The sequence below is a fragment of the Gymnogyps californianus genome, chromosome 6 (assembly GCF_018139145.2).
Source record: "Gymnogyps californianus isolate 813 chromosome 6, ASM1813914v2, whole genome shotgun sequence".
Classification (NCBI taxonomy): Eukaryota; Metazoa; Chordata; class Aves; order Accipitriformes; family Cathartidae; genus Gymnogyps; species Gymnogyps californianus.
The window spans coordinates 23,626,674-23,915,031 of NC_059476.1; the positions used below are offsets into that span (position 1 = coordinate 23,626,674).

The following is a 288,358-nucleotide window of genomic DNA, read 5'->3' on the forward strand; positions in this document are numbered from 1 at the left end:
AAAAGAAACTGCTCCTTTGGCTTTGTTATAAGTACCAAAGCTGGTATTTTTTCTAATGAAACATAATTTTTGGTTTGGTTTTAAGTGTCGAGCTCATACTACCTTAACAAGCTTGTTGGGTTTTTTCCACTTGGAGAAATAATGAACACTCACGTTCTGAAAATAGTAAGAACTTTCACTGGAAGAGTGGTGAAAGGCAGAGTATATTAGTATATTGTTAAGAAACAAGGTGCACAGGAAATCAATCTGATACAAAGTATTAAATTCTGTTGTATCCCTGCTTAAACTGATAGTATCGTTCACTAATACCATGTTTGGGTAGTTGTTACTGAATCCTAGCTAGCAGTTATGTTACTAGTAACATCCTTTGGGGCAAACTTTGTAGGCAAAAGTAATCTCTCTTCCTAAATTAACTGATACAGTTGAGAAAAAACGAACAAGCTTCTGGTGATGTCTGCTTCCTAAGTCTTTGACAGAAACACTCCATCATTCCCAGTAGATTTATCTTCTCTGACCCTCTGACACAAACCTTTGAATGTGCCGTTTAACTTACTAGTAACATAACTATAGAGAATAATACAGTCTTAGGTAAGACATGGACATGTTCAGATTACTTTACTTCTGTATCAAATTTGTTCTTGCCAGGAGCTGTTCACTGAAAAAGTTTGTTCCCAAGGACCTACTGTCTGAGGAGCCTAAATCTGATGTTCCCAATAAGCATCATTCTAGGACAAATTTGCAAGCCGGGATCTCAGCCTATTTAGGTCCTGATAGAGACCACGCATTTCAGTTGCATCTGGGAGTGATCAAGAGGAGGGAGCACTTGCAAAGACCATTCAAGTATTATTGAAGATCCGGCAAACCACTATTCAATTTCTCTGTGTATCAGCGGAGAAAGAGGAGGGGAAAAAAAAAAAACAACCTATTCATTGATTTCCTTAGATTTCTAGGAAGGCGAAGAGAAATTTCACACCTTCCTTAGTGCCATGTCTTGAGGGCAAGTATCCAAGCATAAAACATTACAGTTTTAGGAGCCACTCACTGGCTCATTGACTTGTCTTAGTATTACACTAATCTACAGAACTACCTCTTTCTTTGCAAGACAAAGATTTTGCTTCTGGGCACGTATCTGACTTCAGAAAGTGACTGTTTAGAGCCTGAGTGGAGTGTTAACTGTTCAAAGAGAAACTTCAAACAAGCTCACTGTGCTTGAAATATATACACTGTACCTAAAAAAACCCCAATGCAAACAACAAAATCAAAGAAGAAAAAGAGTGCCTAACCGTTAGTGACTTGGTAAGAAGGACTCTTCCACTAGCAGGTATCTGACGTTGTTACTTAATGACCAACCCTAACTTCAGCATTTTTAATGTGGGAGATGAGTTACAGATCATTGTATTGGTCCATTGTGAGTGGGAGGAAGCAGGAGCTCCCCAGGAAGGTGCTGAACCACAGGCTACTCTCACATATTCAGGGGACAGAGCAGGCAGGCAGGGGAACGCAGGAGGTCCCTGTTCCACTTGGTGTGTCCAAACTGATGCTGAGCACTTCATAAATGATGTGCAAGGTTCATACACAAGCTGGAACAAGCCCAAAACTTCTAATGCAATCCATGCATCCATGGAGTAAATCTAAATGTTAGCTACGATTTCCCCTCCCTCAGCTATTTTGAGTTTGTGTCAGACAGGAGTTTGGATGTGGCTAATACTTTTTCCAATTGTAGACTACAAAATCCAGGAATCATTTGAGAGCAAGTTTCTCTTACTGGGACCAAAAAGCAGCTAAAGTCACAGTTCATAAGGTCTACAAAATCCTGAACCAAGTCTTGCTGAAAGCTTACAAAATTCAAATGCTACTTTCTTGGTCTATCCCTGACAGAGGAGAGGAAGCTACAGCCATCTAAACAAACATGAAGAGTCTTGGCAAACCAGTTCTGTTACTTCATGAAAAGGTCAGGACATAGCTGCGGAGTGTGTGTTTATCCAAACCTGCTAGGCCATGAAAAGTTGGGGCTGTCACTAGCAGAACGACATTTAGTGGGAGGTGTTATGTAGCACGATGACAGTATCATTTATGTCCTATTTAATGTTTCTAACAACAGATAAGACTACACTAATAATGCATATTTCTGCTCTCTCCTATTCTGTTAATGCTCATCAGTAAATAAGAAAATTAGGATTAATTTTGAAAGTATTGCTGGTTTATTTCCTAAAATGCATATTTTCAAACAAAATTCTCTGTACATCACCATATTCATACACTACTATTGTTATGCAATGGAAATTTAAATAAAATGGAATTGTCCACTAAAAATAATTGTGTATGAAGAAAATTTGTGACTCTCTTGAATTTGAATGCTAAATGTACTCTGCCTTCTGGCTCAGTAAGTTTGTCTTTCTCTGCATCCAAATTAGTATCCCAAATGATATATCAGTGGCCCCAAAGCAAATCAAAATTATTTTCCATGAATGATGCTATTTCTGTAAAGACATGAAAGTTATCTTGCTGGAGTGTGCAAAGATGCTGGGACAGTAAATGCGGTTTTGGTCAACTTTGACAACACTGATTGGAGTTCTGGTGTGTATTCTCCTCTTTGTCAACTCATTAAGTTTAACATACCTAAAAGTGCCGTCAGCTGAATGCTATGCTATTTAACAGTGTTTGTGAACATGCCATGGTATAACTGAAGTCTCCCAGCATCAGCATTTTCTTATCAAAGTCTGAAACATGTGCCTTGGCCTCATCTTCTATACCAAACTTCACAGCATGAACCAATGGCCGAGTACAGAAATAACTGTGTCTAGTGTAGCACTGGAGCACTGTTAAGGAAAATCTTTAAGAGACTAGAATCCAGGAGGAATGGATGTTTTCCTTCAAAGCCCTGCAAGCCCTTCCTAGTCTTCAATTTCCCTCTGCCACGTGCTGTGGGGTTTGCTTTGGTTTTTATGCCACAGAGTGATCAGATTGTGGCAATCTTGATTTACTTTTTTAAGAAAAGCTGTTGCTGTTTCTGTTTGACAGAAAGTCTTGTTTTCCAGTGTCATATTACCTTTTTTTCGTTACTACTTGATCTGCTGCTACAATGGAAACATTGATTAAAGGACTTTATTGGGGTGAAAATAACAGAATACTGAGGTTCTGTTGGGACCCTGTGTAGTCAGCACTTGTGTAGTAATCAGAATAACCACAAGATTTTTGGAGCCTGGGGGCACATACACTATTTTCTCCCTCCTGCTCCAGTGAGGGAAGATCCTGTAGGTCCTTGGGGCCTGAAATTATAAGTCCACGTACCTTCCCTGCCCCTATTTCTCAGTACTCATAGTTTTCATGAACCTAATTAATAATGACCTCAAGAATCCCAAGAGAAGAGTTCAAACAGTGAATGGTCACTTCTTCCTCCCTATAGTAGAAACAGCCATATAATTGCCAAATAATGGATAGCATCTTAATTGCTTTTATATAAATGACATGTTCTGACTCTTTTCTTTCATCTTTCTTTTTTCCTGTTTCCTTCTATACCAAAAGGCATGTTTGCTTTCCTCCACTGCCTGGTCTCCTTAGATTGGCTTTTTCATGGTGCTTCTCTACATCACAGCACTTCCTTAATTCTGACAGAAACAATTTTGTATCTACCTGCAAACTCTCCTAAATGGAATAGTCTTGCTCTCTGCTCCGTGTGATTATTATTTCTGTAAAAATGAGATCTATGCAATATAGCTGCATTCACATTTCTGACAAACATTTCTACATACTCTTGCAATTGCACCAAGGCACCTGTGAAGCACTTAGCACAGAGGGATGGCTTTGCCACTTCCAGAGAGGTTTTTCTTTTTTACATCAATAGAGAGGTCTTTTTGCTTTAGAGGGAGAGGGTAATAAGTTTCACTCAGTGCAGTCAAGCGCACAAGAAGCGAGTGATCTATCACATGTAGGCTTCTTTTTATGTTCTGTTATCAGATCTACCTCTTTCAGAAGTTGCCAATGCTGTAGATCCCTGTTACCAAAATATAAATGCAGGGCTTCTTAGTTCCGCACCTCGAAACTTAGAGCCGCTACCGCATTTCAACTTTGAAATGTTTTCTTGTAATCACAGATAAGGTAAGATTCTGTTAATTATTCTTGTTGACAAATGAGGAAGCCCTTAAAGAGACAGGTGAAACTTGTTCAAAGCCAGTCAGTAAGTAGCAGGGCTGCAACAAGTTCTGGAGGGGAGGCTGCACAGTGAAGGTCAGAGTGCATCTAAGTGGACAGTACTGGTCTGGCAAATTCAGGGTTTTCCTCTTAGTGAATGCTTCTTGCAGGGGCCTATTAGGTGACTGCTTAGCTTCTAGTGCTCCAGCCAACACAGCTGCCACAGACAGAGACCTCCTCTCTGACAGAAATGTCATAGCCCAGTGTCTTCCAGACAAAAATAACCAAATCCTTAGGGAGTGTAAATCAGCTCTATCCCATTGAAAGCTGTGCTATTTATAGATCCTCTAGGAATCTGTCCACACATAAGCAACTTCAGCAGTAATGAAAGTCATAGCATAGATGGCATGAACTTTGCCACTACAGTTTATAATTTGGCCAATGAGCATATCCAATCTCAGCTTAAAATCATCTGAGGCTTTCAGAGCAGTAAATCACTGCAGCATGAGACTGCTAGCATTGATGAAGAGGTGTCAGCCAAGTCTCTTTTATGGGAATTCCAGAGACCAAATCTCTTCCTATTGCAGCGTGTCCCAGGAGGCTGCGGAGAATGGCTTTCCCCAGCAAAGATGACCCTGGGTCTGCTCAACAATGATAAGAGTTCAAACCACGGGCAATCTTTCCTGTGTTGCCTTTTGCAACACTGATATCAAAATAATGTTAGATACCATGGTGATAAGAACACCTGGAGTCCTGGCTGGGCTATTTTAAGAGAAACATGGCTTTCTATTTTGCTAGCACAGATACAGCCCAAAATAAAGCCTTCAGCAGCAATACTTGCCTTTCTTTCAAATGGGTGTGCTGGGAGCTTGCCTATACTGTTCCTATGTGCTTCTGTAGCAGTGTTAGCCAAACATTGCCTCATCCTGTTTCAGCTGTCTGGCTTGGGTACTGGAGCAGTCAGTGTTTTTGTAGCAATCCCATCTGCTCCCTCCCAGTCATGAAGGATCTTGCAGATAAGCTAGCAGGAGAGGTGATTCACTGCAGTCCACCCACCATTATGTATTGTATTTCCCTGTTGTCACTGGCTTGCAGTCTGGTTTTAGGCAAGTCCCTTTGCCCCATGCTCATTTCTCTTCCATAGTTCACAGGACAAAAGATGGGATGAAAATTACTGTCCTAAAGACCTTCAAGTTGGACCAGGCCTGGCACAGCATCTCTCAAATGAAGCCACCAGAAACATTGTGCAAGGCCAGCACAGTTTCAAGTAATTACTAGTGCTGTCGTCAGGACTCCATCCACTGTGCACTTTCTGTAGCTGCATGTGCTGTCACAGCAAAAGTCTGTTTGGAAACCTCTGATCTAGCATGTGTTGATCTGCATTACAAAGTGTTTCATAACAAAAGCTTACAGGAATTAAATACCAGAAAATGTGTGGGCATCATATTGCAGTTTACTACCACAATAATTATGTGGCTTGCACTGAGGTTTTACTACTGCTTTCCAAGCAAACTATCAGGAAACATGAAGGAATTTTCTAAGCTTAAGTAAATACTGTTCAAGGAACAAGACAACCTCCAGCAGGAAAAGGAACTACTGCAGTATTGGCTGGGACAGATGCCACAGTATTTTATTTTATTAAAAGGAATGGAAATTTGGTGATAATTTTTATCCACATCATATGTATTCAAACACTCATTAAAATGTTAGTTGTTCGAAACACACAATAAAATTGCAACACTGAGCACAACCCATTTCAGTTGCTCTGACCAGTCTTCTAGAATCTGCAGACTTGTTAAAATGTTTTCCAATACACATAAATATTCTATTTTCATTACAGTTGTTGTTCACCTAGCATCAAGCCTCTGCTAAACATTTCTGGGTACAGATCTTTGGGCTTAAAGAGCAAGGATGTAGGCGTACTGCTAGAGGCTTCTCACTTCTAACAAGCCAAACTGACCTCTTGAAGAAACAGCAACTGCTTCTGCATTTAGTTTCTGCCACTAATCTCTCTAATTCTTTGTGAAACAGACCCAGTCTATATTACTTATTTTTAACAAAGAAGAGATCACTGGGATTGATGGAAGGTGAGACTAAGGTGAAATACCTATGTAGTGCACGTGGATAGCTACTTATGTCACTGTTAGGAATACGACGGTCACACAGGATCTAGAGAAGGCAAAGGCAATACATTAAGTTATTGAAAGAGACTGTTTACAGTTAGATGAACAGTTTCAGGAAAAGGTTATAGTTTCATACAGTACTCAGGAGGATAAATCCTTTCTGAGGGACAGTAGAGCATTACTGTCAGAGATGGTACTACTTACAAGGCCCAGAAACCTCACAGTTATGGATTAACTGTGCTAACTAGAGAGAACTGCAAGCCACATACATAGTGCTAACAGGACACACAAGAACTATGCACTGAAATCCATGAGAGGGGAACATCAGAAAAGGTATCCTAACACCACTGCTCAGAAATCAGCTGTTCTATATCTGGTGTTATCTTTGAAAGACCCAATTCTGTAGCTGTTACAGCTGCCCTATGTCTGACACTCTGCACTAAGCAGGCTTAAAACCTAGTGAATCCACTCAGCAGGGGATTTCTCCTGTGAGAGGGAATCCTTTTGTAGCATAAGACAATTGCAGCTGTTCCTTCCTCAGCTCCTGCTATAGGAAATGCAGCTAGGAAAGTCAGCAAGGCCTGGACAGCAACAATTCCTATGTTCCCAGCTTCAGGAATAACAGCTCAGCAACCATTTGTATAACTTTTAGAGCAAGGTACAAACTGACAAATTTTGCTGGGACAAGTTTAGCACAGTTTGCCACAAAACTGGGAAGATACTGTGTTCTCTGCACCCCCAACCTTGTCCCCAACCCTATTTCCATCTGCATTCAGCACTTAATTACATCCGAGAAAACAGTCTTGTAGGATGCAAGTCTTTCAGGGAGATGGTGTTTCCAATTAATTCAGAACCTCACTAGATAACATCTGTTCACTGTTAAAGTGGCTGGCACAGAGCTCTATGCTCGACTACTATTTCAAATGCATATGCCAAGATCTTCTGCAGAAGGGAAGCAGAACATGATTAAAACTCTCATGAATTTTTTCTAAAATTGGAAGACCCATTTCAAACCCTATAGATAAGCATTTGTACATATGCCTGTACAAAGAGGAACCCTGTTACCTTAGGCTGGACGATACTCAAAACAAAAAGGCTTGCCCTATTTCTATTAATTAGTCAAAGTGATAGGCAGAGGATTTTGGTAATGTTTTAAAAGATGCATTTACAGTAATAGGGAACACACTACAGTCTTCTGTACTCCTTATCTCCTGCCCATCACTCCAATATGAATATTCAACACCTGCCCTTAACCGAGGCAGGTTGTGGGGCTTTGCTCAGTTTGAGTTTTCTTAGTTCTCTTGACTTGGATGCAACTGCTAAGGAAGTACTGGAGTAGCCAGACACCAATTCAAGAAGGGCACTTGAGAAGAAGGGGCTTAAGCCTCATTACAGTCAACAGATATAAGCACCTGGGCTATTGCAGCTTTGCTTATCAGCATTCATTCAAGAAACTATACAAGTGATGCATTTAGGCACACCCGAGTTCCTGGTGCAGCATTCTATCATGCTCCTGGAGCACACAACTGGAAGTCTAGCAAAATTATACTTCTCAGACAGCTGAATTAGATTATTTGGAACTCCAAGACTCTGCAAATTAGGGTTGCTGGTATCCATCTGTCTAGCTTATTAAGTAGTAATTTTCCCTCTACTTTCTTCTCTTACGTTGCCTGCAATGCAGAAAAAGCCCTGTGCAGGATTCTGCCAAGAGCACAAGCAAAACACTAAACAGGACAAGATACATAAGACAAGAAAATTCAAGAATTTGACTTTTTAAAAAGTGTTTTCAGCTAAGGTGTGGATTAGCCCTTCTTTGACTTAATTAGCCTTTCCATGGTGGCTATGGCAGTCATACTCCAGCAGATTTAAGACAACGCATGGGGAAAAGGAGAACAAATTCACTTGTAAAGGAACTCCACTAGCGTCTGATATTATTCTAGGTGTGAATTAGCCTAATTAGTTTATCCCCAAGCAATTTCCATTTTCAAACTCCTGTGCCAACTAATACTTTGCCAAAAGCAGAAAACTGACTGCCAAATCTTATCTTCTAGTTAAGCACAGTGCTGCATCTTGAAAACCCATTTTGGGAGAAGGGCTGGGCTTGGAGGTGATAAACAGGATAGGAGAGTTCAATGCTATGTGGCCGCTCCTCAGTTCCTTCCAAAAATAAACTACTACACCCTTTAAAACAAAACCTTGACCATAGAAGATATTAAAGCCCTTAGCTCAAGCACTCTTTGTACACAGCAGGAGGAGATGTTATCAGGAGCAGGCCAGCCAACAGAAACAAGTGCTAAAGCAAAATCCTTTTGTGACTGGTCCATTGTTTCTGAACACCCAGCAAGAAGCAAAGGGTCTCCCTCACTGGAATGGAACAACCCTGTGTAACAACAAGAAGCTTTGCAAATATCATTAGCTACTATTCAAAACAGCAAGACAGTGAAAAAACACAATGTGAGGGCTTACATATGCTTTATCACTTCTCTGCCATTCCCCCTCCCTACGCACAACCACTGTTCCAAACAATAAAAGGGAAGGAGGTTGCTGTCTAGTGAATGGAATAGGATATTGTAAGGCAGGACCTCCTGCAGCCAGGCTCAGAGTTAAGTGCAAGCTGCTGTAAGATGCGCAGCAGGAACCTGCAGTCAGACTGCAGTTCTGGCTACACCACTGTACCAGGGAGCAAGGACACACAATGACATTTATCACGCCTTGCACAGATAATCTGCATTTGGAATAACACTGCCTCTTTACGCATCTGGGCACAGACAGACTCTGGCCCATGCAGGTGCATTAATACAGTGTCAAAAGCCATCCATGCCATTTGGAGATGACTGCTTCCTCACTGGGGTACCAGAGACTCACAAGTGTCAGATTTGGTGACTAGTCTTTGGCACATCATCCACAGAATAGCCCTCATTCAAAGAATATGAAAAAAATCACACAGAGGACAAACAAGAATTATGTTGTTATAGGTGATACAGCCAGAGCAAGAAGATGTATAAAACAGGAAAAGTAGCTAGTAGGAGAATGTAAGAAGATACGAGATAGAGCAGTCCCACCCGCTGATGTGCTGCCAATATTTTAAAATAACAGCTCCCAGAAGCATCTCCCTGTCATGTGATGGATCCCACACAGCAGGAGTGGCTGTGCTGCAGAGAGCAGTGCTGGGTGGGTCGAGGAATCTGTTTGCTCTTCTCTTGTTTTTCCCATTTAAACAACATTTTCATAAACACAACCAGGGAAGGAGGTGGCTCCACTTGGCAGACAGGCTCCTCCTGAGTAAATTTGCTGGAAGTGTTTATTCTCTGCTCCTGAAAGCTGTACTGAGCATACTCAATAGCTGTGCACAGAGCTCAGCAGGTACAACCCAAAGCAGTACTGAAGGCTTTGTGCAGTGAACGAGACTGATCCTTCCCTCGATATTCCTCCTTCCCCCTTCCAAAATATCTGCTCTTCCAGTATAAGAAGATGCATATTAAAAGTAATGTAGTTTTACTCCCCAAAATTGCTTGCGTGAACCTCAAACAGGGATGAATGAGTAATAACCAGGAAATGCAATTTGCCATAAGAAATCACTTTCCTCTTCAACAAGGGCTGGTTCCTGAAATTCCAGTGACCATCCTCCCAACACACAGTTGTCCCAAACCTTACAGGCTGACACAGATTTACCAAGTGGGATAAGTACACCTTAGATTCTTTCCCTATAATCCCCCTCCTTTTAGATGCTCACTTGTTTCCTGACCACTTTTTGGGTCCTCAGAAACAGAAGAGATGTAAAAACCACTGCAGTGCACCAAGACTCACCCCCATTCTCACTAGGTGATGCAGCGTAGGAGGAACTTGCTCTTAAATCACCCATTTCAGTCCTCTTCCCCCCACACATATGGATGACGCTTAATTATAACTGACACATATTTCTGCTGCAGGGATTGCTTTATGTATTTCAGTCACCTAATGCTGAAAAAGCCCAATCTTATTTTAGTCCCAGACCAGGTTCCCAAAAATCAGAGCTAGCCAGCTCGGTAAGAGGGAGACAAATGTATCTACCTTACATACTTCTGTCTTTTCATACTTAATAACCAGGTGTTGAATTGTCCTCTAGGGAAGAGTCCTATCAGGGCTGAGAGACTGAGGTATTACAAAGCTGCTTACATTGAGGCCACTCATGATTTATGCGCTATATGATTAGCCAGAATCAGCCTCTAGGGTTAAGCTTGCAGATACTAGTTTACCATAGACAGAAATAGTAAGTGATCTAATCAAGTATTTTGCTATTTAATATGTAGCCTAATTAAGATATTATAATATATCCAGGAAGTAACATAAGGTCCATGCCCTTGTAAGAGATTTCTTGTAATATGAGAAAATCACTTTTGTATAGGTTTAGAGTGATTAATGAGAGGAAACTAGCATTAGAAAAATAAATAAATAAGAACCAGAAACATGCAGGAATGTTGGCAAAGAAACAGAGAGGCCCATCAGCAAATAAAAGCAGCACTGTGATCTGGGCTGAAAATAGTTCTCCAACTAAATTTGTCATCTTTGGTACATTAATAAATCCATGTGCATGGCATTTGGAAAACGGCACACAGTGCTAAAGATGCTGAAAGTACTGGTAAGGGAAACAGTCCGTGTTAGCATTAGGTATTTAAAAGGGCCAGGTTCTTCACTCTAGGGTGAAACAAAGGTAATCTTGTTTCAGAGAAGGCAGGACAAAAATGGATTTGTGCTGTGTGCAGGACTGCTATTCATTGTGGGCAAAACATAGTGACAGCAGGCAAAGTCCACACTTCCAGTAGCTTAAATGTAATCTCCTGTTCTAACAGGCTGAACTTGTTGAAATGGTCCAAGTGAGGGTGAGAGTCACAATCCATTGCCTGAGAGGGCTAAAAGTCAGCTCAGCATCCTTATCAGAGGGTTCAGCCTGTTCCCACTGGAGCCACAAAAAGGAAACCTTTCACTATAACATACCGCATCCTCTCCATAATGCGTGTCTAAACCCAACTACAGTGCAGCCTGAGGTAGGCACTGATTTTGCCTTGCCTAGGCAGCTTCCCCCCCACACCATGCGAGAACTCACATCAGGCCATGACACTCCTCATTTTAGGACTCTGACCCCTCTGGTCTGTGTTTTGGTTACAAACCACTATTGACAGCTGGCAGCCAAGACTCCCAGTGTACATGTAAGTCACACAAAAACACTAAGCAGTCTCCAGAAGGTGTGCTAAGTTCCTATACTTCAAACTGCAAAACATCTGTATCTGCAGGAGGCCACAGGCTAGGCAGCTAGGGACAAACCACAAAGCTGAATGAGAGACTAATGCACAGTTTCCCATGGCTAGCATCAACTTAGGCAAACAAAAATTACCAGAGCCAAGCCACAACACTGCTTTGATATACCATGATGCAATATTTAATCTTTCAGGGATTCACCTTCCCCCACCCCCTTAATGCTGATAGTGACACTCTTTTCCAGGGGGTTGGTGTTCCATGACTGCAACACAAGAGTACCATGCACTCCCTGTTAAGAAGGGGGAAGACAATAACTCAACTATTCAAAAACTTTAGAGTGAGAGCCAGTCTTGATATAAGGATGTCAAACTACATAAAGTCCACTGCATTCTAGGCAAATTTTCCAATTGTTCGTTTATCCACAGTATTAACAGCTTACCTATTATTTCTAGCTTAAATTTGCCAACTTCCACTTACCACAACTATCTATCTGTGCTTTAGTCTGAGGTACCTAGATTGCTTTTCCTTTGTGAGATGTTTCGCTCTGCCAACTTCAGCTAAAACTGTGAACCCCAAGCATATTTCATTATTCAAATTGCATCAGATTTGTACCTAATGTAGAAAATTTCAGAGCCTTACTGAGATAGCCATATTCAGTTCATTATATTTTTTAATAGCAGTTACTAGGAAGCCCGACAGATAGCTGAAGAGCAACTGGGTTTTTTTATCAGGGGATAAATTCAGCTGCATGAGCAAGATAGAAACTAAGTTCTGGCTTATTTCATAGACTCCACCTCCATGATTCCCCCTGCAGGATATGGAATGGCTACAAACAGGACAATTTCAGTGCCTGATAACAGCATTAGATTAGAAAACGTTACTGACTGCATTTCCCCATGCACAGAGTAGTGTTATAGTCGTGCTTTTTTTTTTTTTTTAAATACAGTGACCTTGTCTAGTCATCACTTGCCTCTCAAACTTTCTCTTTAAGCTTTTGAATCCTTAGTTGTATCTTCATCAGACCACTAAGAGGCTTTCAGTTTGTTTGCACTTTTTTAAAAAATTAAATTAGTCACCACGGTCAGCTTAGAAGCTTTACCCAAAGTGCAGTTTAACACAATTACCCATGACTTGCCAGGTCTTAATAACTCAGTGAAGGCAAAATGTTTAAGTCAATTTTCTTCTTGAGAGATAATCCTAGGGTACATGGTGATTATCATGGCTTATTAGACAAAAGCAACCTGATGATCTAAGGTGTTTTGTATTTAGGATTTTATTCTTGAATAATTTTTCAATGTTTCAAATGCTCAGAAACACATTTAACAGGCAAAGGAATTGCTGCTCGAAACATTACAAAAGACAAGAAAAAAGTTTTCATCTATTGCGTTGTGTGAATTCTACAAGACAGCAGTGGAACATTCACATCAATAGCACTGACTGAACATCTTTTGCAAATAAAAGGTAAAATTAAAAATGGCGATCATTTACCCTTATCACAGATAATGATATAGTGACTATTAGCGCTGAGCCAGTCTAAGTGGCGTATTGTAGATAATGAGGCCAATCTCAATGTTATCAGCATCTCAATGTTACCTCACATTAGAAGGAATGAGTAAGCACATTAATGTAGTCACGTATTTTTAAAATATGCATTTTAAGTGTTCCCTGAGTCTAGTAAGCCTTAAGCAAGTAATCCCTGTAGAGAATATTCTGATAGTTATTTCGTGCATTGATGTTACTAGGCAACATTCATATCATCTTACGCAGTTGGCCATACCTGTGCAAGATCATGCAAAGAAGGACGACATTGCAAAACCGTAGGCAGAGCTGGATTGACACGCTGAAGACGCTGGAGCAATGCAGCAACCTGACTGTAAAAGTGTTATGTGACTGCCAGTTTGTGTGCATCAGGTAGTACTACAGGAAGCCTACGGACTTTTTAGTCTCCCACATCCTTTCTTCTGGTAAACTTACACCTACTTGTACAAAAAAGACTGATTTTTCACAGGCTGTCTCGTGAAATCATTTTTGCCTCTGCAATTGAGTGTAACATAACCCTCCTTTTAGGCTTCCTATTCATAGCTGCAAAAAGGTGCTAGCAAATGAGATTCAGGGAATCTCAGTGAAGCAGTTAAGAAAGATTTTTCCCAAAATTTTTGCATCACTCTTGAGCACAGATATTTTATGACCAGGTAAAGACAGACATCTATGCTCCTTAAGATTCAGCTTTAGAGAAAGTAAGGTCAATTCTTAAAGTTGGGAAACAACATCCTATGACAAAGTAGCAGCAAGTCTGTAATGTTACTGGTACAAGGTGCTTTATGTGAAAAGCATGGACACCACCAAAAGAGTGTAGTAAGTATAGAGGATGCAATGATCACAGCAGATCTACACCCCCTTATGCCTGCAACACTTGTCTCAACCTGATGACGCACACCTGTGTTTAGCTATAGCATTTGAAACATTTTCTTACTGAAGTCTCAGCATCAGACTATATTTTCATTATTCCATAAATGATCCTGTTGAATTCAGTGGAACTGTTCCTGAAAAGCAGGTAACTGCATTGGGAACAATAACAGAGTATAAATCTATTTGCAAAAGTTGTTTTGATTCAGATTTTTAAGTGTGCTCTTCTATGAAGTCATAGTTCTAATAAATTTTGCAAAACATGCACGAACACTGATGTAAATAATTGCTCATGACAACAGAATCTTCAACAAACATTTACTATATTTTTTTGTAGAAAAACATTTGACCAGGCTTTGAATTTAGAAGTATGCTCCTTATTCATTGTTTGAACTCCTAATAGCATGAGTAAATTGACAGTTTTATGCCAGCCAACTCGAGACTGTTTTACATCAATCACGCACCATTCATGTTCATTCCCCTATCCTATATGGTATCGATTTGTGGCATGACTCAAATCACAGTGACTACACAAAATCATGCACAAGTACTCTGCAAGCACTTTTTGCAAAGATTTTAGTCTTCTCTTTCTAGGAATGTTCTTGTAAGCAAAAGTTTGCATGGATAAATACTAATAGAAAACAAAGATTCAAGGGTTGTTGGGGGGTTGCTTGTTCGGGGTGGGGGGATTTGCAGGTGTTTGCCAGCCTTTATTCTTGCAGAAAAAAAGTTGTGGCATTTTCCTATTTCTGCCATGCATGTGTTCATATCCTACACCAACAAAAGTATTATCATCAAGTGCACAAGTGCAAGCTGGAAGTCAGCTGGGCTGTGTCAGAGCCTAAGCTGGTAATCACTGCAGCTTTTTTGACTCAGCTGAGGGATAACTAACACCAACTGAGGATCTGGCCCTTTACATGTTGTCAAAAGGGGAGGGCTGTGGAAAGTGATTCCCACAGAATCAGGTTTTGTGTACATTTCCTGCCATTCTTTATCTGTAGTTTTCCATTGGTCTATTTCATGATTTTATGAAATGTCACTCCAATTATATTTATTTTTACAGTTATATAATTCCCCACACCCTCCCCCACCCCTAACTCCACTACTGCTAAAGATTCAAGTATAAATAAACTCTATAAACTCTAGAAATAATTCTCTAGCTTTTAGGCACTAAGGAATTATATTCCCTTATATTGCATGGTGACTGGCTGGGCTGTCAGTTGAACAGTTTAAAAAAAAAAAAGAGAAACCCAACTGCACACAAATAAAGGTTTTTGAATCTTCTCCTGTTGATACAGCAGCACTACGTCACAGCAACAGAAACTAGTCCAGACTTGCTAACTCCAGTAGCATAAGTGCTTACTGTTATTGCTATGAGATCCATGAAAATAGTAAGATGCGATATGCTAAAAGGATATTTACCACAAGAGTTTCATACACTAAGAAGTTAATGTCCCACTCCTGCAAACTGCACGTCTCCTGCAAGGCTCCATAAAGAATCAAAGACTCAACTTTATCAATTGTTTATATAGCAGAGCCCTTTTTTTTCCTGGATTTATGTCCTAGGTGGAACTATGGGCTCAAAAGAGACTGCTATCTCTGTCCACTATATCCATTAACTACAGCTTTAATGATTTTTTTAATTATTATTATTTTACAAAGTCTTTATTAAAGGCTCTTGCTCTAATTACATTCACTTTAGGAGTCTTTAGGATTTCAGCCCCTTTAAATGCACAAATAATTTTCCAAATCTTCTGACCTAGCCAGCCAACCTTATTAAACCATCAACTTTAGAGAAATAAAGGAAACAAGACTCGTGGGGTCAAGATTAGAATTTCACATGATATTCAGAAGGGCTACAGAACTAAATTCTAGATTGAAGAGAACTGGCAACTACTTTATGCCAAATCCATCACTAGCATAAACAGATGCAATTTCCAAATTTATGCCAAGTTGTAGCCACTTATTCTGAGAACATGACCTTTTTCATTCCAGTTATTCCTACCTCCCCCTGCCCCCCAGTCCCTTCTTTATTTTGGCACACAGCCCAAGACTGCATGCACCAGTTATGTTTTTATAATACTCCAGTCTCAGTTTCCAGTAAGAGGTAAGAACAGCCAAAATGCACATCACAGGGCCCTTATAAATAGTTAAAATCCAAACAACAGTCCTAAAAGAACAACAGATTGAAAATGGCAGCAAGAGGCTAGATCTTACAACTTGTAAAAATGCTGAAAATGGAGGAATCAAACTTAGTTTGACTGAGGAATCAGGATGCACAAGACAGTGCTGTTTCAAATATGATTCTGCATTGATTAATAGCAATATGTATCATATTTTGGTCAAGCACAGAGCACTGAGCACTTGTAAATATGTGTTAAACAGCAGGTTAAAGGTTAAAGAGGGATTCAGTTAGCTGTTTCTACATAGAGACCTCATTAATCCATGGATGCCTCATCCAGATGTCTAGGTATCCAGAGGCTTAAAGTGTAAGCAAACCAATAGGTCAACAATGTAGGCTTTTCTATTAATCTAATAGGGGCTTTAAAAGCTATCTGGATTAGCCAGGCCTGGCTGTCTAGTCATCATTTAAAGATTTTTCTGTCTCTCTTCATACCAAGTCTCAGATTTCTCCAGGACAAAACTGCTGAAAATCACAACTTTGAACAAAGTTACAGCTAAGGATGTTTGTTGCTTGACTTCAAGCCCACTTAAAGTCTAGATCAAAACTCTTGTCTTATATCCCTTTCACTTTCAGTTGAACAAGGATTTGACACTCTTTCTTGCAGTAAGTCACTTCAAAGTTATTTTAGTTTTATATCCTAGCAGCTCAATCAGATCTCTATTTCAAGTGACTTTAGCACAAGAAGTATTGGACTATCAGCTCTGAAGACAAAAGACCTGGCTACAGAGAGCACACAACACAGGAGAGTAGCAGAGCAGCCTTTCATCCCCCTAACCATGATCCAGCTGGTGGATATAAAAGCAGACTTGATATTGTCCTGGTTTTGGCTGGGACAGAGTTAACTCTCTTCTTAGTAGCTGGTATAGTGCTGTGTTTTGGATTTAGTGTGAGAATAATGTTGATAACACTCCGATGTTTTAATTGTTGCTAAGTAGCGCTTATCTTAAGCCAAGGACTTTTCAGTTTCCCATGCTCTGCCTGCAAGCAGGTGTGCAAGAAGCTGGGAGGGAGCAGAGCCGGGGCAGCTGACCTGAACTAGCCAAAGGGGTATTCCATACCACGGAACGTCATGCCCAGTATATAAACAGGGGGGAGCTGGCCGGGCGGCGTGGATCGCGGTTCGGGAACTAACTGAGCACCGGTCAGCGGGTGGTGAGCAATTGCATTGTGCATCACTGTTTTTTTTTCCTTCCCCCCCCTTCTTTTGTTGCATTCCTTTTCATTACTATTATTATTATATTTCATTATTACTATTGTTAGTATTATATTTTAGTTCGGTTATTAAACTGTTCTTATCTCAACCCACGAGTTTTACTTTTTTTTTCCTTTGCTTTCCTCCTCCTCACCCCACTGGGAGGGGGAGGGGGAAACGGCTGCGTGGTGCTGAGTTGCTGACTGGGGTTAAACCATGACAGATATAAATGCAGACTTCAACTTCAGCAACATGTCTCTCTGCATACTATTACGGTAGCCTCTCTCAAGAGCTATAGATGTCTAATTTGCAGATGCACTAAGCTGAACAAACCAGGGGTGAGAGCAATGAGAAGACACCAAGATTTAAAACACTGTCCTAGAAATGGAAGGTCCACATACTGTCATCCACCATTTGAATCAGCTAATTGTTATTGCATAAAGGGTCACTCTAGATCCAGTTTAGGAGCTGAGTTGTGGAAGCTGGTGAATTCAGCTATATATAGCTTTTAAAGAGTGAACAGTATATACAGGAGTATAACTGCTAGGTACATGCATATTCTTGAAGTTTGCCTGTGACTGCCAAAGCCAATTGGATGCAAATACTAAATATGTAATTGCAGCCTATTATTCCCTACATAATACCTGCAACATCAGGACTTGGAGTGATCACTTGTAGGGAGTGATCCCTAGCAGCTAGAACAACCAGAGCAATTGCAGAGTTAACCATAAACAACCCATTTCCAGTGTTAATGGAAGTTAGGAGGACAAAAAAAAGAAATCACACCACATAGCTGTTGTTACAGCTAATATTACATGTAAAGGCTTAGACCTAACAAAATGTCATGGGCTGCGTTCTTCAGCAAGTTTCAGTTCCAATTTCAGAAGAAGTTTCTGTGGCAAGTGAATTGTTAATCCACTTGGTTTATATTCCAACTCATGCTACAGATCATGTTTGACAAACCTCATAAGCTATCAATTTAGGTCTAATTGATTCCTTGTTTGGGGATATAAAGTGCCATTTGCTGGGCTGCAGGGATTACATGTTTTTTGTATTTTCACACACTGCTTCTTTTAATTACAAAGATAAAAACCCAAATATTTAAAAAAGAACTTTAGTTATGCATTAAAGTACATTTTAAAAGAAGCAAACAGGTTCAGTATTTGTGATATTGAGTGCCTAGAGTGTCTCTGTTGTTACTTTCCCCACTCGTTTCTTCTTGCATAGGTATCAGTGTGCAGGACGTGTCTGCACCTCACAACAACCTGCTGAAGCTCCAGCTAACTGCTAGCAATGCCACGGGTTATAGTAGCATGGGACAGAGAATGGAACAGCAAAGGATGCACAGAGCTCACCAAGGCCTGGCTCTGTATCAAGGTCAGTCACTAGAAGTTGTTCTAGTACAAGCATGTTTCTTTAAAAATAAAAGGTACCACATCTCTTTTAAGGGATATTTTATAGCAAGTGTACTCCCTTTAAGGAATTATGGTTATTTCTCCCCATTCAAATGTCTTTATCTGCTTCCAACTATAAATTATTTTAAACTATTAAAGCTCACCAGTTATAACATTCCAAAATATTGTAATCAATTTCATAAGACCGCTTAAATGAAATGTGAAGTTAATTTGAAGCTCAGTCTTGAAAAAACAATATTTAGCAGTTTTGAATATTTAGCAGTCTTAAAATTAGAACTTGTCCCATTTTTCCAATAATTAGTATTTGTATCATAATTATAGTTTGCCTATCATTTTAGTAATCCTTAAATAGCTTAGCTGCAAATAGAGAGTCCTTATCCAACGTACAAGAATGTTTCTAACCAGTGGAAAATACTCAACATCCCTTCAGCTACAGAGTTTAAGAGATCCCCATGGGTGTGGGGGAAAAGGGGGGATGAAGACAACACACCCACATCATTTTCAGATATTCAAAGCCTGCAAAATGAAGTATAATTTGAGATCACAGCCAAGTGCCTTCAGAGAGGCTCCATCATGCAGAATTTATTTATTTGGGATAATAAGCATTTGGTACTTCCATCATTCCAAAACTTCTACAAAGCCTGCTTCTCTGAATGTTCTCCAAGTCTGACTCTCAGCTCAGCTCAAGTTTGGAGGAAGCAATTTAATTTTCCAGTTCTACCACTTATCCCTGAACCTTTTCCTCAGGCCACTTATTATCAGCATCGTACTAACAAGTCCCCCAGAGGTAAAGTTTTCCTCTGTGATAGCCTTTGGACCCATACAAGGATTTCCAGAAGGCCTCTACCTAGAAACTCTGGCCCAGTCAGATGAGTTATTGCAAAACCATGCCTCCAACAAGCCCTATCCTGGACATACTATCAGCTGAAAGGTTTAAGAGGTATCAGTCTCTACCTGCTGTCTACATACTCATTAAAAAGCCTTTTCAGAAGTTTGTACATGGTATGCCATTTCTTTGTCTGGGTCACAAGTACAAAACATGATATTACCCTGACCTGTAATTTCAATGGCAAAGTCTCAAATACAGCCATGATTTATTACCCCCACACAATTTCTACTATTTTAAGTGTAGTCTTCAGACAACATAAGAGGAATACTTGAACCTAGTATAGTTAGTTTTGTTAAGATCAAATATAAGGCTTTTTCAGGCAGAAATCCACACTAAGAAGAGAGTGTGTTCAGTAACTATATTTCTTAGTGTTTTTTCTGCAGAGTTCAAGCTACTGAACAGCTAAAAGTCATTCATTTAGCATATGAATAAGACATATCCCTTAAAATACAGGGCTTTTCATGCAGGCCAGCTTAAAGCTGTGGGGATCCATTGTGAAGTCTGTTCAGAACAGTAGTTAAGTTTCTGGGACAGATCTATTTTCATGGAGTGGAAACTACGTTAACAAATCCAAGGTTCAGTGCTTTTGTTCCTTCCTAGTCTGCCATAGCTCTTTTAGTTCAGCGCCTCTCCAATTTCAACTACAATATCCTTCCAAAAGCAACATTTCTGTGCTCGTATTTTTGCACACAGCATCAGTCCTTTAAATACCAAAACCTAAGAACTTAAGTCACACTGCAGAAATGGAAAAAATGTTCTGCAGAACTGGGGGGGGGGGGGGAGGGGGGAAGGAAGCCTCATATAGCTTTTCAACAGAACTATACAATTTGCAAATCAATTTTGTTGTGCCAACCACTGATTTGTGCTTTTATACTGTGATATTATTCTGCACTTGTCAGCAAATTTAGCAAGACAATGCTTCACCACCTGATCAACCGCATTAGAAAAATAATGGCATTTATAATTTAAAATGGACAGTAGATTACTTAGTCTTGGTATAATTTTGGACGTTTAATTCACAGCAAATATTTTCAGCTGATATTCCCCCTCCTCTCCCCCTCAATTTCCTTCTCCACATACAACTACCCATTGAGGACAAGCATTTGATCCTTGAATGAAAAAGAAAACTGGCAATTTAGGGCTCTGTAGAGTCTCTCCTCAATCTGTGAAAAATACTTGGCCTAGTAACAGTAGAAATCACTAAACAGAAGGTCTTCTCTGTTATAGGGGAACCAGGCAATTTTATGCTCACCAGCAAGTTGGAATTCATGCTGCACGACGAGTTTGGAAGCATCATTTCTGAGAATCGGAGGAGATTTTGAATATCAGTAACTAGCTGTAGTAAGTGTTCTTGATAGTCCCAGCTACTTTTTCCCTCTGAAAAGGGAAGGGGGGGTGGGGGTGGGGGGGTGTAAAAAAATCCACAAGTGGTATGAGTTTTTCTAATAGAATTCAACAGATTTCTGGGAAGTGTTAAACAGGAAAAAAAACAAACTTGTAGGATCCATGTAGCTCATAAGTAGAGTCATCACTCTACCAGAGTTTCCTTAAACTGCAGTACATGAATAATGTTATGTATCATCTACAATGTTATGTAAGGTGTGACATTAAAAAAAAAAACCACCCTACAAAGAACACAGCAACCTCTCAAATTTCAGACTATGCTAAGCAAGCGTAGATATCAGTAAGGCAATGCTATTCAGCATTCAATGCTTAGCCTTTATTTCTATGTTTCCTTTCATTCCTTTCCAGCTGCCCTCTTGGGATAACATTGAAGAGGGGAAGCTTAAAGGTAAAAGAAATCAGAAGGGAAAGCAAGAACAAATTACCACTTAAGCTATTTCTGTAGTACGTCTTTCACTCACATTGTGAATTTGGGCAACTCAAGATCTTTCTTAACTCATGCCACTACCAACTACCCTAGATAACCTTCTCCTTCACATTGGGCCTGCAGAAGGGCAGTGCAGATATGTACTGCTGCCAGACTGGTTTCCAGCTCCTTTCGGGCAGTACGTGCAGATCACTGAAACAGTCTTCCAGGAAGACCTTAAAAAAAATCTGGTGATCACTTACTGAATGTGCTACTCTGGGTTTGCTGTGATGCATCCTGAAGTATTCCGCAAAAGCCTTTCTCCATCTATTTCCATAAAGGGAGCTCCCTCCAACACACGCACACACGCTACTTCCTCCAAAACAAAAATCAGCTCACAAGAAACTGGAGTCTCTTACTCTCTGCATTGGCACTACCTTAAAAATCCCTAGAGGGGAGACACTTCTACACCTCTAGCTACTGCCCTTTGCCTTTTGTTATAACAACTGCTCTTAATATGCCCTTGGGACTGCTCTGCAGTCCCAGGAATGCCCATCTGAGCAGCCTGGCCTGAGCCAGCATTCCTGGTACACTAGCCAAAACCACAATACTTACAGATTATTCTCTCAACTGCCTGGAGGAACATATCTTCCTCTGGCAGAATGCAAATGTACTAATGCTTTAGAAAAATCTGCATAGAAAAGAAGGAATCGAACACTAGAAAGTTAATAGTATAGGCTATCAGGTTTCCAGGAAGCAGCAGAGAACCTTCTGGTTTTGTGTCCTGTAACACACTGTCCTACCAGAACAAACCAGTTAGTGACAAAAAGAAGCAAATAGCAGAGATGGGGCCACATGAGGAACCCAAGTCTTCAGGTTCTGCTGACCCTAGGCAGTTTTCTACACTGTCCATTGCATAATGTGAATGATAAGAGTGATACTGACACAAACACAAGCTCACAGAGCATGTTGCCTACTGAGGTTTTGCTTGTTATGGCCAGCTTGCATCATTCATGACACCGGCAACAGAATTTGACACCACTGTAGAAGCTTCTTCCTGCTACTACAAAATATTCACTGTAAACAGCAAAGTGGTCCTGTAACTTCAAACTTGCTAATTTTTATTTGCTCGTTAAGTGCCTTTTGGGGGGAAAACTCTTGTTTAATTAACAGAGCCTATTTGAGGGTAATTGCTACACCCATCACTTCTGTAACAATAAGCAGTCTTCAGAGTTCATACAGCAAACATGGATCATATGAACCAAGCTAGACGTCCTCCATTTACATTTGGGAGGAGTCCACAGCATGGATTAATTTTTTTTGACAAGCAGGTGAGTACCCTTGCCATCATTTAACACTAACTACCAGCCACCAAGAGAAAGGATTTTTTTAATCAGCCATAGTCTCCAGCCCTGGATCAAAACTCCCATTATGCAGTGGCTAATGGACACCAGATTTACAAGATCATTAGGCTGTGAACTATGCCTGTGAACGTGGCATTGATGTCATGCTGTCCCCTGCAACTGTAGGGCAAAAAAGACAGGGATGAGGACTAAACACATGTAGGGAATAGTCAGAAATAGACTGAACTTGGCTAACAGGGGAGAGTTCTCTTATCTGTTGTCCTCTGATTTCTTCTACTGACAAAGCTTTCCTTGTTTTCTGAAAGTCATCACGTATAACTCCCTTGAGCTAAAATGTAGTGGATGCTTTTAAAAGATGAATAAAGAATGTAAACCGTCTTCTTTCTGCTTGTATGTTATCCCATGGAAGTAGTCTGTGCACAGGTCTTCCATGTGGCAGGAAGCATCAAACTACCGCCTATCTGGGCACACCGTTACCTCTTCTGCAAATGCAGCATGCAAAACCTTATAACCTTTGTCAGAAACAGAGAGATTGCCACCAAGTGGATCACTGGCCCCACTGGTTGACAGTTATTCGAACAAAGTTAACTCCTGGTCCTACTATAAGCCAGTATACCAAAATGCCATTCTGTAATTCTCAAACATGCAAGATGTTCCCCATTGCCACTGCGTTGCATGTTTTAATCTTAACTGGGATGGGAGAAAGAATTATTACAGAGTTTGGCAGAGTAAAGTAATCAGTTACATTTAGTATTTCCAGGGTCATAGCTAGATAGGTTTTAGGCAAATAATCATTAAAATAAAACCTGAATATCTGTGGGGGGAAAAACGAGATGGTGATTGGGGAGGAATGAAAAAGACAATTTATCAACTTAGCAATAAACTTCAGAACTCTAAAAAATAAAAATATTAAAAAAAGCATTCTTTCCAGGTCATTTTAATTCACTACAAGAGAATAACACCACTCCTTATGTGGAAAGGATAAAGAGCTGCATCTCAAGACATCTTAAAGCTGGATGCTTTAAATCTGAACCCTTGCTAGGAATGGATTCACAGCTCAGAGAGCTCTCGAGTTGGAACTTACTGGCTTGTGCCTATTTTGGAAAATATTCTGCACTGCCAGAAGAGAAAGGTCAACCTCAAATACCACAAACTGCATTACAGTATTACACAGTATGATCTCTCACTTGCCCATCACAAACCATCTTCTCTGTCTTCCAGGTGACCTATATTTACTAATCAAATATTCAAGTAGTTTTGACAAATTTAGGACTCATGACTTAAACTGAACTTTACTGGTACTCACCCTAAGGGAAGACTAAATGAGGAATGAAGGTAAGGACTAGATACTAAGTTTATATCCTTGCGTCTTCTACAGTGCACTTACTTAATAGTTTTCCATTCTATGGCTGTTGCTTTGAATTTTGTGCTCAGCAGTACACACCTAACTGTGCAGTTCCTGTCAGCATGCGCAACCAGCTTTGCAGTGACTACTGGTGTTTATACTGAAGATACTCCATATCCCACCAAAACTGACTCAGACCTCCTTCAGACAGGTATCATGACAGAAAACACTCAATTTCCTCTCCAGGCAGTTGCTTTAGCATACCGACAATTGCCTAGAAACTCATCTCTGGGGACACATGGGGTCTAGCGCAGAATCACCCATGTATATTCTCATTGTATAATATTCTATTAACATTAGATTATTTTCCAAAAATTATACTGAACTGATTCTTAGAAGAAGTCCTACCAATAAATTCTGAACCAGCAGACACAGGGAACCTGCATGCCAAATTTGCCCTTTTGATCATGTGTTAAACGCAACAAAGAGGATCCAAAATTCCAAAGTGGTCTCCAACTTTGAAAAGTAATTTGATCCAAAAGACACAAATCCAAGCTTCCCAAGGGCTATGCTGTATAAAAGTTGTGTTTTTTCAGCTGGAGATATTGAGCTACTTTAATTTCATCAGTTATCTTTTAGATAAATATATAATGCTAGATATACGCATTGTCAAAACAGAACTGTATATTCCATGTAATACTCAGTTATTTTTTGGAAGCCTGTTAATTCATGCCAGTAGAAATTGCATTTCCAGAACAGTACACTTGAGCTAGATCAGACAGGCTCTTTTTTTTTTTTTTTTAACTTGCCAATGCAACAGAGTACTCAATAAAGCACACAATAGAGAAAACGTCCTTCTTCCCACCCTTCAAAATAAGATTGGCTGCAAAAAAAAAAACCCCAAAACACCACAATAGTATTTAGCTGATGTCAAGAATAGCATGAAATAGTGCTTTGCTTTACACCAAGAGCTCATTTAGAATATGGTCCCTGCAAGTGTCGACTCTGACCATGCTGCTTGGCTTGGATAATGAGCCAGTGGCTGAAGACTTAAGATCATTTTATTGATGACAGCATTGGTGTGCTTAAGGGTCACAAGGGGTCCTCTGAGCCTTATGAACTGAAAAGTCAGTATCCTAAAGAGCATATAATTTCATATATGATGGGAAGAAGAAAGTATTTGTCACATTTTATAGACAGGAAACAAAAACACATGGTTACAACACAATCGCAAGAAGCTGGTGGTTAGATCTAAATATTTAAACCAACACAATTGTTCAAATTATTTTGCTGGACCCTTCCCTTCTCCAGTCTAACAGTACCTGGTAACAGAGCAGCCTGTCTATAGAGATAACAAGACAAACTCAGCAGTTAGGATACCATGGTCAACTAGTAATAAGCATCAGAACCAGCTTCTGTGACCATGATTTGAAGGAATGGGAAGACAATTCAGCCTAACTTCAAGCTTCCAAACACTTTTTCTTACAAGCATAAGATTAAGACTGAAGGAAATACACAGCTGGTTTACAAGTCTGCAGGAAACCCAAGGTAATTCTTCACAGAGCTGTAAACACAATGCTTTCCTGCATACAGAAATGGTTTGACAGAGGCAGAATTTTCTGAGGAGCAGCAAGAATTCTAATAGAGGACTTAGCAAATAGATACACTAAGACCAACTTCACATTTCTTAGCTATGTCAAGGATTCTTGCATACCTCCATCTTAGAGCTTTGTATGTTTCCTTCTTCACAGACTCATCTTCTTGCTGTTAAAAGATTCCCCAAAGCAATGGAAACTGGATCTTGCTGTTCATCCAGAATCCAAGCAATCTTGGTTACAAGTTCTTTCATCTCTTTTCTTACTCTTTTGCTTTTTCCTCAGCACCTGGGTCTCCACTGAAACCAAGAAGAAAGCTTTCTCACCAGATATATTCAGACCTTTCACAGACAAATCCCCAGAATGCTTCATTTTGATGTCTTAACACTAGCACCACCACTGCTACCTCAGTTATCCATTAGACTGGACACACTTCCTCCAATTCCCAGCTTGCTCCTAGCCCCCAGCTCTCCAGGAAACCCTTTTGTCCCTTCTCCATCCTAAGAAGAGAAATGCCCTACTAGGAAGCAAAATTACAGTATACATCTTCAAATCAATGGCATTGTACATACAAAGTTGACAGACTGCAACATCCTACCTTTCTACTGTCATAGCTGTGTTCTCTGCTGTAAATGCCCTCATGTATTGATTTTTGTTAGTATCAAATGCCGTCTCAACAAAACTGAGGCCCACTGAGCTGACTATTGGTCTCAAACATCTGGTGATGCTTTGAAGATCTGTCTAAATATTTCTAACAGTGCCTGCTATAGCTAAAAACAAGCCCCACAAAATGTGGATAAACAGCTTAGCCTTACACACATAAAGCACAACTTATAAGGTTCTTCATATGCTGCAGATCAAACCTCTCAGCGCCTCTGGCTTATTATTACATCTGCCAGCTCTGCCTTGCCACTGTCTGCTGCAAGTGTCCCTTCTTGTGGAACCTTAACAGTGGCACACACTATGGTGTTCCACAGTGCTTTCCAGAAGAGATTAGAAGCCACTCCCATTGCCCTCCCTTACATGTAGAGAAGGCAGCCAGAGTTCATCGAAGTGGAGGCAAAAAGTTTGGTCTCTTTAGGGAGCTGAAAACATCAAGATCACCTATGGGAAATACTTTGAATGCCTGCATGCTCGGGTTGCATAACAGATTGAGGAGTGTTCTCCTGCAATTGGTTCCCTCCCTCCGAGCACAGGAGAACCACCCAGAAATGTTTGGATTGAGGGTGGATCTATCAAGTCTTCAGAGGTTCATGGAGCCAGTCCTCAAGCTGCATCTCTCAGTTTGAAAAGGCAACAGATGACATACAGAGGAATTTATTATTTCCTATTAGTTTTGGTGCTTTAGAGAACATTTTTTTTATTCCTTTGGGAAGACACCTTCATGGTGCAGAGTATCTTCCCATCCCTTGCAATGGCCAAGAAGGAATTGCAAGTATGTATTACTGGAGACAAGAGTGCTGGCCTGTAAACCCAAACCAACGAAACGTGGTAGTTCCTATTCACTTGCTTGCTCTGCATACAGTTGTCAGATGTAAGGAATCCCAAAGAAGGTCACTTGCCCAAATAAAGTTCTCAAAATTACTACAATACAAAGTCATCAATTTTCATCTAATTCAGTCATATGGACAGACAGCTACAGAGCTGATATATAACCCTCATTATTTCCCTGCTACAACTAATAGTGACTTAAAGTCCCACCACATGAGGCTATTTACTTACAACGTAAAGGAAGGTGAACTCCTTAAGTGATCCCTGTAGGATGGAAATACCACTGAAGTCCATCAGCAAAACTGAAAACAGGAAATGTCAGCTAAAACAGAGAATGCAACACAAACAATGCCATTAATTAAAAAAAAAAGTGACAAAAACCTCAAGATAAGTTCCTCCTAAGTAAGAAACAGCTTTTTCATTCAACGCAATGCCACCAGCTGACTTACCCTGGTGTTGTATTCACATAGCCAGGTGGAGGTATGATAGCTTTTCATGGAAACACACTTGCAATTTTACATAGAGAACACTTGTACACTTTTGACTAAGTTAGTGCTCAAGAAACAAGTTGAAGAGCCTGATCAATGCTTTAGAAGATTCAGACGATAAGCCTAGGCCTTCAAAAATCCTTATATTGGAACAGGATACTTCAGAAGTAAGGTTTTGGAGACTTCCAAGCACAACTAGTTTTCATACAAGGAGTAAGTCTTAGATCAACCAAAAGCAGTTGAAACTCTGTTATTGGTTGGACCAAGATCAGCTGGTAGTGCACTAAGGACTTCACTACCCTAAAACACATTGTCCTATTCACAACACAATAGCTAACCTTATGTAGGTATCTCCCACTTACAGCCATAAATTGCATGAAGATAATCAGAAAACATGCTTATAAGCACATTTGTTATTAGCTTCTCTTTAACTGAGGAACAAATTGGTTTAATTTGTGTCATACTAGACTTCGTATGCACACCCTGCCTTGCTACGAGCTGCAATAGCAAAGCAACCCTTATATTTGTTTATGCGTGTGTCCCCACCCTCCTCACTCCCAACCCACACACCAAAAACAGAGAGTAGAACAAGATCACAGATCCCGGATACAAGCATACATCCAAGTCAGGGGCACTGCTGTATTTAATTCTTCTCTAGTTGCCAGTGTGCTTGTCTGTGCTAAATTTCAACCCAAGCTCAGGACTGAGAAACCCAAGCACCTCTTCAAGTAAAAACACATACAGGACGTAGAAAGCACCAGTAGATCTGGAGTACATATCTGATTTTAAAAAGGAGCCTCAAATGGCTGAAATCTCTGAATTTGTCAGGGAAAAAAAAAACCACAGTAGATTTTTGTTACCTTTTTGGACAGCACAACACATCCTGTTACAGTTCTATGTACACACAATACTTTTGTTTTGCCAGTTGCTAGAGGACCATGCAGCAGGTAGGACCTCAGTGGTAGATCTGGTCAAAAATAAAAAAAAAAATCAAATTCATTCAAGCCCTATCTACTCTGATGTCTAGTCTGACTAGTCTAGTAATCTAGTGCACTAACCAGGACTACAGACAGTAAGGGCTTTTAGGCTTCTTTTCCAAGGTAACCTAGAACCTAAAGAACTCAAGGCAAAGCACACACTTTCTGGGCTTCCAGTACTACTCCTTCCAAAGTAGAAGGCTCTGGGCTGGAAACCTCAAAGTTTGCAGATTGTAATCAGCTGTTCTGCCTTGCTCAACACGTTGTTGTGTAATAAGCAAACAGGTGATTTCAATCAGCAGCTGTCATTTCCAAAGGGGTATGTAAAAATTGCTGATTTGCAGATTACTGCAAGCAGTGTTTTTATTGAGTTGGGATAAACTTGAGCTAAGATTTCCTATGAGCCAGAAATACTGCACGTTAATAATGCTCAAGAATAAACACCGCTTGTAATTTGGTTTTGTAGAGCATCAGTAAGTGTTTGGGGGATTGCAAATGGCTTCTTAAGGGCAGCACTCAAAAACCCCACAAACACACCAAAGAAGTTAACCTCAGCAATTTAGGTTTTGTTGAATTGAAGTATTTCACAATGTCAGAGATGAACTGGAGAGAAAAACTGTGATAAAAGACAATGTCCTGGGCTTACAGATCACTAATTCTGATAACAGAATGAACAATACAATCTGAGGTCAAACCAGACTTAAAAAAAAAATTTCCTCCCATTACAGAGAGTAACATGCCTGCTCCTTGAGCCACCAAATTTTTTCATGGCATTTTCTAGCCAATGATCGGCACGTCTTTCTTGTTGTGGCTTTGCCTATGCTTAAAGAGAGACAACTGGTTTCAGATTATGCTTAGTCCCTCTGTGAAGATACAGTTCCTTATAGTTACATTCAAGCAAGCACATCTAGCTTCTGCTAGATGGAACCTGAATAGCTTATTTATGTCCTAGACCCCTCACTGTTAAATGCAGAGTCTTAGCCAAACTTGTAGGAGTTCTTTAAAATCAGGTATTGGAGGTTTATTCCCGCTTTCACAGAGACTGAACAATTCTTGATATATAGCCTGTCAACTGCTGCATCCCACAGCATGTTGCTATGGTTTCATTAACTTGAAGCTGAAGCCAATACCCCAGTTCTTTAGAGCAACCCACTAAGGCTTCTTTAAATATAGGATGGCCTTTTCTTCTACCAGACCTCACAAGTTCTGGACCAGTGAACAAATCAAAGCTCAAACGTCCCCCAAAAGCAGCTCTAGCCAAGCCATACAAACCAAGCAGTTTGCAGTGCAGCGATCTTGTTCAAGACGCGGCCAAACTGACTCCTAGGAAATACTAGGAAAGAGATTTTTCTGGCAGTGCTCTTTCCTGAGATGCACTCTTGGTAACACAGTGCTGCCACATGTTTAGTACAAAGTCAGACTTCTAGGGAGAGTCGGATGCTCTTAGTCAAGTTGAGATTTTCAGTGGCTTCCCCTGGGTCCTAACTTTCCAAGAGCTTTGCCTGCTATCATCATGCTACCACCTCATTAGAGTAATATCAGGATAATAATTTACCAGGATTGTGACAAGCCCAAGTCAGTGCTTTTGGAACCCACTTTGTCCAATAAAAGGTATTGAAATCAATGTGAACCAACACCTTCCAAAGGGTATCTCCTGTTCATTATGAGTACTTTTTGGCCACTAATGTTATCTTAGTGTGTTATATATCACATCACATCACAGCATGCCTCTGCGAAAGCATATGCTGGCTATTTTCAAGTGCAAATGAATTTTTTTTTTAAAAGCAATCTATCTTTCTCCCACCACTATTCTCCACTGTGATCCTGGATTTCTGATGTTAGGAGTTACAGTTATGGAATGAGATTATGTGTTCCTTGGATTCAGCCATGCCGGAGTTTATGCAAAGAAGCATCAGTCATATTGTGTAACTTCCATAGGCACAGGCTTCACAGGAGCAGTTAAGGCAAAGCTCCTGAATTTTGCCTAGGGAAGAAACCCAGTGTCAAAGCCAGTCTAAATAAATAAAGCCACATACGCCAACACCTGCTTCTTTGAATTTAGAGATTTATGAACAGGGTTGGTATCCTTGCCACTTGCTCTCCTCTCTGCCTCAAGCTCTAGAAAATTTTAATTTCACAAGACACCCTGGTATACACCAGATAGAAGGCCTACTCCAGGCATGCATCAAAGTCAATGAGATAAGAATCTTTCTCAACCTCTACTGCAGCACAACCAGCATTTATTTAGCTTTTCCCTTGAGCACTGACGCTTGGTATTTCTTAACTTGAACAAAGCCATCTAGAATGACTGACTGTTTCCAGAAGAGCAGCAATTAGCTGCTTATATCCTGCTGATATCTGTGATTATAGTCTGACTTAAGAACCCAGGACTTCAGTTTGGTTATGGATCAGGCACCTCTGTACCCCAGGAAAGCTGTTTAGCTTGTTTTTCCTCACCTCCTCTCGCTGCCAGGATCTGGAGAATGACCAAGTACTTAAGCTGCAGTTTCACTGAAACTGTCATAGAACAGCATCATCAGGCTGTACTTTTACAACAACATGAACCAATCAAACTGCTGGCCACCACAGTCCTGCTCTGTCCTTGCCTCAGAGTCCCAAACCCCTTCTTTGCATTAACAGAAAAGACACCAATAAAGTTATTAAATTTCTCACCAGATCTGAGAGCAAAGACAGCATTATACGAGGACAGATAAAGGCCAGAACCAGCAAATTGGAAGGAAAGGGGACTGTGTGGCCAATTAGATCAACCTCGGTCAATGTAGGAGCACAACTTTTGCAATTCTCAAATCTCACTAGCATCTGAAACTCTTTTTTTTTGCAAGCTCAAGTATTAGATGCGGTATAGAAAGTGTGAATGGAAGGCCATAGCAGAGCCTCTTGATCCAAAGAGTTTTTGCTACTCAAGCTAAACAGTCCATTAGGAAAGGACAAGATTAGACTCCTCAGCTATTATGGACAGAAGAAGGCCTATTGTTGACTATAGCAGTACTCAGAGCAAGAAGTGGATTAAGCCCCAGAAGCAGGGGGGGCAGTGAGGTGGCAGACAGACGAGATAGGTCCTCTATTTGGCAGAGCACTAGGACAGAAGGGATGCAGCTTGCCCACACAGCAAGTCAGAAGCAGAACTAGCTAGCTGCCCTTCCCTTTTCCTGTATACTCTTTCAATAATTTTAGCCATTCAGTCTAGTGCTTTCTAGGCTAAGCATCTGTTAGAGCTTATTTTGGCTCAGCTTCAGGTCTCAGTCTTGTTCTTGGGAAGGTATTTTGCCAAATGAAATAGCAACCTTTTGGCTCCAGTGCTTGTGAGCAGATATTTAAAATATTGTTTTTGTCAAGGAGAGCTTCTTTTGATGGGCTGCAAAAGAGCCAAATTCAACTTGAGACATTATTACAATACCTTACAATCCCTGGAAGCTCTGGTTTGCATTTGATTAAAGGGCAATGGAAACCAAAGATTTCATTTTAATGGAGCAGTCTTGAGCCTTTGCAAAAGTTCTACCCAAAAGCCAGAAGAACTCTCCTGTGGTGACACAAACTGGACATACCACTTAAAACAATTAAGTACCATGTTCTATTTGCATAGCATGTGTCCTGTAATTTGACTTCAGCTGACAAAACAAATGTGTTTAGCAACAATTAAGTTACATTAAAATCAGTACTGCTACGAACCCATGGTCAGAATTATGTCTTAGGAAAGGCTTGCTGTTACACAGGAAATACGATTCTAGTTCCCATGCTGAACAAAGATGATAAAGACTGAACACTACCTTACGTAAGCCCTGTTAAATACTGGACTATGCTACAAGTCAACTATCTACGCAAGCAGTCGTATTTGCTTCGAGTACCTCAGTTGCAACAGAATATTGAACTACAGTTTTCAGTTGAAGGGTTACTCTTCCAATGCTATTGACATGCAACACAACAGCACAGACAGCTTCCATGAGAAAGCAGACTGAAAAAAAGCATACAAAAGTTTTCAAGGATAAGGAATAAAAAGATAAGCAAGAAGTGTTCCAGCCTAAAAAAGGCTTCTGCAAAGCTCTGGCTAGCATGCAGTCTCATCACCTTTGGAGAGTTCTGTTATAGGATTCACAGTCACCCAAGGGTAACAAGCACATCAAGGTGAAGCTTTGCTAACTTGCTGTAGCCAACCATCAGCAGCTCTACAATTCTTAACCAACAACTTACGTATTTCTGTGAGCCTTTGTATACCTGTAAAAAAGTTCAAGGCTCCCACAGAAATGAGAAGTATGTTCCACACACTACCTTTTTCCCCACAGCCCTCAGACTTGCTGTAGATGATGGCATGACTGATCATTTGACTACCATCTGTCCAACATCTGCTTTTTAGGGAAACCACCCTACAAATATAATTAGCTGGCTCTAGGCTACCATTATTCATAATGAATACCCTTGAAACCCCTTGTTGTATATTGAAGCTATCACTAATGTTATTCCCTTAGAAAGATTTAGCATACTGACTCAGAGCCTGGGATCTCTGCTGGGATGTTGTTTGTTCCCGTGTGCTTGTCCTTCTCTGAAGTTATATGCCTGCATTACAAATATTGCCATACAGTGATAGCTGTGCTACCTGAGCAAGTTAGCTTGAGTATGGGAAATAATATAGCTGACTGAGCACAGAAATTAAGTGGCTCACTGTGAAGGGTGTATTAGTCCAGGGAGGCTGGTGTGCTAACATGGCCTTAGGGCTTCTCGTACCTAAATTATTCTGAGTGTGTCTGCATTGCAATGTATTTGCCAATGTATTTGTTCTAACATATATAACACAAACATATGTATGTTTGTGGTTTTAATTATTATTTTCTTCTTGATGGTGATGCTATATTGCCATCAGCTTTCAACGCTCAAATACCCTTTCTAACGATCCCCAAAACTGTGAAAGTGGGTGAAAGTTTTTGCATGTTGACAAAACAATATTTGCTTGATACCGTATTCCTATAGTCATAATTTTCTTTTGTAACATTAAGAATTAAAAACATAATACAAAACTCTAAAAGCTTATATTATTACTTACTCCAGGACTACAGTAGCTTGTCTTAAAAAAAAGGAAACAAAACCCAAAGCCAGCAATTATTGCAAGACTTGCAACAAAACAATGTGTTTGGCATCACACTTCTGGTGGCAATACAGTAGCATGGCACCTTACACAAGAGAAAGAGTTCCGGGCTCAGAACAGCCATGAACAGAACTGCAAATGCTTCAGTCATTTTAATGCCCAGAGGCTGCTAAAAATTACATTCAGGATTCCCCTCCTGTCCCCTAAAGGCATAAGTAAGCTCAGCCAAACCACTGACTATTCCTGATTTCTCTCTGAACTGCAAACTCTTTGGAGCTATATATACTTTTGTACCTGTATAGCTCCATCTGAACAGAAATAATAATCCAGCCTGCCACAAATCCAGATCCCAGACTGAAGAAAGCTACTGAAGCTTTAAGGTGCCATGACCCAAATTCTGCTTGCAAAGTGAGTTTCTTGCAAACTCCCTCTAGACTCATAAATATAGTTCTGTTTCCAATAATGTGTTTCTATTTAACATGTTTTCTGCATTTAAAACCATAATCCTTTGATAACTTTGGGAATATTTGGAAGATATTAAAAAAAAAAAAATTAAAAAAACCCAGAAAGCAGTTAGGCATCCCTGAAGTTGATTGTTTATATGAATAAGCCATAGAACAAATAAAAAGGCCAGCCTGACCACGGTAATAATTCCCAATGCTGATTCGAAGAAATTAAAAGCAGGCCAGGAAGCTTAAATCTAAATGTGTTTTCAATTGATCTTTGTTCCTGACTGTGTTTAATGGTCAGCTGTTTGAGAAACCCTCTGGGGTTCTACTAGTTGGTTTCAAACTGGGAAACAGCAAACAGTACCACAGAGAGTGAGATGCTTTTCTTTTAAAGAGAGTGAATTTAAACACTGCTGAAAGGTTGCAGACTGCCAGTCTCAGAAATGTTTTACAGAAGAACTACAGAGAAGCTTTCTTCACTCCCTCTATTTATCTACAGTACTCATACATCTCCCAGGACAGAATATCCGAGCTTCTAACAAACTAAAATAATTGTCTCCATAATTTTCCTGCAAAGCAAGGTGGTGGTATTATCCATACCTTAGTCTGATGCAGAAAGACTCGAGGCTATATTCAGATGACCAATATTTCACCCATGCCCCTAAGTTTAGTGTTTCCTACAGACTAGGTATCTGAAGGCCACGTCAGCCAATACAGGACTCAGTGCAGGGGCTGAGGTAATATTTGACTCAGTTCCACTGGGCACAATGTACGTCTAACCTCTACCACTCTGAGAGCATATGTTTCTAAGTCCAACGCTCTAGACTTTCATTGTGCTGGAGAGATGCTGTGCTACCCCCAAAATGAGTCTTTAGCTTCTGTTCTTCTGTTTCTAATCACTTCTTCAATTCTTAAAACTGAAAATATTTTTTTTAAAGTAAAAAAATACAGAAACAAACAAAGCCCTTCCCCCAAAATAAGATCCTTGATAGAGATAAAACTTTTTTTTTTTTTGGAGCTATACAGACAAGAGATATTTGAAGCCAGAGGGGCAGGCATGCTCAGAATGAGATAGAATGCATTAATGAACTAGAGTACAGTGATTAGAGTGCAGAAGCAAGAACAGAAAAGCAAGCTGCTAGCCCAGCCTCTCTTTCATTCCCGCTACCCCGCTGCTGGCCAGCACTATCACAAGCTGATGCCACCTCAGTTCTTTGTTTCATGCTGTCATCCTGTTTTCACACGTTAGGGCTGTGTTCAGATGGTTTGCATTAAGCAGGTAAATTAGATGCTTACATTAGACATCTAGGCTCTGTAGACTCTCCGTACAATCCATACTCAAGAGTAACAATTGCCTTAAGAGGGCAACTACAAACATCTGTATTAGACTTTAGCAAGGTGACTGAATTGTCTTCTGGAGGTACTTCTCTTACCATTGACCACAGAGAGAACATACAGAGTCCAGGCTCCAAGCATGGGCAATCACCCAAGACAGAAGATAGACTACGGAAATACTACCCATACTTCTGTCCCTTGGCCAGAAGTTATTAGAAAAGTATCACCCAGTAACTTTTTGGCTACCTAATTTTTAAAACATCAAATGAGGTATAAGAGGAACGAAAACTGAACAGTAAGGCTGCAACATCCCTATTCTTCTATTTTAAAGCCATTGGGAGACTTCTTACTAGGAAGTCAAAGAAACGTCTTTTTCTGGGTAGGTTTCTCCTACCATTCAAAAATCTTTTCTTTCAGAAATGAGGAAGGGATTTGCTTCTCATATTTGCTAAACTGGGACAAGACATAAAAATGCAAAAGGTTGTGACTTCCACTGTCTTTAAGATAAGATGTACTTACTGAACCTGATCATTCTGTTAATGAACTCTACAGAATATCCCAAGGTGTGTACAGTTGAAGTGTAAGATACTGGCACATTTAAAAATGAGGCAATTTATTCATATTTGGTAAGGAAAATGCCTAACAACAAAAGGATCTGGGAGCAAAGTTTTACAGTATTTTCAGAGAGACCGAATCTACTATAGACTTCAGAGGGCAGAGAATGAAAAAGAAAGATTTCTAGACAGAGCTAGCTAAGGGAAGATGACTGGGCATGGTGAGGGATATCTCCTATAAATTTTGCCACTGGCAGAAGGCAGCCTTGCTGGCAGCTATGGAAACAAATGACTGGGATGATATTTCAGTGATGGATCAGCTCTTGTTGTTTATTCCAATGCAACAAAAGAGATGCAAAGGGATGTCATTCAGAATAGTAAGTGGCAAATCCCATATGTTTGAGAGAATTAGAACAGAAAATCCCTAAAACATCTAAAAACAACTCTTTCCATTCTGAACTTTTCAGGTGAAATTACACTGGGTGAAAGAAATTAGCTGTGAAGTTGTAGCTGCAAACAGAAATTTGACTTTTCAGAAGGGGACTGGAAATCTCACCTGAACAGCCTAGTTAATTGAGTTTGCATACTCCCCTATCTGCCACAATAACTCAAGTTGAGCAGAGCTGTAAAGGCTTGTGGTTCAGCTGAAGTACTGGGCAGCTTGCAATCAATTCTCTATTTGTGCAGACCAGTCCAACCAGCCCTATGCAGTTCACTCAGCCAATGCTGTATCATGCTTTCTAATGCAGAAAGACAAATTGGCAAACAGAATATAGAAGGTGAATTTATATGTCAACACTTGGGGTATTTCAAATCTACAGACAGATTGGTTAGGACAGCATTTCGCAAAAACAGCCCTTGCAAATACTATAGTATAGTCCAAGCTTTCATGATGAACAGGTTTGATATAAAATGCAATCAAATTTTGCTGCTACACCTGAGGTCTCAGCAGCATGAACTCACCTCAGCTAAAGATTTATTTCCATTTATTATTGGAAAACAGTACAGAGACAGTTACTGTCCTCCTCCTGCTTAGGCTAGTTGAACACTTCCCTCTCCAAACTGCACAGTCTCTGGGTCAGGAAATGCACTCTTCAGCTTCCTCTCAAAGCTGTTTCCTCAAAGGGTAAGGTCTTTCCTGCCTTTCCTCAGTAGACTGTCTGTGCATGTACTATATACAAACCTAGCCACTACAATATCATTAGTCATATTTTGCAGAAGTGGAATACTGAGATGTAAATGTTAAATGACTTCCCCGAAGTCAGTGGCACAGATAGGAGGAGAATAATACTATCTAGTTGTTATCAAACACTTCACATTGAAAGAGCTAAAACGCTACTCAAAGCATGTCTCTGTCATTACTGCAGTTATATGGATGACTTGCCTTAACATCGCCCAAGATGCTGGTAACAGAAATGCAATGGGCCCTCAGGTCTCCCAGGCTCCTACACAGAAACTGTCCTCTAGATTTTATTACCACTGCTTCTTTTCAGCTCCCACTTCTGTATGTCAATGATTATCTTCTTACCTCCTCCCTCATTGCCCGCTTGTTCATCCAACACATCATGATGCAGCTGCCTCATACTGGGAAAAAAGTGCAGAGCTGTGAAGGGACAGACAACACTGTCAGACTCTGGTGATGAAAAAATCATATAATCCTTGGAGTTCACAAAATAACAACATTTTTGCCATTCTATCTTTCGGCAGGCTTCCCTACACCATCAAATGAAATATGTATTTTCCAGTCTAGTTACTTCACTTCTGCAGGCAGATTCCATCTCAAGACACCAAAGCAAATGTTTTGTGCTGTGACACAGCTAACAATGCCAGTCCCAAAGGTCTAGCTCAATGCTTCTGGGGACATATGCAATTTTGGTCTGGGCTCAAATGTATGGAAAGTGGTGACTTTAACCCACGCTGTAAAGGACGCCAAGGAAAGGACATGCTTACTGATAAGAGAAGTAAAGCTGTAAAGTGATTTTATAAGAACAAGAGACTGGGAGAAGAGATTATTTTCCCAACAAATAGCACAGTGATACATTAGCTGTTACAAGTATTAGAAATTTTTAATATTTGAAATCTGCCTGCACAAGAACTTTCATACTTATCTGCTATCAGTGACATTACACTTCATTTTATTTGCATGTCAGTAGGTATTCAAGGACACAGCACTAGTCTGTTACAAATGCTTTTAAGTCAAGCACAGTAGCAGCAAGTTACCAGACAAAGGGACACTGTGTTAAAGGCTGCCTGCCAGAGATTACTTATGCAAGTTGATTACACGGAAGGCACAGTACTGCTGCCACACTTCTACCCCATACTCCCCGGGAAAAAAAAAAGAAAAGCCAGGAGTCATATCTAGGTTTTCTTCAGTTCTCACTGCATGGGGTAGGCAGGAAGAATGTAATACAATATAATGACACAAGGTTTGATCTTGCAAGGTAGCACACCTAACTGCTTTGCTAGGTCAGTGCAAGTACATTCTAGCTTAATTTTAAGTACAAGTAGTATATAAAATGCCTCTCTCTTGAAAGCTGACTCTGAACATGATTTGAGTCAAAAGCAGAAAATAATCACAATCATAGATCATCAAGAAGCAGGAATGTCCTGAGAGGTTGAAGCGTTCGTGCTTTCATCAAAGACCCAAAACACCTTTCATTACCATATATTTCAGTAAAATTGGGGTTGCACAGCACTTCTTAGGATTGCACAGTCATAACATCCATAAGTAAATCTCTCTGTGACATTCCTATGTGAAATGGCACAGAAGAATTAAGGTAGAATTAAGGTAAAATTAATGAATTCCACCTCATTGATTCTACCTTAATTTTATTAACTGAAGAAAGAAACTGGCAAGTCAAATACGTATAATAAATATTGGTGGAAAAAGTACTATGCACAAATTCCCACTTACGCTACTTACTTCAAACCAAGCGGAGTTAAGTCACCAATTAATTAGCATTAAGTGATTACAAAGGATGTGGTTTGTATTCATGACTATCTAATTGCTTTAGTATCAGAGGAAAATAAAATTGCATCTCTTAGCAATAATCAGTAAATCCAATTAAGCATGAAACTCATGTGAAGGCAATGATTTCAGACCACGGGAAAGAGGGCTGGAACTAATTATCCGGTACAAGGCAGCCCTTGTACGCGTGCGAGACCGCGTGTGCCTGCCGCCATCTCGCGGGGAGGCGCCCGCTGCAGCCCCGCGGGGACCAGCCCGGGCCGCGGCCTCGGCGGGCCGGGCACCGCTCCCGAGCCGCCCCGCTCCCGAGCCGCCCCGCTCGGGCGCACCCCGGCAGCCCTGGCATCCCTAGGGCCACGACCTCCTGTCAAGGAGGCCTTCGGTGATGTGGGAAAGCCCAGCACAGCAGGCTCTCGGTCTGCAAACGCCGGTGGAATATACGGAGCCAGGAAGAGACTCCCGCATCCATCCCTGGAGGGCCAGCACAACAAGATTTTTCACAAAACACCTGGATGAATTACCTTTCTCCTGGCTGGCAGGAGAGGCAGTACCTTTTATTAGATCAATTGATCTTGCTGGAAACAAAAGCAGATTGCCTTTCAGGCACGTAAACACCTATTCCAGGTCTGTCTTCTGGGAGCCACCACAAGATCTCCTCTCATTCGTTGGCCATAAATCTCACATGTCAAGAAGTTTCATATTTCTGAAACAATCCTATTTCTAGTTATCCAGTTTCTTTTTCTCCGTGTCCTATACATATTTTATTCTTATTTCATCCTTTTATTTCCTTTCTTGCATTTTTCTTACATTTTCAAAACCAAAACCTAGACAATGGTACACTTCAGGTAAGATTCTATTTCTCATGTCTTTCTATCCGTGTATCTGAAGCATTCATGATGATCTGCACAGTGTAAGTGATTTCTCATTAAATGCATAAAATGACAAAAATGCCTCCTACACAATTGGTCCAAAAAGCAGGAGTCTGCTCTAGTAATGTCTGGCAACATCTCTCTTTATGCAAATGTTTGCAATATGCGCATGTAAGGTAGGGCATCGCTATTAAATATTTCTGACTTTCCTCAACAAATTGTGGTATGGCAGTTGTATTGTGCGGCAATGCCTGCACAGGGATTATGCCTTGTAAGCTTTTCCGTTATTATTTGAGCAGCCTTAGTCCCTGCCATGAGTGTTTGAATATCCTGCAGCCAGTACAAAGAACTAGGTAACAGTGGATGCAGGACTACCTTTTTACGCACCTTGATTTAATAATCAAAGAATTCTACGATCTTGACCCAGCCCTGAAAATAGCTGAAACAAACTTTACCAAAAATAATCTAGCCAAGGGTGTATCCTCACAGTATAAATTCCATAAGGGCTTTTATGAGTTCAGTCACTGTTTTCTACATACAAATGTGATACAGATCTTCATAATAAAATACACTGTTGCTTTTTTATAGAATATTAGGGCTAGTATTTTCAGTCAGTTAAATTCATCTGGGAAAATAGGGTGATCACGTGATTATATATACTGGGGGAGAAGCATGGTATGAGACAACAGAAGACTCTTTCAGAATATCCTATCAGCATTTGGAATAAAAGCAGAAAAGCAGTTAGCCATTGATCCCAACAGTATGCACTGAATTACCAGAAAAAAAAAAAAGGCACCAAACCCACCCTCTCTTCAGGAAAAGCCTGTTCCAAGTTATTACTGATACATTCCCACTGAAGTCTGAGGGGTTACAGTACTGCAACAACAGAAGTCTGCCTTTTAGATCAAAACGCCTTTTACCGTGGCTTTTAAATGTAGTTCACCTTCTCTCTTTTCTGACAGATCTCTCACTGGTCATCAGAAGCAATGGAACTGGTACATACAAGAATCATGAACAGCTAAATAAATAGTTTTAGGACATATTTTGACAAACTAAAATTTTCAACACCTGTCTGAGCCAATTAGTTTGTACCATTTGGGGTTTGCCAGGGTTTGGGGGTATTTTTTTATTTCCACAGCCATCCTTTGTTCAGTACATGTCTCTGTTTTCCCTTCTTCAATGAGTGTAAAACTCTGACCATGAAAGTATCTGTTGCCCTAAGTGTGCCAGCCTGTGTACATTTCTGTTACTTTTCACTGCAAGTTATTCTGTGAAGTTACTTTTACTTTAGCTTGGATCTCTATATTTCCATATAGTGACTAAAAAGCACGTGGCAGTCCCTAATGTGCTATTTTTGAACGCCTAATGATAACTTCCATTGCTACTCTAACTTTAGAGAAGGTATATTCTTTTATCAGTGTGGTATGCAATTAACACCATGCCTCATTATTTTTAGGTAGCATTTGGATTTTCATTCTGAGCATTACCTCAGTAGTCCCATGTGTCAGTGTTATTTCTCTGATAACTAAGGTAGCCCCATAAAACATTACACAAAAGCAGAAAAGGGCTTGAATCCCTCTTGCTGAAGGGATGAAGCTGAATCAGCTGACACATTACACTGGGAATTGGCTGCTGCCAACAACTGTCTGTCATCTACTGGCAATCCCAAATGCACAAGAAGTGGATGAGTATTTAAGACATTCCATTAAGACTAAATAAGGGAACTATTACTTTTTCTAATAGGAAAAAAAAAAACAAAAACCCAAACTAAAACCTGAAATCATTGCCCATGACTACATCGTATAAAAGTCCTGGATAGAATGCAGAACATATGCATCCTGAAAAACACAGATAACCAGTAGACAACAAAAGTGCTAGTAACATGACTGTGAGAAAAGGTGAAGAGGGAGCTCTGAGCACAATGAAGGCTGGAGACACAGACTTGAAATTCCAGGCAAGAAAATGGACTTCTGTCCTTTGACCTCAACATTATTTGGAAAATGAGACCTGATATTCATTTTTTCCTAAATAAGCATGATTATATAAAATAAACGTTAAGTTCAGTGACGGATTTTTCTCTTGGCAGAAATAACTGAAAGACTCTATTAACTTCTTAGACAGAATGCACAATAGAAAATTATTCTTATAATAATGGAATAAAAAGGTAGGATTCAATCCCATGAAACTAACCAGATAAAACTATGTCCTGAAATGATGAATTAAATAAATTGTAAATATTTTATTTTACCTGTAATGCAACGTAAGAAATATTTTTCCTTAGGGCAAGAGATGATGTTGCTTCCAGTAACACAAGCAAGATGAGAAGATAGCTACTGATAAAGAAATTATACATCACCTGTGAAAATGCAGCTGACATGACAGCAAATGCAATAATAATGACTCAGTCACACGTAAGGACTATAAAGAGAAATAATACAAGAGCAGAGCTAGGAGGTTAATTATATTCACCACCAAAATCACACGCAGGGGAACCAAGCAAGGAAAAATGTAAAATCAGAAGGCCATGAGTTACCATGCTGATCCATGTTCATGTGAGAATGTGTCTTCTGTTTCTTCTCTAGGCAGATAGATTTTACTGCAATGGGGTAGTATCTAAACATCTTAATCATCTCACTAGATGGATGCTAAGTTTTCAACAACAGGCACCATTAATATGTGTCACTGGTAACTACCCTCCTCTAAAAGTAAACTGATACTTTGCGAAACAATATTAATTATGAAGGTCTCTATTTTTCAGTAGTCATTCAGCAAGAAAAAACAGTTTTGTAGCTTGGACACATCTGCTCCAAGCACTATCACATGATTGATTTTCTTATCATTATACAACCTTTGTATTAAGTGGGCTTTGTGTGAGCCAACCACTGATCTTTGACTTTTGAGATACAGGCTATCCATCTTTACTCACTATATACACTCTCCAGCATTCTGTCCAGCAGCTTGATGTCAACATATTAAAAGAAGGTTATCATAGTTGCCAGTTTTGAAGGACAACTGCGGCTCCATATTAAGCTGCCCAATTTTTAAGGTGGCAACATAAAAGTATAATGGGCAGGTCTTAAAAGAACCTTGCTTGCTTCACCTAAACCTGCAGCTGACTATGTCAAATTAAGCACCACAGATAGTTTGATGCAAACAAGAATAAGATCAAACAGCTGCTCTCTAACAAGAACGCCTCACACATTAGACTTCTCAATGACACATCAAAGCTCCAGGAACAGAAACATTTTAAAGCTTTATGCAATTTGACCCGGGCACACCTACAAGAAATGAAGGCTGCACGGTGAAAGCCTAAGAATAGGAGATCCAGTTTTTACTGGTACACAGACTAGGAAGTGCTTTTATGAAGAGATAAAATCTGTTCGTGTTCCCATGCATTAGCTCTCCTTTGTAGCTTTGACAGGTGTTCCCCATTTATGTAAAAGAAGCAAATTGCTAGCACATGGGCAGAATGTATTATCCTTTTACTGAGCTGCTCTTTTTATACTCAGGAGCCTGTCTTCAATGACTGAGTTGAAACTGCTCATCAACTGATGATGTTCACCCCTCAGCTAATGAAGCAGAGAAAACTCCAAAAGCCAGCAGTCATGATAAAATTGGTTTTTATGTTAAAATTACTTTAACTGGTAACCCAAATATGGGAAAGAGTGTGTCAGGAGCCCAAAGTGGATCTATAAAAGAGTAAAGATGATTGCACCTGAGGCAGCAACCATCACTGTACTTTTCTCTCTGCTACACCAGGGAAACAACTACCTGGAAATGTTCTCAATTATTCAAACAGCCACCTGACAGACAAAGTGGTGCCAGAGATCTGATGCAGTTTTTGACTGGCATAGTTTCACTGGACTAAGCATTTTATCATGAGGTGACTTCTGGATCTTTCAGTGTTTATATATGTGTATACACACACAGTTTACTTGTGGGAAAAGAACAGCTTGAGACCAAAAAACCCCAAACATTTCAATGATACCTGAAGTTCTCCCTTAGAGTTTGTCAAACTAATATTAAAAACTGTGATAAAAGGTTTTGAACTAAGAGACTTAGAGGTAAATCTGTTACTATGTTGCTACAACTGTTAAGATAACAGCTGCAAGCATATGGCCAAGAAAGGGAAAAGGAAGCTCTGAAAGAATCCAGTCTCCTTACCAGTTATCAAAAGCATACATGCTTCATTTTACAGCCATACCTGCCCCACCCAGACAGGTTTGTTGCTTGAGAGTGAACACATGGGGCACTACAAGTAATAGGCAAATTATGTCCAAGAAGTCAATTTGTTGGGTAACCATTAAACCTTAGATAGAGGTAACGAGCATTTGCTCTCTACACAATACTTGGCAACCACTTACTCTTCTGTGCCTCATTGGCAACAAAGACCTGGAAAACAGGGCTAACATCCCTGCCTCATGGGCCAATACCCTAAGGGCTGCATAGCCCCCACATACACCACTACTGGACAGCCTTCTTCACTGTGGTGGCAGCTTGGTGCCATGCCAGCAGGCTGCTATGTTTACCACATCACCATACAGCTGTAGGGCAGCAGGATAAGCACTGCTGCCTCTACCCTCACTGCAAGCAGGCCGAGGCGGCAGCAGCGGCCCTGCCACTGTGACCAGGACCACACTGCCACCGCCCAAACACCTCAGTGGCCACCCACAGCTCACAGCAACACGGGCCTGAAGCATGACCAGGAACGTGCCAGGGAAACACAGCCAGCTAAGGCAGGCTCAGGGGTACAGCAACACCCCTGAGGCTACTGAGGTGGTGGGGCTTGGAAGGCCACGGGGAGCTCTGGGACACTCGGCCCTGCTCAGCCTACCTCCAGCAGGGCCCTCAGCCCTCAGCACCGCCAGGCCGCCCCCACTGCCGGACCGGTCGGGCCAATGCTCGGCGCTGCACACGCAAACATAAGCCCCGCCTTCTCCTAGCACTCAGCGGGGTGAATGACAGCGCCACAGCCAATAAATAGGCCTTCTCGCCCTGACAGACAGAAGGGCGGTGCCAGCCAGTGAGAGAGCACATAAGCACGGAGGCGGGGGATGCGAGAACCCAATTGAAAAACTTTCCGGCCCTAAGGGGGTGGGAACAAGACTAAGCTTCAGTCACAGACGGTGTGCTCTTCTTCCAATCAGAACGTCTTCCCTCATCGCTCTCCCCAGATTGGTTAATAGATGGCAAGAGGGCCTTAGCACACCCCTTTCCCCAATAGGAAGGTACCACTGCGTGACAGGCGTTGAGCTCAGCCAATTATTGCCGAGGCGGACCTCCCCCCACCTCTCTCTCTTGTAAAATGGCGGCGACAGCTCCGGCTCCGGCTCCTCCCGCGGCCGCCCCAGCACAGAGCCCGACGGCGGCGCCCGCCACACCGGCGGGAAACGCTCCCCTCACCGCCGCGCCGCCCCCGCCCACCACCCCAGCACCGCCGCCGCCGGCCGCGCCACTGTCGGCGGCGCTCTCGGGCCCCTTCCCCGGCGGCCGCGTGGTGCGGCTGCACCCGGTGGTGCTCGCCTCCATCGTGGACAGCTTCGAGCGCCGCAACGAGGGCGCGGCGCGGGTCATCGGGACGCTGCTGGGTAAGAGCCGCCGCCCGGCCCCGCCCGCCGCCAGCCTGGGGGCGAGCAGCCCGCCGCCCCCACGGCGCCCCCCTAACCGCGCTGCCCTCCCGCAGGGACCGTGGACAAGCACTCGGTGGAGGTCACCAACTGCTTCTCCGTCCCTCACAACGAGTCCGAGGATGAGGTACGGAGCGCGGGACCGCCCGCCGCCCTCTGGAGGCGGCCCGGGGCCGCCTCGCGCGGGGCTCCGCGCCGGCTCCAGCCAAGGCCGCCCGGGCTGTGCCGTAGAGCGGGCGGTGGGTCTGTCGGCGGGGCGGCGGCTGCCGCGGAGGGGTGCGGTCCCTGTGCTTCCCTGCGCTCCCTCTGATGGCGGCGTTAGGGCTTGCGCCCGCGTTGTCCTCTGCTAAGGGTTAAGCATCCCTGTAACCAGCTGACTTGGTCCTGTCCCGTTTCTCAGGTGGCAGTCGATATGGAATTTGCCAAAAACATGTATGAGTTGCACAAGAAGGTGTCTCCTAGCGAGATCATCTTGGGCTGGTAAGTTCTCCTTCTGCAAGAACATGCAAGCAGTTGTGTTGGTCCCTTAAACTACTTGAAATACATAATTCTCCTTGTCACAGGTTGAGAAGCAGAAACACTAATGCTTGTGACAGTAAGATCTTGCAACTCTTGTTATAGAGGCAGTTGTAAAGCTGCTGCCATTCATAATAGGAAGAGACGGTACTGGACACTTACAGGGTTAGTTTTTGTTTGTATCTAGCAAAGGTATCACAGAGGAGTGGTAAGTTAGAGAATCCTTGCATGGCTTTGTTAGAAGAACTTACCCACCTGTAATACAACCTGCACCACAGAAGATAACTGGTTAGAAAGAAGGGAGAACACACAAGAGTAGTTTCAAGTACTGAAGGCCTCAGGAGGAATCAGTGATACCAGCTTGAGCATGCAGAAGTTCTCTGCTGACAAAAGGTGGAAGTACTTGTGTGTGGGATGCCAAGCAAGATCAGTAGGGTGTTATAGGAATAGGGCCTGTGTCTGAGTATGTGGATAGCTTTATTAGTCTTTTCATGCTGCTCTCATCCTACAGAATAGCTTAGTTCTGTTCCTGTGGAGCAGACTTCCTCAACAAGCTTCTAATGGCACAGCACAGCGCGGTTCTAATGACAGGAGTTTCCCTGCATATGTGAGAAGCTAATTGCAGAGCAGCTAAAGGAGCTAGATTAACGAGTTATACCTCCTGCAGAGAGATGTTTGATTTGTGGAAAATCTACTTGGTTGGTCCAAACTTGTTTGGTATGCTTTGACTTACACAGAAATAAAGAGCTAGTCCAGAACATAGTGATAGATAACTGAATCTTGGGTGTCTGATGTCAACTGTACTGACTCTTTATGGCTGGTACTGCAACACTGGCCTTGTGCGTGTTTTGGGCATGGGTGTGCTCAGCCTGTGATTTCTACAATTTTAGGACAGCTGGCCAGAAAACTACAAATTCCCTAGTTAAAACACTTGTATTTAGTATGCTTCTGCAGCTCAGTGTTTGGAAATCAGTGTTTTAGGATACAAACCTGTTAAATACCAACAATACTAAACATTGGGCACTTGAATGTTGGAAGAATGGCTCCTCAACCTGTGCTTTTTTGAAGGTATGCAACAGGTCATGACATCACGGAACACTCTGTCCTGATCCATGAGTATTACAGCCGGGAAGCGCACAATCCAATCCACCTCACTGTGGACACGAGTCTCCAGAATTCACGCATGAGCATTAAAGCCTATGTCAGGTACTCTGGGAGGCTGCATTTCTGGGAGGGGAGCTATCTGAATTACTGAGAGAGGTCACATCAGGGTAACGAGAAGTGTAGTGGGCTGCAGTGTCTCATTTTGGACAATACTGCGCAGTAGCTGTGACACAGCAGTGAGCCAGGGATCATGGCTTACTTCCCATTGGAATGTCTTGACTGTCATATGTAAGTTGAAAGACCTAACCTTTCATAAGCTGGTACCTCGTTGGGGTGGGGAGTTGTGACTTAGTTAACTTTAGCAATGTTCTGAACATCTTCGTGACATTTCACAGGATTCATACAGCTAGCATTAATGTCACTAACTTCCATCACACTGTCTGAATGCTAGGCTGTAGTCACTGGGCTTTGTTGCTTGGCAGTTTATTTATACAAGTTGGAGGATTGGTGCAGTTAAAACGTAATTGAAACAGCATCTTCTTGATCAGTCTTTCTTCCCCTTAACCCCTTCCATTTTTATCAATTAATAATGGGGATTAAATATTGAGAAATGAAACTATTGTACGTCACTCTTCTTCCCAGTACTTGCTGAAGAGCTCTCCTCTTTAAGGATAAAACCCCAGCCTTTCTTTGTAGAGGAAGTCTCCTGCTTCTTGACTGTGCATCTTCAAAAAGGAAGCTGTTCCACAACATCGTACTTACTGAAAGTATAAATGAACTTCAAATACTTTGAATAATAGAAATAATAAAGGTGTTGAGAGTGCTTTGTACTTCAATTTTTCTCATATTTATGTTTGTTCCTTAAGTGATTTCTCAAAGAGCATGGAGTATTTCAGGATAGAAGGATACCTGCTCTATAAGCAAGAAGGAACTGTGGCTAAGATGATAGTACTTAACTCTTCATACATTCATGCTGACAAACATCAGACCAGCTAGGAATATTCTTGGATGAAAATGAGCAATTAATAGTATGCCAGGACTGATTTCCTGTCCTCAGTTATCTGTGGTCTTAATATTGCTGATTTTGGTGAGAATGAGTAACCTACTCATGTTCACACTTCAGTGCTAACAGAGATCACTGAGATCGAAATCTATTACTTCCTCCCTTAAATATGTCCATGCTGAAAATGTTTTGTTGTTTTTTTTTCCTAGTGCTCCAATGGGAGTCCCTGGTAAAACTATGGGCGTGATGTTCACACCTCTAACAGTGAAATATGTTTATTATGATACAGAGCGGATAGGAGGTGAATGTTTTCTTCCTATTTTGGTTATAACCACTGTTGTGACACTGTTAAATGCTTTTTTTTACCCTGGTAAAATTGTTATTCTGGAATTCTACTGGGAATTACACTGTCTTGCCAAAGCTATCCTAAAAATCTTCAAGTTAAGGATTTAAACTGTTTTCTGTGGCAGTCAGTGTTTTCACTGATCCTCCTTTTGCTTTCAGTGGATCTTATCATGAAGACTTGTTTTAGCCCTAATCGAGTGATTGGCTTGTCCAGTGACTTACAGCAGGTGGGGTCAGCATCAGCCAGGATTCAGGATACCCTCACCATGGTGCTGCAGTATGCAGAGGATGTATTGGTAAGGCCAGCTTTTTATAAGCCAGCAAATAAGTTTGATGTAAGCTTGTGCATCCTGTTTTTCTTTTTATATATTCTCTTTCTGGGCCATAAACTTACTGAGTTTTACTCACAATGAAGTGTTTGGTTTTTATGCTTAGTCTGGCAAAGTGGCTGCTGACAACACTGTCGGGCGTTTCCTGATGGATCTTATTAACCAGGTGCCAAAGATTTCACCAGAGGACTTTGAGACAATGTTGAACAGCAATATCAATGTAAGTTCATCATCTAATTTTTTCAGTGTATTGCCAGCAATTTTGAAAATTTGTCGTACAGACACAAATTCGTCTGATCAAAACAATCTTTTCATACAAACATGTTAACAGAAAATGCAGCCCTTTCTTGTCAGTAATTTCATCTTTTAAGAGCTGAAGGTGGATAAAGGAGCTCACCATAATAATCTTGCAGGCAACTGCAAATGAGAGAATAAATTATGCAAGTAATCTGAAAGCCAGCACCAATTCTTCTTTTAGAGTGAATGGACGATATGAATTACCAAGCTTAAAGCAGTATGGATTTCAAGGATAACTGGTGACTTGCCAGCTTCCTTTGCCTGAGCTGAAGTTCTGTCTGCTTGCGTAACACTTAGGACATGAACAAGGTTTTAGTGTGCTACCTTATTTCTGTGACAGATTTTTAGAAAGCGAAAGCTAAGTTTCTGAATGTGTTGTTCACCCCCAGTCTGCAAGACCAGAACTAATTTTTAATTTTGCTTATACCCTTTGACTTGCCTGGTTAACATGGGTGAACTCAGAGTTAAAATTTCACAAGCAGTGTTTCATATTCTGGGAATACCAAAACCTTCTTCCTGTGAGGGAAGCATTCCTCAGGGTAGGACTTTGAGGACTAACAATATTTCTAGAAGCTGATTGTAAACTGCTTTACAGGTGTTAAAAATTCAACTCCCTAATAGGCTGCCATCTTTGTTAATATTTCTGGTCACTGGTTTTTTTTTTTTTTCCCCTCTCAGGACCTACTGATGGTGACCTACTTGGCAAACCTCACACAGTCACAGATTGCTCTCAACGAAAAACTTCTGAGTTTATAAAGAAACTTCTGCCACCCTATACTTCAAAGAGCCTGAAGAATGAGCAGATACACTTTTCTATGGTGGTGTTAGAAATTTCCTTGGACCGTAATTTAATTACCTAGATGACTTGGTTTACATCTTTATTTCCATTGCCGTGAAAAATCCCTGACATGGTTTAGGAAATGAATGGGAATGGCTGCAGATTAGCTGAGCCCAGTATTTTAAAATGGAATACATTAATCTTTTGTCTCCTGGGTTTATCTACTTGTATAACAAAATACAGCTTTATTGTAAGAACGTATTTGAAATAAAAGTTCCATTACGATGGCAAGAATGGCTTCTGTCCAGAAAAAACTGTTCTCATTTACTGTATAATGAATCCACTTTTGAAAGAAAGGGGGGATAACACGGCATCAGGAAAAAAAACTAGAGCAGATGCAAGGTAACTTCAATTCTGCAGACTTCCTTGTAGGTTTTTTCTTTTTTTTCCAACTGTTAAAGCACACTGAACGTGTGTTGCACATAATACGCTTTTCCATGGAGGACTACAGAATGGTCACTGGTTTATTAGTGGTGCTGTGTATATGCCCTTTTTCAGCAGGGTACTGACAGAGTATCAGACAATGAATTCAGTTTACATTATGGTATCATTTCTATGCATATCTGATCCTTTGGGAAAGGAAATCAAGGTTGATAGCATTAGCCCCTCATAAAGTGGGGGTTCAGAGAATTAAACTAGCAACTGAATTCATGGTTAAAAGGGCTTGAAAAGCATTTGTGGCTGAACAAGTGTGGCTACTGGAGTTTCCATCTTTGCAAAAGAAGAAAAGCACAGCAAAACTATACTTCATGAAGTTTTGAGGTTAAAAGTTGGGTGTCATCAAATAGGAATTTTCTGTTTCATGACCCTGTACTGCTGCTAAAATTGTGTGAACAGATACTTCCCATCTTCTCCCTAAAACCTACTTCATGTTAAATGAGTTCTAGCTGAAAGAATGCCAATACCAATCTGGGCTGTAACCTTTTACAGTCTCAGCTAATAACATTACCTTTAGAATGCTGTTCAGCTGTCCTGAGGAGGTTTTGCCTAATAGCATAAAAGTGTCCCTCTTCTACAACATAACTGTTCCCACCTAATTACTAATGACTATTTCTGATGCCTCACACCTGTTTTGGTAAATGAATTTGAAATGTTAGAGAAACCTGCAAAGCCAGCGTTCCCCAAAATAGTTTTTGTGCTAATTTACCAGATAAATCCAAGAATGGGACTCAGGTTACAAATCTGTAGATCCTGTACTGGTTGTTCTAATCTGGAAAATTCCCCCAGTGACTCAATGCTAAATTCTAATTGCAAGGACAAGGTACATGAAAACTGAAGGTATAGCAAAGATTCTCATCTCCTTGAAAATGTTATTCGTGAGCATTGTTAAAACTCAGCTCTTGTTTTTTATTAGTCTGAATAAAAATGTTTTGTTTTCCCTTCTCTTCTTTAAACTTAATATTCATAACTGGCCATTTAACTATTTCACAAATTTTCAGGTCAAGGTGTTTTTTAAAGTAAGCCTTGAGATAGGTGGAGGAAAAGAGCAAGCAGCAAAGCTGGATAAAAAGTTGCAGGGGGGGAAAGCATAATATTCCTTCCCTAATCTCTCCTCTAACTCTTCCTATTCCCTGTTAGGAAAACTGATAAAATGTAAGAAGAAAGATTTTAAACACTCTACAAGTTGAATAGCTATGCTATTTAATAAGCTGCTGTGCACAAAATGCAAAGTTCTGAGAAGGAAAGATCAATTTGTGATCTTTGATATAGAAAAGGTATTGTGGAATTTGCCAGTCCTTGCAAGTACCTGGAGACTAATGATGATACATCACACGGGACTGAGGTTATGTCTTCCTAGGTAGAAAGATTCACTGCAAAGTAGAGATGTCAGAAGCAGCCACAATCCATAGGTGTAGTTGTATGCCAGACAGCATAGTGACAAATGCTTGGAATTGGAGTAGGAAAAAAATAGTTGCCCTTTTAAAAACTCTGTATCTGATCCCATCCATTCTGTCCCTTTTTACTGGGTGACCAGCACATTGTGAACCTTACTTTGACTCTGGAATTTTGAACACCTGATTTCAAATTTCAGTGGCCACTCTCATGAAGGGCCATATTGCAAACACAAATGTAATGCATCATTTTGCTTAACTGTAAAGCCTGGGCTGTATTATTACCTAGGAGGTATTCCTTCTCTGGAGTTTGAAAATCTAGACAGGAATTCCTAAAGGTATTTTATTCAAATTGTTCCACTTTACAGAAATCTATCTAAAAACTTGAAGTTCAATAGAAAATCTGGTGGGAAAAGCTTGGGAGTCAAGAAACATCACCAATGATTTCAAGCTTTAACTTGATTTGTAAACCACAGATTTCTTGGATTTATTTGGGGACTTTTTCAGGTTTTTTTCTTTAGGATGCATTGCTCCAAATAACTTTGACAAAGTCTAGCTTTAAATAGTCAAGATAGATAGTTCTCTGGGTATGCTTCTATATACACTGTATATTTAGTCATATTAGTGCCCTCACTAAGATAATAAAAAACTTTTCTATCCTCTGTGACATGTTCAACCTTTTTCTTTTCTTAGATGGCTTCTCTGAATGAGTACAACTTTACTGGACATTACTGTATTACATGTTTATTTCTGCCAATGTGCATATTTTCCTGGGAAGTATTAGGCTTTAAAATACCTTGCTTAAATGGCTCTGTTACCAGCTCCTAGTACTCAAGTATTTAATTGCTCAAATGATGAGAATATCTTTTTTTGTATCCTGGCTTAGTTGAGCTGATCTGGGGTTTTTACCTCAGCATGAAGTTCTCCTTGAAAACTTCTTTTCCTCAATATACATAACAACATTCAGAACAGAGTTTACTGTTACAATTGATTCTCTTGTTCCCTTTTGGTATATTGGGTACTTAGAAAAGTTGGAGGAATATATAAAATCAGTCCACCTTGCTGCCTTGGACCCTTCTCAGACATGTAACCTCAGTGAGCCTCAACAAAGGAACAGCATTTCAGCAAAGCATCTCTTGGCAGTACAAAGAGGCAATGAAACCTGTGTTTTTTCAGTGATCACGGTGACCTGTGACAACCCACAGTTTAATTAGCACACAGACATTATGCTTTGTTCTGACATCTTCCTAGCGTAGTAAGAGTCTGCTTGTTTGCATCTTTGAGCAAGTGCATGTAAAACCCACAAGCACATGAAAGTACTCTGTTACTTATCAAAATCAACACTTGCAGGATGAGCTATTTTTAACAGAAATGCCTTCTTAAAATTGCAGGAGGGAGCTGGTAATGCTCCAGTATTTCTTAACTGATGAGTCTCAGCAGTAGAAAGAAGGTGGTGTACCACAATGGAAACTGCAGATACCTGATGGTAATTAGCTTCCCTGTGCTCTGTTGTGCTGCAAGGCTTGCAGATGACATTTAGATGATTCTTCAAGAGACATTAGTGGATAGGCAGTACGCAACAGTCAGGTTTCCTATGACTGCTATCAGGTACTTAGGATCGATGCTGCACAGAACAGTTGTGGTGGTGGTGACTAAGATTAGAGTAAGATCTAAAGGGAGTCCTTGCAGACTGTATTGTGTTACTGTATTGTGTTAGTTTGCTGGTTAAGCTAAAAAGCAATTTAAATTTTACATTCTAAATTCATGTGACTGAAGAAAAGGGTTAATACTATGTGTTTCTCTGGGTAGGGAAAGAAGTTCATGCTGCTAATTTGGTGTGTTTAACAGATGCTTCATTGTTGCCATCTTCTCTGGTTCCCTGTATCCACTAACTTTACCTTAGAAGGTGTTTCCTGAATCACAAGTTCAGTTCTTTCCTGTCTTGACCACCCATATCTAAAATTCTATTTTAAATATACCTAAATGTAATTCCTTCATCCTTACTAAAGTTCTTATTTCATGCTCTTCCTGGTATTGATACATAATCTGTTATAGGTAGCCATCATACTGTAGCCTTCATTTTACTAAACGTATTAAGCTTTATCTCCTTTCATCTGACACACTGTCTATGCTTTGATCACTTATCTGCCCACTTAAAAATTTCAGTGTTTCTTGAACTTGAGTTGGTAAAGACCATACCCATATCAGCATATAAATCAGTAAGAACACATTAATACCTTCCTGTTATAAATTCCTTGTTTGCCTCTTGGTGTCTGTCATGTAGTGTGATTGAGCACCCCAATCTCTTGCCCCTGCTGTCATTTGCAGCTGAACTCCAATTTGCCAAGAAAATTATTAATTTAAATGCATGACTTGGCATTATGACACTTTTTAATTAAAAAAAAAAAAATCTAGATCCACATATTTCTCCTGGTTTGGATTATTCTCAGTATTGGTGACACCTCACAGTTTTGTCAGCAGGTATCATTAGCTTATTCCTAACTTTTATGCCCTACTCAGTTAAGAAAAAACTTGGAATTTATCCCAGACCAACTTAACAGAATTCTACAAATTCCCTTTTCAACACAGCCTTTGTTCTTTCTTACAAGTTCTTTATCCTTGTTCATGCTAATTCCTGTCTTCTGTAGTTTAACTAATTATGGGTTCTCGTCAAGCCTTCTGTGGACATCCAAGTGGTTTATACTGAATTCCTCATTTAGAAGGTACATTGTGTCAAACTGACCCAGTATGTCCAGTGATTGATCTTTGATAAACCATGTGTTTGGTTGTAAGCCTTGGAAAGTGGAGATAAGACTAATTGTTCTATATTGTTGAGAATAACAAACTTCTTAATTTGCTATCTGCAATTTGATACTTAAAAAAAAAAAATCCTTGCTGCCAGAATTACAATTTCATTTGGTGATTATTTCCATATACTGGGATGAAGGTCACTAAGTTTGCCTTGTTAGTTGAGTCATTTAAGTTCCTTGGCAGAATACTTAAGTCTGCTGCAAAGAGGAAGTAGTGTTTTGGTGTGTGATTTTGTGAACCTGTGGACATATGCCATCTATATCTGAAATGCATGGGTTTAATCCTAAGGATTAAAAAGTTGATGGTGAAAAATGCTGGACGTGCTGCTTTTTTAAGCAGTCTAGCAGAACAACCTGCTGATCTCCTTCCGTGCTTTGAGGAAGGGTAAAGCTTCTATTTTTAGTGTGGTTTCACACCACAGAACTAGAGACCCTGCTGGCAACTCAGCTGTAAGGTTTGTGTGAAATCTTGATGTTTGAACTACAGTGGGTGGAGCCCTAACATGACTCACTGGGTAGTGACTCTCACTTGAGCAGCTAACCAAACGCACGGCTCTTCCTGAAGTGAACTGAACTTCCTCTGCTCCCTGCGCACACGGAAGGTTAACTCAACAGCTAACTGTGACTATCTGCATTTTAATTACTGCAGTCACAAGGTAGTGTAACAGGAAAAGTATTTTTAGTACATAATTTAGACTTGGATCGCTGCAGTATCCTGGTGGTTTGTTATACTTTGACCTATGGTTCAAAGCTGACCAGATCTTGTTGCTTACAACAAACTGTGGGAAAGTTGTTGTTTTTTTTATTTAACTGTATTGGCTGAAATAAGTAATATGAAGCATTACTTTTGATGTTCTAAGTGGGAAATAATGTTCCAACCAGGATACATAGCACAGAGAAGCAGCAATGCTTTACTGACCTACGTCACCAACAATAAATTATTCTGCAAAAAAAGTTTTGTTTCAGCTCTATTGATAGCGCTTAGTTAGCACGACTATGTAATTGAGAGCCAAGTCCGTCCAGACCAGAATTCTGTCCAGTATCATGTCTTAGCAGAAGATGCAAGGATATTACAAAAGAGAGGAGGAGCAAGAGTTTGTCTCCCAACTTCACCCAAGTTGAATTTTCTAATAGTGAGAAGTTGCCTTGACTTTGCATGGGGTTTTAGAAGCTTTCCTAAATGTGCTGGCTCTAGCTATAGTAACAAGCCAAGGGATTTCCTTAAATACAGGGAGTGAAATTAGATGACCACAATAGTTCCAATCCATGCTTTAAAAAAGTCATTCCAGATATTCTTGTTAACATATAAACATGCAACGCATTTAACAGATTCTTCAGACATACGCCATTTTGTTAAAATGTTTTCTCTTGTTCTTTTCCCACTTGTGAAAACAGACTGTTCCTTTCCTGAATAGCTCAAATCCAAACAGTCCACTAAATGGAAGCGATAAAGAATTGTGTATTTTATAAATGTACTTGGTTCCCATGGAAACAGGGATTTAAATATATACCTGTCCTGAAAGAAACGTGCTTAACAGAGGTGAAATAAAGTAGACATACACTGGGAGTGTCAGCTGAAGAATGCTGTGAGAATTAAATTCTTAAAGCTGCTCCTGATGTGTTCTGGGCAAACAAGGGAGAACAAGCCCAGTTTTGCTGAAGGTAGGTCATTTATTAGATTCTTTATGTAGCTTTAGGTGCTCTTCATTTGAAGCAGGCAAGCATGGTAAATTATTACCCACCTATTTTCTGCTGCCTGCACTTAATGCTGTTTTGCAGACAAATAGAACAGTGGCTGTTGTTTCATCTAGAGCTCAAGTGCTACACCAGGTTACAGGAGAAAAATTGTTTCCATTTTAATGGTCCCTGAACTGCTAACATGTTTATCATAAAAAAGTAGGAAGTTATTTTGAATAATCTCAAGTAACTGGTGGATAATATCATAGGTGGATCCTTCTTAAATTGTATCTTGCTGGTCAGAATCTCTTATGAATAATTAACCACCAGGTAAAGGAAGGACTATGTGTATATAGTGTCTGTTCTAAGTATAATATGAATAAACATTACAATAGACAGAAACAAAACAAAGTGCACTTCCCACAATTGCATACAAATAACTATAATTAAGATTTCTTTCTAGAGAAAGGTATGTAGTAGTCAGGACAATCTTACCTTTATGCCCTCTTGGGACCCAGATCCTGATCTTGAGTAACTACATAAAAAGGAGCAACTCCTCCAGCTCCACTTATGTCTTTTATATACCTTGCCTGTTACACACTGTTCTGGCGGCCTAGATGACTTGGCTGACTACCTGCCAGCTACTGAATTATGATGTTGATCTAAAGACTCATGTGTTACTGGATAACAGACTCGATTTAGAGCTACATGCATTAGGGCTGAACTCCATTGCAGTGGTGCTGTAGGGAAACTGCAGTGTGGACTTCTCCCTTCCTTTCCTAGGCGAGTGGCTAAGGACTCCTGTGGGATGGCAGCTAAGGACTCCCGAGGGATGGCATCGCCTGGCGCTTCCCGTGTTGAATGCTTCCCCTGACACAGCTCCACTGGCAAGTCGCTCTGCATTTCTGTGGCACTTGCGTCTTTGAACTTACCTCTCAGCCGTTTTGAAGGAGAATTGGGCATACTGCAGCTTTCCTTCAGCGAGATGGGGCAAATCTGCACAGATAGGAAAGGGGTCCTGGGTTAGCAGGGCGATCACCACCGCGAGCCGCTGCCGGCCCGCCTCGGCCCTGCCGGGACTCGGGCGCGGCGCCCCTGCCCGCGGGGAGCGGGGCCCGGGGGCCGGGCCGGGGCGGGCTCGGTGCCGAGGGCGGGGCGGGTGCCGCCCGGCCCCACAGCCTCCATTTTGCGGTGCAGCTGCGGGAGAGAGGCCGGAGGCTCCGCAGGTTTCCCCTCAGGTGAGGCAGCTGGAGCGGGGGAGGGGAGGAGTCGGCCGCCGTGACTCGCGCGCCCCTCGCCTCAGGTCCCGGCCCGGCCCCGCCGGCCCTTCTCACACACCGCCTCCGGGGGGGCTCGGCCCCAGCCCCGCTGCGCCCTGCGGCACGGGCGTGCTGGGGCCGGGGCGACCGAGCGGCAGCCCGGGGCAGGGCTCCCGGAACCGCTGCCGCACGCCAGCTCGGGGCTCGGCAGGTGTCCGGCCGAGGGAGGCGCCGGCCTGCCCCAGAGCGCCGCACCCCCCTGGCCGGGTGTCTGCCCTCCCGGTGCGGAGTGGGGATTGAGGTCCCGGTCGCCTCAGAAGAAGTAAGTAGAGTAATACCTGCCTCCGCCCGCAGCCGTGCCGCGCCGGCCCGGGACTGGCGGCTGAGGGAGCGGGGAGAGACCGGGGCGATGCGTGACCGCCCTTCCCGCCCCGAAACAGAGGGAGGCGGCGGCGGCCCCACCGGGGTGCTTTAAAGGCTGCGGGGGCGGGTGTGGTGCTGGCGGGGGCGTCCTCGGCTCGGGGCGCAGGTGTGCGCGGGGCGGGCCCGGGCCGCGCCTCCTTCGCCCCGTCGTGTGCGGGGCTGGGCCTGGGGGGTCCCCGCGGGGGCCAGGCCGGACTGCGGCTGCGGCAGCAGAGGGGAGACTTGTCTGTTTTTAACTTGCTGAACTCCTGCTTAACACGCCGAGTTTAGCGCGTCCCCTGATGTTACACCGTCAGAGCTACTTCTCCCCCCCCCAAAAAAGAGACACCCCCCCCCTCAGATTTCGATGTCAGCCCGCAGAGGAGAACCGGCGGATGCTGGCGGGTGTTGGGGCCCACAGCCGGCCGCTGACTCACCCCCGGGCGGGCTGTGACAGCGCCCAGCCCGCGGCTTAACCCACCACCGGCCGGGCCTTGCCTTGTGCGCCGTCCGGGGAAAACGGGGTGGAAATTAAAATCTGATGGGAAAATCTGTTGTTATTTTGGTTATAAACGTAGTAATATCAGAGCCTTTGTTCTGCTTGAGGATGCTTGCACTTCAGACAAGTGAGGCCATGTGCTACGGCAGTGGCAGTCCAATGTTTACTAAGTACTTAATATTGTGTAAGTAATTTGTCTCCTGGAAAACATATCTACATACTGAAAGATGTTTCAGTAAATATTGCTGTCTGGTCATAGTAAGTTTTGAAGAGACTCTTGTAACTGGTGTCAGAGGCAAGTCTGAAATCCCAATTTAGCATTATGCCCATGTAGCTATAAAAGGCTTGAAGTAATTGAAGCAGCGGTCCTTACTTGAAGCAGTGGTCCTTACTTGACCCTTTTATTAGTCTAAATTTTTTTTTTCCAAATAAAGAAGAAAAAAAATTCAGCTAGATCAAGCAAATGCAAAGAAAACATTTTTTATTTTGTTTTTGTAATTCAGAGTAACAACAAATAGGAATCAAGGTCTTGTTAAGAGGGGGATGATTAAATGAAATACCACGATTCCCAGTACCAGGCCCAAAAGAACTCGCATCACAAATTCAATCCTAGAAAAGGAACCAATACAACAAAAGTAGGGAAAGCATTAAACAATTTACCAGTGCACTGTAAGTCACAGGTTTACACGGGTGGTTAATTTGCTAATCAAAAATACGACATAGCCTTGATGGCTTGTTTGCTTGAAAATGAGATGTTGGAAACTCATGCCTTAAAAAGCTTTTTGCAAAAATGTGTTTGCTAGTAAATCAGAGACATAGCTGAAAACTTAAATTAATTCTAAATTAAGTATCTTACCAATAAGTCTAAAATTTGGTATATTTTAATATGGGTTTTTTTATGATTGTTGGGTCCCATTTATGGTATAAATTAAACTTTTTACAGCTGTTGAAACAGCTGAGTTGCCATCACGAGGTGTTGATTTTTGCATCATGAAAAACATAGTAAGTTGTACAGTGGAAATGATACAGTGCACCTCAACAAGTTTTATAGGCTTTACAATCCTGTCTTCTTAATGATGTAACTTTAGTTGAATTACGTGAAGCTGAAAAGCTGAAGAAGTGTTTGTTTGTTTGTTTTTTAATATTCAGTTTTGCTGACAATATTTTCATATAAGCGGAAGGAGTGAAACTGAAATCAGAAGGAAGTGTTGATGGTCATCTTGTTCCTGAAAGGAGTTAAAATTAGTGTTAAAGTCAGAAATGTGCTGTTGAAAGCCAAATTTAAAGTCCATTCAAGCAGCTGTCAGTAATAAATACTGTACAGGTACTGGTTTAAGGTGTTTCTTCTTAGGGAAATAAATAGCCATTAGCAGTGTTTATGATTAAAGCATAGATTTACAAATACACCTCATGATGTTCTTCCCCCTTTATTTATTTGGAAGTGATAATCCAAGCTTATCAGTGTGAGACTGCATAGCTGGGCTTCTCTGCAAGTTGTTTTTGGCTCTTACTTGAACTAACCTATGCAAAGTTTTAATGTTTTCCACATTAAGTCTCAGATGTTTAATTCTGTGACCACCTATTGCCTTAATGGTCCAACGCAGTAAGAATTCTGCTTTCAAATCCGTTTGGTTTGGCCAGTGATTACCTAGAAATGTGAATACTCACTCGCTGTATAGCATTCATTTTTCTATTTCCCATGTCCTTTGATTTGTGCAGCTGAGGTGCATACTGTCTTAGAAACATGCCGTGAGTAACTCTCAGGCCCTGATCGGGGAATCTGGCTGGTTAGCATTAACATGATTTTTTTTCCTGCCATTATATGTTTCATAACCTGGCTAATGGCCTTAAAACTCCCTGCCCAACTGGTTGGCAACGTGGGGGATGATCTCTGTCCCGTTCTGTTCCTACTCCCCAAGCCCCTCTATTAAAAATGGGACTAAAATAAACAGTTACTGGCAGGAAACAGAAATCTTCTACACAAATGAAGTAATGTTGGGGGATTACACATATTTCTATCAAATTATCATTTTACACGGGATAGATAGGGTACTGCTCTTCTCACAGGAACTACCCCTGTGAGCGGAGGAGTGCAGAGTGATGGGAGACAGGTGCTTGGTGCAGTGCAGGACTGGGGCCCTGCTCTAGCCTGACCCTTCTGTTTCTGTTCTGGCAAAGGGCTCAGCCCCCTCCTGCTGGCACCTCAAAGTGTATCCTGTATTTCAGAGTTCTTTTTGGAGGTTCAAGCCTCTCACTATGCTTCAGTGTCCATCTGACCCTAAATAAAAGTGGTAGTTAATTACAAAGTTGAAGATGCTTCCCTTCTGAATCCTGCTTGCTATGGTCATGTGTATGAAAAAAAGGACAGGTTTTGTGGGTTTAATAGCTGACAAGTACTCCTGAGCAATTATAAACCTACTAAACATATTGTTCAAGTGATTTAACATGTAATCAGCAACCAACTACTACAAACTCATATATAGTGCCTTGACAGTGAAAATATCTTTTTTTCCCCAGAATGTCATACCCGGGTTATCCCCCTTCTGGCGGCTACCCTGCTTTCCCTGGTTATCCTGTAAGTATGGCTCTTGAATGTGTTGCATTCCTAATGTATTTATATTCTGTGAATACCCCTTCTTACCATGCTCTGTGTGTGTGTAAATAGTAGCTGTCAGTTCATATACAGTATTCTCTAGAGATTATGGTCTTTGTTTTCGTCTCACAGTTGTCTCATAAGAATTCCAAGAAGGAAGTTGAAGATTTTTTGGTTTTTTGTAATGTTGCCTGTTGTTCCAGAAAGGTTTTGAATTGTTTGGTCTTGTTTTATTTTATCTTCGTTTTGTGAGTTTGTTTTTTTTTAATATAGCTAACTATCTTAGCAAATCATTTTTTTAAGGTATCAGTAGTTCTTACATAAATATATGAGGGTCTTTACGTACAGGGTCAGAGGTAATCTCTGAACCAGTCTCTACCACTGTCTCTACCAAATATTCTGTGTACCTGTATCCCAGGATTTACAGAGATGCTGAACAAACTTCAGTGGCCATTACCCTCAGGAAGAGCTTGGAATGCTTTACTCAAGTAGCCCAGCTTTCATATGACACCAAGTAAATATTTTTCTGAGGATAAAGGACACCGTATCTTGACTTTGACCCCCTATCCTTCAGCCGCAGAACTTTGTTCCACCTTCAGCTCATGACTGAATGGACGAAAAATTCCAGTGAAACTTAATGGAAGGCTGGAATGTATCAGGTGTGGCTGATACTGCAGTCTTTTTGATATGCCTGCATCATTTTTCAAAGCTAGATGCAACTGTGTGCTTTTATTAGTATGGCACTGATCATACTGTAATTGTGGGAATTTTATATGGTCTGTGTTTTATGTAGTACAGAGCTAGACTTAAGCATGGAGCTCAGCCTGGATCCCATTAAGATACTGAAAAGCTATAAATACATGCAATATATATAAATACATGCAATAAATTCTCCGATTATTTTGCTTTACAATTTACCCTTACTCCCTCTGAAACACTAAAGTCAGTCAAACTAAAGACATGTTAGAAACCAGACTTGCTTAACTCCAGGATTTCTTTTCCCCCCTCAAGGTTCTGCTGAACCCTCATGATTGTAGCTGTAATTTATTTTTAACTACATCTGAAAATATTTTTTTTCTTAGCTAGCATCTAAAATATAGCCAACTTCAATGGATTAATTTAAAAGACCCTTTAGATTCGGTATCAATGATTCTAGGTTTCCTAGTCTCATTGATGATGCCCAAAGTAATAACCAGTGCAAAAAAATAATGTGAAATTATTTTCTTCTGCAGTAGTGATAGTTATCTGAGCAAGGCTTTTGAGGATCCTAATTTTGGATTTGTGAATCTAAATTCCATTAAAATCTTTTTGTTGAATCTGGCAGAGAAAGGTTAGACTGTACTGCTGGGGAAGAGAATATTATATAGCCTGGGCACAGTAATCTGGGGGTAGAAATCTTGGGGCAACCAAACCCGAGGAGAACACTTGAGCTATACTTTACTGCTTTGCAGTTTATTTCTGTTTTCTGGGCTCAAGAATGAGTGTGTACTGTATGTAATGTGTGACCCATATTTCTAAAGCTAGTTGGTAAAGATGATTCCCAGCAAGCAAGTAATGTGTCCATACATTATGCTTCATTATGAAGCAGATTTTAAATACCTGATTTTTAAGAGCAAGTATATGACTTTTAACTTACAGGGTTTTCCCTTAGAGATCCTGGTCATTCAAGTAAATATTTCTAATGTACGTTAATGCCAATAGCAACCTTTGTGGTATGACTGGTAAGTCATACACGTAGCAAACCAAAGGCATATAGATGTTTGACTTGTTCTTTTTATTTAAAACCTGTAACAGGTGTTCAGTCTGACTCAGTGGTCCAGATTTAGTCATTGAATGTCCATGCTTTATAACCTGGATTCCAAAGGACATGGAAAAAAAAAAACCCACCTCTTGTAAGTTCTCACCATGTAACATTTGAAAATACTGGTTGTGCAAGAGAGGCAGAAGTTTCAAAGACCCTAAGCTCTTAAGAGTCCTATAAAAACAGGAGGTGAGCTCCTAATGATTCATAGAGAGCAAGCCTAGCTGAGCTCACCTCTTACTTACGTGGGATAGAAGTAGCAGCTTTCCAGTAAAGGACCAGGGGTCCTGCTGGTTGACAAGTCAAGTCGAATGTGGCTCAGCACTGCGTGTCCCCGGGGAGGAAGGCTAATGACATACCAGGCTTTAGCAAGAGCAAAGCCAGCAAGTCAAGGGAAATGATTACTCCTCTGTGCTCAGTGCTCACGAGGCCACATCTGGAATACTGTGTCTAGTTGTGGCCTCCCAGTACAACAGAGACATGGACAAACAGGAGCGTGTCCAGGGAGGGCTGCTCGCCTGAAGAAGAGAAGGCCAAGCAGAGATCTATTCACTCTTCTGCTACATAAGAAGGAGTGACAGAGACATTGGAGCCAGGCTCATCAGAGGTACACAGTGAAAGGGCAGCTGGCAACAACCACAGGTTGTAATTGTAATTTGATTTGAGGAAAACATTTTTCACCATGAGAGTAGCCAAACAGTGGAACAGGGGCCCAGAGAGGCTGTGGATTCGCTGTTCCTTGGAGATACTGAAAACTTGACAAGGCCTTGCATGACCTCATCTAACTCCGAAGCTGGCCCTGCTTTGAAGGTGGATGGGATCAGAGGCCATCCAGAGGTGCCTTCCACCCTGCAGCACTCTCTGATTCTGTGTCAACATGGGAGATGCATCAGAAAACCCAACGAGGAGGCCCCCATCAGGCTTCAGGAATTCTGCTGCTGCCGCTTCAAGTGCTGAATCTAATTATATAATTCACATTATTATACACGTGGACATTTTGGTAGCTTGAGAGTTTTTACTCTAATGTCCTGTTAGCAGGTGTACAGCCATCCCATTTTTGTGTTTCAGCCGACAGGACAAGAGTCTGTCTATCCGCCAGCCGGTCAGTACTCCTATCCCACCGTTCCTGGAGGATACCCTCCGGCAGGAGGAGGGACCTATCCTGCAGCACCACCCAGTGCTGCATATCCAGGGACAACAGGATATCCTGCCCCGGGGGGCTACCCTGCCCCTGGGGGCTATCCTGGAGCTCCCCAGGCCGGAGGAATGCCACCTTATCCTGGAGGTAAGATCCTTTGTTAGAGTACCCCTCGGGAGTGATTTCTGGTGTAACCATTCCCTGTGCTTGTAGAAGTAGTAAAGAAGAGCAGCTTTGTTCAGCTGTCAATCTAGGCAGCAGCATGTAGGCAGCCAGAGAGATTGCTATCTAGCAGTAAATACCTCCATGCTGATGGCAGGGCCTTGATGGATTTGGGCCACTGCACAGACACAGAGAAATTAGTCTCTTGCATAGGTCTGCTCAATAACCTGGCTCATGTTGTGTCAGAAGTCAAGTACAAAACATTAAGCATGCTAATGTCTTTCTTCTTCTCTAGCTCCTACAGGCCCTGGGTTTGGTGTGCCTCCCGCTGGCCCTGGCTTTGGTGGCTATCCGCAGCCTCCTGCCCAAAGCTATGCTGGAGGTGGACCAGCACAAATTCCAGGTACATGAGAAAATGCAAGCATCCAGGGTCAAACCAAGAGATCCCAGGATAGGTAGTAACAAATTAGGCCCTTACCTTTGTTACTTTTAGCTGTTGAGGTTTGTATGCTGTACACCTCCTACCACCTTTCTTGACAAGACCACTGAAGGGCTGATGAGAACCATCTCTATTGGTGCTACATCCAAAAAGGATGGCTGTCACTGATTAATGGTCATGATGTAGTGGTTTAGGTGCTTATCCTTCTTCAGACTGCAAGCATCCGATGAGAATTGTGAAATCCAGAGTCCACATTCAATGAGTATCTAGCTGTTCTATTAATCTCAAAGAAATGGATGTATTTTTCAGATCTTTGTGTTCATGGTGATCCGTGGCATACTGGGGGAAGCAGAAAGGAGAATGCACCCAATTGCTTAAAAACGGTGCAGTGTTTTTAATGCTTTGAGTGGTCAGTTACCATCAAGACAATTTTTGTCCTGGAATGTGTCAGCTGTGTTTGCAAGAAATGCAGAGCAGCAAAACCTTTTTTTTTAATGATTGCATCGTTAACTCTAATAATAACTAAGCTGCTGTTAAAATGATAACAATTGTCCATATGTATTATGGATTAAAAAAAAATTCCAGTACAAAAAAAGTAGTTGTAGCTTTTGTATTCACAGTGCTTTTGATCACAAAATAAGATTCCTTCAATTCTTTTTGCACTAATGAATTCTTAATGTTTATTGTTTATAGGCTAGACATTTTAAAGTGTATAATACAACTTTAAAAGAGAGCACGGGACACACATTCTTAATTTGCATGGGCTATCTTGGCTTTTGTCAAAGACAGCAATATGTAATAAGGAGAGATCCTTCCAGTTCCCACAGCACCAGTAAATTTAGTATTTTTAGAATTGCGTTGCTAGTGTATGTACCAGAATGCGTCTGTGATTGCTTCTTCCCATCATTCCCAAGGGCAAGAAGTTCAGTTACTGATCATTACTTAGGAAACAGGTTTTGTGCAGTGGTAGGTCTGTAAATGGCTTTATTTTCAGATTAGATAGCATTTACATAATAAGAGGAGACCTAATTAATTCCTTTTATCTTGTTCGTTATTTTCAGTAGGATATCCTAGTGGACAAGCACCATCACCAATGCCTGGTCCGGTATGTGCTGTATCCTCTTCTATAATCAATCTTACGTGGCTTCTGTAGTTTTAATGTTTTTACAACTTGTTTCCAACGATTTACAGCATGTTCTGCATCAAGAGTTCCCAGCTACACTCAGTAGAACCTGAACAAAATCATAACCCTGTATCTGTGTATACTCGCTCATCAAGCAGATACAACTGGGTAAAAGCACAGCTTTGGCATTGGTGGTCCAAAGCTGTTCGACACAACTAAATGTCGCCCTGATTCTGTCTTAGAGAAAAGACGGGGAACCTAGTGGACAACTCCTTCTGAAGTACTGATTCCAAAGTTGTGATTTTAATTTGAATTTATATTGTGCAGGATAGCTAGTTACATCTGACTTATTTTCAGCCCGCAGCAATGGTTCAGTGTACCCAGGGCACAATTCAAGCTGCTCCAAACTTTGATGCTGGAAGGGACGCAGAAATTCTACGCAAAGCTATGAAGGGGTTTGGTAAGTAAGCAGTAGAAGCTTAAGTTTCTATTGAGCTAACTCCTTAATGCCATTTTGTCTTTTTCTTCAATTTTTATTTAACCATTTTTTTTCTCCCCAAGCTTTTCAGAAGTCACACTTTCAAAATGACTTGGTCAATTCAGTAGACGAAGTTACAAAGAAAAATGACTAGCATTTAAGTCTACCAAATTATTATGTAACTGTGCCCAAATGCAAGATTATAAAATGCATAGTCTCGGAGGGATTATTATGAGTTCTTACATGAAATTGCCCTTCTGTTTCCAAGGAACTGATGAGCAGGCTATCATCAATGTTGTTGCTAACCGCTCCAATGATCAAAGGCAAAAAATCAAGGCAGCTTTCAAGACTATGTATGGCAAGGTATGTTCACAAGTTCTTTGAATCAGTAAACAAACCCAAACTTTCAGCTGCTGCTTTAACTGCCTGATTGCATTTTAGTCCTGGGGAGTGGTTTGGGCATTTTTAAAATGCACTTCTTTCTTTTGGTTATATTCCTTTTGTACTGGGGGACATCTGGTATTTACCATGGTGTTGTCCTAATACCTGGCAGAAGCAGGGGTGGGGGAAGGTTGGGGGCCGGCTCTGTCCCTGACCAAAGCAGCAGCTTCTCTGCTTTTGTAATGCTTGATTGATAGAAAATAATCAAGCTTAAACTGTCCTTGTATTAGTATCTGAAACTACTGAGTTTTTTTATGCACAAACCAGGACCAAAGTCTGTTTTTTCATAAGAAACAAACTGAGAAACCGGTGGAAGATTGGTTAGTCAATAAAAGGCCAAAATAATTTATTTTCTTCCCTCTGTCATTTTTGCAACTTAAAGTGGAATTTTATAGTTGTGGCATTTTTCAGGACCTGACTAGGTCCTAATTAGTGAGGAGACAATGGAGAAGAGCTGAGCTGTCAAAGTTTTGCACAGAGGGAACTTCTTTATAAGAAATAAAACAAAGCTTTACATGAAAAACAGCACAAAGGTAGAAATCAGTCACAAAAGTAAGTTCTAGTTTGATCTGTTTTCAGTATATAATTTACATGGCTAACACTCTCCAAAGCCCTTTTTGTGTTCATAATTGACCAGGATTTAATTAAAGATCTGAAGTCTGAGTTAAGTGGACATGTGGAAGAATTGATTCTAGCACTCTTCATGCCTAGCACCTACTATGATGCCTGGAGTTTACGTCATGCAATGAAGGTATGGTTTTCCTGTGAATGAAATAGTTTAAAACTGTCTTAAAATGCTCATCTAAGAAAAGAGAATACCTGATCCCTGCATTGTTGAAAAATCCTGTAGTGGCAAACAAATTTCAGGACTGGGGGGCTTAAAATTCTTTTCTGCTGCGTCCCCCAGTTCCAGCGAGTTTTTGCAGGATTAGCCCATTCAGAGCAGCTGTCCATCCAGCAGAGGATGAAACGCTGCAGGACAGAACTTTGTTCTCTGCCACTTGGTCGTAATTTTTGCTAGAACCTAGAAAGGGCCAGGGTGCCGTTAAAACTGTAACCACTGTTTAAACTGAAGGTACATACCTCTTACTACGTACAAACCCTCCTTACTAGGAACAAACCATTGTTACTGAAAGATATTTTTGGATTATCCCAGTTTTTTTCCAAAAGGACAACAATGAAAAAGTATTTTCTTAAGGGCAGATGGTGCATGTATCTGTTCAAGTATTAAGACTGCATTAGAGATTAGGTGAGCTAGTTGGTTTCAACTTTTAACTCAGGTAAACTGGTACATCCAGTTTACCAGAACTTCTTGCTTGTTTGAGCTTCAGCAGCTAGCAGGTGGCTGATACTGGAAACGAGTAACTCAACCCACGTATGAATGCAGACCTTCGAAAGAATGTGGAGCTTAAATGAAGATCTGGCTTTAGTGGAGGCAACAGCCACTCTTGACCATTTTAAAAAATTTATAAGATAACATTACCCCGAAGCCTCACATAGATCCACTCCTATCTAATCCTTGCCTGAATAGAGATGACCATGCCAGTAAGATCTCATTGTACACAGAACTCACAGTTAATTTTTATTCTGGGGAGAGGGAAGCTTCTATAAAAAGTTCCTGCCGGTGCTCCATGCTGAGGAAGCAGCCACATTTGGAATACGGAACACATTTGTACGCTGACCAAAACAGAATTTATGCGTGTATCTTTGGCTTTAATGATTATCATAAGGCTCTACCTTCCTCCAGTACCTTTCCGGATTAAGGTTGCCAAAGAATTTCCTTCCTAAACCACTTTCTGGTTAACTTTGGCTGATGTCACCGTTGTGGATGTATAGTTTTGGGGTATTTTTTTGAACTGGTGCAGAATTGAATGTTTGAGGAATCTTCATTCCATGTCAAGTATACAGAAGACTCGGTGCTTTCACACTGCAAGGATACTGTTCTTACAATGTAGATTGTATTAAGTTCTGAAATAACAGATGACTGCTTAATTTCACAGTTGAAGAAAACTGAGTAGGTAGTGCTTTGTAGCTATGCCCTCTTTTCCTCTGCCTACAGGGAGCAGGCACTCAGGAGAGAGTGCTGATTGAGATCCTTTGCACAAGGACAAACCGGGAAATACGAGAAATAGTGAACTGCTATAAATCAGAATTTGGAAGGGACATCGAACAAGACATCAGAGCAGACACTTCAGGACACTTTGAACGATTACTTATATCTATGTGCCAAGTGAGCTTTAATTTTTTTTTTTTTGGTAAGATAACGGTGTACAGTCTGACTTTGATGCATGTAGTCATAATGGCTCCATAAATAAATTGCCTGTGTATGCTTAGCAAGAGCCAGGTTCTTAAGAAATTAGCCCTGGGCCATTAATTTATTCCCTGATGACAAGCTATGACACTTCAGTCCCTCCTCAAGGAAGAGATACTTCCTATCTACAAATCTATGATGAATTGTGTGACCTAATTTAGCACCCTGTATTCATCTCGGAGAACTTATGTGTAAATACTTTATTGTGCAGATGCGATCAAGTGGTACTATAAAGCAGTGCTCCACACTGCTGTTAAAGCAAGATGCTTTTTATTTTTTGCAGACGTTAACAAAATAATTTGGGTGAATCCGATAGGATAACCTTTATGGTATGTAGAATACCTGTGAGAATCCCTACAAACAAGCTAACAGGCACCGCAGGGCAAAACTTACCTCCCAACTTACACCATACTCCCTTCACACCACCAGAATTAGGGAGGTGCTACTATTGAACTCAGGTGAACACTGGAGCTTGCTTATCCCGTGTCATTTACTAGGGCTCTTTTTGTGTTGAAGAATAGTAAGTTACAGTTATTCATGTTTACGAAGAAATAATGTACTAATGCAACTTCCCACATTTCTCTGATCAATCTGCCTATTTGCTTTTAGAATTTCTATGACACTTCTGTATCTCGTTTGCCTCTACCTTGGTGAGAGTTCAGCTATGCACTAGGTGTTTGGATTAAAAAGTCAAAATCCACAAGAAAGCAAACCTTGAGAAGCTCATGCTGCTAATTTTTATTTTGATAAATCCAGTACTTTACAGTAATTGACAACCACATCATTTAAATATTATATTAACCACTATAGATACAACAGTATTTGAGAGCATGTATTCAGCCTGCTCAGCCAGTAAATTTAGCAGTATCCATCCATGCACTGGGCAGCAAAAAAAAAACACCCAAAGCACATAAAATGTCATATAAGCCCTACTGACATATTACAACTACAGTAAGTGCTTTCTGGAGACATTCTTACTGAAATTAGCAAATTCTAAATAAAATAGAAGACCTGAGATATTTCAGGTGTGCATATTCAGTAAGATAATTCATTAGTTCGTTTGGGAAGATTCCTTGCAACTTGAAGCCTAGAAACAAATCAAGAGAAAGCTTACATTATTAAGTAAAATAGAGAATTAAGTGCAGTACTTAACTAGAACTATGAGATGGTATGTAGGGGTGAAATTATCTGAGTGAGCATATCTACAGTTTAAAGCATGCCCTACAGATAGGGTTCTGGGCCACTTTTGTATTTGCTGCCTATAAGAAATATTAACCCAAAGAGTAGTTTTAAAGCAGTGTAATGTATTTCAAACTGGTATTACTCTTTCTGCGTCAAGCTTTGAAGATACACGCTTGGGGTCTACACTGAAAGCAGTTAAAGCATAGCCTTCCTGTGTAATTTCATTTGACATCTGTTGTCTTTGCTTTTAGGGCAATCGGGATGAGAATCAAACTGTGGATTACCAAAAAGCTCAGGAAGACGCTCAGCGTCTGTACCAAGCAGGTGAAGGAAGACTTGGGACTGATGAGTCTTGCTTTAATATGGTTCTGGCAAGCAGAAGTTTTCCCCAGCTGAAAGCAACAGTTGAGGCATACTCCAGGGTAGGAGTTCTTCACTGATTTCAAATGAGCTTGGTCAGTGTATTTTAAGAGTAAGGTTCCAGTTGTTACTGCATTTCATCATCCACATATTAATCTCATTTATTTGTAGATCGCTAATCGTGACTTATTAAGCAGCATTGACCGAGAATTTTCTGGAAACGTGGAACGTGGTTTGAAGACTATTTGTAAGTGATATGTTGTTCTTCCCTCCCCTTATCCCTTAGCAATTAAACCTTGTAAACGTAATTGAAGAAGAATCCAATTCAACACTGGTCATCTGGCAAATGAACACACAATCTGAGACTCTGCTAGCACAAAAGTAACTTCAATTATTCAAATTATTCACTTTACACTTAATTGGAGAAAATAAGCATCCACCATGAAGAAGTCAGTTTGAAACAAGAGAAAGCTACATAGGAACTGCTTGTCACTTCTCTGGGAAGGCAGGCGACTACACAGAAACAAGGGTCACTGGTTAGTGCTTGTAGTTGTATTTTTCAGAGCTCTGCAAAATGATGCGAGTACCAGGGTAACAGAGCCGTGACTCTGGTTGTGTGGCACCTCAGCAGAGACAGCTGAACCCCCCCCCCCCCCCCCCCCCCCCCCACGAGCTCAGAACCAACATGAACCTCCTTTAGGCACAGTTCCCTTTCCGCTCCTCCACCACCACCTACCCCCAAAAAGCTCAGCATTTGCTAAGCAAAACTTCAGCAAAACACAAGACCGGTTTTGAATTCACTTTCTCCTGCTGGCTTATTGTAGTAAAGCAGTTCAAATTTAGCACAATTTGCTGATAGTGAGAATCAGTATGATTTACTAGTAATAGTAAATCTGCAGACACCAGTCCTACCAATGCTTACCAAAATTACAGCATTTCTGTAGCCATAACGGATAAGCAAAAACTTCCCAGATTATATTCTGCTAAAGTTTTATGGGAAAAATTCAGCTCTGAGAATTGTGTAACAGAATAACGGCTCGTCTCTGAGAGTGAACAATCTAACTGAAACGGTCCATTCTGTAACTACTAGAGTGAGAACTCTTTACAGTTTACTTTTGTTTGTGAGATTCTAGCAATGGAACATGAGTAAAATACCTTGTATCCTAGTACCAGCTATCCAAGGAGATGAACTGTTTTTAAATTACCTATTTGAGAAGTAAGGTTTCAGCCAGCTTTGAAAAGCACTTCGAGAGAAGTTAACTGTTAATAACCATAACTTTTCTTGTGAAGGAATAACTCATTTGGTCAGCTTGAAACTAAACTCAGCTCTACAAAACAGTTGCTGTAATCCACAGTAACGGGATCTTCATCAATACCTACCTGTAGCTGTCTACAGCAAAAATCCTGCATCGATCATGCCAGGTATCGCTATGCAGCATACAATACTGGAACTAATCCTAAAAATCTACTTTATTGCAGTGCAATGTGCTTTAAATCGCCCAGCCTTTTTTGCAGAAAGACTTTATTATTCTATGAAAGGAGCTGGCACGGATGATTCCACCCTCATCAGAATTATAGTCACTCGCAGTGAGGTAAGAAACTTTCTCCTCTGTAAATGTCACGTGTAGTGGAAAGCTACCTACCCTAACCAGCTTTTCACTTAGTCCTTCTTCAATAGCTGCAGAAATCACGTAGTGCAGTGAAGCTTTTATGGGCTTCAGATTTAGATGAACATGTTTATTTGTTTAAAAGCCAGCTTTTATATAGTAACCTAATTATCCCTGGCTAGATAGCAAGACTGCTTGTCTTCCTTCTTACCTGTGGTTGCCTGTCCGTGTAGCAGATAAGCACCTCGAGTTCAAAGGTTCAGCTGTTAAGAGTTAAGATAGTACGGTCCTAACAAAGCAAGGAACAACTGCTAGACTCTCTGCTTCGGGAGCTGCTCCTCTGTCCTTAGAGGGACCAGCTGGCGGAGTGAATCAGTTGCACGTTTCACCCTCGGCATGTGTTCTCTAGTCCGGGAGGGAGGAGGTGTGGGGTAACTGTCTGGGCGTTACAATCATACACTGTGCTTAAGTTTTGTGCCTTTTTTTTTTCTTTGCATAGATTGACCTTGTGCAAATTAAACAGATGTTCACACAAATGTATCAGAAGACTTTGGCTACAATGATAGCAAGTGATACAAGCGGTGATTACCGGCGTTTGCTGCTGGCAATTGTTGGTCAATAGAAAAGGATTATCTGGTTTTTTGTTTTCTTTTTTAAAACAAACTGAAGGACATGTAACATGCTTTATGCAGACACTGACTATCCTTGTGTGTAAAAGAATAATTTTAAACTTTGTATAATCAAATATGGCTTCTTGATGATTCAGTAAGCTTGTTGCACTTACAATTGCCTTAATTTACAGCACATAATATTCGTTATTGTATAATAAAAGATGTGTCTTGTCTGTTAGCCCCTAAGCCTTAGTCCTTTTGACCCAGACAGAACCACCTCCCCTCTGCCAGACTCCCGCATGATTAAACTGTTTGTCTCAGCCGAATCTCCAGCACTCACCAAGTTTCTTGAAATACCTGAGCTAACTGTGGATGACAAAAAAAGCCTGAGGCTGTGATGTAAAGCGTTTTACACCCCCCCCCCTTAATGTCTTTCCATCGTAATGTTGAAAAACGTGCAAGTGCTCAGTTTAAGTCACATTACCCTGACAGTTTAAGGACCTTGGCAGAATCTGACTGTACCCCCCATTTAATTTCTTAAATGAGTTACCATTAGTGGTGAGCTACCATTATGCTTAAGGCAGCAACGGAAAGGAGAAATCATCTCGGATCTAATTTTGAAGTATCTCCTTGTAAAGGAATGGGTTACACAGCAAATGACTGAGCAATGAAAAAAGCCAGTATCTAAATGCTAACACTACAGACCACATGGAAATCCAAACTGAAAGCGATTGTGACCTAGACAATATAAATGACTGTGGATGTTTTCAAAGGATTTAAAAAGAACAGCTTTGAATAGCACGTTTGGTTTTTTAGAAAGCCACGGCAAATTTGTCCCCAGCTATAAATTTAACGGAAGCTTCAAGTCCAGCAGCTAGCAGTGTGTTTCCTAACATTTCTAAGCAACGCTTTCACAAATAACGATTGTACTACAGGACACCCTCACACAAACAGCAAAACCCTATTTCTGTTATCCTGCAAACAAAAATAGCTAGGGCTGGTAGAGTTGATTCTAATACGGCAAACCTTTCACTCTTACACAGCACGTACATAAAGGTTTTTGCAAAACAATAATACATACCAAGTTTACCATACCAAAAAAGCCTAAGTATTTCACTTACACCAATGTTCTGCAACCTGAATCTGACCTTAAACTTTTTCTATATTGAACTCAGAAATACAGTTCAGTTTGAAATTCCTGGGTCAGATTAAAATTAATTATTTCAAATACAAACAACAGATGGAAGTTGATTTGGGGAGACTAAAAGACATTCCACTCTGCATTACTTTGCTCATCCTTGGTGCAAGTATCCACCGATAGATCGACAGATGTATCTGTCTGTCTGTCTGTCAACAGCTTTCCAAGCTTGACCAAGATTCTTATAAGCTTTGGTTCTTGTTTCTTTGCTCTTGAACAGACTTCCTTACAAGTGAAGAGGCTTAGCATTTAATAATTAAAGCATATTAGTGTATCTGTATGTTTTTATATGACTAAAAAAATCCCCACCACTTCACTTGTCATTCAAAGCAGAATATTGATTAAGTCTGGCTCGTACATACTACTACTACAAGAAAATGAACAGATGAATAGGGTTCTATGTCCTAAGAACATTCACCTGTTTTATGGCAAAAAGTTATTTTCATTACATGCTAGTAACAAAGAGTTGTTAAATGGGTAACAAGAACTGAATGATTGATAATGAAATCGTAGCAAAAACTAGGCAAGGAAAGAATGAACAGATACTGTCCATCCTGCCTCTGAAAAAGCCTTATTTTTCTATGTAACTAACATACTGGTGTTTCAAGATTAAACGTTAGAAAAAAGAAAGCTGTTCATGAGACTATTCCCCTCAAAAAGTGTTCAGACTCAAACCGGAGGAGACCCACCTCTTTCTAAGAGAAAAACAGCCCCGATCCCAGCCATTGGTCTTTTTGCTAGAGAGGCCGATCCTCACAATTCGACAGATACCACTACAGCAATTTTTCCATTTCACAGTTGGAATTCAATAAGCTTTGAATGGAAAGCTGTTGTTTAACAGCATCAATAATTTTGGGTGGCGAAGCTGTGCGTTTGCCACGAAACTAAACGCAGGCAGGCTCTGTGAACTAGGCTGCTCTTCCCTGTTTGGCTCACCAGGTGGCAGCGAGTTTCTCGACAGCACAAGTCCCCGCTTTAAAACAAGCCCCCAAACCTTCCTCAAGCACGTGCTGCGCTTTCGCGTCTCAGTTGGACTACAACGCGTTTCCACTTCTCGGAGCAGGCAGAACCCCAGCCCACCTCTGAATCCTCCTCCTCCCTGCCGGTGCCCTACAGATACGAGCACCGCAGACGATGGTTTAATCCAGCAGCTCTGGGAAGAAGCGGCCTATTCCCTGGGATCCACACGGTGTCCGCTGCGCCCAAGGCGGGGCAGGGTGGGGCAGGGCGGGGCAGGGCAGCACTGACTGCTCCAGCTCAAACCAGGAACCAGCCGTGCCTCTCACAGCTCTTGCTACCTGTGCCCTGTGGCTGACAGAGCTATTTCCAAGCCTTCTCCCCTCCCTACCCAAGAACAACCTAAGGACACACAGACTTTTTTTTTTCCTCCTCCTTAAAACGCCGAGAGCATAAAACGAGCAATGCAAACTACTTACAGTTTTCTGGGAGGGAGGATACAAGTTCTTCTCCCCAACAATGCCAGAATTAGAGACGGCTCCAGACTCCACCTTTCAGAAACAGAGTAGCAAAAAATGAGTACCTACTTTCCAAACAAAGAAAACCCACAGACATAATCCTGTTACCTGAATACTTGCTTAACGGGTGACAGGAGACACACAGCATGAGAAAGCAGGTCAACAACTGCCCAAGAAACTTTCGTTTATTGCAGATCTGCCTTCGTATCGGGCAAGAACTACTACAGACAACGGATACTGCAAGGGAATCCTCAAGGAAGCAAGCATCATCGCAGCTGGGCACTTACTGCCATACAAGTGTCAGAACCAGTTCTCTCCCATTACGATGAGGTTTTTCCAGACAAAGACTGAATCTGTATTTTCTCCACATACGCAACTCCAGCTAGTCAGAATACTAATCACAACTAAGATCTGAGTATCAAATCATGAAAAATACTGTCTTGTGAGCTTGAGAAATTTTCCACTAGCGCTTACAAGGAGGAAGGTACCACCATAACGTCCATCACGAACACTTCAGTCGTACTTGGTAACACGTGTTTGTTCTGCTCTAATACGACACCATATGCAGACTGTACAGCTCGCAAGTATGGAGGTGCTTCATAAAAAAACCCAAAACACTTACCATTTTTTAACTTGATCTTCTGCACTCGAACTTTGAGAAGAGTTTCCAATTAGAATGCATCTGCAATAAAGTAAAATCAAACGTTAAAACTCCATTAACAAGTGTGTCGCTTACTATTTTTATCTTTTAAGTCTCATCCTGCTCAGCAGCTTGTCCTTCCTTTAAAAATATACCAGACTCCATCAGGTATCTGTATTGACTGTCAAAACAAACAGTCCTCCCCCTCTGCGCAAAAAGCAGCCCCAACACACTGCACTAGTCTTGAGTGTTTAGTTCAAACCAACACCCAAAACGCAGCTATACTTAACAGCCTTTCCAGAATCAACTAACCCTGCTCTTACAAGCTTGTACAAACCAACAATGGATGTCCAGTTTAGCAGACAGAAAATATCTAGGTATTTTATTAATGAGAGAGAACTCAAAAGCAAAAAAAAGCAGCAGGAATAACATTTAAATTAAATAGCATTTACATTCAACTAGTTCTCTGCAAGCTAAATCTGACCTTTTAGGCTCTTTTTTCAATAGCTTAAATTTTGAAGACTATTTCTAAACAATTTTCAAGGTCAGATTAGACCCACGTATGCCAAATAAAACCAATACACAATGATAGGAGCCGCAGCCCATGCACAAAATTTATTGTGTGCTACTCTTTATAAAATACTTGAATAGTTCAGAACATGCATAAAATTTCCAACTTAGGGGTATGTACAGATTGTAGTTGATGGCAAACAAAAAAAAAAGGGGAGATGAACTCTAGTGACGGAAGTTTCAAGTTGTGTTCCAGGGGATGAGGACATGTAGCAAATGTCAAAATATCTAACAAAGTACAGTGGCAATCAGTACAGTCCATTAGTTGTGAACAAATCAGCACAGGGCTTCAATTTTTATTTTAACCAAGCAGTCCTGTAGATACCAAAATACATGCAGTCTCAAGTTTACACTTTCACTAATGCCTTAGCAGTTGAACAGAGCAATTGCTTACGCGCTGCTTTGCCGAAACAAAAAGTATGTCCGATACAGTTTCAGTTTCCTTTACAGATTTAAAAATAATAAAAAGCTTGCAGCTAGTCAGCCCAGTGATTATTAGCTATTTATGCAACCGTAATACTCACAATAAACTAAAAGTACCCATAACATCTAGGTAACCTATAGATGTACATCATAGGTCTATATATTAAATATTTGCAAAATGAAAACATGCATACACAAAATACAATGCCAAGCTTTACAGACTTGATATGAATCAAAATTTACTTAAACAATGTACAAAGTTCAATTAAAAGTACCTTAAAATTAACACTTCCATATTTTTCTTACTTTTAAAATTAGTATATATAATAATTTTTTTTAAAATTCAAGGTGGGGAAGAGTCTTGAAAAAGCTGGGCAAAAAAGTTTCTAAATTAAATATTTTTTTTAAATCTGTGTTCAAGTAATAAACATTCCTACATAGAAATCTTCTGATAAGCTGTAACTAAAAAATACAGTGAATACAATATAGAATTAGCAACATCTAAGGAGTAAACCTGAGGTCAGCATTTTACAGAATGACCAACTGAGATTAATTTTTTTTGGCATTTTTTCTGTCTGTTTAAAATGCAGTTTTTGCAGCCTCAGATATTTTAAGACCATTCTAATCTATCGTTTTAAAGACATTTCATGAAACCGATGTCCATTAATAAATAGTTAGCTCTTAGGGTTGTATTTGAAAGTCTGATTTAAAAAACCAAACAAACAAACTACCTCTACTGAAAGAAAAATCCCATCTGTAAACTTAAAAGTGTTGACAACGATAAGCATAAGATGCTAGTCTAGACGTGCTTTAGTGATAACAGCCCGATTCTTGCCCCAGATCTCTTCTGAAGCTTCAGCAGCCAGTGAGGGACTTTGCGTGAAGAGGTGAGGCACGCTCCCAGGAGGTCGGGTCGCCACGTAAAGAGAGGGGCTGTTGTCTCAAAAGCAAGATGGTCTTTCCTCAGTGGGATCGAGTCAGATGGTTTTCCACCTCATAGTAAGTAGTCACTTCAAGCGATCCCCCTGGCCATTTCATCTGTTGTCACATCAAAAAGCAGTAATCTAGGAATTCTCAGGCAAGACATGAGTGAGTAAACCAGAAGGTGACGTGGTCACTGCGCATTGTTGTTGCCAGTTCCATTGTTTCCATTGGCATTTGTTGTGTTTATAGTATTAATACCATCTTGTTGAAGAGCATCTTTTCTTGGTGGCATTCTCTCATTGATCCTATCCAAACCTTTTGCTTCTTCAAAACTGCAGATTTTATGTTGCGGAGAGAATCCTCGTATTGCTTAACAAAATGCAAATTTGATATGTCAGTAACGGAAAAATAAGTTGAAAGCATATACTTTTTCTAACAAACGATGTTTAAAAACAGGTAAGAAATCAGCCAAAGAAACTTATGGCTCTGCATCTGTATTAGTAAAAGCTTCTCTAACCTGCTTTCCTGAAATGTTCAACGGCAATCATGATTTCAGTTTGTAACAAAAAGAACAAAGTATGGCAAATATTCTGCAAGTAGGAATCAAGGGGTTTAAGCCCGCTTGATTGCTTCTGCGTGTCCCTGGCATGGCCAGCTATCAACACCAACTGCTTTTGCTGCCCAGCGCGTCAGGCTTATCCTAACATCCCCCTTCTCTTCGGCGGAATGTCAGTAAGATCTAAGCAGCACAGCAAGGGCAGTGGAGGCAAAGCAGCAAAGGGTTACAAAAGTAACAGTAGACTGACATCCTGCATACGCATCGATGGCCTGATCCTGCAGTTTTCATGCAGGCAAAACTGCGGGATGTGGTTCACATTCTGTGCTAATCATGTGGATGATGGAAATGGACACAACCACAATCACTGAGTTCGCGCTGTGGTTAAACAATGGTATCATTTAAATACAAATGTATTTAAAATAAGTCTAGAAAATAGGTATTATTTTCCTACTGATTACTTTAATGAATGAGGTCTGTAGTTGAATTTACACCTGAAAATGGTTGACCACATAATAAGACTGAAGTCTTTGGGATGAAATAATTCTTTGGAGATTTAAGTACAGCTTTCCACTCACAACAACGGGACCTCTTGCACGTGTGTGTGAGAACAGAATATGGCACTTGTTTATATTTTTGGAGATCTGACTTCCTTAATTAAAAAACAAAGAATACAGTCATTAAATGGTGCTTTGTGACCAAATCTGAAAACCCCCAAAGGCAGCTCTCTCAACTGCTATGCTGTTTGTCATTCGCTTCATTGAATATTGAGCAAGAGGAAATTAAAGTCTCTCGGAAAAGACGACAATCTGAAGTTGAATACTCTGAACACCAAATAATTTGATGGCATTTTGCTCAATACCACTAACAAAGGACATATACACAACTTATTTAGCACAGAAGCACTGATAATCCATCAATTTAATATGCCTCATACTGGCAGGCTGGCATATATACTGGAAATAAATTTGGTCAACAAATTATGTTCAAAATCTATAGAGAAAAACATTACATTTATATGTCTTGCACTACCAGATGTGTTACGGAAAGTTTAAAAAAAATATGTTCAAAGCCATTAAAATAGATTTTATGAGAAAAGGCATGCATAAACAATCCTCCTTCCACATATAACCCCCCCGCAATCAAACAAAATCTTGCAGTTGAATGCAGAAAAAAACCACTAAACACTACCATTTTAAGGACTTCAAGACAACACCACGTATCACAACATGCTATTATACAAAAACCTACTGCATATTTTGTAAAAACAAACAAAGACCAAAAATCCCCAAGAATTTCCCTAAAATATTAAAGATAACCATCATCCTAAAGCCAGAAATGAATGTTACATGTAAAAGGGATGAATCAATGCAGTTGATTCATCTCTGCTTGTGCAAGTTGAAAGTAAAACACACCCACACAGAGTACTTTTGAATTCCCTCCCAGACACCACAGATCTCTGCCGATGGCAAAGACTCTGATCATACCTTTTTCAGCCTCAATTGCCTCTACAGTGGCTGTACAGAAGTGAGCAGATGCATGCAAAATGAATGAGAAAGATGAAGAGTGTAATATCGCATAGCAGAAAAGGCAATGATCAATTTAATATAGTATGCTACGCCAGATTAGATTACAACTAGTTAAAATGAAAATTAAGGGTTTGGGGGGTTGGTTTTAAGTTTAAGGGAAACTTCTCCTAAATTTTAACTAATACAATTTATCAACTAAAAGTATATCAAAGCAACACTAATTAACTGATGTTATTAACTGCACATTTCTATAAGTTTTTTGGCTTTCCCTTTTTTTTTTTTTTAAAGACAGCAACAGAAAATTTCAACTGATGTTAAAGTTGTGGTATAGTTCAAAAAAAAATACCAAAAATCTGTATGAGACTACTATTTCTGAAGACTAAAATGCATTAGGGAGCTTCATTAAATTACCAGGAAGGACACTATAAAAATAACACTAGCAGTGTTCTAATAATAAGAAATTCTTTTTCTCTTTATGTTTAGGTCCCAGAGGTTTAACTAGTACTTCGATTTCTCACTGTATTTTAAGATAAAATGGGTATCTCTGAGAACTGAACCGTGAAATTTAAACCATAAAAGACAAATCTAGGAAGTCATATTTACAAAGTCTTGTAAATTGTTTAGCTGAATCAACAACAAAGTCTACAGCAGGAAGAGATCTGGACTTAACGTAGTCTTGGTGGGTGAATTAATGTGAATATGAAAAAAATCTAGCTTACTAGTTGTTTTTCGAACTCAATAACCATGACATCTGCTGTAACTTCTTAGGTGTAAGATCTTTCTCAATTGTTTTAGCTCTAGAAGTCAAAGCTTTAACATAAGGTTATCAGGATGTCAAAATCAAAATAACTTTCTATTAGGGCAGACTTGCTAAAGAAACCACTTTGTAACTATGACTTAAACTGCAGCTAAGTTTCAATAATGGCAACAACCTTTTACCTCCCCTACTATATGCCCTGCCTCTAATACCATAATTTCAGAAATATTAACAAAAAATAGCATACATAGTGGTAAACCTACTTGTGTCGTGCTTGATACATACTGCTAACAACAAAAATCATAACAGAGTATTCAAGCAAATGTTGGGGAAACTAGCTATATAAGAAAATATGGTATTAGATCACAATAGAATTCTTTAAAGCTAATTAAGTTTATTACTTCTCATTTCCTATCCAACAAAAACCAGACACAACATTTAAATTGCCTACACTATGTTATGTATCAATTGCCTACACTATGCCTTAACCTCACTGTTGCATAAAATTATAATTTCCACTGAGCTACTCTAAAAAAGTAAATAAAATTAGATACTGGCATTACGTGCTACTAAAATAATGTGGAATACTTAAGGGTAAAGCAGCATTTTAACTTTTATATACTGCACTTTCCATGGTACAAAAAAAAAAAAAAAAAAGAAAAAAAAAGAGAGAGAGATATTTCCTGCACTTAAATCTACAGAGACAAGGGCAATCCCAGAATTAAATCAAAAAGCCACTTGAATGGATGGTTATTTATGTTTATGTTAAGGGAAAGAAACTCTCTCAAATTGTAAAAATAAATTAGTTTAAGAATTATTTTAGAAAGTCACCAAATACATACTTTCATACTATAATCAATTTGCCATACAAATACAAAACTATGTAAAAAAACCACCTCTTTCCACCATTTCCTGTTACCTGTGAAGTCTTTGTTTTCAATCTTTTCCTGAAAAGATCACGAATACTGATTTATCTCTGTAAATTACGTAGCTTGGTCATAAATACAAATTTCAAAATTTACTCCTAGTTCATTCTACTTGTAGTACTATTATTCCAAAAAGATCTTGGAATATACATCACAGTTAAGAAAAAGATAATTTTCAACTTGACATAAAAGAACAAACTGACTGGAAAATACAAGCACTTAAAAACACACTGTAAAGACTCAATTTGGAAAATAATTTTGTTGGATTCTCTTTTGCAGGTACATCTAAATTAAAACTATATTCTTTGTAAACCCTGATAAACCTCAAATAAATACTGTATCATACTAAAGTAACAGGTAATCCTGAGGTCTTTGCTCAGAAAATTCTTGACTTGAGAGCAAATTTTAAGCAACGGGGCTGAATGGCATTTCCATCCTCATTCCCGCTCTCCCCCTGTGTTACTTAGGGGACAGATCTGATACAAAATCCTTGCCAACTTTCAACAAAACCAAAAAAACTATCTTACTGCCCCTCTGACTAATAGCAAGGGCAGCAATGAAAGGTAAGAAGTATTTGGCTAGTTCAACTGACTTTCATGGAAGTACTTAAAATTTTTAATTTAGGCTTGTGTTTAGTATGTTGCTGAGTAAGGCTTTACATGTTTGGTTTTTTTTTTAACGGATGTTGACTCAATTTGGAAAATAATTTTGTTGGATTCAGTTCACAGAATAAGTCACTAGGAAATGCTACTTTAAAGAACAGTACTTAATATGGTCTTTAATATTTCAGCTACTACAATGCAAGCAACATAAATAATAAAAACCATAAATCTACATTAAAAAAAATTTAGAAACATACAAAGGCCACAATTTCCAAAAGTCTATTTTTATCCTAGTACATTAAAGCTATCTAAAAATAACCTATGATTGGTTTTTCAAAAACATATCCATATATTTCTGGGGAAAAAAACCCATATATTGACTTCTTCCATAGGATGTCATTTTGCACTTTTTTCCAAAATTATCTTTAACTGACTTGCCTTTTTTTAACCCTTTCACTACCGTTAGAATTTGTATTTCACCCTCAGACTGCTCTGTTTTGCTCTGTTCAAGCATTGCCCATAAGGGAGTTGCATCAGACTGACTAACGTGTTTGGTGCCCTACTCTGCATTATGTCAATGCCAACGAGCTTCTCTCCTCTGAGAACGGCCAGTACCTCACAAAAGATAGCAGGGGTGGCTGAACAAATGTCTGAAACAGGAGTGGTGTTTGCTAAGATCTAGTAACAAATACGTTACTGACATTAAAAATTATAACAGGCATATATTGAAAAATTGCATATGCACTGCCTTAATGGTGACTTATATATATGTCTATATATATATTTGCCCTGATAAAAAAAATTCAACCCAGCTCTCTGGAGAAATGTAGATATACACTCCAATTTCTTAGAGCTTTCAAAGCTTCTTATAGATTTAATAGCAACCAGCATAACTAAACCTTTTCCCAATGTGCCACTGAAAAATGAGCACTTGTAAGACTGAAACTTGGAAAACTCATGACATACTGGTCAATTTTGTGAATTTTCAAGCAAACAAAAGAATAGAATAAAAAACCCCTACGGTTAATATTACGTTCTTTTATTTTCTAAAATCTAGACTAGTTTAAATTATTGATAGTATACTGATCAACATAGTACAATATACTTCAAAAAGTAATTAAATATTTGTAGTACAAAATCCTACTATACTATCAGTGACCATATTTTTGCCAAGAATATGAATTCACTGGTATTATGATCATTTAGAAAAGTGTCAATTAGTGAAGTTTTATTTTATTTTTGGTTTACTTCTAGCTTTGCAATTGAGCATAATAATTTGAAAACCTGTACTTTTTAAAGACTGAAACAATAAAATTCTTATCAGTAAAAAGTTACTGCAATTTAAGGAGAACTAACAGTTGGCACAAGTTATTTTTAACAATCAACATGACTAAAACAAATGAGGTATATTAATGTAGTGCATCAAGGAATATTGCCATCAAAAGTTCTAGTCAAGAAAAAAACCACACCCACAAAAATCCAAAATGCATTTTGCATACTTTCCAAATGACCCACATTTTCAGTAATGGTAGAAAGTCATATGTTTTATGTTAAAAAAATTTTCTAGTCAGTTTGATCCTCTCTGATATTTGTAATGCAACATGGATAAAAATCTGTTAAATGAGTGAGAGGAATGCAGACTCATTTTTTTAAGCATAATAAAGTATCTTATTAAACAATGAAAATCTAAACTAGAACATATGCTTTTGGAATAGTTGGATGGATTAGGAAACATACACCATTTCTTGTTATAGACATTCACAAAACAATCACATACATACACTGGACATATAAACTTACTTGTAGACATTATATGTCCACTGAAAAATGACTTAAAACGTGACACTCATGTTTCAAAGCTATTAAAAAACAGCTTTGATAGTTTAATAGAAAATGTAGTGAAAGGCTTTAAAAAAAAAAAACTACACAGAAAATTTAAAAAATTCAAATAAACAGCCTAAATCACAAAACGAGAAAAGCAGCTACTCTTAGAAAAGAGACTGTGTAAAAAGTGGTATTCATATATCACAATCTTTCAATAGTTATAAAATTCAGTGGTCCCATACAACAGTTTTATACTTTCTAGTAAAGCCTGAAGATGGCCAATAAAAAGTCTTTGAAGAATTTATGTTAAGAGTGCTGCTGATATGAAGTCCAGTTTCAGACTGGTATATTTTAGTTATCCACCATTGTGAACAGAAACCTGAACTTCATTCTTTTAATACATTTGGTACAATCTCATAGCATTCTCCCTAAGCTTAGTTAATCATTTATGGGCCTTGTGAAAAATATGATCCAATGATTCAACAAAACTAAAAAAAGAAGAAAAACCTTTTACAAAATATTCAATGAGCCAGATTACAGGTATATTTTGTATAGAGTTCTTTTTATTTTCATGCAAAAAAAATATGCACACTTAATAACACCCTTTTATTTTGATTTATTTACAAGTTTTAAATTCAATCCCTTTATTCTCAACTGATTTTGTAACAATTACTGAATATTTTTCAAGTACATTGTTGTTCAAAATGCACAGACAATGTGCAGCAGCAAATGCAGCAAACCTCAAAAACAAGGTGCTACAACATTGCTTCTACATCAAGAGACAGACAAGTGTCTGGGATAGTGGTTTAATTTTAACACTTATACAGACATACATCTATACCTAGAGAGAGACAGACAGATCTAAGAAAGCAGCTACATCTGCAGAGGAAGGAAACAGCATGTTACAAGGACAATTCAGGGAGGTCAATTATACATAGAACATTTGACAAACAACATAGAGAACAAACTTTGGCATTAATTACCAGGGTACAAAACATAGCACATTTCAATCTATCAGTGGAGTGTAATACGGAACTCTGCAGCCGGTAGCTGTTTGTTAATATCAACAAGTATTTGACATCGTCAATGAAAATACTAACACATCTATAATAAAACCATTTTAATGGGAAGCAGACAAGTAATGATGCAAAATTACATTGCCATTTTTGTATCTGTAATGATCAAATGCCTCAATACCAGATCTTTAAGGTCATCCCACTTCAGGCATCTGCGCCACCTGAAAAATTGTAAACTAAGGAAGCTCAAAGTCTGAAAAATGTGGCCTGACACCGCTGAGCTCATTTGCTTTTAGTTTTATACCCTGGTTAAGTATCCATTTCACATTGCCTGATTAACACATAACACTATGCTTGTATCAGCCGCTAAGACAAGAACTGAAAAGCATAAGAAATTCCCTGCATGCATTATGTGTAGTGTTAGCAAAAGAGTGAGATGTGCCCCAGTCCATGTGAGGCACAGCAAGTTGCATAACATCATTACCACTTTGCAGGGTCTGTCGTCCTCCAGCCAACACTCCACTAGGTAACATTCCAGTGGGAGTCAAACCCTTGAGTGTCAGCACACTTTCACTCTCCTCCCTGGTGTGAGAAAAAACAGTAACAAAACCTTAAATATCTGCTCATGAAAACTTGTATTAAAGTAAAATAAGGGATGGGGAGAGGGAGAGCCTGTTTTTCCTGTGCTTTATGCATGTCAAGACTGAACGGAAATTCAAATTCAAACAACTAGAAAGGGGAAAATATTTCTATTCCATACCAGTCTTTCCTCTGCCTAGGAGTTATAAACACTGATTACTTCTGAACCAAATTCTGAGCAATTATTCACATATGCAGGCTCATTAGCTTTGAAATTAGCACTGAATGCCTCATGAGGTACTAACATATCTCAGTGTCATAAAACAATCCACAATTTTGTTCAAAGTGTCTATGCTTCAGGAAATACCAACTTTAAAAAATTATCCCTATTTGAACAATTATGGTCTGTGGAAAACTATACATTTTGGGTAAATGTGATCATGAAATCTCTAGATCTAGACAGGTACAAGAAAATGGTATTTTTTAAAAGCTGAAAACAAACAAACAAAAACCTGAAACAAAAAACCCCTAGTCCTCAACTTTCTGGTATGCCAGAAATTTTCCAAACCAGTCCTGACCTCCTCCATTACACCCTTGATTTCAATCTCTCTATTTTGGTATTGTCTTTCCAACACTCATACTTAACAGCTGGACAAATAACTTGTAAACTAAAGATCACGTTCTCTTAAGTTCTTGAAACATGTCTCAAAAATAACTTAAAAATATTCTTTAACCAAAAATACCAACATCAATGGGGTGCATCAATATGCCAAACAAGATTCTGATGCACAATGATCTCCCTGAAAAATGTTCAGCATCCATTATCCTGGCACACAGATGTTTTCCTAATATACATAAGAGGGGGTTTAGGAATGCAGAAGTCATGCAAATACCTGAGAACAGAGAAGACTCTCGCCATCTTGCCAATTGCACGAATTTTGTTTCTAATTATTTCTTTCCGTGCGGCAGCTGTACCTACTTTCAATGGAATAAGAGAGAGTCTCAAGCTCATGAGTATTTACAGGGTCACCATTTTAAAGCGCATTGAATTCAACACAACTGTTTAAGTTCAGTACTCTTCACAGGAGGCCAGTACCCAAACACTTAAGGTCACAAAGTTATAAAATTATGGCTTCAGAATGCCATCAAAACCACCATCACCTCTGTGTCCACAAAACACGCACAAAAAAGTTTAGGATGTTCACAGTGATTTCCTAAAGCTAGCAAGCATCTAAATTATCGCCACTACAGTGCAGTAACTATCATAACTAGTTTGCCTAAATTTTACACTTGAAATTCTTCACTGACATCTGTATATATCAAGATGTAGGCATGCAGCCCAATACCGAAGCCAAAGAGATATTAAAGCCACAAAAAATAAAGATTTGTTGCTAATTCTTACACAGCTGTCCGAGAGAAAACAGTAGTTTGCCTGTTTTTATGTCAACTCCCCAAAACACACCCCCACAAAAAAACCCACAAAATAAAACGCCAAAGAATTGCAGTGTTACCTCCCTTACCACTTAAGTCTATGTTCCGTATCATCTTGGGTTTGCATTATTTGCAGAAATTACAAATACCAAAGATCTGGAGTAAATACTGCATATTCCACAGAGCAGAGAGATACCACTTGTGACAGATAAAAGTGAAGACAGAACTCTGAAAGGAGGCTTGCGATTGGGAAGGAGAGCCACCTTTGCTTGCCTCGACATTATAAAACCAGAAGCTCCTTTCTCCAACACTACGTGTTGCTGGTTTGTTTCAATGCATAAAAGTCATCCTTCCACTCATCCTCCTTTCCTTTTGCTGACTCCTCAATTCCACTAAAACAGCAAAGGCAGATGAGGAGATATCAAAACTAAAAACCTTATGTCTCCTCAGCCATTGGGGAAGGAGAGTATTAATCACACCAAGGTAAGAGTAACTCAGTCATACTTTGAATTCAGCCACAGGGGACAAAAAGTGAACAAACTCAGACAGCTCTGTTAGGTATTCCAGATCTTCCATATATCATTGTTCTTCAACCCTGGGAGAAAGCTACTCATTAAAAAGTTGCCAAACTACTTTGCAAGAATGTAGAAGAGAGGATCACAGAAGTGGGCAGAGGAAAGCTGCATATCCACAAATTTGTCTACTCGCATTCCAAAAAGGCAGCTGTGGAAGAAGCCTTTTTTCATCCCTGCTCACTAGTATTTAGCTTCCACATGAGACTACATACACTCTAGCACAACAGAGTTACCCTTCTCAGACCACAGTTGCAAGAATGCAAGGCCTTCTGTTGTGCAAGAGTGGGTAGACTTCCCACCCTGAACACGAAACCGAATAAAATACAAAAGATAAGGCATACAAGGGCAAACAACAACAACAAAATCACACAAGAAGGAAAATGTATAGTAGTGACAAAGAAAAAGGGGAGCAAGAGACAACCTTTGTATGAACACAATGAAAGAATCTCAGGGTACGACAAATACCTGCCAATCCATTTAAACAAAATGAAAAAGCCAGGAACTACTGACTAAAGCTTTTTTAGACAAAGGAACAACTTTAATGAACTGCAGACACAAAATTAAATAAAACAAACAACAAAACAGAAGGCTCAGGAAAAACTTTGAATAGGATAGGCTGAAACATTCAATTTTTACTGAAAATAATTTATTTTAAATTTTAACTTTGAAGTTTTAAAGTTCTAGAAGTTTTTACTTTCTCTCTTTGAACACTATTAAATAACAGCTTGAGGATCTGGAATGAGAAGGGGACTCTTTCAGAGTTTTTGAAAGGGCTAGGGCTAAATGAGGGACCATCAATCTTTGCCTACAAGTCCCTCAATTTTCCTCCTACCTACACCTATTTGAGGGCTACACTGATGCAGAGCTACAATATGCAGGCTGAAAGATTTCAGGCAGTGCTAGTGCCTATATCTAACTCTGGAAGGTCCCTGTGCCTTAACAGAAGAAAGGCTGGTTTTGGGTAGTTTTAGTGCTTGTTTGGTTTTTGACGTTTTTTTTGCTTTGTTTTGGGTTTTTTGGGTTTTTTTAACATGATCTTTCATTGCCCCAGCCCTCCAGAAGCAACACAGCCAAACCAAAAGGCCAAACGTATTACTCCAAGCTGCAGCACTGCACTAATGTGGCCACTGAATCCTGGTTAGTTCAGAGAAGACAGCAAGGTGGCATCTGCTTGCAGAACAATGTCTTGATTACACCCTAAATTAGAGGAGATATGACAAAGAACTCTCTCATTCCCCATTCCCAATGCTTGCACAAGAAACAAATTCTGAAATGCTGATACTATTATGCTCCAAAGAATTCACATAACCTTTGGAAACATCTCTATAATCTAATGCATTCCCAAGTGTTAGAAATACTCTCTGAAGTGACAAATTCATACAGAGAGCACATTGATTATTAGGTAAGTAACGGTCAGAAGAATTTTTCTGCACAGAATTATCTACCCTGGCATTTCCGAAAAACAGGTGATAGACCATGAATTTAAGTTAGTGGGCTTCTTTTTACATTTTGTATCCAGCCATCTTCAAAACTGCATATAGAATCACAAAGTACCTTTTTGACATCTCAGTTGAAGGAAACTAAAAGTACCATACAAACCAGGTTTTGGAACATTGTATAAACACATTCCATGCACAACCTTAAAAAACGCTCACGATAAAAGTATTAAAGAGCAAGACAGACAACTGAATGCTCCCTACACATGCAGGACCAAAGATAAAATTTTAGAAATAGGTAAAAGAATGACATTCTACAAAAAAAGGAATGGAAGAAAGGAGGAAAAAAATTCATGCACAGAAAGACAGATGTCTTGGAATATGACTTCTGATAACAAAATACACAAGCCTTTATAAACATCCCATTAAAACGGGTCATAATAATAAAATGCTACATATGTCTCTCAACAGAAAGGTATCTTCTGCATTAATACTTATACTGCCAGGTTCCATGAAGTCATATTTCAAAACATTCCTACTCTGTCTGGTCTGTACCTTTTTTATTGCCATATATGAGTCGCTCTTCAGATGGAGAGTCCAGAAAAAAAGGAAGTGAACGATGGAGAAAAAGGTGAGTGAGACAAATAAAATAAAGATATTTAACTTGGCAGTGGTAATAAAGGAGGAATGGAGAAGAAATGTGAAAAAATAAAATGGAAAATTGCAACACTTAAAAATGCATTCATCAAACAAGAAGTGGAATTGTTGAGTATATTTTAAAATTTGACAATAAACAAGTGAAAGCTTGAAGTCAACAGTTAAAAAAAAAAAATCCATTCACATAGAAAGATAAAGCGTAGACAGTACCTAGGTGGCATTAAGAGATGCATCAAGCAAAGAAATTGTTAAAGGAGACAGAAGAATAAAATAATTCAAATTAGGAAACTGCAACTACTGTACTAAAGACAGGCCATATGCAATCAACTGATGACTGCACTTACGCTGGACAACATAAATCCTTACGTCTCAGAATACCACCTAACCCTACCTTGCAAATGCTTGGTGTAATTGCTTTATGCTCAATTTAGTAGGATTACTTGAATGAAAAACATAAATTCACTGTTTGCAGGATCACATTTGAGACTATTTCTAAGTTTTCACATTTCTGGCAACAATCTAAATGGCAGCAAAGTTCAAGTGGCTCATAACCAATGCATTCCCATCTAAAACACACAGCTGCTTAGCAAAACACTATTCTGCTACTGAATTTGAACACAGTAGTTATCAAACATTAAGAGAGTCATGTCTCTAATATCTTTATAAATGATCCTTTAGTGTTCCTCAAAGCCTGCTGAAACTTTCCTTCCTCCTCCCCCATCATCAAACAATCCACCAAATCAGTTCTGTTACTGGATAAAATGAAGCAAGTCTGAGAAACTTTTAGGTGTGACATTAAGCACTACTGTAAAAAAACAACAAAACAAAGTGCGATATGCTAGGTCTTCATGTTAATGTTGCTTCTTAATCATCATGCTACAAACATCTCCTTAACAATCTACTGTATCATAGTTTAAAAGACAGAAAGCTGTTATAATTCATTACATAAATACGTATTATACAATGTACATATACAAGTTCTCCTTTAACTTTCATGCTTTAAACTCAAACACCAAGACTTAAACTTGTATTTCAAACTTTACGCATAGTACTTTACCATAAGAAATATTATATCTGACTTTCACCTACATCAACTCTTTGTTGAAGAGCAATCATTAAGAAATTTAAGATCTTATAAATTTATTCTAAATATTAGCAAAGTAAGTTTAGTATGTTTCAAATTTAAAGTGCCAAGAATTTCTGAGATTTTTCCACAAATGTTTCCGTTTTAAATAGATATGGATATTTGCAAAGGATACCATTACTGCTTCTTGATCACAACACAAAAACACAATTCCCTTCTCTGCTCCCCTAAAGTGTCATTATCTAAAGAAAAATTTGAAGGCAATTTTCTTTAAATTCTAGGTATTATTACACCAGTCTAAGCTAACTACTGTTTCACCAGCTATTACCATTAACAAGATTTATATATCTTAAAGTAACCCCTACCGTCAAATTGATCTTCTCCCTCTGTCATCAGTTCATCATCAGAGCAAATGCTCAACACATTCACCAACATTTCTGTTACTGTATAGGAAAAAATAAATCTTAATTCATTCCCCGTAGAATTTTAAATATTTCCATGCACCCAAGATATAACTAGTCACCAGCAACTACAGTGAATGAACTACCCACATCATAGCCATTGCTCAGTAATCTGGCTTCAAAAATACGTGTTCTTCTTGATGTGCGCTGTCACAGAATCTAAAAAGCTCAGAAAAATAAGCACCTAAAAATTATACCACCTAACAATCAAAGAACACAGCAGAGCTTTCTCTCCTATCTTACAAGAAGTTCTTTTAGATAAGAATACTCTTCTTGTATATTAGTATTTTTACGTTAGGAAAAGTATTTGAACTAGATTTTATGCAAAATTTACTTAAATATGAAAACATTTTGACTGCTCAAATTTAGGCTTAAAACAAGAAACCTATTCCATTCCTGGCACCTGCAGGCATGTAGCAGAAGCACTGAAGCAGAAAAATATTATGATATAAATATGATGCAAGCTACATGTCTTTTCAAACTCCCCTTAGAAATATCGACATAGTGGATACACAAAGTTGTCTCAAAATGCTTGTACTGTCTTTCTCCAGGAATCTCCCTATTCTGCCACTCAATCTTTCCCATGTATATCAGACTCTTTCTTAAAACAGACAAACTTCTCCTCCCCCTACAGTGTTCAGAAACCTATTCCAGTTCAGTCAGATAGTTAAAAACCCCTTAAATTGCTGCCTACATTTATTCATGACTAATTCATACAATCCCTGTGTTATCTGCTATGGTATTCTTCTGCATTCTTGGGAAAGAGTTACTCTCTAATAAAAAAAATAAACAAATTGTTCTGATTTTGATCTGTTCAACGCAGACCAGGCAACACTGACACTGCATCCTTCATCAAAAGTGGAAGCATGTATTTGTCCAAAGGGAAGACAAACCACAAGGGCCGTGATTCCAGCGGTCTTAAGCATACAGCGGGTCAGTGAGCAACTGATTTAACAGTACTTGGGTGTCTCATTACCAGCATCATAACAAAAGCAAAATAAACAGCATTAACTCTTTACATGTTGAAAATGTTACCTACTGCATCATCAGGTAAGAGAGAGATTAAAAAAAAAAAAAATCTCCTTTCAAATGTCAGGTCCCTCCATTTAAAAATAAAAAAATTGTTGAGTGGGTTAACAACACTAAAAAGTGTCCAAATTGTCTGTGTTTAACTGCTCACTGAAGACAATATAAACAAATCTAGAATCCTAGGTTTATATGACTGTAAATATATCATCTCAAGAATGCTTTCCAGATCTCTTTTACGAAAAGAGCAGTTCCTGTCATGGAAGGATTTCAAACAGACCCGAATAGCCTCTAACCTCACTGCTTTTTAACTGAAGACTACTTGGAGCCCCAGTGCCCTAGATTCAGAGTCATCAACTTGGGGGGGGGGGGAGGTTCTGTGCTAATTATCTTTTTTACAAGAACTATAACTGAAAAAGTTATCTTTAATGAAGGTCAATCTGTTATAAGTATACAGAAGTTAAAATTCTACATGAACATCTCAACATAGTTTATACCTGTAACTATGCAAGATTAATAATGTATGTAACCTAGCATTTTGTAGAATATGAATAATTTTCCTGTTGACTTCAAACGCAGTTCAAAGGTACTACTTAACAATGCAAGTATACACCCTCAATGGAAATTATAATTTCTGTTAGCACCTCTGCTTTATTCGATGCAGTTTTAACTATCTTGACTGAAACAGGTGAAGAAAACAACCAAAACCTGTAGAACAAGTTGTATTTTAGTCTATCCTTTCTCAGAAATGGCATTTTCACATGCCAAAACCCCCCTCCAAATCAGTTTAACAACTTCACCAAATCTTCTACCTGATAAAGACAAATACAGATACCCATTTTCACAAAAATTATGCAATTAATCTCTCATTGGTAAATATATTTTAAAAAAAAAATAAAATCTTCCCAACATCAATCTGGGAGAAACAGGAAAGATATTCATTGATGTGTAACTTTTGCCTACCTTTTTCTCCAACAAATGGCAAAGACCATGTGAAAACATCCATAAAATTTGGTAGCCAGTAAGGATGAGGAGAACAATTGAACTGACGAATATTCATCACATTGTTTTCATATTTTAATACAGCAGCTAAAATAAAATTCAGACATTTTGAAAAGAATGTTTAAAACTTGTGAGTACCACAAATGTAAAGTCACAGGTTTATTTTAGCTCTATTTTATACTATAGACAAAATAATCCCAGAGATACTCCATCCTCTTTCTTTCACAGTATTTACAAGACAGATTTCTAATGGAGAACTTGGCATTTTTATTGCACATGTTGCAGTTTCAGGTACTGTTACATGTCAATATAGTTCTATATTATCCTATTATAGGTCTATAACGAACAAAGATTTTAAAAGGTCCTGAAAAGGTATAATTTCAGCAACTTTAACAAAATCCTAACTCAGAACAGCAGTACATCCAGTATATCCAGATTCAGGTTTTATTCTTCATGTGTCTTCCCACACTGTAAGCCTGGAGTAAGACCATAGAAATCTAGAAGATCAGGGAGAAGGGGAAGTACAGAGAAACAAAACAGAGAAACAGAAGCATTCTAAAGCTAAATAAGCACTGATTGCATTTTTCTACACTTAGGCTTGCATTACACTGGGAATAGCTGATGTGAAAAAGGATTCTTAAAACACAATATCCACAGAGATGGTAAAAAAATGTAAAAAGCCAGTTGAAGCCATTTTTATTTCTCCTTGACTTTACAATCAGTGCAAGTAACGACAGCTCATCTTTTCCTCTATACAGTTAATCACTCTACATAAGTGGTATGGGTTGGGGGGGTGGTTCTTTGGAGGTGGGTGGGAGAAAATGCGATGTATTTCATAGAAAAGAGGTCTTGGTTTCAAAGGAACACTATTTGAACATTTGGAGATCATTCATTCATCACATACTTGAAATGTCATACTTTAATGTCATACCTGAACTTCAGCAGGCTTTATTTTTAATTATTTCTGTTGTTGAACTTTGCTCTCATCTATGAATAATATTAATTCACAACTAAGCTCTTCTCTGTAATTCTGACTTGTAAATCTTTCTCCACACTACTAAGCATGCTTCTCTTGTGCAACTTTATCTTAAGCAGAGGACGGACAAAAATTAATTCCTTCTCTTTTACACCTCCCTAATGTTTCCAATGGTGATCAGTACTTGCTCTTTCTTGATTTCCCATACACGGCCATTATGGCCCTGTACGATCACAATTAGACTCTCAGATGCCGTGATACGCAACACAAACTACCTTATGCATAGGCTGCTGATCAATGCTTTCTCACTTCCTCACTTAGTTCACAAACTAAAGACAACCAGAGGAGTGAAAACCCACAGCGCAGGAAAGCCTGGCCTGACTGGAAAACACCAGGTGAAACACTTGTAAGTACTAAATAGCAACAACTTTTACAAAGGAAACGTTTGCCCACACTTGCGCTTCAAGGTACTCTTAGAGGAGATTGTCATTTATGTCACTTGCTCTTCTTCGTAATATAACTTTTATTAATGGATTTTTTTTTTGTCCTTTAATTTCTTACCTGGTAAAAAATTGTTAATATGACTTATCTAGTAAGACATTTTTGTTTTATTATTACATACAGTTATTAATAACAAGTTCTTACCTTTATTATTGTAGACATCCAGGTAATTAGGTGCTGAAAAAATTGTTATTAATGATGGGAACCCTGTAGTTTGACTTTTCCTGTACATTCTGTAACTGCAAAACCAAACAGATTATTTTACATCTTACAGCAATAAGCAATTAATTTCTATTTTACACTGTGAATAATTTCTTGAAGGACACAAAGTACTTACCCTGCATCTTGTGCTTCATGTGCTCTAATGATTGACAACAAATTATTATTTTGCAAAAATTCACAAACTGCTGGATAGCTGTGAAATGAAAACAACCGAGTATAAGAAATTCTCTTAAAATATGCAGCAAGAGTCAGCATTAAAACATCCAAGAGATCATAGCATACTCTCACCTATAAAAGTACGAGCATCCTCTGACTGTATTGTGACTGAAATGCTCTTGTGAATTTTCATTTCCAAAATCTTCTGAAGGATCTGACCACAATAAGTCACACATTGGTCCAAATGCTGGAGGCTCTTTGAATCTATCTAACTGTTTGAGAAAAGGCAACAGCACAAAGACTCTTTGAATATTAAATCAGTAAGTTTTACACATTTGTCAAACTACATATCCATCAATACCAAGCGTTTTTAGAATAAATCCCAACCATATCAAAGAGAAGTAGTTTCTGTATATTTTTTTCCTCTCCTCCTCATGAAATAAGGCAGAGGCATGCCAAAAGAACCAAACCTGTTAAGAGTAATAAGATTTATTAGTTGTAAAAAGAAGGGAGATAAATTCCAGACTGATGGATATGTGTAATACAAGGTCAAGTTACAGACAAGGAACAAAATGGTCCTTTTTCATGCACATGCCATATCTACCAATCTGGAGACACTACCAGGAATTAGCAAAGAGAAACAGTACAGAAAACAGGAATTATAAAAGAAAAGCATGAATAATTAGCACTGACTAGAAGAGACTAAATATATCATCCAAAAAAAAATCCAACCCCAACCAAAAAAAATCCCTGAAATACCCATCTCCATAACAGATCGTTTAACAATGTAATGAAGAGGTGACTAGCTTAGCCATCTTAGACTTCTTTCATACAGGCTTTATTTCTCAGCTATAGCCCTGGTGTACCAGGCCATAAGCATTTTGAGAGATGTCTGTCTTTGTTTTCTTTTCTCTAGCTGCTTCTTTACAGACTTCCACTTGGAAACACCTGCTTTAGCAGCCTGCAACTTCCCTAGTAACCACAGTGAAGAGGGGCAGAGGTAAGGAGGACAGCGCATTTGTTAACATAGAAGGAAAATACCCTGCTTAAGTAATAGTCAATCAATCTCTGATGTCCCAGAAATGATATTAGATATCCCAAATTCAATGTAAACTTTATTTGCTCTTTATGTAGCTGGAGTTTGTTCACAAGATGATTTTATCCAAGAAATGTAGGAACAGTTCTTTGATGGACAGTGCATTTATCTCACTTTACCTCCCATACCAAAGAAGATGACTTTGATGGTATTAGAGAACACTTAACTCTTCATGACAGGTTCGAAGGGAGGTTTGGTGAGCACCTGGTGAATTTGAGTCTAACGGTCCATAGGAATCCATTCAAATATGGAACCAGCAGTAGTGCCAAGCTCTCTCATGCCCTGGAAAATCAGAGCTCCCGAGGCTGCCACCTGTAACATAAGTGGAGAGGTCCAGATCTTTACAAATTCCTGCCAGATAATGGCAAGGCAGGTATTAACTGAAGTTGTTGTTGGAATTTATTCAATATTAAAAATCCAGTGGTTTAACATTTCCCACACTGGATGATAAACCCGGTATGGAGTATTTCTTCCAGATTGAAGAAGTCAGTCCATCAACTTCTGCAAGTACCTGAATTTCTGTAGATTAAACCATCAAGTTTCTAAACCTCCAGCAATAAATTTGGGTCCAGAAGCTAACAGAAGGATTCACACAAGGAAGATTCAACTGTTTGCCGATTGATGTTTCCTGCAACACAGAAGGCTGAAAGTCTAGAAAGCATTTCTAAGAAATTTTTTTGAGTTATTCTTCAAGGATTTTCCTTATGACTTTGGCCAAATGGATAGAGACGTTATAAATAAAAAGTTTTGGTTGCTGCAAGCAACGCACCTCGCTCCCAAACTACTTTCTCATAGCACTGGAACAATAATGTAGCCATTTCTTGAAGTAAGGAGGTCAGTTTGTAAAAAAGATAAATATACTTACATACACACCAAATCAGTGTCTCCTTCACTAGACAGTCTACCAACTGGCATGGTTCTCAAGACATCTCAAAATTTAAGGAAATGTCACTGCAAGCTACTCAACCCAGATTGCATATATCAAATCAGAATAATCAACTTAAGGGTTTCTCTGCATCAGGACAGCAAGGAAGTTAACAAAGGACATGAGTCAATTCAAAACACTTGTTACTGATTAACTATTTCTGAATATGTTGTGACTACAGCAAAACAGAATCTCAATACAAATTAGCTTAACATATTTCTAAATATGATTAAGGTAACTGAGAAAGAGTTTTATTCAAGAATCACTACACCTCGTGTTAAAACAGAAATAGGTAGTATATTTTTTAATACATACCATAAGATATTAAAATCTAAATTAATTTCTAGGTATTATGCGGTCAGGGCTACTAAACTGAAGCGTATCATACCTCCACATGGATGTTCAAATTCAGGAGTAGCAAAACCTTGGAGGTAGATGAAGGTACAGCAAATCAAAACTATTTTACTTTTGAGGCAAAAGACCTTCACAGAAGTTTCACATACTTGAAGATACAGACATCAGTTTTAATTAATCTGTCCTAATTTTCCTGAGAACTATCACATAGTAAAGCCCTAAAAACAATGTGAAGGCCAGTGAAGAGTGGCAGTCATCTTCCATATTACTAAAGAAAAGGAAATTTCAGCAGACCACAGAAAGGAAGTAAGGTATTATAAAGACAGATTCCCAGTAGTGCCTCCATATATTTCAAGGCACTTCTCTGATCAAGCCTTAGTATCACCAAGAACTAAACAAAAGAATGACCATCTGTTGTAAATGAGGAAGAAAATTCTCTGTCTCTCTTCTTTAAAAAGAGTTCTCATAATCTTATCTGGACACTTCCCTCCTTATACGTCACTAGGCTTAAAATCACAATTCCTGGAATTTTGTGTCAGCAGAAGTCTTGGCAGTGTAAATAAAATCAACTAAACAGCATCTCTAAGTTGATGGACATGTGTCTGAAAGAGACATTCTTTACCAACACAATCAGAACATTTGTGTAATCGGAGTTCAGAGAATAAAAATCAGACTACTACAAGTTTCACAAACTTCCATTTTCCCAGAAATAAGAAGCTGTGATTTCCCTTCTTATGCCAGATGATTATGCCTACATGTTTGCAGAGAAGACCTCTCCTTAATAAAAACTTCTGCTAATAAACCAGAAGGCTTGTAATATTATACAATTGTCTTGACTGTTTACAGAAGTCATTTCACACACCACACTGGTACCACAAGTATATGGTATTTTCCTAGATATAAAAAGAGCATTTCACATCACCCATTTAATTTAAATACATTTACAACATCAGTGCATGCCAAGCTCTAATGCAGCTATTGAAGCTGCTGCCAACCCATGAATAGTGCCTTTTCCAAGTTACCAGATGATTCTTTAAAAAACAAAAAAGGCCCAAAGAACAGTTCTAATAACACTGCCTTACATTTATAAACGTGGTTTTCATCAGAAGCAATATACAATGCAGATTTTCATATATATATGTAAACATACAAGCTTCTATTTCATCCTAAAATAGCCTTGAGCATTATAGAAGTACATATGAAAGTACAGGCCAAGATGACAGAATTACCTTTTAATTAAATTTACTTGACACTTTGAAACCTGATTAGCTGCAAGACTGAGACTAAAAGAAAAATTAATCACAATTTTATTATGACAGTGGCTTTCCAAAGTGTTTTTCCAGACTATGTTTCCTTTACACTACTTTCCAAAAAGCTTTGACCATGTTTCTTCTCATCTGTAACGTGAGACGTGTTAAGGCCTTGTCAGAATGGCACCGTTTACTCGCTTTGCTTTCTTACTTCTCTTTCTCTGCACAATGCACATAGATTCCTGTACACGTTAGTATTTGCTCTGAAAATGCAATGTGCCTCAGTACATTTTCCCACTTACACCACTGAGCTTGTAAATATGCTTCCTCTCTGTTTCTACCATTTTCTTCTCCTCTCATATGATTCTGCTTGGCAGTGTAATATCTGTAAGTGAAATAAGCTGACATTCCAGCCTCTGAAATGGTCCAGTCAGTACCAAAAAAATCTGGTGAATTCAGAAATGAGATTGAACTGGACAGTAGCCTATAAATCTGAGGAGAGGGAGAGGGAAAAAAGAAAAATGGAGCACAAGTAAAGGAGAAAATGCTAAGAAAATGAGAAATACAATAAATGAAGATAAAAGACAAAATGGGCCATCAACATTTATATACTATAAAATCAAATTAGGAACATACTTTTTCCTTCTCTCTGATATTTAGATCTTTCTTGAAATAGGCCCCCACATACCTTCTTCCATACGTGGATAAACAACTTCTTTCTTCCAACCTTACCTATAATCCCAAAGCTTTCTTAGAACCACCTATTTATATTTTAAGCTGAAATCAACTACACTTTACCTATTAGTAATCATAACAGGAATGGTTTTGATTTCCAAACGCAGCAGTCAAGATGTCAGGCAAGTTAACTAAAATAAGTCAAAAAGGAGTATGCAAAAACGAAAGCAATTGAGTTCGAAAATTCCCATCTGATACAATCTTCACCTGACACCAGCAGTCCATGCAAGCTGAAACTGAGTTATTAGAAACAGATACCTCATGTGATCACAATCTTCTTCCCTTTAAATTGCACACCACCATTTAGTGTTTTCATTGTGTAATTTTTAAAACTTGTTTTCATTCTTCTTACCGATATACTCAGCACATTTACCACAGTGAGAAGCACTCCACAGCTGTTACTCAAATGCCTACCAAATTCGCCATTTTAAATAGCAATCTGAATTTTTATTAAATACTGCAATTTCACACTCTTTCAAAACCAAAATCCACATGATCAAGAGAGTAAAAAATTTTCAAAGAAATATACGAATAACTGAAATATGATGTTTGATATACCAAACAATTTTAAGACTAAAATTAACTTCGAGTTTTCTCCTGGAAGCCATGAGAATGCTAGCTCTTATCTAGAAAGAAATACAAAGCATTATTTCAATCGGATATGAAGCTTTTTACATGTGCTACCTATCTCAGGAAACTACGTGGAGTTTTTGAGGGTTTTTTTTGTTTGTGTTTTGTAACAGTTCCAGCTGTCCCAATGAGATCTACTAATGGAAAATGCACTAGATAATCCAAGAGTTTTTAATTATGATACTGCTTAGCCTACATTTCAGTTCCTGATTTACACTTCCAAAAGAGACAAGAACAGAAAACAATATACTGACAATTTCACAAAGATTACTTTGTATAGCATCATATAAATCTGTGTATTTCCACTTATTTTCAAACACATAAAATACTCACTCTCCTAATGTCATCTAGTGTATTAATTTCTGGTGAAAGTCCACCATGAACACAAAGAAACTGTTGATTTAAGAGAGCAGCAAGAGGGAGACAGTCAAAAGCTTCCATACAAGCATCGTAGACTCTTTCTGAGTACTTTATTTTACCTGCAGGAAAGAAAATATAAAACATTAAGAAATCCATATTAGATGGAAGAAGTAATCTAGTGGATCATAATTATAAAAGCAAATCTCAAAGTGAATGCTTAAAAAAAACCCAAAGCAATGAATATTTTTGGGTTTAAATGAGCATTTCCCAACACCACAACAGCAAGCACATTTCTAAGACATATTCTCTTCCAGAACTATAAACTTTTTTCATTTCTTCTTCTGTTATCTCAAGTGTGGAGAAATTATTTTTGTTTTAAACAAATCACAGAATTATTTTGCATCATACAATTATACAGCATACTTCAATGTAAAATACTACTGACAAGTTTGTGATTTCTCATTTACAATGAAAAGCTAAGAACTGCCTATAGATTACACCACTTTTACTTACACCAAAGAGGGTTTTTACCAGGGCAAATGATCCATTTATCACTGGATCAATACTTACACAAGCCTCCAAATGGAGGAGCAGCTGACATTACCAAAAGAGTTATCTTATGCGTATAGTTGAAATCAATTCCCTAAATGGAAAAATTACTCAGCAGTAGGGTTTTCTTGCTAGCTTCACAATGCTGCTCAGCAAGTTACTTTGCACTCCCGATTATAGCCAAGACAGCAAAATAACCTTCCTCTCTCCAGGATTTTAAAATCAGGATTGATACATCAAAATTTACTCCATAACGTATCTTTACAGACAGCAGTCTTTTACATAACTTGCACTCCAACGCCACACTTAACTGCAAGCAATTCTACAGCAGTCAGCGGGGCCTCCAAATGTTTGCAAGACCTTAATTAAACTAACAGACAAACATCTCTCACGCAAAATGACAGACCGTAGATCAGCAGGTTGGAAGTAAGCTAATTTTACATTCTTAGACAGCACTTACATTCTTGCTTAAAGGTAAAATACTCTGTTAGGTGTCTGCATTCATGGTTGCCTCTCAAAAGAAATAACGTGCTTGGGTAGAGAATTTTCAGGACCCATAAGTACAGCACACACTGTTGAAAAACAAAGATATCCAGTAAAATACACTACTTTATAAGAACATTAAAAATTATTACTGAGAAACATTGAGTAAGAATGTTAACAGCTTCAAAAGCAAGTACAGCTTAATGTGCCATTTTAAAACACAGCGCTACTTCCCCAAGTCCAGTTCTGGACATGAGTTATGCAAATTGCTTATTACTTTTCTTAAGAACAGCCGCACTGGCTGTTTACTGGACACTCAATAATAAAATAAACTCAGCAGAATTACACTGCAGAACACTTGCATCTAGACAAATAATGTATGTGTTTGTGCCTAAAATCTGATTTTATAATACGATTCTAAACACTGGCATAAGAAGAAAAGCAGACATTTATTAATAGAGATTGAAGAAAAAAACACCCCACAAAACTATTTACATTGAAGTCAGCTGTATCATTTGGAGACCATTTTTAAACTAAGAATGGACAGAGTAAACCTTTTTTCTCCCCCAAAACTGGGTAAGTTGGTTGTTTATTCAGTGTTCAAGCAGCAAATTCAAAGAATTACAGTAAGTTTCCATATATCATTATTGTTGCAACATCAGCAGCGAACAGATTTGAGGATAGAGCTACAGAACACACACAATTTTTTCAGTTTAGAGTCTGTTACCACCCAGCAGTCTTGAATGCCCAAAATGTATTTCAAATTTCAAATCTGATTCTTGTATTTTTAACAGAGCACAGAAATCTCACAACCCCAGAAGTTTTGGACTACATTGAAGTCTCCCGCGAGTTGTTGTTACTATTATTGTTCTTAATCAATACGAGTACCCTGAAGCTATCATTCTTCAAAGTTATTTTGCACAGAATAGTAAGTACATGAAGGAAGAAAGAAAACAAAGGAACACTTTAAAAAACACAGAAAACATGAAGAAATACATCAAAGACTTCTATTGTGAAGTTTAGCTAAACTAATTACTGAATTTTTCTTATCTTCTTCGTAAAAATATGCAAAACAGTAATTTTTCTAATGATACCACTTGCTTTCCAATGTTTCTATAACTCTAAAATATCCTGATATATTGCAAAGTCCCCAGACTCTTTAAAACTGTTTCCCAGTAGAGCATAATCAGTTTCTTACAAAACAACTGCTTATCATCAAATGAATACATGAATTAATTTGGCAAATTCTACAATTGTGAACTGTTTTAGTTAAGTCAGTTTGTATGAAAAATTTATGAAAGCTGGCAACCTTGAAAACATTTAATAGAAAAGTGGCAAAATAGTGCCTTCCTTTCAGTGAATCGATACTACATTTGATTAAATTGCTGAGATTTACATGTTCTCAAGCATGTTACCTATTAAGTACATAAAGAAATATTTTTTTTAACCTTTCCTGTACTGGCATATTTATTTTTTATTATCAAATACAGACAGAGTTCTCCATGTCCTGTTACTTCCAGTACAGAAAAGAAGAATTTGCACACACTTATGTGAAGGACTCCATCTTGATCCCAGCTGTTTGTTATATACAATCACGGTAGCATGTAATTATCTTTCCTATTAGAAGTGATGACATTTTTTAATTGGAAATGGGTTACTACTAAAATATCAATGCAATTAAAGATGTTTCAGGACAGACCGATTAAGAATTTATTAGTGAAAAATCAAATTTCACTGTTCGTACATTTTCAGAAAATTTCACCTTCACTTTTCTGTGAAAAGTCAAGTATTTTACCAAAAGTATATTACATTTCCAATCACTAAGAAAGATTTTAAAGTAACCATATATGAAAACTCCTGGAGGTCAACTTAAACTTCCTAAATGTTAATTAAGGCAAAAACTTAAGTACGAAAAAATTTTTAAACGTTAAAATGGAGGACAAAAGGCTGATTTTCATGTACTACTTTTTTCTTTCTCAACAGGACCACAAAGCATAGCCCCACCTTCATGCACTTGCAGCAATTCAACTTCATTCAGATTATCTGCCATGTACTTCACTGATGTTCCAACAGCCACTCAAGAGTAGAAGAGAGCAGATTATCTCAATGAAGAAAGACAAGCCTTTTAAAAACCCTGGAGTGGTTTTCAAGAGTATATTTAGCATATCTTTACATATTCCTCAAGTATATTTAGCATGCCAAATATTATATTAAAATTAAATTAAAATCATATGAAGAAAAAAAATTGAGCCTGTTCTTAGTAATATATTCAAGAACATCCATTGTTCAGAAGTTTTTTGTAAGTGTAATGGTTGAAAAGCTTTCATACCATGTTTTGATACATTATCACAGAGTGTTGCTATGTAAATGTCCTTTTCAAGGACAACTGCATTATTTCTAATCATCAAGAACAGGCCAAGAAGATCGAATTAATAAATAGGGAATGTCTGTTGAAATTTTTGCTTATAAATGACTTTCAGGCAATCACTCTTGCTGCACCTCCTGTTTGTCTACCATCCCTAACAACCCCAAAAGGCATTGTGCATGCCCTTCACGGTATATACTCACACATGTTATTAGAACAGCATAATTTTAACACAGAAATGAAGTATCATACACAATGAATTGCAAAATACTATTTCAAGTGGTATGCCACTCTTAGATTTGGTATCTATGAAGAGATCCCAAGTTGAGGCACTTCCCAAGCTGGCTCCAGAAGAATAGTTAACCTAAAAATCATAGCTCTGAAACTAATTGATATGAATAAGTGAGTATCTCTGGAATGTAGCACATTAAATAAACATGCTGAAAATTAAAAAATTATTTAAATTCAAAATACCTGAAAAATTAATGGCAGAAACACAGGTCATCCTTAGGGAATATCTGTAATCACCCTCAGAATTTTAGTAAAAAAAAATATTAATAATTATTAAAAAACATTTGATTAAGTAAAATGAATCTACTTTATACAGATAAACAGCTATAATAAATTAAAAGACCTTGCAGTCACAACTCACCTGTTCTCCAAAAACATACAAACATACCTTCCTGCATACTACCAGAGAAACAGGATTATGGATAATAATGCTACAGAATTCAACTTTTAAAAAACTAACTAAAGAAAGAGGAGGAAAAATGAGTAAGTCTGGTGATTTCAACAGGACAGTCCAAACGGCTGGTCAATATCCTCCTGTAAACAGGCCTTTGTCACAGGAGAAAGCACAGCAAAGAAGAACACATTCACATGTTAAAGCAGACCTAAAATTTCATTTGAAAACCTCCATGAAAGTGTGCTTATAGAAAAATTTAGGACAAAACAGATTAATATATTCAGTTACCTCTATACTAAAATAACCTCTGTCTACATAGTCACCGAGGAAGAGGTATCTTGTGTTAGCAGGTGATCCTCCCACTTCAAACAGCTTCATTAGATCAAAGAACTGGCCATGAATATCACCACACACTGCAAGCAAAAATTTTGTTCAAATTAATTTAAAAAAAATCTAACAGAAAAGTTACTAAGTTATAGTTAAGTAAACAGCCACAAAGTACTTCTAATTAAGAGGAAAGGCAGGTATAAAGCAGGAATAACAGAAATTTGTGAAGGTTCCCCTTTGCTTTTCATTAAGATGCTGTCCTCACTACCTGTGACAACGCTGATGATAGCCCTATTTCAGTCTAGCAGATTGTGGAATGTTTTTCAAACACAGTAATGCACTGAGCGTTGAGGTCTTGAAAGTTGTCAGCAGCTCTTTACTGTCCTCCCCAGCCCCTTAGGTATCTTTGCAAATTCTCCTTGGTATGCTTATTTGACAATGCCTGCTGCTTTGCAACAATTTGCTCTGTCCATGTGGGATTGAAAAAAGCAGGGAGTATGCTTTTGTTTCTGAGTCAGACTAACATACCTTTTAATATCATCATATCTTCTCTTTGCTCAGTTACTTTTCTCCTTCAAATAACCATGTTCACTATTTCAACAGTGGATTTTTCTTGTGTTTTTAGAATATGAGACAGGACAAGACCAGTGGTCAGCAACCTAAGGCAGAAGTGCCAAAGATAGCAGATGCGAAGACTTTGAAAAGCATACAGCAAAGCCAGGTCATCTCACAGTTAAAAAAAAAAATTTAAAAAAAAAATGTATGGAAGAGACAACTGCTCCTAACTCCTCATTCCCACAGCAGTTCCCAGCTCAACGGAAGTCAGGAGCTGCCTTCTCGCTTCTGCATGAGGTATTGCTGATAACAATTAACAGGAATTTGAGAGACTATGACTTCCGTTGATGCAAAATGTCACTGATCAACTGACGAATAGCATCTTCCAACTTCTCAGAGTTTATCAGTAAATTTTTTTGGGGAAAAAACATTGTTCTAATTTTGGAAAGAAATATTGGATATGGCACATCACACTTCAAAGGCTGTTATTCCTTGGAGCAGACCATTTGTCATCACGACCTACAAAATATTAGACTAAATAGAATGTGTCCTCTTTTATGTCACTTTTCTTAAGATTTCTACTCAAACTCTGCAAGAACTTTCCTTCTTTTTCAGCTGCCAATATACCAGTAGCTCTGGATAACTACCTGAATAAACAGAAATATAAAAATTCTAAACATGTGGACAACACTGTAGTTTTGAGCTTTATCTGGAGCTTCAAAAGACTCTGAGTTCAGACACTCAGTGGTTTCCACCATTTCAATCATTCATTTAAAAAAAAAAAGTCAGTAATAATGATGTACTGTTTAAATGTTTTCATTTAGCCAATACTAACAAATTAAAGCAAGCTGATGTCCTAAAAGAAGCTTTTCAGACACTAATTTTATATAGGTCCATTTAGAAGAAAACACATTCAAATGAAAGAAAATCTGATTTGAACACAAAAATAAAATCTACTTTTATTATCATAAATAACAGATATGCAATGTAAACTACTTTCCATGAGTCTGGATTATTTATAAATAAAAGTACTAAAGGACACCAATTCCACCTTTCACCAGGTCAAACAGAAACAGAACTAGTTAAACCATGAAAATACTCCCAAAACCCCTAAGAGTCAGTTTTGTACCACAGTGGATCTGGTCCTAGTGCGTTAAAGATGCTAAAACAATCAACACTTTCCAGGACTACTGCCCTCACAAGAACATGGTTTTACACGCAATCGTCAGTCTCACTACAGAGGAACTATAAAGGTGTATTTTTCACTCAGAATTCTAGTTCACAGTATTTACTTCAAACCACAGCAATTAGCTTCTCTTCACATATTTAGATTTCAGGATAATTCTGAGTTCTTTTTTCTATTCCAGGCAGATGTCTTTTTTCCCACTTACAACACTGCAGGAATTAGAAATCCATAATTCATCAGCATTTAACTACTTTCTATTTTGTCATTTTAATACCAATCATTTTTTTCCAATAGGTTTAATGCCTTCATTTTGCAAAATAATGTGCAGCCTGTTTTTTCAGACCATGCGAGTACTGTTAAGCAAATGCAGTTGTGAGGGATAATTCAGTAAGACTACACAGAAATTTTATTGTAGCAATTTTTAAGACAAACTCTACTACTGAAAAAATCTTTTTTCAAATTTAATTATGAGTGAAGTTATCTAGAAATATTACCTGTAATTGGAGCTTCAACTTCTATCATAGTTTTTTCCCTCCGTAATATTGCAGCACCCTCATTGATGATTCTAAGTGCAATTTCTTCATCCACTCGACCTTCTTTTATCAAGTGGTTCTTCAAAATGTCAACCCTTGGTCTTCCATCTGTGTCAAACACTTCTTCAGATGTCAAGCGATGCGTTGGTGGAAAAGGAACAGCTAAAATTTAAAAAGAAGACACAGTAGCTGCAACAATGCTATTTTAAAAATATACTCCATCTAGGATTGGATCTATCATGGAATAGCTGCTATCCAAAGGAGCAAATTTGTCTTTCAATCAACCAACTTGATGACATCATTAAAAGCTGGATGGAATAGCGCTATCTGTGTATGTATTTAAAAAAATTAACATCTATAATGTGCAAGTTTGTAGAAACTATAAAACAGAGTTAGAAGGCACAATAGTATGTACAACATTTGGAAGAGTCAAAACTGCCTTTGCAAAGGGACTTCATCTCTCTCCAATATACTGCCATTCTCTGAAGGACTCAATAAGTATGGGGGATGCAGGAGATCCATTTAATATCTACTCAGACTTGCAAAAGGCATTTTAAAATAAGCCCATCATCAAAGCCTCAAAAAAACCCAAACCAACAACAAACCAAAAACCCCAACCAAACCAAAAAACCCCACCAAAACAAATCCAAAGCTAGCAAGAGAAGGATACAATACTGTTTAAAGGACTAGAAATAAAAGGAGGTAATAGCCAGCACCTGGAAAGGAAGAAGGTCAAAGGAGGAGCCCCACTAGAATCTATGCTATTTAATAAATTCATAAATTACACTGAAAAGAAGGTAACTCATGGAGTCATGCAGCCTTCAGGTGACAGTAAGTATTCTAGACAATGAAGAATAGGACAGGCTATGAAGAGCTACAGAAGTTGTCCATGCTACTGAGTGGCTCAGCAAAATATGACACATTAAATATTAATAAATGCAAATTAATGAAGGAAATAAATCCTAACTTTACATAGAAAAATCAGAGATTACGAAATTACTATTACTATTCAGAAGCAAGGTCTTTCCTATAGTTCTACGAACATACTTGATGCTGACAAGTCAAAGAAACCCAGAAAACTGAATGTTAAGAATTATTAGCAAATAGAAAACAAAACAAGACGCAATTATGCCACTGATAAATCTAGCATGCAACTCTGGTTTGCCCACCTTATAAAAAAGAAAGAATAATTTAAAAAGGACTCAAGGAACAATAATGGAAATCAAAAAGTGAGAATGATTTCTGAGTAACTACGCAGACTAGGATTCTTCAGCCTAAAACCATGAAAACTAAGGGGGACCCTAACAGAAGCCTATGACAGCATTAATGCAGAAGCTGAAGGGAGAGCAGCGCTCATGCTCTCAGCCCCTGAGTGGCAGAAAGGGGCAGGATGGACTCTGCCAGTTTGAAGTTCTGTCAAACCACTGACTAAGCAGCAGAACAAGTTCATTCTATCAGAAAAAAACTGTAATTTTGGGAGCCTACAACATTGCTATTGTAGGTTGAAATTCTTCTTTGAGCTTGCTTTCCTTATTTTCCTGTTGCGCTGTCTCTAAAAAGATTAAACTAAAAGTAGAGGCTGTCCATATACTAGACACAACTTCAGAAATTACTGGAATTATCAGAAGTCCTTGGATCCTGGCTCGTGGGTCAAAAGCAGCCATATGTGATCCATATCTCAAAAAAGTGGAGCAGATGAGAGCTCTGAGGCTGGGGACCAAACCAGGCTCAGCAACTGCCCAGACAGCACATTTGACGGCTGGCAGCTTACATGAATTCAAACAATGGCAGTTCAGTTACTGAACAAATGAAATATGGATGTGGGACATGAGAGTGGAGGATACATCAAAATTGCCACTAAGCAGTGCATCAGAATATCATCGCACTCATGCAGGATTACAGGAAATAAAAGTAATTTGAAAAAAAAAAAAAAGGGCAAAAAAAGCAGCATACCACTATTGAAAGAACGAAATAACAGAGAAAAGGAGCGAAACCACTCAGTTTCTCTCCATTTAAATATTATTTCAAATACATTTAAAAAGAAAAATTAGAGAAACACATCTACCCAAAGATAAGAACAACTACTAGTATGAATACACTTGTAGATAGATTATTCATACTTTATTTTCTTACTCTCCAAAGTTAAACTTTACATACCAAAAATCAATGCTTAAATACTAAAACATTCACTGACTTCATTTAAATTGACTTCTCAATTACTAGCAACACATTGTTACCCTTCTGTTTTATGCAATAATAACAATCTATCAATGAAACAACTGATGCATAAATCACATACATATATTCACTGAAATTAAATTATACTAGAAAATAAACTGGAGAATTGTCTGTTCTTCCTCTTATAAAAGTTTCTAAGTAGGAAGAAGCTGAAAAATGTGCCTTTACATTACACAGTGTAGAACAAATTTGGCACTTTATTTTTGGAGTTATTTTATTAACAGAAAAGAAACAGCATGCCTTTCCTTCCACTCTCCTCTAGTAATGATGCAAGTTTCATTTGGAAGTGTTAAAATTCCATGTAGTCCAAATGTTAATAAACTTAACGTATTTAAGAAATCAAAAGACAACCACTTCTGTTCCATGCACAATTGTTTAAAAACATAAATCTGTCGCTGAAAAGAGAAATCCATTGTTCCACCACAATAAATTTAACTAATTTTTAGAAGCACTTAATTATGACCATGCAAGCATCAATTCTAGCATTCACTGTTTTTTGAACTTGACTTTCCAACCTTCATATTCTCTTAATGTTATTTTTGCATTATTTGGAAGTTTATATTAATCTGTACATAAATTAGTTTTAGGCCATTTCTTCCCCCACTTTTTTTAACACATTATTTGTGGGCCCACAGCTACCTTCAGCAATGCAAAGTTGAGCTCATCCTTTTATGAGACCAGACAATTCACAAAGTAGATTTCTCCTGCTTTAATTGTTGCAAAAGCATTAGAGATCATACCTTCCCAGAACCAAAGTCAATCACCTCCAAGACAGTTTTGTAGGAATTGTGCTTCACTAGTTCTAGTATTATTCGTAGATAACAATCTACCTAAGTGAAAGATGACCCTTCTTTCTTTTTGAAGGATTTTTGGGTAGATGCAGGGCATGGTAGAGAATGGTCTGTTGAGGTGACCAGCTGTTCTTCATTCTCTTATGTGCAAATCATTACTGACTTATTATGACTACCAATAGCTGCAGAATTCAGAAAGATGGTGTTGACCTCTTCCTTATGACAGTTCAGAAATATTTCAGGGTTTCTAAGCACATGGCAGATGAAATTTTCTTCTCTTAATAAAGTTCTTATGTCCACGTAATATATTTCAGATCAGATTTGCACAAAAATTAATTCTGTCTATTTTAACAAACTACAGCTTTGAGTTTGTCTAGCAAGTTACATTTTCTGGGAGGCTATAAAAACAGATGTTTCTGTCCAGTGTCTGGAAAGAACTGTCTCAAATTATTTGAATTAATATACTTATGAAGATTCAAATTAAAAACTCCAGGGGTTATCCATAATGTCCAAAAATCACCAGTGTTAGTATCAGAAGTAGTTAAGCATCTGTAAAGTTGTATTTGCCTCATGAAAAAATGAAGTCTTAAAACTAGTTCCTCAGAGTTTAACAAAATCCTTTTCACACAATACATGTATTTTCCTATTGCTCAAGAAGGATTTTTTTTTTTAAATAATCTTCAGAGAAGGCAGAATAAAACATGGGTAAAGATTTTATCTGCATCACCCAGCTGAATAAAACAGTAACACTTACTATAAAAACTGTTTATTTAAATTTTATACTTTAATTTTTGTGTCAACAATAGTTAACACTATATTAGAGCTCATACCTTTGAAAAATATTACAAATATCTTTTAATAGCTTAAGGATGGTATTTTTTGAAGCATGTAGACAATTTCTGCAAACTAGTGGGTTTAATTAAACCTTTGATGAAGTAGTAATAGAATGTTATAGCCTAAGGAAAAAGAACTGCGGCATGATGTGTTCCAAGACAGAAATATAATCCATGTTTCAAAGTCTTTGTGTATAACCTGTGCTCTTGGGACTGTAATGGAATGGTAATTAAGAGGAATTACTCTAAGGAAATAACATGGTGTTGGTCATTAAAGGATTCCCTTCTTCCATTCCCAGCAAAGCTAAGCAATAGAAAAGCATCTAGAGATGAATCTCTAAAGCAATACACACTGCAGTACAAAATAACAGACTATATCCTATTAGTAAAGGTATAGATGTTAGTAACAAAGACAACACATCATGATTTACAACAACATACAAGATTTTCTAAAACAAACCGTTGCTTACTAGTCAAAATTAATCAATTTCACTTTTAAAATATGTAGGGATGATATAATTTCAACTATATTGATTCAAAATTTTAGACAGTAATGCTGGGGAAAAAAACAGCGAGTAGCTTTTGAGATTTGTTAACAAAAAGGTTTTGATGGTTTTTATTACTATCTGTATATGAGTTTACAAAGAGGAAAAAAATCACCTTCCCTTTATACTGCAGTACTACTTAAAAGAGAAATATCAAAAGCAAAATCTCTAAACCTGGTTCTACACTGACTTTCTACAAGCCTATAGGTACATTTATACCTTACAATAAAGCATGCTACAGAGATTCAAAAGTTAGCACCAATCTGAATGGATAAATTCACAGTACATTGTAAAGACGTTCAAAAGTAGAAAAACTACATTAGCATGGCACTTTACCAATACAATAATCCCTGCTGCAAGGTGCAGTATGGCAACTAAGACAAACACGCTACTTCCAGACCCAAAGCAGATCTCACATTGCCTAGTAACTGAGTACAACAGTAGCTGCTAATAAAATCTTACATGTAGATACTGTAAATTTAAACCACGCTGATATATATGCCCATTTTAATAACCTTGGGTAAATCTGGCTTGTATCAGAGACACCCTGTTGGAACAGGCTCATGAAACAAGATGAGATCAAAGCCTCTAGAATAATGGTAGGAAAAAGTATCAGGGATCAACCGTACAAGGTAGTGTACTTCCACAGGCAAAGTATTTTCTGCTCTTAAGACCTTAAAACTTACATAATTCTTTTTCTCTGACAGTGAAAGAAAATTAGCCATTTTCCCTCTATAATCAGGAGCCCATGACATGTTCCATGAACTCAGCTTTGGCTGTAAAAGCATGCTCAATATCCCAGATTTCATTTTCTGTTTTAAGAGTGTTTTTGATTTCACAGATAAAGTCTCAGCTCACATTACTAAGGTTACTAAACACAGACATCGTGTTTGTAAAGAATTTGTTGCTTTGGTGGTAGGTATACATGAAACAGTACGTAACATATGTCTCCACTAAGTGATATCATATATCAATACAACCATGGTGTTCTGTGAAAAGATAGGCCAGTATCCTTCATTTTGTCAGCAGGCTTATTACCACGACAGCATAGTTGTCTGCGGTTTTTCTGTCGTTTGGTCAGGTTTTGTGGGCTTTTAGTTTTATAAATGCACTGCTGTCTATGTATTGTCACTCAGAAGAATCACAAAGCCTAACACCTAGCACATCTTTCAGTCTGTCCCTGGAGTCTTCACACCTCTGCCAACATCTATACAGTAGAAATAGATGTAGCACCCATGACTGCTATGAGGACAGAATATATCCAATTATCCTTCTGCATTTGGCAGAACAGATTTGAAAAGAAATAGCATAAAGACATCACAGATGGTCTATGGACCAGCAACCTTGAAAATATTAGTTAAGCACAAATACGCAGCAGCGTCTACTTGAATCAGAAAGCTAGAATCAATAGTTATCGAAAGATACGAGTTACCCTATTCAACCCAAACAAGAAAGCACAGATTCAGCAAAGTCAGTTTCTCACGAATTATGGTATTTTTCCTAAATGCCACAAAAACTATCCCTTTACTCAAGTTTCTTTGAATATATGCTGCCTACTATATTAATAAGCATTCTAGAAGCAAGGAAAAATGACCCTGTAAACCCTGAAACCCTACAAAAGCACTGCAGGTACTATTTATTTTATCCTTACTTACCATGTACTTGCAGTCTTAAAAGTTTCATAGAATTTTAAATCTCAAATGAAACTATTGATATACCTAGTATGTCATGGTGCATTCACCTTTTATACTATCTGTGTAATTTTTCAATTAACTTGGTTGACGCTTTTGGAAGTCTCTCTCAGGAAAAATACAATTATTTGTTTGAAAAGTACTTAAAGATGCTCCTCCCATTAAAATGGCCATAATGTGTTATGCCAAAAGATTATTTAGTACTTAAATGTGCTTCTGGCAAAGATGAATTCATAGGTCTTTCCCTCTCCATACTCTCTGTTTTCCAAACAGGGTGGTTTAAGGATTTCCTCTAGAGTTTCATCCAGACCATCGTGTTTATGATCACTGATAGAACTATTGTTCATTATTTTGTCCAGATCCTGAATAGACACTTTTATATATAAGTTTTTGCCTCCACTGCACCTTATTGCTATGAATTCCACAATTTTAATTACACATTATATGAAAAAGTATTTCACCTCTCCTTTACATTCCTTCCTGGAAAATTCTGTTTAGTACTACATTTCTCCTTTTCACAAGGAGGCAAGAATTACAGTTGTTTCCTATTCAACTTTTCCATTAAATACCATTCATGATGTAAGCAGTATCTAACTCTATCCCCTACTCGGCTACCCCTTTTCCCAGTCACAGATTTCTCATCTTTGTTGCTCCACCTTGCATGAAAGCCACTCTGTGCCTCTGAACATACCTTTAGATAAAGAAGAAAATCAGGAAGGGGGACCAAAATTACATGCTGCTGGTCAAGATGCACGTATAACACAAGATGCATATAATGGCATGATGGTGCATTCTCTTTTTTGCTAAACTGATCTTCTAATAATCCCTAAATTCCTATCAGCCTGTTTCACTGCCACTGCACTAACATTTTCAGAATATTATCCATACAGACCCTAATGTTTCTTTCCTGAGTTCACCGCCCCCTACGTTTAAGCAAGAATTGTTCTTTCCCTTGTAGAGTCTACTCTGCCTTTATCACAACAGCATCTCCTGCAACTTTTTTGCCCGGGCACTCAGTCTAACAAGAGCTTTCTGAAACATCTCTGGAAGTTTACTATCCTGAATAAGTGTCATTATTTGCCATTCATTCTGTTTTCTAAATAACTTATCAATACATTTAAAGAGCACAGATGACAGATGTTAACCTCCCTCAACCATGGAAGTTTTTTACCTATTAACATCCTTTCTTTCCTAACTAATTTTGATCCAAAAGAAGATATTTCCTCTTTTGCTTACTTTAAATGCTCTGATGAAGGAACCCGATTAATAGTTTTGCCTGGATCAACCAGCTTACTGGCTCCTCCAAAATATTCTAACAATTTCTCTTGATTTCCATGTATGAAAACTGTACAAACTCCTCTTTAATATTATATTTCCCCAGGGACACAGTTAGTCCACTCTTCCTTACAAGTGCTATGAGTCTGCTTAAATTAAACTTACTGATCCACAGTTCTCCAGTTCAATCCAGAGTTTTTAAAAAAATGCTGCTGTGCGCCATTTCTCAGACTCAGAAGATGAGTTATGCCACAGGCTATGGAAAATACATTGGCAATTTTGCACCCAAAACCCCCAAAGAATTCCTTTAGAGCCACTAGACAAATATCTTATGGTCCTGGGATATTTTTTTTTGAACAGTTGTTTTGTTGATACGTTCTGAAACCACTTACATTTCAATGAGACAGTTCTTTGGTTCCATTCAGCAATAAGAATTGACTCATGTGTGAAAGAGTCCTTAGTTCCTTATGCAATAAACACATGTAAGTAGTTGCCAGGTTTTTCTGCTCTGGGCTTACCTTCCCAAGCCTCAACTGCCAATTGGCCCTACTGAAATTAAGGCAGGCTTCCATTTTTGGGTGGGGTTTTTTGGATTTTGTTGTTGTTATTGTAAGATTCATTCACTTTAACCATCCTCTCAAAAAAAAGTATAAGGCCAGTCAAACGCTAACTTGTCAGAATTCAGTTCCATTCCATTGTCTCTCCCAAAAAAAACCTGTGACTTCTTTTTTTTTTTTTAAGTATGACCTTTTAATACTCTCTTTACTCTGCTGCTTTTCTGGATCATTTTAGAATCATTTCTGACCAGCAGCATAAAGGCATTCTAAGTGCCTTATAATATTTTTAAAACAGCCTTCATGCTGCCTGTAAGCATTTATCCTTTTACCTGGTTTTTTTTTTTTACCAGACTCTGAATTTTAAAGTTAAATACAGCAATGATTTCTTTTTCTCCTACATTGAAATCACTGTTAAAAAGTAGCTATCAGTGTCTTAATTTAGGACGCTGCTCAAGGCTATGAGTTACTTCTCTTTGGGATTCTCTGAAGAGTTGTTTCAATGAGCTACCATTTAATATCCAAAATGCCTGTTTGCCAATCAGACTATATCATGACTTTTATCCAAAACAAAGGAATACTGAAGCCTCCCATTTCCAGAAGAACAGACATCATCTCCAAATTTAGCAAAAAATATCCATTAGCTCAGCACGACAAGGTCCTGTGGATTGCTTCCCAAAGCCTAGTAACACCCGTAGTGGGCAAAGCATAATGCCGGGGAGGACAGAGTACTTCCAAGTACAACTTTGCAGTGTAGCTACTCACAGGTGGGTCAGAGAAGCCCTGGTGCTTTGCCCTCAAAGGAAAGCCAATGAAGGCTCATCCCTGCCATGCCCAGGACCACTCTATCAAACTGTCAGAGCTTACAAGCACTTCTTCCTCCCTATCAGTCAAAAACACTTTACAACAAGGTAGTGAAACAGTTGTTTCAGTAGAAAAAATACAATACATTGACAAATTTAAAGTATGAAGGTCACATGCACTGAAAGGTCAAGTGCGCTGACTGAAGTCAGTCAATCATCATCCAAAAAGAAAGGCAAATCCAAACCCAAAGGAACCAGACAGAGTGGTTAAGTATCAACAGCAGTTTAAAGAAAAAAAGATCCCACCCCCCCGCCCTGTGATTTTGACAGAACATAATAGAGGAAAATGCTATCTTCCACGAGACAGTAAAACGCTAAGTATCATTCTTCAAAGATGAAGAGGGTGCCTTAGAAAACAGTGAATCAAGACGACAGGTACATTTTCTCATCTCTATTAAAAAAAGCAGTAACGAAAGCCTCGCCACAAGACACCTTTTGGGAACCAAATGCCAAAAACTGACTTAGGACATTTCAATTCCATGGCTAACCATTAATTTATAGGAAACTCTGTAAGTACAAATTACTTAGACAATTTAACTAAGCCATGAAAAGAGAAAATTTGAGCTTTTTATACACTTTAAAAGCAACTAATAATCTTTGATGACACAATTCATACTTTGGAAAGTATGCCAGACCAACACAACTAGACTGTATAGACTGCATATTTAAAGCCATTATTATGTTTATTATATATATGTCCCATATGAATATTACACCTGATAACCTTTCGGGTATTTTTCTAGATATATGCACTTCCCACTAATTGCTAAACATACAGGTTAAAATATAAAGGGGGACACATCCTAATTATTATCCTACCTTATTAGAAAAGATTAGTTACTGATGATACAATAATTTAACCTTTTTTTCTTGGGTGAGCATCTCTTGCCCATTTCTGCCAACATATATTATTAGTGGCAAAGGATTTAATTTCTCATAGCCTCTGAAATTTAATGGTTTCTGTTATTTTTTCCCCTCTTCCAGTAATACACAGGAAGAAAATAAAGCTAAAATAAAAGCAAGAGATGAAACAATGTAAATAACAGCAAGCATTAAGTCCTGAATTCACATTTCCTCCCAAAAAGACCTAGTATATGGAGAGCATGAAAGCTGAAATATGGAACAATGCACAGATACACCAGATAATATTACTACATTTTTCTCTGTGCCTGTTCTCAAGGACCTGAGACATTATAAATGAAATGTCTCAGCAAGGAGAGACAGAAAGCCTGGTACCCCAAGGATGTTTTTTCTTGGGAACAGAGCTGGCACACACAAAAAGTAACATTTTCAGAACACTTTATACACTTTTTTTTTTCTCCTATAGTAGATCACATTAAACAAAATAAACACAAAAAAAATTGCCTTAAAAAGAATCCACAAACCTTATAGCAGTAAATAAATTCACTAATAATTATCAATAAATAAGTGGATACTTAGGAAAAAAGAGGCAATTTCTACAGTGATTCATAAGCGTTACAGAAGTTAAAACTCTAAGACATTATGCAACCATTTGAACTGTTGACTTAACAGTCTCACCAGCACACCTGGTCCACACATTTCCAGTTTAAAAATTAATACTTTTGGATCCCCTGGTATGCAGTGTTGTCTTGATAAAAGCAGAGGGTCCACCTTAAGAAAGTATCACCATATCTATGATCTATTCATCATACAAGAGGTAAGAATATGGTGAACATTTCTTGGTATGCGAGAGGCAACACATCTGTTTGTGAACAGGGATGTGACACAGTTGTCACATTTTAACATGGTTTCAACAAATGTATTCATGTTGCATAGATACTCCCACTTAGCACTGACATAACCTGCAATCTTGCACCTCTGGGGTCGCTGTCTAAAAAAAGTATTTCTAACTGCACTGCACCTAATGGGGGAGGGGGGAACCAAACCACCCTGTCCTTCAAATCAAGAACACAGACAGCTTGGCACAGCTGTCCAGGCTTTCTCCAGAAGCCAGTGATTCAGCATGATAGGCATGGACAGGACAGGTCAACAGAAGGAACAGAAAAATGCTGCTGTATGAACATTTAACTGGTTGTAATTATGTCAGATGAAGCTATCAAAGCCTGATTACCTTTACAATAGTTCTGTATCCTTCACAGCCAGGTTCAAAGCAATACTGTAACCCCAGGCTGTAACCCTGTTAGAATGAAGCAAGTCTTAACTATGATTTTAAACAACCAGATGCATAGGTCACATTTAACAAGCTGAATTATTAAGTGATTGGAAATCAGCAGGTTTTCCAGCACACTCTAAAGCATCTAATCACTTACCATTAGTTCTCTTGCATTGTTTGAAGAACTTAATTTGTTACAACAAATTGCGGTAAAGGTACAAAAATCCAGCAAGTCTAAACGGTATACATTAAAGTAGCATTAATGAGTACAAGTTTCCAATAGACTAGTTTTAACATTTTCTACTTTTACTCCTGCAATTTTTTTAAACAAATCAACAGGTTAAGCAATCCACAATGAGTAACAACTTACTGTGAGCAAACCTTTCCAGCTTACTGGAAAACATGCCGATTTCCAAAACATACTACAGGATTCCAAGGCTTTAATTAAGACCTGCTGAAGACAAAGACATCCCTTTCATTTCTCAAAATCCCCTGTTATATAAAAAGTTAAACGAACAGATCTCCACCCCTTTGAACTCAGTCAGACCCTGTGTTCCTAGGAATGTCAATCTTAAAAGCAGACTGCTTTGTGTACAACCATGAATTCCAATAGCCCAGGTCTGCTATCACAAACATCCACACTGCCATCATCAAATACAGTTCAGTATCAAAACCTTTGAGATCAAAATAAAATTATCTGTACTTTGAGTAAACAAAACCTAGAAATTCTTTGAAGTGTTACCTATGCTATCCTCTTAACTGACAATTTAGATCTAATGAATATATTTTAGGACGCTTTAGTTACAAAGGATTATTCTCCCCACAAATACTGAAATGACACATTTAATGTACTCCAGAACAAGGATCTTAATATTTTACAGCATTTTGGTCATTAGACCATCTTAGTTTTACACAGATGTATCTACTTTAAAAGGTTTTACTTTTTCTTCTGAGAAGTATAACATTCGACTTTTAAAGACTTCCCATGAGATTGTGCTACCAAGAAAGGCCACGAAGAAATAGATCAAGGTGATTTTTTTCCATCAAAACTGGGAACCTGAGACCAGCAGCCAGTAGAAAGGGCGGCAGCACCTTCCCCCTCCCTCTTCCTCGGCGCTGTCAGCTTCTGCAATTACAAGGATCTCCTCTGCGCAGACAGAAGAAAAGCCCCGCAGAGAACCAGGCGTGAAGGGGCCAGACCCCAGGCGGGGAAGCCGGTGGCCCCCGGCCAGCAGAGCACACGCACACTCGTGCCAACAACGCCCGAGCAGCGCATCTGGGCGGGATGCGCCAGGGCCGCAGGCCCCGGGCACTGCTTCCACCCGCGGCAGGCAGACCCCCAGCCCCACGGGCAGCTCCAGAAGACGGCCTGCCCCGGCGCTCACCGCAGGCAGGGCCAGCCCCGCCGCCTTCCCGGGCAGCGTCCGCGCCCAGCTCGGCCTCCCCGCCTACAAACCGAGCCGACCGCGGGTGTTTCCACGCCCGTGCGGGCACCCCACGCCTCCGCACGGAGCCGGGCCGCCCTCCCGCGGACACGCCGCTCCCACCCCCACCTGCGGGCAGCCCGGCACGAGTCAGACGCCCGCGCGGCGAGCACACGCGAGGGCGCCTCTCCCCACGCGCGGGCGGGCCGCCTCTCCGAGCCCGGGCGCCCCCGGACACCCGGGTGGCCTCCGCCCCACCGGGCTGCCATGTTCCCCGCACCCCCGCCGGGCCCGGGCCCGGGCCCGGGCGGCGCCAGGCCGCGGGTCAGGGGGACGCTCACCCTTGACGGCGCGCTCGCTGGTGGCGTGGGGCGGCAGCAGCAGCACCTTGCTCCCCTCCTTGGCGGACATCGCTGGGCGCTGCCGGGCTCCGGCGGCGGCTGCTGGGCGCGGCGGCGCCTTCGTCCGCCTCCTCCGCCGGCGGGCTGGCGGGGAGAGGGGCGCGCGGCGGCCGGCGGCGAGGCGGGGCGGGGGCGGCTAAAGGCCCCGGGCGGCGGCGGCCCAGCGGAACATGGCGGCAGGCGCGGCTCCCAGCTCCTCGCGCAGCGAAGGGACAGTCCGCCTCGGGCCCGGCATGCACCGCGCCGCCACCCCACGAGGGGACTACGGGAGCGTGGCGAAACTCCTGGCTCCGCCGCGCCGGCAGCGCGGCCGTTAGGGAGCGTGGCGAAACTCCGCTCTCCCCGGGGCGGCGCCTCCGCCGCGGGGCGCGGGGAGGGGCGGAGGCTGCGGCCCGGCGCCTCCGGGCTCTCCCCCCGCGGCCGGCGGAGGCGGGCGAGGAGCCGGGAGCGCCCCGCCGCGGCGCGCCCCCGCCCCCGGGACGGGCGGGCGTCAGGCCGAGACTGGGGGGCGGCGGGGGGGAGAGGGGCGGCGCGGCGGGCGGCCCGGCCCGGCCCCCAGCGGCCCCTCAACGAGGGCTGGCAGCCACCATGGAGAGCTCCGCGGGGCCGCCCCGGCCGCCCCCCACTCCTCGAGCAGGGGCAGGGCGAGGCCCCGCCAGCGGCAGCAAGGCTGGGGGAGCCATTTTGTCAGGCGGCGAAGCCTGAGGGCAGCAGAGGGGCCGCCTTCCCCGGCCTCAGAGCGACGGGCTGCGTCCGTTCCCTCACCGGGGTGCCTCTCACCTAGAACACCGTTGGAAGAGGCCCCACAGCCTCACCTCTCGGGTGAGGCCTTAGGTGCAGGGCCAGCCTAGGACAGGAGATGGAGGAGGAGGAAAAAGAAGTGCCCCCCAAGGAGAAACCTGGGGACGGCTTACTGCAAGCTTCCGCCACCAGATAATTCAGCCAAACTTCTCTGCTCCACCCTCGGAGCTGAACAACAGTGTACAAAGGGGGCAGCTAGGAGCATCGGTGGCCTTGGTTACCGCAGCACTAGCTGCCCCCTCCCAGTCCCTGACACCCCTCAAAGCTGCAGGGGGAGGTAACTGCGCTGCACCACTGCCCAGATCTTTGCAAATGCAGTTGGCCACAGCTCTTCCATTATATACAAACCATGCAAATTTTGTGTAGAGCAATAGGTCCAACCATATGCAGGGCATAAGACAGGGCTTTGCCCTGGCAGAAACATTGGTACAACTGTAACAAATCTATGCTAAGCTGGTCATTCTTTATGACTACTCCATATTAAATTAACTTTGCTGATGAAAAAAGCTAAGTAGTTTCTGCTCTCCTTTGTACCAGCTGTTAATTTCATCCTCTCTCCTCCGATTTAGCGTATCCTCAGTTGTACCAGTGCAGGTTGGCTGTAGGATGGCACTGTAGTTGAGATCACAGAAATTAGCTGGGTTTAAGAAAACAAAACCAAACAAAAAACACCCCAAAAAAACCCAAACCAAAAATCTTTGAATTTGGTATCGCTTAAATATATGCCAACAAACCCAGTCAGATCTAGCAAACATTTAAACATATACATATAACCATATTTAATCAAATGCAGTGTATCTGAAGAGTTGCTGCTTTGCATCTCAGCTAATAATACAGCTCATGCATTATTTGTACTAGGCTGTGCAAACTATTTCACACAATAAATCAGGAATTTAAGAAAGAAAAGCCACTCAGAGGTAGTAGTTTCCAGCAAGGTCTTGGTTCTTGCCCCCTTCAGGTCCAAGGGAAAAGGATGACACCTGAGCTGAGTACCTGCCATCTTGAGCATGAAAACCTGTTTGGCTCAAGCAAAAATTCATTAAAATTGATGGGTTACACAAGAGCTTGGGTTGACCTTGCTTCTTTATTACATAGCCAAGACAGTCCAAGCAAGAAACTTTGAATGAAACATCACTGTAAAGACATTCAAGGAAGTAACTGAAAATTTTAAGGGAATCAGAATTATAAACCCTTGAGTTATTTATTAATGACACTTGTAAGACTCCAAAGTTTTGGAAAAACAGAATTCTATTAATTCCATGTCCACAAGTAAAATGTGTGCGTGCACGCAAAAAGAGAGCTGGGATACATTAGAGTGTCATGGAAGAAATCCTGGATGACTATTTTGGATTTAATCACTAAGCTTTCCAGTAGCAGGAATTACTACTTTATACCACATATTCTGCAAATGTCTGTCATTGTACAACCAATTTAAAGGGCCTGTTTTTTAAATAGAACAAAAGCTCATTTGCTTCAATAGGATGCACGTGTATCCATTCAGAATATGCAGTGGGAGCATGGGATAGGAAGGGCAGTAGTAAGTAGATGTTGCTCCTATTGACTTAGTGTTAGCTTAAAGTAGATCTGCTGGAACAAGGAGCAGGGGGAATGAACTCAGTCTCTTATTTAGGATCAAGAGAAGCTTGGTAATAAATGCAGTTTGAATGTTTGACAGCATGAAACAGCAGAGAGATTCTCGTATTATAAAGAAATTCATTTGTCCATACATTTCCAAACACCCAGGGAGCCTGAGACCTTGCTGAGTGTTGTCAGGAATCACCCCTTCACCTCACCTGAAGTGCAGTTGCAAGAGAGATGCCTCTTACTTCTTTCAATTGCTCACTTCTCTCATGAGCCCGCAGCCGACACGCACCTTGTCCCCTGGGGTATGAAGGGGCTCATGCAGTCAGAACTCTGGTTCAGGAAAAAGCATAGCATAATTTTATTTTGTTATGATGCTGTGCCAGAAGGAGACATCAGCTTCTAGGCAGCATACCCAGCGCCCTCCATGCTGAAACGCTTCCAGTCATGTCCAGGCATCGCCTGAAGAAAAGGCTCATATAGATGAAATCTTGCCGAGTTACGCTCACCCCCCCCCCCCGCCCCAATACATTAGCTTGATGTGATAAATGGTGTTATGTCTCCCTACAAACCACACCTCCTTAAAACACTAAAAATAATAATTTGAATGACTGTTTTTTGGGTAACGACAGCTAGAAAGAGAAGTTAGCTAGCACAGTTACCTTGGGGTTTTATTGTTGTCATTTTTCTAATGTATTCCATCTTGCCTCATTAAAATACAGAGCGTGTGCCTTTGTCATTAGGACAATACCAAAACCTACATTAGGGAGAGAGAGACAACTACAGAAATCTACCTAAGCCCTTTAGCTTGCCATTGAAGCTTTTTCATGTAGTATTTTCTCTCAATCTGCTAGAGACTCTGGAAGGGGCATTCATGTTGCCTCAACTGACCTCATGGTGAAAGCAAAGCTGATTGATTCGGCACATCTTGTGTTCAAGGAATCACACAATTTCTACTAGCGCCACAAGTAGCGTTATGGTTGTAGGAACTTAGGAACACAATTACAAACAGAAACATGGCCTTGCAGGTAGAAGTCAGTGTGCCTTTATAATCCTGACAGTTTCCCACAAATCTGCCACAAATGCCAGACAAATGAAAGTATTTCTGAAAAGCAGAGTCACATTTTACTTCCTGTTCAGCTTTGCCACCAAGTGGCCATTCCATTCCACACATTTTAATACCAAATTTAAAAAAAAAAAAAAAGAAAAAAGAAAAAAGAAAAAAATCCCGATTCCTATTCTGACTGGGTATGCCAAACCATTAGCTAGCAGCTAGCACTGGACTGCTTTCTGAACAACTGCTGTTGTAATGGAGAAACAATTCAGCAAGAGAAGCACATGGAATAATGAAGCCAATCCATCTTATTCTGTACCATGGGGAATGGAGCCATTTGGGATGCAGATGATCCCTGTCTTCCTCCTGCTCCATCTCAAAGCAGTACACACTGAAGCTGCGTGCAAAAGATGTTTAAACAAAAAGGTGTTATGTTAAAACCTGGACTTTTCTGACACCTCCCCTGACTGAGTACTGCAAGGTATAGTAGCAATTATATTTCAGTAAATCATCGCCTCAGACAACAAGTGCTGTTTATTGAAGTTCAGACAGAAGTTAGACATAAAAATGACTATGTGAAATTCTGTAACCATCTCATGCAGGAGGTCAGATGATCGGAACAGTCCCTTCTGACTCTAACAGCGACATATCTTTAAAACTGGCACAATGCAATGTCCCAGAATCATCTAATTACCCAACAAGAACTTTTTGAAAACTCTAAGAAGGAAATTGAATCACAGGAGAGAGAGATATATTCCAGATCCCAAGAGAAAGATGCATAGAGCAAATCTTGCAGAGATAAACCAGGTCTGAGAGGGGAAGATGTGCTATAAGCAGGAGAATAAGATGAGGAAGACAAAACTTTTAAGAGGTTGTTCCATTTCATTGACTCTCACTAGTGACTGCTTGAAACTGTCCTTTCTGAATTGCTAGAAATGGTATTGCAGTTGGTATAAACTGTGAGAGCCTCAGAACAAGCCACATTTTATTTTAAATACATTTTGACATATTGCTGTACTGCGTATCAAATGTGAATACTTGAAAGCTTTCTTTTAAGAGGACACAAGATTATCCTGCTGTCCCAAGCCAGTTTTTTTATGGCAAACATTATCTGTAACACGAGGGCATCATTCAGAAAGGTTGAAAGCATAGTCTTAAGCCATTTTCTCCATCATCACGAAATCATTATCACTGCAATACTCTAGCTGCCAATGTCATCCAGTACTGAGAAGCTGCACTGACTTAAAAAGGAAAAAAAAAACCAAACAAACAAAACCAAATTATCAGATAGTTGCTGGTATAAGTTACAAGCTACTTTACTATTACAGTCTATCCTGTTACACTCCCTTCCTGCATACATTTCGTTCATTCCCCGAAAACCTCCATGAACAGGCTGTGGAAGTACAGACTACATTTAAATAGCTAGTCAAGGCCACAGTCATTCCTTGCATATCATATCACAACTGTAAAAAACAGGCTAAGGCAACCCAGCCTGTGCCACTTAGCTTGACTCTAGAATTTTAGGTGAGTTTTTCATACCAAAACCTACCAGCCACATCTCTAATTTAAATCTCACACCTCAGGAGTGATGGTACCTCAAACTCTTCCTTAGGTTCCTCAAAACATCGCTCACTTTCTCTGCTTAAAGCATTCCTTCCCCTGCCCTTATTATCTAGTTCAAACTTTTCCTTCCTTAGCCTTAAGCGATTGCTCTTTCTCCTACCATCTGAGACCAAGCAATTCCCTCTCTTCATTTATCTTACTACCTTGATGATATTAATAGACTATGATCCAGTCACCTCTACTCACTCTAAAAATTGAGTTCACTCTGCTTTTTGCTGCCCTCCTTTGTGTTCTGTCTAGTTTTCTCAGAGCCTCCACAAGCAAGAGACTTAACTGACAAAGTATTCACGGTAAGCAGGTCTACGTATAGGACCTTATTAAAAAACAACAATCTTGTTGCTCTATAACAGGAACTATGATGTAAAACTGTGATTTTTTTTTTTTTTAAACTTTGATGAAGCATGTTGATCCATGAACACAATATCCTACAGATCAGAGAAATCCCATTAAGCAATTTTAAAGGAAACTCTGGGGGGAACAAACCCACAAAAGGCAGAGGTATGACGACTCAGTCGCTGAAGACTACATGCACTCTTCTCACAAACACATCTGGCCATCATCACCGGACGACAACAGTGCGACTATGCCTTCAACCTCCCCCTCTGCATCCTTTTCCCAAGCTACTGAGACCAAACACCATTAAGTATTAATAAGAATTAACTGTTCCATTGGGACTGGATAGCTTAAGAAAGGGTTGAACAAAAAATGACCCTCATAACTGGGCAAACCTGAGGTCGTGACAAACAGTTAAATGAATGCAGAAAAGGATATCCCAGAATAATCCCACATAAGGATTTAAAAGCTTTCCTACTACGTATTTTGTCCCAGTAACTTTATAAGCTACTAGAAAATTATAAAACCACTAGAGAGATGTGGGCTTTTTCCCCTCATAAACTATGAGAAGATGTAATGCATTTATTTTCTGGTCTGTACCACTCTGCTCTTCATATGAATTACATCCTTGTGTTCAAATCAGTTTATTGTGAAAAATCAGTTAAGACTCCCCCACACATACCTTCCTCTGCCTTTTCAGATGAGTACAGTGTCATAAACACCTGACTGTTAAATCTGCTGTATTAAATAGCTTCTTTTAAGCCTCTAAGGGCAGTGAACCAAAACCAGTCTACAGCGCTGAAATGGTTCTTTAACATCAGCTGAGGTTTTTTCCATCTATCTGGAGAAACTAACTGAACCACCAAAGCAAATGGAAAATTTATTTATGCATTATTTCATCTGATTTGGAACAATTAATATGTAGGGTCATGAACAGTCAGTTATTTCTTCTTAAATGAACTTAAAAATACATGCCTGACTTCTAAAAACTTGTAGCTGACTTAATGGTAGTATAATGTTAACTTGATTGACATATTTTGTATCTAAAAAAAAAGTCAGTCTGAACCTTTACAAAAAGCTGAAGTTTAGTATGCTGTATTGGAACTACAGGAATTTGAAAGCAAATTATTTTCAAGCAACAAAACATGTAGCTCCATAGCAAACAGAACCAGAGAGTTTTTCAAATAGTATATAAGTTATGATAGTAGGCTATACAATTATATATCTATGTATCACAACCAACACCTTGTCAGATAAGAGAAGTAGAAATACGCATTCATTAGTTACATTAGCCTTGCATGCAGCATTCCAGCCAAGTAATTAAAGGATAGTAAGTCAAGATTTGTAAATTAAAGCAAGTTACTTGTGTTTAGCTAATGTTTACTCTTCATATAGATATTGCATATTAACATATTGTCCTGGTTTCGGCTGGGACAGAGTTAATTTTCTTCTTAGTAGCTGCTACAGTGCTGTGTTTTAGATTTAGTGTGAGAATAATGTTGATAACACTCCGATGTTTTAGTTGTTGCTAAGTAGCGCTTATCTTCAGCCAAGGACTTTTCAGTTTCCCATGCTCTGCCAGCAAGCAGGTGTGCAAGAAGCTGGGAGGGAGCAGAGCCGGGGCAGCTGACCTGAACTAGCCAAAGGGGTATTCCATACCATGGAACGTCATGCCCAGTATAGAAACAGGGGGGAGTTGGCCGGGCGGCGCGGATCGCGGTTCGGGAACTAACTGAGCATCGGTCAGCGGGTGGTGAGCAATTGCATTGTGCATCACTGGTGGTTTTTTTTTTTTCCTTTTGTTGTTGTTTGTTTGGGTTTTTTTTCCCTTCCTCCCCCCCCCCTTTTGTTATATTCCTTTTCATTACTATTATTATTATTGTATTTCATTATTGCTATTGTTAGTATTATATTTTACTTTAGTTATTAAACTGTTCTTATCTCAACCCACGAGTTTTACTTTTTTTTCCCTCTTTCCTCCTCCTCACCCCACTGGGAGGGGGAAGGGGGAAGCGGCTGCGTGGTGCTTAGTTGCTGGCTGGGGTTAAACCACGACACATGCTCATGCTTTAATGTGCTTTAAGCTACTTAAGACAATCTTGAATAGTTTGATTTTTTTTAATTTTTTTTTTTTTTTTTTTGTAATTAGCAAGAGTTCTATGCTTGGAACTCCCTCAATTGAGCCACATAACAATTAACTGGTATAAATTTTGAGTAAAAAACCTGGAATGATAGATAACCCTAGATTGCCATCAAAACAATTTTGCCTTAGTAAGAAAGTTAAGCTAAAATTTAACAATACTAAATGATTCTTAGATTTATTACTAAAGTGCAACTTTATTGTACTTGCTTTTCTCATGTATTCATATTTAAAACTATTTTGATTAGTGATATATACACACATAAACCTTCTCAAGCCTATGATTCACTGGTGAATCATCTGGGACTGGGCCATCCTAAACTCAAGATAACCCTCCTTCAACAAACCTAATGTAAGTTAGTTTACAAATAGACACGTGATCATCTTATTCATGAGTATATTCAGTGCTTACTCACTCAAGAATGAATACCAAAACAATTTTATTGATGCCAATAAGGAAGTTTAGGTTTCTTCAGCTGAACTCATCCATTTGCATCTGCTTCCATAAATAAGCTAGCAAACATATTCAGTGTTCTGAAGTGACTGCATAGCTGGTCTTAGTTGGTAGTTTTCCATTAATAAAAAAGCAATCTTAAAAACATTTCCAAGTTATATTTTTTTGGTTTTAAAGGATAAAAAAATCCTTCACTGAACTAGAAGAATGACGCGGATAGAAAATAATTTCAGCAGTAGTGCAAGAGGACAAAAAAAAATAATCTAACATGCTTTTTCTAAAACATTTTCTGAAACTTTAAAGGTGACTCCATCAGTGATAGTAATGGTGAAAGAACTAGCATAAAAAGAGCATTACATATATCTAACTAGGCTTGAAAAGGTTCTGAACTATGCAGATAAAATGCTAGAGGCAGCAAGCACAGATGGATGAAAATCTCACACTTTTGCTTTTTGCCACCCATAGCGCTGAACAGGAGACAGCAGAGCAGTAGGAGACTCCAGAACACATCTAACTTAAGTGAGGTATTTGTAACACTCAAGCACGTTTTTATCTTTGCCCCAGCTAGCACACACACTAACTTAACCTACACTGTTTGCCCAGTGTCTATTTATACATACAGCAGTGGTATGTAAGTGTTTCTGCAGTTTCATTTACCATGGCACGAACATTATTAAAGACTCCTATAAAGAACATTGCCTACTCTCCACATCAGTCAATCTTCCCTTCTCAAAAGCTTCAGTGGCAGACTCGTGCCGAGGACGCTCTCTGCACAGCAATCTATCCATTAAAAGAAGGAAAGAAAATTCACAGACCAATTACTGCGTGTCCTTTGGAAAGACAGACACATTTGAAAGAAGAGATGTAATGCACACATTTTCTTTTGTCTTCTTCACCTGTCTGTCTGTTCCTTCCTACTCCAATCCACCCTCTTGCTCTTGTCTTCTGCTTTCCTCCTTCTCTTCTCCCCACACCCCTACACTGGCCCTCTCCCCAAATGACATTAGATACAAAAACTACATGACTGCCAGTTACCTGGAATCCTGCCTACACTTTATATATCCTACCCCAACCATCACTGGTAAGCCAATTTCAGCAATGTTAGCAATCATGGAAAACACCACTAGGACAGTTCCTTCCCTCTCCCCAAATTCCCTGCATTTTAACATGGGTGCAGCAGCCATTTTTTAGGAAGGACCAGGCACTTACCTTGCACTTTTGTAGCTCACTTCTCTAAAGCAGAGTGCATTTTGGTTAACTCACTAGTGCTGTACACTCCAGCACATACTCCATTTGAACAAATCTGCTGCTCAGCAGGTCCGAGTACGATTTCCATAAACAGTGTGCACAAACTCCGTTGCCTTCAAGAGAAGGAACTGCGCTAGGTAGTTCCTTTTCCATACACAGAAGGATTATATTTACACAAATTTGCCACTGCTAGAACACCAAGTTACTTTTCATTTTATTATTGCTCTTTTTTGCTCCCTACACAGCCGGTCTAAACGCATATTACAAATACAATGAGAGATCACACAAATATATGTATTTGTATGAGAACTGAACTTTATTTTTATGAGAACTGAAATTAAATTATTTTTTAAAGTAAATTTGAGTGTGTGTGGGTTTCACTTCACTTAATTCCATCCATTAACCTACTCTGCAGCCAGTGGCAGATACTTTACGAAGCAAGCCCCGGTCATGTTGCATCAAAGCTTACAAACTTTATAAACTCCAAGAAGACTGACTGTTCCAAAATAGCTGCTAAATTCCTTGTGGAAGCTCCCTCCTCGCCCTTCTTATAGGCAACAGTGAACTTTAATGAGCTATTAAACTAATACATAATTGATTTTTCTAGGGTTTAAATAGCCAATAAATATCATCGAAGAGACTTACAAGTTAGCAGTTAGTCAAATGAATTACAAGGTAAGTATTAACTTACTGACCTCGCTAAGACTTGCAGGCACAAGGTACAGATGAAGTAAAGGTATTTTTCCAGCTACACATTTTCTCCCATGTTAAATATATTGTCGAATCTACTTCAGTTTGTTTCTATTCTGATATATTAACATACTGCTTGGTAGGGAGGTATTTCAGAGGTTATGTCCCAACTTTTCCTTTTCAGGCCTCTGGTTGAGTTAATTTCATAGTAAGTAATTGATATACACAGGACATTTACAAAATAGTTTTGAAACCTGGAAGCTAGAACTATGACAATGGAATAAAAACAACAGTTCCCTTGAAAAGAAAAACTAGATACCACTGATGATTAAAATGAGTTGCATCAACTCAAGATTATTCTGCAGAGCTTTATGGAAGTGTATTTCCTCCTTCCCAGTAGCTAGGATTACAAGAAACAAAAAAATAAATCTAAGCATGCACATTTTCTTTATTTGCAAATGTTTCATACTCCATATTGATTCTTGAAGAGGCGACTTTGTATGTTATTTTGGCAGACTATGTTTTTAGATAATTGAGTTCAAGACTACTTAAGCCTCACTCTGCAACCTGAATTTTTTAGACCTGTAGGCAGGCAAAGTGTCAAATACTTAGCCATGTCCTCATTTGCATCCTGGGGCTACTGTAACTTTCTCCAACTGCTGAAGGTAACAAAAAGCTGAAAACAAACAGGGGCTCCTGTGAGGGGCTCTCCACACACACACACACACGCACAGGCACGTGCGCACGCACAGAGAGAGAGAGAGAGAGAGAGGAAAAGAAAGAAGCGTGCAACGTAATCCCAAATGTAACCCAAATGTAAAACACAATTTAGCACGAGGTAGTTACATGAGACTGTAACAATGACAGACGTAATAGCAATTATTTAGAAACAAGAAACAGAGAAATAACATTTATTAAAATGAATAAGACTCAATCTCAGACTAAATAGCAAAACCTGATGAAATTCTATCAAGCACTGAGGTGTAAAACATGCAATTAAAATGAAAACCCTCACCTAGAGCAACAGCGAGAGCAGGCTACCACGGAGTACCATGCACTAGAGGGCAGTCTAGACCTTCCACTGGCTGGCTGGGCTAGAACCACCACAGCTGCACTCCCACTCTCAATATAAGCATGTAACAGAACCCTCCACATTTTTAAACAACTTATAACCACCACACCTGAAAGCATCTGCAAGGGCAGGAGTGCAACTCTTACTAAAATGACACTTCTCACTACACCAATGACTTTTTCGTATAAGAGTCCTATCTGCACACACTACCATCTTGCACAGATTCTGTAGTTTTCCCTCCAACAAAGAAGTCTCAAAGTACTTTTCAAAGGACACTGTTAATTACTGTCCATTATGAGGGGAAAGTTAAGCACAGAGTAGTGATGAAACACATCAAATCCAGAGACAAAATTAGACATGTCCTCCAATCTAACTACATATTTATTACATAAACTTTGTTAATGAACCAGAATAAACAATTTACTCATGTTTGTTAGTGTATAAGAAAATAAATCAGCAGTTTCAGGCCAACTGATGCGTAAAGCCAAATAGCAAAGAAAGCTCATACACAGACAGGTAAATAGAACTATTTTCATAGATTTATTTGAAAAATACTTACAAAAGCAAGTATGTTTGACACTAAAATAGTTAAACTTATTCTGTGTTTACATTGGTGTAATTAAGCGTGCAGCATTAACAGTCTTTTCTGTTTGAAGCATTGTTAGTTTGCCTTAAGGAAATGGGGAAAATTCTGATTTACTGATGAACAGTGTCTCCCTGCCACTTCCTCAGCAGCAACTACAGCTGTGATCTCTGCCCAAGATCTCAGCACACTGAAAACTGGGTTTGCTTTATTAACTGCCAGCCTGCCAGGTACAGATTTACTAGAACCTGGAAGGTGGGTCAGTTGTTTTCCCCTAGGAAGGAACAGGAGAGCGGAAGGAGAGGAAAACAAAAGGATTGGTTTTTTTATGTGAAGAATTTACCAAAGCTACATTTCATGAAAAAGAGTCCTTAAAAATGTCCTTTTGTTAGTGGCCGTCTTCCTTCAAAACATGCGCATACTTCTGAACTTACCCGTAAACCAATGCCCCTGAAGCTTACCATTCCTAATAGCACTTTTTTGCTAGGAGAGGCCAGGACTAGAATAGCTAAGATTCCCCATCCAGACAGCAGTTCAGTAGTGTCAGAAATGAAATACAGTGCAATTAGTTTCCACGTACTGTATAGCTACATTTTAAGACAAAACTGGCACAGATACCGACTGAAAGAGTTTGCTGTCTCCATGTAATCCATGCTCTGGCAACAGCTATAGTCTGTTCACAGAGCGGTTTATTGGGGCACAGAGCAGATAGGATCTCACCAGCCGTTATTTTGCATGGTGCCAGTAGCTGCTGCTGCTGCTCGAGCCAGCATATTTCTGTGTGCCTCCGAAGCAGAAGAAAAAGTCCCATCCATCACATGCATTGGCAGCATTCGCCTTCTGCCAGGCTGAGGGGTGTAGCTGTTCTGTCGCCAGTCTTCTTCTGGGGGCATATCAACTCTCCTTGGACCCGGAGCCTTAACACAAGAAGGAGGCACAGGACAACCTTGAGAGGCACCGGGATCCCAGGAAGGCTCATGTGGTATTCTTAAAGTGCTGTAGTCTGTGCTGGCTGGTAGCCTGCAACCAATGGTGTAAGATTCATGCATTTGATGTTGTGAAGGCTGCTGGAGGAAGCCTTCCTGTAAACTCTTGCCTGGCTGGCCAGCATGTTTCCCCCAGAGCGTCGTTCGTTTATCTGGTAACGTGGCTGTTTGCCTGGCAGGGTAGCTTGTGTTCAGCCAACGGCCAGAGACACTTGATGCTCCACCTCCTAAATGCAGATTAACAAGAGGCTTTTGCCCCTGGGAGAGGGTGCCTTTGGGAGCACAAGGGAGACTCCCATAGCTCAGTGCCACACCTGGGTAGTCTTCACCTTGGAAAGCTTCACCCCTGTCAGGCACAACCAAAAGTTTCTGGATGATGTTCTTCTGATCTCCTGGGGGGGAAGGGAAAAAGGTTCACTTAGTTATATTTTTTGTTTCATCCTCTCAGAACTTTCAGCTGTGGCCAACAGGTGACAGAAGAAAAACGAAATCACTAGTACATCCAGTTACTGGTTGACATGCAATTCTGAACAAAAGCTAGCTGTACCCTTTCTAGCATTCACTTTCCTCACTGCATTTCCTCCTTATCCTACCATAGCTGCTGTCACAGACTTCAGATTTCTTTAATAGCCCTTGTGTCAACAAGGAGGAGCCCAAAAAAATATTTCAAGGCTGGTAGATCAAACTGGTTTTGATGGCTGTCACAGGGAAAATAATTCTCATGCAGGAATTAGTTATTTCTATTGGCACAATTACATGTGTGATTTGCTGGAATGAGTAGCTTGTGGAAGTACTCTCATAGATGACAAGGTGGTGGGTCTCACTACTTTTACACTAAAGAAAATACCTCACAAAGACGTGAATATGATTTTATATAAAGTCATCATAATATTTCCATAAAGATTATTCCCTTTTGTTATGCCCACTTAGCACGGAATCACAGAACAACTCAAAAGGGCAGAGAAGAAGAAAAAGAACGTGATCCGTCCTTCCAGATTTCTGGAGGAATTCAGGCAGATGGTGAAACATCATTATGAAAGATAAGATCTGAGGAGTTGTATTTCAGCAATATTTCTGATCATGAAGGAGGATGAAAAGTCCTGTGATTACCTGACAGTTTACGTGCCTTGCCCACCATGCTGGGCATCAGTACATCACGGGGTAGGTGCTGCACCTGGTTTGGGTTGTGCTGGGGATCAAAGGGAAACACAGGAGGATCATGGGGGAAAGGAAGGGAAGTGGAGCTGGAAGAACGGTGGCTGGTGTCCACTGGCACTTTCCTCATATTTGGTGCTTCCTTTTATAAAATGAGAAAGGAGAAGAAAAGAACATAAAATGATGAGTAAACACAGAGCTGGGTTGAATCAAGCAAAGATGGTGTTGATCCAAGGAAAGGGATGAGTCACCGGAACAAAAACATGCATCTGTATGTGAAAAAGAAGTACAAATAAGAACTGCATCAGTCCAGTAAGGCTCTTACTGCAGGGGTGGGCTACTTAGGAGGATCATTTGACTGGAAATATACCAAGGAGAAAAAGCCAAAACAAACACAAACCACTCATGGAGGCTTGGTTCACAACTGAATCCACAGAATGATGGCAGGCTAGTCAGCATTGGAACTACCATGCTACACAAGCCATGAAATAAAGAAGAGTATTGCTGATCCTTTCTTCCTATTTTCTAGCAGGCTTTACTGAAAGATCTGATTCCAGACTATGAACAGATTTACCTGTTGCAGCTGAAGTATTTACCAGTGCTGTACATTTCCCGCTGTTAGGAGGTACCTACTCCAAAGCAGGGATGGCTGAATGGCACGATAACAAACCATCACAGACTTGAGCCCAGTGACTAACTTGAAGAGTGGTGACATACAGCCATCCTATCGTCTGCTTCTACTGTGGGGATAAAAACCTTCAGCAGAGAGGGGAGGTCTTGGACAGCTAAAGGTTTTTAATTGCTTCTGCCAGCACCTCCAGGTACGTGTTAAAGCCCTCAACTAAAGCATGCTGAGGAGCAAACATTCGGAAGTTGACATATTCTTAGCTTATGGTACACAGCAGAAAGACAGAATCAGGCCAACCAGTCTAAAGAACTGATTTTGCAGCTGAGACTCTTCTGCACTTATTATGCAGTTGGTTTCAAATCAAAACTTAAGCACAGTTTGCAAAACATTCAAGCCAAGCCAAACCTTCACATTTTATCTGGCTATGTTGCTAAACACCAACAATAATCTGTTACTGTTTTCCTCACTGGCAGTTTTAACTTGCACCTAAAACTACTTAACAGAGATAACAAAGGGGGAAAAAAAAAAAAAAAAAAAAATCAATCTCCCTATTTTTAGTTACTTCCTGTATGTAACTGGCTGCATGTTATGTACCAAGTCTTGAATTGTCTCCCCTTTATGCTTACTTTTACTCTCTAAAAATGCTACTTGCTGAATATACCCACAAGAGTACAAACTTTCACATGGTTAGTGGTGTCTTTTTAAAATTATAGGTGTATTAGAAGCTGTCTTGAAAAATACTCTAAGTCAACTGAAAAAAATGTTTAAACTGGACATCTTTGTATACTGGCAAGTAATATTAGCTCACATGCTTATCAGCTGCAGCAGGTACTACTCTGCAACGACTCCTGAAGAAGATGGCTTTGTTACTTAAATAAAAGCTCATTCTTCTTCCAAAAAGAGAACAAAAATTCACAAAGACAAGCTTTCATCATGGCATATTATTCAGTTGTCTGCTGTCTTGTTTGTTAACTGCTAAATGCAGACAGAGAAAACAGCAACCCTACACACAGATGATAGCTCTTTGGAAAGCTGCACATCATTCTACTTACAAAACTGTGAGAAGAGACCAAGGTCTCTTCTCTGTTTGAGATGACTGTCCCACTGAGACTGCGAGCAACGCGACGGAAATTCTCTGCACTGTACATTTCCTCCTCTTCTGGTTCCCTACTATGTTCTCTGGTATACATGACCTGCAGACAATATCACATGTTTCAGAAAAGGCTCTCCATAATATCAATTTTGTGTAATAATTATAGGGAAGAGATCAATATAAATCTAGTAGACTGTACTTCAGTGAAACTCCATGACCTTTTCTTTTTTTGAAATCCTTCATTCAGGTGCTACCTTGAAAACTTAAAGTAAATGGGTCTGTTCGGATCTGGTGATTAAAAAGTATTATTCCTTATAGTCTTTCTTTCTTTAGTTTCTTTCTTTCTTTCTTTCACAAATACACTGATTTGTCTACGTAAGATTCATTCTTTTATAAATATCTAAAGCCAGAACAAAAAGACTCTACTGGGATGAATCTGCCTAAAGGACTGACTGCTGCTACAGGCATCGCTGCCCCTGTAGAGATAATCATGGCTGCCGCTGACAGCCATCCTATGATAAAGTACTACAGTCTTCCCATAACCAAAAAAAATCTAGGATTATTTGATGAGTGCTGGAAGCTTGTTAATCTTATGTTAGCAAGGGAAACGTTTATTCCTTCTTTCTTTTCCTCTGTTTTGTATAAGCAAGACCATTTAAGCTCCCTTTAATGAGTATGAAAGTACTATAGGAAATGTCATTTCCCCTTGAAAATACTTGTATGTTTTCACGTACAGGCACTGATATGCAACTGCCAGTTATTTGAACAGTTTCTCCCCAGAAAAAAAGAAAAAGCATCTTCTCCCACTCTGAGGTGACCAACTACCAACTGCAGCAAATACCAAATTATCCCCCACTTTCAAAATATGTAGTGACACAGTTTAAAAAATAAAAAGTCTGTGCCCCTGCAAGTGGTAACATCAAGAAGCAGTTATCCAAAGTTGTGATGCAAGGCAGTTCATGTCAATATGTTCAGAGAGACTACATCTTAAACTTTTCAGGGATATGTTCCTCAAAGTCAGCATTTAGATAATTTGATTGCGTGCAAACTGCATGTAGCGTGAGTCACGCATTTTTTCGCTAAGTAATCCTGAGCTATGCTGCACTTAAAATTCTCTCTAACATTAGTATCAATGACCCCAGTACCTCTTTCATAACATATTCCACTTCTCCCATTGTAAATTATTTCACTTGCACAGGCCAAGCCCTTCCCCCTCTAGCACATCTTAAGTAACAACATGTCACCTTGGAGACAGAAGAGACAGCGGATCCACACAGACTGCGCTCGATCTCTGCTGTTGGGGTTTTCGAGAGACCCATGCCAGCTGTAGCATGCAGCTTCCTCACATTCAGGTTCGCAGAGACTGGGAAGGAAAATGCTATGGTTAAATTCAATGCTTGCTTGCACGTTATGGCCCATTTCTGACTACCTTAGGTCTGACTCCAGCAAAGACAGACAGACTATACACACAGAACGAGAAGTCATCAGAGATCCTTTGAACATTAATACATAAACTAACTCCCAACATTTCAAGGGGAGACAGTCTATCAGGATACTCAAGCCTGCTTCACTTGCCCTTTTGCAGGCTTCTGGGGAGCAGTTAATTGAACTATTTAAGAGTTAAATGATTTAATTGCACACCAGCACTTGTTTGATACAGAGGTGAGATAGTTTAGGGGGCCTAAAGGGACACAAAATCAGCTACCAGGAGCAAGTTACCTAAAGTTACTTGGGATAAACAAGACTCATCAGCTTTAAGTTCCCCACACATTCACCTGCTTGTTCCCACCCAATGCTACAGTTTGTCAGCCATTTGTTGTGCTGGTTAAATACTTAAAAAGTGTTATATTTAACTAGGATTGCTACAGTTACTTCACTTCAGTGTGATCCCCACCAACCAGTTATAATCCTAAAATTTCTCATGGAATAGAGAGGCAGATCAATGGCCTAATAAAAATGGTCACAGGGAATCTCTCTATAAAGGAAGAAAGGTGATGTGCTGGTAACAACATTTTCTGCATTGAGGTGGCATTTGGAGGATCAGGTCTTTGCTTTAATCTGTTGTAAAGCTCCAGTAATGAAACAGAGGCATTTTCACTATGACTCTGAATGCAAAGGTCTGACAAAACCAGTTGATATGGGGCAGAAAGCTTAAACAGCATTTGCAAATGAATAGGTAATCCAAGATAAAAGTGAGAAAGAGCTGTCCTAGACCCACTCAGGTGTTTTTCATCCAGTTCATCACAGTAGATGCACTGGTTCAAACTTTTTGGTTTTATACAGAATTTGCAGAGCTTAGGAAGAAACATCTGAAAGTCACACCAAACCAGAAGTAAAGATCTCAAACACAAACTTCACTTTAGAAGAATATCCATCTCTCATATCTCTTATATATGTAGTGGGAAAATAGGCAAGAAAAGTATCAGCATAAGAAACAGGGTGTTTGATGACAGAACTCTGAAGCTCCAGCTAACACTAAAGCAACTGGGCTTTATCCTGTTAGATTTCCAGAAAGAGCTTCCAAAAATCAGTAAGCTAAGTAGGAACACATAAGACCTTCTGATTCAAGTCCATGCAAGAGATTATCTGCAAAGCTGTGAGGTCAGATCTTGCCTAACTCTGAAAGAAAACCGAAAGGACAACAAACAGGAAATGGCCACCTTCGGATGCGTCACCTGGTCTGCCAGTGGACTGCAAGACAAGAGAGTTTCATAGAAAACTTGAGCTGTTGAATAAAAACCTGTTCAAGAGTTTACTGCAGTATTCACTCTGGTCACAGCCAGGCTTGATTTGTCAGGAACGATGGAGGCTCCACCTCCATGGGTGCAGGGCAGGGGAAAACCCGTCTTGTGTATGTATTGCAATATATGTCACATATATACATCTATCTCACTTTGGTACCCATCAAGTTTCAGGCTGCTTTGTATTTAACCAGAAAATTCGTAGCTCTAATGCTATGGCATGGATCATAAAGAAATTTGCTTCACTTGTGCTAAGCAGAGAATCAAGGTTGCCCTATCTCAGGCAGGAGATTAGATCAGCTTAAGTGGAACCGGACTGCCGTCATCAGACTAACTGAATGTCTCCAGCAACAGCTGGATGTTCTCACCAACAGCAACAGAATCTGTTCGTTTTCTTTCGGCACCGACTAATCCACAAGATCTCAAGGATCTTAGTGCAGATTGTGTATCCTCAGTGCTGCTTTCACAAGTAACTTTCCAGAACTTGAAGCAGGTAGTCCTTAGTAAAACACAAGTTCAACTCTCATAGATCTGGAAACACTTTCAAAAGTTATTCCCCTCAACCAGGTACAGACTAAGTTCTCAAATACAATACAATCAGTTAAAATTCACAAATGTGGAGAACATCAACTTTGGGCATAGAAACATTTTAATAAATTCCAGAGGTCATGTAGGACTTTCAAACAGCAAAATTCAGCAGCCTGACCTAAGCAGCTAGCCCCCTACTTGAAAACAGGATCAATTATTTCTATGTTACTCTTAACAGATGTTGCTCTTCGTTTGCCAAGATCAACAGCTACTCTGCAGTCTCCCCAGGCAGTGCTATCACGCTGCTTCTCTACCTACATAGTCAGAATGTTTTCAAAGTCCACAGCCTGAATCTTTCTGCATCTGTGCACAAATTCATGCCCATTTAACTAAATTGACTGGAAAACGTACCTTCACCTATATTGGAGTACATAGGCAGGTCAACCAAGAAAAATAGCTGCATCATTCTTACCTGATTGGTCAAATGGATACCTAGCACTGTCCTGTCTTCCCAAGAAAGGCCTAGTGGCCTGAGATGCCTGCAGACTAGTCTGATACAGGGATTCCAGTTCTGAGAGCTCCTGTTCTGTGTCTTGATTCCACTGTGGATGCAGATGTACTGGGATCCTGCTCAAGTCATCTCCAACTGCTCTCTGATCAGAAAGGGGTGGACTCCTCCCAGGTACAGGAAGCCATTCAGTATTCTTATTAGCCTTCTGAGAACTGTAATACCTAGTAACATTATCCACCCAACGGTCCACAGGCATAGAGGCAACCATACTAGTAGCTCCATCATCCACCTGTTTCATTCCTCCATCATGACAGTGCCTTTCCAGGTAGGGTGCAGGGTCTGCTATATTCTGTCCACCTCTTCTACACAGCTCTTCACTGTGAGAACAAATACTCTTAGAAGCAACGTGTTGGGCACTAAAACCCTCCAAAGAAACTACCCCATCCCTAATATCCACAGTTGAGTGTAAATTTTCAGAAGACTGGTTTTTGTTCTCTTGGTTTTGATGGATTAGCTGTCTGTAATCAGAGGATGAAGGGTTGATGAAAGATTTTTGTGTTAACTTTGGAGGCTTCTCATCCTGACACACTGCAGCAATCCAGCCTTTTTCATGAGTACCTTTTCTCTGGGAGACTGCATGCATTTTCTGAAACTGCTCTGCCAAGGAGCGAACATGTCCCTTTGTACTAAAAGCCTCAGATTTGCAGCCTTCTGCTGTGCCATATTCATCCTGCGAGGGTAATAAAATCTCATGGCTGTTTGCTCTGGAGTACTTATTTGTTTTCTGCAAAGGATCCAAGGAGCACTGCCGTGTAGGGGATGAAGTTGCAGGGGTCATTGCATGATAGGCCCCTAAATGATCAATGCTGGGTCGCACTGGAGAGCTTGCAAGTTTGGAACAAGGACTGTGCTGGCTGTCCTTTTCAGGAGATGCTGGTTGTGGTGGATGTGGACAGGGAAACAGTGTAGGCAAAGACCCAGAGTTTACTGTGTTAGCCTTGGATTTGTACTGAGGTGTGAGAATAGGCATTATGTTATGAACCTCTTCTAACTTGCTGCTACCGCAGCATTCCCTATAGTCTTTTGGCCCTGTGGCTGTAGTGTCAGCAAATTCCACACTATGGTGGGCATCATTCTCAGTTCTTGCAGACCTCTCTGCCAACCCTTGCCTATAGAGAAAAGAGGGAACTTGGTCATGAAAATCAGCAGAAGCAGACTGGAAGTTTGGAGAGATCCTGTTGGATGGATTGCTTTCAGAAGGGGGCAAGGAGGAAGACTCTGGATATAATGATGAGTGCAATTCATGGCAGGAAGCAGGTGGGTGGAAGAAAGAACTGGACCCAAATTCCACTTCTTTGTTGGGTTCCAGTGGTACCTCCTGGCTCAGCAGTACTTGGAGCGGGCCAGTCTGTTCACTAAAACACACAGAAGGGTAAATGATTAGCAGTAGTCATTGCTTACGTTTATCCCTAGGGTACAGAACTTGCACTAGATGACATACACCTCAACACACTTTTCTTTGCTAACTGTATTCTGATGAAGACTTTGCATTAATTCAGTAGATACATACATGTTAGTCCTTTGCTTCTAACCCTGATTTCCTACTATAACTGATCTACTGAGTCCATTTCATATTTTTAAGAGTATTTTGCTACAGTTAGGCTCTATATAAAGTATTCCTGTACAGCACCCTAGGCACTTTAACCAGCAGACTGAGCGTGTGAGTAGGGATAACTGTAAGAATAGTAAAAACAGCATTTATATAAAATAACTGTTTCCAACATTAACATCTTAGATATTTTTGAAAATACTTTGGACACGTTCATGATCTGAACGTGAACTGACAGTATTTCCATAAGGTGTCCTCTCTCCAGGCAACTTCATGAAGAATGACCTGACAAATGGAAGGAACAGGTTGAAATTTCTCTCATATCATCTTTGTATTCTGATCTTTGAGATATTTATCCAACACTTTAAATAAAGTTCAAGCTAAATATATAACTATTATTTTGTAATAATTTGTATTCTAAGTATACGTCTAAAAAATAATTTGTTTTCTTTTACGTACCAATGCAAGACAATTATATCCTTGGGTCATACATGTCCTTGGCATTTTTCTGCATTTAGTTAGCATTTTAATATGCAGACAGAAAAACCAGTACCAAGTCCATGTGCCTGTGAGAAAATGACAGGCTACAAACAGCTCCAACAGAGAACTTAAGGAAACTGTAACATCATTGCTTTGTTTCCTCCTTGAGATGCATAGAATGAAAGTTATCATGAAGACCTAGTTGATATGTGTAGCAGAATGACCTTGTCTGTGAGTAATCGCAAACTTTGCACTGTCTACAGTGTTATTTATATCAAAGCAAGAGTACAGAACTCTGGCTATGAATAGATTCTTTTCATTGGCTGCAATATTAACATTTGGTTGGATATAACTTTTTGCAAAGGTAATGTTCTTTTCACAGAGCAGCAGTGAGCAAGTTCAGCATTAACAAAATTAGTTTAGAAAGTTCCTTCCTTTCATTTTCTTAGAATCTGCCAAAATGCATAATTGGGGCTCTGCATTTCTCCTGTAAAAGAGGATATAATGGACCCCTGATTGACAAAAAGATCAGCTCTCATTACATATAATTCAGCTACTGCAGGAAAAGAAAAGAACATTATGAACTATAGCCTGTCAGGTGTGCAAATTAACTGAGTTTTAGTATATAGCTGTATGTGGCATTTTAAAAAAAGGAAAAGAAAAAGGATTCTCATCTGAAATTTCATCCAAGCTTCTGATAATACAACATGTAAGAAAAGGGAGAGGGAGGAAAAGGAACAGTTCAAGAAACAGCCTAGAAATTGGATAGGGATGGTCTAGTGCTAGGAGGGAATGGCATGGGAAGAAAGAAGGATTAAGCTGCATGCTAAAGAGGGTAGGAAGAAAGGATCAGTTACAGCAGAGAGTTAATTATGCTATAGTTAAAGTCAGTATGGAAGAAAGAATCATGAAGAGACACTGAAGAGGCTGCTAAGCCAGGCTACAGGATCCTGGGAAGCACAGAAAGAAAATGAAGAATGATACAGCATCAGGGAGAGTAGTCAAGGTGACAGGATCAGGATCTGGATCCAAGAGTTGTACCAGTGCACCACTAGAGAAGTGGACTAGAAAGAAAAGATCAGTGTACTCGACACTTTTCAAACTACAGAGCACTAGTACCCTGGTTGCTGTTCCCAACATAAAAGCAATTATAGCAAGATTTTTACTGTAGTACACTCTTTTACTGACTGAATCCTGAAACGGCTCCTGATTATAAACTGTTGCACATTTCATCCTAACACACGCCCCCTTTTTAGCCAGGTTATTGTCTATTGTATTCTTTCTCTTGGTGCAGAAAACATCGATGCTGCCAGGCACTGACTGCTACAATTCTCTGTCACAGATCACATTTTGAACACATGCACATTGAACTAGTCTATAAAGACTGGGGGGGCGGGGGGAAAGGGGGTAGTTGACTGTCTTATAATAGGATTTAACGTAAAGAAGAAAGGAATAGGGAGTAACACTGTAGGATGTGGACTATCCAGGGGAATATATATAGTTTGCTATTTCTTTCCAGACTGCACTGCTCATAGATGCAGCTCAGATCTGGGTCTAGGTGATACACTTGGACTACCTTGTAGACTGGGCCATGGTGCCGCCCTGTGGTGGGTGGCAGGTTGGCGGCGGCAGCGGCTGCGATGGCTGTTGGTGCTGCATGCGATCCTGGAGGCTCCGGGCTTTTCGGATACTGATTTGCAGCTTCTTATCGACTAGGGCTCTGCTGTGAGTGCTAGCGCTGGCATCATGCATGGCAAGTCTTAGTTTAGCTAAAATGCAAAAGAAAACATAGCAGAAAACAAACAGAAAAAAGGAATAAAATTGAAAAAGAAAAAAAAAGAAAAAAGATGCAGCAAGAACATAAAACATGGACCATGCAAATACTGCCACAGAAGAGTTCACAAGGATGCTATTGTTTCCATTAATGCACATTCAGCTTAGCCAGGTGTCCAAACACGTTAATTGAAACTAAACCAAAATAAAGTAAAAAAAAAAAAAAAATTATCCATGTTTTAGCCCAACTTCTCATCCCCTTCACACAGGCTCTTTCCAACCCTACCACATTGATGCTTCATTCTGTCATCTACCCTTCTCCTGTATATCTGGGACTCCCTTTATGTGCAGGAATACCCAGCTGGGATTTGAGATTCAGCATATACCTTGCTGGAATGGAAGCTAATAGAGCTATCACAACAGCTGTATGCTGTGCCCCTTATTCTGCAGTCCATAAGAGCCAATTTCTAAATGCAAATGCACAGGAGCTACCCACTCTGTCTGCAGCCATTCTATACAGACAGAGGGGAGCATGGGGTGAGACAGCCAGCCAGTCATAATGGAAAAAGACCGAAAATAAAATGAAATCACATAGCACACATTCTCAAAGGTCACAATGCATTTAAGCACTTCAATGTCCTAATGCTTTTTTCTTCATGAAAGTCAGGTACAGCATAGCTCATTTCTGCTAATCCAGAGGACTCGAGTGGGCTACCATTTTCTTCCTACTACACCCTCCATGAGAAACAGGGGAGCTTAATGCACTTCGTAATTTGGCCTGAGGATGGAGAAAAATTGTTAATTGAGGACTGAGTGGCAGGGGGCGTTACCTACTAGGTGCTTGCTGAAATGCACCATTTAGCACCAAAAAGGGCACATCAGCACCCCTGTGCTGTTACTGCCATAGTGCTGGAAAGAACAACGAAAACAGATGCAAACATGAAAAAAACAGAGATGAAGAGGAACAGGACTAAAACCCCCAAAAGGGAATGCTTGTAAAAAGGAGAGATTCTGTCTCCCTGCACGTTCCTAAAGACCAGCTGGATCCCCGTATTACTACCTGACCATTTAACGTGATTCAATGTTTCAGACTTCTTTCTATGATATTAGTAAACTGTCAAAAGCGCAATAGCTCAGGCAGTTAGAGTTACTTACATATAGCTTCGTTACAGAGAGCCAAAGCTGCAGCACAATCCCCCTTCTGCTCCTGATTCAGCGACTCTTCAAAGATTGAGTCTGCCTCCTGCATCGACTTCTCAAAGCCATCACTCCTTCCTGCAATGGGCAGCACCCTTCATTTTGGTTTCATTCACTGCAGAACCCTCACTTACCCTCATCCCATTCGTGACTGCCAAATTCTTCCACATACGGAGTCTCGCAGAGGCTGCACATATCCCAGACCGCACCACCTAACCTTCCCTAAGCAGAAGTACAACTTGAACACCCTGATATGCTTGACATCCACACAGTAAAACAACGTGAACCAGATTTTTTCCCCCAGATTTTGTTTACTTGAGAGAGTAAACTTGTTGTACTGGCTTATTGTATTATTTTCAACAGTTTAAATCAGTACAGAAGATGGTATAGACACATCAGAGAGTCAGTTCAGATTACTTCTGTCAAGTAGGAATTAATCTAAATTCAGAATTAAATCTAAACCAAAATATATCAGTAAAAGAAATACAGCAGGTCAGGGCTTTCCTTGTATGTTAAGTCCCCTGCCAAAAATTATCTGTCTCTTCTTCAGATATCCAATTACTTCCACACAAAATGGAAACAAACCTAAACAATTGAGATGTCTGGGGAACAAAACTCAGACCTGAATGTGAGTGTAAATGCCTGCACGAAATACTTCTACAAACATGTGTTCAGTGCATACACTCAACTGCTGAAAGACATATACGGAATATGAAAACCCAATGGTCTTGCAGCTTTAGGAGGAAAGACACAGGTGTAAGAAGCCAAGAACAAAGAGACAATTGTCAAGAATTCTTTTTGCAACAATTTAGAAAACAATGTTGGAGAAGAGAAGGACAAATCATCCTTGGACACAAAAGAGAAAGATGAAACACTGCGTCCTGGCATCAGAACATCCAGTTCTGAGACGAGGAAATACCCAATCTGGTGTCACCTATTAAGCGTTATGCAAGTTATGCACTAAAATGTACACATTCAAATGAGGCAGGGGAAAACAGAAAATAAAACTTGACTTTTTGTTTTGTTTAGGGGTGGGGTTTTTTTAATGGAATGTCTCTGTCATTGTGGTAGAAAACATGAGTATCTTTATCAGCCAACAATAAATTATGTTTTCTCAATTTGCATAACATATGCTATGGCCTGGCCTGCTCCCCAACACCCTCGTGCACAGATGCAAACACAAACTCTTATACCATAATCCCCAAAGAACTCGCATGAAAAGCAAGAACTGCAGAGAGAAGTGAGAGTTGTTAGAGCAGTGAGTTAATCAAGCAGCACATTCAGTTTCAAAATCAAGGCTACTGAGGCTTGTAATCAAGGCCAGTATACTAAAGTTAGCTTTCTTTGCATTAATTTAGCAGCTTACTTGAGGGGAAAATGAGTCACAAGTGTTCTGGAGTTCTGTGTACAAGCAAGCCTCCCAGGCAGTCAAGCAGTCTGTTAATGTTAAGCTATTACATCTCTGACTGGGGTGGGGAAAGACTTAAAAGGAATAAACAAAAACTTTCCCAGATCTTAAGTCAATGCCTGTAAACTCCTCAAACGTTCTACTGAAGTCTTTTTTGATTAAGCATTATTCTAGTTAACTGTCTTTTTAACAAGGAAAAGCTAAGCAATTTTTGCTTCTACCAGCTAATACGAGAGATCAAAGAGGGTAACATCTTGGAGAATATGCTATTTTCTTTTGGGCAGGAGCAGCAGAGAAGATAACATCCTCAATGCTCAATAACAGAAGTTTACTTTTCAATTTTTACATCATTAGCATTTATGTTACAAAAGTAAATGCTAATACTAATAAGATATCCATCTACTCTGGTACATCAGAATTTTTCACCTGGTTACTGGCAGGTCACAGCAGGACTGTAAAGGATAACTGAGTGGCTCACTGATGGTCAGCAAAAATTATAAAAACATTCCCACAGTCAGACATTCTCATAGAGATCATATTTTTCAGCTGCTGTTGGCACATTGACATTCTGCCTGCTGAGCAGTTGGCATGGCTGTAGTCTGCAGAGCACTGGCTGTATTGTGCCCAGAGCTGGCATTGCTGTGGGGTGCCCCTCTCCCTCTCTGTCCTGTAGCAGCAAACCAGCACTTCAACTCTTATCTATAACAGGTTTGAGCAAGCAGCATGGGGATGCCAGGAGGTCTGGCAACACAGGAGACCACAGTGGGTTCGCCCCAATCGTGCATGCATTTGTGGGAGCAGAGCCTAGGTGTTCATTACACCTTCCTTGGCTCTGCTGACCCATCAACAACCCCCCAGTTAAATGCTCTACCAGGCTTCAGGCTTCACTCTCAACTGGGTCGGTGCACTTCATCCCACCTTCTCTCTGACCCCTTACTGGCTCATGGAGATTAGGGCTAAAACAAAGGTGCTACATGTGACTCCTGTCACCAAGTTCCCTCTGCTGCAGCTCCATCCTTCCAATTAAACCTCTTCTGCTGCCATCCCCTGCCAGAAACATGAGGAGCCACGGAAAAGACAATCAAACTTAGTATTTGGCTTTGTAAATTTTTTTTTTTTTTCCAATTCTTTTTCCTTAGAAAAGATATGTAAGCTAAACCCAGCTCAGATTTTCAGTTAGATCCAGCTTAAGCCTGCCACAGTACTTGTTCCCACGCCTGTGCTGTGGCTGCACAGCTGGGCAGGGAGAAAGACTGGAAATTACAAGGGCAGAACAAGCAGAACTGCTTAAGGCAGTGATGCTACCAGAAACAATCAGAAACAAAACAATGGCTTAAATGAACAAGCTATGCTGCGGGGGACCTGAGGCATCTGAAAGGTACAAACAGCCCTGCTCATTCCAAGATGTTGGTTGAAGCCTTATAGCTAAATCTAGATATCAATATTAGTAATGGTGCATATCACCATAAAAATGAAAAGGTGCAAATACATTAAAAACACCTCTGCATTACTTTGTTGTCTCTTTTAAGAAGGAATTTGGTCAAAACACCAAACAGTTTCTTCACATCCTACAGGTTTGAAATTGATGGTCTTTCACTAACTGAAGGTACAAAATTGTAATGGGGGGGGAGAGAAAGAGAGAGACAGACTTACAATAGGAAATTAAGTTCAAAGATTCAAAAACCTTCAGCACTACCATCTTGCAAAACACACTGCATTCAAAAAGTTACCCTGATTCTGCAGTTCATCTAGATCCATGAACCTGCTGGGACGAGGATTAAAGCCCATTGCTGCCTCCATTTCCTTTTCTCTTTTTCTGCGTAGTTCTTGTTCATGTGCTCTCCTTGCCACCTCCTCTTGCAATTCATCCAGTTCACTCTTTAAAGGGACAAACACCTCCCCACCTTCATAAAAACAAAAAAAAAAAAAAAAAAAAGAAACTTTTTTGATAGTAAAATCTCAAAGTATCCCTTAAAATACAAAGAAATATTAATGGAGAATACAATTAACATTAGAAAATAACAGACTGACAAAGCAAAGACCACAGAATTTCAGATCACAAATTTTGCTTTGTTAAATTTTACTTTTAAAACCCTGCCCAAGCCATTTCGTTTCCAATTGCCTTCTCTGTGTCAGTGACTGGCAGAAACGGTGCAGTATTGCTTCAAGCTCCCCTGCAGCACAGCCCATCCCTGGATTCATTGAGCCAAGAAACAGCAAACAGAACAGAGAGAATCATTGGAAGAGAGAACCCTAAGCTGATGCTGAAATCTTGAGGCTTCTTACTGTGCTTATAATTTGTAAATAATGCTATGTCAAATTAGCCAGATCATTAGCTTTAGTAAGTAAAATGGATTCCAACTGAGATGCTTTTCATTTAACTGCATAAGCAGATGAAAATGGGAGGAAAATAAAGCATATCAATATCCTAGTCAACATAGCAGAAATCAATCAGTCATCGTTCTCACTTCAACTATGACCTGTATTCAAAAAGTGTCTCCCCTCCTCCCTTGCCCTTCCCCAGACATTCTCTGGAATAAAGTATTTGCTCAGAACAATACATAATCAGAATGCATATCTGCCGAAAAGCTTAGCCTTAGCCCAAACACCTTGTAAATATCCATTCTTATTTCTGACAATTTTGAATTTTGTATAGCATTAAAAGTCTGCTTTCAGGACTCGTCAATCCTACTAAGTTATTATGAGTTATGCTTGGGAAGGTATTTTCCACTGATGGCAGAATACTGAGTTATGGGAAAGAATAGGAAAAATAGCTTTATGTTATCCATTCAGTCAATACTTAAAAAAGATGCCAGAGCAACATGATCAAAGGAATATTCCAACAAAGTTTTTTGCAACCCCCTTTGTAATGGTAAAAAAATCTTGTAAGTTACATCTTGTAAAACTGTATTATGTTCCTCAATGTTTCTTTTCCTCATAATTTCACTGTGAAGATAAACATCCAGAAAGTAAAGAACAACTCCAATACAATTTACCTTGCAAAACCACTGCTACCAAGGAAGCATATCTTACCATTTCCAACGGTGTGTGGGCTGTTAGCCCAGCTCCCAATTGATGAAGTAGAATCCACTTCCAAGATGCTGCTACTGTGAGACTTTGGGATGTTACGCCAGGCAGGAACCAATCCACCTGCTCGCTTCATATGAACGTCCCTCCAAGAAGAGAGTAATTATAGTTTACCATTTTACTAATCTCTCCAGGAGAAATTATATCTTTTTTTTTTATTATCACATAAATATTTACTTGCATTTTAATTTCATTTAAAAAAAGAGTCTACCATAAGAAAATCTTGGGAGAAACAGGGAAAGAGAAAGTTAACAAGGGGGAGGACAATAATTCTATTCTCCTCCATAAGAGTATGCAATGCATATTAAAACTGTGGTCTGATAGCTGTTCTCAACAGATTCTTATAGCTGAAAATCTACTATTCTGGCCATAAACAGTCTCAGTTTGTGATTGCCTGAAGCTTCATAAGCCAAGGAGAGAAACACATTGTGCTGCCTGTTTATTTTTGCATATAAATATTGCAAATGTCTTGCAAGACTTCAATGAACCTCTCAAACTGAAAATGTCAAAGATTTCTATACAAGACTACTAATTTCTCATTTTGTACAAGGCTTCTATCAAGCAATGGTTTAACTGAAACAAAAAGGTCTATGAGCTGTTCAAAGGACAAGCACGAAGTTTGATATTTTAGTTGAGTTTTCAAATCATAGACTAAGGGTATGACTATTTCAGATGCATCATTTTAGTCAACATCTCTCATTCAACTGAACCCCTTTTCTTTTCCTTCTCACTAGCAGTAAGCTATCAATATACTGACAAGAAAAGGAATCACACCCACTCAGATTCCTGTTTCCCTTCTATTTCTCCCCTGCCCCAATAAACCTGTATTACAAGCTAGGACCACTGTTTTGCATTTTTTAAAAAAATGTTCTACACCATTATGTAACTACAGAAAAGAAATCAAGACTTCAATCACTCAAAGTGTTTTTTGAAGTTTGTTGAAATCTACCTGTGGGTGCTTGAGCTTTCAGACAAGGGCATATCCAGACTAACTGGGCTGTTGCTGTTGCGTTCACTGCTTTCATAGCCAGACTCCATCCTCTGTATTAGATGAGGATGTTGATCCACCATATGATGCTGGGTGCCCCGGCCTAGTACACCACGCTTGTATCTGACATTTGAGTGGCTCGATCTTGTTTCTTGAACAGCATGTTCCTTCACCTCATTCTCAATAAGCTCTTTACCTGTCAAGACAAAAGAATATAGCTTGGTAGAAGATCCAAGCTTCAATACCAGCAAATCATCTATACATATGTTAGCTTCTCAACCATGCTTAAAGGAGAAGTGCTGCCTTTAACTTAGTGTAAAACTAGCAATATTAAGCAGAAAAAACCCCAATACTTTTACAGCATTCCTAGTAATATTAAGCAATAATCTATTCAACAAATTTATTTTTGAATCTCTCCCCTTTAGTATAACTTACCATATTCCCCCCCAGGTAACAATCAAGTCTGGAAAAAAAATCCCTTCCTCCCCATAACAATTTGTATTTCTACAAGATCATTTTACAGTATACCCAACTGTATTTTCAGTTTATATTTGTTATTGTACTCTGTCATATCTACTTCAGACACTGCACTTTTTACATTGTTTATTTTGCCATTTACGATTTGATGAGGCTTATATAACATTAGTTCATAGAGGACAGGAAAACTTTTTCTTCTTTTTTTAATTCTTCCTTACTGATTTCACTGTGTCTTCAGACTTGCCTCTTGTTTGCTCCCCTTGCTTCCTTCCCTGGAGCTGCGTTCTCTTCTCCCTTCACCTTTCCTATACATATTTCTCTATGCTTCTCAATTCTTTCCAACCTTTAGCTCCTTCTAGTCAGTATCATCTGTCCTTCCCTCTCTCCAAGCCCCCAAATTTCTGCAACAGCATCCTCACTAACCACAACTCTACTGCCAGTCACACAAAACTCCTCCTTCTCACCCACACGCTGTCCTTCAAGCACTCTGAGATGGGAGTGCAGCAGCTCCACTAGCATAACAGCATAAAAACCAGGAGCTAGTAAACATCTGCTCTCCACATGCTTTACAGTTTCAGGAGTACCTCCTCTTGATATGGAGCAAAGTAACTGTTATTCATTTGCAGACTGGGGAAAGGGAAGCAGGAGGCTGGAGCAGGGGCAACAAAAGATACCCAAAGTTGTTTCACAACAGATCGTAAAACAGCAAAGCTGAGGACAAAGTCTCTACGTACAAGTTGCACAGCTGCTGTGGTGTAAAATGGTCCCAGATAAATCATCACTGGCTGCCAGGCTCTTATCCTCACAACAAAAACTCAGCACTGATACACGAGGTACTTGCTGCACCATAGTCTGAGCCATCATGCAAAAATACCACGATGAGCCGGAGAAAAAAAAACCAGACCAATACAAAAGGCCACTCCAAGAGATGAACTTCCAGATACTTAGCAGTCTAGCCCTGTGTCCATTTAAGCGGCGCAGACGGCAATGTTTCCCTTATTATTTCCTTACATCTTTAGCACACAGAAAGCAAACAGAAGTATCATACATGCAACATGAATACCCACACAGAAACTAGCCTTCAAGGACACAACTCACCACTGACCTAAATGCCATGTTCAAAATTTCACTTTCCTACTTCACTTAAACAAAACTGGATAGTGGAGTATTATAAATTCCACACATTCTGAAATAAATCTTTCTTCTCAAACTCTTACCTGCTTCTTCAGAGAAGGGGCTAAGCTGAGTGTAGCCACAATGTTTCCTCTTGTCTTTACTGAAGATGCTGTCTATATTCAGAGACTCTCTTTTGGGTCTCCAGGTTGGCCGGTACCTGCTAGATGAACTGGATTTAGACTCACTACTGGTACTCTCCACTTCCCAGTCTCGAGAGTGTGCAGACAGGCTTTTTGAGGGTCGTGTTTCTGCCTGATCCACACTACTCCCTCCACGAGGGGAATTCTGGATGGTCTGAGAAATCTGCTGTGGTCTGCTGTGGATCATATTGCTCACTGTCTCTTTAAATTCCCTCAGCCTGCTGGTGCTGCTGGATGGTTTGGGGGCAGTTCTGGGGGCTTGTTTCTCCTTCAAGGTTTCTCCTGCAGTTTATAGAGACAGCAAAAGCCACAAAAATATCTTCAGATTAAACTAGCAGCCCTACTTGCGGCATATTCATGCAGACTTTGAAAAGTAAAAAAACAAAACAAAACACCCTCAACAAAACAAAAAAACCAACCCAACCAACACCCCCAAACAAAAAAAAAAAAGCAAAGACAGGACAAAATACAGACAAAGATAAGAAACAAGGAGGGAAATACATGTACACACTGAGGATCTTAAAAACATGCAGAAAGAGATACTGATATTTGAAATAAAGTAACATCTCTTGCCTTCACTATGGTATCCTGAGGACTGAGCCTCATCTCCTTTTCGCCGAGACCGGCTAGAACTCCTTTTGCGGTCTGCCAGCGAGCCCTTTTTGGAAACATGCCTCTGATTGCACTCACTGTCAGTCAGGTGCCCTGGAAGGACAGAAGAACACAGTAGAGGTGACAAGAGCCTTCGGACCGAGTGTTCTGTGTGCTAAGAGCAGCAGGGCTCGCCTGCTTCTTAGGAGCTGCAGACACTCCAACGCTAACTGGCAGGTTTGGGTAAGTTTTTGTATCCAAAAGTTTTTGGTTTTGTCTCGGGGAGGGTGTTCTGTTTTTAAGGTCATAAAAGAGCAATATAGCCCCTCCAAGGACTCTGGTTAATGAGAGCTCATCCACAGGGAGAGGAAAAAGTTGACTCTGCCTTGTCTTCTAATAGTCTAAGGACACTACTTTCTTGCTGTCTGAATACTTTTTCAGTTTTAATGGCTATGAACACAAAACTCCTGAGGACAGCTTGCTTGACATTACTCTGTTGAATGAACACTCAAACACATGAACGAGTTACCATGTAATAATAAATTACTGCACATCATCAGCTGCTCTGCACTTACTATCCATCTGCACTCTCTTCACCTGTAGCAAATACTAAGTAATATCAGTTAGCTTAGTCTACAGTGAAGAAGCCTCAGCTGGCTCTCAAGGGCTAAGCCAGGTAATTCACATCTGCCACAAGCTAAGAGCATACACACAAGCCATCAACATGGATCAGCTGACACACGACAACATTCCCTTACTACAGCTCATGTGTCTGAATGCTAATATTTTCTCTTGCACACGATTTATTCCCCATTTCCTCACATCAAATGTGAATTAAGAGTATTTGACATCACAAGTTTTCTGTATTGCCTTTTCTTAATTTTATGGTTCTCACACATTCACAGTCCTAAACCTGCAAGCACAAACACACGCATGGCTTTACTCACGTGAGTAGTCCCAAGCAGAGATGCAGGATAAGAAGGGAATTTATGAATAAGCTACAAAGACTTTTCTCTAGTCTTTATATCACCAACTTTCACTTTGCATAGGATGATAGGAAAGGAAGATCCCGACTACCCAATAGTGGATTAACATCCCCCAGACTATATAAGCTGGCTGTTCTGAGCCTTCCCCTTTCTCTAGAAATTAACATAAAAATCAACAACATTTAAAGCAGATTTCACACATAAAATTGTACCTTCCACAGTTGAAAAAATAATTCACTTCAACTACAATTGCTACAAAGATACCACAATAAATGAGTGGGAAGGAATCCAAACAGCAAAAAGCAAGCTACACAAGACTCGCACTTCTGTTCATTTGCAAAGTGGAGAGTGATTTTGTAGCCAAATTCTTTAGAAACAAGCAGATTATTATAAAATAAAAGAAATTAAGGACGTAAAAGAGAAATGTTGGCAGTGAAGATAGAAGATGTGCAGCATTTAGGTGACTGAGCATGAGTCAGTGCTTTGGGAGAATTTTTTTTTTTTCCCTTCACAGCCTGGACTGTCACACATCCTTTAGGGACTGAAAGAACAGTATTATCTTATACCTTGTAGTGGCTCCCCTCAAGATAGAAGAGGCTTATGTTTCACTTCAGAGTGTACAACTTCTCTAGTTAAACATTTTTCCCCCCAAAGTTCTTTCAACCTGATAGGGAGTGCTTGGTTAGCATCCTTCAAGTACCGTAACAGAAACTATTTAAAGATATTTAGTGCTACTGGAGCTAGTTTACGGTCTGCATAGACTAATTAGAGCCCAACTTAGCCTTATAGAATGAAGGCTGCTAGTTTTGCATAAATATTTTCTCCTCCTAAATTGCAAATTTTGTCCTACTGTTACTGGACATTTAATAGCAATCGACGAGATGCCAAGAACCAAAAGTCTGCAGGACACAGGCTTTGTTGTCTTTACTTGGACTCTCTGGAAAAAAGACTAAATCCAACATAATGCATGAATATAGGAATTACAATCCCAAGAATATTAGCTAGCACTTTACACTCATTTTTTTTAAATTCACTAAAATAACAAGCCAAGATTTCTGTCTGAGTGCCCAATCATACGCTTAAAAGGTGTCCCTTGCTGAATGTATCACTTTACCTCATCCTCCAGAGGTGGGATGGCTTCATAAGCAAATAGTGATATTCAAAGGAAAAGTTTGGTTTTGTAGGGGTTGTGTGCATGTCTAAATATGTTAGAGAAGAGAATGAAATCAAACAGGTTAAGACAGAACGCCCTCCACTCCCTCCCACTGAAATCTCAGTTGCATGAATAGGGCAGCCAGAATACGCACATTTTTCTCAGCAGCACAGGTTGGTAGGAGCAAGAGAGGGCTTATGCAGCCACTCTTCACGACCCCATTCTGAAGTACCCAGGTGCCTGAGGTCATACAACCCAATGGTGGTCCTTCCCCGGAGGACGGTGTGGGATAGGGTCCATAATTTTCTGGGCTGGAGTAGTGAGTAAATGGCCATTAAATGAAGAATTCTGCTCTTGCCCAGAACAATTCAGTTGACAGGTCAATGTGGATGGCTTCTTTATAGCCCCACGGATCAGCATTTGATGATTGAGCACTTGTATGAGTTGGCAGACTGACTTTTTTGGAAAGGTTTAGGGTAGGTAAAAAGAAGGGGAAATGCCCAGACAGGCGGCCAGCTAAGGGAACAGACTGACTATAGCTAAGGCTGAATCAGGGAAGATGAGGACAACTGAATTTAGGTGGAGAGACAGGCTAAGCTGAAGGGAATAACATAGGATAGAATCAGTAGGAGAAGAAAGAAAAAGAAAAGGACAAAGTCACTAAAAATGACAGAACAAAAGGTTACATGCTGAACTTCATGCTTACATGTTTGCAACCATCCCCCTACCCTCCCTTTTCTGCTGACTTCTGCACGGCAAGTTTTGCAGGGAGGAACCTAATCCAATAAACTCTGTGCCACTTTTGCAGACTATATAAACAATATTCCACTAGCATTTTCAATTTTGTCTTCTTCGTATTCTGAAGAACAACATGAATTTTGTTTTCTCATCACTCAAATTCTGCTCCAACTTTCCCTTCTTTCTCACACTCTACCTAGGACTATGACTGGAACCTACAGCGTTAAGTATTTGCTAAAACACTAAAAGTACTGTCAGGCTATCTAAAGCCACATATTACAGTTACTTGGACCTCTGATGAAGAATCAAGGAGTACTAAAGAAAACCAACTTGAAACATGTTTTCCAGATTTTGATGTGAAAAATATTTGTACCACAGATTGTTTCAAATGAACCAAATACGCACATATCGTCACAATACCAGAGAACAACTATTTTTGTAACTAAAAGGACAAAGTGGTATGACAGCTGTTGACGTTCTGGTGCAACAAACAGTTGCTGATTCAACGCTTATGTCTTCTTAGAAAGTCTATTTAAGGCACAATAAAGTAACTTTTCAAACAGACTTAGCAGATCATATTTCAGATGCTCGAGAAGTCTGACCTTAACCCATGCACTACTTTTTCAGAAGTGATGTTAGAAGTTACTGTATGCAGAAACATGCTGACTAGGGTCACTGGGCATGAATAATATAGGAGATCTAAGCCTTCGGACTTCCAGTTAACCTCTTTTCAACTAAAGAGCGTTCAGGCAGACTGTTCAGCTGCCTGAAGGAACATATATACAGATTGTCTTCTCATTGCAGATTCTCACTTGCTTCCATGGCACAGGCAGGAAATCACTTTATGCTCCTCCCTGGTGCAGTAAATACTACCAACACCCACTTACATAGAAAGTCCTTAGTGCCCAGGTATGAGAGATTTTGGTGATGAAAGCGCCTTTCCCAGACAGCTGCAACTCCTGAAATGAAGTAACTGCCCATAGATGAGCAAGTAGCACACACAACAATTACCAAACTGTACAATGGCACTGTACGGACTCCAACTTACAGAATTATGTAACAAAAAGAGCAGGTAGGATTGTGGAAACAGGTCTGCCTGGCTAGATACAACTCTACAAAAGCCAACACGACATTTAAAATTATGCTTATTTTTTGTGAATGCCAATGGTTCATTACAAACCAAAAACATTTAGAATACTAAACACTGTTCACTACTCTGTTATAGGTTGTATATACAGAGACTTTTCACTGGAATCCACTGCAGTCATATTTAATGACAATGATCACACAGATATAATGGTATCTGCTACCTGTGTCCCTGCTGCTTTGTGAAGCTGCATCATTCTCCACATTGTAGATGACCGTCCCCTGTGAGTCAGAAGAGAAGTGACTGACCACAGACTCATGGTGCGCCTGTTTATAAGGATAGCTGTCTGTAGAGGAATCTGTTCTGGTATCACTCGAGATGGAAGGTTCTCTCCCTAGAGAAGGAAGCAATGTTAAGGAAGCAACACCAAATTTCAATCTTTTGGGGCTATTATAAAAGTCAGGAGAGACTAAAAAAAGAAAACAGAGGAAACTACACAGAAGTTAACAGAAAAACAGAGTACCAAACATACAAACTCAGATTCAAGGACACCAGAGCTTATGGGAAAGGTCCTCTCCTTTGGAAGGGGGGAGAGAGCATCATTCCTTCTGAAAACCTTTATTTCTTTCTCTTTGATAACTCCAGATTTATCAAATCCTTTTATTATGCAAAATTAAACTACATCCATTGGACTGAAAGTACACATTAGTACCCCACTAAAATTATTTTTCAGTAATTTTCACCACTGTCAAGTGTAATTAAAATATGAAATACACTGCTTCGGGGAAGTCAAAGTTAAAAAATTAGTCAAGTACAAAACATTAATAAGGGTAACAAGAACATCAGAAGTTATCATAATTAACACATTTCATCTATTATGAATCAAAAGTTTATCTAGTAAAACTTTATACTGAAATTGTATTATCTAAAGCAAAGTAACCTGCTCCGTCTCCAGAAGCTAGCATTGATCCCCTGCACAAGTGGGATACTGAAAAGGATGAAGCATCGTGATTCAACTGCAGTACAGTAATTCCTAAACTCATTAAAAGAGGGGAAAAAGACAACCTCCTCCCACCACTTTCAGTACATAAAAGTAAAAATCTGAACAGTTTGAAGACTGTTGGCCATTTTATATATGTGATGTATACACTCCTGAATATATAGGATATTCATTTCATATTCGTTTCTCAGTGGAGAAATTAAAGAAGAAAAAAGAAATTACAGAAGAAAGTCATTCTGATGTTTAATCGCAAACACTCAGCCTGAGGGCACTTCACGTTTTCGGTGCGAGCAAGTCCTCGAGTTGATGTACTATTTAAGGATGCCTAACAACTTTTGAAGTCAGAAACTTCCCCCCACCTCCGTACTGGTTAAAAATCTTACTGGTCTAAAGAAATATAGAATACAGCTGTTAATGGAGATGACAGTAACAGAAAGAAAGGTGAATGTAGGCAACGGGAATCAGTGCTGTGGAACCGAGTACTAGGAAACAATGTGTAAACTGAAGTCTTTATTCAACAGAAAATCAAAAACATTAAGAGGAGTTGTTTGCACTTAGCTTCACAACATTTTGTACCAGCATCTTTGACAATCTTTCCTCCATAATTTTTAGTATCAGATCTTGATGTGATTAGATGCAGTTATCAGATTCCCTTGACAAAAGCTCAGGTACAATACTGTGATTAACAACTTAAGAATAAGCAATCTCTGTTCATTTCTGAATTATGGGCTGTGGATATCTGATAACACGGCGGAATCCAGAAGAAGCTGTAGTTACACTTAGTGACAGACAAAAAGGCCATTCTGAAAAAGGTATATTAGGGTAGAAAACTGTGGATATCAACAAGGCTAGAAAATAATTCACTTCTATTTGACAGGAAAATGTATAGGGTATTTCTCCTGGCACTTCAACCTACAGTATCTCACAAATTCTCTCAAGAGTTTGGTATCAATGTTGAACACCGCAGACTACAGGAGTAAGCCTTGAGGACTCACTAAGTGTTTTTGAAATGAAAGACTAGGTTACTCACTATAGCCTTCTGAATTTTATCTGAAAGGAAACACCTTTTTATATATATATTTTTGTATTCAGCTTCCTGAAGTCATTTTAGAACACAATAATATTAGATACTGCAGAGACAATGAGCAGAAGGGTTATCTATGTATTTCCTGGAGATCAACCAGCAGGACAGCAAGACAAATTTACAGCATATATTGACCTGAAGCTTGTAGAAGTGCTCGCAACTGATATATAGCACTGAAGGCCCTCCTCTCCCTCCTCCAGACTTCCCATTTTTTTCAGAACAGGAAAATAGGTTCATAAATTGCAAGGCATCTTGTCAAGTGAGAAGTGAAGGTCATCTTACCAGTGTTGTTATTTGCATTTATTTTTAAGAGGAGTTGGAGATTTATTTGATTAATGGTAGATTGTCAACACATAAATAAGGAGACAGCAGATGTTCTCTACAGATTCATTGACCAGGAAGCATAAAGTTAGCTATTGGCCAGGAAAACCATAAAATATTCTTGGAATTAAAGTTGCATAAATAGGCCAAAATCCTGGAAGAAAGGCTGTATTTCTGGTTTTAGTCTCACCTTGCTGTTCTTGGCAATTTATAAACCCATCTCTAATTCAGAATATTCTCTGCAAACATCCAAAACCAGAAACAATCTTTTTTTCCCAAAGCATTACAATATAAAATTAGACCCAGTTTTTATTTTCACCCTTATCTGGATTGCACTTGCATATCTTAGAATTTATCTATTCCTCTTTAAATGAGGCCTTAACCCCCAATGGTGTGACTAAATGTCCGAATTATCCAGAACTTCAGTAAACCAGCCTGTTCAGACCACTATTGATATCTTGAGCAGACCAAGTTCTAACCTCTGAAGCACCGTATTTGGACATACCTTTCTAATTCAATGGACTACCGTTGATACAAAGAATTCAGGAAGGAGCAATGTGTTGAAGGCCTCTGAGATGTTAAGTGCTACATATCTATAGCTGTAGATCTTTTTTGATGCAAAACAGACCATGAAAAACGAAGTAGTAAACATGATCTATGGGCATAAGGCTTTGCCAATCCCTTCCCCATCAGTCTCCCACAAATCAGTTCATCTCTCTTGTGCTGCTTCATCTGAGTAAAAGACAAGCCAAAGGCTGAAGATAAGCTGCACTGATTCTGTCTGTCTCTTTTTTTATTTTTAATAAAACTGTATTTTTTCCCCTTCCTCCCACATCCCTTCACCATCCTAGCAAAGGACTCATTTATAACATTTCCTTAATATTTTTTTTCCCTAACTTCCCTCCTGAGTTTAATTTTGCAGCTTCCTTTAATTTTTATGTGTTCGCGCATCTCTGGTCTCGTTCCCTTCCTGTTAAAACTGCTGATGGATTTATGAACTCAGTCATTGAAGTCATCAGTTATTGTTCCTCTCTATGTCCACGCCACAACAGGTCCTTCACTCCCCCCCCCCCCCCCCCCCCCCCCCCCCCCCCCCCCCCATTTCTTTCTCCAAACCTTTTTGGAAAAGATTACTACCCAAACAATCAACAGAGTCTTGGACAGAGAGAGAGGTTCAAAGGTGAAACATTGGAAGTCCTCTTCAGAATTCTAGATCAGCTTTGACAAGCAACAAGGACCCCTGCTAACAAAAACACACCCAAAACAGAAGAAAAACTTTCCACATGCAGCATTACAGCATAATGGTATAAGGCATATAGTCCAGACTGCTTACCCGAGTCTTCACTATCATAGCAAGTCCTGCTATATTGCTGTAAATCCATTTGAGGGGGCAAGCCTTGTGTTGACACTGGAGTTCCTCTTGGATCTGCATACAGCAGCAGCAAAGGCTGATAGTGACCTTTAATGCACTTTGTCACAACATCTTTCCATTTTGGACCAATCTGAATTAACAACAACAATAAAAAAAAAGCACAAGAAAGCTTATTATAGAAAATGATGACAGAAAACCTCTCTTTTTTCCCCTCGTACTTCTTTCAGAGTTTTACTTTCCACTGACGTTCTTTAACTCCTTCTACATCCAGCATCGAACTGGACTCACCAAGAAAGCTCTGGAACCAACCCAAATAAAATCAAGGTATTCACCATCTTACGGCTAAACAAATTATAATTCCTGCTAAAAATATGACTACAAAAAATAATCCTTCCCTTTCAGGTTCCACCCCCCCCCCCCCCCCAAAAGCTTTTCATCCTCTGAAGTGTTCTAACTTTGCATCAGTCAAAAAAAAAGAATTTGTTAACAAAATTTCTTAATCCATCCATCAGCATGAACAAAATGAACAATAAAAGACATCAACAGCATGACAGCAAATTCAAGTCAAAGCTAACCACTTTGGTGTGTGAATATTTCTGCTGTTACAGAACCTCTGCAAGCATTTTGACAGGCCAGGCAATAATTCATATAGCTATATTCATCTCAAAAATCTTCCCCATGTACTAATACAAGTTTCACCTAATACACTGAACATCTATTCCAACAAATTTGCTCCATACATGAGTATTCTACTAAAGCACTGCAGTACCTATCCTTGGCAAAGTTTTGCTGCAGAGAAATGTGACTGTGAACAAATGCAAGGATTAGAGTTTTCCCTTTGAGATTGTGCTTGGCATGACTACAGGAGAAAATTTTCCTCTCTCATCTTTCTGCTTCCATGACTAGAAGGAATAAAAGGAGAGTGGTGTGAAATAATGCCAAACAAACTAATGGGATGTAATAACGGTGTGCCAAGATCCCAGCACTGGTATCTTTAATGTCAAGGACCTCATGCTTGGTGAAAAGGGGGAAAAAAAAGCACTAACAAAAGAAGCGGAAAATTTGTTGTTGGCAGCAACCACTAGGGAAGACTGGCATCTAGATACTTCAACAAAGAACCCAAAAAGCAGGCACTAAATAGCTATACCACTTGTCAGCAAGGGAAAGAGATGTATGTTAGCTGTGTGCACAAGCAAACTATAGGTTTTCAAACAACAGCATAAAAGCAAGACTGGCAGCCAAGAGAACAGAACTAAGACTAGGGCTTCTGAGATTTCTGGTATGCTTTTTTGAGAATGCTTTGCTTTACTTTGCTCAGAAAAAGGAGCACAGTTATGAATCTTGAATGGAAAAATAGCCAAATTTTCTTGAAATCTGTAGAAAACACTATGGATCTACACACAAGTAGCTAACAAATTTCTAACATTATTTTTCTAAACATTATTTTCTCACCTCTTTGACATGAGCATCATCAAAGTACATCCACTTGCGGATTTTAGTTTGGAAGAAGAAGGTAGAATAGTGTTTTCCATAGTAACAGATCATTCCCACCAAATACAGCTCTGAGTGTTTTGCTCTGTCATCAGTTACTCTGAAGAAGAGCTTCAAGAAGGGAGGTAAGAAAAATGAAAGGAGAAATTAATAAGATGTCCAGAATTTTACATCCTGCTTTATGTTTGAAGACCTCGAAGTACTATAGGGAGGTGTCAGTTTTTTACTTCAAAAGATAGAGAAAGCAAGGCAATAAACACTTAAGTAATTAACTAATGTTTAAGCAAACCCAGTGACATAGACCAGGAACAGACTCCTACCAACTCACCAGATGCTCAAGAATCGAGTCAGTCTTGGAGACTGTGGCTGTACCTTAAGGAAAACATTTACAACAATGATACAATACCTTTTCAGAACTTGAAGTGTGGTTCTATTCTGAAAATCTGTATTCTTTGTATCATGCTTGCTGATTATAGCAAATACTGTTTAAAACATTAATTCCTCTGCTCTGTAGAAACAAAGTGATTCTGACAGTGAACAGCTGGCATTTATTCTGACTTATGCAAAGACAAATTTATGACAACACCACATAAAAGATGAACTGAAGACATTAGTAGGTCAAAAGAATTCAGTACACAAAAAATTGTTTTCTGACTAACTGACCGTGTTTTATTTAAAAATGCACAGGACTAACTTTTTAGTGCATTACTGCTTTACTATGCAAGGACCACACTGTTTCATAACCACATTTCCATTAGCTCACACTAATTTTGGTACACTGTGCACTGGCCAATGCATTTTTTAATATGTGTGTGTATATATATTTTTTAATTATTTTAATGTAATACCTCAATGCTACAGCTACAATTTAGTATACCAATAATTCAGCTCTAAATCATCAGCTAATGTAGAATAAGTGAATCCTCTAGGGGACAAACCTCTGGGTCCCAAACACTACTTAATTTACTCTACCATTCAATCACACAGTGCCAGCCACCATCTCTCAGAGACTGCTCAGTTATAAATAACTCTTAAGTGTTACGACCACACGCTTCAATGAAAAGAGGATTTAAAGAAGTTAAAAAAACCAACCCCAAACTACCTTCTGTCTTCAAAAGAAATAGAAATAAAATTCTGTTCTTCAAAATGAAAGAATACATATGTATTTTCATAGAAATAGCACAAACCCCAATCCAGAATTTCCTTGCACTTGAAAATATTTTTTGATTCGGACTAGCTTTTTCTGGAGTAATTTTTAGTTTTCAGTCATTTCAGAAATTCGAGACTACGCAATTACACTAGTACTTTCACAGGTTTTGTGAAGCATTCAGAAACAGATCAGATCCTTGGATCTGCCCTCTATTCCCCTATTTATGGACACTAAAAAGGTGAAGGTGGCAACTTTTTATTTTTCTCAATCCACTACTACAGACTACCATGAGAAAGACTGTGTTTGTAGGTAGTGTCAAAATACAAAAAACTCACATCTCCCAATTTAAGGCAAGTGCCCAGACTGTGAATCACATCCTCAGCCAGATCAGAGTGGTCCGAGTCCCAAACCAAGCCAATGGTGATGATCTGTGGAGAGTTCATCAGCACACGACGAATACGGATCTTTTCCCCACAGTTACTCTGAGGATTTAAATAAAACAAAACATTGAATATACTCCTTACCTTATTATAATGTTAGGGCAAGACACTAACAAGTCTAAGTTTCAGAAGTACTGCTTCCAAAGAGCTGGTGGTGAAATACAGCAGATATAATATGCTCAGTGTCAAGATAGGAGCTTCTTACGTCACAGATGAGGAGCATTATCAAGACTACCTGGTATTCGCAAGCTTTAAAGTGAACACTGCTGATTCTTCCTCATACTACTGATAATGATTAAAAGGTATAGTGCAAAAGTAGGCTTATTTAAAAAAGGTAAGCAAGCATACATGAAAGATCCCAAAAACATTCTCAGGAATTGGAGGGAAAGCTCACTTTCATTTGATCAGAATCTCAGATTAAAAATGATATTTACAGAGACTGATATTTTATATGACAGTGTCAGAAAAACCTTCAAGGTGCTGCTTTGTTGTTAAAAATTGGGTGGTTGTTCTACAAGGTACCTCAAGCATCTCATCTTAGACAGGATAGTTAGGTCAGTATTCATATGAGAGCAGCAGCTGGAAGATCAGGAGAATAAGAGGTGCTTTACTAACCCATAGGAGTTCTTCATTTCTTATTTCCTGTTTCCATCCCCCCTCCCATGTTTTATTTTTTAAATAACTACCAGTGCTTATTGATTGGCCAGTCTTCCCTCGCTCTCTAGCCAGAGTACTTCTCGAGATAAGCTTGCTTGTGAAGCTAAGGCATTTCTCAGTGGTCCTTCCAATCCATCACCTGTTGGAACTGTGGGCATCTTTAAAGCATCATGAGAAAAGGTCATGATCTGATTTAAGAGATTATTACTGTAATTTTAGTAAACAGTGCATTATCTTTTTTTTTTTCCCTTAGGAAAACTATGACAAAGTCCCTTTGCAACACTCACTTTCCCCCTGTGGCAGGTCACAAAGGTACCTCTGCAAGATTCCAGAAAAACACACTCTCATACTGAGACTAGTTTCTCATCTCTACAGAGGCCAGTTTCACAACTGGATATAATCACTTCTGACACTAGAACCAGGGAAGAGATCATAAAGCATTTCTTCCCCATAGCAATCTAGAAAATTAACTAGAATTTCAGTCCCAATTATCAATGAGACACAAAAATGAAGAATTAAAAAACCAGAAAGAAATGGCCTTAACAACAAGGCAATGAAGACAGATTTTTTTTTTTTTTTTTTTTTTTTTTTTACAGGTAGAGGACTGTGATGTTTAAACATAGATATGAGGTTTTAATATTAAGGTGACTATATTCACACATATTTTGCAAGGGTCATTCGAAGTACAAGCATTCCTGTGGATTACCTCACAACAAACCTAGTGTCTTCTTTGCTTCAGCTAGCTAACATCAGCATTTTCTGCACGACAGGTGGAATATGGCATCCTGATAAAAAGCTTCCCTCGCATGACTTTTAGGCCACCCTTAGCTAAGCCTCATTAGAAGAATTTCCCAAATAGAAAAAGAAAGGGGCAGCAAGTACTGGTAAGCAATTTTATCCAACCGATTATCTCACCGTTAAACAGCAGTTCACTCTGACAAAGAATGTCTTTCTATTAAATTTCCTATGCTTTGGTTATTAAACAGCTGGACGCATTGTATTGTTGTTCAAAGGATCCATATATCTTCATTTCTTTTACTCAGATAAGTGAGCCACTATTTGCCAATATTCCAAAAAAGAAAATAATGTTTCGATGGAGACTAAAAGTGAACGTTTCAGAGTTATAAGTTACAGAAAGTGTGTGGGGGGGATAAAACGGAAATACTTACACTGCCCCCAGGGAACAGGCACACAAGCCATTCCTGTTAGAGCCTGTATTGCTTCACTGAGGACTGGTGAGGTGTCTAACAGTAGCATTACATGAAGCAGCAATTATGCAGCTGTTTCCTGCTCTACCTATTAATCAATATGTAAAAAAGTTTGATGATAACTCTTCCTGCATACTTATCTAAAGCCCTGGATCTGGACATACTCAAATTAAAAGGCAGAACAAGATATCAAACTCTTGCTTTAGAAATCTAGCCCTTATGATTAAAAAAAAAAAAAAAAAAAAAAAAATTATATTTACGTGAAAAATCTTTATTTTTCTTAACCCAACTGATACACTGACTTAATTCAGCTGAATTTTGTCAGATTTTTACTGCATAGCAGAACGGAACATTTTTAAGAATAGCAGCCTGTGACTACCAACTGGACATGCAGTAATTGTTTTTAAGTGGTTAAACGCCAGTCATCGCTCACAACAACTATAGCCTACACTTTCTGGTCAATATCTCCCACACTCTGAACAGCAAACCTCACTCAGAAAAACAAACCAATACTCCCTCAAATTTTCTGTGATGATTCCTGCCTTTGGTGTAGCTCTTGCAGATATACTGTGTAGCCTATAAGCCCTCCTCTGTCGGGATATTCTCTGGCAGTGGGAAGCGGCAGCCCTTTTCTCTTTCCCTCTGACCAACATTTTGGGTGTATGCTGCAGGTACAGCAGTTTGGTAGACAGTTCAATTTATTCCAACTGAAAGGTAGTAATGAAGTTGAATGGAAGCTTATCTAGGCAAAACAACCAATCTCCTACATGATTACAGTGACTGGTACAAAAGTTCTGCTATCTGTGCCATAGCATGGTACTGCTGAAAAGATTTTACAAGAAATAAGTACTTCTTTTCTCATGCTATTATTACAGATGAAGCACACTACCCTCAACAGAAATAATCACCAGAGAAACTGGATGAACTGTGGGAATGCTGTTCTAAAAAGCCTAGCTAATCAAAACCACTGTCAACAAATAGAAATCTCCTATAAAAAGACACAGTCTCCAAATTCTTTGTCATTTCCATTTCTTTAGATAAGATCCCAGAACTCTCATCATAGCATGAAAGCAGCATGATTGCAGCTTCATGTAATGCTAGTGTTGGAGGCCTCACCAACTCTCAGTGAAGTTGAACAGCAAACATATGATAGGTACTTCTAGCAGCAACACAGGTTTGAACAGGAATGGATTGTGTGGCCGTTCCCTGGGAGCAATTTAAGCATTTCCAATTTATTCCCCCTCATCACCTTTTTTTCTGGTTTCTAACTCTCCGAAACATTCATTTTTACTTTCCATCCAAACACTATGTCTATTCCTGTTCTCACTACTTGTGTCTAGTCAAAGCAGCACTCAACATCAGTAGTTTTTCCCTTCCTTCATTGAATAACTGAGAGGTACTGAATTCAAACCCAAAGAAAACTCTCTTACCTATCCTTTCCGTCATTATGATGATCTAAACCTTGAAAATGCTCATGAGTTAAAGGTACACATCAGTGTAATCTACTAAACCTCTTCTGTCCTGTCCCTCCCCCTGCAAAAGGAAAACTAAGGATACTAACTGGGCAGTTTCGCAGGTCTCCCATAGTGCTGGCATTCTGTAGTAGCTCTCCAAACATATCTGGAGTGGGTTTCTCTCGTCTCTCCAGCATACAAATAGCTTGATTGCTTCAGTATAGAGAAAGTATGGAAAACAAAAGTTTAATAATAAAATAGAAACACAAACCCACATTAAGTAAGCATATGTTTCACTTAAACTTTATGAAAAAAATCTTAAAATACCCAACACTTTTTATATTTAATATTGTAGTACAGAAAAATCACATAATTATTAAGTGTGAATTACTATACCTTCCATGATAATACTGCATAAGGAAAACAAGTAAAACAAAGTAGAAACAGTTCATAGTTTGGCTTAAAATTTACATCTTAAAAGCAAGCTTTAGCATTTTGATAAATACTCGATTTCAAAATGAAATGTTTGCTTCAAAATGCTTCCCTTCAGTAACCACAACCCTAGTAAAGTAGCACAGTAAAGCACATCCTTAATAATAAAACTATAGACAAAAAATAGCACGGTACCCAATTGATTTCACTGTCCAAGTTGAAAGATGACAATAAATAGACAAGAATACTACTGCTCAAAGCATGTTCAAGCTTAAAATGGTTTAAGAGGTAAACAAACATATCACTGTTTACTGGTGGTTTTAAAATAATGTGTGACTTAAGAATTATTGAGATATTTCATATAAAATACTGAATACCATTTACATAATTCTTTTCCTGTTTTTCTAATAAATAATATTCTGATACACAGCGTCTGCTGGTAACCTAAAGAGAAACTACAGCTCGATGGAACGGCAGGCAGCAGCCACAAGGGGGAATGCTTTACAATACTCCTGATACACTGGTAAAGTGGTAGTTTTTAACAGAGATCTGCATGAAAAGAGCAACCAGCAGTTTTCAAGATATTTTTTTCGGGCTCTGTAACTACATGTCTCACATGCAGGACAAGAAACAAAGAGAAGTTTTCATCCCAATCAAAATTTCAAGACAGAAGTGACTAACAGACTCCTGCCTCGATCAGATTTAAGCAGCTTTTAACTGAGCAGCCATCTACTAAAAGAAGGGAAGACTTCTCTCCTCTAGCATTCTTTCAAATGAACTACTACAGAGCTAGAGCTATTGCTCTGTGCACCATCTCCTTTAATGAAAGGTCACGGTGCCCAGGGGAGTTCCCCAATAACTAGAAAAAGCAAGAGCTATATATCTATCCAAGAAAGGGGAGTTGAGGAACTACAGGCTGGTCAGTCTCGCTCCAGTACCTGGGGCGATGACAGACCAAATCCCCTTGGAAATCATCTCCAGGCATATGAAGGACAAGAAGGTGAGTCAGAGCAGCCAGCATGGATTTACCAAGGGCAAACTATGCCTGACCTACTTGACTATCTCCTATCATAAAATGATGGGTTCTGTTGAGGAGGCGAGAGCAGTTAATATCATTTGGTCTCTAGCAAGGTTTCCAAGTCATCTACAGCATTCCTGAGGCCAAACTGGGAGGTATGGACTGCACGGGTATACAATATAATGCAGTAAAAAGCTAGCTGGACCTTCAGGCTCAGAGGATCAAAACATAACCAGCAGTCAGTTATGAGTTGTGTTCCTTAGGGGTTAATACTGGGGCCGATGTTATTTAACATTTTCATTAACAACCTGGATGATGAATCAGAATACACCCACATCAAGTTTACAGATGACACCAAACCAGATGGAGCAGTCAATATACAGGAAGGGAGTGCTGCCACCCAAAAGGATCTTGACAGGTTGGAGGAATGAGCTGACAGGAACCTCATGAAATTCAGTAAAGGAAAATACAGTCTTCCACCTCGGACAGAGGACACTCAGTGCAGCAGTACTGGCTGGGCACTGAATGGTTGAGGAGCAACATTGCAGAAAGCTGGTAGACAAGCTGAACATAAGCCAGACTCTTTCCAGAGGTGAACAGAGAAAGGACAAGAGGCAAAAGATGCAGAAAGGGAAATTCTGACTGGATATAAGGAAAAAAAAATTCACACCAAGTTGTTAAGCACTGGAACAGGCAGCCCAGAGAAATAATGGAATTTCTGTCCTTGAACATTTTCAAAACTCAGCTCCACAAAACACCAAGCAGCCTGAGCAAGCTTTGAAGTTAGCCTTGCTTTGAACAGGATGATGGAGTAGATGTCCAAAGGTCCTTTCCAGTATAAATTATTTTTTATTTTTCTTAGCTTTCTTCTTAACTCACCTGCTCACATATTAAGGTCTTTCAAAATGTACACAACTCCTTGCCACTACAGTTGTCAGATTCAGAATCATAAACAAGTAGACACACTGATCCATGCCTAAATTGGTATATTCTACTCCACTAAATCCTCATGTTCTTTATCATAGTTATCAAAGCTCCACCAACTTTGAACAAACCATGTTCTGGACATTTAATCTTATGAAGGCAAAGATCAAACTGCAATACCAGTATTTTTTAAAGAGAGGGAAGAGGGAAGAGGGAAGAGGGAAGAGGGAAGAGGGAAGAGGGAAGAGGGAAGAGGGAAGAGGGAAGAGGGAAGAGGGAAGAGGGAAGAGGGAAGAGGGAAGAGGGAAGAGGGAAGAGGGAAGAGGGAAGAGGGAAGAGGGAAGAGGGAAGAGGGAAGAGGGAAGAGGGAAGAGGGAAGAGGGAAGAGGGAAGAGGGAAGAGGGAAGAGGGAAGAGGGAAGAGGGAAGAGGGAAGAGGGAAGAGGGAAGAGGGAAGTTCTCTTCCCTGTAAAAATCTCAACTCACCAGAGCGAGGTTGTGGAAATATAATGTACCATCTGGATGAAAGGTAACGGGTCAGAGGTGGCACCACAGCTGGTACAAACACACTGAAGAGAAAGAAAAAGTAATACCTTGACAAGATTAAAAAGGTATTTCCACAGCAGCACTTCTGCTTGTATCTTTCTTACCATGGCAATGCATGTCTTAGGAATGAAAAATTGAAATTTGAGAACTGGTGAGTTGTATAAAGCATGTATCATTACCTCACCTGTTCAAACAAGGTCATTGCAAACTTCTGATGGGAAACACAGTGTGGTGCAGTGCAAATATCTTCCTTTGTCTCATCTGCAATGTGGAAGTGAATTCGCATTAACAGGTTCTCCTAGCCAAAGAGAGAAGAAAAAAGAAAAAAAAGCATTAGATCATTTCAAATGTAGATAAAAGTTAAAAAATAAATCACAAAAGCATGTCAGATGCAATGTTATAAGTGTTATTTACAGAGACAGAAGGCTCCTGCGAATTTTTGAAAGTTGCTTAGAAAACAAAGAAGTTGGCATTTCTTTGATATAAAAGAAAATGGCTACCACTTCTGATTTGAAATGCTATATCAGGTAACTATTTATTTTATTTACTAGCACAGCTGAAGATTCTGTCACTGATTATTCTGTCCAATTCTCAAGCATCAATGGATTTGACCAAATGTAACAGGCAGAGCAACTCTGCAGTTTTAAAATCACTGGATTGCCACTAACTTCTCCTCATCAACACAAAGTAACCCGAATCTTCTACATTCCACCACAGCTTTGAAATATGGCAAATAATCTACACTCTATTAAAAAGGGGGAGAACTAATAAATGAAGAGGCAGACTAAATTCTGCATGAAACAAAAGCACTGAATGTTTTCTAGATATTATGTCAGACAACTCCATCTGTTTTCAAGTTCCCAGGAGTTCTTGTCCTAAGACCTCCTCTCCTCCCACTGTTGCCAACACTAACCTGGGGGTGCCAAAAGTCTACCGACACCTCTTCCAGCAGCGCACTTTTTACTATCACTATGAGCTGCCTGGATTGTTTATAGGCCTGCAATAAGCAGGTCAAGGTTAATTATTAGGCAAAATAGCTCTGACCTCATACAATTTCCCTTGAACTTTAGAATCTAACCTCTTCTGCCATTTAAATTAAATCTCTGCCTTTAGGGCTGAAAAGGTTAACTAAGTGAAAAGCTATGGAATTATCTCTGCCTTAAAGCTTAACCTCAAAAAGGAACTTGTACCCGTTTTAACTGTCCTTGTGCCAGTATGGTTAACCTAACAAACCTGCTTGTGGGGACTCCCACAGCAGTATTAGATGGGCTATTTAGATTAGCTTTCTCAAAGAAGAAACTAAATCAAAAGTTCCCATGTTCTACTACATAGAGAACTCTGTTCAAGTGCTAGACTGCATACAACGATTTGACATAACTGTGCTCACAGGGGCTCCTGTGTAGGCTGATGTAATTTATTTCACTTTGAGGCTTTATTGGTATGATCTACTTCCATTGTAAGCGAGCTCATTATTTTGCTATATTAGTATCCTACAAACACAGGATACATTGGGTTATCACAAGCCCATTATCAGTCCACTTAGTTTAAGAGAAGAACTACAATAGCTATATGCATTTATCCTATTTCTGTGATCTCTTACAGTGCAAGTGTCAAATTAGGTAGGTATAGGAAATGAAAGATTTAACGTACAGAAAGGACTCCACTCTGATAGGTTATTTACCTGACAGAAGTTTTACCTTGCAGTAGTAACTCCAGTATGTTTGTACTTTGGTTAAGAATTAACATCTTTATTAACAACCAAGTAGGATACAAACACACTTGGGCCACCCTATGGACACCATCATTTCCAAAAAGGGGAGCAGCCAATAGGTCAGCAAGACAAAAATACCTCCTCATTAAGTTAAAGAAATGTAGGAGACTGAAGAGTGAAAAGGAGGAAGTGGGTGTAAAAATAAAATCTTAACATAATGGATGCCAAGAAAGAGTTTGAGTATAAAAAGAAAGCAGGTGGGTAAACCTAGGGATGTAAGATTTGTGTAAAAGTCATCTCTCAACCACACTGGTGAGATAACCAGCCTAAAAAAAAATTGTCAGATGATTTACAAATACAGCAACAGAAATATTTGGAGATGACCCATTTTACTGTTCCTTACCTCAACTTACAAACATAAACAACTGTGTTGGGTTGTGTTTAGTTTATTCATTTGTTTTTACTTTCCCTTAGCTAGAGTTTGTGAAAACATGATTCCAGAATAATTGGCAAAGAAAATGTCCTTTCACCCTTTTGAGGTGATCCTTAAAACTAGAATCCTGGATCATTCTTGCAGTGCAATTTTTTTTACAATTCATATCCAAGACACACTTCAGAGTGCAAGCAGTACATATGCAAAAATAACTGTAAAAATGGATAATGTTGATCATTGATGTTTCCATTTCAAAATCATTAGCGATGAATCTCAAACCAAACACTGGTTCCCCACTGGATCACTTCAAGCTTGGGGATCTCTCTGTGGACTTTTCCAGGCCACACATGCAAGGTTTGTTGGAATTTGGGGAGGGGAGGAATGGAGAGAAGAAAAAAAAAAAAAAATTGTGTACTGGGGTTTCATATCTATGCCTGTCAAGCCATCTTTCAGTTATACTTACAAAACATTCAGCAGCGTCATCCATGATGCCCAGCTGGAAGCGTTGCTCATCCTGAAACGTCTTTGCAAGAGCAGTGCGCAGGGCATCAGAAGGCAGTACCTTCTCACTGCTACATTGAAACTGGTTGAAGATACCCTAGTAAGAAAACAAAAAGATAGTTAAGTTGCTGTATTTTCAAAACATGACTCAAGTTACCTGAAAATAAACAGCAAACCTTTAACTCACTTTGATCAAGCAACACACACATATTTGTATTGTACAGACACTACAAGAGAAAATCCTAAAAGTTCCTCCTTTGAAATCATATGCACCTTTGTGTATTCCTTCCTTTCCTTTCACATATCCAAGGCAGGGTGGGGAGCTTAGGGCTAAATTTCCCTCAGTGTCAATCCGCCTTGGATCTTCCTCCAGATTTGATTCCTGAAGCAAATACAATGGAGACAAAAACTTCCTCACTTTTTATTCCTATTTCTCCCTCTCCAGTTCACTTTTTCACTCCCACCTCGGTAGCCGCCTTCTTACACATGCTGCCTTCTTTCCTCTTTCAAGCAACTCTTTCCAAATGTCTTAGCCCTTAAACAGCCACAACCTGCTGCATGCACTCTTTAAGGAATTTACCTTCCAGTAAGTCCAAGTAGGTAAGAATCAGATGATTTTTGGGTCAGCCTGCAGGAGGGAAAAGGCATGACACGAATAGCAGTTCCTATGTATGACCAGTTGTTCACTTGTTACCATAAACCTGCATTTTCATAACTAACTCACAGGTCATCTGGGTAATCATTTGCAAGGACGAGTAGTTCTATAAAGACGCATTATCATCGAAAGTGTGGGTTATATGCATGAAAGTTTAGTACATATTTCCAACTGATCAAAACCCTACTTTTATTTTGTGTGTGTATGTGCATGCATGTGTGTGTGTGAGATATCCAAAAGATCTTCTGAACAGTTATTTAACTTTCATTGTGCCCTCCTACAAAAACAGGAACATAATTCTGCAATGCAAGATCCCCAGTTTAAGTAGAAACTTCTAGCCCTTACTTTCATACAAGAGCATTCTGTCTCCATCACCACTCTGCTCTACTTTCTACCTCATTTCATATGACAAGCAACCATCTTCATCAGCGTCAATCTCAAAATTCTGCTTGTCCTTTCCTATAAAACTTTCCTCACAATCTCCCTAAAGATTGCAGAAAAGCTCCATTCTTACTGCAAGAGAAAGAAAAAGGATTATCTTGAATTGTGCACCACTTAGCTTTTCTGCCTTCTAAATTTAGTCGAACAAGGAGAAAGCCAGACTCAAACTGGTTTGCCTGTCTTGTTTTCTTTCAAATCTATACTGAGAATCTGTAGTGATGTTGATTCATGTATCAATTCCTCCCTTAATTACAGAAAGCTTCTCCCCAGCATACTTAGGATCTATATTAATTGGAAATAAATAATCTGAATCTTTCTCTCCTTTAACTATTATTATTTGTTTCTTATCAGCAAACGAGAAGGTAAACTGCAAGGTTTGCCAAACTGTGCAATCTCAGCTGCTTTGAGGAAGCTGAAAGAGTGCAGAACACAGCTGTCACTGCACAGCCAGCAAACCAACCTCTGTACCCCTGCCATTTCTGCCTGTAGGAATGGTACAATTTATAGTGTTGACGTATTATCTAATATAGATGTAAAATGCCCATCTCTACTGCTATTTTTATTTTGGTAGTCCTTATGGTGCTCATTCATGGGTGAGGGCCCACTGTGCTGAAGCCCATAGCTCTTCTAATATTGCCTTTATTAGAGGATCAAATAATGATGAGGAAAGTGGTAATGAAGAAAAGGCTGTAAGGCAGTTAAGTCTCACACTTCACGAATTATAGACAATACCTGTCCTCAGTTACCTTTTATACATATATAAAAATGGAAAGAATGACAAAGTCTCTGTACTTAACAACCTTGATCCCCATTTCTGTCACTGATAACTCAGCAAATTTCATGTTTCATTAGTAATTTTTTCATTTCATTGGACCTCCAAAAAAAAAAAAAAAAAGCAGTGAAACATAATTCCATCCTGCTTCAGCACTTTACATTAAATAATTTAAGAGCACTTGAAAATATTCATGACTGTGCTTTAGAAATGTGTTTATTCTGGTTATCATCAATCTCACTTCATAGATCTGGAAACTGAGACACTCGCCTAGCGACTAGCACACAACCTCACTGCAAGGAACTGATGGACAGGACCTGGTTTGCTTCACTGAGAGCTCTGAAATGGCTCTGTACTCTTGAGGGGGGAGGATAGAATCAATGCAGGCTCCAAACTAGGTAAAAGGAGAAGCAAGCAAGCAAACTGAAACTCTTATTTTAAATTTCCATCTTTAAAGAAATAGTATAGTATACTTTTACCCATAACATACCTACTAGTTAACATAAAGAGATATAGTACAGAAAAAGTGATCCTCATGATTATAAGCAACTGTTTTTCACAGGATCCTGCATTTTAAGTTTTTTTGCATCACAAAATAATTACAGCCTTCACAATTAAAACTAAAAAACTTTCTTTAAAAATAAACAGCAGAAAACTGTGAAATCTGTTACAACTACAGAACAAAAATAATTCAGTAATATCAAAGAAGTCTGTGAAGAATTCTAATATTTAAAACAGGAAGTAAAAGATCCCAATATTATTTAGAAGAATGCTTCCTAAAACTTGTAAAGACATAACACACAATGGTATAGTCTTATTCAAATTACAAGAAAAAAAGTCTTAAAACCAGTGAGTAATTGTGCATTTTAATCTAATAAAGATCAAAACTTATGTCATTGCACAGTGCAGTTTAGAGCATGTCAGAACATAGTGCTTGTACGAAGTCCCAAAAGCACCTCAAATGGAGTCAAAAGCACTTTGAACACAGAGGAGTTTCATTTCCCTTGGGTTTTGGTGGGGTTTTCGGAGTGGGGGTTTGGGGTTTTTTTTGTGGTTTTAGCGGGGAGGGGGGGGGGGGGGGATGATATATTTCCCCTTTTCCTTATTTTTCAAGATAGGTTCTTTGCTCACCTTCAGAACAGGTCTTTCTTGTCTCTCAGCCTTAGATTGACAGGTGTGGCGTTTCCTGCAGTTTCATCGCTTTAAGTTATCTAAGTCAGATCTCTCTCCTTAATTTCAGGTCTTGCCCTTGGGTGATACTGTTAATCACTAACACATTTGTTCCATATACAGGTCTGAAAGCCAGCTGGGCGCAGACCAGGAAAGCACTGCTGATTCTGCCCCAGGAGTTTTCATGACACCTTTTCTCCAAGTGCTTCTGGAACTTAATGAGAACTTTATATATGACACATTCAAACTTTGTTCTCTCTCAAAAACTTCTTCACCTGAATTTGAAGATAGTGAAAACCCCATTAGTGTATTCACCACACTGATGATCTCTCTCAATGGCTACATTCCAACACAAATGAGCGCATCCCTAAACAGCAGCAACAATATGAAAAGACACTGCTAAAAGCTTCATGAACAAGGGAAGTCTCTCCTATTTTACCAGTTTTCAGTAACTAAAATCAAGGATGCAGAACCAAAATTTAAAAAATCAGCGTAACAAAATCTGAGCAATTACTAATATTGTATTAGCAGCAGTACTTTGATTTCTACACTGATGACCTATTCTTGGCTTGGTGGTAAGTCTACAAGCCAAGACAGAGAACAGCATGAGCAAGGGATTTTTCAGACAGGAAGTATGCCTTCTGGTTACACTGCATTCCTGAGGTTTATATAAAAAAAGAAGCCCATCTCCCTCCTTATCCCCTTCCCTACAGATCTTCAAAGGTCTGGAAAGGGTAGCAGAGACAGCAGAATTAGGAAGCACAAGCGTTCTTTAAGAGGAATAAATTGCCAAAGTCCATCTAGTTGCATCTAGTCCTTCCCCAATTACTAAGTCAAGATCAACTACAATTAAATAGTTGATCTTTCTCCAGCTTGCTCTCAGAGGCATCCAAATCTGGAAATTCCTTAACCATCCCAGGCAATCTATTGTAGGGCCTCACTTGGCTTATTACCATTCAGAAGGCTTTTTCCTAGTTTTGTAAGTGGAAACTTCATGTCCTTTCTACTAGAGGTCTGGGCTTCTGACATACATCAGAACAAAGGCTTGCAGAGTCAGTGGTCTCCCAGAATACGCTCCTCCAGTTTGGGAAGTGTGGGGATCAACATAAACTTTCTAAAGCTTCAAAAGAAAACAACCTAAGGTTTGAGACAAGGAACCTTTATCATACAACTATTCAAGTTAAAACCTGGCTTTCTATTTCAGAATGCTAAAATTCACATGCATGATCATAAAACGAGTTGTTCTTTGTTTGGTTAGGGAATAAAGACAGTAGCTATTCTTTGAGGTAATTCATGGGATTGACATTTTAGAGTTCTTTTAAATTTTAAGGATTTGGAAGCTGAAATATCTGTGAATCCCTCCATAGTTTACAAGATCTGCTCCAAATAATCTCTAACAGTGTTTGGAATCCATTTTCTCCCTAGGAAAGAAGTATTCCATTTCTTTGGCGTAAATTGACATTTGCAATGTGTATCTAACCATACTGATGAAACAAACCCCAGACTTGATATACACGCACATATCACTTTTTAATCAAGCATGTAGAAGCAGGCTGGCATAAGAATAAATTGATGGCTGAAGACAACAGGCAACAGCTACTTAATCAGATCAGTGTCCATGCACTGTAAATTTGAGTTGTGTCCTTGGCAGCTTTCTGAGAACTAATTATTCTCTTCCACCATTGTGCAGAAGTTCCATCTGGATGGGGATGTCACTGCAGCTGTAGCAGTGTGGTTATTCTTTCAAAGAGCAAAACATGTTCCCCCCAAATGCTCTAGTATTCCCTACTTTAACAGTTTCTGCCTTTTAGCAAAAGCCCCAAATATTAACATGGCCAACCGTCATCCTTCTCTCACTGCTCAACATGTCAGTATTATTCCTGCTGTCACTCAATTGTTTCTGGTTTGGTTTGTTTTTTTTAAAACTTTCTCTCCATTTCAATAGCATGCCCTTCTTACTCCATTCCATTCATTGGACTTTTTTTTCTTGTCTACAGTACCTAATCTTTCATCCAGAACATCACACTCTTCCGATGCAGCCTCTTACTCAGTACAACAACTTGTTTCAATAAAAATTCTGTCTGCTAAAATCACTTTTCTCCCATCCAACCAAATCAGCCTCCACCCACAGTATTTCCACTAGCTCACATTTCTTCCCCACATTTCCTTATATTTGACTTCAAGGGTGGAATAAATTCTAGCTCTATTTGGTTTTGTGTCTTTGGATTTCTTTCCAAACCTCCAAGTCTGATAATGATCAACCTAGATTTCCATTTATTCCTTTCTTTTTGTGGTGGGTTGACCCTGGCTGGACACCAGGTGCCCACCAAAGCTGCTCTATCACTCCCCTCCTCAACTGGACAGGGGAGAGAAAATATAACGAAAGACTCATGGGTCGAGATAAGGACAGGGAGATCACTCAGCAGTTACCATCACAGGCAAAACAGACTTAACTTGGGGGGAAAAAAAATTAATTTATTACCAGTCAAATCAGAGTAGGATAATAAGAAATAAAACCAAATCTTAAAAACACCTTCCCCCAACCCCTCCCTTCTTCCCAGGCTTAACTTTACTCCCAATTTTCTCTACCTCCTCCCCCTGAGCGGCACAGAGGGACAGGGAATGGAGTTTACAGTCAGTTCATCACACATTATTTCTGCAGCTCCTTCCTCCTCAGGGGGAGGACTCCTCACACTCTTCCCCTGCTCCAGCGTGGGGTCCCTCCCACGGGAGACAGTCCTCCATGAACTTCTCCAATGTGAGTCCTTCCCACAGGCTACAGTTCTTCATGAACTGCTCCAGTGTGGGTCCCATCCACGGGGTGCAGTCCTTCAGGAACAGACTGCTCCAGCGTGGGTCCCCCGCGGGGTCACAAGTCCTGCCAGCAAACCTGCTCCAGCATGGGCTCCTCTCTCTCCATGGATCCACAGGTCCTGCCAGGAGCCTGCTCCAGCGTGGCTTCCCACAGGGTCACAGCCTCCTTTGGGCATCCACCTGCTCCAGCATGGGGTCCTCCACGGGCTGCAGGTGGATATCTGCTCCACTGTGGACCTCCATGGGCTGCAGGGGGACAGCCTGCCTCACCATGGTCTTCACCACGGGCTGCAGGGGAATCTCTGCTCCGGTGCCTGGAGCGCCTCCTCCCCCTCCTTCTTCTCTGACCTTGGTGTCTGCAGAGTTGTTCCTCTCACATCTTCTCACTCCTCTCTCCGGCTGCAATTGCTGCTGCGCAGTAACTTTCCCCCCCCTTGTTAAATATGTTATTACAGAGGCGCTGCCACCGTCACTGATGGGCTCGGCCTTGGCCAGTGGCAGATCCATCTTGGAGCCGGCTGGCATTGGCTCTATCAGACTTCTCACAGAAGCCACCCCTGTAGCCCCCACCCCGCTACTAAAAACCTTGCCACGCAAACCCAATACAACAACAATCTCTCTTCCATTTTTACTTGTACTGTGCCCTAAACATTAACATAAGGTCCCCAATACGGACTGTAAAGTCAGGCACTCCTGGCTACTACCAAAATCAAATAAAAATATACTTTCCATGAGTTTTATTTAGGAGGGTGGCAGGAAAAGAAACCCAAATCACAGAGAGCTCACATCAACTAGGTGACAATTTATTAACTGCTTGATCAAGATCAAAAAAGGCAATCATTATTTGGAAGCTTCAATTACCAGTTTATTAACTCAGGAAACTGTACTTGCTGCTAGTTTATTTGTCGGGCAGTTAACTGCAAGTGCTAACTGAAAAAAAAGTTTAAACAATAAAAGTAATTCTTTTATATATTTTTACTACTGTTTTACACTGAAATACTATCTTGAGTTGGAAAAAAGCACAAAACAAGAATGAAATCTTTGCAACCAACCTATTACTGTCTCAACCATATCATGAACTTTTCATAACAAATCCCTCCATTTCAATCAAGTGGCTAATCAGAACCACGAACTGTAGTTTCAGAACCAGCACTCTAATACCCTATTGTTCTCAGTTTTCACCTTAGACAACATCATTTCTACACAGAAAATTCACATTCTTCCTGCTTTTGTTGCACATGTAAAAATTACAGAAAAGACCAGCCCTACTGGAATTTATCAATCAATAGAGCATTCTTCTTTGCGAACTACAAATAACACTCTGTCCTATATCCTGGCACTATGGAGCTCCCAGTACAATCCCTGGAAGGAGAACAAACTCTCTGTGGCATGCTCAGTACAGTGGACGGATTTCCCCCTTCCTGCCCTCTTCCAGCTGTGATAAACAAACACCAAAGCAAAGTCATGCTCTAGAAAAAGGAAAATAAAACAGAACACAGCAGACTTCAACATTAATAATAAATCAAAAAGCTGTTCCAGTGTTACAGCAGGCAAATCACATAGCAGTAAGGACAGCTTGCGTACTGGAAAAAACACTTAAATAATGCCACTTCTTAAGGAACCGTGTTTGGGATTCCAGCACAGAGTCTGCAGCTCTCCCTTGTCTTTTTATAGCTGTTCATGCAAGGTTCCTTCAAAATAACCAATGAACGTATGTCTGGAATGATTTCAAGATTCATTTTGTAGCCACATAAACATAGCCAGGTAGCACAGCAAGTTTTAAAATGACTTCAAGAATTCATGCAATGGATGTCTTCAAATGTGGTACAAAAATAAAATGTGATTTGATATCAGGTATGACATCACTGTCCCATGATCCCTCATTTTATAAAAAGTAATTTAAAATTACAAATAATATTTATACAGCTAGCTGAACATTTACAGTAAATACTGTGCATGACATCAGAATCCCTAGAAACAGTTGCAGCAAGCCAAGAAAGTGTGGAAAAAATACAACTTCTATGGTGTTATTCAAAGGCTAAATTTAGCTTAGTGAAGACTACCTTCCTCTAAAGTCAATGGTAAGAGAATGTCACCTTTAGAGCAACAGTTCAAAGTAGGGGAAGAGCGTGAACCCTCTCTGCACAACACGGGAGGTATCAGGTATTCTGTGAAGGGAACCTGGAATGGAGTGGGGGACACAACATGGACTCTTCCCCCCAGCTATTGCCCCATTCCCAGGCCAGGCTGGAATCTGAACATGCCAGCATGCTTTGGAGAAGAGTAAGCATGTCCTGCCTCCATCTTGCTTGGTCTGGACAGGTATTTTGGGTAGGACCACCTGACAGCATGCAAGGCTAATTACCTCTCCCCAGACCCTAATGGGAGATTTTCGCATGGTATAGAGCTCCAAATTCTTGTGTTCCCACTGGATCCAGCCATATCTTCTCCCTCATCTTAGCAAAGCCTAAGGCAAGATTCAAGAGAAAGAGGATGTCAAAGACCTGGAGGCTAAGATGGCATTACCCTGGCAGGACAACAGTTAAAGGCTTCCAGAGCAGACAGGAGGGCTAGGGCTGGGGAAGAGATGAGCACGGAAGGGAAGGGATGATCCTGCTGCACTGGGACATGAAACATGCTCTTGGTGATGCCTGCAGTATTAGGTGCACATTAAGCACATTATCCCATTTTTCTTATACAAGTTTACACATAGTATGTGCCAGACAGCCAGACTTTTACAGGAGGAAAATAAAAGAGCAGTTTGAGAACACCGATCCAGAGGGCAGCAGAGAACAAGTAAATACCTTCAACAGCCTTTTTTCCCCCTCTACTGCCTGCTTAAGGAGTTTACGAAGATGAATGTGACCATCTCCATGGTTTCGGGCTATCCCTTGTGCATACCTTTATCATTTAGTATCCCCACCTTTTCAGTTGCATGCAAGCAAGACAACCTATGTTTGTGGTGTTTGGTGGTTTTTTGGGGGGTGAGGGGAGGTTTGCATTCCCAATTTCACTTAAGAGTTAAGTGACACCCTTTATTACTCACCTTCATAATATTATTTGACTTGATAACAACATAAAAATCAGGGAAAATTTTCAAATATTTATGTACACACATCAACATTTTACACAAGTTCATAGAGGTGGAAACTTGTCACGATATCACCCAGAGAAAAACATAAAATTGTGAGTTGCTTTATGAACAGAGAGCCAGGAGTACAACAGTTCTATAACTTCTAACAAATTTCTACGTATTTCTCTTGTATAGTTTTACAACAGATATCTGTAAACTTTCTGAAGGTTCTGGAATAGGCTTGGGTAGAACACACTGAAACTTCCCATGAAGAACAGACTGTAGATAGAGAAAACACCAACATTTTGGTTTGGATTAAAGCCAGTTGGAATTCATTTATTTACTTTGCCAAGTATTGGTTACTGCCCATATTCAGAAATACTTGTCCAGATAATTCTTTACTTGTTTACGCATTTCTTCAGAGTTTTTCATTGTACATTGAGTTTTGTGAGCTTTAGGAATTCTGCACACAACCAGATGCAAGTTTTCTAAAATGTGCAAAAGTACTAGACAATTTGGTGCAACGTTATATCTTTGTTGGAAACTAAGGGTTGTAACACCTTCTGGCTAAGCATGGCATTGGTAAGAACTTCAGATAAGAAACAAACCAAAAAAATCCTTGCAGATATGTGGGAGCAAGAAGAGAGAGCAAGAAGAGAGAGCAGCAATTTTTTTCAAAGGCTGCTTAATTTTAAAAATAAGCATATGGCTGCAGGCATACAATTTGTGAATTCTGCCACTCTACTTGTCACTTCCAAGTTTATAATAGCATACTGCACACTTCAGCAAGACATCAAAAGCAAGGATTTTATCAACAAAACACTCTTCGACCCAATGTCTGCTTTTAATACATACATTCCAGACATCCTGTCATCTTCCAGTCTTACTGTAGTGCTTTACCCCTCTCATACTGGTACTGCTAATCCAGATGCATCTTGGTCCAGAGTTCATCTTTCAATACCAGTTCCACAAAGGTTCATCCTCTCCTTTTTCCTATAACATCTTTTTCCCCCCCTCCTCTTTTTCAGTACTCTCATTCAGAAAAAGACTTAACTATCATCTTTATATTAAAACCCCTCAACTCTGCCCCAGAATCCAGTCTACTTTCATTCAAATGGCATAACCTGTCTGATCTCCTGGTTTTTCTTTGCAATATCTTGCTGTTAGGTTAAACCCCAGAACAGCAAAAGCTTACGTTCATGTTCTTTCTGTCCTCATCTCAGCTGCCAAAGAATGCCAGCAATCACTTGGCAATATTCGAGGGCATGATCCAAGAATTAGCTTCCAATTATTTATCCCACTGAACTTAATGGATTCAAACCAGATCATGCTTAAGTCTTGCCACTTCCCTATAAGGAAGGGGATATACTTAATACTCCATCTTTTCTTTGTCTGGATAGCTGTATTTCTCACTTTGGATGTGCTACTTTGCTCCTAACCCACTGCTACATCCTCTTCTGATGATACTGCTGTAAATATCATCCCATCTCATCATTTCAACAGGTATGTCTTGAGACAAATTTCCCTTCAGAAGGAAATTACTTACCTTCTTTCATGCCTTAATGCTCTCCTCTGCTGTTCTTTTGCAAGGGAAAACCCCTCAACAACAGTCCAAAAACTCACTACATAACTCATTTCAAGCCTGTCTCTACCAGAGCACCTGTAAAGTCACTTAACAGTAGCAAGACCGCTATTATGCTATAAATATTGCCTGTGAACTTCAGACGATCTTAATTTAAATCTTGCACTCTCTCTTTTGCCGTATTTATAAGACATGCTGTCTGTCCTTTTCATTACTGCACACAGAATTCATGACAATAAATTCTCCCACAAAGAATTTATATATTTAGTTGGATTTTACATCCCATTTGTGATCAAAGAAAATGTCTCAGTCCCAATTTCAGAAAGAAAAATCACTGCTCAGGAAGATTAAAGCTGGTGTTTTCATCATGTTTGTATCACGTCCATTCCTCCCACAAGGTTAGAGGGAGCTGTGAGTTTAAGTAGCAAAACTTAGAAAGGAGGGCACAAAAAACCAGAAGCACTAAAAATTAACAGGTAGAGACACATGGAGATGTAGGATTGTGCAATTTACTCAAGTACATAACAGTACTCAGAATCAGAGCGAGCACCTACATCTTACTGTCCAGGCAGCATCTATGACAGTCAGTTATTGTATCTGCATCTACAAACAGAATTGATGTTTTTTAAAACAGAGACCACAAAGAGCTGAGCCATTTAATGCAGACATCAATATTTACAGTAGAAAATACCTTTTAGTCTTACATAATCAACAGTTTTGAACAGAAAGGCTTAAAGCTAAATGGCCTTCTCCATGTTGACATTTAAAGTAGCTCTGAAGGAAAGGTAACTTCTGAAGAGCATACTGACTGTTTACAGTATGATATTTATAAACCAAATGATAAGTTAGAAAAAAACAAACTGATGTTTTACTAGCTGAACTAATCTTTCAAACAACATGGACGCTCACAATGATCCACACTCCATTGAAAAAGAGTCCTTGTATCTGAAACTTTACCTACAATTTATTTTGTATATATTTCACAATTTATTGGCTTGAACATATTTTAAAAACAGTACTATGAGTGTCTTGAGCCAGTCCCTATCAGATTTACCTTTGCTCTCACAAATTTCCAGATGCAAGTTTGCTTACACATATTAATCAAATATTGGAAATATTTGTTTAATTTAAAAAAAAAATTGGTTTTTAATTTTTTTCCAACTTTTACCTTAAGAGCACAGAAGATGCAAGAATCGCCCATACATTTGTGTGTTGTGATTTGCCGGAAACTGCGGCGAAAAATGTCCAGATGCCAGAGAACCTGAAACACAAAAAGGAGCACAGCCAATTTTATGAATATATAAAATAAAATACTGCATAAAGCTCTGATTAAAATTGCACATGCTAAATAAACCCAGAAGTACACTAACGTCAGTGAACATCACTTTTAAAATGGGATGCCTTTTATCTAACTGCAAGTTGACATTTTCATCTTTCTTCCTCAGCTGTAGCATTCACATATATTAATTTACAGTAGGACATCCCTCTGAATTTCTTGCCATATGCTTTTAGATTGAAAAACTCGCTTCTTTGTCCGTGTGGCAGTGCCAGCTTAAACAGCACTTGTCCTGACTGCTCCCCCGCGCTGGCACAATGGCCGGCCGTGGTGCAGCCATACCGTGAGGCTGGGCAGAGCTGCCAAGGACACCCCACCGACTGCTGGGGCTGAAACTTGCCCGTCCTTCCACCTCCTAGGCAGCCTCCTTGTTCCGAGCAGAAAGCACAATGCTGGAAAAATGGAGCACCAACAGCATATACATTAACAAGCTCTTGCAAGTCAAAACAACAAATTACTAAAAGCCGTTATGCCCAATATTATCATTAGTAAGTGTATTTACATGCCATGATTACTGGCAGATTTCTAACCCTAACCTGTGTGGGCGGTTATACTTTTCTCTCAGGAATGGTGGTAATACCAGGTATGTGACCAGGTATGGTCACAGCATACAAAGGCAAGCAGGCTTTTTTATGTTCTGCTAGCAACAGCAAGAGGTAACGTTTGCTGTAGCAGCACCAAGTTTTATTCTTAAGTTTTACCACTAAATCTGTGCAATCTTGGGCAGTTATCTAAATTCGTATCTGTAAAATAGCAACAATACCGATCTCTGAGGTGTTTCACAGCCAGCTCTTTATATATAAATGTGGTTGGTGCTGGCTATTTCAGCTTCAACTAACAATAACTGGACTTTCTTGTAAGCCTCAGAACCACCAGCCTTTCAGGAGGCAGAAGCTTGCACTGAAAGAAGCCCTGACCTAAATCGTGTCCTGCCAGGTTCCGGACAGAGCAGCAAGGTCCAGGCTGGCATGTGACTGGCTAAATGCTTCGTTAGCATGAACAGAGGAACCAAACTTCTTATTTCTGATGAATTTGTCCAGAGCAACTGGCTAGAAAAAAATTTAGCACTCTGAAAAAAGTTGTGCTGGTTTCAAGAAGTGCTTCCAGCTGGAACAATTTGTTAACTAAACCATAGCATACAAATGTTACCTAAAATAATATTTAAAAACACGTTTATTGAATATTTAATCTGTAAAGTTTCCCAAAACTTCAGAATTGTCATGGCTATGTTTATACTCAAACTCTCCCTATACTTAAGGGCCTGGCAGGCAACATAAGCCTTGGAACCATCTGATTACACACCACATTCCTGAAGAACTACTGCAGACTTCACAAAAGGACAAAAAAATAATACATTTAGGAATGAGTCCAATTTTTCAATGCAATTGCCTTTGGAGTTTATCTTGAATGTTTATAGAAATACTTAAGAGTAAGGAACAACAAACATTCAAGAGCCTCTCAGACTAACACTGAATGTTAAAAAATTAAGATAAAAACCCAAGAAGTATAAATTTTACGAAATGATTACCATCTTGCTTTTTTTTAAATTCAGCTTTGACTGTAAATATTTTTGGTATCCTATCTCTCTTGAGCTTTAGAAGAAAACGGTTTATATAGAAGACTAAAGGCCAGGTCATACGCTTTCATCTTCATGTATGGCACGCAGCTGGTGTTAGGCTCTACTTAGTTCTGACCTAGGTTTGTTAACTCAGTATTAGGAGGCAGCCAGTGATTACACCTTACAACTTAACAGAAGCAATTAATACAGTACATCACTGGAAACTCCACTTTTCTTACTATAAGTTCTCTTTGTACCTAGTCCTGCATTTCATGGCATATTAAGCCTATTGAGGGTCACTGATATTTCTATTTCTGTTATTTGCATTGGGGGTATCTTGAAGCCTGAAGTTAGTCAAGAACCTAATCGTGCCCATGGGAAAAAAAAAAACCAAACCAAACCAAAACACCACAGCCACACTGTCTGTGCCACACAGATAAGCATATGAAGGGATGGAAACAGATGTGGAGAAAAGGTTTTAAACCCTGCAGCCAGAAGGACTGAATTTCAAACGTCAGACATTCAAAACATCTAAGTGGTGACAATACCACTATAGCAGCCATACCACTCCACTAAATTTTGACACAGGAAAAGGTTTTTCTTCTAAATCAAAAGGTAAAGACTCAATCATCTAAACTAAGCTACAAATCAGCAGTTAGAAAGAAAACTGGACTACATAAAAAGGATCTTGTATAGGTATTATCAAACCTTGAACTTGAGTGGTTCAACAAAAAAGTTAAATTTACTTTTAAGGAGTAGACGTACTGCAAGCTATGCAATATTCTATTATTTTAAAATAAATTTTCTGCATGTATTTTCTTCTTTGGTTGCCATATTACAAGTTTACACAAACAAGAGATTCAAGTACACTAAGTGATGACTATGTGAATGCTGTTGATTTCACCAGGAAAACCTGAAAACTAAAAAAAGCTGTTCTATAACTCAGCTAATCTGCATTTCCAAATGTAGCTTTATTCTATCTAGGCCCACAAACAATAATGTAGTCAAGCCTGGCCATATTTGTTGCACAGTTGAACCTAAGAAAATACTGCAAAAGACAAAGGACAAAGACAGAAACATTTTTTATTCTGTGCTCTTACCTGTAGCGCACTATTCAGGAAGCAACTGTTCTGTCCTGGTTCATTGCTGAGACCTTTACTGGGTGCTATTGAGGTTGTATTTCGTGGAGTAAACATGCCCTGTACATTCCCCCGACCCACAGAAAAGTAATTTCTTTTCCAAGACATCTTCCAGTTTCAGCTGTAGAATATGCAGGTTTAGGCTGGCAGAGTATTTAACTTGATTAGACCCTTCCTTTCTTTCACCAAAATTCAAAGCCGGAACAACATCCAATCTTCTTCAAATTATAGTTTAAACAGAATTTATCCTTTCGTCACGACACAAGCAGTTTGCTTCTTTTAAATCCAGCCCAGGATGCTATTCTTCATTTGATGCTTATGTATGCAAAAACCTCTTTTACAAGCAACCACATACACAGTTTGCAAAGGGAAGGAATCCATGGTCATACAAGTTCATCTGTTATGCTGCTTCTTCCTTTTCCAAACAGGCAGTGACTTCAGGGAACAAATGGCAAATCAAGGAGGTCCCAGAATCGAGAGGAGAAAAAACAACAGCTACCTCCCACACCCCAAAAACCCCAGCTTCTCTAATCCTTTTATAATCCTCTTGCAGAAGATGGGAAAAATCCAATTAGTAAGGGAGCAGAGAAACTAAAACCAGAATAAAACCTTGGCAGCTCCCTTTCAGTTACATCTGTCTTGGGTGATGAAAGAGACATTATCCGCACAGGGGAAAAAAGAAGCAACTCCAGGACTTGACAGTGAAGAGCTTTAAAGTAGCAAAAAGTCTCCAATACAGTTGTTCTAATTCTGCATGCGATCTTTAGAAGTTTCTTCTCCTGATCCTCCTTTTGCAATCAGAATGCCCAGCCGTACCAGAAAGCTTGAGAGAGAAAAATAATCAAAGGCTTGCGTCATTTAATTACTCTCTTGGTTTTGTGGTGTTCTGCCAAGACCAGTGTTGCCTCACCTCCCACCATACACTGAATCTTCTGAGACAAAGCAAAAAATATAAACCTTCCTCCACCCAAAAAATAAAATAAGATAACATGGAAAAGAACAGAGAATTCCGAGAAAAGTATGTAAGAGCAAGAGGGCTGGAGTATGTTGGAAGGGTTAAGAAGGAAGTTAGATTAAAAAAATAAAACACAACATTCATACGAACTCCATGGCAGTTTTCATATGTATCCTTTAAAATCCTAAAGTGTTACATTTATTTAAGATCTCTTAGTCATTCAAACAGTAATACAACTATTTGTGGTTCTGTGAATACATGCTAGCACGCTGTCCACACTAGAATTGCGATTTTGCACTGAACTTGGAAGGCTGGGAAGACGAAGGCACAAGGCTCTCCCCTGACTCAGCAGCCCACAGCGCTCTCCAGAGCAAAACAGTCTCCAAATTTTCTTAATCAGAAACTATGTGTATGTCTATAAAGTGTTACTTAATTTAGGTACATGGGATATACAATGTCTTCCAAGAGACATTGATGCTTCTGAAGAAGCTGGAAGAATGCTTCAATAGAAACTGCTCTTCCCACTACAAGTTCACCTTTTCCTTCATCTCACAGGAAATGTAAAAAAGAATTTGATCTAAGAAATTCCTAGAAACAGGAACTACAAGATTCATGGCAAAACATTTTTTAAAGTTCTCGTAAGTGTAGCCCACCTGTATTTACTTTACAGACAATTGCATAATATTCTCCAGGGACATTCCCAATGGCATTTAGGATTATCCCTTTTTTGATACACATAATAACAATTGAATGTACCTATTATGGCTAGTATAAGCAAGATGACTCTATTCCACACATACTGAAGTAGTAATTGCAGCATGAAGTCACTACAAAATAGACATACAGAGTTTGTGCATCAGCAAAAATTAACTAAGAGAATAATTCCTTACAAAGATATCCTGGGTATCTGTGAAGGCACGTTTTTCGCGTTCCACACAATTATAAATTCTTCATCTCCTGTCAAAACACAAAAAGAACTTCCTCAACATCTGCGAATGTGTTACGGCAACCTAACCTATTTCCTCCAATAGTAGTTTGTTTGTACTTCTATTAAACTCATTCTACAAATATTAATGAAGTCTCAGCATTGCTGTAAGGCAGGCAAATATCTATATACAGATGAATATTCTTCTTGGTTGCCAGTGTGCCATGCAAAGTTTTCAGATGTGCTTGCAAGCCTGCAGACACAGACCATTACCATGCCCGTCACGCAGCATTCCTGAGCACTGAACGTATACAGGATTCATTTCAAAGCAATTTCAGCCTCAGCCCCCTTTCTTTGCTCAATCCCTTAATGAACCATAAGCCAACCATACTGTGTGAGGTAATTCAGTTTCAAGCAATAATTTAAGGATCTCTGTCAACCAACACCACTTGCAATAGGTGCAGTAGCTAAGCCTGCACCGCAGAGACAGAGCATAACGCTGCGTGGAATGAGCTGAGGCAAGCAGGCTCTGTGCTAACTCACAAAAAACCCTGAGCCAAGCACTCTGTCGTCTTCTTTCCACAGCACCCATGAAAAGATGGAGAAAACAATCCAAAACATGCCCAAGATGCACAGCTGTGAGCAGCACCTATTCAGTGGACTTCAAGTTCAAAACAAGATTCTGCTCTCAAAATGGGCTAAAAACTTTAAGTACTTTTTGAGCCAAGCTGCCTCAGGTATGACAAAAGTGAACACATTTTTTCTATTGATTTTTATTGTCTTGGAACCAGAATCAGATTAGAGGCTTTGTAATTCACCTGCCATTGCAGCAAGACTACTGCAGGCTCTCCAGGACTCTCATAGTAGCCATGCAAGCTTACTACCTGCACTACATTTGCACAGGCTTAGCAGAACTGACTTCTTACCGTACGTTTGCTATGATCGCTCACAGGAGCAAGTTCAGTTTGCTCATTTGGCTATATGGCCTTTCCAGAGCTAAGAACACGCAGCAAACACTTAAGCTGGTAACCACCCAGTTATGACAAAACCAGATCCCTGGAGATAAATGGCAGCTTCACACTTTGCCAACCTCTAAAAACTTACCAACATTATATAATAGCTACAAAATGGAATCCTAATTAATCTGAAATATATGTAAGACACTATTCATATGGATTACTTACAGACCCACTTACCTTCTACTCTACCATAAAAAGGGTAACAAAAAGCAAGCAGAAAAAAAGAATTTTTGTAAAAAACAGCCATCATTATTAAAATATCCTGGTTTGTTTTCACCACCACTGACAAACCATCAGTAGAAAAAAAACTAACCCTCCCATACTTTAAACACCCAACAAAAAATTGCTAAGAAAACAGCAGTGATCTGTAAGGGAAGAGGAAGGCTATTGCTGTGCAAGCCTGTCAGCAGATGTAGGTGTTCTCCAAACATGCTACTTCTCCCAGACACTGTTAGCTTTGTAAGCGGTCCCAACCACAGAAGAAAAAACAAAATTTACTTTCTGAAATGAAATCACAGTAACACTTTGGTGATATATGCCACAAGCTTCAGAGAATTACATAGTTAAGTGAGAAGAAAACATTTTCATATATTGTTTCTGATTAAAGAAGTTTTTGAGAAAGACTGCTCCCCTATTAAGAACACATACAAGCCAACAGCTTTTTAATAGTACAAGGAAAACACCTGCAATTGAATTGCCAATGGAGTTTACAATGCTACAGAAGGCTGGAAATGTTAGGTGACAACAACTGCAGCTCCACATAACTCTTGTGTTAAAAAAAACAAAACCAAAAAAACCACACACACAAAACAAAAAACAATGAAAAAGCCACCAAAAACCACACACCACACCCCCCCCCCAGATGACAGATTCAAAAGCTGTAGCTACTGTATGTCCCCGTGGCATCTTGGCATGACTCCAGAAAACTCAGTCTGAAGTAAAAGAGAGAGGTATTATCAGACCTGAGAAAACTGTTCTTAGAGAAAAGAGACAGGATTCTCTTTGCTGGAAATTTTACTAATACAGAAATATCATCAAAATAGGAGGAATGCCAGATACAAAAGCATAAATGATGCTCTTGGTTCATTACTCAACACATTATCTTAGAGACACAATGAACTGAGGCAGAAAGCCTAAAAACTCTTAAGGTACTTGAATTTTGTTTATCATATTAAGAACACTATTCAGTGGAATAAGGCACAAAATTAATCTAGCCAGCATGATTAAAAAAAGCTAACTATATCCCTGAAAAGTTGCACAGCCTTATAATAATGTTATACAAATGTTATAATAAAGAGTAAATAATATATTTTAAAAACTATATAAGAGTCTATAATAATAAAAAGGAAATCAAACATTCTAGATCTTCCCTTGAATTCACGCTGTTTGGCAACAGCTTCCTTCGGGAAGGAGGGAGGGCTCCCAGCCACAGAGACAGGCTCAATAGACAAGAGAAGGGCATGGGGCACCACTCCCATCGCATCTCCAAGCAATGCAACCCCAGAGCAAAGCTGGCCATGGTTCAGCACATACTTCTGGCCCGAAGAAACCCAAGTCTGTCCTTGCGACAGCATAGCACAGCACTCTACAAGACATGTACCACAGAAGAGTTCAAGTCCCTGTTCATTCTCATATTCACTTGCTAAATCGATCACATAGAAACGTAACATCTCAAGTTGCATCCTTCGTTCCCTGGTGAGGTCCCACTATCACTGTTCATTTTGAGGGGAAAAAAAATTCTAACACTCCTCTCTTACTGCAGTCTCATGTGTCTCCAAATATTTTAGGCTATTGCTTGATGAACCATTCCAGGCACGTGGCTGAATTAAAACAACCCATTTAGGAAAGGAGATGCTTGCATTTAGCATTAGGCATGGCTGAAACCACCAATTAAGTATTTATCACACTGTTAAATAAGAGCAGAGGTCCAGAATTTATTTTTCATTACTTCTATTTCTGAAGAAACTTTCAAAACACAGAACGCAGTAAATGCTTCAATGTGTGAATGTGTGTGTTTTTAGAAGAGAGACCCCCACCCCCAAGATCCTACCACCTTTTCTGGCAGTAGGGAGTAGGTTAATGGTGTTGAGGGCAAATTGTCCTTTCACATGCCGCAACACCTCTGAAAGCCTAAAACAGATGAGAAATGGCTTTTAAATCCCTTATTTAAATATTTTTCACAAATAAAAAAGAAGAAAGAAAGAAAGAATTGTCCAAGACAATGGATTCTGGTGAAAATTTTCACCCAGACAGCTCCTGTCAGGGTGGCTCTTTCGGTGAGGAAGCACAGGAACAAGCCCTTTGACTGATCCCATAGCTGTTCTCAACTACAGGGAAAAAGTTTTCACAACTAGAGGCTTGAGAACATACTTTGACCATGTAGCTGAAATGATGAAAGTATTTGCTGATTTTTGCATGGATGAAATTATATTTAATTGCAGAGCTATCAATATTAAGACCTTCATTTACAGTTTAGACATTACAAAGGACAGCCAGCTTAGCAAGTCAGTCTAAATTCAAATCTTGAAGGTGATGAAATAGAGGGACAGAAAAAGTTCCCATTACCAAATAACCATGAGGCTGGATGAAGCAAAGAGTGAACAGGGCAGTGATCTTAAAGGTAAACATGCACAACCAAAGACGGGATGACTTCCTCCTCTTGAGGATATCTCCTCTTTTTGAGATTCTTAGCTAGCCAGAAATACTGGACAGATTTCTTTGCGCACCTACACAATACAGCGTAACTACAAAAAGGTACAATTATTTCCATTCATCTCTATCTCCAAGAATTTTTTCATAGTGCAAATGGGACAATAGAGAAAAAAAAACTTTCTGCTTTCATTTTCTCAGTCTTGATTGCTATGCTGGGAGAAAGAGGGGAAAAAAGCCTGTGATGCTTTTGCTGTCAAGCTTACACCCATTTGTCAGTCTTCCTCTTAAAGGCACAACTTAATTACCCGGCTCTGTGCTACTTGTGCCTAGCAGGTGGAACCAGGAACTGACAGCACTGCTGATGCCCATGACAGACTCATCCTGGTCTTCCTTATTTTTCATTCTGCTATTGCACAATTCCTAGTCTGTGAAGTGTTGTAAAGTTACAACAAAGCTGTGAGTATCAGAGACCCTAGGCTAACTCCCCAGAACCATGTCAGAAAACATACTCGGAGTTTGCTTAAGGTTATGGTAAATGGTCTTTCAGACACCAGGGAAAGGTTTCCACTCACCTGATGCAAAAGTAATTATCCAAATGTTAGGCTAAAAGTTGCTAGTGAAGACCATCAAAATGATCTTGGAGTGAAGATTAAAAACAAAAGTTTCCACAAATCCACAGATGTACTTCTTTAGAGACTAAGCGTACAGCAAGCCTGTGACAAACACTACAGGTTTCCCAGAAGACATAATGAAGGCCATTTCTGAGAGACCATCTCATGATAATGGAAACCAAAACTGAAGGGACTAGACAGAACAGTAAGCAAACTGGGATAACACATCCTTGACTAACACTGAAGTAATTTCAGTCACTACCACTGTATTTGTACAGCCTACCAACCACTAAAAGAAACTGTAGGCAGGATACTGATGGGCCAAATTGCCTCTTGGGAATACAGCTCCCTGAAGTGGCAATGTTGACATTTCTGAACTAGTAGACAGCTTACTGCTTCTACAGTGACTGGAGAGAGAAAACTGAACAAGTTTTTTATGAAGAAAGAATATGTTCTTATACCAACTTTTCAAACCAACAAATAACCCATGAAAAACAAAAACAAACCCACTCTATGTTCCTGTTAACTGCTCAGACCAACAAGAGGCGTGAAGAGATCATGTTCTGCAGAAACACCCCAAAGTGAGATTCTGCAAGCTGCTAGGGTCAAGCATAGCTTTATACCACATGAAGATGTTCTTTAGAGCAAGCAGTTCTCCAACTTCTTCATCCAAAATGCTTGTGGGTTTTATAAAAAACTATAGTGGACTGCCTCTTAAAACAGCATAATGAAATCTTGCAAACACTTACCTAATCTGAATCATTTGATTTTAAGCCTGACAGTCAGCCAAATCTATTTAAAGAGCATCTCTCAGTAAAAAAGCAGCAGAAAGCCATTGGCTTTGAACTGCAGAAGGTTCAGTGACGGTGGAGGGCTAGAAATTTCTACCTACTCAAGCTCGAGGGGAACCTCTCTGCTTCTTCCCAACTGCCTGCAGGTGCTTCTCCGGGGTTACAAAGTCTTAGCAGTCATTTCTGCGGCCCTTCCTGAAAGGACGTCAGCTGATAAACACCTGTCTTCTGTGCAAACTTACAACCACATAGACTTTTGTTCAAAATAGTGGAAAAGTACGTCACTTATCCCATAGAGCTACTGAGAGAGTAGGGTAGCTGTGTCCAGACTTTCATAAAGCAGTTAAGAGAACTCAAAGTATCCAGTTGGCTCTCAAACAATCAGAAAAGCTATTAAAACCCATCCAGTAAAGAGCTCTAATACAACATGACAACCATTCAAAGGCAAAGTACAATAAAAAATAAATAAAAAAGCCAAACACACAGCTCTAAATATCTAAAGTCAGCATTACAGCCTTTTCTGATTGAAAATAACTTAACCTGCAAGAGGATCTAGAAGTTTCTGGAGGAAAGCATCTCTTCTTGGAGACTGCAATTTATAAGAGCACAATGTGGGATAATCGAGTGACAAAGGGCTTCTGTTCGAAGACAAACAATGAGATGAGGTCAGAACTAGAGACGCAAAGGCCACGTTATTTACTTTGTGTGGGGCTTATTGCCAAAACACACTTCACTCCCCAGATAAAACTTTTACTCATATCCAAAACACGGTATTAATAACCACTGATCTCATGCATCACAGTACTTTCAGCACATGCATTTGCTGTGGAGGTTACAGGGAACGGAGGCAGACAAGCCCACAGCTTTGTGTCCTACTTCCCAAATCCTTCGGAAGCAGCTGCCCCCCTTTCTGTTACACAGCCCAAAGGATCTGTTATCTCAACAACTTTTCTGACAGTTGAAGAGGGAAGGAATATACATAAAATTACAAAAGTCTGCCCAGCCTGAAGCAAATTCAAACCATTTCAAAACAATTTGCACTCCCTTCAGATCTCCCCTTCACAGTTGCCTAGCTCTTTAAGACTGCTGCATATGATAATAAAAGCCTGCATCTTAACACACCTGCATTTCCAAAGCGCTTATCCTAAAGTTTTGTATTACTTTCTACATGAAGTCTAAGTTTATTCTCCCAAAACTGTACTTAAAAAACACCCTACCTACCCGTAGGATGAGTGCTGGACATTTCACAAGGAGGAAGAGTGGGGTGAAACCAGCTTTTCATCCCACTCCATATGGAACTTGTGGAGTTCAGATAAATGGGGAAAACACAAGAGCTTCAAATGTTATGCAAGTGCTCAAAAGCAGTTAAACATCACCAGTCAATCCTGTGTAACACAGGAAATCACGACAAATAGGAACAGGGCAGCTGTCAACCATATGGTGAAATGGAAGGTTCTGGTTTGATTCTAGCAAACGCTCAGCCAGCCTCCTGCTGCCAGTTATTCCCTTTCCAAATCTTCACCTTGGCTCTCCAAAGGGGAGCTTCAAGCTGAATTCAGTATTTGATTCAATTTCCAAATATAAACAAACATTTTCATTGCAAAATGCTGTGTTTTACAGACATCAGCTATTGCAACAAGATTTCAAGGCCCTTTTTCCCGTGGCACCTTATTCACAAGAAAATAATCTCATCTCTCTTCCAATAATACCACTGACCCAAGAAAACAAAAGTTTTCTACTTTGGCTTGCAAATTCCAGCCCAACAATTACTAAAGAGTTCCTAGAAGCTTTCAGAAGTAGCCACTAGTATTCAGCCACGTAGGGCTTAATGACTGATGACTTTTTAAATCCTAAAATCCTGCTGCCATTCTTTTCCTGACCTTGCAGACTTTCACTGCTGAACAGAAAAATTCTTCCTCTTCTATAACAGCTACCTTGTTATAACTATGAGTTCTCCTGTCAATCTTCACACCCCTTTCCTTCCTTAAAACAGAAGTCAGTAGCAATCAGCTCCCAAAATGAGATGCTGTTCACATTACAGCACCACAAAATCCCTCTGTTTCATTAAACTCTATTTCATCATACCTCGATTTCAGTAACGTTTGAAACACCTGAATGTGTTAATACACACACATCCACACAGAATAAAAACCACAGGTAAGCAAAAAATGGATTTTGCAGGAAAACAAGCAAAGATAAGAACTCCAGCACCATTAGTACTTCAATTTCAAAGGAAAGACAATGCAGACTAAGCAAAGGCAGCAACACATTGAGAGTAGCAATAGACTTCGGCCAAACGGATGGACAGCCTTTGGGTGGAAAAATAGGTCTTTCTGGTGATGTGTTAAGAATCTCCAAGTCAAATACTGCAATGCACTGTTCTCTCCAGGTAGTGCTCAAGGGGAAAGACAACACTCAGGGCAGAAATCAGTTTCCTCAATACAGGCACATAATGGACTTTCTGATACCACTGGCTAGTGAAAACCTCCACAGAGAATGGGCAGACACAATTCCCACCTCCCTCGTGATCAACATCTGGGGCCAGACAATATATTTGATAGTACCATAAAAGCATTTACTCCCTCCCTCTTTTCTCTTAGCTCAGGATAGTATTTGGTATTCAAATAATAGTTACAGCTTATTCTCAAATTATTAATTCACTGTATTTTGTGTTTTATCTATACCATCATCACTATGTATCAAGATGGCTTGTAACACTCACGTTCTTGCCAGACTAATAACATACCAAGGTGCAAAACTAAAGCAGTATAGAGGAACTCATGCAAACAAAGCATAGGCAGAGTGAGTAAAGAAAGAGAGAGCAGCAGTTTAAGGTGCCTGTGCTGGGTCCCAGTATTAAATGCTTACATCATTTTTTCCTGCCTTGCTAAAACTGACAGGCAGAAGGAGTGCTGCTGCACCACAGAACATTATATAGATTAATACTTCTACATAAAAATATAAAACCATGCACCCAGCATCCACAACATGCTGATTATTCCTCTTTTTTTAAGCAGTCATCTGTGCTGTATAGCTATAAATAACACTTCAGCAGAATCACGAGTGTGCACACACATGCATAAGCACTTAATAATCTCAACTTGGGTTTAAGATCATTACTATTTAGTTTTAGAGGAATAAGCATAACTAATAAGAGCATGGAAACTCATTTTTGCTTCGTTTGGCTTTGTATACAGAAGCATTTTCCCGCAAAACCCACTGAAGACTTCAGAACCTGAGTAGCAAAAACACTTGCACATACCACAAGAAAAAGCATACTGAATCAAAACATCCCGTATCCAACAGCAGTTAATAGCATATGGGAAGGGTAAAACAACGAAACAGGTTGGGGGAAACATACCATGATAACATACACCTCACCAACAACCTGGAACAGACAAGCAGGGGGAGTAGAACTCAAAGTCTGATTTCTTGTTTTCTATACAACTAGGAGACCAGCAGAAGAAAACATCTGATCAATGCATTTAGGGAAATTACAGAGGAAAAGACTCTCTGTGCAAGCTGATGAGGGTTTTTTTTTTTTGTCCTTTTTTAAATAGGAAGCAAATAGACATGACCAAGCCTCAAAACTTTATATCCCAAACTTGCACATGGTGCTCTTGTCTCCCACTAGCAAATAAAGCATTTGTAATATGCTGCCATGGCTTCCCTGTGGTCCTGCACCCCAAGACCAGACCTGGCCATTGATGGCTGAGCCGACAGCCGCAGACATACTGTGCCTCTCCTCAGCTGCAGCCCCAATCCATCATACGATCTCATAAAGTAAGTGGCCATTTTGCAGAGCTCTGTATTTTAAAGAAGAGGAGGATGACAACTGAATGCACAACAGTCCTGAACTCACAACTAAACATCAAATACAGGCAAGGTCACATAATGATTCCTGCAAACACAGGAAAGGAGCCCTTGTATAACAGGACGTGCAGCTACCTCCGTTACCTGAAATTCTACTTTCATTACGAAGTCCCTTACAAATAGACAATTTACTCTGCTTAAATTGTCTAAAAATGTCTTCTGGTATAAGAAATTCTGAAAGATGTACTAGAATAAATATTCTGGAGAACAAAAAAACCCTGCTATCTTTTTATCAAGCAGTTGTAAAAAAAGCCTTCAAATCCAGTTCAATCTATTTCACTGTGTGAAATTTGGAGTAGATGGCTAAAACAGGCAAAAGGTACTTTCTTTCATTTTCGTATACAGTATGTTTGTCAGAAGTACATTTCAGAAACTAAAACATTACAGAATACGCATAGTATACACAGATGGAAGTTTCATGTGTGCAAAGCAGATTGTATCCTATAAACAAGTTTCCTGAAATACAGACCTTTCATTTTATGTTAAAACTAAAAGTAAGGTGAAGCCATAAGATTTGCATATGAACTTTCACAAAACTCTGGCCTCTTTGAATTCAAAGTCTGAATTCAAATTTCTAAGTTATGATTCAAAGGGACTGTTTATGTAAGTCTTACCAAATCCTACCATAAAGAACTACTTCCATACTGATTTTAAAAACTTATACAACTCTTTCCTTACAGATTTTAATATCTTAAAATCTTGGGATCTGCTGGAAATAAAGCTGCTGTTCATTCTATAAAATGCAGAAACAATGATACAATTACCTTGTATCAAAACCAGTCTTATGGAGATGATGTTATTGTTTTCATTCAAAAAGGTTATTTCATCTTCACCAGAAAAGTACTGTGAAACTACCAAATGCAAAAGGGATTATTTTGTGTCCTGCTGTGGCCTGGAGAGATCCACAAAGCATGAAAGAGACTCTTGTTAAGTACAAGCAGGCTCTGTCCTAATGGGTCACAGAAGCAGAAGCTGCGCAAATGCAGTATAATACAAGTTGAACAGACCAGTTGGGTGTTGGGGTAAGAAAAAGAAGAATGATGTCAACAGCTTTGATTTATTTTTTTTCTCTGCCTGGCGATGAAATGACACTACTGAGTGGCACCAGAAGCTCCCTACAAAAAAAACTAGGAAGTGCTTGAGGGGAGGTATATACCATGAAAGGAGCCTTTCCACATTTTTTGCGGGTTGCTCATTGGCAGAAAAAGAGCATGAAGAGGTAGCTCACAAGAGTTCCTCTCTTTGCAACTGAAAGAAGCCTGTTAGATGTGAAATTAAAACAGAATTCTGTGGGTGCCCAGGGAAGTTATAATACATTTAAACAACTGATACCTGTGGAGAGGAAAACATCCTTAATAAAACTTTTTGTTCTTGTTATTTTAAAACAGAATGAAAAAGAGCAGGTTTGAGGGTATGTACCTCTGCCCCAGGTACAAAAACGAGGCCTTGCCTGACAACACTGCAAAGTACCCAGCCAACAACAAACGTTAAAGCGACTGAGTTCAACACTGAAAGAGTAGCTAGAGAAAACAGCAGCCTTGCTCAACTTCGGACAACAGGATTTCAGCCTGGACTGTAAATAAAAGGATGCTTACTTCAGATATTTATTTTAATTTCTTTCAGTAGTGGTTCAACTATTTCGATGCTGCTGTGGGTCTGAGCTCTACTGAAAAGCAAGCAGCTACTTCTATTACTCTCCCAAATTTGATCCTACACTGATGGCTGAAACCACTTGTGAAACTAAAGCCAACGTGCGTCTGGCAGAAACCACATACCCTTCCAACAGTGACTCCCAGGACTGCTGCAAGGTTAAGCACAAAGGATTACACAGCTTCTGGCTTATTCCAGCCCAGAACACAAGAAATTTAGAAAGCACAGCATCCTAAACTGGTATGTTATATTTTTTCTACTCAGTTCATCTTTTTTTTCCCCTGTAAAGAGAAGTAGTCAGCCTAAATTGATGTGTGTCAGCCCTTCAAGCAGAGTGCCTCAGGGAACAGGGCTGGGGGTGGAGCACAGAGAAGCTTTGAGGTAGGGTCTCGGGCAAGAGATGACAGCGGCTCTAGGGGTTCTTCTGCTCCACTACATGCAGCAGGGGATGGGGAAGTAACTGGGTCTCAGGATGATACTGTTTATGTGTTTGGTTTCTGGCTTCTAATTATGTGTGCGATCCTTTTAAGAGCATGGCTGTGCCATGTAGCACCCTTGGGGGCAGGGGTACAGCCCCACCCTGCCCTGTCCCCCTCGGGGAGGTGCCAAGGGTGTTCAAAGGGGAGGGCTCCAGGGACTGCAGGGTATGGCTGGTCTTAGATATGGCACAAAATTTCTGATAGACATTTGGGGCCACTCAGTGACTGACAGGTTGGGAAGCAGAGACATAGTGGGCAACAGGAAAGTTGCACACAAGCTTACTTTCGATTTGTTTTCACTAGTTCTTTGGAATTTTCTCTTTAAAAAACCCCAAATTTCTAGTACTTATTTAAATAAAATTTGGCTTTTTTTATGTTAAAATCCTTTCAGTCTTTTGGGAGCTCACCACAGGAGAAGGGTTAGACACGTCCACCTCAAACCTGTGGAGGACTCCATATCCTGCCATGGCAATCCAAGATGGTCTGCCAGGCTTGCTTCTTCCCACAGCTCCCAGTCCAGATTCCACAGCCGCCCCCACACCAGCACCACCTGGAGCTGGTCACAGGACAGAGCCTTCACCTTCCAGCTGCACAGCAGAGTCACATGCCACACGTTACCCACACCACCTCTTGCCAAATCCTGTTAGGACAAGACCTGTTGATATTGCTCCAGGCTCACGTATGTGAGCACTGTAACGCTGTACAATATAACTCATTTTCCCCAGAATTCCCTAGACAATACACTGGTGACAAAAAGCTGCTGAAGGGACATAACTCTTACATTTGACAGAAGTGGGTCTGAAGAAGATCAGCAACTTGGTACAGAAACAGATGCAGATCCAGAACACCAGCAAGGCAATAAAAGGACAAAACCAAACACTGTCCTGTTTAAAAGTCCTCTCCCTCAGAATAAGCAGCCTTCAAGGAACAATCACCTGACATCTGGGAAAGCAACATCTGTAAAAGCTATCCTTATCAAGAAGGGTTACCACACCATGATGGTATTTTCAGTCACCATGTTACACCACAATAAATGCTTTGTTGAGAAATCAATTACAAAATGTTCCTTCAATACTAGAAGAAAGCATTCAGACACACTGTTACTATTATTATTATTATTATCCATTGCTTAACCAGCATTACAACATGTAACACTTCCTTATACGCACCTGTAAGGGAGACAGGAAAAAATAAGAATATTCTATCCAGATTAAAAGTCTATGCATCCTTCCTCTGTGATTAAGAAAATAAAATAAATCATACACGTGTGTGTGTGTACACGTGCAATCAAGTGGCTGCCCTGGAAAAATCTTACATTTCTGGTCAATCGGGACTGAAGTCACTCTATTTGAAGCTAAACCGCTCTGAGCTTGAGCCAAAATGTACAGTGTTAGATGTATCTCCTTTGCTAGACTAGAAGGAAGTTTTTCTGGCTTTTTAGAATTCTCATTTTTTTCCCAGTCCGCCGAAGTTCTCCAATTCCAATATACTCTGGTGACCCAGGTACTCACCAATTAGGACAGCAATAGTAACGCACATCCTGTTCTGGAATTGAGTACATGAGAAACTTAGAGAAAACTTGCGGAATTTCATACGTATTAATACATCAGTTAAAAAGACTATTATTATGATCCAAAACATCAGAACCCGAAAAGACGCAAATGGAAAATGGATGAAATGACATGGCTGTGACACACTATTCTTTGGAAGAAGTAATCTTGTCTCGCAGCTTACATCCGTGACAACTCCCAGGAGAAACAGCAACTGATTAACATCACTTGGCTCTTGGTGGAGTCAAAAACTGTGTCGTACTGCAAAACCTTCCTACAAATGCATTTGTTCTAGCTCTCTTCATTTTGCTTCTTGATGACTAGAAAAACTCTTTTTCTTGAATCAAAGTATATAGATATGTTTATATCTATTCAGAAGGGTAGTATGAGCATATCTTCTCTAACACATTGCTTTGACTATATTCCCACTATTCTCCCTTCCTGTGGTACATCAGTCTCCCTGCATTCACTTCTCACTTCTAAGGGCCCTCAGGTCTAGCAAAATATTGACTTGCCCATTTTTAAGTGCATTATTAAATCCTGCCCCAAAAGTTGGTGGTGCCAGCCTTCACCAGCCGTTTGTTACATTTTAAAGCAAGTGCTTCTGTTGTTTCTCCCTCAGAGAAGATGGAAACGTACCAAAAACATCTACAAAACTATCTGGTTATCCTCCAAATCACTCCTTTCCTGCCAAGCACGGAGAAGCTCAGCAGCAAGGCAGCAGGTGTGCCAAAACTATTGTTCATCATGACAGCCACCACAGTCTGCTTCCTTCGCTCCTCTGGCTGTTTGTCATGTTTCTCTGGCCTTAGACGGGGAACTCTCTAACCTGGAGTCAGCCTGTTTGGGTTTTTAAGACACCTAAAACTCTGAGATTACTGCCGTAACCTATAGGCGTAACTACATTATAAATAAACAACTTCAGAAAACACGTAAACCCCTGTATGTCCACCGCAACGCTTCTCTGTTTGTCAAAGAAAAGCAAGAGGTTTCTTGAACTGCCAGTTTAAAAAAAAAAAAAAAAAAAGCCTAAGGCTTCTCTAACTCCCACCAAGTACAATGTACTAGAAGAAGGACCTATCGTCTCAGACAGGCAATGTCTGAGAGTGACCTTTTTATATGAATAAATGAACCCAAAATCTCACAGCCACCAGAGTAGGGAAGAGGGCACTCCCCTCTCTCCACCCCAGTGCTCTGGGGCGGGCAGTTAACACCTCTGCCCTTTGACTCACAGGAGCAAATTCAGCTCACAAAATTAGCACTTTTGGGGGGATAGGAAGAGGGGAGGAGAGGGGCTTGCTTTATTTCCTACTGGTTTAGTAACCTGAATCAACTCATCAAGAAATTATAGCCAGGGCAAGGAGAGCGGGACTTCCTCTTCCAGGTGTGGATCAGCTGAGCCCTGCCTCAGCAGACTACGATCAATCTCTCAGGCAGCCTAAAACACACTGCGATTGCAAAGAAGTTATTCCTTCAAAAAAAATTTGGAATGCTTTTGAACAGGCAGAATGTTTATTATACTGAATGATGAGCAGTGGAAATGATACATAGATTATTCCCCCCCCCCCTTCCGGTGACAAACTCTAGAACCGGATTTACCATGTTGTGGAATTAAAACCTCTGCCTAGTATCACCAAATGTATGAAAATAGTTTGTGTTTTTTTCCAAATCTACAAATTTAAACAAAGAAGTACTTCATGCTAAGCTGAAGCAGTGAGAAGTATGGCATAGTAGTGGTAGACTTCCAAAATTCACAGAATAATTACTCTTTATTTTGGAAACAAGGGACAGAAGGCAGGGGATCAGGAAACCAGCCAAAGCAAGTTGACTTTCACAAATCAACACATTAAAATAATAGAAAAGCTCTACATATATTTAATTCCTCATTTCATTATCAACTTTCTAACACAGAATTCAACAAGCAGAGGGAAGCAAAACCGCATCTAAATTATCAAAAAAGCAGTCCTGAGAGCTTCTCACTAGGTAAGTTATACTGTAAAGTAACAAGGATGGGAAACGAACTGCCAACATCCCTTCCAGCTGTGACAAACGTTAAAGTGAGAACAGATTCTGACTGGCTTTATCTTCAAAATTATCATGGATACTATTAGTTAGAAGAAGCTATGATATGGTGGACCAGAGGCAGCTTATGGCTTAGTGAGTGCCTTTCACACAGGTAGCAGAACGTAAATAAAATGTACGCATATGAAACACCACTAGACAGCAGGACTAGAATATTGAAAAGCAAACTATTAACAAACTGAAGCAATACTCTTTCTTTGCATCTTAGAAACAAAGACAATCCACATTAAAAAGCAGTATTTTCTATCTTTCCGTACCATATATAGGAGAGAATTCCTGTGATAACTTGGATTCAATCAAAAACACAGTCATGTCACAGTGGTGGTGACACTGAATTAAAACAACAGATTTAAAAATCAGAAAGACCTACCTTCAGAAGCCACTTTCTATCGCACGAACTCCACACTGGTATTGCAACCAACAGAAGCTGGAGATCAGAGCAGGTTGGGAAAACTCTCAGAGGACTCACTGCTAGAGTAACTGCTCTGAGTAATACTTTCATGGAAAAATTATTTAAGGGAGGAGGAAAGAGCTAGAATAGCGTGGGAGGGGACAACCTGCTGTTTCAAACAATAGGAAGCTGTTAAAACAAGAAAACAAGGGCCTCCCTCAGCACAGGAAAGTCTCATTTGAAAAGCTTTGCCCCCGCTGCCACCTACCAGGCAGGCAGCTCTGACAGCAGAGATAAGGCCAGAGGCCCAGCCCCGCTTACCAACAATTCCCTTCAGAAACAGGGCCAGGCAAGAGGGAGGAAGGTTTTCCAAATCCTTTTATGAAAGAGACCCGATTGGGGGCAGAGGAGCGAGAGACAGGGCTATAAGGGATGACTTCATTTTACAGCAGCAGCCTGTCTGTGCAAGGCAGAGCTCCCCTCAGTGCGACAAGTGAACTGGCGAGGTTCCTGCAAACTTAGTTAAACATGAAGGATGTTTTCTCATAGGAGGGATTGATAACCAGGAGTGACATGTAGCCATTTAACAGAAAAAAATGCAAAGGACTCAAAAGATGGCTTCAGTTTTGATCCCTCAGTTTAGAGCCCCGTGATTGCAATGCAAATTTAAAAGTGTTTTTTCAAAGAACAATTATTGCAGGACAATTCCTGGAACCATCCCCTGTGGTTCAAAGCCAGCGATACCGATCAAGGAAAAAAGAAGTTTGTTCAGAAAAACAGCTTCCTACCCCCAAAACCTCCCATAAGCTCAGAAGCAGCATTACTACATGATTATTCTCAGACTCTCTTACAGTACAGCTCCAGGACACTGGTGCCATCTGCATTCAGCATCAATTTGTTCTTCTAACATGGTCACATTCATAGCACAGACAGGGAAAGTTAGTCTATATCCAAGACCAAAATAACTTTAAGGAAAACTTTGGTTATGTTACAAAAAACAATACACAACATTGTCTTTCTGTCCTAGCACAATATAATGCTAACAAACAGAATCAGATTGAAATATAGTAACACTTTGGACCATACAAGGTATTGAAGATACTATCCCCACCGGGACCATTTACCTAATAGAAACAAACAATGCAAAAAGGAAGCAGTTGGAATACAATTAAATCGGTTTGCCTTAAGAACAATCCAGTCTTGCAGGATAGAAGGGGCTGAGCCAAGTTTTAACTATGTCTTCCCATAATGATAGAGTTTTGGCGAGACAAAAATAGGAGTTACAACAAGAAAAGAAAAAATATAGCAAAGGCACAACACTCTAAGCAGTGTTCTACCTCATGATGCTTCTACATACCTTCTTTTAAGATTTAGATTTATGTGTGCAAATTTCAAATAAAATAATTTTCTAAAGTGTACTAATAGTGGCATAATTGTGAACAAAAAACAGTACAATGTTCAGTAACCATGCTGGGCTCAAAACCTGCTCCACAGCTGTGTGTGGTTAAAACAGCATGTTAACTCTGTAGCACTCTTTCCTCAAACAGCTTGTTTCAAGGAAGCCAAACCACTTAAAAGCACAGTTTGCAACACCAACGCAGACCTTTTCTAGGCAAAAGCAATATGTCAATCCTCATTTTTATCATATAGAAAGAGTGACCGAGTCTTCCAGGTGTCTCGCACCATTACTTGGATCTGCAGGTTTCCTTTCAAATATCCGTTCAAGTCTTACCAAGAGTTAGCAATTCCACTTGTTGAAGTGGCATTATGTCCACGTCTCAATGACCTGAGGTCGGCAAGCACCCTTGCAGAGAAAACACTAGTCTCTACGCTCCCTTCCTCCTCCTCATTCCAAAGGACAAAGCATTCGCCTTTCCTCCTCAGACACAAAGACCACATAGATGCTCCCATGACTCCACTGATTTCCTTGCTGAGGTGGTGTGGGCCAACGCTTACAAAATGGCAGGAGCACCTAAGTCAGTAATACCAAGAGTTTTGTAGTACTGATGTTTACAAATTCCTATTTGTTTCAGCCTCAGTTTCCATCATTTCAGAACTCTTTCTCAGCTTTTTGCTAAAATGCTTCAGGTGACCACACATACTTGAGTAACTGCTAGAAGCGTGGATCAAATTGTGGACATTTTCAAATACCTGCTTTGACAGCATTTTACACAGTCCCTCAGCATGTGGATAGTGGCGACTAACAGTTACTTGTCTGAACAATATCCAGTTCTTCAATACTTCAGTGCGTGAAGAAAGCATGAAAATTATTTCTAGAAGCTCTCTTTAAAGCAAGATCAGTTCTGCTTCCATCACACCTAAAATTAAAATCATACAGCAGCAAAGGTCACGTAAGTGTTTTACTACTAAAACAAATCCCTCTGCATCAGACAGAAAACAAGATTTCACTCCCCGCTACTGATGGTCAAACAGTTCAGACAGCAAGCAAGGCTCCATGCCCTGAACAGAAGCAAGGCGACACGTCCCCAGCCAAAGCACAACAGCACTGCTGCGCTTACAAAAGAGAGCTTTGCCAAACACACCAGCTAAGCATCTGACTCACTGCCACCAAACTAAGAAAGAATTCAGAGCAATTACCACATTTTGCACAGAACAGGAAGAAAAAAACCGGAGTATTTCCACTCTTCTAACATTTCACCTAAATTAGGACAGTACAGCAACCCTCAAACAGCTCTGGTCAAGTACTGCAGCGCCTAGGGCTACCAGGACCTGATAGCAATGCTAGCAATTATACAGCCATCCACATAGCTGCCTCAGACTGAAATGAGGCAGGAAAAACCAGGCAAGATAAAGCAACAGAAACAAGCCCAGAATCTCTCTCCCCCCCTTCCTTGCTTTTCTGCTTTGGTTCAGAGATCAGCAATCTGAGAAGCAAATGTGTTTGCAGACAACCCTATCTATTAGAAGCATGTATGCCTACAGCATACGTTCATGGTTGGCAAGAGAGATTGTCTAAGAAAATGACAAAATATAAGTTAAAAAAATTTTCCAAGGAACAAAGTATAGATGACAGAGAGCTGCAATAATCATTCTTTCAATACTGAAAACAGTTCTTTTCCCAATGTCTGCAGAGTCATATGATTTCAGCTTCCTTCTGCCATTGCAGATCATGTAGCTTCCTACCCAGCAAAGGCTATGCTAGCCCTTCCCTTCACCTTCGAATAATTTTCCACCACAGCACTCCTACTCATAGAGCTGTAAATGTCAGCACATTTAGTATAGTTTAAATACCATAAGTTTGTCTACATGGAGAAGTTTGTCAGGAATAAGTGCTATGTGGTAAAGATGTAGTTTCTTGACTGCCTTCAACGAAGAAGCTGGTTGCAGAAGTTCCTGCCCACCTTTCACAGATTACTCGTTCCTGTTCTCATCTGATGCTCTGTTCTGCAGATGGCAGCCTGTGTAGGACCACATTACAAATTGCATCATGAAAAGAATCTGGGTTAAAAATAACCCGAAAATAAAAGTATGAAGGGGGCTACTTTTACAATTTCAGTTATTCAGAATACAGAGCAGTCCTGCAATAAGCGGTTTTAATTGGTACAACACAGACCAGCAAACTACAGGAGCAGAGAAATAGTAGTTACAGCAGCTTCTTCTATGAGCTTTACCACCAAAGCCAAGACACCGTGCAGATGCACTAATTCCTTGCACAGGTAACTTACAGTGTGTTTTATGATACAGCTATGCCAACCTGACAGCTGCTACCAGGGTGGATCTATTCACCATCACGTGCCACTTCTGCTCCCCTTATGCTAACACTGGGCAGTCTGCAAAATGAGCTAGTATAGGGCGGTAAGCCAGCAAAAAACAACTTGACCAATGGAAATAAAAATGACAGGTTTTTTTCACCAGCTAGCTCACTCAGGATTCAGAAAAGCAGGCCTGGTGAGCAATGCCTCTTGACAGTGGCCTGAAGTTAGATTGTCTTACCCAGATAACAAAGCTGCCCTTCCATCTGCAGTCAGATGCCTGTGTGGCAATCGGTAACATGGACTAAAGGTGTGGTTTCATTTAACTGTGGGAAACGCCAGACTGTGTCAGTCTGTTTACTTTCCCTAGCCTCACGCTCCCACTGCTTCCTAGTATCGCGTTGAGCTGCGATCCAGTTGCATGAGCCACTTCAACCGAGAAGCAGACAAACCACACGGCCAAGCAAGGAGAGAGCAGGAGCACCCAGCTGAGACCCAGCAACCCGCCCAGCCCTTTCCTGAAGCAGCCACAGTGAATCTGCATTAGGTTAACATCACACTGCACTGCAGGAAAGATCAGTTCAAAACAACTGCTGCAAATTAAAACCCCCAGTTAATCTTTTCTAGCCTCTTTGTTTTAAGTAAGTGCATTCTTCTAGGACAGTGGCTTTTAATTTACACTATGCATTCCCTGGACTTTTAAGAAGTCTGAAAACAGATGTTTGCCCCCTTCATTGAAAACCTGTGAGGTCAAAAAAGTTAATTCTGTGAAGTGGATACAAAGCAGTGACCATCAACAGTTTCTTTTCTGGGGTGTGGAGAGGGCGGGTTGAGGAAGAGAAGCTCATGTTCCCGCATCAGCAGTGCGTTTTTCAAGAGGAGGGAAAAAAGCCAACCAAAAAAAAAAAAAAATCTAACAACAGTCTAACAAACTTTAGGGCAATGTGTTCAAACATATTAGGCAAACACATATGCTGTACTCAGCTGACCTTCTCCACATGGCAAGACAACTGTTTAAGTACTGTCGGGGGGGGGGGGGGGAAGGGGAGGGGAGGAAAGCACAGCAAAATCTTGATTTCACTTTGTCAGCACAGCTTCCTTCGGTAGGGTGGACACAGCCTTAAAGCTGAATGGACACATATAATGAAAACTGATAAAAATCAATACTGCTTTCTCCCTTACCATCCGAGCTATTCTTTTACTAAAATCAGGTTACCTAGGGCTATTCAAGTAGCTTGTAAATTACAAGATCAGCAAACAGCTTTTTTTGTCATTTCTCAATATTTCTAAAGAATAACCAAACATACTGTTGTTTTGGTAGTTATCAACAGAGAATCAGAAATACTTTTCAAGACTATTCAGAGACCAGCTAATGTGAGGCCAGAGTTTTTAATGCCCACCGCTTTCCACCAGCCTCCCATCTGCTCATTCTCATCCTTGCACAACCCTTTCCAATATGGCAACACAAGCATTCCTGTGGCCACAGAGACAACCTGGTCAGGATAAACAGCAATCGGGTGGAAAGACAGGCCAGGGTAGTTTGAAGTCAGATCTGTTCCTCAATGTTCCCTACATAGCCCCACAAGTATTTTCTGTGTGGGGTGGCTTGGGGTGGTAGTACCAGTGAAATTATTTGAGAAGCCATGGCCTGTAGTCTAAACTAAAATTTAAACGAGCTTTAAAAATAGGCTTAGAGGCAGTGAAGTAGAAAGGATTCCTTAGTATATAAAGTCCAGTACTCGGCTATCAAGAGCACTATCGCCATAATTCCATTTCCAAACCTTATGGTTTGACAGATGAATCTGGCCCATTTACAACTTTAAGAGTAAAAAGTTTGTATATACAAACTGTTCGTATACACACTCAATATTTTCCACATAACTGAAAAAAGCTGTCTGTCTTCTTTCTTATGTGTATGTACTATAAGGCAGAGCGCTCCTCATTGAAACCAGTCTTCCTTTTGGCAGATGACTCAAAATAAAAAAAAAAACAAAACAAACCCAAACATACTGGGAGAAAAACAAAGCCTTAGTAACCTGAGCACATCATTATGAACATATCCTGCTAACAGTTTGACTTTTTACATCTAGGAACTCTAACCCAGTGCTTCGAACTAGTTTTACGTGCAGCACTGGGAGGTCTGGGAGTCTACAAAACAGCCAGGGTTTAAAGGTTACCAAACACAAGCAGGAGCCAAAATACCACTCTTTATCAAAGAGGTACCCCCACAAATAACTGCATTTCTTCTTGCTACTATACTCCTAAAACCAAAACAAAACCAAGAAAAACAATTCTATTGCATACTTATTCCCAGTGACTGCAAAACACAGTGCACTGCATTTAATCCATTCTGCTTTTTGTGACTTCCACCTCAGTATGTGGACCAAAGCCAAAAGAATGTTTTATAAATATCCTACCAAAAAGAGATAGTAAAAGGTCTTCTTGACTACAAGACACCAGGTTATAGATGCCTGTTAATCAAACTAAGCACTAAATTAAATTTCTTGGTCAAAGCATGAGCACATTCTTTGAATGAGTGTGATGCGATGCCATGCCATGTCCAAAGCCACAGACAAGTATCTTGTCACCTGTGCACGTGGGGCAGACACACACACCGTTTTATGCCCTTAAAAGGCATGGCACAAAATTTGTTTCCCTGTAGGAAAAGGAATTTCCTGTGGTTTAAATATGACCCTGAGACTTTCAGGAATTAATTTACAGTTTGACTAAGTTGGGAATCAGAAAATAATTTTTCCTATGTAAAGCACGCACATGGCAATGGACCAGCGTAACTGGAGTGATAAATCCATATCCACTTTTCCCAGTGTCATCAAGAACTTACATAATTTTGTGACCCTAGATTATGGCACCCAACCTGTAAACCTTGATACATCAGGATCTTAGCAATGCTGTGGTCCTTGACGAAAGGCTTGCAAAAAGTCTTGAGAAAGAAGATTATGCAAGATTGCTTCATCTGCCTGCATCAAATAAAACCAATGCTTTTCAGGCTCTTATCTGACATAAAAAAGGAGATGACAGGTTGGAGGTGGAAGATTCACTTTGGAAACTAACTTACATCAGTGTGAAACCAAAATGAAAGCAAGTTTACAAAGTTCTCCCCACCTATATTCATTTGTCCCGTTGATATTCTAGTTCCTCGGCTTTATTAGTTTACTTTTGTATCACTTAATTTAACAACAGAGAAAACAAGATCACAAAGCCACAGTTACAGAGAAGGTAATGAGACTCATAAAATTTTATCTTACGCCATTTTAAATTTCCTGCACTAATTATTTTCCATTGTGTCTTATTTTTAGTGTTTGTCTTATGACTGAACCTTGGCAGACTGACATGCAGCCAGGATGTATAGCATAGAACTCCCAAGAGCATTTAAATCCATACCACAACATTGAAGAGCTGAAAACAAAAGCCAGTGACACAGGTGATTCCAGGAATCACCCCAATCACTGGGGGGGATCAGTATTTTAAAACAAATTTTAATTTGCAATTCATGAAAGTAAATCCTCTATGAAAATCTGCCATTAGAAAGAAGGGAAGTAACAGCATTTCATAGGTTATCTTTCTTTCCACCTTGAAATGTTTTCTAATCATTTCATTAGAACAGCCACTATTTCCTAAAACTGCATGCACCTACAAAAGCTGTTACAGATGCTTAAAATGCAGTGACTTTTTCAATAGTATATACAATCACACATTATGAGGGTTATTGTTTGTTTCACAGCCAGTGAAATGAAATTGGCTTAAGATTCTAAAATACCAACAAGGAGAGTAAGAAATAGCTGATGACTTCCAGAGGAAACAATGAGCCACTTGCCAAAAATCTATGGAAAGTCACATCCGTCACAGTAATAGGTGCTCTAATGAAAAAATATACTTAACAGTTAAAGAGATTTTCAGGTAGAAAAGTAATTGACCGGATTTCACCCTGTAGCCTAATCCTACTATGTCCTGGATTACTTACTTGTTCACCTTAGTGTGGCGTCCTAAAGCTCCATCACCCCTTTGGACTACAAATCTGCTTCTGACAGAACACCGGTACTCTCTGCATAAGTATGCAAAAAAATAGTACTAATCAAACACTATAGTAATGTGACATTCACTCAGAGGTTCCTCTCGCCCAGGTGTGAGGCACACACAAAGCACAAGTATACATTAATATACCTAAATATAAAGACTCCATTGATCTTAAACCATGCTAGATTAACATACTTCACCCCTTTAAAAAGCCCACTGTTAATATAAGTCAACTGGGATGATGCACATTCCAGGACAAAGGCCATTGTGGCCCATCTATCCATGCAGGATGCCCACTACAAAGAGCAATACAGAATACCAAGCAGTGTATGAACATCAGCAGCTAAATTTAGAGAGTAAAAACATCATCCATTGCATACTGATTAGATTGAAACACTATCAAGGCAATAGATAAAAGAAACCTGCAGAAAGGCGGATTCATAGGTGTGCATTCAAAACTAAAAATAGCACATATCGTAACAAATACGTATGGCCATACATAAAAGTATTTTTCGTTATTTTAATGAGGAGTTACTCCAGAATCCTGCTCTGTAGATTTAGACACTAAATGTGTTTCGGAATCTAATGCAGAAATTAGATGTGGTAGAGATGGGCCTTTCCAATTCAAGCCTTCAAAGGGAAGTCTTAGCCTACATTTTTAGCATAAGAACACCAAAGAGACCTTCCTCTAGTCAAGAGTCAAGCCTGATAAAGCCTTGCTTTACTTTGTCACATCCTTCTGCTACCCAGAAAATGACAGAGGCCCTCCTGCCAACTTTATCTTCATGTGATAATTCCCTTGAGCAGGGAATTTTTTTCCATTATTTATTTCTGCCAATTTTAACTTATCTGGTGAAAAGTGAACACATTAGGCCACAAATTAGAACTGCAAATATAAAAGTCTATTTATCATGGAGATTAAATGAATGTTCAAAGAAAAGTTTCAATGTCTCCTCTACCCTTATCTTAAAAAACAAACAAACAAACAAACAACCCCCACCAAACCCACAACCAAAGCCATAATCGATACTTTGCCTTTCTTCATCAGAACTAGCAAATGCAATTCCTGTGCATATGGAGATTTCAGTGGCATAAATTCCATATGGGCTTGCACATTCCCACTTAACTGGCAAAGGGCATGGTCATTACTCTTCTCCATGCAGGTGGGCTATAATCTTCCCATTGGCCAGGGAGGGAGAGCAGCTGTAAGACACCTTACATCCCTCCTGTACTCCAAACCCCGGTGTTTTGAACTGCCTTGATTTACCCAAGTATGATGAGTTAAATTTAACATAGCACCTTCTACCAAGGACAGTAGGTACACAGCACAATTCACCACCATGAGAAAGAGAAACAACTACGGCAGTATGTGGTGTTCATTTACTATCTCATCAACAGTTTAAACAAGTAAATACAAATGAAACGTATAACATTATGTATGCCTATACAAAAAAAGCTAAAAATTATGTTTGCAAATAATCAAACATCCTGCACCCAGCACATTTTTCCAGTCTAGTTTGCTGAAGGCGAAAACCTTTCATCTGCTTATACAGCAGCCAGCACAACACAAAACAAGCCGACACCTGCTGCAGCCGACCCGCATTGAGAAGCCTTCCCCCCGCTCTCCCGGCACCGGGATCCAGCTGCATTTAACACGCCTTGCCCACCCGCCGCTCCCCGTCCCGCCCGCTCCCGCCGCGCTCTCAGGGCCGCGCTCCGCACCGACACCTCTCGACGCGCCCGCCCCCCTCCCGCGGCCGCGGGGCCCCGGCACGCTCACCCGCAGGCCGGGCCCGCCCGGGGAGCGCGGCCGCCGCTGCCCCGTCCCGCGGCGCGGACAGCGCGGGAGTGGGAGCGGGCGCCAGGACCCCGCCTCCGGCACCATGACGTCACCGCTCCGGCCGCGCACCTGATCCCCGGGCAGGTCGGGCCTTAAAGGGGCAGCGGCGGGGCCGGGGCGGTGAGGCGCCCCTCCCCAGCCACCACGGGGAAGGTCGCCAGCCAGGAGCGGGCAGTTACGAAGATGGCCGCGCTCAGGTAACACCCAGAGCCCGTCAGCTTGCCCCAAGGGCGGAGGCTGGAAGCACAGGGCCACGTGTGTGCTGCCCGAGGCCTTTCAACACCTCTCTCCCACCTGTTGGAAACGTGAAGAGACCCTTCAGCCGCGCTCTGCCCTCGGCGCCAGGGCCTCTCCCTCCAGCGCTGCCGGACGCTTGCTGCCCTCCTCCCCGAAAAATGTTATCTCGGGGGTGCTGCTTATGTAAATAATTTGGGTAAGCAAACCACTCTCCTGGTGAATTTTAGCAGCATACTTCCAACCTTTTCCCCTTCTTTCCACAGCTCTTTTTATGAAGCGGCCGTGGCCACAACAGGATGTACCTCTCTGGCACGCTTGCCATCCATGAATCCAAGTGGCAGCAGTTCTTAAGCACCTGAAGGCCACAACTTTCCTCTTTCACCCCAAACACGCAGTTCCAGTTTGCCCATTGGGGAAGGGAGACTTTCCCATTCTCAGGGGCACATACAGAACCAGATATAGAACAACAACTACTTCAACATTAGATACTGTATTTCTGCCAGAAGAAACCAACCAACTTAACGTTGCACAAAACTGATAACCGTTTAGTTTGTACCATCAACGCCTGGCAAATGAGACACACTCAAAATGTAACTGGGACAAATCAAACAGTTATCACTATCCTCTTCCCTAATCAAAATCAGTTGTCCTCTTACACTGCTCAGAGATCCTCTCTACTAAGGAAATGTGCTGGAGGACAAGAAACGTTTAAATCAGTATCTGCATCACTTCCACTCACCTGGGCAAATAACATTAAATGTGGAAGACCGAAGAATTAAATGGAAGATATGAACACTAAAATTTCCTATTCAAGAAGCAAATTTGAACAGAAACATGGTAGTTCCTATACTGTGTCATGCTTCCTATTTATATCTAAGCCATACAGAAAACATTGTATTGCCATATACCCAAGTCATGAAAACACATCAGCCTCACTTAAACCTCGAGGAGGTTGCTGGGAATTCTCAAGCTGCAGCCATGCAGGCACTTTTTATTTCTTTCACTACTGTGAAAGCATAAAGCCACCAGTCTAGACCGTCTACCGGGATTAATCGCCATGTCCTCCAACTTTCAGGGCAACTTCATACAAATCAATTCATCTCTGTCTCCTCCAATTCCTCATCTGTAAAACATCAACTAATGATACTTACTTTCCCAATTCTCATCTATGCTTTCAGTGATAGTTCTTACTTTTAGATATCAAAGATGAAATCATAAGAGAGGAAAGCGTCACTCATTGTCCAACTAATATCATAAAGGTTTTACTTAACCTTCTACAGATACTTCCAAACAATTATTTGATTCTGCAAAAGTCCCCCTTTTTATTTGTTTCTATGCATGTCTTCCACCATCAATTATACCAGCACTCATCAAAAACAGTGTTGGCCTTTGAAAGTGCAGCATTCAGAGCAGACGATGAGAGACAGCATTCTGGTTTACATATAGGAACAGGCTGAGTTATGCTTTAACACAATACATTATAGCCTCATACACAAAATTTTGCTTCTTGCTTTGGTAATAAGGAAGATACTGTAAAAGATACATTTATTAAAATACCTGAATTACATTCAACTCTCATTTTCCCCTATAGAGGCTATTCCTTTTTTTTTCCCCTGACATTTTTAGGCATTCATATGTCTAAAAACATTTTCTTCATGTTTAGACCCTTATTTATTTCCACATTTTCTGAGTATTTGTAAGATCTGTGTTTCTGGTTTACTGAGATTAGTTACCTAAGATTACTATACTAAATAATCAGGACTATCTTTCAGAAAATGGTGAATGTGATATGGCATATTTTCTAAAATAGAATTTCACATTCATACTAATCTCAAACTGCACATGGACAGAAGTTAAATGACATTATTTTAACTACTTTAAAAAAAGGTTTTAGAGTAATCTGAATTAAATTGATATTGATGGTAAGCACCAATGCCAAACACTTTTAGAACTAAGGGATCTCATCCTCTCAGCTCTCTTGGCTATTACTCAAACATTAAAAGATAAAGTTTCTTGCTTTTTCATCTTTCATTCTAAACTGCGAAACAGTGTGGAACAATCAAAACAGTTATATCTACACTATAATTAAAAAAACCACACTGTCAAAAGCTAGCTTGTCAGTTCATTAGTGCTAGTTTCGATTCAGCATCTCATTTGTTAAAATTTTAGTGGCAAACAAGCAGTGGGATTTTATTTTAAAGTATATTTAGAACAGATTATCTTAATTATTGATAGTATTAAATGTGAAATTTAAATACACTCAAGTACACTTTTCCCTCAATAAAAATAATTTTAATCACTTTAAAATGTCACATTAAAAAAAAAATCCCTCGGTTGGTTGTTATCCATCCTGTTTGGTGCCCTTTTGATCACTGAGCTCCCACCCTTACAGAGACAGCTATGCAACTTCAGTTGGAGCCTGGAAGTCGGCTCTTCACAGCTGACAGATCGACTATTGTCTGTAGCATGTTTGCAGCGCTATTGCTTATCCAGACTATTGTGTTGCCTTCCTGTTGCCTTCCCCTAGAACCAACTATTAAATTAAACCAACATATTTACACATATTATAATCCAACATAGCTATCCACTGACAAGGTTGAATATTCAAGACTTAATAATTGAAATTACAGCGCAGTTCTGTTGCACAGTGAATTCACAACAAAATCACTTCTAAACCTTATTTTATGTAAAGATCACTGGATTTTTTTCCAAATCTCAGTAGCCTAAATAAATTCAACATCATTTAAGAGCACTTAGCTACTAAGTTTCTGACATAAGACAGACTTCATTTACTTCTATTGCAAGGAGACAGTTCAAACTCCACTTTACAGTGAAAGTGGGTGTATCCGTCTCATAGTCCATGTTTAAGCACATAAAAAACCTTGCATTGAAATACTGCTGAAGAGTAACACAGTAGTACAGTTTAGCATGGTGGTCTGTGCTCAAGAAAGCAGAAAGGACTAGAAGAAGGACTGACTTGTTAGCCTTCATTTTTCACATCAGTCACCTACGATATTTTCAAACAACAATGATCCTACAATAAAGATGAGCCACATCCCATTTTGGAAGTGCATCAGCACCCAGTGCTGTGTTAAGCATGAACCTTCCTCCACTTCCGTCAGAACTGAAACCTACTACTCAAACTTTAGACTTTGAGACATCACTAAATCACAAGTTGGGATTGTAATTCTGCTAACAGAGTCTTCATAACACCACACTTAACATTCCACGGTGAGAGGCATCCTTCCTTTACTGAATAAAGCAAGGCACAAGTAACTTTTGTTGGTCAACAGTAAGTTTATTATTATCTTCATTAAGTCAAGCACAGAAAGTGCAACATGATGCAACATAAACAATAAGACAGGTGGTCTGTGCTTCCTCAGTAGATTTTCAAGTGCAGCTAAGCAAGGTAGAAGTCCAATTCCATGAAAAACTAAATTATTTAAGGCATCCACATTCTAGCTCTTTAAGAAAAAACAAAGCCATGAGTTTTCTGATCTAGTTATGGCTTTCAAAAACAATAGGTAAGATACAACATGAAATTATCCATTGACCAACAGCCCTCTGCTGCTGTAGATTTCATTGCTACCCAGCCACACAGGGGAAAAGCAGCTCTATTGCCGTAACCTGGAGGGATGGCATGAGCTCAGCACTCAGCTTGGCAGCATCGTAGCACTCCCAAACCCTAGGCATTCTCAGATCATTTGAATCGCACCAAATGCTGTTTTTGCCTCGTACACCCAGAAGCATCAGTACCACTTAGAGCTGGTTGATGAGGTTGCAACATCTTGCAACTTCTATACTATGGCATGTCTTTATTATACATTCCTCCTACATAGTAGTCTCATCCTTCCAATTCCAGTGGCACATGCTATTGGCATTCTCTCAGGGACTTAGCATTTTTGGCATATTTTTCAAAGATTATTTTATCACTGAGTATTCATCGGCAATAAACTGTGTTACTTTGCCTTCCTCTACAGTAAGGGTCCTCCTCTTTATTCCAAATATCTATATCATCTGCTAGATTCATACAGGTAGCTCCAAATTTTCAATTTAAAACCAAGAACTTCTGGCTCTGATGGTCAAAAAGAATACCATTTAAATACGACCAGAGCCTGAACAAGCACAAACCTGTAACTTCTCCCACATGTCTTTGTCTGGAAATTTGAAAGCTAATGATCAACATTTAAATAATCAATATCAGCAATAACGTCCCTTACAGATAATATGAACACGACCATCCAGCTAGGAAAGCAAGGTACGTGATGAAGGAAAAACATTAAACTTTACAGCACTGAGCCCAAATTCACTGTAGGATGGAGAAGCAAAATAGTAGGGTAAGAGCAACCAGTGATCAAGCAGAAGAGAGGAGTTCAAATCATCCCCTCATATTCAAACCAATAACAAACATATCTTTCAAATCACCCTGATCCTTTCTGTGATATGCAGAAAGACTCCACCTCTTAAAAGCTCCAGAACGTTTCCCTGTAGGATGTTGGACCCTTAAAGTTTCCACATCAGACATCTGCCCTGCGTCTAAAGGCTGTCCTCTTGTCCAGCTGTCAGAACTTCCAGGTTCCCTCACATAAACATCTCAAAAGGGCAAAGAAGTAATAAAGAAAGAAAGAATTAAAAGAAAAAAAAAAAAAAGGCAAAAATGTAAATTGGAAGCAGTTCACAAGAAGTTACTAGAAGGAATACCGAAATGATGGAATCCCCTTCACATTTACTTAAACAAAAAGCCCCATTAAAAAGTGCTTGAAGCTGTGACAAATTCCACTCTCAGGTGCAGAAGTCAGGTTTGGCTGGCTACACTGTACACAGGCTGTTGGCTTTGACTCATAAAATCACTTATTTCTCTTTGAGAAAATAGAAACTAAAATTGCTAAGCAAGGTAATTTCCAACTGTGATGATTAAAGACATGTGTTCTAGGGTATAACAATGCAAATAAGGACTTGAAGTATGCTAACAACACATGTCACAGCCTCAGGTAACTGAGGCTTGCAATCATTTCTCAGTGGAGAAATACACAATGGAAATTGGGAAAGATTTTATAAACAAAACAATTACCAACAGTACACTCCTTTTTTTCTTATGTTAATAATATGTTGAGTCCCCAAAGTGCTGGACTGACAACTGAAGTCACTATAAAATTGAGGAAAAAAATAAAAGTTGACTACTGACAGGCCTGTCAAGGGCCTGTCAATAGGAAAAGCAAGCTGAAAATCTTGTATGGCATACCTAGTACTTATGTAGTGAGGTACCAACAAAAACAAGATGAAGGCTACTGAGTTAGAGGACATTAGAAGTGGAAGGACTGCCAATACGGAGGCTGTCTGCATCATCATTTTGTCTAATGGATACTGTCTCAAGGTAAATTGTCTCCATGTACAAACTGTTCATTTTTTAATCAGTAATATTCCAAAAAGTCTATACGTACTGTTCATCAGTCTTAAAATAATGTTGTCATTCAAAATACAGCTAAATTTAAAAAATGCCTTATGAGAAACAACAGTCAGTTACCTCAGGAACTGGTCCTCTGTTCCTGGTCCAAGATCTGATCTGCATTTTTTGCAACAATTTAAGATCACTTGTCTTGCCCTGCCTTTCATGGATGGGCCTTACACTTGACAACTTCCTACCTTCTTGAAATAGCCTACTACATACACACACACACACACAAAATTATGCCTTCCAGTTCTCTTTTTGGGGCTTGCACGCTCCTCCATCTCCCCGGTTCAAATTATTTCAGTCTATTAGGACCATTTTCTAGACCTCAGATTATTTGATTACACTTCTCCCAGCCCCTGTTCAGCTGAGCTGTATTTTCTTGGGGAATTTGCCCTAACCAGATGCAACACTTCAACTGAGGACTTACCCGTAGATAAAAAAAGATTGTTCTGTATGTTTTACAGCCTATACTCATATTTTTATTCCTCCTGATACAATGTTTGCCCTTTTACAACATCAGGAATTCTGGAGAATTATCACCTAATTACTTGTTCCCTACCCTGTATTTGTGTACTTCACGATTTCTGTTAAGTGTAGAACTTCAGTCTGTCCCTATTTATCTCCTAAGATTTTCTCAATTTTCTCAAAATAATTTTGTGCTCTTAAACTGGTATCCTATGTATATACATTCCCTTCAAGTTTTGGGGGCATTTTTAGTGAATCGATTTTGTAAGGACACTCTATTCTATCATCAAGGTCATTAACACAAAGATTGAAGTGAAGCAGAATGAGTACAGACCCAACAGACCGTGGCGGATCCACATTCAATACAACCATTTCATTTTGACAGACAATCATTTATAACCACCCACTAGGCACAGTCATCCAATGAGTCTTGCTCCTACTCTACAATAGTTTCTTTCAGGCCATGTTTCTTCACTTGTTTGTAAGATTACCGCATGAAACAGTGCCAAAGAACCCACTAACATGAAAATACTAACATTCACACTTTTCTTGTCAATTCACAGGCCTTATTATCATGTTACAGAAGGAAATTAAACTGGCATGACTATTTACTCTTCCTAAATTCGTGGTGGTTATGACTCACGTTGTTGTTGTCTCCCAGAGGCTTATACTTCGTGCAAGAATTTGTTCAAAATGTGGAAGATGAGAGGAATGGTCTATAATTTCCTGGCTCCTTTCCCCCCACCTCTCCTTTTCATTTTCAAGGCTTCCAGCATCTCAAATAGCAGCTAGTGGTACAGAGATAGCTTCCATCACTTTTTTGTTTTCCTTCAACATGTCACAGGATGAATTTCATCAGGTCCAGCCTAATAAATAACCTACCCAAGTACTAAGAAGTATGCAAAAGGCTTGCTTCAGATTTGCCATCCATCTTATATGTCCTCTGTGCTTTTTATTTCCTTCTTGTGCTAACTGCTGCTCACTTACACTCCTCTTCTGCTAATGTTTTGAGGATATTTTCATAGTACTTACTTCAAGTACATCTTACAAAATTGTGCCGCCTATCAAAAACCCCACATTACAGAGCCACGCATATACTGGCAGCTAGAAGCACACCGCAGTGAGGGCAGCTCAGCGGGCAGCCGTGCTCCAGTGCTGCCTGCAGGCTGTGCAGCCCTCCCGGAAAGGTCAAGACAACGCCCCGGGAGAAGGAAGGGGTACTTCTAAATGGGGTGGCCATTTCTAGTTCAACGGCTATACGGAGGAGATCCACAATAAGACAGTAACGCGAACAGAACCAGAGCTCTGCAATCCAGACTTGCAATCACACCAGCTAGAGAAGACCAATTAGCAGATCGTTTGCAGCATATTAGCGTCACTTCTGTGTCAATTATGAAATCTGTCTCTGTACACTCAGCTAGGCAGATAGAGTTGCGGGGGGGGGGGGGCGCGTACTTTGTTCACATACTCATGCACATATACTGAATAAGGGATTGCAGATAAAAAACAGCATTAAGCCTGACACAGATGATTCTGCAGATACTCTGGCTCTTGCAGTGTATTTGCTCTGATAGCACAGTGCACAAAACCAGCGACCCCTCTGTACATTCCTACATTGTTGCACTGTTACATTTCGAAATGTTAGTTACTTGCTGTCATTGCCCAAAATTAAACTATGTAATAATAGACTCTTATTATAGTACATGTATACGTGACAGTTTAAGATGTAAATGTTTGATTTCATTACTGTAAAATAGCAACAAAGAACAGGAAGAAAAAAAGTTTAAAGACATCAGCAGCTGTAGTGCAGCTCTGCTTATTTTTGCCAGATAACTAAGTTTTCTTAAGTGTAGCGTAGGGTATTCACCATGCACCCAAATTGTTTATTTCCTTTTCACAAGAATTATACAATGATTACATAAAACTGAAAACTGTTCATTATCTTCTGCGTACACTAAGCATACTCATAGCCTTCTAGCCCTTCTCTTTATTGAAAAATTTCAACTCACCATAAATACCAGAGACCAAAAGAAGTAGGATACTGTAATACAATTGTAAATTAATAAAAATCAATAGTTAGGATGCAAAAGTATCTTAAAAATTAATTAGTTCCCCTAAGATTATCCAAAATTCATCTGAGACATTGTATAATTTTATGACAATGCTTTATAAATAGCAGAGCAAAATCTAAGAAGTTTAACATTAGAAGAAAAAGAATGAAAATACTACTTGTGTAGGTTAAGATGGTAAATTAATACTTAGCTTTTGCAGAGTATCCGACTTTATCTAGTTAATAGTACAAATACTAATGTTTTTGAAGAAATAAAAAGTACCATTCCAGACTTATCCTGCTTTGTCCACCACAGAAGGAAGAGGCTAAAACACTGATTTATCATGACTTAACAAGATACCGGCCATCAGCTGAACTGCATTAACTGACTAATGCACTTCTAGTCCAATTTCCCTGAGAAGCAAAACATGTTAGTATAAACCACTACTAAATTAACTTCATACACTCAAGGGAAATCTCAGACAATATGCTAACAAAAGAAAATTTACGTTGCAACTGCTCAATCACTAATTTACAGCTTGCCACATTTTTCCTGATGAGGCAAAGTAATTTACAAGGACAAATATTGAGGCTTCACCTGGTGGGATTTTGGGAGTTTTGTTTGTTTGTTTGCTGTTTGCTATCTGCACACTTTAAAAAATGTTTTGGAAACTAGTAAGAATGTTACAAATGTTACTGTTCTTTTTATTGATCCTCTAAGCAACACTGAACACTAGTACTAATCACTATTAGATAGCATTTTACTGGCCAATTTGAAGTGGGCTGGCATTCGGTATATGTTGAAAGAGACATTAAACAACAACTGTGTTTGATTTTCTTTTACATGAGGCAGATTAATTACTACAGCTCCCATAACATAATCATTTCAACTCAGAGCTCAAGAACTGTGTGTTTAGGAAAATCAACATGGTAAGAGGCACATCACCTTGCAGATGTGATTTGCACTGCTGCTTCATATGTCACAGCTATTTCCATCGATACAAAAAATGACATTGACGCAGGCTCCTAATATTACCTTTAAACTTGGAAAGAAGTAAGAGCTGTCTTATATCTAGCACGCTATCTGCTACGTGATTAGCTTCTGTGCTCTATTCACAACCACACTGGAATTCAATCCAAATACATATTTAGTTTAACAATTCTCTAACATAATTTGAATGGTTAGTACAGTCTGTATTAACAGTGCTTGTTTATGCTTAGTTTTAGTTGCAAGCTCAGTTGCATGCTGTCTATATGGTCAGGACCCATAACAAGAAATAATTACTGCTGATTAAGCTATGTCCAGAGAAAGACTGAACTATGCAGGTGAGCTTCTGAATTAAAGCTAATTTCTCTCTCTTGTGTATAGATACGCACACAAGTTACATTAGCAAAATCATCTGCTAACTCATAAGAATTCATTGTAATGTAGTTTCATTATGCTACTTGGCATATCCTCCAAGAACTTCCCCCCCCAGTAGAAGTTAACAGATTTTAGAACTATTTCTGTAAGAAAACAGACAGTACAAGATCTGGTTCCTCTTCTCACCAAACTGGGGATGTGACAGCGCTGGAACAGCCAGAACACCCAAATTCTATTCCCAGTTCTACGCTAACATCCTCCGACAAGCCAAGCCTCTGTGCCCATCCATTCTGGCTACTTATGATACCATGCCAAAGCAAATTTGTTGAAATCTCTGGACTGAAAGACTCAAAACAGAATTCTGGTAAAAAAACAAAAGGTGAAAAACATGCTGAGAACTGAGTTCACCTAGATTAATTTGACATTTCAAACAGTAAAAGGAATACTGCCTGCTTATGTAGCAAAGATAAGAAATAAATCCTCAGCCCCTTGCTTGTCAGAGGAAGCCTTGTTTCTGGACATCCATCACAACAAGCAAGGGAGTGGTGCCATATAAAGCAGCTGACCCTGATTCCAACACATTTAAGCCTGGCTAACAGCTACATACGATTTGACAAGGAAGGCTGGAATGGAGGCTGATGTAATAAATACCAAGTGGAAACTTATACTGTAGTGGCCCAGTTCTCATTCCTCTAAAATTTTAAGTGCTGTCATCTTTTCCATAGTATCAACCCACCAACGGTTACTATTTTAATGGATAAGCTAAACCTAAAGACATTATTGAAGCAAAAAAGTTGTGCGTATTCCTTTCTTAAGAATTTACCAATAAACTGAGCCTGCCAGCCTGCGCTCCTTTATATTTACTTCCTCTTTGATCGGTCAACAGCTTTGCAATTTAAAAATTGGCTACTTGAAACTGCAAAGTTTAAACTGATTAAATTTTAAAGAATTAGATCATGTCCATAGCGCCGTTTAAAAACACACTTATATTTTACTGAGTACACGCAACTTTTGCCAACATTATTACTTCTGCAGACACAGATGTTTGTTATCCCTGCTTAATTGGGCACAGCAAGAATTAATCTAGAGCCAGGGCAAAGACAGAAGTTAGACAACATACCGTCTCATTAAAAACACCTTCCACAAGCAACCTAGAAAGCTGTGCAACTGCATAGAACACAATGGGATCATTAAACACAAATATACTCCCAGCAAGGGCTAACCTCCCCCACAAAGACCAAAGCTGCAGTCAAATACTTTGGATAAAAGTGCTAAAAAAATTTGTGTGTATCAAGGACTGTAGACCACATGGTCCTGTACACAGACTTCACTGAGATCTTCCTGGGGCACATAAAATTAACAGGTATTATATGCATAAATCCATTGTGCTTCTAAAGCTTGACTCATATATAATGCCTGCCACCACATCCCTGAAATATTAAGGTAGAACTGTAAAAGATACAGCAAAAGAAGACAAGAAGAGTAGTAGTTAGGAAGGGAACAAGGGGACTGCAATAGAGGCCTTTATATCACAAGTGATTATGCATTATTTCACAATACTATAATCTGGAAAGCAAAGAAATTATGACATAACAGGTTTAAGAACAAATATAGAGATACAAATTTACTAGAAATCACATAAATTGTGGAATTCCCTACCACAGCATGCTATCTATGTCAAAATACAATTTGGTTCAAAAAGACTAGACTTATTAACGCAGGACAGGTAGATCAGAGGCAATGACAGATTATTATCTACATCCAGTTCAGGATACCCCTAAACTACTGACAATCAGAAAGATAAAAAACAAACGTGGGAAGACACATCTTAGACATGCCTTGTTTTTTCATAATCTTCCTCTACGCATTTTCTTTAGGCCACCGTTGACACTGCTTGACTGATAGAAACGATGTGATCCTAGCCAAAAGCCCTTCCCCAAAAACCCAAGCCAAAACAAATTAAAAAAAACCCCACCAAACAAAAAACAATAAACCCCACACCAAGCAAAAAGACCACATAACAAAAAACCAACACCGAACAAATAAAAAGCCATGAAAACAAAGACAACTAATTACCAATTAATTGTTGGAAACAAAGAATAAGTCGACTTGAACAAATCTTAAATGAGGCAACCAGAGAGAGGCACCAAGCAAAGTTCCTTCCTTTATTAACCATTCTCCCTGTCGTCAACTACCAGTCTACCAAGACAGAAAGACAATAAAGGAGGTATGATATTAAATCCAAATACATGAATCCTGGTAGCAACAGGTATAAGCCTAAAAGACTGACCACCTACAACCCTGCTATAAAATTGAGGGCAAGGAGGAGGAGAGAACCCCATAAAGCTGAAAAATGAAGTGATTCTGGGGAGCAACCAATGAAAATAACGGGTGGCAAAAGTTAAAAGATTCAGAAATGTAAAATGCGTGAGCTGGAGGAGAATGCCAAAAAGAGAGCACCCTCTCACTGATTACCACCAGAATAAGAAACTGGGCTAAGCAGATTCTCGGTCTAACTCAGCATGGTATCTCTCATGTTTTTCACAGAGATGGCCAGGAAGACCGAATGTAACGAGCAAACTCAGTCTTAAGGCTCTCAAATGTCTGAAACCAAAACACCAGACTCAAGTTCTTCTATATTTTCCTCTGTATTTTTCTTCTCCTTACTGCAAAGGATCTGAAAGAACTGAGTAAGCAAGCGATATCATTGGACTTTATAAAAGAGGCAGATCTTGCATAAAGTGTGAATATGCAAGGCACATCAATTTATTTCCCAATTACTTACATAATAGATACTGTTGCTTTTTATTAGTACATCTTACAAATTTACACCATTTTGAAAATGCATTCTAATACTTTGCCTAGCAATTCTACCTGATTATCTTTTCTACTAGGCAGAGTTATATTTCTGATCAAAACATAACTAAATATGCAGTCAAGTGACATATAAAACCTATGTCATTCATAACACAAAGCTTTCAATGGTGGCATCCTGGCTGCATCGAGAAATCTGAAGGTACCAGCAAACATATTTTCCTGTTACTTCATTCAAGGGGAATGAAAGACTTACAAGGCTGAAATTTAAACAGCATAAGAAAACAGGACTGATTCCAGTTGTGAAAATGTCTGTATTTCCAATCCTGGGTTGCTGCCTAAGGTGGCAACAGCCACCAAAGTCACAGAAATTCTCTCCTGGGAGAAACTTTTGTCTGCAAGAGAGAGGTTACTCTAGTTGTGGAAGCAGGAGAACAGACATCATTAAAAAGATGACAAATGCTGCTCTACATTATCCTAGTCTAAATTCCAAATAATTTCTGCAGTACTAGTATGCATTGATAAAAATCCTAGTGCAACAGAGGAAAAAATTCCCTAACAACTAAAGAATCTCCAAAGCAATTTTGCCTTGAAAGTACACAAAGATGCCAGTATTTCCTCCAGGAAGATAGGTTTCTTTACAAAAATGTCAAATGGATTTTTGGCAGTGATATAGTTTTCTTATTCTAACTTCCAATTTTCAAAACCATGATTTCAAAGATCTCAATCTGCCAACAGGGCAAGAAGATAAACAAGTTGTGACATTAAGTCCAAGTAAGCTTAGAGAAAGGCACTGGATTTGGCAGTGCATTTCCCAAGGAACACGCAGATGACAGGCAAACACATACACATGCTTCCCCCTCTGCCCCCAAATTCAGAAATCAAGACATTTAAGTGAATGCTATTGAAGCAGAAGAATATCATTTTCCCTCTCTGAAGTAATTTGGATAATTATAGCCTGCAAATAGTGCTGAACAATTGAAGGAACTATTAAGTAATTAGCCTTTGCAGGTGTGTCATTTATTTTGTAAAGCCCAGACAAGAGAAAAAAATTGATGCATACACCTGTTTGACCACTAGCTTTTCCAGGAAGCTCCTACTAATACAGAAAGTTACAAGTGTCCATGTTTCAAAAGCCAGAATTCAAGTGATTAGCTTTGTCTAGACTGATCTGTGTAGTGCCCCATTAGTATTATTATGTTTTTACAAGATCAATAATAAAATCTTCTGTGAAAGCTGATTGGAAAACCACAAAGAATGGTTTTCCAGAAGTGCATGGACAGAAGATAAATCCTCCATAGAGTAATGGAAAGTCCTACGTATCAGCTACTGTTGCAAACATACTTTTTGTTCAAGGAGTACATTGTGCTACTATTTCTTCTCCTCCTGAGGAGGTAAACTGCTTGTGAGATGAAGGATTAAGGACAGCACTATTAAAGACAAAACTAGTAACTGAGAGCCTTCATGCTGTCCTGAGCTAGGGCATCTATGGATGATAAGGTAAAAATCCTGGCTTTCATAAAAGGGACAGAGGGATTATCACCCTCCTGAAGATCACGTTTTTCCACCACCTCTTTAGAGCAGCCCAGAGTTGGCCTTCACCAGTCCTTAACAGACTCAAAATCATCATCACTGCTTCTCATTAATATGATAATATTATCTGTCAATGGAAACTCCTTCGGTAAGCAGCTAAGGCAACTTCTCTCCACTCTGACAAATTAAAAACAAATTAAAAAACCCACACTAACAAAACAGGTTAATACTCATAAAAAAGGAGGGAATGGAAGACCCTTCATTTCATTTGACACCACTTTCCTCTGTATTCAGTAGTTGTTGGGTTTTTTTGTTTTTTTTAAGAACAAAGAATGTTGGCAGAACTAAAACTGCATGACTACACACCTAAATAATGGGAATGGGCAGAGGAAGGAAAATTCAAACATTAATTTATGTGCTAAAATTCTATTTATTGCCTACAGTCATTGTGGGGGAGGACAGATATAAGATCATTGTGGGGGTAAGTGAGGGGCAAGCTATTTCTTGAACTGCTTTTCAGTTGTTACCAACTGTGTGCAGTCAAAAACAAGCAGCTGGATCTCACTTTGACATTCACATTAGAAAGCATCGCCAGCACCTACCTCATATCAAAGTAATTAGGCAAACTGGAGCAGCCATGCAGAACACCACTACGCAGCACCAGCAGCTCTGCTGCGGCAGTCAGGCCCTGAACCTGGAGCTCTCCTTAAAAATACGTAAATAAAAATCAACTATTTGATCTTCTTCCAACACCAAAGGATAACACTGAAATGTAAAATGGGTATTTAAAACAAAACTGACCTCAGTTAAGTCTAGGACCAGTTTCATCAGGAAAATATTACTACTAGATAGAGAAATAAGATTTCTTCCTCCCCACTGTAACTTTAAGCAGGTATTAACCTCTTCATAAAACTATACTAATTATACTATAAATTATGATACTATAAATTATGTATAGTAATCATACTATAAATTATGATAGTTTCTATAATTTTTCCTTTCTCATGACATAACTCTGAAGACAAAAGGATTTTTTTATAGTCTCAAAAAAAATTTTCCTGAAGAGTTTTTTTTTAATCTAAATGCATCTTTTCTTTCTTCTAAAAGACTGAACGGTAACTGACAATGCTGTTCTTTTAAAAACATTTATGCAGTTCAGTCTGCTTAACAGCTGATTGCAATTAAACAAAATTTATTTTTGGCCTCTTTCTGTCTTTGTTTATATCCGTAACAAAACAAAACAAAACACCAAGAAAAAAAAAGAAAAAAACCCCCAAGTTTAGTTGAAGCAACAAGCTCAGCAACAGGCTTACTATACAGTGCCTTGGTGACTTCCTGCTTAAAAGCCACACTAAATTCATCTGGTAGGTCTGAAGTTTTATCTCAGTTTTATTGGGAGAAAAGAGTGTGCTGGCTCCCTTGCTCTAATTCTTCCTGTGTGCATTATATCTAAGTTATGCTATATCCTACCAACAGCTATAATTTGTTCTGAATATTTTGCAATATGTGTCAGAATCCTCTATTTCTTGTACAAAAATTAATGTTTGCTTAGTCAAGATCCTCCATAATTTATTAAAATTTAGAACACAAAATTTCATAATTTGGTTAAGTCCTCTTAGGAAAATGGCTTGATCTATACTAAATCTTCACAGAAATATTCTTCAAAGCAGGAGTTAACCTGTCCACGGACTCAGCCGCTTCTCAGGACAGCTGGACAGCAATTCTTCTGCACTCCTGTTCTTCCTGAGCTGGTGCCTTCAGTTCTTCAGTCTCATGTGATGCCATTCTAACTGAAGAAATTTACTGAGCACTCCAAATGATCAGCTCATGCAGTTAAGAACAAAGAATGCTGAAGATGATGAGTGTGATCAACAAGTAAATCAGAATCACAGAATCACAGAATAACTGAGGCTAGAAAGGACCCCAGAGGAGGTCTCTAGTTGACCTCATGCTCAAAGCATGACCAAGAGGTCAGATCAGGTTGCTCAGGGCTTTATCCAGTTGGGTCTTAAAATCCTCTAAGGATGGAGACTGTACAGCCTCTCATTCAAATGCATGACTGTCCTAAAGGAGGAAAAAAAAAGTCTTCCTTACAACCAGTTGGAACCTTTCTTGTTTTTATATATGTCCATAAATTCATAACATACTTCACATGCTTCCTGATGAAAGTTCCTACTGAGTGATTTTCACAAACCAAATGAGGACATTAGTATGATTGGACAAATGAAGACATTATTATGGCCTACATAAAACAGAGACCTATTGGCACTCCCCTATCAGCTCAATAGGCTGGCATCACACAGAAGTAGTGAAGTCTTAGTATGTAGAAAACAAGGAATTGCCACTGAAAATTCTCAGAGTTCACCTCAAGAACAGCATTTCCATTGTCTTATTGAAGAAATTATCAAAATTTGAATCTTACTAATACTCAAGGCCATTCGCAATTACAGAGATGAATATCGTAATTCATTCACATCTTTGGATAACAGTACGAGCCGTGGCATTTAGCATTCATGTCATTATACTCAAATGAATTCCAGACAAGCTGGAATAAGAAGAGGAAGGGAAACCCAGGAACAACCTGGAATATTGTTGCACTTTTTTTATTGATACCATCAAAATAAAGTGGGAGGGTAGAGACATGAGGAAAGAAGCACTACAGCTAGCATAACCATTTTCAGACCTGCCAGAGACAGCTAAATTTGCAGTAAAACAATACTGAAACAAATTAGTATTTAATGTTTTCTGCTGTGAAAATCCAAATTTAAAAACATCCAAAGATGTTTAAAGAGTTTAGTTTTAATTAGAAATCTTATTTTAGGCTTTGGATTCTTGTTCAAAAAAATTTATTTATTTATTTATTTACTATCCATGAGATAAAATATCTCAAGGGTTAAAATTTATTGAAAAATGATGTATCAATCCTAACTCCTGTACAAACAGTACATACACTCCTTATCAGCAGAAAAAAGTGATATAGTTTTGTAATTGATACTTGAAGTAATATTTTTTACAGTAGAATTAAGCAATTCAGTCAGGCATGACACTGCAACAGTCATACATTTTCCACGTTTGCTCTCCCAAAACCTCACATATTCCTTTGCAGAATAATCCTGAAAAATAACATCTTGCTAGTACTCTGCTTCTGCCTAGAAACATTCCCGGAGCTACACAGTCAGAAAAAGCAACTTCAACTTGAAGATGTCACTCTTTATCCTTAAGCCTGAGAAGCTCTCTGTTCTAGTAGAGATGACAAGACTCTACCATCTTCTGTCTGTGAACACTGCCGGTTTCTACCAGAGCAAGAATCAAGCACAGTGGAATTGCCCAGGTACCTTTCCAGGCTGCAGCTGTGATACCAGACAAACAGGCAGAGGAGAACCCATCACAAGCAAAAAGTGAACAGAGAAAAACATAATGGAGAAGTGGTAAATAGCTTAATTTATGTGATAATTGTACAGCCGAATATGACTGCTATAATTATAACAACAGTAAATGGACTGATTGAAGAAATACATTACTAAATTAATTAAACTACCTTTCTATCTCTCCCAAAAAGGAAGAGCCCTTTAAGAAAATACATTTGCACAACAGAAGGTATTTATTCTCAAAAGATGGCTATTTCCATATCAAACCTACAGTCTTAAACCCAGCTATCTAAAAGGAGAAGATAATATAAATACCTTTTTGCTAACAGGAAAGTTATATTCTCTCCTTGTCCATCCTCTCCTGAAACAACACATTTTAAGAGAAATGTCTAAAACGATGTTTTAAAAAGCTGTTTAGCTTTGAGAATTTAAACAAATTAGGAGCACCTTAAAAACAGCACTTTGAATGAAAACTGTTGTTCATCCTGCAGCACTGCCAAGCTCACACTGCAGCATTCTTTCCTGGTTCTCTTTGAGAAAAATAAATCAATCTATATTTAAAATCTATCCATAATCAAAGGATCGTAAAGTTTGTTGGCAACGCCTTTTTTAACATACTTCAAAAGTACTTACATAGACTCCCCAGATATCATCTATTACAACATAAGTACTGCATAGATTTGTTGTGCATAACAACATGCATAATAGACATCACAGAGAATGCTGCAGTTTACTAATCACAAGTTTTACGAAGCTTTGCTGTCTATTTATTAGCATGCCTCAGGTACAGTATAATGGAAGAGTTTTAGGGAACAGGCAGAGTATATAATCAACACACTTTTTTTTTTTTTTTATTTTCCCTCCCTTTCCCCCACCATGACCTATTTTCTTGAATAACATGCAGACCTAGTGAGGCCATTAACCTGTTTCCATGTCACAGTACAGCTCATGTACGAATGTGCTGAGATGCATTAGCTGTCATTTATTGATCCATTTATAAGTTCATTCTACTGGGAATACCAGCTGGAGGATCAGAAAGTCTTTTGTTATCCTCTGCTTTGTGACACACTTTACTGATTAACTATTTCCCAGAATACATTTATGTTAACATTTTGTGAAAATACTTACAGAAGATTCCTCCTCTTCAAACAGTCTCCCACATCTGAATCACTATTACATATTTTTAGTCCATTCATTATTTTCAAAAGTCAAAATGTAATAAGTCACATGCCTTTTTTTAAAATAAAACCATAAGGTTGATGCATGTAATCTTATCTACTACAAATATTGATTTACATTTTACCAAGTATTAGAAATGAACAAGCTAGCTGGTCTTTACTCAAGAGTGTAAAATGCCAAAACAAGTTTCAAGCAGATAGGGGGATTAAAAAAAAAAAAAAAAAAAAAAAAGAAAAGAAAAAGCTAGTTTCCCCTTGATTCCCTACAGGCTTCTCATGTGAACTGTTCCCCCCCCCCAGTATACAGCGTGTACTTCTGTGTAAGTTTTGGTGAGCCAAACTGTACCATAAAAAAGAAGTCTAAACAAGACATTAATACGTGATCATTATTTATTACAGTTAATCCTACCTGCTTCTGCCTTTAGCATTATTAACCTTTGAACCAGAAACTACTTACTGCTTATTTGCAATGTATATACACATAAAAACCTACCTTTGTGCCAAGAAATGTTGATACCATTTTGTAAGCCTGACTACATTTTAAAAATAGATGTCTACAATAAAGTCACATTCACTGTTCCGATTTAAACAGGATGGGAAAGCAGCTGAGCTTTAACTGTCTGAATTTTCAGAGCTGTAAAAGACGACAGGGAAAAGTAATTCCAAAAGCCAGGCTTCTAGCCTTCAAATTCAAGGACTGCAAGCTTGACCAAATCCACGCATCAAATCAATTATGGCAGAATGTAACAAGTGAGGGCCTATTGGAAAATAATTAAGCAAAAGATCACCAAGGTTCATGTCCTGTCACACTTTTAAAGCCAACCACAATTCACTGAAGACTTATCTGCAACATCAAACGGCATCGTTTCAGGCTTGGAGAGGCGTTCAAAAGAAGGAAACATTCACAATTTATATCTACAAGTTTTAAAAACCTGATACCTCCAATTCTCAAAAAAGCCCCAAGGAGTCAGTCGTTTTGCTTTTAATGACAGAACCCCTGGGAAATGGGTGCAGTGCAATCAAAGGAGTGGGAAAAAATGACAAAACAGATACGGATCACATCCAGTATACCAGAAATGCTATGCAAAAAAGGAAGATACTGCTCTAAGTGGGATGCTCTAACTGAAAAAGGGGGAGAAAACAAATGGGACCAAGGATACATCAGACAGCATGATCATAAGCCTCATTTCATTAGTAACTAGGCAGCAAACTATTTTTATTGCCCGTAGAAGCATCTGACCAAAATCAGTTTTCTTCCAATACCTTTTGAATCAGTTGGCCAATTTCCAACAATTTGAAATAAAAAACCAGAGATCTCGAAAATAATTATGTTCCTATAGACTACATGAAAATTGATGGTCAGGTAGAGGAAAAAGACCCAATTTGCACTTTTAGTGAGGGGGAAGTAGGAAAATTCACCTCATATATTTGATTTGGCAGGAGGTCAATCAGTACAAACTATCCACAGCACTGTCCATTGTTATGGAGGAGAATGGGATTAAGGATTGGAGGAGAAGGGATAAGGAGATAAAAAGACAATCCAAATACCTACAAATGTAAATTTTATTATTTCTGCAGCTCACAGAAACTATGACCTGCAGACAGTAACTTGTTTTAATAGCCTTAGAAACTGAGGATAACTTGGACAAGTATTTACATTTCTTGACCTCCTCCTGTTAAGCAGGTTGCCTAGAAACATCTTACCTCAGAATGAACGGGAAAATGGATTATGCGCTCCTATCTGCGTATTTCAAATATTTTGTTGAATCTATTTTATGAAATCCATGGAAATAATTTTCCATTATGCTTTTTGCAGCATTGAGCACAATGAAGATACTCAATGAAGAACAAAGTAGACATGTAATAACAATAATATACTCTTAAAAGGCTTCCATAGCTAAATACAAACCTGGATACAACATCCAGAAGCGTTGGTGGGATGACTCAGCTCCTAATGATATTTCATTTAAGTTCATTTTCTTAGCAGCAGCCTGAGGTTATTAATAACTCCCAGTATGCTACTTAGAGCTGTGGATTCATTTTCCTGTTAATGGTAGCAATAGGTTCTTCGTTAATGGTTTTAAGATAATGCTAGGTTTTGCCATATGGTTGGATTTGTATCAGAGTTTCTCATGAAAAGCCAGAGAGTGTAAGAAATTGTTGCTATATTTAACTTCAGTGTCCTCACACACACAGCAGACAATTGGAATGGACACTGTTCTAGTATTTACAAGTGCAAATGATGCTCAGTATTTACTGTGTGTTCTGTTTAAGCGGACTACAGGGACTTTAAACAAGAGAACATATGGATAGATCAGAGGACTGGTAATGCAATACTGAGCTTTTAACCTCTAGGTCATTGGTTCAAATCTAAACCGGCCAGTAATGAAGGCAAACTATTATCATCTGACAGCTCTGGCCTTTGCAAATTGATTTGTCAGGCTTAGTCCAGTTCCCATCAAACTCAAAATTCACCGTTACAATTTGCATTCCTGAAAAAAACTTCACCCCAGCAAAGTAACAAAAAATTGAACAGAGACAGAAGTAATCTCTTCCTCCTCAGGAACCATCTCCAGACCAGGACCTAGGGAGAGTGCCAGAGGAACAAAGAAAATTACACCACCAGCAGCACAGCACATCGTTCTGTGGATAAATATCACTTCTGCCTCTCAGATACCCAATTATAATTACCTCTGTACCAGTACAAAGCTTTCAGGTTTTTTATGACTAAAGAAAGAGACACCAATATGCAGGTTTTAAAACTGAAATTTCACAGTGCTGCTTAAAGATTTCTTTGGATATCTTGTTCAAAGATGCATTTCATAAGGCTGAACGTTTCGAAGAAAATGGTTACAGTGCTCTATAAATGGAATATCAATTTTAATACCCATTTTGTTATGATGTATTTATAGCCAAAATGTTTAAACAACACTTGTAGCAGCCAACACTTAAGAATTGTATTTCCTGCAGATGGGTTTAATTCAGAAACGGATTTATTTACAAGCTACTATGAATGATACTAGAGAAGTCATGTTTTTACAGTATTTCTTCATAAATATGTTAGAAAATGTACAGATTAGTGCATAACAGCACATAACTTTCCATATGCTTTCATAATTTGAACAAAAATGGTTTTAAGCCTCAAAACCATAAGTCTAGCCTCTTCCTTTGTCTCTCAATAGTTTGGCAACAATCGCAGCAAGCGCTCTGCAGGTACAACAGTTCTCTGTTTTACCAAGTGATAACTGCTACAGAAGTGAATAGAGACACCAATTTTTAATATAGCACCTTTAAGATCACCTTTACTTCATACATTTAGGGCACTAGACAACAAAATCTACTGGAAGTTTTACACTTTATGAACACAAAACGTTACTTCTAACGTTTAAGACTACAACAGAATACATACAGCTCACAAATCTCAGAAAGTGTGGAAAAAATAACTTAAGTAAGAGCCTCCTGCCTTCCTTGCAGGTTCCTTGGTTTTTACTAAGGTGTTGATAACATACTGAAGTTTTTCCTTCCTTTTCCAACAACTCCAGAAATAGAACACTTACTGTAACTTTAGGAAAGCCACAACAGGTTAACTTCCCTACTAAATGACTGCACATAAGTTCAGCAAGCTGAGTGATTGAGCTGGTATGTAGTCTATTGCTACAAAATCAGAGTAGCATAGCCAAGTGATACTCTAGTTTGGCCAAACACTAGTCTCGTGTCCCACAGACAATGGCTGGTGAGATCCACCCAAACCTTTTAACTTTCTCAGGTCACAGAACAGGAAACCCCATGCATCAAGTGACACAACGGAGAGAAAAGCAGGAATAAACTGCATGCTAAACTTGCGTGTCAAGAGACACAATAAAAGACCTATATATTGTATCATTTGCCTTAGAAAGTGTCCAGGCTACAGCTAGGAGATGGTTCCTCCTAGCAGTCTCACGCACAGGGTGCAAGCCTAGTAAAGGGGGCTGCCTACAGATGAAGGCAAAATCTTGAAGACTAAAGACTGCCTATTACTTGACTTGCAGTTAACAGGAACAATAGGGAGATCCGTGCAAGATGACCAAAATTCCTTGACAGTCAGTAACAAGATTTCTTACTGCTCCTCTCTGCCATCAAACACTGCATATCTGTGCTAGGGAATGACCTTCAGTGACAGAAATACACAATAACTTTGGAATGGTGACTGCAGCCACTATTGACAGAAAAGAAAGAAATTAAAAGGCAAAGTTTAGACACAGGCAAGAAGTGGAGTATTTCAGAGAACAAATGAAAATAAACTGTTTGAATAAATGTGGGTGGAACGTATGTTAGGAAACCGAAGGATGTGTAAGGGATTTAAATTTCAGAAGGTTGCATGAGAAAAATGAAAAGACTAATAAGTTCTACAGGTGCCAATAGGCACATTTATTATAAGAATTTCACTTTTATTGGTTCTGAACAATAAGGTAAGCAGATTTAAAAAAAGAATAGCTGTGACTTATTCTTTCATCCTCCTACCTCAGTTTCCTTTTTGTATCACCTGCTGCATTTTGCATTTGCACCAAAAGTTATTCGGGACAGCCACAACTGTTCTTTATATAGATAAGTTTATAGAGCACTCAGACACAATGGAGGCTAAATTCTGATTAGTGTGGATAGAACCTACCATAACTACAATAATGTCAAACCTAAGAGCTCTGCCACTATTCTTTCATCTCTAGGTAACAACATTTTTGAAGCTCCACGAACTGGGAAATAAACACACTTTCTCTTCTATGTACTCTCCATGAAAATTCAGATAAGAAGGCTTAATGCCTAATAACATCACCAGGACTGGATAAAGAAGGATTTAAATTCCCATTATCCTTTTTAATGAATTCGTGACTACAGTCTCAAAATAGACTGTTAACCCAGAACAGAGAGAAGAACTGACATAATTTTTACCTGCAATGACTGAAAGAAACAAACTGAAATGCTTTTACAGCTGTCACTAGCATAAAGAAAGCAAAATTTCTAAATTCTCTTGGATAACTGTAAGTAAGTTTGTCTGTACTGGACAAATCAAGCACACCCTTACACCTCACCCCACCCCAAGAACACCGTGGCAAAAGGCTTCCTGGCTGGCATCACCCAGGTGGGGGAGGGGGGGGGGGAAGGCTCCTATTTAATTCAGTCTGAATGATATGCAGCATGCTTGATTAGATATACTCTTGATTAGGTGCTGGAATTGAATTTAAAGAGTATCCTGTCTAGCGAAATTATCATTTTTTCTATCACTTCCTAAATGAGAACAGATTTCAACAGACTCATTCAATTTTTTTTTTAGCCCATAATACATTTTTGGTAATTATTTTTAAAAGCTGTCATGTTCAAGTTATGTATTACCTCACCAGTTTAGTTCTCAGCACAGCAGTACTTTCTTTCCCTCTGGAAAAAAACACAGGACTATCTATGTTGCTGCTGTTTTCCAAAAGTGCTATTCAATGTCAAGCATATTGCAGCACAAAACCTTTCAGTCGTAGATTTTCTTTTTTAAGTCTGAAGAGTAGCACAAGCTTAGAGAGGTTTGTTTTCAGTACATACTTCTTTCTTTCAAACTGCATGAGAAATTACACAACTATTTTTCCTCCCATTTCACATGCATATTTTTTCCATGATTATAACACTCAGAATTTGTTCTGAAATCTGAAAAGCTCTTTGAATTCTTTTCACATGCACGATCAGCCACTACAATACCCACAACAACTTCACTCAGCTGAAAGACCAGAAAGCCATTGTGTCTGCAACTTTTTGAAAGCAGGTGGTGTATATTGTTATGGTTTCTATTTAGGACTGTAATCCTCATGAATCCTCACTCATAATCCTCCTACCGAACGAAGGGTTTCAAGCAAAATCAGATCCTGGAAAAGCAAACAGCTTCAGCTTTTTTTTAAAGGCAAAAAAAAAGCACATGCTTTTGCCTACTTTGGACCAACATAGTAAACATAATAGTATAACTGAGCAGCTTCTTCTAACCAACAGCTTCTATGCAAGTTTAACTTTTAATAGCAGTTGATCATGTCTGAGTTATTAACCAACATAATGCAATGTCCGTGACAGTAATTTCAAAGATCCCTGCTGATAAAAGACCTTTTTAGCCTCCAGTATCCTCTTTTTCTCATACCTGCTACTCCTTTCCTCTTCTAAAGCCGACCAGCTGCAGGCATGCAGAGAGGGCCCTTCGCTTACAATTACGCCGGAGGTCAGGGCCCGGGGGCCACGGCTGAGCCTCAGCACAGAAACCCTGCTGACCACAGCCTACCCACGCGTGGGCTAGCTGCCCTGCCACCAGCATTGGCCAGGCCGTGCGGACATACGGGGCCGCACCGCTTTACAGAGCTGGGAGAGTCACTGGTGGCTCTCCAGGCACATGGAACAAGCAACCAGTTAACGGTTAGGTTTGGGTTTTTTTTCCTGAGGGGACGGGACAGGAGGAAAGAAACCCAAGTATTCCCGAGAGCGGTGGATCCGGGGTTCCCGCCGCGCCCCGGACGCTGCCGGCACCGCGGCACAAACTGCCCCGGCCTCTCACCCAGCCCGCCCGTGCCTCTGAGGGGAGCGACCCCTCCCGTCCCGCCGCCGGAGCCGCGGCCCCGCTGCCGCCCGGCGCCGCGAGGGTCAGGACGGCTCCGGACAGTCGCAGCGGGACCCCGCGGGGCGGGGGGACGGGACGGCGGCGGCGGCGGGCCCCAGCCCCTCCCCGGGGCGGCGGTGCTGTGAGTCCCTACCTGCCGGCGTCGGTTCCCGCCGCGGCGCGCAGCATCCCCTCCCTTCAGCCGCCCTCATCCCCCCGCTGCTATAGCTACGGGGAGCCGCGGCAGCCGCCTCTCGCGAGAGGCGCCATCTTCCCGCGAGAGCCGCGGGCCGCGCCAGCGGCCGGGCGCCCCTCCTCTCGCGAGAGGGGTGAGCGAGTCCAGTCAAGTCCAGTCCAGGCTAGTCCAGTGATGTGGGGTCCGGTTTCTTTAGCGCCATTTCTCATTCCCTCAGCCGAGGGCAGCCCTCCCCCGAGTTGGGGCGCTTCGAGGGCAGGCGGCCTGAGCCGGTGTCCCGTCCCAGAAGGGGCGAGAGGTCTCCGGTGTGTTTAACTAACTCCCTCGTTGGGATGCAGCCTGTAGAGCTGTCCCCAGACCCGGCCCGAAGCCAGGGTGTAGCTAGGAATAATTTCAGGTGTGTGCGGGGCTAACTGAATCCCGGTAGACCGCCCTACTCTGCGGAGGCGGCGGCGCTCGGGGGTCGGTGGTTGCCGGGTCCGGGGTGGGCCGGGCCGGGCCGGGCCGGGCCGGCGCAGCGCAGGGTGAGGCGCCGCTTGGGCCGGGCCAGGCCCGGCCTCGCAGGGCGCTCGCCGCTCGCAGCGCCGAGGCTCGTTTCGCCCGGAGCAGCTTACCGCGGTTCAGCGCCTTAAGCCGATGCACCAGCGCTTGCTCGATAGAGCTGCCTGGATAGAAATACCTTTTTCTTGCCAGAAAAGAAATAGGTGTGCTTGCAGAGCGTGTATAATTTCTAACAATTGCAAATTATGGGCTGTGATAGCTGTGGGATATGACTGGAGCCAAAGGTAACAGTCCAACACATTCATGTATAGCAAAAGTTTACTTGTAGTTCATGTGAAAGCTGGGTTTCCTCACAGGTTAGAGCTGTAACGTCATATGTTCTACATCATCCATCCAAGTACTTCAGGCATGAATTAGACCATCTCAAGATTTGGGAAAATTTGAATAAGATCTTTTACAAATTTGTATTTTGATTTTCTCAATACTAGACAATAGGTAAAATTAATATTAAGCTCACATTCCCTGAACTGCATCAGCTGCACGTAGCAGTTTTTCTGTCACCAGTGCAGAGTGCTGGTAATGATACTAACTCTGGCGTTTTTTGTGATATCCAAGAAATACATTTCAAGCCCACTGAAATAAGTGGGTCCTTTCCCATGAATTCAGGATCATGCATGTAGAGAGAGTCTGAAGATGACTGGGGGGACTGCCATTTCCATGAGCAGTTGGTATCTCAGTGCTAGCACCCTGGATAAACAATGTAATTAATTACTCAGGCTGAAACATGAAGGCTAATACACTTTCTTTTTTGCCCTTGTATTTCAGTGTTCCTGACATCTGAGAGATATGTCTTTTGTAACAATCCTTAGAGGAGTGCCACTAGCTCTGTAAGTTGTGGAGGAAGTTCTTTTTATCCAGTTGTTGAGCCCCATTTTTACATATGAGAATTGAGTGAGTTGATGCATAATGTTCTGTATCTAAAAGATATATTTCTGTATACCAGAATTACCACCTTCTGGTAATTCAGGTATACCGTCAGTGGTATACCAGATGCATAGAGTATGCCTGGAGGATTGGGACTACCTTTTGTTCTGCCCAGAACAAACACTTAAAGCATACTGTTTGTATATACGGGTGTCTGCAATACTGTTCGTGCCGCTTCTGTTAATATGGCATTTCTAACACCACTAAAATAATAACAAAAAAAGTTTGTGCATTTGAAAGAATGCTTGTTTACTTGTTGTGACTTCCCATCCCATTTCAGTCTTTTGCTTTGGGAATCAAGCCAATCATACTGGGAGACAGAGCAAATGAGGAAGGCCTCAAGCCTCTCTTAGGGACCAAAGATAATTAAGAGAAACATTTAGAGATAGTAGATATAATGAAGCCCTGAATCCATGCTAGCTTCAGGCCCATTAAAGTATGGCTGTTTTTATAATAGAATATGGAAGTAATGACTCATCTGAGCCAGGCACTGTGGAGTTTGACTAAAGCGCTCTTCAGTGTAATTGAATTTGTATAGCATCTGTGAGCAGGGGAGGTCCTGTGTGATAAGGCCCATAGGTTGTCCTTAGGCTGGCCAGCAGAAAGTTTCTCATTTGTTTGTTCTTCCTTCCAGGGGCCACTTTGTTTTCCCTGCAGTGAACGATGTATAATGAGGTTGTTGCTTAAGGCAGGAACTTCCCCCAGTATGAAGGGGAAGTCTACAGAGTCCTTATTTACCCTTTTGTGTAGAGGGATGTTTTGGAGCACAAGTAAAGCATTGCTTAGTGGGTAGCCTTTTTCACTGCTATTAGTGCCCTCCTTGTATGGTTTTTTCTTCCCAGCTACAAATGCAGGGACCTGGAGTAAAACAGCAGCGCTGCCCTTGGCTCATGTCTGAGCCTGGGAAGAGTTGAGACCTTTGTCAGCCTTTCGTAGTATGGTTGTGCCTTCCCTGTCCAAATTTCCCAAAAATAAGTGTTCCCAGTAAGCCTTGTTAGAAGAACAAAGAAGAATAACTATTTTGGTTTGGCACTAGAAGAAGAACTTATAACCATAAAATAATCTCACCTTATTTATGCATTTATTTGTTCACTGTGGATTTTTGAAAGGCAAATGTTCATTATAACTCTGGCTAGAGCTATACCTATAACTTCTTCCTATTTTGTAAAGGGTAGTGGTCCCAGTCTGCAAATTTATTTGTGTCAGTTCTCTCTGAAAGTACATCAGATGGCATTTTCTTTAAATGAAAAAACAGGCTTTTAAAATTAAAACTCTTTGCACAACACATTTTGTGGTTTTTTTATTGTTAATCAAAAGGACAAAACAAAACCAAAAAAAGAGCCTGCAGGTTTTCTTCAAAAAAGTTGGAAAATGTGCATTAAAAGTTTTTATATAAATAATGTTTCTAAAAAGTATAATTGAAAATTAAAGGAAGAGTTTATATTTGAGAATGTGTTTATTAAGCTGACTGGAGTTTAGGTTGCGTTTAAGAGCATTGCTTCAGAGTGGTTTATGTAGTTCTCTTCCCTTTACTGCATGTGTTAATTAACACAATATATATCTGAGCAAGTACTTGCACTCATTAAAGCATCGTGTAACCTGTACTGCAAGCAGAAGATGATCATCAGAGAGATGACACTTACTGTGTGTTAAATACATAGAGAGCAAGAGGTACAGCATAAAGGCACTGCTAATTAATTACATTAGCTGAAGAGACTTACGAGTAGATATATGATGCCATGAATATAATTAATAGTGTCTCAAATCCCACGTACTCAGCAGTTCACAAAAGTTGTAGGGTTCCACAAAATGTGTGCAGTCTTGCTTCTGCATGTGTCTGCAAATTCTGCTTGATTATCTGTGGTCCTGGTCAGGCACATCTCCAAGACAGAATAGGCAACTTGTCTAAACTAGTTTGTAACCTGCAGTTTGAGGATTTGGGCATAGATGAGATTGCATATAAATGTATTAATGTGCTGTGAGCCAGCAGGCTGGCTTGCAAACTTTTCTAATACTCATTCAAGAGAAATTAGCATACGTGCTGCTGATGGGCAGCGGTGGACCCCATAAGTTTCCAGAGAAGTGCTACAGGTTTCCAGAGAAGTGCTAACAGCAGCTTGTGCCAAAGGGCAGTCCTTTGGAAGTGGGGCATTTGCCAGATGATTGCACCTGTGGCAGTCTTCTGTGGAAGAGAATATATACTTGCAGACAAGCTAGGCAGGAAGAAAACCTCAGTGCAGTGAATATTGAAGCCTTGCACCACAAGTCAGCGCTTCCCATGGAGGGATGGCCACATGCAGACCTCTTTGCTCCATAACAGAATGATCATGTTCAGGCTCTTGGCTGTCTGGTGCCTGCCATATTGTATGAGAGAAGTGAATACATTTTATGTATTCACAGTATGGTTTAAAAAAAAAAGTCAAACAAGACAAAACCCATATTCTCCTAACAGCCTGAAACTATTCCAAATTTTATTTCAGAGTCACTAAGCCTAATGACAAAGCCATCTCCTCTAAATGCTCTGTCAATAACAACATCAAATGTAATTCCCAGATGTTAGTTGTATGAATTATATCATCATCATCACTAATGGCAAGCTGCTCACACGAGAGAGACGATTATGAGATGCAAACCCTTTGATTAGGGAATACATTACAGTCAAATGAAAGATTTTCTGCACAACACAGAGAAGCATACCAACTGTGCTACTACCTGCCAAATATTTATGATATCAGCTGTAACTTCAGGCAAGATTTTAAAACATACAAGTCCATATTTATGGATAGTATTGCTGAGATTTTATTAAACACCTTTCTTTTACATTAAAACGTGGGCACTATTTTTTATGTGTTTTCAGTGTGCCTTGGATTCTTTATCATACAAGTTGCCTTACATGAGAGAAACATTTAAAAGCTTGGAAACTGTAAAATAATATTCCTAAAAATAACACTGTAAATAACTAAAAATATAAGAACTTTTTGTTCTGAATGAAAGATCTGAATGTCAGAAAATTCTATCCAATCTGTTTTTCATGGGCCAGCCTCTCTCTATTAAATGGATTTTTGGCTGCTGTTCCATGGAGTATAAGCTTAATATCCCGTACATCCTCTGTGAGGGAACTGTAGCCTGCCTTTACAAGAGGATGGGCTCAATAATTTGTTAGTTCTTTTTTATCTCTAACTATGATGGTCCTGCTTAAAAGCAGATGACTGAGTTTCCATTCTGTAGCTCCTAGTATATGGGGGAAATACACTGTAATTAAATCTTATAAAATCCTCCTATTCCCAATATAAATAATTCTCTGAGATAGGCAATTCCCCTGAGCCTACATCATAGCCCAAGGAAAACAAGAGCAGGAGCAGTTACTTACTTCCTCTTAAATATTTGATCATTTTGGACAAACTTCTGCCCTGATTACAGTAGCTGCAAGCCTCACTGAAATTAATTATTTTTGAGACAGAATTAGGATTACTGATTTTTCTCACTTTTAACGTTACTTTGGATAATTACTAAACTAGCATGTATCTTAAGCTATGTAAACAGCAAGACAATAGTTGTCTGAATTGTTCTACAACATGTAGTGTTGTATTTCTCATTTTGTACTAGGAAAAAAAGCACATAAATCCTGCTTGACAGGATTTGAGATTGAAAGTGTACTGGCAAAAGAAGAGCTATATGCCTCATTAAGCAAATTTACCAAAACTGAAGGATCCTTTTAGCTTACAAGTATGAATTATAGCAATATTATTAATAATTTGCAGTGATACGATACTAATTCCAAGTACATTGCAACTTTTTATCGCCGTTTAGGGTTTGGGATAATGGAGTGCACAGGCAAAAACTCTTGTCCAACAGGACATTATGAACCAGAGAGAGCTTTGGTTATATACTCAGTCCTTTGACCTACTTGCTGGATGATACTGCCTGCCTTGTACACGAGAACTTTGAAACTACACCACCAGAGAGCACTGTGCTATTTCCGCACAGTATTTCTTACCTTTCCCTGCATGTTTAAGGATCTATTTTATTTAGACTTTTTTTCCTATGCTCCAGTAGAACTCAAATGATTGTTGTGATTATATTGGAATTCCCAGACGTTTTGGTGTCATTGCCCTGTGTGCACCAACAGCCCTTAGTTGCCCTGACCAGCCTCACCTGGGACCTTCACCCCACTTATGGCCCAGAAACTCCATTTAAGCTCAGTTCTGGGCCTGGGGTCCTTGTCTGAGCTATGTTGTAGGGGTGCTAGCCTGCACTCTTGTCTCCTGGGTGGACCTGAGACCTGTGCTGGAGCTAGCCTGTCTCCTAGATGGACTCTGGACCTACAGTGTAGCTTGTGTCCAGCCCTGTCTCCTTTTGCTGCTGACCAGACTCCCTGGATGGCCTCCATGCCTGATTCATCCCCTCACTGTGTCTGGGATGATTGATGGACCCGGTCACCAGCACTCAGCTCTGCCTGCCATGCTTAGATGTGGTTGGCTTGTGTGCTGGTTGGTGAGGGCACTGCCTGTGCTGGGCTTGCCTGGGACTCTCTCCTCCTCAGAGCAGCCAGCCTTCTCTGCACCTTGATATGTCTAACTGGCCCATGATCTGGAACACCTGCTACTGAAAATAGACCATGACATCCAGGTACCAAACTGTCTTGTTTCTGCTGCTCCTGACATATTTACCATGGAAGCATCATGTGTTTCACTTTAAAAAATCATGTAATTCTGTATTGCAAGAGTCTAAAATTTGTGTCAGAAAAGGAGAGGCAATAAATGGCATATTTTGTGGGAAAATACTTTGTTTAGTGTCACCTAGTTTTCTCTGAAATTTCCTCTTTCTGAACTGCTGGCATTCTCTTTGTAGCCTGGATTCTTGTAATATAGTTAGAATACTTTTCGAACTGGAAAAGAAATCCCTCCCCCTTAATTATAATGCAATTGAAAAAGCTAGATTGATTAAAAATGTTGGAAAACTCACAGCAACCTTATCTCCAGACAGAGATCAAATACGGAATAAACTAATAGTTTTGTAGAATGTGAGAATTTCCCATTTAAATGTCTTTAACCAGTGAAATTTGCATGTATTTATGTAGGCATTAAAAAAGGAAATCATTGTGGGAAATGTCTTTTCAACTGATTCCTGGATCCATTTTATCCAAAGAAACAAGACAAGTTTTTCTGAGGATTTCTTTTCAACTCAGACTTCAAATACTTTGTAGGAACATGTCAAAAAAGACAACCTTTTTCATTTTTGTTGAAATGTTCTTCAGAAGATCAAAGTACCACCTTAATGTTTTTAAGTTTAGTCACAGAACTGAGTTACGGATACTTCTTAATCATTTAATAGGACATATAATAAATGTTCTTTAGCCATTTCAGCAGAAAGGTTAGGAAACTACTTATTCACTACTTCTGCAGCTTGTTATTATTAGCACAATTTTTAAGAGATCTCAGGATGGCCCTGGCAGTAGCCTTTTAGAGGAGTGTAATAAAGCCAACCTCACAACTATCCAAACAGAATAAAAATCAAATATATGGTTGCAGGGATTTCTAGACAAGGAGGAAAAACTCCTAAATTAAACATACTTCAATGGAAGCTGTCCCTGTAAATAAGCTGTTTAACCCTGTTTATAAGAGGAAATGTTGATCTAAAGAAGGCACCAGGACAGAGAATTCCAAACCAGTCTTCATGCAGGCTAAGCTAGGATATGGTAGTGAAACAGCAGTCTTTTATGTTATGTGTGCAAATGTTCATGAAACAGAAGGTATTTCATGTAGAAAAATGAAGTTCTTTATTGGTTTTCCACAGTGCCTGCCTGCCTTTCTATATGTGTGGCACTGATAAAACTGTTGCAAGAAATGGAATAGACTTTGATGCTGTGTATTTGAATAAGTAATGTACTGTGGCGGGTGTCAAATTATTTCTGTTGTAATTAAAACTTTTTCTTTCTTGCTTTGTAGCTATGGGCAAGTCATCTCACTTGGGTGCGCCTGTGTTCCTTCCCAACCTATTGCCTTCTTGGTGTCTCTGTATGAAGAAAAAACTGCTTAAGCTATCACCTGTTTTATGCTCTGGAGAACTGGGGAATCTTAGGTGACAGTGAAATACTTTAATCTGTCTGTTACACTGACAGGCTGACTTGCTGTTTTATCTCTGATGCTGTTATGATTACCTGTCTCATTTCCTCTCAAAGTCATCATTCTTCACCATCAGTTTTTCAGTATTTATCCAAGCCACCTTGATGTATACCTGTCTTATGACCATCTCCATCAGTCCCTGATCTTTCTTCCCATGCTAACAGTCTAGTTGTGAGATTGAAACTTTTGTTATTGCTAATCCCCAAATTCATTCAGCAGCATTTTTTAAAGAGAAAACACAAAGGCTTTTTTTACTTTTAGTGGTTTATTACTTGTTAATATATGACAAAACAGATTTATTATGGAGCAGACAGGCAGCATTTAGCATTGCTAAACAGAAAAACACTTCCTAGTTTTGCCCTTTTATGCCCTGGTGAATGAAAAGCTCCTTTCCCTCAAACTGTTTCTGATATGAATTAAGACCACAGCAAAGATAAGTTTAGAACCTGCTAGGAGCTTGTCTGGGCTAAGGGCAAAAGAAAGGAAGGGCTGACAGAACTAGAGTTGCACTTTTCAGCTCCTTACTATCAACTTGCAAATAGAAAGGGCTGAGGAAAAAGGAAGGCCTTGGCGGTGGGGATTTACAGCTCTTCTGTTTCACCACTCCTTGGCACATTGACCTCAGTATGGTACTCGGAGGAGTCTCCTGAAGGCATCCAAGGTATTGGGGTTCTGTTGAAGGAGGGTCTGTTGCTGAAATTTTGATTATATATCATGAGAGATTCTGGAAGCAAAGGGCAAATATCAAACTGAGGCACTTTGAAGGTCATCCGTTTGGCTGCTTTCTCATAACCCCCATAAGGCATGGCAGTCCTGGCATAGGGGAATACATGGAGTTAGCAAACAGAGCATAGGTAAACAACAGGATTTAGAAAATAAATACTCAAAGTTATCGAGATTGTAAATTTTACCACTGTTGCAGTTGGCTGGCCAACAAATCCTTCTCAAGAACATAAATGTATCCATTGCCTATGTACTAAAAAAGATTTAAAAACAAAAAACCCCTTCTCTGCTCCTGTGCACTTCCTTCGCCCCTGTTGCATCAATCTCCATCAAACCATACACCTTTCACACCTATTGGTACCCTGTATATGTAGGAGGCAGAGGCTGCGTTATTGCAGAAATGAGTGGGATTTGGGTATGTCCTGAGGCTATGGAAGTGGGTGGCAAAATTATATAGAGAGGTTAACAGAAAATTGTTGCTGCCCTAGAAATATTTGTAAAACTTTCAGTTCTTATCAGAAGCAGCAGGAAGATCCTGATTCTTATCTGAAGTACTGTGAAGTATATGGCTTCTGACATAAGTATTTTTCCTGAACTCTTGAACTTTAAATGGCTTCAGTAATAAACAGTGGCAAGCTAAATCTCCCTGGTCAAATGGGGTGAGAAAGAAAGGGAAATATGATTAAAGTCCTCTTATCCAGCTGCGTAGGTTTTCTGTCCGTAGCTGAATTGAAATCTCTAGCTCTTAATGTATCTTCTCTTTGTAGGCCTCCAAATGTTTCATCCACAGGAGACTCTGCTAAGCAAAATGACATGCAACTAAAACTTATTTACATTGCACAAGACAGGAGGGCTATGGCCAGGGTTGTTGTGTTTTCTCAGGCTAAATAAACTGAAATGAATATCCAAGAAGACTTACCGGTTAAAAGACTTGTAATGGGGGAAATCAGCTTTGGGACTATATGACAGTAAGTCAATGGTGAACTGACTTTTGTCCTCGGGGCTGATACCCATTGCTCGTTCCCAGGGGGAGATGTAAGTTTTAAATACAGTGATTTTTTTGCCTCCTGACTTTCCATCTGTAAACAGAGGAAGGTAAAACACTCTAGTTAGATGACACTTACTCTAAATACATTGCCTTTCTGTATTCTGCTATTGAAGTTGAGATACCAGCTTTGTTTCCAGATTCTGTAACGCCTAGATCAAGTCCGAGATTTTACGGTTAGACTTCTCTTAAAAAAGACTGTCATACGCCACTTCCGTCCTTATCCACAAAAGCAGGTGTACCACAGTCTAAGAGCCACTCATCCAGGAATTTGCATTAGAGCATATATTTGAAAGCTAATTTTTCATTCTCTCTGGTCACTCAAATAGAAACCTCTTACCCCAAGAACCAATATCCTTACCCAGTCATCTCTTTCACTACCTTGGGGGAAGCTTTATACAAGGCAAAATGCTATCTGATTTCATAATTTTCTTCTCTGTCTGATCATAGCAGACATAACCCCTCCACATAAACCTCACCATCATCATCAGATGCAACAAACAAAGCCCTGAGTGTAAACTCCAAAACTGGGCTCAAACTTTGAAGTTGGCTCTAACTGACCAAAAACCTTTAACCATTGTATTTCAGGGTGTTGGCAACCCACAACCATCTTTACTAATGTTTTCCTCAGTAGTCTATTCTTGAATGTCCTAAAATTACCATCTCCCTTGTCTCAGTATTTTTATAAGTTGGCATTTTCTTTGTGATTACATGAACAGACATTCATATTTTCCCCCTCCTGAACCAGGATGTTAGAGACAAGTCTGGCTCAAACACGTCAGGATGGCTAAAAGCAGTTTGAAAATATGATGAGGTATCTCTCTGGAAGTTAAAATCCTGTCAATGACAGAGTTGCACTTTGCTGTTAAGTCAGATACTCGATTGCCAGAAATTTTAGGTTAGCTGCTGGCTGCTCCATTAAACAAATGAGCTTAGACAAGGGTTTTCATTCTGTGTGCCTCTTTTTTTTTTTTTTTTCTTTTTTCTTCCAATTGTGTATAATACCAGCTTGCTAATAAGAGAGAGCATTGGTTGTGTATTGATATGTAGCACACTTTAAGATTCTCATCCTTCATAAAGCTTAAAACTCCTGAGCAATGACTTCTGCTTAGCTTGATTAGGGCAGATGGGAATAATAGGTTAATGGAGTTAGACATTCTGGTGCTTTCATGGTGCTACAGTTTGTGTAGAAAACATAAATCCTTATGAAGTAAGTGGCAAAGAGTGAACACTATTGCTCTTATCTGAAACCTTCTTCTTTATCACACTTTCTTTCTTTGTCTTGCTTATTTTCTTCAAACCTTGCCAAATCCTGGGCTTTCCTGGTTTCAGAGAAATGCAGACATGTACAAGAATCTCATTTTCATTAAAAAAATAAAAACAACTACCCCCCTCTTTCTGCGTGAAGGACTTAAACTACGTATTTTAGAAGTAAATTGATTGGTAGGGTTGAAAAATAAAAGCAATTGGGATCCACCTCTGCAGTAAAAGCTTTGGGATGATATTAATCCTCCTTCTCCCTGCACACAGAAATAGGAGAAAAATGGAGAAAAATCTCCTATAAGAAGACAGAGAGTCTACATAGATTTCTTTTTCAGAGGGATGCCCAGAAATGTAAAAGCTGATTTTGATATAAAATGCACATTCTTCCAGAATGTAAATGAAAAACCTTGGATTTTACAAGTCACTCATTTGGTCACTTATGACAGCGGTTCCTGGTTCCCAAGCAAATTTACTTTTTGTTGTAAAATCCCATAGGGACTGTTAAAATAACAATTTCACCTGCTGATTCTCATACAAGGGATTTGGTTCTAGAGGTTTCTGGCCAAACTAAACAGAGGATAAAATTAAGCAAAGGCTAAATTCAATGAAAAATACTTTTACTCATAAAGATATTGCTTCAGTAGACCAGTGGTGATTACCAGGTAACTTCTGGAAATATTGCTGTTCCTTTCTGAAGATTATCCAAAAAGTGCTTTGATTTGAAATCAGGGCTGTTATACTCGAGACTGATGTGTCAGGTCAGACTACTGAGCGAAAGAGCTAATACGACTATCTCCAGTAGCGGTCAGGGTGAAACCCTTGAAAGGAAAGGGTATGCCATACTGGCATACTGCTGTATCAGCCTTAGGAGCTCAGTAGTTAAGTTGCCCAGCATTTCTTTGGTCCAGCCAAGGAAGGTATTTCTGCTTCTTGCCTATGATTGAGCAACACAGAAGTATGCAAACAAAACTATCAAGCTAAAGGCAGTTCAAATTTTCTAGACTTGCAATGGAACTTAGTTTGGAAGAATTCAGGTTTTAGTGAAATTAATTTACCTGTCCCTAAGAGTAAGGTTGGCACGAGCTCTGATAGCTTTAGCTATTTCTTGTTCTTGCAGAGAGATACTTGCCTTTCTCAGTACCATCGCCTCCTTCTCCACCACTTCCAGCCGATTCCCCCGCACGCTCCCCTTCGCTGTCTCTAGAGCCTCCTTTGCTTCCAGGCCTAGGAGGAACAGCGGGATGATGCTGCTTACTGGAGCCATGCTGCCCAGCTGTCACTCCTCCTACCATCCGCCCGTGGGCATAGCCATGAGCATCTTCCCCGTAATGCCCTCCTGGTGGGATGAACTTCTGAAAGTGATCCTAGGGCAGGAGAAAAGAGAGTAGGAATCCATGTTACAGGACATGGTCCATTCACATTTGCAGGGTTGGGTCCCAGAACATGAACTCCTGAGTCTCCGTGATCTGACCAGTTTTGTGTCTCAGTTACAAAACCAGTGGTAGAACTTTGTGTGAGTTACTCCCTATATTCAGTATAGGAGCAGTTGTAGAACAGCAGCAAGGGCAATGGAAGCACACCTTTTAATGGACACCTCATAGTCATTTTATATGATCAGGGTGAGAAGAGAGGGATCTGTGTATTGTCCCCAACAGTGATCACTATGAAATACAGGAGGAAGGGAAAGGAAATACAGCTTTTGCCAGAGCAGGTAGAGGTCCACACAGAGATACATTGGCTAACCTGTGGGAAAGCAAGCTGGACAAGAAATAGGAAGTGTTTTCATGACAAGGTTAAGATGGCCCAGCAAAGTCAGCTCGATTACAGTGTGGGAGCTAAGTGTTACAGGGCACCAGAACAACGGGGTACCTGTGACAACCTAAAAGCCCGGAAGATGATTGCCCATATGTCTGTTTTCCATATATGTGAAGGTCTGCATGGAGAAGGGTATTTACACGTTGAGAAAGACTGAAGAGATAGCAGCCTGGGAAAACATGAAAGACTTCCTGGAGACCACAAGAGGAAAACAACAAAAAGGAAGAGTTTTGTTTGTAGCAGTATGTGCATTAATGAACCAAATCTAATCAGCAACAAGGCAAGAAAGCAAGCTGTATCCATCAGTAAAATCAAGTTGGTCTTATTTTCCAGGCCATCCACTCTCTCCAGTCCAGGCTAGAAGGCACAATCCCTGCAGTACATAGTGAAAGAGCAAACAGTCCGTGCAGAATTTATAGACCCTGTGGTGCGAGCACAAGGTCCTGTCTTTGCACACAGCAATTTTAATAAATACTTGTGTGGAACAGAAACTTCTATGTTCAGAAAAATGTTTTATGTATTGGTCATAAGTGAGATCAAAGCTTGACTCCTATCAGATATAAAAAAGTATCTCTTGTGTATTACAGCCCACACAGCTGTATAATACAAGTAACCTGGGTTATATATCACATATGGTCTTTCCTGTTGGACTAGGGGATCAGCTATAGATGTGCAAAGATGTAACAAATACAGCTGACGTGAATGAATCCGTGGTTCCTCATGTTGCAATTCTGCTTGTATAAATTCATCTCCGGCAGTCAATGGGAGACAAGAGTGCCAACCTCAAGGCTGGCTCTCAAAGGGTTAAGGCTTTCTCAGGGCTCTTACACCTAGTACAGTTTAGCAAAAAGAAGCTTTCCAGGCTGTAAACAGGCTTCCAAGGCCAGCTGTTCAGTCAGCTAAAAATAGATGAGAAGTGAAAACCCCACAAGGCTCAAGGCAGAATTATCTAACCTTCTGCTCCCTGTGTCTCCAGCAACAGTGTCCAGGGTTTCACAGCAGGTCACCAGGCTGCAACCCAGGCAGGCAGCCAGCTGCAGCTGAAGTGGCAGAGCTGGTGCCCCCAGGGCCTTTAGGGACTGTCTGTCCTTCTCCTAGCTGTAGGGAATTCCCTTTTTAGGAACAGAGGAGATAATGTTCCCCTGAATGTCAGGAAGCACTGAGAGGGGAGAGGACTGTGACCATTAAGCTGTGCACAGGAGCTAGGAGGGCAATTTGTTCAATTATGCATGGGAGCTATGTAGCTGTAAAAAGGCAAACTGAAAAAAGGGTATTTTGAGGGCTAGGGGTCAGAATGAGGTTATTCTCAAAACATTAATATATATGCAAGGTTAATGCTTCTACTGATTTGCTCACTAATTTCAAAACAGGATTTGCATCTGTTTTCCTTCAAGTTTTACCCATACTGTGTGCCCTTCCTGAGAATTAAATGCGCATTTCTCTTTTCCTCTGGTTACTTACATGGACTCTCCTGCAAGAAAAAAGGTCACAAATCATCAGCATAACATGAGCTACAGTAAAAAGGGCTGGTTTGATTTTGTGCACAGCAGTATTTGATGTGACCAGGAAGAGGCATCATTGTCATCTGGTGTTATTTTAAATTGCAGTATTATCACTAAGCAGGAGTGAAGTTTCTCTGAAACACAAGGTCTGCCTCAAGAAAGCCAAACCTAAATCTTATTTAGCTGCAAATGAAATTAGTTTGATTGGTCTCAGGCTAGTTCATGATTCTTCATGGACCCACTGGGAAAACATCCTATGTTCAACAGACATCTCCATTTAGATAGGAAAGACCCATTTTCCATGCAACACCCCAGTCTACTCACCTGCTAGAATAAAAATATAATTTTTTTTTGGTTTTGGCCACCACAATAGATTGTCTTAGCTCAAATTAACAGGAGGCAAAGGCAAATTCGTCTTTTTGAAATCTTGAACCTCAGTGAATTCAAATGAGCTCATTCCAAGAGAGCAGAGCTCAGGAACGGCAACCTCAAGCAGGAGTCTCGACGTAGTCAAGGCTGCGTAGGTGCAGCTTTGTCTACTGTACTTACAGCGTGCCTCTGGTCAGGGTGTTCGGAGTGAAATATGGCTTACACTTAAGGGGAATCCATGTCTTGGGCCATTGCTAACAGCATGTGAAGCTTTTACGTATATGTATATTCACATCACAAAACCAGCCTCTCAGTTAGGGTTTATTGACCCTGTTGGTGGAAGTCCCAGGAGAGAAGCCCAGGAGTGTCAGTTGAGAAGGCTGATAACCTTCTCCTCTTGGCTCTGGGGACAGATCACACAGTTCCTCTGTGGCAGGGTCTGCCCTGTCTGTTTGTTGCTGGAGATAGTGGATATTATCAGTCCCTGGGCATCCCTAAATCCACTCTTAACAAGAGAGCAATTGTGGCAAGTTCATGTGATGTGTAGTCCCCTGGGTTGGCTAAACAAATTGGGCTCATGTCTTTGAAGTCCTTAGTGCTAGCAAGAGCCTGATCCTGCAGGCTGAGTGCCTAGATGGATGAATTCTGAATTCCCTAGAGCTACTGCATGTGTCTCATGAAAAATAGATAATGAAAGATGATCCAACTAATGGAGCTGAGATCTCTAAGTATCTCAAGGTCCTGACGTCACTGCAGGCAGTCCCCAGGAGGAGACACTGTGTGCTCCCCGTCAGCTCCTTGCTGTGCCCTAAAGAGAATGATTGAGGCCACCAAATGTGTTTCTATTTCCACCTCACTGATAAAGAGCTTCCCAAAGGTTTGATGCCTATGTGGTTACTAACACTTCTGAAGTTACTGTGACTGCGCCTTCTCAGTGGCAGCCACTCAAATGCTCCTTAATGGTGGGATGGGAGATTTAAAATTCAGACACTTGGAGAGTCTCATAGACTGCCTGCTGTTTTTATCAAAGTGTGTGCCTCGGTCCTTAATTTGGAGTTGCATAGCCTTAAACCTATGATTTACTTTAAAAAAAAGGATGAAAATAAAAAGTAACTTCAGCTGTTAAAGTATCTTAAGCTAATTTTTTAAAAAACATGTTCCCCCAAGAAGCACAACAGGTTGAGCTCCTGCTTTCTATTTCCAGGTCCACTTTTGACTTGCTGTTTAATCGTAGGCAAATTATTTTTTGCCTCTATGCCTGAATTTACCCATCTAAACAATGGGAATTTTTATCTAATACTACCCAAAATTATTTAGATCTTATTTGTATATTTTATATAATCCTTGCCACATTTTCTTTGTGGATGAAAGAAATTGAGTTTCAGAATTTTGGTCCAAAGTTTTCTCGCAGTGCTCCAACAAACCGCTGTGGAAAATAAAAGGCTCTTCCTCTCTGTCATTCTGCTGTTTCCACACCAGTCACTTCTTGAGTAACAAGGCATCAGACTTCATGTTCACTCTTACACAGCTTTGGGTATAGTTGGGACCTCTAGGTCTTCTGCACCAATCCAACTCCCGCACAGGAAGGCTCATTTTGTTAGAAAAGTTACATCTCAGCTGGCTCACTCCACTTAGGTCATAACCTGAGACTCTCATATCTCAGCTTGCAGTTATCCTGTAACATGTGTTCAAGAGGTTTAATATTCCCTGCAGAACAGACTTCTAGAAAGAATGCTTTTCCTAACATTTTCCCTTTAACCCTACCTCCAGTGATCTTGGTAGGCATTCTTTTAAGTACATTAAGGGGCAAACAGAGGTATCAGTGCACGCTTGTGCATTAAACCAAGCAGCTGCATCGCAGCATCTCTGTCCCTCCATCCTTGTGTTTTCCTTCACACACTGTATCATGTCTGGCTATTTAACATGTAAGATCTCTGAGGCAAGTTGTTTGTGTACTTCTGTCTGCTGTGAAGCACCACTTTTGGCATTGTAACATAACCATTTCCATTTTCTTCCTGCCATCTCTGCTTACTCCTCTGAGTTCTTGTTCAGCAGCAAAAGGAATAGAGGGTAACTCCTGCCATTATCCAGAAGAACAGTAATCCAGTTCTTTAATGGTGAAACTGAACCTTTTTCACTTCTTACGTTTTGTTTCACAGTTGGTGTCTTAGCTTATCTGAAGAGACCTCTTGACCTGAAGTCCAGCAGAAATTACTTGCCAACACATGTTCAGCTTGTTTTCATACAGGCATTGCCAAGATGTGGAAATTGCATTTATTTTAACTTGTGGGTGAGTCTGAGAAAGTATCAAGGTGGGTTTTTTTGTTTGTGAGTCTGAGGTTTTTTGATGTACTACTGCTGATAATTGTCTACTCAGATATTGGTTATTCCATCTTCCTAATGGTTTTAATTTAAGATCTGGTAGGTAAAGCAGAAAGAGGAGGAAGAAAAAAAAAAAGAGGCAAATCAAGACTTTCAGTAAACTGTCTCCTGCATGTAACCCAAATCAGGCCACACGTTTTGACTAGCAGAAAGACTATTTTTAAGGATCCTCACTGCAAGAAAAACAGCATAACAGCAACACCCAAAAAGCTAACTATGGTTTTGTTTTCAGTTTCCACTTGATGATAGAAAGAAGGTCTTATACAGAGGTTCCCAAAGTGGAGGTGGGACCTTGAGAGGACTTGGGGCAATAAGGAGTGGGGCTGTAAGGCTAAGAAACATAGTTTCACATGATCTTGATGTATTTGAGGCCAAACAAATTTAGCATTATGAAGTAGAGAAAAGGTCTGTGAACTGCTGATCTATTAATTGCTGAACAGTGAAGTGGGATTTAGGAGACCCAGAGATAAGACTGAGACCCTCTCTATGATTTTGGGTGATGCGTTGATCTACCCCGTGGTTCAGTTTCACCATTAAAAAATAAATGTAGTAATTTCCTTCATGCTATAGTTGGTCAGATGCTACAGGAATAGAGCACATAGCAAGATAGGATTTCATCATGGTCTTTAGTCAGTAGTAAATTGCATCTTGCAGCTCCACAGTGACGTTGATAATATCCTCTGAGACATGGAGAGAACCACAGTTCCTGCGACAGGGTGGCACAGCCTGGGGTGAGGAGAAGAAATCCTTCTTCTGATTTACTAGACAGGGCTCAGCAGAGCCCAGCTTCTCCAGTACAGCACCAAACAAGGAGGATGTCACATGAACTCTCCCTGTTTGACAAGATATCAGTGTGCTAAAGGTGTCAAACTCAGCCCTCCCTAAAAACATCCCCTTGTACTGTATATTTGCAAGAGAAGAGGGTCACAGTATTGAAAACAGCTACACAGTAGGTACTGCATTTCATTTTGCTCATGTTGGGAATGGTCAGTCCTTTTGACTGTGGATTTAGCTGCCGTCTGCTTTTAACTGGATGGGTGGAGCCGCAGCAGTGACAGAGTGGCATGTTTTCACTTTTGCATGGAGCTGTCTGACGTTCATGCACACACAATATATGTTTTCCCCGCTAAAAGTAAGGAGAGTGATCTCGTCCAGTGTGGTTTTTTGGCTGAAGGAGAAGGAAGAGGAGAGAAGCAGGAGGGTGGATCGATGACACATGACTGCTGAGATCTTCTCCCTGTGTGGAAGGTTTACAGCTACAGCACAGGCTATTCTGGGACCCCTTATATGGTTTGGATTTATTTTTAATAACCTTTCTCTTTGTGTGTTTTTATATTACATTACCTTGCTGTTAAACTTTTTTGGGGGAAAGAAACAATCTGTGCTCCATCCCAGACCTTTCTTGCCCTGATTTGCTAAGTGTGTCCTGAGAATATTCTAAGACAGTTAAGAAATCTGTGATATAAAAGCAGAAAACACACCACCAGCTCTAAATCCCTTCACTGTCCCACAGCCTTAAAGGCACAAGGACTTCTTTGGGATGGGGAGTAAAGGATGTGAAAATTAACTGGGAGGGGGAAGTAACTGGAAGTAGCAGTAGGAATTCTTTACTCTGCCATTATCTTCCTCCCACAGTTCCCTTTTGTTCAAGCCTTCTTTTCTGCATCCGCCTTTGAGCAGAGCCAGGAGCAAGACAGGAAAGGAACAGAAAGCTGATCAACTCTTGCAATCAAAAGGGCTTTCTGATGAAAGTTATTTGGTGCTAAGGTCAGACACTGTCCTGGTGGTTTGGAAGATAACAGTGAGACCACAGATCTATTGCCTTTACTTGCCCAAGAGCAACCAGCTCTCCGAAAGAATGGCTGAGTTGCTGCGATCACTCAGCTTCTCGCTGCTCTGACTGCCAGCAAAGGTGCTAACTCAAGCTCGCTGTGGTGATGAGAATAGTTATCCACGGAGGCAGTGGATGCAGCCTGGCAGCGTCCTTGCACAGAGCGCAGAAGGCAGCCAGCAAATGGTAACAATTACGTTTGTGATCCTGCTAAGCTGGCACCGAGTGAGGGCTCTAGGGCAGACCGAAGTCTTCCTGCAACGACCAATGGAGATTTGTTATCTGTACCGTGAATGTTGAGAAAAGATAGCCCTGAAAGTGAATCATGGAGGATTTTAAAGCAGAGTACCAGCTGCTGTTTGGAGACTATGCCATTGTTCTTGTATAGCAAAGCCATAAAGAAAATTCTAGGCTTGTTAGGGTCATGTCTAACCCCCAAATACATTTCTCCACAGCACAGTATCTTACAGTCTTGCTCAAAGAGCTTGGGAGCTGGGGTGTTCTTACAGAATAGAGGGAGAGATTCACTACAGAAAGGGTATGGAGTGAAAGTCAGGCACAGATGAATAAACAAAGTACGAAAAACAGCTAACAAAAAATAAGCGATTGTCATTAGCCTTTGTAACGTCAGTCTTGGAGAGACTCTGTGCATGTCCAGTTTTGAGTCAGTTTGTCACAACTCATTTGCATTGTATTTCTCTGATTAGACACCCTTAAGTGACACCCTCAAGTGACACCCTCAAATTTTTCAAAGTTTGGACTTCAGCCTTTTTATTCCCTCACCTTATTATTTTCTCACTCCTCCTCACTGCAGCAGATTCTGACATATGAACTTGGCCCTCATATATTTTAGGAGCTCTGAGATTGCTGAGTATTTATAAAAACAGCTTGCATTTCTCTAGGATTTTCATCTGAAGAGACCAAAGTTCAACACACCATTCATTCTCACATCCTTTCTAGGAGATAGCGCACTGAAAAGATGAACTACCTAAAGCACAGAGAGATGAAGAAACTGCCCAAAGTCTAACAACACCGGATATGCTTGCTATATCTCTGATCTGTCATCACTGATCTGTAATCTGACCTACTGTTGTAATTTTAATGACTTTTTTTTTTTCAGGCATCTTTCCACATCCTGCTTCCCAAATTGTCATTTTTAGAAGTGAACTACAAAGATTTACTTATTGCTGCTTTTGAAAACCTCAGAGGGCTAAAAAATAGTGTGTTTTTGTTTGGCAGAACATTTTCTTCAGTTTGACTTGTATTACTTTGCTTGAGTTTCCTTGGACTGGAAAATAGATGCCATAAAGGGATAAAATGACACCAAATAAAATTTGAAGAACATCAGAAGATGAGATGCTACTTCAAAATGCGTATAAACCTGAAAGATTTTCTATTTGTTTTACTGGACTGCTGACGACCATGTGAAAGGAAAGTTTCATTTGTAGAAGTTTAAGTATCTTCAGAAGACTTTACACCAGCAACTAACTGTAGAGAGAAGTTCAAAGATTAAATAACAGTACTAACTCATGGGAAAGAGGGAAAAAAAGAATGTCTGAATTTATACACCATATCTGATAGGAAAATACTTTAGAAGAAAACAAACGTAGCTTCTAACAAATAAACCGAAGATACTGCAGTGTCAGCTTAGAGGTTTCTGCCTGAATTTTCATTTATGGAACTTGTTGCAGAAATGAGGAGAGGACTCTGCCTAGCAGGAAGCATAAAAGTGGATCCTAGGCTAAAAATAGAACCGCACCTACTGGAGCTGAAGTCAGACCTGGATGGATTATTTCCGTCTTGCAAAGAAGAAATGGGATGAGTACAAAAACAATTAGCCCTGCCCTGCACAGCTCTGAGCACCTGCCAAACATGCAGTCCTCCCTCGTCACTCAGTACTGAATTTTCTCATGCTTCTGCATGTGTGATACCAAATATTTGCCAAAGGAAACTAATGCTGCTGCCGAAAGGAAAAAAACCTTGAGTGTTTATATAATTTTGGCTTTTTCCTGCACTTCTTTGCTAGTACATCCTTCCCCCCCCCCCGCCCCCGCCCCATGCACATACAGACAGAGGAGAGCTTCGGCACACTCCATTCCTGTTTCCCTGGGCGTATGGAGCAGCTTTTTAGTTTTAATCTCCAACCTACCACAGAATTGTCGGTGAAGGCATCAGGGTTGTTCTCATAAATGAACTTCTCCACCCTCAGCTGACGTAATTTGAACATCTTGGATCCTTTGTTAGTGAGGAGAGAAAGCTCTTCTAGCATCACATCTCTGGGGATACTGATCTTCTTCCCCAAGTTCAGCTTGGACACCTCTTGTGGCATGACTACAAAACATATGAAATGGGATGCTTTAGCAAGTGCTCTGGTCCAAGTCGCTTGTCTATTGCTTTCCAGCATCAGTAGTGATTTCAAAGCAGCCAAATTCTCCTCTAAATTAAGTTTTTAGGAAATAACCTATGCACCAAATTTTTACATTAATGGTGCTTTGGATATAGATGGGTGGAATTTACTCTGGATTGCAATCAAGGCAAATCTGCACAGAGAAGAGTTGCATAAGGGTGGAGCTAGATGCATGTGTCCCACATCTGAAGCACCTCAGTCAGCGCAGCAGGATTCCTTAGTACTGCCTCAAAATGTACCACTGCCTTGTCTGGTTACTGCCCTACACTCGCCTCCCCTCCTCTGGAATTAGATGAGTGGCAGTCACCTCTTCGGATTGGGCTGACATGTAATAAATAAAGACAACTCTGGTGTGCTTTGGTTTAAACGTTATCCTGAAACCATGGCAAGATTCAATGTTGTTATATCTTTTTGTTTGTTTGTTTGTTTTAAGGAAAATTTTTAAAGGGAAAAGTAGTTGAAGTTCTCTTCAAGTCTTAATAGGCTGGTTACTCGATAAGTCCTTTTCCATTTAATTTGGTACCACCAATTCTCCATCAAAGCAATGGATTCAAACATTTTCAGTGTAAAAATCTTGCAGAAATGTAGTTAAAGCTTTTCATTCAGAAATAAACAACTTTTCCTAGGCTTTCTTTTTTCTGTATTAAGCAAGGTTAAGACCACTTATCCACCTCTACATCTCATTTACAACAGAGAATGAATCTCCATCCTTAAACTGGTATAAAATTGGTATAAGCCCATTCATTTTATTAGACATTCTCTGAAGAAATTATTAATTTTTTTAGCAAGCCAATTTTATATAGCACTATTTAATAGCACAGGAGGAAATGCCCTTTAACTGAAAATTGGATTTTTACATACTGGTTTACTTGAAAAAAGGATTAGGGACAAACAGAAAAATATATACCTGTATCCTAGCAAAGAAGTTTCTACAGCCCTTTTTGAGGGCTGACAAAAGGGACAACACTGAATTATTACTTTTCAAAACCTCTAAAAACCTTCCCCATGCTGTCAAAAGTAAAGAGAAGATAAGGATATCACAGTTAATTAGAAGTCACCCTACCCAATACACAGATATTCTGTAGAAAGAAAAGTGTCCGAAGTTATATTCTTCCTGGTGTATTACCCCCTCTAAGAGACTTTGACTTTTTCAACAAATGAGTGCTGGAATCAAAGGAATTCTCTCATATAGAGGAAAACCAAATTAGAGACAAAGGTTATAAGAGAGAGAACAACATAGAATGTAACTAGGCACTGCAATATTGATACTCATAAAAGATCATGTTCTCTTTCCATTCACACTGGTGTGCATCCAAACTAATGCTGCAGGACAATATGGGTTTACAAAGTGTAATCTAGGTCAACATTTGACCTGAGTGTGTGTGCAGTGCTTTTGAACAGTAAATTAGAAAACGTGATGTGGTTGAAGGCTGAGCTTTAGTAATATTTGTGGCTCTGCCGCCTGGTATGTTCACTGCATGTCTTGCTCTGGGAGTTCAGTCAGACAGGGTGTGAAATTTTAAAGGCTGAAATTCAGGTTGGAATCCAAACAATTCTCACGTGTGCAGTTTTGCATATCTTACCTTCGTGTGTCAGCTTCCCAATGAGTTTAGTGGACTTTTTCCTTTTAACAGGAGCAGGAGTCCCTGCAAGGGGCATTCCCACAAAGGGTTCTCTGCTTTGCTCTAAACACACAAGGAAATGGAGAATGAAACACTGGAAAGGTATTTCTTGCCTCTCTTTTAGTTGCCATCTACAGTTAAGAGATACACAGCCTTCATTTCACACACAGATTCTTTTCTATCCCTTCCACATGAAGGAGCTAGTGAATGGTATCATCCCATACAGAATATCATCAGCAGGCCATTATGGTGTTCTCTGGAGACTTAGCATTATGACACAAAATATGGCAGCAGATCACAGCAGAAGCATTGCCAAGGTGCCATATAGCACTGTCATCCAAAATAGGCATTTTAATTGCAACATGGCAGTCTCCCAGCACCCACGTGTGCCACAGTGGTACTCTGTTATCATCTTGTAGTAACTTCATCTGCAGTAACAGAATGTCAGTTTGAAGATTTGCTCTATCATACCATATTATAATACCATGCAGTTATCATTAGATGGTAATACCTATTTTTTTATAAAGATTTTGGGTCTGTCCATGAGTTATTTGGCAGCATTTTGAATAATGTGCAAGTTTGGTTTGGATATTTAGATAGTCCTATTAGAATTAGAATAGGTATTCAGAAAACCACTAGACTGCAAGTTCTGTAAAAAAAGAAACAAACCAAAACCCTAAGTAATTCTGTCTTTTATGACTGCTGCTGTTTTGTTACAGAAGGGCTGGAGGAAGAAGGCACAGGCAAACTTGTTAAAGGAAAAGTTGTTCGCCCAATTTGTTTGAAGTCACTTGCACCTGTATCTTATGTATTGATCTTATCGCATATCATTTTGGAGGAGGGAGGAGGGTAAGAGGGAGATTTCTTCTGCTTCAGTGTTCCCCATGTCTGTCTCCAGATAGGATGAGAGACCTGTACTGCAAAGTCAAGGAAAATTAGGAGAAATATCAGCAATTCGACTTCAGGCAGCTTCTCAGAGTCCTTCTTGGGGGTTATCACACATAATGTAAGTAGGGCAAATGTCTTGCCTTCACTTCAACACTGTCCATGCCCAAACAACAGCATATAGGGGGACAGATCCTCACCTAATACAATACAATACAAAAAAAATGAGCAAAGACCCGTTGGCTTCAGCAATAGGAATAACTAACCATCTCTGTCCTTGTGATTCTTTGGACTTTAGTTGCTTAAAATTTCAGAACTGAAGACATTGAACTATGAGTTACATTTTAAAACTAGCAAGCAAACAGCTGGCTCTAGGAGTTTGTACACTGCCCTTGTTGTGATCAAGACTTTTTATCTCCTATGTATTTTGCAGTTTCATTCCACCATTGCTCCTTTTGCAATATGATTTGCATGTGATGAGGTGATGATAACTGCTAAAAGAAGCCCAGCCACAGCAAACCAGCTCCAATCATATTGGCATATACTCTCTTGGATTAGTTTTTCTTTCAGATTTCCAAGCTTTTCTTTTTACTGAGATGCTGCCTATGTAGTTCACATCATAAAAGAGCCCATCCTGGTGTATTCCCAAAGCAAGCGTGAGCAGGTGCAGCCATAAAGCACGCGCTGCACATTCTCCTCGAGCAGCCGGACATCTGCTTGGCTATATAAAAGAAGCAGGCCCTGCTTGACAGGAAAGGGGCAATGCTGCCAGGAGGCAGGGGGGGTAGGAGGTTATGGCTCATCTGATGGGTCATAAGACTGGCAAAACAGAGGGAAATCATCTGTATGCCCCAAATGTGGACTCCCTGGGGCAAGGCAGAAAGGGCTGGCCCTGGTGGGGAACCCTGCTCCTCTAGCACACCCATTCCCATGGTGCAGCGAAGGCAAGTCCATCCCATTCTGCTGTCCTCCTTGACTAATCCAGCAGGACTGGGGAGTGGAAAACCTGCTGCATGCAATTGGTCTAGCGTAAGGAAAGAGGCAGCAGTCTTTCACTATGGACAGGGTCCAGAGCTACACTGGGACTACTGCTCTTTCAGCCACCCCACGGCGGGGAGGCTGCTGGAGCCTCAGTCCCCATCCTCCCCACTATCCCGTATGTAAAGCCAGGGCCACAATTATCCTTTTCTCCCCTGAGCCCTATCCCTTGGTTCGATTCCTCTGTCTTTTTCTGCATCGGTCTTTGCAGCAGTCATTTCCTTGTTTGTGCTGCAAACCAAACCAGTCTTTACCCTCTCCAGCACCTGCTCTAAACTATTTTGCTGCCCAGTCAACTCACCTCAGGCTTGCAGTGCCAGGCTCAGACCAGCTCATGCCCCTGCCACAGAGCTCGGCAGTGGGCTGCTTCCTCCCAGCCCGTCTCTGGGTGCTGCTGGGGAGGCTTGTCCAGCAGCCCCGCTCACCCAGGGTGCCCGGGCGCAGGCAAGCTCTGCCCAGCACAAAGTGCTGATGCGAAGTGCTGTGAATTTGACTCCTGAAGGCTGCTCGCACAGGCATCCTGTGGTTATTAATAGCGAACAGCCCAGAGGCCAGAGTTTCAGATAGCACCACCACCAGCCCCGAGGAGAGGGGAAAGGAAAAGGTTGCTCCTCAGGCCTCCTGCCGTCACTGCCTCAGTTCCCAGGAAGACCAGGCACTCCACAGGTGCCTCACTACTTCTTCCTCTCTGTTCAAATCAACACGCCGTTCCCCTTCCTCCTCCTATTGCATTTTAATGCAATTCATAAAACTGTCTCAATATCCTGTTTGTCAGTAATGCCTCAAAAGCTCTCTTGGGTCTTGCTCTGTTTTACACGCTCCTTCTGCCCCCTCCTCACTCCATCATTCAACCCAGTGTCCTCTAGGCTCTCATACATAATTCCTAAAATGCCAGGCATTCAAATAATACATCAGAAAGCACAGAAGAAAAATAATTGTATGCATGAAGCAAGAAGTAGTGGGAAACCCACAAAGTCTAGAAAGCTATTTACAGAGTTCTAGGAAGTATCTGTGTAATGTGTATGGGAAACCCAGCAGAATCAAATAGCAAGGAAACTAATTTCCTGATTCATGACAGAAATAGGGTTGATTGCCTGCATTTGGTGCAGCTTTGTACATGCAAATGACTCCCCTTCTTTAGCTCCTGTTCATTATGAGGCAACTCTCCCTGTCTTTTCCCCCATACCCAGCTGGATTCTGGTTCTAGGATGAAGGGAACGTATCTCATTTTACTAGATTACTCAAAGATGCACATACCTTTCAGCTTCTATGTAAAGCAGAAATCCTACAGAAAACATTGTCTTCCTATTTCACACTGGATCAAAATCCAGTTGTCCACTGAATAAACCTAGAGTCTAGTGGGGGAAAAAAAAATCCCAAACACAGCTGTGATTGTAGTAGAAAATAATCCGCAGAGAGAATTGCAAGCAAAGTTGATATAAAGGAACATCAGGAAACAGTCACTTTCCCTTTTTCCTAGATTTTGCAGTTGGTTTTGCCGGCACCAAATGCATATAACACTTCCCAGTGTGATAAGTGGGTTGAAAGCACAAAGCGTTAACCCCCAGTACTGTTTGGAAGATCTTGTATAGCTGTAACATACCTATGGGCAATAATCAGGCTTTATACCCTGCTTGGAGTCAGGGCATGTATGGCAATCTCCTGGCCTAAAGTTTCCCATTTTCCTCTTGCTTGCATCTCTATAACCACTATGTATACCTCACATTGTGCCTACAGCACAGCTCTTATTCTCCCTCATTCATATCTACTGTAACATCGTGCTGTAAGCTTTCTGCTATCAAAAAGAGTGCTGCGTCCTTCACTGAGCCCGCAGATACACCAGAATGATTCGTGGGGGCCAACAGCCTGGATCCTGCCCCCACATTCCCATGCCGGTGATCTGGGAGTAACTCTCCGGAGCTGTGCGAGTGTAAATAAAACAGGTGTAGGGGATAGCACAATTGAACTGTAAACACCCACTGCCGGCTCTGGGCACCATCACAGAGCTTCACGCCTGGTGAAGGCATTTACATCTGCACAAAGCTGGAGGGTGTCAAATACTACTATCACAACTGACCGTCTGTCCACACTTCACGCCCACTCTGCACAAGTGCAGGTGGCCACAGAGGAGCAGGTCTCTTGGTGTTGGCCAAGCCTTGCTCACTGCAGGTTGTACAAAGAGGAGTATTTTTTCACCACATTTATTTCTCTTGGATTGGTTTAGCACCATGCTGGGCATTTGCCCAGAGTGCCCAGCGCCTGCTGTGAAGTCCAGTTGTGCTCTTTGAGATGCTGCTCTCCTATTCAAGTTCCCTGCATTCTAAACCCTATTTATCAAGGGAGCTATTGCCTGTCACAAGGTGATGGCATGTAGGGGAGGGGCATAATGAGAACAGACACAATGTGCTGCTATATTGCTTAAAATCAGCAGCCCTTTGCCTCTCCTTTCCCAAAGGCATGAGGTACAGTTACCTGTTAATTTGAGGAAGTTTCTAGTTCCATTTTGATAATCATCTAAGAAATTAATGTGATTTATATTATGGGGTGAGAAGCTGACAAATGCAGCTACCACTATATGGCACCTTCTTGCAGTCACTAGAGTGATGCTAAATTCTGCCTCCTCCCTACTTGCTTCCAGCAGCTGTTTTCAGACTAATTTATAGCTGCTGTATTATTTCTCCAGTCATCTCCTGTGCCTTCCTGAGCACAAATTACACCTTAGGGGAACAGTTTGTGCCAGATGGATATCATGTGGAAACCTGCTGGATTTTGATGCATGGTGTAGCTCCAAAAGATGATGTAGCAGGGGAGTATGTGGTTGCTCTTCCCTGCCATGAGCATGACCTGCAGCTCCTCTGCTTCATCCCACCCCAGGGGTTCACAGCTGCTCCAGCAGGCAGCTGCAGGGAAAGAGGAGCTGAGCAGGCTGGAAGGGAGGAGAGTGCCCCATGGCTAGCTGGTAATTGGAGGTGAGCAGGAAACGGATGTGCGCCCTCTTATAAGAACTCAGGGAAAAGCAATAGCGAGGAGATGAAGAGAAGGCATGTCTAACATGGTGTGTGAGGATCTCAATCAGGATATGAGCAGGCATGCCCAGCAATTAGAACCAGGAACAGTGCACTCACAGCAATTCAGGGTGAGCCAGCTCCAGGAGACAAGACTCCTCTGTGGATCCCCAGCCCAAAGGGCAAGAGGCAAGCAGGGTTAGGTGCAAAGCCAAGGACCTTGAAGTCCAGCTTCAAGGACTGATGGGAACTGTGGTCTGATGGGAACAAAGCATTTGTATGCCAAGTCAAGGTCTCGTGTGAGAAGTAGGTAGGATGGTGAGGAACTGGAAATGAGACAGGTTGAGCAGGCATATGAAGGAAAGTAAGCTAGGAGTAGAGAGCACAGGGCAGGATCTTTATCCAGGGCTCAGAAATAATATCTGGAAGCTGAAATGATCAAATGGGGAAATTCCTTTATTCCCTAGATGCTGGTGGGTAGTATTTAGGTTCCTAGACCAATCATCAGACTCCTCAGAAACTCCAGTAGCAAAATCCAAGGTTTAGACGAGCCTCTTGTCTAGGTTTTTCAGTGCTGTTGTGCCTGTGGCTGTAGTCAGGCTCAAATTCTGAAGAGACCTTGGCCACCTCCACTTTGAAAGACGATCCATAGCCCTCATTCAGTGCTATGTGAAGTCTCATTCTGTCCTTGCAATCGTGATCCTCCAGAGGTTATTTTCATCTGCATGTGCATATATACATACACCGGGTAAGACACAGGACCTAAGAGTGCAGCTGGAGTGTACCGCACAGAGCCAGAGCCTTGAACCCAGAAGGAATGTAAGAGAGGGTTTATTCTATCAGTATGGCACCAGGATTTATAGGGTGATTTAGATAAAGCAGTCTTGTGTCTGACACTTATGCACCAAGGCACATCTTTAACTGAGATTCTCACCTCCTACAGTACCTTCAAATGAAATTATATGTCTCCATTTTCAGTTACCAGGCTGAGAACTAAATCCTGCTCCTTTCTCTTCTCTATGCACAATTTCTCCTGAGAGATAGAAACGTCTAGTTCACTAGTCTAGAAATGTCAGTGGTGGGTCTAGCAGGGACTTCACTTGTGGCCTGCCATGGTGCCAGGTTCAGCAGCTCAGTGGCTTTTTCTGCCGGGAATATTGTACCAATCTGATATCTCTGCCGTAAGTAATATGATGAAGTCAGCATAGATAAGAAGTTATGTAGGGCTCTTACTGTTATCTTACCCACTCATGCTACTCAGTGCTCAAGGTTTTAAATCATTACAAGCTTGCTTGATGAGCTGTTTTCGTTTTGGGTTGGGGGGGGTGGGGATTTACCTGGAGTGTGGTGAGGTTTGGTGGCTAAATTCAATCTTTGCTTGAGTACATGGAGTTTCCACTTAGGTCAGCAGAGTAGTACATGTGCTGCCTGTAGGACATTTCAGCACTTCAGGGAGAAGTTTTTAATCATACAAGGAACTGTCTGTATCTCACTGTGACCACCTCCCTCTTTCCAAATATACCCTTTGCTTAAGTGGACTTAGGAACAGCCTGCACAAAGCTTTGCTTTCTTTGACTTGTATCTTCAGAATTAATTTATTTTTGCACTGCATTCTTGTGCACCTAATTTCAAATGGTCTAACTTCAAATTGTTGATGTCTGCAAAATCATTTCAAGAGCAGCAGATGAGATCAGCCTCGTTACACAGTGCTAGATGGACATAAGCAGTAGCTAAGACAGGTGGCGTCAGCAGGGCTCTCCTGAGCACATTTTGATCATGTGGAAGTCTGGCAAACAGCATCAGTCTGGCAAATAGCCTTCACCATTTTAATTTTCCAAAGATAGAGAATTAAACCTTGACTCTGCTCCCCTCTTTCCCAGGACTGACCTGTGCTGAAAGTATTCATAAGCAGCAGATTTCAACATGATTCAATCTGTTCTGAAAAAAGTTGCAAAACTCTTGATTTGGCTTTTTTTTTCTGGTTGTTTTTTTTTATTTTGAAATACATCATATATAACATTTGTTATTTTAAAATATTTCATATATGCTTAATCTCTTCCACTTTTACACAGACATCATGAAGACTTGTCAGTACTTTGCAGCACCACAACAGGAGAAACAGTTAATGCCAGGCTCCCTCCTGCCACTAAGCGGGCTTAATGCACGATGAGATATAGGACTGGGACAGAAATATGTAGGATTTGATCACAGAGCTGGAGTGTGTATTGAAATAGCTGGCGTGCCCATGGTGTCTTACTTGCTGGGCAGCCTGTTTGCCTGCGTGCCCCACATGCTACCACCCAGGAATCTCCTCCAAGCTGCAGCAAGACTCTCGCTGCCAAAACTCCCTGGTATGAGGCTGGCCTTCTCCTCTGGTATGCGGGACTGAGCAACACCATATGTGAACGCCAAAAGAGGATAGATTAGGAAGAAAGGATTTCCTAAGATTTTAAACCCTCCAGACTTAACACCACATCAGGCAAATGCCAAAACCCCAGGTAACTCAGAGAAGAACAGTGGCAACATCTAGTGGCCGTTGAAGCTATAGGTCTGTACTGCCTGGGAATATCCTTATTCTTCCTACATGCCACATACTTGCCCTGCTGTGCTCTTTGCTGGACACTTCTTCCATCGGATATGATTGTTTGGGGGTAGATATCCCCACTAGGCACCTTACTGTTTTCTGGTTTTAAACTACTCTCTGAGTAGCGCACTGAAGTCCAAGTTCATCCCTAGCCTGCTGCATAGCTGTTCAGTAATCCTTCGGCATTGCTTTGGGCCAGTAACCTCAGGGCTGGCTTCCGTTCCACCTTTGAAAGTCTGTTTGTCTGGCTCCTTCTGACGTGATCTGCTGTGAGAAGAATTGACTCTCACTTGAGAAGGTTGTAGAGGTTAACAGGGAATTTAATCAGAGCCCTGGACACAGCAACTGTCCTGCAATGTGTCAAACCATCTGGAGTAGCTCATAATCCTACTATGTCAGCTTTATTAAGCAAAACAAGATGCAGTCCTAATCTGCAGCCTGTGCATCTGTAGACTTATTTCTTTGGGAGCTGTGCTTCTGGTTGGACAGAAGCTCAGGTTTGGCATAAGCAAACATTGCTGCCCCTTTGTGCGTTTCCTGTCTGCAAATCAATCAGAAATATGCTGGATAGTCCCAAGACCCACCTCCAGACCACTGCATAAGCAACCCCTCCTTGTAATTAATCTGAAAAACATCCACAAAATGATACCTGGACAAGTGTCCAGAGTCTGCAGTCTAATCCTACGGCTGATCACAGCGTCTCCTGCAGTGCTCAGGAATTGCTGTCTGTGAGTGACATGCGTCTGGGAAAGGTGACCTGCTAATGCTTGTCCTAAACTGAGCACAATGAACCTCTCAGGACCCAGAAATTGAGTAGACTTTAACATGAGTTGGGTTAGGGTTACAGTTAGGATTAGACTTGGAGCCTGAGGATACAATGGAATATATTTGATTTTCTGACTGATTTGGTTTTCTGATCTCTTGGTTAATATTAAGTTGAATCGTTCAATGTGAGTTTATATTTGGATTTACCAGAGCTGACAAATTTCCGTTGATACCAGATTTACAAGCAGAGGGTAGAGTTTAGGTTAGAGCAGGCTGAGGGGCAGGGCTGGGGCAGGCCAGCTGGGGCTGGCCCATAAATTTCTTTACCCTGTCAGTAAGTGAGTGTTTTATAGCCTGTAGTACCACAGATTTGGATCTCACTTAAGTTTTTGCTTGCATGGGGCTTTTTTAATGTGTAGGGGTTTTAAGTCCAACTTAAGTGTTTTTATTGCTGAGACATCCCATCCTTTTTTGGACTCCTTATATTCTCTTGGCCTTAGTAGTTTGTTGGTAGTGCTAACTGTGCTGTACGCATAGCAGCTCCTCCTGGGTGCCAAGCAAAGAACGTGACAAAATGCCACATGTAAAGTGCATATCACAAGTTTATTCTTCTGCACAAACAAATAGAAAGTGACTGTAAATTGGAAAAAAAAAAAGACAAAACAGAAAAGGAAAAAAGTGTTTCCATAAACAAAGATGCCAACTCTGTTCTTCTGGGGTCACATCTTCCACCAGACAGAGCACTGCTGCTGGGCTCCCATTTTCAGAGCACTGACAAGCCTCTTCTAGGAAGAGGGTCTGGTAGGGTATGCTGGATATTATAGCAGAAAGGGAGCATATTCTTTCCAAAGGACAATCTTGGCTTGCACTGTGCTCATGTCTGGCGATCAGTGACTTCTTATCACACTAGTCTCTTCCAAGATTCTTCCTCTCAGCTGCTGCAGGATCTTGAGGTTATCTCTGGCAAGTGTTCCCATGTATTCAGAGGGAGAGGACTGATAGTTCTAAACTCCCAGAATTGCCATAGCTGCAATGTGTGACCTGCAGCATGCTAGAGAGGAGGGATGATAGGCCGTTTTAAATCAGAGCCCATGCAGACATCTTCAAATGCTTAACAAGGGGACACTGGGGTTTGGCCTACCACTGCAGCTTGTAACTTAGCAGGTGGGAGCTAAAACTTGTCAAACAACTGTTTATGTCTGTGCTTGTTCAACAGCTGAGGAATTAGAAATTTGGAGAGGCTCAAGACAAGCTTATATGGTTCAAAAATATTCCTCATAACCTCACCTGTGACCTTTCTAACAGGCCAGCCACAATATTTTCATGAGCAGACACTAGCAGAGCTGCTTGAAGCCAGCAGTAGTGCAGGTTTCTTCCTTATAGCTTAGCAGATGCATCTCAGTATTATTTCTCATCTCATGCTACTTACAGCCACAGGCCTTATTTGGGATACACCACAAGCACTGTAGGCCTCATCTGCAACACCCTCTGCTTCTGCAGATCAAGTCCTGTGTCAGCATAGGATCCAGAAAAGATCGGGAGGGACTGAGATCCATCAAACTACTTTGGCTTTGCTTCTAAACATAGCTTTGAACCAAGGATGTTAGAAGTGAAATGCAGGATCCCCAGCCTCCTGGTTCTTTTCCTTGCTCTGATGTTTAATATTTGTTCTCCAATCAGACCTAACTTTTTTCATCTCCTGCCTATTACATTATCAGAAATGAGGGGCCAAATGCAGTTATTCCACTCACTTGGGTCCTGACACCTAACATTCAACAGTGTTTGGCCATCACTCCTTGGCTTGCATCAGTGTCTCCCAGAAATCTGAAGTGGGACCACTGAAATACTAACTGCATGCAATCTCCCTTACGTGCTAAGGCCAGACCCCTCTTTTTTTCCAGTGGCAAAATGAATTTCCCGAGACAGTCAGGCCCTGAGACCACTTACCTTTAGGGGCCTGAGGGAAAGGGACACTGGAGTAAGAGTCAGACTTTCTGAGGTTATTTCTTCACTGCAGAATTATCTTGAGCACCCTTTCTCTGGTCCACACAACCCCTCTCTACACCTGAGTTCAGTAATGCTTTCAACCTGGGCTAGCTTGTCTATCTAAGGCTAGTGGGTAAAACCACTAGCCAGTGACAGACAGCACTCCACAAGGAAACTAAAGACGAAGCTTTCGGAGCACTGCTAGTCCTTGAGTTCCTTCCCACAGCTTTCCTAGAAAAATAGAATACTCCTTCCATGTTTGGGAAGAATCACAGAGATTCAGCTTGCTACAGCACACAGGATTTTTTTCCAGAAACGCTGGCAATGCAATGCAGCACAGGATGAGTGAGAAAGCAGTCATCCAAGTTAGGTTTTGTAGCATGGCTGCTCCCCTTCACCAGAGCTAAGTGGATTCTGGTGATCTGAATTAACTCTGTGGTGACCACTTGTCCTAAGACGTCCCCTCTGGGGCTTTCCAGGAACACATACAATCACCTCAGTTACAATCACCATCAGTTCAGGTCGGCTGCTCCTATGTCATACAACCAGGTGCAGCACCTCTTCTGGCTCAGCCACCCCTTTGCTCATTAACTCAAGGCATTCCCCAAAGTTTTCTCTCCACCCTCTCCCATGGCTGACAGTCTGCCAAGTGAGGTGTAGGTGCTGTCTTCCTCCCTCCCCAGCATGCTCATCCTATGTTTCAGGGCCCCCAGGAATGTGCACTGCAAACACAGGCCTGCAGAACAAGCCCAGCCAGAGTGTGAAGGATTCGAAGGAAGGATTGCGTATTACTTTTCCTTTTCTCATTCTCTCCCTCCCAACCTAGTCCGGGACTAGAGCTGCTAGCTAGGTTCTCCAGACCTCTTTTTCTTCATGGGAGAGCACACATGCAGAATCTCCAGGTGCTCACAGAGAAGCACTTTAGAGCCTCCAAGAAAAAGTAGACCCCCAGCTTTGTGAAAAGAGCTACACATTGTAAGCTCCAGCTGTGCGAAGAAAGGTTGGCTTGGACTTTGTGTGAAACCACACTAGCTGCACTGCTTACGGACTTAGCATCAGCCCCATTTGCACTCCTTTTTTTCTCCCCAGAACCTACGGTTTTGTACATCCAAGTTTGTGCTCAGTCCAGTCAGAGAACGGCTTCTGCTTGAAGGAGAGGAGCAAGTCTAATGAGATGGAGACATGTCTCAAGCAGGGCTATGAGACCCTCATCCTGCCTCCAGTACTCACTCCTGAGGGTCTAGCAAAAGGCTGGGCAACCCCTGCCCAGGAAGAGGTGGCAAGCCCCTTCCCTGAACCTGGGGCATCTGCTGTGTTTGGGCACCAGTGCTTCAGGAAGTAATGCCTTCTTGGTGTACTTGTGGGATCACACTGTAAAAGTGGCTGCTGCAAAAGGGGGAGCACAGGCGGAAAGCAAATGGCAGGGGTGTGTACAAACCAGAGCACAGATGACATGCACACACACATGCACAGTCCCTACTAATGTCCTGAATTCTTCCTTGGGAAAGGGAATGCTTTCTTCTTGTATGCCTTTAGTGTAGGGATTAAGTCTGAGGCTAGCCTGGGACATTCAAGGAATAACCAGTCCTGTTTCCCCAGCATCGCCAGCAAACTGAGCTCTGTATGTGTGTGTGAGTGCAGATCCTCTGGGACTCTCAGTGCACTTCAGTTCTTACCAAAGAGACCCCAAGGATATTTAAATCATTTAGTATGAAATTCTACTTGTGACTTTCTGTTTCCCTGTCCTCCACTTCCATACTGAGAGCATCTGTAAAGGGGCTCCATTTTTCAGCTCATAAGAGTTTTCAGCAAGTTTTATGTCATGACCCATTTCCAATCTAGCCACACTTCTGTCCTAAACTAAACAAAAAGATAATGTGCAAATGCATATTCAATCCTGCCTCCTTTTAAAGCCAACTGTACCTTCTCCCACATAATCCTCCTTTGTACTTACAGCATCCGTATCCTGTTCCAGTGGGACTAATGCTGCAGGGCCTGCCTTGTGCCAGCCAGCCACTGCCTGAGCTTAGCTTTGACTTTGTGTATCCTCAAAAATTGATGCTTCCTTCTGCGGTTCCTCCAGCTTGTGATAGCCCCACCAAATCCATCCAATGCCCCTCTTTGGCAAACTGCTCCCAGACCTGATCGCCATGTTCAGCACCAGTTAGGATGACTCGCCTATTTACCCCCAGCCCTGGTGACTGGAGGAATGGGCACACATGGCCACCCTCCTGCGCAGGGCACACTGCCCATGCGTGCGTGTGCAAACACTCCCGCTCACTCTGCTCTCTTGCCTTCTTTCCCGTGCCCCTCTGGAAGGGAGTCTGGGACAAGTGTCCAAGGTGAAGCCCCACTTCTACTTTCACTCCCTGCTGAGTGTTGCTGCGTGCATGTGTGTGCATGTGTGTGTGCACACACGGGTGCGTGTGTACAGACTGACAGGCTCAGAGAAAAGCAGTCTAATGGGGAAGCTAGGGATTCTGTACTGTAATCCCATCTGTGACCCTTTCTTCCTGGAAAGCTCTTGGTCTCCCAATCTCCCTCCATTCCGGGGCGACGCCAAAGCCCTTGGGAAAGGAAAACCACTACCGCCTACATGTCCTCATGTGAGACAACCCCTGCCATTCACCCCCTCCAGAGGTGGGTTTTGCTGCTGCGTGCAAGTTCCCAGTTTCTGTGTACCGCACATGTGCCCTGCCTCCATATTCTTCCTCCTGCTATAGCCACAGCCAGTAAGCCTTGCCATGAAGCTGCCCATCTGAGACCAAGGGGAGGCTGGGGGAGAGGGTGGTGCAGAAGGGGAGTAATTTTTTTTTTTCTCTTTTCTTCATTTTGTGTCACTCATCCCAATGTACTGAGCTGACATGAAAGACAAAACAAGCACTATCTCTGCGGGGCCACAGACAGGATGGGAGGGGTGCCTGCCTCAGTGGAGGGCTGCCTGCCTCAGTGGTGGCCAAAGCTTGGCCTCCACACATTGGCCTGCATCCCTGTTCTCGCTGCTGAGAACTTGGGCCTTGCCACCTGAAACCGAGAGGCTGAGGCTGGGTTTGGAGAAGGCCCCTGGCCTGCCTGACCAGGCTCTGGGGAGCTCTGGTATGGCTTCGGGGACTGGCTGAGCTCCACCTGGAAGGGCGCTGGTGTAGCGGGGGCAGAAGAGGCCATTTCTGTTCTCCACACTGGCTCATCCAACGTGGTGGCTGAGCGGGGCACAAGCACGGTGGGTGACAGGCTGCTTGAGGCTGGCATGGGAGCCGGAGTGGAGAAGCGACGAATCTCCTGGGTCTTGGCTGTTTTCACGGGGACCTGCTTGGCTGCCTTGAAGGACGAGCTAGCCTGCGGGGCTCGCTGACCAGGAGACTCCTGAGTGCTGGGGCTTGGGGGATCCCCAAAACAGAACATGGCTGACTTTAATTGATAGGGCTGGTGGCGCATTAAATCAATGACCTTGATCCCTGATTTCTGGCCAGGTGCCTTTTTCACTTTGCTCTCTGCTTTGCTAGCCTGAGATTTGGTGGCTGCCAGGGGATAGAAAGGGGAATGCATTGGGTTGTAAGCGATTGGAGGGGGAGCCCGGATGTTGGGTGAATATTTCCAGGATGAAGGTAGAGAAGGGGAAGGAGAGGGGGTCCTGGGCTTGGACTCTGGCTTCCGTGTTGTCTCCACCACAAATTTGTCCATGCGGCTCTGGCGTTTGGCAAAGAGTGCTGCCCCCTTGCCTTTAAGCTGAGGCATGTCCTGGGCCCCATTTACCAGTCCAGCATCTTGCTGCTGAGGCTTAGGAGCCACTGGAGGTGGGGTCTTGAACTTGCGGCCAGAGGACTGCATGAAGTTGCAGGCCTCAGCACCCAGGCTGAGGAAGTCCTCCTCAGGCCCAGACTCGAAGCCTGCCCCAGGGTGGTCACCTTTCGGCTTCTCATCCAGGTTCTGCACCAGAGACAGGAGCTCAGGGTTGGGTGAATTCTTCTTCTTCTCCTCAATCTTACTGAACATGGGTTTCTTGTTGCCCCGCCGGCGAGCCTCCTGGAGGATGCCTGTGCGGGGAGCAGGCACGGCAATCCTCTGCTCCCTGGAGGTTAAGGGCTCCGAAGGAGGTCGTGGCATTGCTGGTGAGACGGCAGGAGAAGGCTGCTTTGGCATGGGGGAACTGCTTATCGTGTGCTGTGATGGTGCTGGACTAATATACAAAGAAGAAGAGGCTGTTCCAGGGACTCGTGGCTGGGATGCTGCGGAGGCCACCTCCCCTCCTGGCTTTGAGGGAGCTGACAGAAAGATAGAGGTGGTGGATGTCCGGGCAGTGTTGGCAGAAGGCTTAGTCTCTGGAGCACTTCCTCCCCCTCTTGGCTGTGACTCCAGTGGTGGTGTTGGCCTTCCTGGTGCAGGAATATACAGAGATGTGGAGGAGCTGACTGGACCGCGGTGTGTTGGCACTGGTGCATTGGCAGGTGTTCCTGGAGCCAGAGGTGAGAAAGGGGGAACCACCGTGGTTTGCCCACCCAGACTTTGACTAGATTTTTTGGGTGCAGATGGCCTGAAGATGACAGAGGATGTTGCTGGGCGTTGGCCAGAAAAGCCAGGAGTAAAGGGCTGTGCAGACCTGTTGAACATGCTCGTTGAGCTTGCAGAGAAGGGGTCTGGTGTGCTTGGGGGAGGCGGGAAGAAAGTGGGGCTAGGGGGAGCCAGGAGCTGAGCAGGGAGGGTGGCTGGCTGCTTGCTGGGCACTTGCACACCTTCCAGGTGGATGCTGAGGGGCACGCTGTCTGCCTTCTGTGGCACAGGCATATCTCCGTTCACTGTGCCCTGCTGTGGCTGGGCAGCTGGGGCAAGCTGGGGGCTCTTCGGCGCCGGGACTTTCTCGACTGTGTACTTCCCAGCCCTTTCCCTCTGCTGCTCAAATAATCGTGCTCCTTTACCTGAGGCCTCACTCAAACCTTTTGGCTTCTCTTCCTTCTGTTCAGAGTCAGACTTGGACTTTTCAATGTCCAGGTAAGTGTTGTCCCAGTCTGAGTGATTAGTTAGGCTTCGGGCATCAGAGAAACCTTCCTCATCAAATTCAGACTCACTAGTTGGAAAAACTCCGTCTTCCTCCTCGTAGGAGCGGTCTTCGTCGACGCTCCCAAAGCTTACCAATGTATACTTCTTAGCCCTCTGCCTGCGCTTCTTGAACATCAGCACCCCCTTGGAGTGGGGGTTGGGTGCGTCTGTCAGCAGGGATGCAATAGTTCTGCACTTGGTTTTGGCTTCTTTCACGTTCTTCTCTTGGATGGTCTCGTGGTGGTGGAGCTCTGCAAGAGACAAAAAGAGGCAAGCTCAGAGCTCAGCAAAAGGCTGGGTGGGCAAAGATGGACAGTGATATGGCTATAGGTATTCTAGTGCCCATACGAGGTATTCTAGTGCCCACACAAGGAAACACACTGTTATCCCCTGCCCTTCTTTTTCTTTCCTACCTTTGCTGATAGTGTCTTAGGAACTGCTGATAGAAACCCAGGTGCAGTTTTCTCTTTCCCTGCAAACACAACAGAAGTCCATGCAAGCGTGAGGAGGGAACTCCCCCCACTGTGATGGCCCATCTCTGTTTCCTGGTCAGACCTGGGATTTCCTGTTTCTGCAGCATGTGGCCAAGAGTCCCAGGCTGTATCTCACAGCGTTTTACAGTGCATGCCCTTGCTCCTGTGAATTTTTACCATTTACTTATCACCTTGAAGGTGGAACCCGGCTTTTTGTAGACCCTCCTCCTACCATACGGAGGATTCCCAGGAGCAAGTAATGTCTCTGGTCCTGAGAGTCTGAGAAGCAGCTGCTGCTACTGTTAGCACCCATGCATGTGTGCCATGGGAGAGGTGCCCTGCAGGCACAGCTGGGCTGCTCCTGCTCTGGGCCCTGCAGTGCCAGCTACAGAGTCAGAGTGTCTTGCAGCAGTATTGTGTGTAGGGCTGTTCGCTGCTCTCTGCAGGAGCCCTGCAACAGCAGGAGGCATGTTTTCACCTGTGCTGTAGTCCCTTGCCTGTGCCCCATGTCCAGCAAGGAAGAAGAGCATTTGCTCCTGAGCAAGAATACCAGACCGCCCCAACTGATCAGCCAGCCCAGAAGGAATGCACTTACTTAGACAGGCTTGCTTGGAAAAGCCAACACCTGTTGGGACACTGGCATGAAAGTGTGGGATAATCATTTTCCACCTGCTCTGCCAGCCCAGCGGTCAGTAAAGCCCCAGGGAGGAACGTTGTGTTCTCTGCCTTGCGTGCAGGGAAAGCAGGGGGTGAACAAGATTCAATAGTAAAACCAAACTTGGCTGCCCTAAGGAAAGTATGTACATGCCTTGAATCACTGTTCAAGTGACAGAAATCAGCGCTAACCTTGCACAGAAAAAAACCCACATACCTAAACCATTGACTAATTTCTGATTTCTTCCATTTCATCCTTTTCCTTACTCCCATTGTCTTTTTCCCAGCATGATAGTACAGATGAAACATCCACCCACTGCCTGCACCTAATAATTTGTCAAAAAACTGTGTAGCACCTTGTCCAGCCCTGACATTCTCAAGAAAGAGGTACGAAATTATGCCCTGCTGAAGGGAGAGAGGAGAGGAGAGGAGAGGAGAGGAGAGGGGAGAGGAGAGGAGAGGAGAGGAGAGGAGAGGAGAGGAGAGGAGAGGAGAGGAGAGGAGAGGAGAGGAGAGGAGAGGAGAGGAGAGGAGAGGAGAGGAGAGGAGAGGAGAGGAGAGGAGAGGAGAGGAGAGGAGAGGAGAGGAGAGGAGAGGGGAGAGGAGAGCTGCAGGCAGTGCTGGGGGACAGTGTTAGCTCAAGAGAGGATGGAAGCTGCTCAGTCTTCTCAGGATCTCACTTTGACCGTTTTATCACAGAGCATTCATTCAATGGGGGCCTGCTAATGTGGCAAAGTTACCTGCGTTGGGGGACAGGGAGCTTAGCTAAGAAGGATACTAGTTTTCCTGAGGGCTGCAGATGTCCCCCAAAACCTGGCTACGCTGCACAATTGTGGCAGGTGTCATCGTTCCATACTGTACTGCACCAGTGTAACCACAGCAGAAAGAGCTTCCTTCTCTCACCCCATGCTGAAAATAAGGGGTTGATTTGCAGAGCAGTCATCCTTCCAGGAAGCTTAAGATAAATACAAGGAAAGACTCTTCTCAAGGTTTGCAGCCATTCCATAGCACATGCTGCTGCTTTGGGATTTGAACAAGGGGACTTCTGCAGTTTGAGATCACCTCACGTGGATGCACAGTCCATTCCTCCCCTTTGCACCCAGAAAACTGGAAACCGCAAAATCAATGCTGAAAAAATGGCTCACTATTTGTACTTGCACTTGCAAAGTGAAGGCTCTCTGCAAAACTTTCCTTACAGAATGACTCCGCCTTGCTGAACCAAGACTGAAGTAGTGTCCAGGTTTTTGTGGAGACTTAGTGCTCCTTAGGGCAGTCATAGACTTGCCCTCAAAGATCTGCTGTCCATGATGGAAACGAGCTACAGTCCTTGAAGGTCTGTCCACTCCACTTACAAATCTGCACGCATGTGTCTCTGGGGGTTGTTCACAATGGAGGAAATGAGAGATTTCTTTCTTGCTACAAGCATCCTTGCTACAAGCTACTACACCTCACCTGGCTTGTATTTTGCTTCTAAATTTACAAGGAGGAAGAGCAGCACTAAAGAATCTTAGTCAAGTGTAGAATATGTAAACTCTGGACCCTGAGTGACTCACAGGAGGATTTCTGGCATCGGGAGCTAACAGCTAGGGAGCTACACCATCCAAAGTGAGTGTCTGTGCAGCCCGTTCTGACAGCAGAGTACCATGAAAGCGCTCAACTCTAGAGTCTGGGCTAGCAAATACTGTCAGAGAAAATATAACAGTAGACAGTCTTGGCTATGCCTCCACCAACTCTTGGTCCTGGCTGAGCATTAGCATCCATGTAGAACTTCCCTGGGAAGTTGCTCTGAACTGCCCTGTGCTCTGAAGCAGCTGCCAAGTAAGGCCCTCCGGGACATGCTACTCGCCTCCCTCTTCTCTTCTTCCTACCTTCCTCCTCATCAAAGGCTAAAGCACATAACTAATTATACCAATCCTCCCAACAGAAAATGATCATGCTATTCCAGCTACAATCTCCCACAACAGTTTAAGAAAAAAGAGAAAGAGAAATCTTCCTGAGAAGACTTGCTGAAGGTAAAGAGCAAGAGTGAAATCAGAATAAGCAAAAGAATAGGGGAAGGACAGGAGAAGAAGAAGAAGAGGAGAGGAAAGGGGGAAGAAAGGAAAAGAAAAGAGAAAAGAAAAGAGAAAAGAAAAAATAGAGAATAGAAGAGAGGAGACATCTGTACCTGCATAAGGCTGATCCAAGCTTGAGAAGGCAGAGTCCAGACCTGGAGAGCTGGGCATGTCACAAAGCCCGTTTAATTCACAACTCCCCATAAACAGAGAGAGAGGCAACGAGAGAGAAGCAAAGCAGTTCCCTGCTGGAGCAGAACCAAAACTCTGAGGTGTCCAAGCCCTTTGCTATCAGCTCCACAAGCCTTTTAAAGCCTCTCTTTTGTCTCATAGGCATTGCTGCCGAAAGCCATGAGGTCACTTTGTCTATTTTTGTGTTCTTGGCTTCATCACTGAGCAGTGTGATGGACATTGTCACCTGGCACTTAAACACCCTCCTTTCCCCCACCCTCTACTCCCTGTAAGGATACACTCCTCTTTTTTATTTTAAAATAAGAAAATATATTCTATACTCTCACTGCTTCTGTGGTGCAAGCTTCAGGTTAGTGTTTCCAATGCCTCAATATGTCCAGCATTTCTGTGCTAAAGAGCCCTTCAAAGAGATGAGACTAACACAGTGCTCATGTCCAACATGCACAGGCAGAGAAACCCACCCAGGAGGAAAGCAACTTTCCTTGTCTGAAAACCTCAGAGAGTACCCAGCTCCAGGTAAACACACGGAAGAAAAGAGGGAGGAGAGGCTTTCTTTTCCTGTGTGTATCAGTTTCCTTCCATGTCTGAGGAGAACCAGTCCATGATACAGATTTCTGTTGTGTACCAGAACTGAGGAACATTTAACAGAGGAGCATTAGGATCCTAGGTGCCTGCAGTGAAGTGGTTTAGTTGAATTAAAATGGCAGAGGCTGTTACCTACATCACTGAAGAGTGTGGCTGTGCCCAGGGAGTGTGACGGAGCGTTTGGAGGCCAAGGAGTGGTGTTTTGGCAGTACCATTCAGAGCTCCAGTGCTGGAGACTAAGAGGTGTTGAAAGATGAGATGCTGATAGTGAGGACTGGGGTGGACGGGGAGGAAGGGAGCAGAGGGTGCTGGGAGTCTACAAAATCTCCACAGTTGTGGCCTGCTCAGCATCTCCTCACACTTTGGCTAGGTCTTGTCTTACTGCCTCTTTCTGTACAAGAGCAATAGCTCCTGTGAGAGAATCCCAGAGCCGTGGCCAAGGGACACTGCCCTGTGATTCTCCCTCTCAGCATTCCCAGCCTTAGCAACACTATAGCCCAGGAGAGCAGACCATCTCCAGTGTTAGTGAGTCTAGAAAAACGAGGTCTGACCATGCCTCCTGAAATCCACTAGCCACCGCTGCATGCCAAGAAGACAACTTCCACAGGCAACGTTGCTATGAGAGACCTGTCATGCCTCATACAGAGGCTTTTACAGCAAGAGCAATGAAAGTGGTTCAGTCTCTTTGATGAATATTTACACATACAGGGATACAGTCTCTTTGGGAAAGTCTTGTAGAATCTGATATATACAATATGCAATTGGAAATGAAAATACAGCTCTGCAGTACAGAAAAAATTCTCTATTAAGAACATTCAAGTGGAATAGATAAAAAAGTAAATGGAAGGGTTATAAAACTCTCCTAAATTCTGTTGGTGTGTTGGATAATTTCTATAGAAGACTTTTTGTTAACTTTTAAAGCACTTAGTTCTTGTCCCATCTAAATTCTGTTGGAATAGTCCACAAAAAGGAAAAATTTCTATTAAGCAAAGCCTACAAAGATTTTTCCATGAACTTAATTCAACTAAATTTCACTGAAGTGAAATGAATTAAGTTACTAATTACAATAGAGAGCTGTAAAAAGTATAAATCTTTTCAAGATCAGACCCTATTAAAAGAAAGCATTTTAATGTATGCTCAGGAGAACTACTGAACAAGCAGGCTTACATGATGTCAGATACTGTTCATGTTCACTAGGAAACAAACAATGGTAAATTTTATTACCAAAGACCAAATTCTAGAAAAGCCATTACCATAGAAAATAAGCACGCTGCTAATTTCAGAGATAAAAAGCCTGTTCCTCTGTGATGAAATACTACTTGTCTACTATTTTTTCACATGGGATCAACTAGAATTTTGTTCTTCCAGCTATTTATGTTAGACAAGGTCATTTTTCCATGGCTAACGTTGCAAACATCTCAGTAAGTCATTAGAGGCTATAGACATCTCATGCTTTTCATACCTGGAGTCCTTTCAAAATAAGATTTGGATAGGTTATATTGGCCTTCAAAGTATTTTCCTGTTGAAAGCTTCAACCTTTTAAGCTTTGACCAATGTTTGAATTGCAAACAGTAAAGCCGAGGCGTATGTATTCTTTTAGTTAAAAGAAGTGGTAAAAATCTTGGGACAGAAAACTTGTTTCTCGTTCTTGGATATTTGCACACTTCCATCACATAATCTGTGCATAATATAAAACATAGATATGGCTTCAGCTCCAATTTAGGATGCTACAGGCAAATGCTTCAGTCCTACTCAAGTCTGCAACACTTAAGCATGTATCTGAGGTTAAATACATAGTTAAGTACTTGTCAAACCAGTATTTCTTCTTAAATGGCTAGTGATTTTAAGAGCTCCCAGTGAGACACTGCCCCATTGCAATCTCTTGGTTTTAGAAAAACAGAAATCAAGCTTCTCTGCAGGTGAATCGACAGCCTATGGGAAAAAACATGCCCAGTCATTTTGTAGCTTTTTGATCATTCTTAGCCGTTCTGCGACTCCCACACTGCTATTGAAGAGCTCTGCTAGGCAGAGAGGGTGCAGAGACATTGCTGTGTGTGGCTGCAATGTATTAGTCTCATGGTATCCTGCTGGAGACTTGAATAGCTTGTTCACTCAAAAAAATCTCCCTCAGTTGAGTGAGAGTTTGTCTTTCTTCCTGAGCTCGATAGAAATGTGTCCTCAGTGCAAAAGGTAGCACACATGGCCAGCTTTCCTGCGCTGACAGCTCACATTCGGGCCCTGGATATTCCCTACATAGTCTTCTGTGACAAGACTGCCAAAGGAGAGCTTTCTTTTGCCAGGACAGCACCTGTTGAATGCACTAGTGAATCTGTCTTTTGCAGTTTTAGCCTGATTTCCTAAGAAAGGTTTATGCAGTCATGCTGCATGTCTTTCGCTCTTACCTGTTTCATGCTAATAGTTTTTGAGCCCATTTGCTATTAAGAGTCTGAAGTCACAAAGATACAACGTTCCTACAAGTTTACATGGAAACAGGTGGCTGGACAGAGGAGATAAACCCCACCATAGGAAGCAGGAAGCCTGAGCGCAGTCTTAATTAGGCACCAAAAACTGAAGAACACACACAACAGAGATATTAAGAGTTCTCATTTTGAATGTGAGAGACATCAGACAGATTTGCATTTTACTAGACATGAGAGAATGAGAGATCAAATACAAGACAGAAATTAAAAGGACACCAGGATCTGTTAATTCTGCTGCTCACAAAATTGCTTGATGTCTGACAGCAGGATACCACTGATTGATCTTCTCTTTGTCCTTCAGTGTTTCCAGCATCCACTCTCTAGTAACACAGACAAGCATGTGCTCACCATCTGGGTCTGTGGACTTGATTAATCCTGTAGCACTTGCCATATATTCTTGTTATCCAATTGATTTTAGTCCTTCTCTGCAACCAGTCAAGCTCCTACTACATTTAAAAATCCAGCCTTTCACAAGACAACTGTATACCTTCCATGCCTTATGTCATCTGCTGATTAATACACAGCAATCTCCACTGAATCCTCAGGCCATCCATTAAAAATGGTATTATTGCTATTTCCTGTTACTGCTTGCTAGGTACAATGCACTCAAGAGAAACAAAAAACATTTAAAAAGCTTCACTAGCAGGAATTTGCAGTTGAAAAAGCAGATAGGAAGACAATAGTGGTGTACCTGGGAACACTTTTGAGCTCCTTAATCCAGGTAACCCACCTTCCTCCCCCATGTCCCACACACACCTGGACTTCTGTGGGAAGAAAGACCAGAGAAAAGCTGCAAGATGTCCCAGCCAGGTCCCAGTTCTGAATAGTAGCAGTTTCAGGGCTGTGGGGTGCCCCACAGCACATACTGCCTGTTCTGTCTAGATGCAGCCAGAGGACAAGATCCACTGACAGAAGAGAGGAGGGTTGGGATTTTTAATCATCTGTCTCCTCGCCAGTCATATAACATTGAGGTGGAGAGGACATTTGATTGACATATGTTAGTGTTTAAAGCTCCATGGGTGAAAATATAGAGGTAGTCCTGTTAGATTCAGAAGCCCAGTGAAACACTACTACCAACTTAGCCGGTTAGCTAATCTGACATCATGAGCCATTAATAGTTATGTTTTCTGTTCTATTCTTGGCCAATTGTGCAGTCACCTTACAGTAGTCCTATCTCATCCATATTTCTCTCGTTGGAAAAGTCATGTGGAACCATATCAGATATCTTACAGAAGCCAACATATACTGTGTCCACCTTATTTCTTTAGCCACGAAGTCTTATCTTACTGAACAGGTCAAAGACTATCTCTTTTTCTAGTTTTTATTAGTCCATGTTGTTTTTACTGATCATTTTGTTGTCCACAAAGTGTGCTCAAAAGAACTACTTCGTTCACCTAACTGAAGCTAAACATTTATTATCTTTTTTCTTATACCCAGAGCCTGTGTCTGTAAGAAGGCTGCTGCTATTCTTCGTTTCTTTCCCTGAGACCCTTCCCATTATTCCAGGGTATTTATCAAGGACTGAGGGCCATTCTGATACACTGTTCACTAATTCCTTACATTTCACCTCTACAGAGAATATGATTCAGCCTTGTCCTTTCAGTATAGTCAGTGTATCAAGATATACTGAATCTACTCGCCCCTGTTCCTCCTCCTATTTCTTTTATACAAAGGACTAGACTCTTGGTTAACATAAGCGGTAGATACACTGATGACAGTGAAGCTTTACATATTTCACAAAAAACTGATCTCCCTTCCTACAATGGATTTAAGTGAAACTTAAGAACGATTATTTGTCACATTGACAGTTTTCTCCTTCCTAGGTATAATTTTCTCTCACTTTTGTTGAGCAATGACTCTGTTGTTTAATTACCCCTTCTCAAAGTCCTTTTATGCCTCACCCTTTTATGCCTCTCCCTCCCCCATCGTTATCACTTTGTCTCATTTCAGTGTTGTCTCTGAGCAGACTTGTCCCAACCTTGTCAGCAAGTCCCATATCACTTTCAGAACTGATGGAAGCAACATTGGACAGGGAGAGGGATTCCCATTGCCTGTTTGCATCACGATTTCTTTCAACCCAGCTCTCAAAATCCTGGAACCTAGAAACTATCAGCTTGGCTAAGACAGTCTATGGGGTTATATATAGTTGTTTCAGTGCAATTACTGCTCTAATCACCTTGAGATCTGAATTACTGGCAAAATTTTGGCTTAATCCCATTGTTCCCCATGAGCCTTACACATCCTAAGTCACTCCAGGAGTGCATGTGCAAGGACAGGCTATATTAACTTAATGTGTGTGGCAGCATATTCTGAAAAATCACTAGCTGGAGCTCTGCAAGGACCGTGGAAGCGTGAGCTTGAAAGAGAACTGCTGACACTGTTTCACCATCAGCAGATGATGAATGACCTCTGACCATGTCTGAGGAACTGTGACCCACAGTCAGAGTCCCTGCACTGACAATAATAACATAGAGAAGTAATGTCTGAGTAACTGATAGTTTAAAAAAGATGCTCAAAATGTTATCTCATATAGTGGAGATACTAGGGCAAAAGAGAGTGTATACCTCTTCAGTTCAGGGATCACATACAGCTTTCCTCCAAACATCTTCAAATACTAAAGATCTTTCCCCTCCCAGAGAATATTATATGCAGCTAGATTTATCTTGAGTTAACACATGTTCAGCTAAATCCATGTCTCTGTCAGGTTCTGGGGCAGCAGAATAGCAGTGAGGTACAAAGATGAAGCAGAGCAGAGCTCTATCAGCCTTACTTCCAGTGCTGCAACCCACAGCATCTGCTTTGAAATGCTAGACAAGAGTGATGCCTGAGGGAGTGATGCTGGAAGTCTCCAGTAAGAATACCTGAGGAAGATGGCCAATTACTTGTGACAATTTCTGAGATGGCTCAAGAAAAGGAAGAATTCATCCACACTAGCCAAGACAGACAACACTAGCTTATAACCGCTGTCTTCTGCTCAAACAGTTAATACATCAGCCTGAAAATATCACCTCTGTGCTTTCGATAGAAGAACATAAACCGAAGGCATAAGTTCAAATGCCATACTCAAGCCTAAAACTGGAGGAAGAGGGCTCCAGATGCACAGTGTTTATCTCACTGTGGTCGTCTTTAATAAATGCCTTCCAAGCTGCAGAGAATTCAAAACTGAATGTTAGTTTTAAGTGGGATATTCTTAAGCAAAGGCATACAACTAGACTGCATGCACCAGTGTATGTAAATTGATTTCCCGAGTGGAGGCAATTTCCAGTTTAATGCGTGCTGAAGTGAGATCAGACTCTCCATCTGTGATTCAGCCATGGAGGCTGTTGTCCTTGTTTTCCTAGGTTGGCTGCTCACTGAGTAGCAAGGGCCAACGGTTATTCAGCATTGCTTCATACTGCTAGGAACAGACTTCCTGTAAGATCGATAGTTCAGGCAATTAATTTTAATCTCCTGGTCTAAGCAGAATGCTTTTCTATTCTACTTTAAAGCAGGTGGGATGGGGACAGTTGACTACTATCCTAAACCTCTTGGTCTTCTAGACTGCAGTGAATGGCAAAACCAGTAAGCTAGCCTAACAACCACATAACTGTGATCATTAGAGTCACAACTGTCAAAGCTGAAAGCCAAGTAGAAAATGTGGTGCAGTAAGTTCAAACTGCCATTCAGGTACTTTATCACAAGTCATAGCTCCTGTGGCCTATACCAATTGTAATAGGCTGATAGATGGCTTGCTGCACTCACCCTCTCTGCAGAGAAATGTGACTGTGGTCACTCTTAGAAGAGGTAATCTGTATGACCCTCCAATGAATAGGCCACTTATTTATAAGCATCCTATCTCGTCAAGTGATGCTGCTGTACATCCGCTTTAAACAAGAAGGATTTCCTTTTCTGATATGGAATGTAGTAACTTGGATGAGACTGCACAGGCAGCCAGGCCCATATAAAGCAGAGGAGGAAATTTCCCCACCCATTTTTCCCTCCCTTCCCCTACCATACATGGAGAGGCTCTTGAGTCCTAGGAACTAAAAATAGTCCGGTGGATAAGTTTAAATTGAGATATTTTGAAGCACTTCTTGCACTGACACAAATTCCTACAGTGTGATAGCAAGTTAGGACTAGACTGCTGTCCTGGTATGTCTGTGTTCTGCTAGCAATTGGTATTTCCAGTTGTAAGAAAGCCTGAGCCCATTGTCCCTGGGAGATGATTTAGGATGGAGGTGAAAATACAGTGCACCTTAGAGAGCACAGGTGGCTGAGGAGAAGCAGCCCTGGCTACAGATGGATCTCAAGCCTCTGAGGGTGGGTTGAGCAGAGGAGGACACTGCAGGAGCTATGGAGAACTGAAGAACCTCACTAGCAATTACTTGTGACAACTATAGTCTGATTCTTCCTGCCACAAGCTCCTGCTTTCCGCTAACCTCCTGAAACTCACTCAGATTTTTTTATTTGTATTTTCTGTCTTGTTATCTCTTCCTTTCCTTCTGCACTGTCCAAGCAGCACAGAAATCATGTCAGGAACGGATGTGGCTTGGCCCTTTACAGTGATGACGAACTGAGGCCCTAAAGATCCCCAGTTTCCCCAGGGATTAATCACCTCTTTAAAGAGAGCAAGTTACTGTTTTAGTGGGAAGGAAACCAATTTGTACTTTTGTTTCTTCAGATTAGGCAAAATATTGGGTATTCACAAGTATGAATGCTCTCCTATAGTTTATTTAAAGTACAACAAAGAGTCCCTGTTTGCTGGCTGTTCTCTTGCCCCACTAAGCAAAACTCCAGGGTGCATAGTAGCCACTGGGTAGCAATGAAGACTGAAGTCCTATTACTTGTAGGGCAAGTTCCCCACATTTGGATGGTGTGTGGCTCCCCACACTGCCCCACTAGTCTGCATCAGCAATGCTCTGAGTGGGTTTTGAGCAGGCATGTCCAAGTCATGTGTCCTGTGGAGGGCTAGGATGATGTACATGCTTATCCAACAGGTTGGAAAAAATGAGCCAATACCAATATGCAAATAGGGCAGGAACTTTGGAAAGAGACAGGCCTAAACCTCACTGCAAGGGCTGTTGCCTCTCTAAGGTGCTCTAAGGCCTTGTGTCTTTGCTGGGGAAGGAGAGGCACAGCTCAGCAGCTGACGACATGCAGGGCATCATGAGGTGGCACCATCAGCTGCTGCCCCCTCTCCCCTGTGCTTGTTTTGCTCCACCCCACCGACTGCCAAATCCTCATCTTGGGCTGTTGGTACTTGCCACCACACTGTGTTCTGCTCCCGGAGTCAAATCCTTGCCTAGTGTAAATAAGTGAGCTCCATTTGCTCCTGTGTTACTGCGATGCAAAGCAGGTGTTAGCAGTGTCACCTCCAGCAATTGCCATGTGATTTGTATCCTCTTAGCAAAGGCAGGGAAAGCAGCTGTATTTGTCAGGAGTTGGCGGAGTTGATGCAAAAATACATGGACCGGAGAAATGTCAATCAGATGAAAATGAAGAGAAAATGAATCAGCAACCATCAGAGCATAAAGACTGATCACCCATCATGGTGAGACTAGGAAAGATGGTGGGGGAATATGGGAAGCATTTCCTTGTTTCATTGATGATCTTGAGGACAGTATACAGTCAGCCCAGATCAGATTTGCTAACAACATCAGAAATAAAGGAAAATCATACAGAAAAGGGGAGGCAGGGGGCTGAATCAACTTGCCTATGATCTGGAAAGCTCAGAGCTCTGGAAAGCATGCAGTGAGGTCAAAGGTCTACAAAAGCTCTAGAGATAGGAAATAAAGAGCAGAGCTAAACCCAAGAGCTGACAGGCAATAGCAGTCT

At 40.4% G+C, this 288,358-nt stretch overlaps 6 protein-coding genes and 1 long non-coding RNA gene across 15 annotated transcripts; 2 read left to right on the top strand and 5 right to left on the bottom strand.

Annotated features, from left to right (window-relative positions):
- Positions 1–25,139: 25,139 nt before the first annotated feature.
- Positions 25,140–28,557, bottom strand: LOC127018048 (uncharacterized). The gene is made up of 3 exons (XR_007766685.1): positions 28,530–28,557; positions 27,413–27,503; positions 25,140–25,989 (listed from the first exon to the last, which is right to left on the bottom strand). It is a non-coding gene; the product is annotated as an uncharacterized LOC127018048 (long non-coding RNA).
- Positions 28,558–45,224: 16,667 nt separating this feature from the next.
- EIF3F (eukaryotic translation initiation factor 3 subunit F) lies at positions 45,225–50,212 on the top strand. Its single transcript, XM_050898871.1, has 8 exons — positions 45,225–45,507; positions 45,603–45,673; positions 45,947–46,026; positions 47,131–47,268; positions 48,379–48,470; positions 48,674–48,810; positions 48,950–49,063; positions 49,819–50,212. Exons 1-8 carry the CDS (start codon positions 45,225–45,227, stop codon positions 49,894–49,896), a joined length of 993 nt encoding a protein of 330 aa, XP_050754828.1. The 3' UTR covers positions 49,897–50,212.
- A 7,630-nt stretch (positions 50,213–57,842) lies between these two features.
- ANXA7 (annexin A7) lies at positions 57,843–72,941 on the top strand. 2 transcript variants are annotated; one of them, XM_050899346.1, is made up of 13 exons: positions 57,843–57,878; positions 60,975–61,032; positions 63,920–64,136; positions 64,447–64,554; positions 65,655–65,695; positions 66,071–66,173; positions 66,460–66,554; positions 67,270–67,383; positions 68,692–68,862; positions 70,377–70,547; positions 70,657–70,732; positions 71,965–72,077; positions 72,592–72,941. In XM_050899346.1, the coding sequence occupies exons 2-13, from the start codon at positions 60,976–60,978 to the stop codon at positions 72,712–72,714; spliced, it is 1,389 nt and encodes a 462-aa protein (XP_050755303.1). In that variant the 5' UTR covers positions 57,843–57,878; position 60,975; the 3' UTR covers positions 72,715–72,941. The 2 variants fall into 2 exon arrangements, with proteins under 2 accessions (XP_050755303.1, XP_050755302.1); XM_050899345.1 differs by having other exon boundaries at positions 57,844–57,878; positions 65,652–65,695.
- On the bottom strand, positions 69,667–120,100 carry PPP3CB (protein phosphatase 3 catalytic subunit beta). Of its 8 annotated transcripts, XR_007766675.1 has the most exons (15): positions 119,972–120,100; positions 107,244–107,444; positions 104,970–105,094; positions 101,609–101,720; positions 100,573–100,718; positions 95,382–95,521; positions 95,209–95,286; positions 95,016–95,110; positions 93,356–93,481; positions 91,271–91,348; positions 86,616–86,700; positions 85,628–85,725; positions 75,999–76,058; positions 75,338–75,409; positions 69,667–70,030 (listed from the first exon to the last, which is right to left on the bottom strand). XR_007766675.1 is itself a non-coding variant. In XM_050899338.1 (14 exons), the coding sequence occupies exons 1-14, from the start codon at positions 120,039–120,041 to the stop codon at positions 78,124–78,126; spliced, it is 1,560 nt and encodes a 519-aa protein (XP_050755295.1). In that variant the 5' UTR covers positions 120,042–120,100; the 3' UTR covers positions 76,606–78,123. The 8 variants fall into 8 exon arrangements, 7 of the variants coding, with proteins under 7 accessions (XP_050755295.1, XP_050755294.1, XP_050755297.1 ...); XM_050899338.1 differs by lacking the exons at positions 69,667–70,030; positions 75,338–75,409; positions 75,999–76,058 and adding exons at positions 76,606–78,302; positions 79,977–80,006 and having other exon boundaries at positions 86,616–86,697; XM_050899337.1 differs by lacking the exons at positions 69,667–70,030; positions 75,338–75,409; positions 75,999–76,058 and adding exons at positions 76,606–78,302; positions 79,977–80,006.
- An 11,295-nt stretch (positions 120,101–131,395) lies between these two features.
- Positions 131,396–212,961, bottom strand: USP54 (ubiquitin specific peptidase 54). Its single transcript, XM_050898696.1, has 24 exons — positions 212,930–212,961; positions 188,269–188,335; positions 186,385–187,246; positions 183,559–183,651; positions 171,846–171,980; positions 169,423–169,536; positions 169,179–169,261; positions 166,427–166,532; positions 162,896–163,042; positions 161,372–161,521; positions 159,881–160,049; positions 156,366–156,536; positions 152,161–152,292; positions 151,489–151,869; positions 149,756–149,990; positions 148,753–148,892; positions 147,450–147,623; positions 144,270–144,389; positions 142,918–143,110; positions 139,214–140,667; positions 136,717–136,835; positions 135,432–135,572; positions 133,707–133,893; positions 131,396–132,988 (listed from the first exon to the last, which is right to left on the bottom strand). The coding sequence occupies exons 3-24, from the start codon at positions 186,529–186,531 to the stop codon at positions 132,327–132,329; spliced, it is 5,253 nt and encodes a 1,750-aa protein (XP_050754653.1). The 5' UTR covers positions 186,532–187,246; positions 188,269–188,335; positions 212,930–212,961; the 3' UTR covers positions 131,396–132,326.
- Positions 212,962–246,105: 33,144 nt separating this feature from the next.
- On the bottom strand, positions 246,106–263,112 carry MYOZ1 (myozenin 1). The gene is made up of 6 exons (XM_050899180.1): positions 263,034–263,112; positions 260,771–260,872; positions 258,930–259,111; positions 250,011–250,245; positions 247,493–247,652; positions 246,106–246,663 (listed from the first exon to the last, which is right to left on the bottom strand). Exons 2-6 carry the CDS (start codon positions 260,844–260,846, stop codon positions 246,432–246,434), a joined length of 885 nt encoding a protein of 294 aa, XP_050755137.1. The 5' UTR covers positions 260,847–260,872; positions 263,034–263,112; the 3' UTR covers positions 246,106–246,431.
- Positions 263,113–271,633: 8,521 nt separating this feature from the next.
- On the bottom strand, positions 271,634–276,357 carry SYNPO2L (synaptopodin 2 like). Its single transcript, XM_050899329.1, has 3 exons — positions 275,924–276,357; positions 275,312–275,836; positions 271,634–275,203 (listed from the first exon to the last, which is right to left on the bottom strand). Exons 1-3 carry the CDS (start codon positions 276,239–276,241, stop codon positions 274,019–274,021), a joined length of 2,028 nt encoding a protein of 675 aa, XP_050755286.1. The 5' UTR covers positions 276,242–276,357; the 3' UTR covers positions 271,634–274,018.
- Between the last annotated feature and the right edge of the window lie 12,001 nt (positions 276,358–288,358).

What these genes read in the sequence shown, in the direction of transcription:
- EIF3F (XM_050898871.1), top strand. Translation starts at nt 45,225, where the DNA reads ATGGCGGCGACAGCTCCGGCTCCGGCTCCTCCCGCGGCCGCCCCAGCA. An exon ending in TGATACAGAGCGGATAGGAG is followed by an intron (nt 48,471 to 48,673) that starts GTGAATGTTTTC and finishes TTTTGCTTTCAG; the next exon opens with TGGATCTTATCATGAAGACT. An exon ending in TGTTGAACAGCAATATCAAT is followed by an intron (nt 49,064 to 49,818) that starts GTAAGTTCATCA and finishes TTCCCCTCTCAG; the next exon opens with GACCTACTGATGGTGACCTA.
- ANXA7 (XM_050899345.1), top strand. Translation starts at nt 60,976, where the DNA reads ATGTCATACCCGGGTTATCCCCCTTCTGGCGGCTACCCTGCTTTCCCT. An exon ending in TGGACCAGCACAAATTCCAG is followed by an intron (nt 64,555 to 65,651) that starts GTACATGAGAAA and finishes CGTTATTTTCAG; the next exon opens with TAGGATATCCTAGTGGACAA. An exon ending in TACTTATATCTATGTGCCAA is followed by an intron (nt 68,863 to 70,376) that starts GTGAGCTTTAAT and finishes CTTTGCTTTTAG; the next exon opens with GGCAATCGGGATGAGAATCA.
- PPP3CB (XM_050899337.1), bottom strand. Translation starts at nt 120,041, where the DNA reads ATGTCCGCCAAGGAGGGGAGCAAGGTGCTGCTGCTGCCGCCCCACGCC. An exon ending in TTTTACCTTTAAGCAAGAAT is followed by an intron (nt 100,719 to 101,608) that starts GTAAGTGCTGTC and finishes TCTTTCCTGCAG; the next exon opens with GTAAAATAAAGTACTCAGAA. An exon ending in CACTAGATGACATTAGGAGA is followed by an intron (nt 95,522 to 100,572) that starts GTGAGTATTTTA and finishes TTTCTCAAACAG; the next exon opens with TTAGATAGATTCAAAGAGCC.
- USP54 (XM_050898696.1), bottom strand. Translation starts at nt 186,531, where the DNA reads ATGTCTTGGAAAAGAAATTACTTTTCTGTGGGTCGGGGGAATGTACAG. An exon ending in CTTGCCTTAAATTGGGAGAT is followed by an intron (nt 161,522 to 162,895) that starts GTGAGTTTTTTG and finishes CCCTTCTTGAAG; the next exon opens with CTCTTCTTCAGAGTAACTGA. An exon ending in CCCACACACCGTTGGAAATG is followed by an intron (nt 147,624 to 148,752) that starts GTAAGATATGCT and finishes GTTTTTATGAAG; the next exon opens with GTGGGGAGGTGTTTGTCCCT.
- MYOZ1 (XM_050899180.1), bottom strand. Translation starts at nt 260,846, where the DNA reads ATGCCCCTTGCAGGGACTCCTGCTCCTGTTAAAAGGAAAAAGTCCACT. An exon ending in TGGGAAGCTGACACACGAAG is followed by an intron (nt 259,112 to 260,770) that starts GTAAGATATGCA and finishes TATGTTTTGTAG; the next exon opens with TCATGCCACAAGAGGTGTCC. An exon ending in CATTACAAGTCTTTTAACCG is followed by an intron (nt 246,664 to 247,492) that starts GTAAGTCTTCTT and finishes CCCCTATGCCAG; the next exon opens with GACTGCCATGCCTTATGGGG.
- SYNPO2L (XM_050899329.1), bottom strand. Translation starts at nt 276,241, where the DNA reads ATGTTCAAGAAGCGCAGGCAGAGGGCTAAGAAGTATACATTGGTAAGC. An exon ending in GGAAGTACACAGTCGAGAAA is followed by an intron (nt 275,837 to 275,923) that starts GTCCCGGCGCCG and finishes GTGCCACAGAAG; the next exon opens with GCAGACAGCGTGCCCCTCAG. An exon ending in CCTCAAAGCCAGGAGGGGAG is followed by an intron (nt 275,204 to 275,311) that starts GTGGCCTCCGCA and finishes CCCATGCCAAAG; the next exon opens with CAGCCTTCTCCTGCCGTCTC.